This window comes from Ranitomeya variabilis, chromosome 4 (assembly GCF_051348905.1).
Source record: "Ranitomeya variabilis isolate aRanVar5 chromosome 4, aRanVar5.hap1, whole genome shotgun sequence".
Lineage (NCBI taxonomy): Eukaryota > Metazoa > Chordata > Amphibia > Anura > Dendrobatidae > Ranitomeya > Ranitomeya variabilis.
In genome coordinates this window covers 737,654,436-737,942,793 of record NC_135235.1, presented here as the reverse complement: position 1 = coordinate 737,942,793, position 288,358 = coordinate 737,654,436, and the positions used below count along the sequence as shown (strand labels likewise).

At 46.3% G+C, this 288,358-nt stretch overlaps 3 protein-coding genes across 4 annotated transcripts; 2 read left to right on the top strand and 1 right to left on the bottom strand.

Moving 5' to 3' along the window:
- The first annotated feature begins 6,783 nt into the window (after window positions 1–6,783).
- On the top strand, window positions 6,784–26,882 carry LOC143768009 (uncharacterized). Its single transcript, XM_077256631.1, has 7 exons — window positions 6,784–7,225; window positions 8,306–8,434; window positions 8,564–8,743; window positions 8,827–8,950; window positions 9,030–9,127; window positions 9,324–9,414; window positions 23,365–26,882. Exons 2-7 carry the CDS (start codon window positions 8,357–8,359, stop codon window positions 24,720–24,722), a joined length of 1,929 nt encoding a protein of 642 aa, XP_077112746.1. The 5' UTR covers window positions 6,784–7,225; window positions 8,306–8,356; the 3' UTR covers window positions 24,723–26,882.
- A 40,763-nt stretch (window positions 26,883–67,645) lies between these two features.
- On the top strand, window positions 67,646–260,435 carry LOC143768016 (uncharacterized). Of its 2 annotated transcripts, XM_077256656.1 has the most exons (7): window positions 67,646–67,918; window positions 73,961–74,110; window positions 247,756–247,935; window positions 248,018–248,141; window positions 248,221–248,318; window positions 248,517–248,607; window positions 259,047–260,435. In XM_077256656.1, exons 2-7 carry the CDS (start codon window positions 74,033–74,035, stop codon window positions 260,321–260,323), a joined length of 1,848 nt encoding a protein of 615 aa, XP_077112771.1. In that variant the 5' UTR covers window positions 67,646–67,918; window positions 73,961–74,032; the 3' UTR covers window positions 260,324–260,435. The 2 variants fall into 2 exon arrangements, with proteins under 2 accessions (XP_077112771.1, XP_077112772.1); XM_077256657.1 differs by lacking the exons at window positions 67,646–67,918; window positions 73,961–74,110 and adding an exon at window positions 247,482–247,626.
- LOC143768011 (uncharacterized) lies at window positions 194,440–225,450 on the bottom strand. The gene is made up of 7 exons (XM_077256633.1): window positions 225,393–225,450; window positions 219,819–219,968; window positions 219,510–219,689; window positions 219,303–219,426; window positions 219,134–219,228; window positions 218,850–218,937; window positions 194,440–195,859 (listed from the first exon to the last, which is right to left on the bottom strand). Exons 2-7 carry the CDS (start codon window positions 219,888–219,890, stop codon window positions 194,514–194,516), a joined length of 1,905 nt encoding a protein of 634 aa, XP_077112748.1. The 5' UTR covers window positions 219,891–219,968; window positions 225,393–225,450; the 3' UTR covers window positions 194,440–194,513.
- Window positions 260,436–288,358: the final 27,923 nt, after the last annotated feature.

Here is a 288,358-nt window from a genome sequence, read left to right as displayed (position 1 = left end):
TATTGCCCAGCCACGTAGTATATTGCCCAGCCACATAGTATATTGCCCAGCCACATAGTATGTTGCCCAGTTACATAGTATATTGCCCAGTGACGTAGTATATTGCCCAGTGACGTAGTATATTGCCCAGTGACGTAGTATATTGCCCAGTGACGTAGTATATTGCCCAGTGACATAGTATATTGCCCAGTGACATAGTATACAGCACAGAGCCATGTAGTATATTGCCCAGTTACGTAGTATATTGCACAGCGACGTAGTATACAGCACAGAGCCATGTAGTATATTGGCCAGTCACGTAGTATATTGCCCAGCTACGTAGTTTATTGCCCAGCCAGGTTTGTCACAGTTTAAAAAATAAAAAATAAACATATACTCACCTTTCTGAGGGCACCTTGTAGTCCACGGCAGCTTCCGGTCCCAGGGATGGTATGAGCGCAGGACCTGTGATGATGTCGCGGTCACATGACTGTGATCACGGTGATGCGCCCTCTGCTGGATGTCCTCATATGAACTCGAGCCTGGGAACTTTTCTTAATATTTTCCCACGCTCGAGTTCATATGAGGACATCCAGCAGAGGGCGCATCACCGCGACTGAAGGTAACTACAGGTCATTGACCTACATTCCATTCATTCCCCGGGGTTATACAGGCAGGAGCATAGCTGCATTAGCAGAGCTTCTGCTTATAAAATTAGTTAACCCCTTCAGATGGATTTACATCATGGGACGTGACAGAACGACGGAAGGTATGGGATATTGTTGTTTTTTTATTTTACCTTTTTTACAGACCGAGGGTCTTCAGGTGGATTACCAGTATAATAAAATATTACAAAAACCTGTGTATTTATTTCATTAAAATACTTTGTAATAATGTGTGTGTGTTTTTTAACCATTTCATACTATTGGATTAATAATGGATACGTGTCATAATTGACGCCTCTCCATTATTAATCTAGCTTAATGTCACCTTACAATAGCAAGGTGACGTTAACCCTTCATTACCCCATATCCCACCACTACAGGGGAGTGGGAAGAGAGTGGCCAAGTGCCAGAATAGGAGCATCTTCCAGATGTGCCATTTCTGGGGTGACTGGGGGCAGATGTTTTTAGCCGGGGGGGGGGGGGGGGGCAATAACCATGGACCCTCTCTAGGCTATTAATATCTGCCCTCAGTCATTGGCTACCATTCTGGCGAAGAAAATTGCGCGGGAGCCCACGCCAATTTTTTCCGCGATTTAACCCTTTAATTTAATAGCTAGATCGCCCAAATTTTGCACATACACACTACTAACATTAGTAGTGTGGAATATGCAAAAAAAAAGGAATGTGAGATGGTTTACTGTATGTGAACCATGTGTCATATTATGTCGGGTTTGGGAGGAGATAGGAAAAGCCGGCGATTGAATTACTGGCTTTTCTCCTATCTAGCGCTGTATGAAATATTAACATATATACATATATGTGTCTCACTGACATTTTATAACACTATATACAGTTAGGTCCATATATATTTGGACAGAGACAACATTTTTCTTATTTTGGTTATAGACATTACCACAATGAATTTTAAACAAAACAATTCAGATGCAGTTGAAGTTCAGACTTTTAGCTTTCATTTGAATGATGGAAAGAGAAAAGTATGGCGAAGGCGTGGTACAGCTCATGATCCAAAGCATACCACATCATCTGTAAAACACGGCGGAGGCAGTGTGATGGCTTGGGCATGCATGGCTGCCAGTGGCACTGGGTCACTAGTGTTTATTGATGATGTGACACAGGACAGAAGCAGCCGAATTAATTCTGAGGTCTTCAGAGCCGCCATACTGTGTGCTCAGATCCAGCCAAATGCAGCCAAACTGATTGGTCGTCGTTTCATACTACAGATGGACAATGACCCAAAACATAAAGCCAAAGCAACCCAGGAGTTTATTAAAGCAAAGAAGTGGAATATTCCTGAATGGCCAAGTCAGTCACCTGATCTCAACCCAATTGAGCATGCATTTCACTTGTTAAAGACTAAACTTCAGACAGAAAGGCCCACAAACAAACAGCAACTGAAAACCACCGCAGTGAAGGCCTGGCCGAGCATCAAAAAGGAGGAAACACAGCGTCTGGTGATGTCCATGAGTTCAAGACTTCAGGCAGTCATTGCCAACAAAGGGTTTTCAACCAAGCACTAAAAATAAACATTTTATTTAAAATTATTGAATCTGTCCAATTACTTTTGGTCCCTTTAAAAACAGGGTGGCACATGTTAAGAAGCTGAAACTTCTAAACCCTTCATCCAATTTTAATGTGGATACCCTTAAATGAAAGCTGAAAGTCTGAACTTCAACTGCATCTGAATTGTTTTGTTTAAAATTCATTGTGGTAATGTCTATAACCAAAATAAGAAAAATGTTGTCTCTGTCCAAATATATATGGACCTAACTGTATATATATATATATATATATATATATATATATATATATATATATATATATTATAAATATCTAGATATATAATTGTCTAAGGGTTTAATTGTCTGTCTGTCCTCCAAATCCCGCGCCAATCAGCGACGGGCACAGTCTCTGATTGGTCGAGGCCAGCCGGCCTCGACCAATCAGCGACGGGCATTGTCCTCCACTGCTGTCAAGTGCCGCCATTGTGTTGTCTAAGGGTCTAATTGTCTGTCTCGGAAATCCCAACGTGCTGATTGGTCGAGGCCAGCCAGCCTCGACCAATCAGCGACGGGCACAGTCTGCCGCGAATTCTGGAATCATCATTGTCCTCCACTGCTGTCAAGTGCCGCCATTGTGTAGGGTGTGTGCCTGCGTCTCCCTGTATGGGCGGCATCTCCTTGTGTTTCTATCTTAGAATGGGTCGTAAACGAAAATACGCCAATGAGGATGACAGAAAAGCAGCAGCAGCAAGAAAACGACAACATCGGGAACAGGAGACACCACAACAAACTGCCACCCGACAAGCCGAGGGTGTGGAATCTCACAGACAACGTCGCCAACAGGAGACACCACAACAAACTGCTGCTAGACAAGCCCAGGATGCGGCATCTCACAGACACCTTCGCCAACCGAAGACACCACAACAAACTGTTGTACGACAGGAACATGATCGCCAAATTCATAAACAACGAATGCTCTACCAACTAAGGCACGACCAGGACAATATTCAACAACTTGCACATTACGTAACAGACAATGAATGTACACTTCATGAACACTACTGTGGGAATATGAATGCAGTTTGCTCTAAATGCGACTCTCTGAATTTCATTGATGAAAAAACATCTGAATCAGTTTACTCAATGCTGCCAAAAAGGAAAAGTTATGCTACCGAGACCTCACTACTCAGATCTGTTTGAGCAGTTAATGAAAGGAATGCGTCATCACAAGTCCTGCGCGGAAAGGACCTGCCGTGATGTCACGGTCATGTGACCGCAACACGGTCATGTGACCGCGACGTCATCACAGGTCCTGCGCGACAAGGACCTGTCGTGACGTCACGGTCATGTGACCGCGACGTCGTCACGTGACCGCAACGTCATCACACCCTGGGACCGGAAGCTGCCGCCTGCACCCCACACAGGCGACAGAGCTACAACGTGCCTGCAGAAGGTGAGTATATGTTTATTTTTTATTTTTGTAACCTGTGTCATACATGGCTGGGCAATATACTACATCGCTGGGCAATATACTACGTGGCTGGGCAATATACTACGTGGCTGGACAATATACTACGTGGCTGGGCAATATACTACGTGGACATACATATTCTAGAATACCCGATGCGTTAGAATCGGGCCACCATCTAGTATATATATATATATATATATATATATATATATATATATATATACACCCCCCTATACTATGTGTAGACATTTATTTTAGCTATTCTAATGTAAAGTTATTATATAGGAATGTATGAATTAACATTGTTGAAAACAGAATTACATTTTTAAGCTCTGTTTTTCTTGCTGGAAAAAGTTCATATTAATGACAAACTTATTTTCAAAGTTGCATCAAGATCTTCTTAGGGATTCAGTGTTTATTTAAAATTTAAAGTTACTATATAGAAATGTATGGGTTTGCCTTGTTGAAAACGCAATTAAAGTTTAACCTCCGCTAATTTATTTTTAAATAGAGTGAAGTGGAAAGGAAAAATACATTAAAAAAATACAACTTTAGAAAAAAAAATACCATAGGCATAGGTATGGCAGAATATGGCGGCGCATAAAGACTGAATCCCTAAAAAGATCTTAATGAAACTTGGAAGATAACCTTGTTGGACTAATATGAACTTATTCCAATAAAAAAAACGGAGCTTAAAACCGTTATTCCGTTTCCAACCATGATAACACAGTAGGCATAGGTATGGCAGAATATGGAGCATAAAGACTGAATCCCTAAAAAGATCTTAACGAAACTTGGAAAATAACCTTGTTGTACTAATATGAACTTATTCCAATAAAAAAAACGGAGCTTAAAACGGTTATTCGTAATACTTACCAAAGTGATGATGGGAGAGCCTGGTGTTGCAGCTTGACTTCTGTAAGATATGCCCCAGCTAGCATGTCCACTTACTCTGCATTCTCTGGTTGCTAGGGTACTGGATGTGTGAGAGGAGGGTTTATATACTATCTCAAGGTAGACAATATTAACATTAGCTTCTAGCCTATAGGTACCGTCACATTAAGCGACGCTGCAGCGATATAGACAACGATGCCAATCGCTGCAGCGTCGCTGTTTCGTCGTTGTGTGGTCGCTGGAGAGCTGTCACACAGACAGCTCTCCAGCGACCAACGATGCCGAAGTCCCCGGGTAACCAGGGTAAACATCGGGCTACTAAGCGCAGGGCCGCGCTTAGTAACCCGATGTTTACCCTGGTTACCAGTGTAAATGTAAAAAAAACCAAACATTACATACTTACATTCCGGTGTCTGTCGCGTCCCCCGGCGTCCGCTTCCCTGCACTGTGTAAGCGCCGGCCCTAAAGCAGAGCGGTGACGTCACCGCTGTGCTCTGCTTTACGGCCGGCCGGCGCTGACACAGTGCAGGGAAGCGGACGCCGGGGGACCCGTCAGACACCGGAATGTAAGTATGTAATGTTTGGGTTTTTTTACATTTACAATGGTAACCAGGGTAAATATCGGGTTACTAAACGCGGCCCTGCGCTTAGTAACCCGGTTTACCCTGGTTACCAGTGAAGACATCGCTGAATCCGCGTCACACACGCCGATCCAGCGATGTCAGCGGGTGATCCAGCGACGAAATAAGGTGCTGGCCTTCTAGCTCCGACCAACGATGTCACAGCAGGATCCTGATCGCTGCTGCGTGTCAAACACAACGATATCGCTATCCAGGACGCTGCAACGTCACGGATCGCTAGCGATATCGTTGTTAAGTTGTTCAGTGTGAAGGTACCTTTATCTCACTCAAAACATCACCCTCCCTCTCTCAGTTCAGGTACACAGAGAAGGGAGTTGTAAGGCTATGTGCACACGTTCAGTATTTATCGCGTTTTTTTCGCTATAAAAACGCGATAAAAATGTGAAAAAAACGCTTACATATGGTTCCCAATCGTTTCTATGTAATCCGGAAAACTTGTGCAAATATTGCGTTTTTTTCCGCGAAAAAACGAATCGCGGAAAAAAAAGCAACATGTTCATTAATTTTGTGGAATCGCTGATTTCCCGCACACTGTGCAAAATCTACCATAGGCATAGGTACAGACAAAAATGACTAAAAAATCTACCATAGGCATAGGTAAAATCTACCATAGGCATAGGTAAAATCTACCATAGGCATAGGTAAAATCTACCATAAGCATAGGTATAGACAAATATGACACATAGGGTTTTAGTATTTTCCTACCCCCAGTACGAAATTGCCAGGACCTCCTCCTTTTACACTCAGACCACAGCCCCACACAAGTAACAGCAGCCCTTCCTTCGCCACGAAGATCCCAAGCCCTACGCAAGTAACAGGAACCCATCGTTCCCCATGCAGAAACCCAGGACACAGCCACATGCAAGTAACAGGACCCCCTCCTATGCGGGAAGTAAGCGGATCAATGCATTCCTAGGTGTGCGGAATCCCCGCGATTCCGCAAATTAATGAACATGCTGCGTTTTTTTCTGGAATGCGTTTCCGCTCAGGAAAACAACGCAGCATGTGCACAAAAAATGCTGATTGCATTCTATTAAATAGGATGCTTAGTGTGAGCGGTTTTTTTCGCGGTTTTATAGCGAAAAAAACACTACGTGTGCACACAGCCTTGACATGCAGACTCTCAGCCCCACTCAATTAGCACCACCCCCTCCTCACCATGCAGACTCCCAGTCCCACGAAATAAACATGACTCCCTCCTGCCCCACGCAGACCCCCAGCCCCATACAAGTAACAGGACCCTCTCCTTCCTCACGCAGCCACAAGCCTATACCAGGACCCCTTCCTTCTCCATGCAGAACTGAGCCCCGCACAAGTAACAGCAGTCCCTACTTCCCCCCCACACACACACAAGTAAATAACAGGACCCTCTCCTTCCCCACGCAGACCCCCAGCCACACACAGATACCAGGCCCCCTCCTTCACCACACAGACCCCCAGCCCCACACAAGTAACAGGACCCTTTCTTCGCCACGCAGACCTCAATCCAACAAATACAATGTCTCCCTGTTTGCCCTCAAACATGCAACCCCCTGCAAAAACCTCCACTTATCTGTGCCCCCATTATACCTCAGTGTCCTCTCTGCAGTTTCAGCACAATGCAGCTTCCTGGTGACAGGTTTACAATGGAGGAAGAGTCTCCTCCCGCTCCTGTGACATCATCTCCTCACAGGGGCCTGACATCGGCCGAGGTCCTCACCATCTTCACCATCTTGGATTTAGCCTTTTCTTTCCTCATCTGGTGTGCGGCTCTGCGGGTGGACGGATGTGGAGATTCCTGGCACATTAATACTAGAAATATATTGCACAGGGGATATCACAGCCAATTCCCACAAGAAGAATCCTGGAAACACAGAATTAGAAATGATTCTTTCTCCTCAGTTTCTATAGGACTCAATACATTCCTGATTCCGGAGCGTGATAGAAATATGGCAGAAAACCGAGGAAGAAAGTCCTGAGAAGAAGCTTCATAGAAAGACATTGAAGTTACAGACGCCATTTGGGAGAAAGTGATTCCAGCACTTTACCGAGTAAATCCCACCAGAACTGTAGCAGGTAAAGACCCCAATATCCACAGGTGTCCCTTCTAATTGGGGGGAAACTATCACCTCTAATAATCCTCGGACATTTGTGACAAACACGGAAAAGTGCCCCTTTATGGAGGAGACAGAAAGTCTGTGTAGTCCCTTTAGCTCCATAGTATCAGCTCTAATCCAATGGTGGGATAGCGATTTACCCTGAAGAGTCACAGATTGTGGGGTTGTTATAAAATGTTATATTTCGGGGGTTGTGGGAAGGAAATGTGTATTACTCTCATAGTGCGGGGCACCTTTCTTGGCCCCCACACAGTATAATGTTCCCTCAGTACCTCTATCCTCCATGCACATTATAATAATTCAAGATGCTCCACATAACATGCTGCCACTAGATAATAAATCCTCACCCCATTAATGATGCCATACAGACCCTTTCTTGGTTGGTGATAGAAGATTACAGTGTGGGGAAAATGGGAAACCTTCATATAGAGGCCGGTGGTGATGGAGTCAGTGACGAACTCTGGCCAAAAATGTTCCTAGAGCCGCAGTAGAAGATGAAGATGTCGTCCTCATCATGAAGTAGTTATTTCTCCTGTCACATGTAATGAATATCTCCTGCAGTATTACTAATGCCGATTCCAGGGTCGGTAAATGAGGCGAGAATTAGCGTTATGGAAGATGAGTCTATGAGGAACGTATTCAGCTGCCGACTCCGAGGGAGAAACTGCTTGTTGTCTGTGGCCTAAATATATAGGTTTTATTAGTAGATGTCAGGAAATAAAGCTGAATGTTGTAATATAACAAAAATACCATTGCTTCTTGGGTCCCCGCCAGTCTCTGAACTTCCTGCTCAGTCCCAACGAACTTGTGATTCCTACAGCTAATCAGTTGCTGAAGCAGTGAGTAACATAGCCAGTGATTGTTAGCATGGAGGAGATTTCTTAGTTAGCAATTCAACTTATGTTTCACTCCATACAGGGCTAGAGAATACAACATCTACATGTTCTATCTCCTAATATGTTTTCCCTTATTATCTCCAGTGATTGTATTATTACACAGAATTCTTTATGATGTAACGGCTCATCTTTTTCTCATTCAGGTCTCTACAATCCTTTCAGTGAAGAAAACTTTCCTGATTTACCCATCAAGGATGGATATGGATAGAGACAAGATGGCGGAGAGGATATTACACCTCACCCTAGAGATCCTCTTCCATCTTACTGGAGAGGTGAGAGATTGTGATGGCGTCACATTACATCATTCTTATCTATGGGAATAACAGATGGACAGAACTGGAGAGGTGAGGACTCTGGAAATGTCTGTAGTGAGATTTATTAATGTGTCTCTCCATAACCAGGATTACACAGTAGCGAAGAAGACCTCTAGTGGGCGCTGTCAGGACCCTGTGTCTGAAGGATGGGGAAGACCCCTTAGCCCAATTATGGAGCCTCCACCTCACCTCCTTATACATGAGGACATCAATGACCAGAAGATCCTAGAACTCACCTACAAGATGATTGAGCTGCTGACTGGAGAGGTGACACTGCTGGGAATGCTGGGACATTATACAGTAACGCTATGAAGGGATCGAGGGGATGATGTTATCATTGTATGTGTCAGGTTCCTATAAGGTGTCAGGATGTTTCCGTCTATTTCTCCATGGAGGAGTGGGAGTATTTAGAAGGACACAAAGATTTGTACAAGGACGTCATGATGGAGGTTCCCCAGCCCCTCAAATCACCAGGTAATAGACAGGACTAAATACACACGGCCTATAATTGTATGTAAAGAATGATTTCAGTTCCTGTATGTGTTTCCTCCAGATCTATCCTGTAAGAGGATAACACCAGAGAGATGTCCCCGTCCTCTTCTTCCACAGAACTGTAAACAAGAAGATCCCAATGTTCCTCAGGATCATCAGGTAGATGGAGAGAAGGAGTCATGAGATCTCCCCTATGATGTGTAGACGGCTGTGAAGGTCTTGTTCTCAGTCTTGTTTTATCCACCAGTATTATATGTTTTATACTTGTGTAATGAGAACGGTGGAGATGGCAGGATTAGAGCAGGACATAGATGTGACTTCTCCATCTGTGTGACTTTTACAATATTTATTTCAGGGTGAAGATCTGACCCATATTAATACTACAGAGACATATGTGAGGGATGATGAGTGGTGTAAAGAGGAGATTCCTACATTGGACTACCCAGGTGAGTAGTAACAGATTTTACAGTGATGTTACAGATTCTTAACAGTCACCGTTGTAGTCTGGCCATTTCCCAATCGTCTGATCACCATTTTGCCGCTAGAGCATAACATTCTCCTTCATCCTAAAATGTTCAAATTACTTTGTGTAATTGTGAGAGCCCTTTTCTATATAATTTACAATCCAACTAACCCTGGAATTTTAAAATGTTGACTCATACCTGCCCAGATCTACAAAGCTAAATGACGGCTTACGTAGAATGTGCTGACAAGTGAGAAAATCACTTGGAAGAAAAATATTATGATGGTCCTGTAATAGAAAGCGGAGGGTAATGATGCTGTTGGCTTTCTAGATCCCTGATATCTTATCGGATGAATCTACCTTCTCTCCCTTCTGTGCTGCTGAATGTGATCATATGGTCCCTACAAGACCAGGTCCAGTCTTTCTGGCCAAACCTCACTTTTATCATTGACAACAGAAAATGTGCAGTGAGGCCAAGTGTGAATTTCTGTACGATAAAAGCAGAGTTTCCTTTTATTTTGACTTTTCTATCTCTTTTAAAACCAACTAACTTCAAACAGGATTGTGATAAACTACAGGAAAACCATTACCCCTGTGCCATGATATATCTCTAAGCTGTGTGTGGCTGATGGCTGTATTATACAGTTATTCACACCTGCAGGAGATGTGTTGGCTCGAGCCCTGGTTTCATGGATTCTCTCCACATCATGAATTCCATTATGTTTTCGATCCTGAGGAATTCAGATTAATGCACAATCTCTCCTGAAATGAGGGCACTAATACTTTCTCTACTGGTGAAAGCATGAAGAAAATATTTCCAGCTCCTGGTAAAATTTCTTGAAACTTTTTTCCATGAAAAGATTAAAATCTGACTTCAAGATAGATATGTGCAACGCAGCATATTTTAAATGTATAGAAATGTTCTTTGTCAAGCTTTGACAAAGAATGTTTTTTATACTTTAAAAACGCATTGTTTTCCCCATTTGCAACACGAAGTTGGAATCGTGATTTCCATGCAGACTGGACTATTTCACTTGGTGAGCTGGCAATATTTTTTCTATTTACATTTTTTCCACTTTTCTCATCAGGACTCACAGTAGCTCCTGTGGTCCACCATAAATGAGTGTAACTCCGGTTTAATGTTGGAGTTCTGCCCCAAAAATACACTCTTATTGGGGATGTTACAGAATTAAAATGGCTTTTTTTACAGGTTCATTCTGTATGATAGTTTGACTGTGGAGGGATTGTTCTGCCTCACTTATGTGAGTCTGTAACTCCCTGGTAGTCTGTAACAAAGGTCTCCATTACCTCTTCCAAATATCCGACATCTCAATTCTGCACTATTATAAAATGTTCTATTTAATTGTCTAATATTTCTTCTTGAAAGTCATCTGACAGAAAATATTGGCCCTTACGATAGTTTAGGTTGCCAAGAGCCACCGAACCACAGAGAGGTTTCACAACTAGTTACTCATTTTTTACTGATGAAGACTGTTGAGTTTGATCATTTCAGTGGATGGTATTGTCTATAATCAGTTTTAGACTACAGTAGTTAATGTAAAAAATACTCTGATTTAACTGCTTTCCGCAGTCAGTTTTGGGTTCATAATCCTGATCCAACATGACATTTTTTTACCACATTCCCAAAATCAAAAAGGACAGAGACAATCCACCAGGCAGACCCATCATTTTTGGCATAAACTGTCTCACCGCCAATCTATCCCAATATGTAGATTATCATTTACAGAAATGTGTCCCTCTTGTCTGCTTACGTGCCATGTGATCCAAATAATAGAACGGGTAAAGTGGCAATCTTAACTACGGGGTGGGCCATTTTTATGGATACACCTAAGTAAAATGGGAATGGTTGGTGATATCAACTTCCTGTTTGTGGCACACTAGTATATGGGAGGGGGAAAGCTTTTCAAGATAGATGGTGACCATGGTGGCCATTTTGAAGTCAGCCATTTTGGATCCAACTTTATTTTTTCCAATGGGAAGAGGGTCATGTGACACATAAAACTTATTGAGAATTTCACAAGAAAAAACAATGGTGTGCTTGGTTTTAACATAACTTTATTCTTTCATGAGTTATTTACAAATTTATGACCACTTAAAAAATGTGTTCAAAGTGCTGCCCATTGTGTTGGATTGTCAATGCAACCCTCTTCTCCCACTCTTGACACACTGATAGCAACACCGCAGAAGAAATGCTAGCACAGGCTTCCAGTATCCATTGTTTCAGATGCTGCTCATCTCTTATTGTAAGACAATTGTCTGTGCTGTGAAGATATGAAATGTGCAGCATCTGAAACAACGGATACTGGAGGCCTGTGCTAGCATTTCTTCTGCGGTGTTGCTATCAGTGTGTCAAGAGTGGGAGAAGAGGGTTGCATTGACAATCCAACACAATGGGCAGCACTTTGAACACATTTTTTAAGTGGTCATAAATTTGTAAATAACTCATGAAAGAATAATGTTTCGTTAACCCCTTTCTGACATTAGACGTACTATCCCGTCGAGGTGACCTGGGCCCGTATGACCATCGACCGCATAGTACGTCATACGATCAGCAGCGCTCAAGGGGGGAGCACGGCCGGTGTCAGCTGGTCATCACAGCTGATATCCGGCACTATGTGCCAGGAGCGGTCATGGACCGCTCCCGGCATTTTATCCCCCGAAACACTGCGATCAAATAAGATTCCACCTTTCTGGTGGCATAGGGAAGCATCGCTATATAGTGATGTCCCACCCTGGGACAATGTAAAAAAAAAAAATTTACACTGTGTAAAAATATTTGTAAAAAAAATTTCTAAATAAAGAAAAAAAATATATTGTTCCAAAAAATACATTTCTTTATGTAAATAAAAAAATAAAAGTACACATATTTAGTATCGCCACGTCCATAACGACCCGACCTATAAAACTGTCCCACTAGTTAACCCCTTCAGTGAACACCGTAAAAAAAAGGCAAAAAACAATGCTTTATCTTCATTCCGCCGAACAAAAAGTGGAATAAACACGATCAAAAAGATGGATATAAACCTGGTACTGCTAAAAATGTCATCTTGTCCCACAAAAAACTAGCAGCCACACAGCATCATCAGCAAAAAAAGTAAAGTTATAGCCCTCAGAATAAAGCGATGCAAAAATAATTGTTTTTTAAATAAAATAGTTGTTATTGTGTAAAAGAGCCAGAACATAAAAAATGATATAAATGAGGTATCACTGTAATCGTACTGACCCGAAGAATAAAACCTGTTTTATCAATTTTACCAAACGCGGAACGGTGTAAACACCACCCTAAAGGAAATTCATGATTTGCTGTTTTTTGTTCATTCTGCCCAACAAAAATCGGAATGAAAAGCGATCAAATAATGTCATGTGCCCGAAAATGGTACCAATAAAAACGTCAACTCGTACCTCAAAAAACAAGACCTCACATGACTCTGGACGAAAATATGGAAAAATTATAGGTCTCAAAATGTGGTAACGCAAAAACTATTTTGTGCAATAAAAAGCGTCTTTTAGTGTGTGACAGCTGACAAACATAAAAACCCGCTATAAAAACCTGCTATAAATAGTAAATCAAACCCCCCTTTATCACCGTGGTTAGTTTAGGTTATGTGGTTAGGGTTGGGATTAGGGATAGGGGGGTGTTGGGGTTAGGGGTGTGTTGAGGTTGGGATTAGAGTTAGTGATGTGTTCAGGTTAGGGGTGTGGTTAGGGTTATGGTTAGGGTTGGGGTTAGGGGTGTGGTTAGGGTTGGGATTAGGGTTAGCGGTATGTTGGGGTTAGGGTTGGCGTTAGAATTGGGGGGTTTCCACTGTTTAGGCACATCAGGGGCTCTCCAAACGCAAAATGGCGTCCGATCTCAATTCCAGCCAATTCTGCGTTGAAAAAGTAAAACAGTGCTCCTTCCCTTCCAAGCTCTGTCGTGCGCCCAAACAGTGGTTTACTCCCACATATGGGGTATCAGCGTACTCAGGACAAATTGGACAACAACTTTTGCAGTCCAATTTCTCCTGTTACCCTTGGGAAAATAAAAATTTTGGGGCTAAAAAAATAATTTTTCTGGGAAAAAAATGATTTTTTATTTTCACGGCTCTGCGTTATAAACTGTAGTGACACACTTGGGGGTTCAAAGTTCTCACAACACATCTAGATAAGTTCCTTTGGGGGTCTAGTTTCCAATATGGGGTCTCTTGTGGGGGGTTTCTACCGTTTAGGTACATCAGGGGCTCTGCAAATGCAGTTTGACGCCTGCAGACCATTGCATCAAAGTCTGCATTCCAAAACGCCACTTCCCTTCCAAGCCCCGACGTGTGCCCAAACAGTAGTTTTCTCCCACATATGGGGTATCTGCGTACTCAAGACAAATTGAACAACAACTTTTGGAGTCCAATTTCTCCTGTTACCCTTGGGAAAATACAAAACTGGGGGCTAAAAAATATTTTTGTGGGAAAAAAATGCATTTCAAAACGGCGCTCCTTTCCTTCGGGTCATAGCAGACATGGGAGCAGTCCGGATGGAAAAGTGAGGAAACAATTGCCAATAATAATTTGCAAAGCCTAGGAATCGCTGTATTGACTCCCACGAGCTGCGGCCATTTAAGGATGGAAGAGACTTTCTCAGGATCCATCCTGAGTCCTTGTATCCGAGATAATGTAGCCCAAGAAGGGGAGAGAGGACTATTCAAATATACACTTCTCATACTTGGCGTAGAAGCGATTCTCTCTAAGGCACTGAAGAACTTGCCAAACTGCTCGTCTCTGGGAGGCCAGATCCGGGCAAAATACCAGAATATCATCCAGATAAAGGACAGCCCAGGAATAAAGCAGGTCCCAGAATATGTCGTTGACGAATTCTTGAAAAACTGCAGGTGCATTACTGATTTCGAAGGGCATCACTCAGTATTCATAATGGCCGTCTCTGGTGTTGAAAGCCATCTTCCATTCATCTCCCTGGCTAATTAGATTGTAGGCGCCTCTTAAATCTAATTTGGTGAAGATCCTGTCACCTCTTAATCGGTCAAACAACTCTGGAATCAGTGGGATAGGATATTTATTTTTCACCGTGATCTTGTTGAGACTTTGATAGTGTATACAGAGTCGTATAGATCCATCCTTCTTCTTGATGAAGAAAATCCCGGCCCCAGCAGGAGAGGATATTTTCTGAATGAACCCCATAGCCAAATTCTCCTGAATGTAGTCCGATATAGCTTGAGTCTCAGCTGGAGACAGAGGGTAAATTCGGCTTTTAGGGGGTATAGACCCAGGAATCAAGTCGATAGGGCAGTCATACGGCCTGTGGGGTGGCAAAGTCTCTGCCTCTTTCTTGTCAAAAACATTGGCGAAGGACCAATAGGCAGATGGCAAAACGGGCAGCAAACCTGGACTAGATGGGGCATTAGCCAGGCATATGTGAGCCAGACGCCTCACATGACAGGAATGTCCCAAGCGGAGCACCTCTCCAGTTCTCCAGTTCAACACAGGTTCATGCTGACGCAGCCATGGTGGGCCCAAGAGACAGGCGTGAGACATGTTGGAAAGAACATAGAAGACCATCCTCTCCGTATGGAGCAACCCAATACGGACCTCAAGCGGCTTAACAACTTGAAAAAGGCCTCTGCCGAAACGCTTAGTTTTAGGGGGGATGAGGGGTTAAATTTTTGTCTATACATGTAACATTTTTGGATTCATTAAATATTGAGAAGTTCTTTGCAAAAACGTCTATCACTGTTCCTTCTACGCTTGCTAGATACACTTCTTTTTTTGCCTGGATACAGTTGGGCTTAGTCTGGACTGAACTACTTCCGCGCTGGAGTATCTGAAACGGCCGTCATAGTGGTGAGCTGAAATTATTTATATTTTTTCCTCAAGAGGCTCAGTAGCCAAATGAACTGTCTCCTGAAGAGTTCTCCCATTGACAGCTGTTATTTCCAGGGGGTTCTGGAGTGGATGAACTGGGATTTGGATCCGATCCACTACAGCCTGAAGGATGAAATTTCTGGCTGCCCCGGAATCCAAATATGCTGACTCAACAAACTGGGATTCACCAGTTGTCACAGCCACAGTAAGAGTCAGTTTAGTCCATTTAGAGAGACCTCTCCTACTGCCCCAAGATACCGGAGCTCCTCCAGTCTTTGAAAAGACGGAGCCAGGCACTGCGGTTTTCTTTCACGTGCCACCTAACTAGCACGCTCACGGAAGCGGAGGTCTATACGGATGGCGAGGGAGATCAGGTCGTCGAGGTTAGTTGGTAGGTCTCGACCGGCTAGCTCATCCTTAATATCTCCAGAAAGCCCCTCCCAGAATGTCGCCACCAAAGCTTCGTAGTTCTATCCGAGTTCGGACGCCAGAGTGCAAAAGCGTGCCGCATATTGCCCCACAGAAGAATTGGACTAACGTAAACAGAGCAAAGTGGACGCTGCAGAGGTGGTTCACCCAGGTTCATCGAATACTTTGCAAAAAGCTTCCAAGAATGCAGGCAAATTGGAGATGATTGGATCTCTCCCACAATGGGTTCAACTATGCCAGGGCCTCGCCTCCAAGGTGCGACAAAAGAAATGCCACTTTTGCACGGTCAAACGGGAAGTGGTGCAAAAGAAGTTCAAAATGTAGCCGACACTGATTGATGAACCTGCAGCAGAGCTTCGGATTGCTGTCAAAACGTGGTGGGGTGGATTGCTGTCAAAACGTGGTGGGGCTGCGAGTCAGAGGCCAAGATCTTGAACTAAGCAAATTGTCTGGGAAGTCTCTGGAGAAGATATGGCTGTTTTGACATGCTGGAACTCTGGAGGGATGTTTAAGGCCTCTAACTTAGTGGTTAAGGACTGCAACTGTGTGGACAGCTCTTCCTGTGTGTTGTTCTGTCTGCAAAGCTCCTGGTACAAGGTCCGTATGGGCAGGGTCTGGGGTCCAGCGGGATCCATGGCCTGAACAAACTCTCACGGACGTGGTTTGTAGAACCACTGTGCCACGGACCACGGAGAGCCTGGAGGGGCCTGACTAAGCGAGCACCGGACTGTTCACTAGAGCCTCTGATTATGAGGTTAGACTTGGCTCCCGATGCAGGCCAGGTGCCACTCCAGGACAGACCAATGAATATCCTCGTAAAGCAAATAGATGAAGCTGCGACTCAAGGAGAAGTCATTATTATGGGGGACTTCAACTACCCTGAAATAGATTGGGGAACAGAAACCTGCAGTTCCAGCAAAGGTAATCGGTTTTTGACAACTATGAGAGACAATTACCTTTCACAACTGGTTCAGGACCCAACAAGGAGGGGGGCACTGCTAGACCTAATATTAACCAACAGGCCAGACCGCATATCAAATATAAGTGTTGGGGGTCACTTGGGGAATAGTGATCACAAAATAATAAGTTTTCATGTAACCTTTAATAAGATGGGTAGTAGGGGGGTGACAAGGACACTAAACTTCAGGAGGGCAAATTTCCAACGGATGAGAGAGGATCTTGGTGCAATTAACTGGGACGATATCCTGAGACACAAAAATACACAAAGAAAATGGGAGACGTTTATTAGCATCCTGGATAGGACCTGTGCACAGTATATACCGTATGGGAATAAACATACTAGAAATAGGAGGAAACCAATATGGCTAAATAGAGCTGTAAGGGGCGCAATAAGGGACAAAAAGAAAGCATTTAGAGAATTAAAGGAAGTAGGTAGTGAGGAGGCATTAAATAAATTCAGAAAATTAAATAAATTCTGTAAAAAGCAAATCAAGGCAGCAAAGATTGAGACAGAGAGACTCATTGCCAGAGAGAGTAAAAATAATCCCAAAATATTCTTTAACTATATAAATAGTAAGACACTAAAAAATGACAGTGTTGGCCCCCTTAAAAATAATCTGGGGGAAATGGTGGATGAGGAAAAAGCCAATATGCTAAATGACTTTTTTTCATCAGTATTTACAAAAGAAAATCCCATGGCAGACAAAATGACTAGTGATAAAAATTCCCCATTAAATGTCACCTGCTTAACCCAGCAGGAAGTACAGCGGCGTCTAAAAATAACTAAAATTGACAAATCTCCGGGTCCGGATGGGATACACCCCCGAGTACTGCAGGAATTAAGTAGAGTCATTGATAGACCATTATTTTTAATCTTTAAAGACTCCATAATAACAGGGTCTGTACCACAGGACTGGCGTATAGCAAATGTGGTGCCAATATTCAAAAAAGGGGCAAAAACTGAACTCGGTAATTATAGGCCAGTAAGCTTAACCTCTACTGTGGGTAAAATCCTGGAGGGCATTCTAAGGGATACTATACTGGAGTATCTGAAGAAGAATAACCTTATGACCCAGTATCGGCACGGGTTTACTAGGGACCGTTCATGTCAGACTAATTTGATCAGCTTCTATGAAGAGGTAAGTTCCGGACTGGACCAAGGGAACCCAGTGGACGTAGTGTATATGGACTTTTCCAAAGCTTTTGATACGGTGCCACACAAAAGGTTGTTACATAAAATGAGAGTAATGGGGATAGGGGAAAATATGTGTAAGTGGGTTGAGAGCTGGCTCAGGGATAGGAAACAAAGGGTGGTTATTAATGGAGCACACTCGGACTGGGTTGCGGTTAGCAGTGGGGTACCACAGGGGTCAGTATTGGGCCCTCTTCTTTTTAACATATTTATTAATGACCTTGTAGGGGGCATTCAGAGTAGAATTTCAATATTTGCAGATGACACTAAACTCTGCAGGGTAATCAATACAGGGGAGGACAATTTTATATTACAGGATGATTTATGTAAACTAGAAGCTTGGGCTGATAAATGGCAAATGAGCTTTAATGGGGATAAATGTAAGGTCATGCACTTGGGTAGAAGTAATAAGATGTATAACTATGTGCTTAATTCTAAAACTCTGGGCAAAACCGTCAATGAAAAAGACCTGGGTATATGGGTGGATGACAAACTCATATTCAGTGGCCAGTGTCAGGCAGCTGCTACAAAGGCAAATAAAATAATGGGATGTATTAAAAGAGGCATAGATGCTCATGAGGAGAACATAATTTTACCTCTATACAAGTCACTAGTTCGACCACACTTAGAATACTGTGCACAGTTCTGGTCTCCGGTGTATAAGAAAGACACAGCTGAACTGGAGCGGGTGCAGAGAAGAGCGACCAAGGTTATTAGAGGACTGGGGGGTCTGCAATACCAAGATAGGTTATTACACTTGGGGCTATTTAGTTTGGAAAAACGAAGACTAAGGGGTGATCTTATTTTAATGTATAAATATATGAGGGGACAGTACAAAGACCTTTCTGATGATCTTTTTAATCATAGACCTGAGACAGGGACAAGGGGGCATCCTCTACGTCTGGAGGAAAGAAGGTTTAAGCATAATAACAGACGCGGATTCTTTACTGTAAGAGCAGTGAGACTATGGAACTCTCTGCCGTATGATGTTGTAATGAGTGATTCATTACTTAAATTTAAGAGGGGACTGGATGCCTTTCTGGAAAAGTATAATGTTACAGGGTATATACACTAGATTCCTTGATAAGGCGTTGATCCAGGGAACTAGTCTGATTGCCGTATGTGGAGTCGGGAAGGAATTTTTTTCCCCATGGTGGAGTTACTCTTTGCCACATGGGTTTTTTTTGCCTTCCTCTGGATCAACATGTTAGGGCATGTTAGGTTAGGCTATGGGTTGAACTAGATGGACTTACAGTCTTCCTTCAACCTTATTAACTATGTAACTATGTAACTAATGATCATGCAGCAGCTGGACCTAGAAGGATGAACTGGATGGAGCAGCAGGTAGAGCTTGTATCAAAGTGCAGCTGACCAAGTTCATATGCAAGTGCAGCAGGCAGGAATTATACTAGAGTGCAGCAAGCAGGACTTGCAACTGACTTCAGCAAGCAGGATTTGTACTTGGAGCATAGCAAACAGGACTTGCACTGGTATGCGACCTTTCACAACATAGATTATTAAACAGGAAGGTTGCTCAGGCACCTCCCCAGTGGAGAGGAAGCAATATATACATAATGCCTTGCAACCATTGGCTGCGGAGGAAATGGCAAGTGAATTTACTGGCCCCTTAAGAGGGCAGGAGAGCGTGCCCTTAGAACATGGCTAGAGACCCGGCTGGATGTGCTGCTGGGTGTATGTGGAGCATGAGGAAGAGAGGAACCAACTGCAGTACAGGTGAGTGAAATGACACACTGGAGATCCTGCCTGTCAGAGCTGGGATCTGGCGTGGTGCTGACAACCTTCATTGTACCACAACTAATTGGCATTGAGTCAGACATTGGTGGATCGAGGGAGAAACCAAAATGACATGCTTAATAAACGAGCCAAAAAAACGGAGTGAAAGCCTATGAAGCAGTGTTCTGTGCTTGTTTGCACAAACACCCTGAGGAAGGGGAACCATGTATTCCCCGAAACGCGTCGGTTTGCTTTTTGACCTTCCATCCACTCAATAGCACAGTGATGTCACACGCTGTTTGCAAGTATCGTTGACCATTTTTTCCTGCCGGGTAACCAGGGATTCTACTGTCCACAGCGCCCCTGGCTCTGCTCGGCTCACCTCGCTCCACACCGTGACGGAGCTGCACTCTGCCTTCTCTGACCACAGCAAAAGGCCAACCTTTACAAGGACGGACAGACCTTCATGGCATCACACCGGAACGGTGCGACAGCAGGGTAGGATATAGGCCGTATAGACCATCCTACTTGCAGCCTTCTCCTGTATCTCTATCACCCGCAACCAGTGTATAATCTATTCAATGGTCTAGAGACACACTGGGTATTTGATCTTCTGTGTTTGTTTTGAACTAGATGCTACATTTTATTTCCTTGTTCTTAATTTTTGAGGTAATAGTATATTACTTAGAATGTTATCACTATACATTTTCCTACTTGTTTTTAACTCCCATTAGCTATTTGAATTTTTGCGAACCACTAATCACCATTACAGACTAGTGCGACAAGCCAACCCTATTACTTTTAGTTTTTGGCTTACTTCCTGGATTTTAGCACACAGAATCCTAAGGGTATGTGTCCACGTTCAGGATTGCATCAGGATTTGGTCAGGATTTTATGCAGGTAAAATCCTGACGAAATCTGCACCTGAGGTCACTGGCAGGTCACCTGCGTTGTTCTTGCATTGTTTCAGCATTGTAAGGACATGCTGCTTTCTTAAAAGACGCGCCGCATGTCCGTTTCCGAGGGTCTGCCGGATGCGTCTTTTAATGCATAGTGGAGACGGGATTTCATGAAATCCCCTCCACTATGCTGTAACATCTGGACGCTGCGTGTTTGACGCTGCAGCTCTGCGCAACGTCAAACACGCAGCGTTTCCTGAACGTGGAAACATACCCTAAGATTGTCTGCAGCTTTCTGTTTTTTACCTGTTTTTCCTCTATCAGTGTGGCACTAGTGTTGTTTTTTAAGAACTCTGATTTTTCCAGTACCTGCAGCCAGTTTTGTGTTCCTAATCAGATCCCATTTTTCAAATCTGACAAGTGTCACTTTATGTCGTGTGATAACTTTGGAATGCTTCACAAAGGATAACAGGAACAAATGGACCTTAGAAAATAATTTGTAACTTTAATCTGACAATATCTTGTATACCATTGTACACTACTGTCTGGGTACATGGCAGAGTTAAAAAGGGAAGAAGCGCTATTTAGCTATTTGAATGCAGATTTGCTGGAATAGTTTGCAGACACACTGTTGAAGAGGGTACTGTTCATTGTAACCTGGCAGCTCAAAAAATGGCCACCACGAACTGGCTTGGCGCTATCTGCTCCATTTTCTAGATCCCACAGATTGCCTTGCTCATCACCTATTAACCCCTTTATGGATTTGGATTTACACAGAGACCCCCTAGGCCTGGTCCACCGTTTTACCTGCGGCTGTGGTGTAAGACGGCAAAAGAATAGTCATGTAGCTGGGTCAGAACAAGGAGGGCAGAGAAAATTAGAAAATTCACAATCAGAAGACAGAAGAGTAGTCAGTAAACAGGCCAGGGTCACAACAGGAATCAAACACACAAGCCGAGAGCTGAGCACAGAGGACTGAACCATAAGGCCACGTTCACACGCTGCGGGTTCCTCTGCGGGTTAATCCCGCAGCGGAATTGAAAATCTGCAGGGCAAAACCGCTTTATCCCTGCAGATTTATCGCGGTTTGTTCCGCGGTTTCCGCTGCGGGATTACTGCTGTACTATTGATGCTGCATATGCAGCAATATGCAGCATCAATAGTAATGTAAAAAATAATAAAAATTGGCTATACTCACCCTCTGACGTCGCGATCTCCCCGGCGCTGCACGCGGCTGTGCCGACAAGGACCTTCGTGACGTCACGGTCATGTGACCGCGGCGTCATCACGGTCATGTGACCGCGACGTCACCACAGGTCCTGTTCGGCACAGCAACTGAGACCGGACGCCGCGGGCAGCGCTGAGAGGTGAGTATAGCATTATTTTTTATTTTAATTCTTTTTTTTACACCCAAATATGGTTCCCAGGGCCTGGAGGAGAGTCTCCTCTCCTCCACCCCGGGTACCATCGGCACATTATCCGCTTAACTTCCCGCAACGTGGGCACAGCCCCATGCGGGAAGTTAGCGGTTCAATGCATTCCTATGGGTGCAGAATCGCTGCGATTCTGCACCAAGAAGTGACATGGTCCTTTTTTTTTTTCTGCAGAAAATCCGCGCGGATTTTCCACAGAAAAAAAGGATCGTCGGCACAGCGGGTTTTGTTTTCCATTAGGTTACATTGTACTGTAACCTACATGGAAAAAGGATGCAGACCCGCAGCTCCAAAAAGCTGCGGGTCCGCAGCAAAACCCGCAGGCTGTGAACATAGCCTTAAAGAGCAAGGCTGTATCTGACAGCTTCTCGCAATATGCCTCAAGCTTTGCTTTAGTATGGTGTGGTGCTCCCCCAATTGGCTGAAGAAGTTAGCAGATTACTTCAGCTGGACAGCACACACACCCATACTGCAAGATTGTACGGGACTATCGGTTCCTAGCACCCTAATGTTAACGGCTAAACAGATCCTGTGCTGCCCAGAGCTTCTGGTTCCGTCGACTCCTCCATCAATAGCGCCACCTACAAAATGAATAATGCGGCTTCTGGTGACAAAAGCAGACGTCACAGGAGCAGATCCCAGTAAGGATGGTAACACTATTTGCAGAAGCTTTAATATGACATAATGGAAGAATACCAGAGTAGTAGCAATCACCATGAAGTGACCCCTTTTTGGAAATTAATTCACTGAGGGTTATAATCTATAGGAGTAGTGACTTTTTTGATTCCACAGCCACTTTCTGGAAATTAGCACTTGGGGGATGTTGGAGAGTGAAAATTGCAAATATGCAATTATATTAACCAACACATAGTGCCCAGATTGTGCTCCAGGAGACGCAAGCACCATAAATTAAGTGGGTTCTCCTAACTTTAGTAATGGCAAATACATGGATGCTAAATGTGGTTTGAGCTCACTGCAAGGCTCAGAAGTGAGGGGAGATTTGACTTTGGGAGAGCGGATATTGCTGGATTGGTTTATGGAAGCCATTTTGCTTTTGAAGAGTCTTTCAGCCACTAATAATGTGGAAACCTCTGTTTTTCCAGTGACAGATGATGAACCTGAGTGGAGACTTGCTTTTGTGCGATGAGTAGCTTTTATTGGTATCATATTCACCTACACAACATTGGTGTGTTTTTTTTATTCCATATTGGGAGGCAGAATTAATAAACATTTGAACACCACGCTCCACTGGTTCATCCTATGAGGTTTACTATTAGACTGTGCACTGTTATTGTCTTGTTGAATAAAGCAATTTTTTTACATACATGCATTTTTACAGGGAGTTTAAGTATGTTTAAAAATCTAAAATTTAAGGATATTTTATTCATAAATGATAATTGATTTTATTCTTGGCAGATGACTGTACCAGGAAATCAGCAGGACAGCTGACATCTTCAATTTTTAAATCAGATGATCTTGAGACCCCACAGGATACAATTGAACTGAATGCCATTACTCCAAATATACCATCATCCCTTCACAGCAAATATTTGTCGTCTGATGCTGTGAAACAGGTCCTGTCTTCTGATTCACTACCAACTACTAAGAAAAATCAAAGTCACAAAATAAGCATTAACAAAAGAATTGCTTCTAAAGCAAAGAACCCATTGTCACATTCAGAATATAAAAATAGTTTTGCCCTTGAAAAGTCTTTTCTTAAGCATCAAAAACTTCACACAGCAGAGAATACATTTTCTTGTTCCAAGTGTGGGAAATCTTTTAACCAGAAATCAGATTTTGTTACTCACCAGAAAATTCACACAGGGGAGAAGCCATTTTCATGTTCAGAATGTGGGAAATGTTTTATCCGGAAAGCGCATCGTGATAACCACCAGAGAAGTCACACAGGGGAGAAGCCTTTTTCCTGTTCAGAATGTGGGAAATGTTTTACAGAGAAATCAGGTCTTATCAAACATCAGAGACGGCACACCGGGAAGGAGACCTTTTCATGTTCAGAATGTGGGAAATGTTTTAATCAGAAATCGGATTTTGTTAAGCACCAGAGAACTCATACAGGGGAGAAGCCTTTTTCCTGTTTAGAATGTGGGAAATGTTTTATTCATAATTCAAGTTTTGTTATGCACCAGAGAGTTCACACAGGTGAGAAGCCTTTTTCATGTTCAGAATGTGGGAAATGTTTTAAACAGAAAGGTCATCTTGATAACCACAAGCGAACCCACATAGGGGAAAAGCCTTTTTCCTGTTCAGAATGTGGAAAATGTTTTAGCCATAAATCACATGTTGTTATACACTTAAGAACCCACACAGGGGAGAAGCCTTTTTCATGTTCAGAATGTGGGAAATGTTTTGCAAATACATCAAATCTCATCAAACATCAAAGAACTCACACAGGGGAGAAACCTTTTTCATGTTCAGAATGTGGGAAATGTTTTAACCAGAAATCAGATTTTGTTAAGCACCAGAGAACCCACACAGGGGAGAAACCTTTTTCCTGTTCAGAATGTTGGAGATGTTTTAACGAGAAATCAGATTTGGTTAGGCACCAGAGAACCCACACAGGGGTGAAGCCTTATTCTTGTTTAGAATGTGGAAAATATTTTAACCAGAAATCAGATTTGGTTAAGCACCAGAGAATCCACACAGGGGAGAAGCCTTTTTCCTGTTCAGAATGTGGAAAATGTTTTGTGCAGAAATCATCTCTTCTTACTCACCAGAGACGTCACCCAGGTAAGAAGTCTTTTTCATGTTCTTAAATTGGGAATGTTTTACAAGGAAAGTCTCACAGGGGAGAAGCTTTTTTCATGTTCAGAATGTTGGAAATTTTTTAACCGAAAATTATATCTTAAAAAAAAACAAAGACAGAAATGTAATGATTGAATACCGTGCAATAAGTAAATAAACAACAATAGGGCATGAAAATAATATAGGGTACTTAGTTAACATGTTTTTTGATAAAAAAAGATTTGAAAAGCCATCCCACCGCTTCACGGTGACCCTAATTGAGACAGTCCTAATGCTAATATTAAAAGCCTTACCGTTTATCAAGTTACATGCATGTGGGTAAGTGCTGAGAAGGACTGGGTCCAACTAGTGGAGACGCAGCCATGGGAAACCACATCAATATAATGCCCAACTCAAGGAAAGCCAGGCCACATCTTTACAGTGGGTACATAAAGTATTCAGACCCTTTTAAATGTTTCATTGCAGCCATTTGGTAAATTCAAAAAAGGTCATTTTTTTCACATTAATGTACACTCTGCACCCCATCTTGACTGAAAAAAAACAAATGTGGACATTTTTGTTAATTTAATAAAAAAGAAAAACTGAAATATCACATCGTCATAAGTATTCAGACCGTTTGCTCAGACACTCATATTTAAGTCACATGCTGTCCATTTCCTTGTGATCCTCCTTGAGATGGTTCTACTCCTTCATTGGAGTCCAGCTGTGTTTAATTAAGCTGATAGGACTTGATTTGCAAAGGCACACATCTGCCTATATAAGAGCTCACAGCTCACAGTATATGTGAGAATAAATGAGAATCATAAGGTCAAAGGAACTGGCCAAGGAGCCCAGGTACAGAATTGTGGCAATGCACAGATCTGGCCAAGGTTACAACAGAATTTCTGCAGTACTCAAGAGCACAGTGACCTCCATAATCCTTAAATGGAAGAAGTTTGGGACCACCAGAAGTCTTCCTAGACCTGGCCGTCCAGCCACACTGACCAATCGTGGGAGAAGAGCCTTGGTGAGCGGTAAAGAAGAACCCCTGGATCACTGTGGCTGAGCTCCAGAGATGCAGTAGGGAGATGGGAGAAAGTTCCACAATTTCAACTATCACTGCAGTCCTCCACCAGTCGGGCCTTTATGGCAGAGTGGCCCGATTGAAGCCTCTCCTCAGTGCAAGACATGAAAGCCCGCCTAGAGTTTGCTAAAAAACACATAAAGGACTCCTAGACTATGAGAAATAAGATTCTCTGGTCTGGTGAGATAAAGATAGACCTTTTTGGTCATAATTCTTAGAGGCATGTGTGGAGAAAACCAGGCACTGCTCATCACCTGCCTAATACAATCCCAACAGTGAAACACGGTGGTGGCAGCATCATGCTATGGGGTATTTTTCAGCTACAGGCACTGGACAACTGGTTGCCATTGAAGGAAACAAGAATGCGGCAAGTACAGAGATATCCAGGATGAAAACCTTTTGCAGAGTGCTCTGGACCTCAGACTGGGCCAAAGGTTCACCTTCCAACAAGACAATGACCCTAAGCACACAGCTAAAATAACAAAGGAGTGGCTTCAGAACAACTGTGACCATTATTGACTGGCCCAACCAGAGCCCTGACCTAAACCCAATTGAGCATCTCTGGAGAGACCTGAAAATGGCTGCCCACCAACATTCACCTTCCAAACTGACGGAACTGGAGAGGATCTGCAAGGAAGAATGGCAGAGGATACCCAAATCCAGGTGTGAAAAACTTGTTGCATCATTCACAAGAAGACTCATGGCTGTACTAGCTCAAAAGGTGCTTCTACTCAATACTTGAGCAAAGGGTCTGAATACTTATGACCATGTGATATTTAGTTTTTTCTTTTTTTAAAAATATGCAAAAATGTCTACATTTCTGTATTTTTCAGTCAAGATGGGGTGTAGAGTGTACATTAATGAGAAAAAAATGAACTTTATTGAATTTACCAAATGACTGCAATGAAACAAAGAGTGGAAAATCATCTGAATAATTTCCGTACCCACTGTATGCATGTGCATACAGTACTGTATATAGTATGTGTCTGTGTATATTATATTTGTATACTGCATGTGTGCAGTATATTGTGTAAATATATGTATAAGCTGTATATGTATGAGCATACTGTGTATAAACTGAATGTTTTTGTGTGTATATACCTTATATATGTGCTTGTATACACTGTGTGTGTCTGTATACAGTATATAGTGTATGTTTCTATATTTATAAAGTTTATATGATGTGCGTACATGTATAGTGTATATGTGCTGCATATTTAGTTCTGTAATTGTAGCGTCGCCATAATAGGGATCAGCAGTTTGTCTAATGCCTGTGTCTTAAGGTACCGTCACACTAAACGATATCGCTAGCGATCCGTGACGTTGCAGCGTCCTCGCTAGCGATATCGTTTAGTTTGACACGCAGCAGCGATCAGGATCCTGCTGTGATGTCGCTGGTCGCTGAATAAAGTCCAGAACTTTATTTGGTCGTCCGATCGCCGTGTATCGTTGTGTTTGACACCAAAAGCAACGATACCAGCGATGTTTTACACTGGTAACCAGGGTAAACATCGGGTTACTAAGCGCAGGGCCGCGCTTAGTAACCCGATGTTTACCCTGGTTACCAGCGTAAAAGTAAAAAAAACAAACAGTACATGCTCACCTGCGCGTCTCCCAGCGTCTGCTTCCTGCTCTGACTGAGATCCGGCCCTAAAGAGAAAGTGAAAGCACAGCGGTGACGTCACCGCTGTGCTGTTAGGGCCGGAGCTCAGTCAGTGTCAGGAAGCAGACGCTGGGAGACGCGCAGGTGAGTATGTGCTGTTTGTTTTTTTTACTTTTAAGCTTGTAACCAGGGTAAACATCGGGTTACTAAGCGCGGCCCTGCGCTTAGCAACCCGATGTTTACCCTGGTTACCCGGGGACCTCGGCATCGTTGGTCGCTGGAGAGCGGTCTGTGTGACAGCTCTCCAGCGATCAAACAGCGACGCTGCAGCGATCGACATCGTTGTCGCTATCGCTGCAGCGTCGCTTAATGTGACGGTACCTTTACATTAGGGCCAGTTCACGCTGTCTTTACTGCACCCGGTGGGTTCTACCTCAATACCCTATAGAGCCATAGATTGCAATGACAGGAATGGAGTTCAAATGAATTCCACATGTGATTTTTTTTTTCTGAATGTGTCCGTCTGTTCCATCCGCCACAGAAAAGTGGACACTTTTAGACGAAAAAACACAAACAGGCTCTGAGGGTATGTGCAAACGATCATTAATCGCTGCGGGTTGGATGTTGCATATTTTTACCAGATCCAGATGTTACAGCATAATGGAAGAGATTTCAAGAAATCCCATGCCCACTATGCGTCCAGAGACATCCGCGGAGACGGACATGCGGCGCGTCTTTCCAGACCGCAGCATTTCTATTTAGCTTTGTGGAGATGCGAGTCTCTGCAAAATAAATTCCACCCATACAATGTGTTAGATGCAGTGAATCCGCACGGTTCAGTGATCACAGAGGAGTCACCTGCGTTCAGTAGACGGCAGCGGACATGAGCTGCATCCAAAGCGCTGCCAATTCCTGACCGTGTGCACATACCCTAAGAAAATAAATCATTCAATTTCAGGAAAAAAACTAGTTCATTTGACCTCTGCTTGTGTCAGCGCAGTCAGTGGCTCCGTAAGGGATTTTGTGAAACCTATTTTAGGGGGATTCAGGCAGAGCCCCCGGATACACTGCAGAAGTGCAGTGTGAACAAGGCTTAATATCCTATTGGATGGAATAATGCTGTGTACTATGCTATTCTGCTCTTTCCCAGTACAGCAGACAGACATGGACACCGGCCAGAAGACACTTTTTTTATAAATCTGTTGCTGTCGCCTTTAAGCATTTCTGCAGCGTTTTTTCCCTATTCAAGTGAATGGGACTCAAAAATGAAGGTGAAAAGGCTGCAAAAAAGCTGCATATTTCCTGCCAACACTGTAGATCAGTCCACAGCAAAAATGGTGCGTGTGAACAGTGTCTACAGGGGTTTTCTGATAATGTAAAAATAGCATGGAATGATAAATCCCCCACAGCTCCAGCACCGATGCTCCGGGGGTCTCCTCCAGTCTCACCACTGGGCTGCAGGGGTCTTGTGGCTCCGGGGGTCCCTGCCAGTCTTAGCACTGGGTTGCAGTGGTCTTGTGGCAGCACCTTATATTATATCAGCAAAGTGAATAATAATAACCATCGGGGACCCCGAACCATCAGCCACGGAGCCAGAGGGGATTTAGCAGGGTTGTTTGGGGGACATGTAGGACTTTTTTTAATCTTCTGTTTGTGAGATAGGATGTAGAAGAAGACACCAATTCTGCTAATGTTTTCTGTAAATTGACTGTGCGGCCCCCTTCACACAACCGTGTGTCATGTTTTTCACAGAAGCCACGTGTGCCCTATTTAATCTACAGTGCTGCACTCATGTCCGTGTTTTCCCAGCTGCCCAGATGACAAGGGCCAATACAAGTCTATGGGTCTGTGTAAACATGCGTCCGTGTGCTGTACGTGTGCTGTACATGCAGGGCTGCCACTAGGAATTTCGGGGCCCCATACTGGCAACATTTTTGGGGCCCCCTTGAGACTCTGCCCAGGCTCCACCCCTCAAACTCTCCAGAGCCCCACCGCTCTGTCTTGGAAAAACTCCACTTCTCACCAATCACACATTAATAGTTCCCATCACCAGATCACACATATAGCCAGCAGCTTTTGCTTTGGCCAAAAGATTTTTTAAGCCACCAAAACAACAAGGTAAACTCTTTTGGCCGAGCTCTACTCTACTGTATCCTATTAATCATTTGTTAAAGGGAACCTGTCACCCCCAAAATCGAGGGTGAGCTAAGGCCACCGGCATCAGGGGCTTATCTACAGCATTCTGTAATGCTGTAGATAAGCCCCCGATGTGTCCTAAAAGATGAGAAAAAGAGGTTATATTATACTCACCTGGGCGGGCGGTATGTGATATTATTGGTCATTTTAAAAATAAATAAAAATATATCTAAATTGTATTACAGAATGCTGTAGATAAGCCCCTGATGCTGGTGGGCTTAGCTCACCCTCAATTTTGGTGGTGACAGGTTCCCTTTAAAATATCCCATACAATTTAGATATATTTTTATTTATTTTTAAAATGACCAATAATATCACATACAAGGGACAAATACCACCGCACTAGGAACAAACACCATATCACCACCACATAGTGACCTATAATATCACACACAAGGAACAAGTACCACCACACCATGTCCAGACAACATATTTCCACAACAGTGACCAAATAATATCACATACAAGGGACAGATACCACCACAACATGTCCACACCACATATTACCACCACATGGTGACCAGTAATACCACATATAATAATAATAATTTTATTTATACAGTGCCAACATATTCTGCAGCGCTTTACAAGGAACAAATACCATCACACCATGTCCAGACCACATATTACCACCACATGGTGACCAGTAATACCACATATAATAATAATAATTTTATTTATATAGTGCCAACATATTCTGCAGCGCTTTAGAAGGAACAAATACCATCACACCATGTCCAGACCACATATTACCACCACAGTGACTGAATTATATCACATACAAGGGACAAATAGCACCGTACCATGTCCAGACACATATTATCACCACAGAGTGACCAAATAGCACATACAAGGAGCAAATACCGCCACACAATGGCCGGGCAACATAGTACCACCACATAGTGGCTGAATACTATAATACTGATCATTAATAAAAAAAAAAAACCACAATACTAATATCACCATAAGTGCCGTCATACACAGGAGATCCTGCACCATCTGTCACATGATCCTAACCTGTTCTGTGATCCTGCCCATCTGTCTCCTTTGTATCCATCCTGCACCATGTCTCCATCCTGCCCCATGATCCTGCCCCATCTGTCTCCATCCTGCCTCATCTGTCTCCATCCGGCCTCATCAGTCTCCATCCTACCCCATCTGTCTCCGTCCTGCCCCGTGTCTCCATCCTGCCCCCTGTGTCTCCCATCCTGACCCCTGTGTCTCCCATCCTGCCCCCTGTGTCTCCCATCCTGCCCCCTGTGTCTCCCATCCTGCCCCCTGTGTCTCCCATCCTGCCCCCGTGTCTCCCATCCTGGCCCCCTGTCTCCCATCCTGCCCCCTGTCTCCCATTCTGCCCTCGTACCGCTTTCAATAAAAATAAAAAAAAAGTTCTCCTTACCTGGCCGCACTCCTGTGGCGATGATTCCGCCATGCAGTTCAGGCGCTCACTCGCCGGCGAATGACAATGACGCCATACGCCGGCGATGATGAACCTGCGTCTCGGACCCGTAGTCTCCTCAGGTGAGGGCATCGAATGCCTCCATACCCTGTACTCTGTGTCACTATATGATTGTCATTGTTATCATTGGTATTATTATCATCACTCAGTATTAAACTACTAAAATCCAAGACCAAATAGCATATACAAGGAGCAAATACCGCCACACAATGGCCGGGCAACATAGTACCACCACATAGTGGCTGAATACTATAATACTGATCATTAATAAAAAAAAACACAATAGTAATATCACCATAAGTGCCATCATACACAGGAGATCCTGCACCATCTGTCACATGATCCTAACTCATCTGTTCTGTGATCCTGCCCATCTGTCTCCTTTGTATCCATCCTGCACCATGTCTCCATCCTGCCCCATGATCCTGCCCCATCTGTCTCCATCCTGCCTCATCTGTCTCCATCCGGCCCCATCAGTCTCCATCCTACCCCATCTGTCTCCGTCCTGCCCCCTGTGTCTCCATCCTGCCCCCTGTGTCTCCATCCTGCCTCATCTGTCTCCATCCGGCCCCATCAGTCTCCATCCTACCCCATCTGTCTCCGTCCTGCCCCCTGTGTCTCCATCCTGCCCCCTGTGTCTCCATCCTGCCCCGTGTCTCCATCCTGCCCCGTGTCTCCCATCCTGCCCCCTGTGTCTCCCATCCTGCCACATGTCTCCCATCCTGCCCGCTATGTCTCCCATCTTGTCACCTGTGTCTCCCATCCTACCACAATGTCTCTCATCCTGCCACGTGCCTCCCATCCTGCCACCTGTGTTTCCTATCCTGTGTCTCCCATCCTGCCCCGTGTCTCCCATCCTGCCCCCATGTCTCCCATCCTGCCACCTGTGTCTCTCATCCTGCCACGTGTCTCCCATCCTGCCACCTGTGTTTCCCATCTTGCCACTGTGTCTCCCATCCTGCCACTTGTGTCTCTCATCCTGCCACGTGTCTCCCATCCTGCCCCCTTGTCTCCCATCCTGACCCCGTGTTTCCCATCCTGCCCCCGTGTCTCCCATCCTGGCCCCCTGTCTCCCATCCTGCCCCCTGTCTCCCATTCTGCCCTCGTACCGCTTTCAATAAAAATAAAAAAAAAGTTCTCCTTACCTGGCCGCACTCCTGTGGCGATGATTCCGCCATGCAGTTCAGGCGCTCACTCGCCGGCGAATGACAATGACGCCATACGCCAGCGACGTACCTGCTGACGTCAGCTGCCAGCCTCTGATTGGCTGGTGGCTTTTAACTATTGACTATTAGCCCGCATGGCAATAGAGTTTAACTGAACCTGCGTCTCGGACCCGTAGTCTCCTCAGGTGAGGGCATTGAATGCCTCCATACCCTGCACTCTGTGTCACTATATGATTGTCATTGTTATCATTGGTATTATTATCATCACTCAGTATTAAACTACTAAAATCCAACTTTTTTTTTGCCTAGGTGTATCTTGACTAGATTTTCGTTCCTCAAATCTGTGACAAAGCTACGGGACAAAGCGTTAACCTTGACATTCCTAGATCCAGTGAGATAAGTAATGGCAAAATCAATTCAGTCAATAAAAACTGCCCACCAAGCCTTCTAGTGTTTAGGCACTTAGCAGGCTCAATATACAGCAGGGTTTTGTGATCGGTAACGACAGTGACCTTATGTCTTTCCCACTCCAACCAATGTCTCCATTCCTCAAAGGCTCTTTTATCCACCAGAAGCTCTCAGTCATCTATTCCATAACTAGACTCTGCTTGAGAGAACTTCTGGGAAAAAAACCACAAGGATTTAGATACCCACTTTTCTTCTCTGAAAGAACAGCTCACATCCCAATAGCGGAAGCGTCTACTTCGACAAAGAAGACCGACCTCAGGTTAGCTGAGAACAGGAGCCCTAGAGAAAGGTGACACAGACTCAGACAAAAGGAAAGTGGGGGGATATGATGTGGAATGTTATGGCCTAGTTATATGCATCTCGATCATCATTTAACATGGCCCAAAAGGAATCCCATGGAGACCAAACAATGTCAAACCTCTCTACAGTATTGTCATTAAGGGCTGCCCGGTGTTTCAAGTTGGGTGGGTGACTGTTCCCAGCCCAGAAACACATTTAAATTAAAATATGTTATTCCCTGGTCCAGAACTGGCTGCAGGCTGCCTACTGGGACTGGGGCTTAAGTTATGAGCTATGTTTGCTGTGTATACAATATATAGGTAATACTGTGACTGGTGTGTATAGCTGCAGTATCACCAACCTATATACAGCAGTATCAACCATTTATTGTATTTATAGCAGTCACAGTATCGCCTACATAATCTACATAGACTGCTGTATATATATATTATATAGGTGATACTGCGACTGCTGTGTATCTAATATATAAAGCTGAATGTGTGTGTGTATGTGTGTATGTCCGGGATTGGCATCTGCACCGTCGCAGCTACAGCCACAACATTTTGCACAGTCACACGTCTTGACCCCGAGAGCGTTATAGGCTATGTTGTGAGGTGAAATTTTAACCCCCTTGCGTTCCAATTCACCAAACAATTTTGCCCCTATCTACATAATTGGGAAAAAGTGAAAAGAAAAGTGTTGGAGGCAAATTGACAGCTGCCAGATGTGAACAAGGGGGACTTAAAGAGTGAGAGCGATGGCGCCAAAGAGTATATACCGTACAGTTGCTAAGGTGGGGCCCCGACATGGGATACTCACCACACACAGGGATATGAACACATACACAAAATGCGCCACACACTACCACGTGCTTGAGCACATATATCACCCTCTGCACACATTTCACCACACATACACCAACCTCGCCACATAAAAGTCGAAACACAAAACTCGCCGCTCAAAACTTGCCATGCGCAAAACTCGCCACATGCAAAACTAGGCTCACGCAAAACTCGCCACACGTGCAAAACTCACCTCATGGAAAACTCGCCACATGCAAAACTTGTACACGTGGAAAAATTGCCACATACACAAAAGTTGCAACACATGCAAAAGTTGCCTCACACAAAACTTGCACATACTCAAAACGCACCACACATAAAACTCGCCACGCGCAAAACTCGCCATGCACAAAACTGGCTGCACACAACTTGCTACACTAACCTGTCACATGCAACTCGACACACAAAAAATTGCTACACACATGTTGCCACACAAAACTCATCTCACAAAAGTCGCTACATGCATGTCACCACACGCAACTCAACACACACAACTTGCCACATGAAACTCGCCCTAAAACACACACAAGTCTGGTATTATCCTTCAAAAATAAAAATCTGATTAATAAGCAGACAAACTACAAGAGCAACAACTGTACCATATAGGAAATACGGCAGCTGTCAGTCACATGACCTGTCTATTATGTGTATGTGTGAGCTAATATATACTGCCAGGGGGGAGGGCTTCCTGTTGGCTGGGGATTTATCAGGCTGCCAATTTAGCTTACAAATACTGAGGTAAAAATACTGAGCAAATAACGTGTGAACGAGGTCTAATACAGGAGGAGATGACACACACACATATATACTGTACTATATACAGGAGGAGATGACATACAGGTATATACTATATACAGGAGGAGATGACATACAGGTACATACTATATACAGGGGAGATGACACACAGATATATACTATATACAGGAGGAGATGACACACGTATATACTATACAGGAGGAGATGGCACACAGACATACACTATATACAGGAGCAGATGACACACGTATATACTATATACAGGAGGAGATGACACACAGGTATATACTATACACAGGAGGAGATGACATACAGGTACATACTATATACAGGAGGAGATGACACAGGTATATACTATATACAGGAGGAGATGACTTACAGGTATATACAGGAGATGACACACGTATATACTATATACAGGAGGAGATGACATACAGGTATATACTATATACAGGGGAGATGACATACAGGTATATATTATATACAGGAGATGACATACAGGTATATACTATCAGTAGCGTAGCTACTGGGGGGGCAGAGGGGGCCATCGCACCGGGCCCTGTCACATGAAGGGGCCCACTGGGAGCAAGGGCCACTTCTGTGACGAGGCAGAGCACTGCATAGGAGTAGAGCAGTATAATATCTGATCCCGTCTGACAGAGACTCTGCACGCTGCTAGCACAGTGGCCGGCTGCAGTCTCCCTCCTGCAGTGAATGGTGCTGTCTGTGTCTGACCTGATGATGAAGCTTTTCCCCGGCTGCAGTTTTATTTCACTCTGTGCACGCTGGGACTGACTCAGGCACGCTGAGTCCTAGTGCCCACCCTGCATTTCACTCACACTTCCTGATCCTGCAGTGCAAGCTTTATCATTAAGTGGGGATGGAACTTATTAGGTTTATTAAATTCAGGTATGTCAGTGTGAGACCGTTGGGGTATTGTGGGCGCTGAAAGTGAGTGCGGGGGGACAGGGTACTGGGGGGTGAATGTAAGACCATTTGGGGGTTGTGAGGGCAGAAGGTGGGTGAGGTGGGACAGGGCACTGAGGGGGTGGATGTGAGATGATGGGGGTATTGGGGCTGAAGTGGGGGAGGGGAGACAGGTCACTGGGGGCTGAATATTATAATGTTTTGTTATGATATTATATGTGCTCCGTCATGTAATATTTGCTGTCTGGGGAGGCTGGAGATGGAGGGGTAGGGGGCTTTTGATACGTACCACCTGGGTCTTTTATGAGTATTAGTATAAGGAGCCCCATACAGTAACCAAGAGCTGCATCACATTTACAGCACCACTCCAGCATTATTTTTATTTCACTGCTGGAGTGGTGCTGAAAATCCGCGTCCCCTGCCCCCTGTCTGATACTCACCTTCTGGCATTTTCATCTGTTTTAGTCTCCGCTCGGCTCCGTCTCCTGCAGTTTGTGATGAAGAAAAACCTTCGGCACTCAACAAGTCCACATATCTTTGATTCTCAAATAGGAATTTATTCAGCAGCCAGCAGAAAAATAACAGACATCAAAATTCCAACATTTAGGCATACATTGCCTTTTTCAAGGAAGTCTGTATATAGTAAATAGCGTTCCTATTATATTACTTGCCAACATGGCATGGAAAAAGGAAGCAACTGCAGAAAATAGAGTGCTGGCGTGGGTCCCGTAGCCCAAGGCGAGATCCCCAAATGTTTCACAGAAGTTTATAATGTTGAGCCTTAAAAATATGAAAAAAAATCATATTTTTTTCACAAAAATGATCTTTTCGCCCCCAATTTTTTATTTTGCCAAAGGTAACAGGAGAAATTGGACCTCAAAAGTTGTTGTGCAACTTGTCCAGGGTACGCTGATACCCATATGTGGGGGGAACAACCGTTTCGGCACATGGCAGAGCTTGGAAGGGAAGGAGCGCTGTTTGACATTTCAATGAAAAATTGGCTGGAATTGAGATCTGGCGCCATGTCACGTTTGGAGAGCCCCTGATGTGCCTAAACAGTGGAAACCCCCCACCAGTGACACCCTTTTGGAAAGTAGACCCCCTAAGGAACTTATCTATATGTGTGTTGAGCACTTTGAACCCCCAAGTGCTTCACAGAAGTTTATAGTGTAGAGCCGTAAAGATAAAAAATCATATTTTTTTCACAAAAATGATTTTTGAGCCCCCAATTTTGTATTTTTCCAAGGGTAACAGGAGACCCCATATATGGTAGAAAACCACTGTTTGGGCACACGTCGGGGCTTGGAAGGGAAGTAGTGACGTTTTGGAATGCAGATTTTGATGGAATGGTCTGCGGGCGTCATGTTCGATTTCCAGAACCCCTGATGTGTTGTGAATTCTATTTTTGGGCTCCCTCTAGTGGTCACAAGCGGTACTGTGTAGTGTTGTCTTTCTGCAGGTTGGCTGCATCAGCTGGTTAGTTATCCTTGGTTGGTTTCCTATTTAGCTCACCTGGAGACTCAGTTCCTTGCCTGCTATCAATGTATTCAGTGCTCTTCAGATTCCTTGTGTCTACCTTGCTCCCAGTCTCTCCAAGACAAGCTAAGTTTTTGTTTGATCATTTTTTGATTATCAGTGTTCATTATGTTTTTTTGTCCAGCTCGCTAAAATGTGATTTCCTCGCTTGCTGGTTGCTCTAGGGGACTGAGTTTCTCCCCCCACACCGTTAGTTGGTGTGGGGGTTCTTGAAATCTCAGAGTGGATATTTTGTAAGGGTTTTTTTACTGACCGCATAGATTCTCTTTTCTATTTTCTGCTATCTAGTATTAGTGGGCCTCATTTGCTGAATCTGCTTTCACCCCTGTGTATGTGCCTTCCTCTTACCTCACCGTTATTATCTGTTGGGGGCTTCTATATCTTTGGGGATTATTTCTCTGGAGGCAAGAGAGGTCTTTCTTTCTCTCTAGGGGTAGTTAGTTCCTCAGGCTGGCTCGAGACGTCTAGGATTTTTAGGCACGTTCACCGGCTACTTCTAGTGTGTTTGGATAGGTTCAGATTTGCGGTCAGTCCAGTTTGCCACCTCCCTAGAGCTTGTCCTAGGTTTGTTACTTAGCTGGAGTAATTTGTGATCCTCAACCACTAAGGATCATAACACTGATGTGCCTAAACAGTAGAAATTCCCCACAAGTGACCCCAAATTGGAAACTAGACCCCCCATGTAACTTATCTAGATGTCTTTTGAGAACATTGAACCCCCAAGTGTTTCACTAAAGTTTATAACGCAGAACCGTGAAAATAAAAAATCATTTTATTTCCACAAAAATGATATTTTAGCCCCCATTTTTGTATTGTTCCAAGGGTAACAGGTGACATTGGACCCCAAAAGTTGTTGTCCAATTTATCCTGAGTATGCTGATACCCCATATGTGGGAGAAAACTACTGTTTGGGCACACGTTGGGGCTCAGAAGGGAAGTAGTGACATTTTGGAATGCAGACTTTGATGGAATGGTCTGCAGGCGTCATGTTCCATTTCCAGAGTCCCTGATGTGCCTAAACAGTAAAAGAAAACACAATTGACATTATTTTGGAAACTACACCCCCTAAGGAACTTATTTAGATGTGTTGTGAGAACTTGGAACCCCCAAGTGTTTCACTAAAGCTTATAACGCAGAGCCGTGTAAATAAAAAATCATTTTTTCCCCACAAAAATGATCTTTTAGCCCCCCAATTTTTATTTTCCCAAGGGTAACAGGAGCAGGAGAAATTGGACCACAAAAGTTGTTTTCCAATTTGTCTTCAGTATGCTGATTCCCCATATGTGGGGGTAAACCACTGTTTGCGCGCACGGCAGAGCTCAGAAGGGAAGGAGCACCGTTTAACTTTTTCAATTGGCTGGAATTGAGATCGGATACCATGTCACATTTGTAGAGCCCCTGATGTGCCTAAACAGTGGAAATCCCCCAATTCTAACTCCATCCCTAAACCCAATACACCCCTAACCCTAATCCCAACAATAACCACACCCCTAAACCTAACCACAACCCTAATCCTAACCCATACCCTAACCCAGCCGTAAACGTAATCCAAACCCTAACCCCAACTCTGACCCCAACCCTAATTTTAGCCCCAACCCTAACCCTAACTTTAGCCCCAACCCTAAATTTAGCCCTAACCCTAACTTTAGCCCCAACCCTAACCCTAAGGGGAAAATGGAAATAAATCCTTTTTTTATTTTATTATTTTTCCCTAACTAAGGGGGTGATAAAGGGGGATTTGATTTACTATTTATAGGGTTTTTTATATCGGGTATTTATGTTTGGCAGCTGTCACATGCTAAAAGAGGCTTTTTATTGCGATAATTTTTCCATATTTTGGCCCACAGAGTCATGTGAGGTCTTGTTTTTTGCAGGATGAGTTGATGTCTTTATTGGTACCATTTTCGGGCACATGACTTTTTTATCACTTTTTATTATCATTTTTGGGAGGCAGAATGAACAAAAACCAGCAATTCATGAATTTCTTTTGGGTTGTGCATTTATACCGTTCTGCGTGTGGTAAAATTGAAAAGGCATTTTTATTCTTCAGGTCAGTGTGATTACAGCGATACCTCATTTATATAATTTTATTATGTTTTGGCACTTTTATACAATAAAAACTATTTTATATAAAAAATAATTGTTTTTGCATCGCTTTATTCTGAGAGCTGTAACTTTGTTATTTTTTCGCTGATGGCGCTGTAAAGTGCCTCATTTTTTTGTGGGACAAGATGATGCTTTCAGCGGTGCCATGTTTATTTATATGTCTTTTTGATCGCGTGTTATTCCACTTTTTGTTCGGCGGTATGATGATAAAGCATTGTTTTTTGCTTCGTTTTTTATTTATTTTTTACAGTGTTCACTGAATGGGTTAACTAGTGGGACAGTTTTATAGGTCGGATTGTTATGGACTTGGGGATAATAAATATGTGTACTTTTATTGTTTTATTTACATAAAGAAATGTATTTATTGGAACAATATTGTTTTTTAACTTTATTTAGGAATTTACAAAAAAATATTTTTACACATGTTAATTTTTATTTTTTCACTTTTTTAGTTTGTCCCAGGGTGGGACATCACTATATATTGTCAGATCATGCTCTGACACTTTGCACAGCACTGTGTCAGATCAGCGGTCTGACAAGCAGTGCAGGAGGCTTGCTGGCGCCTGCACTCAGCAGGCACTGACAAGCCACCTCCCTACAGGACCTGGAAGGACCCCACAGCCATCTTGAATCCGGGGCCTGCATGGAGGAGGCCCTCGGAACAACGCAATCACATCACGTTGTTCTGATGATCTCAGGGAAGCACTCAGGGAGCCCCCTCCCTGCGCGATGCTTCCTTATGCCACAGGAATGGTGTGATCTTGTTTGATCGCAGTGTTCCGGGGGTTAAAGTGCCGGGCACGGTCCGTGACCACTCCTGGCACATAGTGCCGGATGTCAGCTGTGGTAATCAGCTGAAACCTGGCCGCATTTCCCCCCGTGAGCGCAGCTGATCGTGTATGACGTACTATCCCATCGATGGTCATACGGGCCTGGATCACCTCAACGGGATAGTATGTCTGATGTCAGAAAGTGGTTAATCTGTATGAAGCAATACACAAGGCTCATTATACTGTATGGAGCACTATGTAGAACCCATAATACTGTATTGAGCATTATATGAGGCTTATTATTTTGTATGGAGCATTATATGGGGCTCATTTTTCTGTATGGAGCACTATTTGGTGCCCATAATACTGTATGGAGCAATATATGGGGCTCATTATTCTGTAAGGAGCATTATATGGGGCTCATCATTCCGTATGGAGCATTATATGGGGCTCATTATTCTGTATGGAGCATTATATGGGGCTCATTATTCTGTATGGAGGACTATACTTGTCATGATCCATGTTTGGATCTGTGGCACATCTGGTTTCCCTCAGATTAAACCCTTTTTCCTTTCAGGTCATCGTGGGTAATGCAGTTTCCCCCCCAATGGCCGCGGGTGTAATTACACTTTTTCCTAGTCTGCTGATGCAGGTGGTTACCACTCCCACCATCCTTCATTTGGTCACCTGACATCAGCTGACTGATGGTTATACATGTCCTTTTGGAGACCAACCTGGTGGGAGAAGGAGCTTGCTGAGTGCTGTTGTTCTTCAGCTGAATTCTTATCTGGTGCCTTACTGTGCTGTGCGGTGCATTGCAGCAGTGAAAGCTAAGTGTGGTGTTATTGTTACTTTGTCCCTTTTTTGTCTGTATCTTCCCCTATGTTGTATTAGGGCAGCGGTGGGACCAGTGCTCTCACCTGCCAATTCCCTACTTAGGGATAGGTGCATGTTGTATTAGTGCAGCGGTGGGACCAGTGCTCTCACCTGCCAATTCCCTACTTAGGGATAGGTGCAGGGCAAGCGAGGCCTTAGGTATCCTACTCAGCGAGAGGTTGAAAAAACCTCTATAGGGAGATCAGGACACATCCTTAGGAGAGTGCAGGGGGTGTCCATTTCCCCGTTCCCTATCGTAGGGCCCACCGTTGTAATTGTGTCCCCGGTGTTCCCTTGTGTGTTCTGCTGTTTTGTGACTGACCTCTTGTCGGGTCGGGTCACTCTAGGACAGTCACTTCGTGACATAACCAACCCATTTTTTCTGGTGAGCCATGGCTCAAATGCAGGCCTTTGCCCAACTGCTTCAGACCCTCACTGAGGAGTTTAAGGTGCTGCGTTGTGAGGTGGTGCAGCAGCTGCAGCAGTTGGTGGGGTTTGGGGCTTCGGCCCAGGTGCAGGTTCAAGCAGAACCCAAGATATCACTTCCTGACAGGTTCTCTGGATGGAGAGATACATTTTTGTTTTTTCAGGAGGCCTGCAAGCTATACTTCAGGCTCTGGCCTCCTTCATCAGGGAATGAGGAACAGCGTGTGGGGATTATAATCTTCCTTCTTAAAGGGAACCTATCACCCCGTTTTTTTCGGTATGAGATAAAAATACTGTTAAATATGGCCTGAGCTGTGCATTACAATAGTGTAGTTTGTGGACCCCGATTCCCCACCTATGCTGCCGAAATACGTTACCAAAGTAGTCATTTTCGCCTGTCAATCAGGCTGGTCAGGTCGGATGGGCGTGGCTTCTTCCCCCAGATATTGCGTAGTTTTCCGTTGGTGGCGTAGTGGTGTGCGCATGTCCAACGTCCCCAATCCTGCACGGGGGGGTGAAAATAGCAGCGATGTCCGTTATTCCATTGGTGGTCGGTGGGCGCGGCCATCTTCCTTTGGCCGCACGTGCGCAGAAGCGGCGCTCTGCTGGCCGCGGCTTCAGGAAAATGGCCGCGGGATGCCGCGCGTGCGCAGATGGAGATCGCGGCGGCCATTTTCCTGAAGCCGCGGCCAGCAGAGCGCCGCTTCTGCGCACGCGCGGCCAAAGGAAGATGGCCGCGCCCACCGACCACCAATGGAATAACGGACATCGCTGCTATTTTCACCCCCTCGTGCAGGATTGGGGACCTTGGACATGCGCACACCACTACGCCACCAACGGAAAACTACGCAATATCTGGGGGAAGAAGCCACTCCCATCCGACCTGACCAGCCTGATTGACAGGCGAAAATGACTACTTTGGTAACGTATTTCGGCAGCATAGGTGGGGAATCGGGGTCCACAAACTACACTATTGTAATGCACAGCTCAGGCCCTATTTAACAGTATTTTTATCTCATACCGAAAAAAACGGGGTGATAGGTTCCCTTTAAGGGTGATCCCCAATCCTGAGCTTTCTCATTGCTGGCCGGATCTCCATCTTTACGGTCGGTGGACGAGTTTTTTGCGGCATTAGCACTTGTGTATAGTGATCCTGATGGCGTCTCCCTGGGAGAATCCCGACTGTGTAAAATCAAGCAGGGGGGTCGGCCGGCTGAGGAGTACTTCTCAGAGTTCAGGAGGTGGGCCACTGACACACAGTGGAATGACCCTGCCCTTAGGAGCCACTTTAGGCAGGGTCTGTCTCCAAGGTTGCAGGATATTCTTGTGCAGTACGCCGCCTCCAGGTCGTTGGAGGCCGCTATGTCCCTTGCAATCCAGGTAGATAGGCGCTTGAGGGAGAAACATACACCAAATGTGCCCCCGGTCGTCCTTGCTAGGGAGGGGGACAATCCTGACGAGGCGGACGAACCCATGCCGGTGTGAGGAGTTGGTTCCCAAACGGAGTTGCCTGCAGTTTGTCATGGTGTGGGGTCATGTTTTTACTGTTGGCAGACTGGTCATTTCATCGGTGTCTGCCCAGCTCGCGCCAAAATACCTGTACCACCAAAGAAGCCATGTCCAACTGGTCATGTGGAGGGAGGCAACCAGGGAGTGTATATTTCCTCCATTTCTTCCCCTCAGTGTACCCTGTCTGCCTAAGTAGTGGTTAGCGGGGTAACTGAGTGTATACCGGTGCTTGTGGACAGTGGAGCCGGTGTCAATCTGATGGATGCTCATTTTGTCCAGACCCATGGCCCGAGGTGTAGGACACTAACTAAACCCCTAAGTGTCCAGGCCATTGACTCCGTACCACTCAGCCAGGGGTGAGTGACCCAAGTCGTGGATGATATACACCAGCGTATAGGGACTTGTCTTGAGGAGTCCCTGTTGTGCTACGTCTTGGGGGGAATACCAACACGCATCGTTTTAGGACTCCCCTGGTTGAAAAAGCACAACCCAGTCATAGATTGGTGGTCAAGGGAAGTGGTCAGCTGGGATCAGTCGGGGGAGGGCTGCTGCCCAGGGGCAACTGTCTCTACCGTCCTTCTACAACCTACCCCTTCTTCTCCAGTGGGGCAGCAGAGGTGTTGCCAGGGAGTAGGGGCAGGACTCAACTCTCACCACATGCAAACCCTGAGTGTCTGAGTCCCCTTTGGAGGAGGGGTCAGGGGAGGGTGTTGGTTCCCTCTGAGCATTGTGAGGGTGTGAGTGTGGTGACACAGGGGGACACTCCTGTTGTCAATTCCTGAAAGAATTCACCATCTTGTGGCAAACTTATGCATGGAAATAAACGTTCAGGTGCGGACCTATGTGTTAATGAGTACGTATGGGTGTCCACCAAAAACATCAGGTGGAAGTGTGCAACTGGAACCTGGAGTTCCAGGGTGATTGGGCCATATCGGGTGTCGGCCATTCTCAGCCCGGGGACTTTTCAGTTGGAGTTACCCCCAGTTATGCATGTACACAACTTATTCCCCAGGTCAGTGCTCTGGAGATTTGTGGCACCTCCGGAGCCTATGTTGTTGACATTTTCATCAGGTCATGTTTGCCATAAGTTTGTATGGAGTTTGTGTGGCAGGGCTGCTTTTTTGTCCCAGTCTGGCCCTGAATCTCTTAGATATGGATTCAGGGAAAATATTTAATAGAAAGAGCTGAGGACTTAATGGGAGATATAATCCAAAAATTTACTTAATCAGGAGTTGGACTATCACCCAGAAAATGTGAAAAATAGAACCTCTAGACAGAATGCAACGCCAGCAAAGGGAAGGAATAGATGGTCAATTTTATGTAAAAATTCAGGCGTATGGTACCAGAGATGAAGGATTTTGTACTGATTTTTTTTTTTGTATTAAATACAAGATGCAGTCTTGGCTGCTCTGGTCCAAATATTTCTCCATTCTGCCATGGTCAGTGTTTTACCCAGATATTCCTCCCATTTGAGCATATAAGAGTGTCTAGTTAGGGAATCCGTGTCTGGAGCCCGTAAAACATTGTAAATACTAGATATGAAACGTCTTGTTTTTTTACCTATTCTTTCAAAGTCTCTCGAAGGAAGTAGGAATGAAGGTCTGTAGACCATTGAATAATAACAAGGAAAAGTGCCTAATTTTAATATATTGAAATAATGTAAGAGAATGGAGGGAGAAATTTGTTGTCAGCTCAGCATAAGAATGTAGAATTCGCATTGTATAGTTGATTATGTCAGTGATATTAAACAAGCCAGATTGAGTCCATACCCCTGTAACCGAGTGGGTTAAACTTTCAGGGAAATTCGGATGGAAAAGGAAGGAAGTAAGAGCCGAATTTGCTCATGTCAGATTTAGTTTTTTAGAGCAGATCCTCCATATGTTTCTGGTGTGCATCATTGAACCTAATAGGTCTACTGAAGTGGGATTGTAAGCCCCATTCTAGATCAGGGAGTTGGGGTGAGCTAGGGCTAAACATAATTTTTCAATCTCCATCCATTTCATATAGATAGGTTTAGAAGACCACAATGGAATCGTGCAGAGGTGCGATGCCCAATAATAATGAACAACGTTAGGTGCTGCTAGACCTCCCATCTTTTTATCAGTCAACATTACTGACTTTGGGATTCTATGACGTCTTCCTGCCCATATGAAATTGAAAGTGACTGCTTGAAAAGTGCGTAAATCTCTGAGTGCGATCGATATGGGTTAAGTCTCAAAAAGATATAGCATTTTTGGGAGGACAGTCATTTTTATTGCAGAAATGCGTCCAAATAGTGAGAGAGGGAGTGATTTCCATTTTGTCAATAAGTATCGCATTTCTGTATATAATGGAGGGAAATTGTTCTCGTAAAAAGTGGAGAACGAGGTTGTGAAATGGATTCCTAGGTATTTGAGAGAGGTGGTGCGCCAGTGGTATTTAAAGTTACTCTGGCTGTGACCTAAATGGGAGTCATTTATGTTAAGTGCAATGACTTCAATTTTACTTGTATTTGTTTTATACCCTGATAATTGGCCAAATTTTAAGAGCAAAGAATGGAGGCTAGGGAGCGATGTATGAGGCTTCGTGAGTGTTAAGAAGATATCATCAGCAAAACGGGATCATTTAAATTGTTCGCCTTTAAACTGAACTCCTTTATTGTCTGGTGATGCTCTAATGGCAGCATCCAAAGGCTCAATGCAAAGGATGAAAAGTAGAGGGAAAAGCGGGCAACCTTGTCTGGTGCCATTTTATATCTTAATTGGCTTAGAGGAGCTATGAGGAAGATATATCGTAGCTGAGGGACTAGAGTATAATCACTCTGCAGCTTTTAAAAAAGGCCTTCTATATCATGTTCAAAGGGCCTTAAGCATAAAAGGCCAACTGAGGCGATCAAACATCTTCTCAGCGTCTAAGCTCAGGAGAAGAGTAGGTTCCCCAGATTTTTTAACTATTTTTTAACAGCCTAAGTATGTAACAGTACAGACACAGAGGGCTAATTAGCTGCATAAAGTGTATGAGAACATGATGCGAAGAACCTGATTAAAGTTTTTTTTTTTTTTAATGGGCCACATAGGGATAGTTAGGTTAATGCGTTGAGGCAGTAGGCCAGTCTGAACAAATGCGTTTTTATGGCACGCTTAAAACTGTTGGGATTGGGGATTAATCATATTAACCTGGGTAGTTCATTACAAAGAATTGGCGAAGCATGTGAAAAGTCTTGGAGATGGGAGTGGGAGGTTCTGATTATTGAGGATGCTAACCTCAGGTCATTAGCAGAACGGAGAGCACGGGTAGGGTGGTAGGCTGAGACGAGGGAGGAGATGTAGGGTGGTGCTGAGCCATGGAGTGCTTTGTGGATGAGGGTAATAGTTTTGTACTGGATTCTGGAGTGGATGGGTAACCAGTGTAATGACTGGCACAAGGTAGAGGCATCGGTGTAACGGTTGGTGAGGAATATAATCCTGGCAGCAGCATTCAGGACAGATTGGAGCGGGGAGAGTTTGGTAAGAGGGAGGCCGATTAGTAGAGAGTTGCAATAGTCCAGACGAGAATGAATGAGTGAAACAGTAAGCGTTTTTGCAGAGTCGAAAGTAAGAAAAGGACGAATTTTAAAAATGTTTTTGAGATGCAGATAAGAAGAGTGAGCCAGTGATCGGATGTGGGGGTGAAGGAAAGCTCGGAATCAAGTATGACCCCAAGGCAGCAGGCATGTTGCTTGGGAGTAATGGTGGAACCACACATGGAGATGGCAATGTCAGGCAAAGGTAGGATAGTAGAGGGAGAGAACACGAGGAGTTCAGTTTTTGACAGGGTCAGTTACAGATAGAGGAAGGACATGATGTTAGAGACAGTGGTAAGACAATCACTGGTGTTTTCTGAAAAGGCAGGCGTGATAACAGGAGAAGAGGTGTATAATTGGGTGTCATCAGCATAGAGATGGTACTGGAAACCAAATCTACTGATTGTTTGTCAAATAGGGGCAGTATACAAAGAGAAGAGGAGGGGGCCTAGGACTGATCCTTGAGGAACCGCAACAGTAAGGGGAAGGTGAGAGGAGGAGGAACCAGCAAAAGATACAGTGAAGGATTGGTCAGAGAGATAGGAGGAGAACCAGGAGAGAATGGTGTCCATGAGGCCGATGGAGTGTAGCATAGTGAGGAGGAGCTGATGATCCACAGTGTCGAATGCTGCGGAGAGATCCAAGAGAATTAGCATGGAGTAATGACCATTAGATTTAGCTGTTAGTAGATTATTAGAGACTTTAGTGAGGGCAGTTTCAGTAGACTGTAAAGTGCAGAAACCAGATTGAAGAGGGTCAAGAAGAGAGTTATCTGAGAGATAGCGGGTAAGACGGGAGTGGATCAGGCGTTCGAGGCGTTTAGAGATGAATAGTATACCCTATATATAATATTAGACCATTTAAAATAATAATAAGCTTCATAGGTCTGAAACAGAATTAAGTCAATAAGCTGTTAGTGCTTGTTTTTCTTTAACCCCTTTCTGACCTCGCACGGGATAGTACGTCTGAGGTCAGAGCCCCCGCTTTGATGCGGACTCCGGCAGTGAGCCCGCATCAAAGCCAAGACATGTGAGCTGTTTTGTACAGCTGACATGTGACCGCAATAGCGGCGGGGGGAATCGCGATCCACCCGCTGCTATTAACTAGTTAAATGTCACTGTCAAACGCTGACAGTGGCATTTAACTAGCTCTTCCGGCCATCGGGCCGGAAATGCGCACATTGCTGACCCCGTCATATGATCGGGGGTCAGCGGTGCGTCAGCATGACAACGAGAGGTCAATTCAAGACCTCTATGGTTGTTTATGCTGGATTGCAGTGAGCGCCACCCTGTGGTCGACACTCATTGCAATGCAGCAATTCTACTACATATGAGTGATCTGAGCATCGCTCCTATGTAGCAGAGCCGAACAGGCTATGCCTGCTTCTATCCTCCTATGGAGGCTATTGAAGCATGGCAAAAGTAAAAAAAAAAAGTTTTAAAAATAAAAAAATTAAAAAACATATAAAAGTTTAAATCACCCCCCTTTCGCCCCATTCAAAATAAAACAATAAAAAAAACAAACATACACATATTTGGTATCGCCGCGTTCAGAATCGCCCAATCTATCAATAAAAAAAAGGATTAACATGATCGCTAAATGGCGTAGTGAGAAAAAAAATTGAAACACCAAAATAACATTTTTTGGTCGCTGCGACATTGCATTAAAATGCAATAACGGGCGATAAAAAGAACGTATCTGCACCTAAATGGTATCATTAAAAACGTCAGCACGCACGCAAAAAATAAGCCCTCACCCGACCCCAGATCACGAAAAATGGAGACGCTATAGGTCTCGGAAAATTGCGCTTTTTTTTTTTTGGCAAAGTTTTGAAAACATTTTTACCACTTAGACACCAAACATGGCTAGGTTATTTTTTATCTATGAACTCTTATTGACCTGGAGAATCATAATGTCAGGTCAGTTTTACATTTAGTGAACCTAGCAAAAAAAGCCAAACAAAAAACAAGTGTGGGATTTCACTTTTTTTGCAATTTCACCGCACTTGGAATTTTTTTTCTTGTTTTCTAGTATACTACATGTAAAACCAATGGTGTCGTTCAAAAGTACAACTTGTCCCACAAATATAAATAAGCCCTCACATGGCCATATTGACGGAAAAATAAAAAAGTTATGGCTCTGGGAAGAAGAGGAGCAAAAAAACGAAAACTCAAAACCGAAAAAAGCTGGGGTCAGGAAAGGGGTTAAATAATATAACAATTTGTAATGAATGTCCAATAATATAGGGAACTACTAAAAATCACAAGGAGACCAAAATATGAGAGAGGGAAAACTCCTCATACAAAGTAATGTGCACCCTTTAAGAATCAATAAAAGTGCTATTTTCTATGTTGTTCATCATTCAGTAAAAAATGGTGCTGTTGAAATCTAGTTATAGTTACCATAGCAGCAAATATTAAGGCGCACAGAGTTTGTTAAGCCAAAAATGGTGACAAAGAGGAGGAAGAAAGTTTTAAATTAGAAAGATATACATGACCTGGCTGCAGATGGCGCCCCGACGCGCGTTTCGCGTAAGCTTCTTCTCAATGGGGATCAGTAATGTCAGAAGGTGATATGCCCGGCTTTTTATGTCCCATGTAGTCCGTGTCACTGGCGGCTGGACGTGGCGCTTCCGCCCACATGACCGGAGGTGGCGCAGCCACAGTTTGGCGTCTCTTGCCGCCTGTTCACTCCCCGTCTGACGTGCCGGGGGCGGAGTCGGCATGCAAAGCGGATGCGTCTCCATGGGAACACACTCTCCGGCAGTCTTCAGAAGTGCACGCCGCTGGAAGACCGTACGGGGATACAAGAGAGTTGTGCTGTATTGTGAGGTAATTTGATAAAGAGGATTGGCGGTCGCTGAACAATTGATTGGTTGAAAACTCATGAAGTATATATGTATACCAGGGATAAAAACAGATCTAAGTAATTAGTATATGCGATCCTCCAGTATATATCTTTATGGAGATTAAACTGGAAAGTTTCATGGGGCTTTTGATGAAAAGTGTCATAGTTTGTTGGCATATAAATAATAGGCATATGTTAGAAAGCTATCAATATTAAGTAACTGTGCCTACGTTAGGATGTTTTAATAGGTATAAAGGGATGAAAGGATAAGATTCAAATAAATATGTAATTGAATCTATTAACTGTGAAAACTAGTGTCAATTAATACAGATATATTACCAACCATAAGGATAGATTAAGGTAAAACCCAACACAATTATTATAGATCCATAAAAAAAGTGAAATTATTGCATATCAATAATATAGTTAATGTTCTTGAAAGACCATCTGAATTAGTCCTAAACCTACTTATGTGAAAATATTAGATATATTGCACTAAGTGTAACATAGAATTAAACGTGATATTCATATGAAAATTATGACTGTAGTTATACAAGTGACCCAGAAAATTTGTGAAAGTGAACTGGTTGACGGTGAAAAGCAAGACAAAAGGGGTAACTATGAAAAGGTGCCACATGAACAATAGGCTTTAATGTGTAAGTGCATACTGATAAGTGAAGTGTTGCTTGAATTTGTGAAATAAAAAAATTATTTTATTTACTGTATATACTCGAGTATAAGCCGACCCGAGTATAAGCCGACCCCCCCTAATTTTGCCACAAAAAACTGGGAAAACTTATTGACTCAAGTATAAGCCTAGGGTGGAAAATGCAGCAGCTACCGGTAAATGTCAAAAATAAAAATAGATACCAATAAAAGTAAAATTAATTGAGACATCAGTAGGTTAAGTGTTTTTGAATATCCATATTGAATCAGGAGCCCCATATAATGCTCCATACAGTTCATGATGGGACCCATAAGATGCTCCATACAAAATACGCCCCATATAATTCTCCATATTAAAATATGCCCCATATAATGCTGCACAAAGGTTAATAATGGCCCCATAAGATGCTCTATAGAAACATTTGCCCCATACAATGCTGCATAAAGGTTGATGGCCCCATAAGATGCTCCATAGATTATGCCCCATGAGATGCTCCATACATTGTGGCTCCATACATTGTGGCTCCATACATTGTGGCCCCATATATTGTTGCCCATACATTGTGGCCCCATACATTGTGGCCCCATACATTGTGGCTCCATTCATTGTGGCTCCATTCATTGTGGCTCCATACATTGTGGCCCCATACATTGTGGCCCCATACATTGTGGCCCCATACATTGTGGCCCCATACATTGTGGCCCCATACATTGTGGCTCCATACGATGCTCCACACTTTTGCCCCATTTGCTGTTGCTGCGATTAAAATAAAAAAAATCACATACTCACCTCTCTTCGCTCAGGCCCCCGGCACTTGCGATAGTCACCTTCCACGTTCCATCGCTGCGCGCTGCTCTGTCTTCCATCTGCACTGACTGTTCAGGCAAAGGGCGGCACGCACACAAATCGCGTCATCGCGCCCTCTGACCTGAACAGTCACAACCAGAGGACGGAAGACAGAGCAGCGCGCAGCGATGGAACGAGGAAGGTGACTATCGCGCAATGCTCACCTCCCCCGATATACTCACCTGCTCCCGGCGCGGTCCCTGGCAGCGTCTCACTGTCAGATGGTCTCCGGGAGCCAGCGGCATCTTTCTGTGTTCAGCGGTCACGTACCGCTCATTACAGTAATGAATATGTGTGCATATTCATTACTGTAATGAGCGGTACCACGTGACCGCTGAACACAGGAAGATGCCGCTGGCTCCCGGAGACCATGGGACATGCACGGACCGCGCCAGGAGCAGGTGAGTGACAGCCGCTGCTACCCCTCACCCGCCGACCCCACGCCGACACTGACTCGAGAATAAGCCGAGAGGGTCACTTTCAGCCCAAAAAAGTGGGCTGAAAATCTTGGCTTATACTCGAGTATATACGGGTATATTACTTTCAGAATAAATACATCCCATAATCCACAAGCTAATCGTTAAAACCATTGTTAACGTCAAATGATTATAAATAACATTAATGATATAATAACCCTATTTTGCTATATTGGGGTATTAAGATATCACAGACGGTTCCTGAATATGTCAATGTTTTCTCAAAATACTGTTTCCATCTCTGTCATATTGTTCCAAGTTTTTGATAACTGAAGCTCCACAACCGCAGCAGTGAAACTACTTCCCCTCCGCAGGACACAATGAACTCATCACCGCACATGGTAAATGTGAATCTGTAAACAATGATTAAAACACATGAACAACAAAAAATGTAAAATATAAAAAAAAAAGCCATAAGGCGGTTAAAAAAACATTACAACAATGTTAAAGGAAAGCAGAAAAACTCAGAACTTCATTCAGTCCATTGAGTTGAACCGTATTGACTGTAGCAATCCATTTAGCCTAAAGTTGGGCCAGATTTTTCCTCCAGTTTTCCCCCCTCTCATCAACGTTTACCTTGTCGATGCCCATCTGTCACGCGGAGACTAGGTGGGCGAGAGCTAATAACCCGGGCCCCTGCAATTTCCCTCAGACTAGGGAAATGCCGACTGACCCTCTACCTGAAGTTTACACTGATGGTGTGCATGTCCAGGCCTCAAACCTCACCCTGCCTCCTGTTACAACCCTAAGCTGAAAACCTCCGCCCTCCGCCCTCCACCCAGTAAATGCAATACACCAATACCCACAGTTAGCACAGACAAGGATAAAGGAAAATATACACCACGCCGCAGTCACTCAGGAATACACTATAAATGTGCAGGGCAAAATAAACACAAATATAGAAAGGAGTAAATAAGACAAAGGAAAATACACCACCAGCAACGATTCTCCAACAACCAGCTCTCCACTCCAGACCGAGATAACAACGCAAGACAGAAGCTATAATCGGCGACGCCCAATGATCAGGAAAGCTATTTAAAGGCAATGGGCATGGCCCAGCTTCCAATCCAAGGATCAGGTAAATTACCCCCGGAACAGCTAGACAAAATCTAGCCGATGCCAATGAGCAAATAGTGGTCAAAAGCGGAACTACCGCTGTCTGTCGGACGACCTGGTCTGAACGGCATCCGACATGACAGTACCCCGCATTCTACGAGGGACCCCAGGGCCCTCACGGCTTATAGGACCCGGCTTGTCCGGATGGCGACGATGAAAAAACCTGACCAGCCGATCCGCATGAACATCCGAGGCTGGTACCCAGGACCTCTCCTCAGGCCCATAACCACGCCAGTGTACCAAGTACTGTAAAGTGCGGCGCACTACACGAGAGTCAACCACCTTGGAGACTTCAAATTCCAGGTTACCATCCACCAAGACTGGAGGTGGCATAGGCGCCGCATCCACAGAACCCACCACCTTCTTCAGAAGAGGCCTGTGGAACACGTTGTGTATCTTATACACCGTAGGGAGCTCCAGTCGGTACGCTACTGGGTTAATGACGGCGGTGACCCTAAATGGACCAATAAACCGTGGACCCAATTTAAGGGATGGTATGTTGAGTCTTATGTCTTTTGTGGATAACCACACCCAGTCATCCACACTCAGGTCCGGACCTGGCACACGCCTACTGTCAGCGTGTGTTTGTACCTAGCACCCACACTCAACAGGCGCTGTTTAACTCTCCTCCAAACTGACAACAATTGTGCTCCTAACTGGTCCTCCTCCGGAACGCCGGAAGAGCCCCTCTGACTTAAAGTACAAAATTGAGGATGTAGCCCGTACACACAAAAAAACGGAGACTCCCCAGGTGACTCCTGGCGGTGATTATTGATGGCAAACTCAGCCAAAGGAAGAAAGGTAGACCACTCCTCCTGGTTATCAGAGACAAAACAGCGTAGATACTGTTCCAAATTTTGGTTCATACGCTCAGTCTGATCATTTGACTGAGGATGAAATGCCGAAGAATGGGACAACTTGATCCCCAGCCGTGAGCAAAATGCTTTCCAAAATTTTGCCACAAACTGAGACCCCCTATCAGACGGAACCCCATGAAGTCTGACCACCTCCTGCACAAATACCTGAGCCAGAGTCTTAGCATTAGGCAACGAAGGCAAAGACACAAAGTGCGACATTTTTGAAAACCAATCAACAATCACCAAGATGACCGTGTTCCCAGCTGATGAGGGCAAATCAGTGATGAAATCCATGGAGATTTCCGTCCGTGGCTTACTAGGTACCTCAAGGGGAAGTAGTGTGCCAACAGGACGGGAGCGGGGCGTCTTAGCCCTAGCACACGCGGTACAAGCTGACACGTATGAGACCACGTCCTGTCGGATCTTGGGCCACCAAAACCGACGTGACACCAATTCCAAGGTACCTCTAACCCCTGGGTGGCCAGCCAGGACAGCATCATGATGCTCCGCCAAAACCTTTAAGCGGAGATGAAGCGGTACAAAAGATTTGTTGATGGGAAGCTCAGATGGTACCTCCTCCTGAGCCTCGGCAATCTCAGCCTCAACCTCGGTAGTGAGAGCCGAAACAACAACACCCTTTTGGAGGATGGGTACTGGATCCTCCCGAGGTTCTCCCCCCAGAAAACACCTGGACAGAGCATCCGCCTTAGTGTTTTTAAACCCCGGTCTGTAAGTGACAACAAAATTGAACCGCGTGAAAAACAATGCCCAGCGAGCCTGCCTGGGGGACAGACGCTTGGCTGACTCCAAATACAGCAGATTCTTATGATCGGTAATAACCGTAACCTGATGTACCGACTCCTCCAAGAAGTGTCGCCATTCCTCAAAGGCCAACTTAATAGCCAACAACTCCCTGTTGCCGATATCGTAGTTACGTTCAGCGGATGACAGTTTCTTGGAGAAATAGGCGCACGGACGCAAACCACTCAAAGATGAGCCTTGAGATAGTACCGCCCCCACACCAACCTCAGACACATCGACTTCCACAACAAAGGGTTTCGATACGTCTGGCTGCACAAGAATGGGGGCTGAAACAAAACTGTTCTTAAGAAATTCAAATGCGCGCACAGCAGCCTCAGGCCAAACGGAGAAATTGGTACCCTTTTTAGTCATGTCAGTTAGCGGTTTAGCAATGATGGAAAAATCCTTGATAAATTTCCTATAGTAGTTAGAAAACCCAAGGAACCGCTGAAGTGCTTTCAGGTTATCAGGACGTTCCCAACGCAGCACCGCTTGCACCTTAGCGGCGTCCATTTTAAAACCAGAAGCGGACACAATATAACCCAAGAAAGGCAACTCTTGAACAGAAAATACACATTTCTCAAGTTTAGCATACAGCTTATTCTCTCTGAGAAGCTGTAACACCTGCCTGACATGATCTAAATGAGCATCACGGTCGCAAGAATATATGAGAATGTCATCTAGGTACACAATAACGAATTTCCCCAAAACATGCGAGAACACATCATTGATGAAATGTTGGAACACTGCAGGTGCGTTAGTCAACCCAAATGGCATCACCAAATTTTCAAAATGACCCTCAGGGGTATTAAAAGCCGTCTTCCACTCATCACCTTGACGGACTCTTATGAGGTTGTACGCCCCCTGAGGTCAAGCTTGGTAAACCACTTAGCACCTGCCACCTGGTTGAACAAATCTGGCATCAGTGGCATAGGGTATGGATCACGAACCGTAATCTGGTTCAACTCCCTGAAATCCAAACACGGGCGTAATCCGCCATCTTTCTTCTTCATGAAGAAGAACCCTGCTGCCACCGGCGAGGATGACGGCCTGATGTGCCCTTTGCTCAAGCTTTCAGCAATATAATCTTTTAACGCTTGTCTCTCCGGACCGGAGATGTTGAACGAAGCATAAAAATGGTTAAATGTAATGACTTTGAGGCTCCTTATGCCAAACTCCATTACAACTCGTACATTTCCATGTTCCTCTCAGCAACTGTCGTTGTTCACTTAATACACTTATGTATTTCCATATGTTTACCCTTTTTCTATTCTCATGGCCCTGCAGCTGATCCAATAAACCGTGTGTATGTCCACTATACCTGCTAATGGCCATGATCTCATCCTGTGTCTCCAATCTGTCTATGAATTTCAGAGGTACATCTTAGAATTAGTTGGTTTCTAACTGTGCACAAGATGGCTGCTAGAGCTAACATGGCTGTTCAGTATATTATGGCTGACCATTCTCTGACAATTGCATCTGTTGCCCCCGACCCCAAAATAAAACCCAAAATGTCTTCCTGCCCCTTTTCCTAAAAAAGACAAGGACTTTCGGAGTTGCCAATATTCCCTCTTCTGTAGCCTTCTGGAGATAAAGCATCTTCAGCCCCGACTCTTTACCTCCTACAGACAAAATGGAGGAAACAAAACACTTCGGTTATTTCTTATTAGTATTTATTAAGGTAAATTATAGTATAATGTCCTCAATCCCTTTTCCCTTCCCTCAATCCAAAATGCAGGGGTGAGATTATCTCTCCAGGGACCCCTGTACAGGAATATTAGGGCCCCAGCGCCATGCCCCATTATACAGAAGAATAGCGCTATCTCCATAGTTCTTACACAGGACACAGAGATCAGACAAGGTCTCATATTCAGGCCTCAGTGCCATGCCCCATTATACAGAAGAATAGCGCTATCTCCATAGTTCTTACACAGGACACAGAGATCAGACAAGGTCTCATATTCAGGCCTCAGCGCCATGCCCCATTATACAGAAGAATAGCGCTATCTCCATAGTTCTTACACAGGACACAGAGATCAGAGAAGGTCTCATATTCAGGCCCCAGCGCCATGCCCCATTATACAGAAGAATAGCGCGATCTCCATAGTTCTTACACCGGACACAGAGATCAGACAAGGTCTCATATTCAGGCCCCAGCGCCATGCCCCATTATACAGGAGAATAGCGCGATCTCCATAATTCTTACACAGGACACACAGAGATCAGACTAGGTCTTATATTCAGGCCCCAGCGCCATGCCCCATTATACAGAAGAATAGCGCTATCTCCATAGTTCTTACACAGGACACAGAGATCAGACAAGGTCTCATATTCAGGCCCCAGCGCCATGCCCCATTATACAGGAGAATAGCGCGATCTCCATAGTTCTTACACAGGACAGAGATCAGACAAGGTCTCATATTCAGGCCCCAGCGCCATGCCTCATTATACAGAAGAATAGCGCTAACTCCATAGTTCTTACACAGGACACAGAGATCAGACAAGGTCTCATATTCAGGCCCCAGCGCCATGCCTCATTATACAGAAGAATAGCACTATCTCCATAGTTCTTACACAGGACACAGAGATCAGACAAGGTCTCATATTCAGGCCCCAGCGCCATGCCCCATTATACAGAAGAATAGCGCAATCTCCATAGTTCTTACACAGGACACAGAGATCAGACAAGGTCTCATATTCAGGCCCCAGCGCCATGCCCCATTATACAGAAGAATAGCGCTATCTCCATAGTTCTTACACAGTACACAGAGGTCAGACAAGGTCTCATATTCAGGCCCCAGCGCCATGCCCTATTATACAGAAGAATAGCGCTATCTCCATAGTTCTTACACAGGACACAGAGATCAGACAAGGTCTCATATTCAGGCCCCAGCTCCATGCCCCATTATACAGAAGAATAGCGCGATCTCCATAGTTCTTACACAGTACACAGAGGTCAGACAAGGTCTCATATTCAAGCCCCAGCGCCATGCCCAAATATACAGAAGAATAGCGCTATCTCCATAGTTCTTACACAGGACACAGAGATCAGACAAGGTCTCATATTCAGGCCCCAGCGCCATGTCCCATTATACAGAAGAATAGCGCTATCTCCATAGTTCTTACATAGGACACAGAGATCAGACAAGGTCTCATATTCAGGCCCCAGCGCCATGTCCCATTATACAGAAGAATAGCGCTATCTCCATAGTTCTTACACAGGACACAGAGATCAGACAAGGTCTCATATTCAGGCCCCAGCGCCATGCCCCATTATACAGAAGAATAGCGCTATCTCCATAGTTCTTACACAGGACACAGAGATCAGACAAGGTCTCATATTCAGGCCCCAGCGCCATGCCCCATTATACAGAAGAATAGCGCTATCTCCATAGTTCTTACACAGGACACAGAGATCAGACAAGGTCTCATATTCAGGCCCCAGCACCATGCCCCATTATACAGAAGAATAGTGCTATCTCCATAGTTCTTACACAGGACACAGAGATCAGACAAGGTCTCATATTCAGGCCCCAGCGCCATGCCCCATTATACAGAAGAATAGCGCTATCTCCATAGTTCTTACACAGTACACAGAGGTCAGACAAGGTCTCATATTCAGGCCCCAGCGCCATGCCCTATTATAAAGAAGAATAGCGCTATCTCCATAGTTCTTACACAGTACACAGAGGTCAGACAAGGTCTCATATTCAGGCCCCAGCGCCATGTCCCATTATACAGAAGAATAGCGCTATCTCCATAGTTCTTACACAGGACACAGAGATCAGACAAGGTCTCATATTCAGGCCCCAGCGCCATGCCCCATTATACAGAAGAATAGCGCTATCTCCATAGTTCTTACACAGGACACAGAGATCAGACAAGGTCTCATATTCAGGCCCCAGCGCCATGCCCCATTATACAGGAGAATAGCGCGATCTCCATAATTCTTACACAGGACACACAGAGATCAGACTAGGTCTTATATTCAGGCCCCAGCGCCATGCCCCATTATACAGAAGAATAGCGCTATCTCCATAGTTCTTACACAGGACACAGAGATCAGACAAGGTCTCATATTCAGGCCCCAGCGCCATGCCCCATTATACAGGAGAATAGCGCGATCTCCATAGTTCTTACACAGGACAGAGATCAGACAAGGTCTCATATTCAGGCCCCAGCGCCATGCCCCATTATACAGAAGAATAGCGCTAACTCCATAGTTCTTACACAGGACACAGAGATCAGACAAGGTCTCATATTCAGGCCCCAGCGCCATGCCTCATTATACAGAAGAATAGCACTATCTCCATAGTTCTTACACAGGACACAGAGATCAGACAAGGTCTCATATTCAGGCCCCAGCGCCATGCCCCATTATACAGAAGAATAGCGCAATCTCCATAGTTCTTACACAGGACACAGAGATCAGACAAGGTCTCATATTCAGGCCCCAGCGCCATGCCCCATTATACAGAAGAATAGCGCTATCTCCATAGTTCTTACACAGTACACAGAGGTCAGACAAGGTCTCATATTCAGGCCCCAGCGCCATGCCCTATTATACAGAAGAATAGCGCTATCTCCATAGTTCTTACACAGGACACAGAGATCAGACAAGGTCTCATATTCAGGCCCCAGCTCCATGCCCCATTATACAGAAGAATAGCGCGATCTCCATAGTTCTTACACAGTACACAGAGGTCAGACAAGGTCTCATATTCAGGCCCCAGCGCCATGCCCAAATATACAGAAGAATAGCGCTATCTCCATAGTTCTTACACAGGACACAGAGATCAGACAAGGTCTCATATTCAGGCCCCAGCGCCATGTCCCATTATACAGAAGAATAGCGCTATCTCCATAGTTCTTACATAGGACACAGAGATCAGACAAGGTCTCATATTCAGGCCCCAGCGCCATGCCCCATTATACAGAAGAATAGCGCTATCTCCATAGTTCTTACACAGGACACAGAGATCAGACAAGGTCTCATATTCAGGCCCCAGCGCCATGCCCCATTATACAGAAGAATAGTGCTATCTCCATAGTTCTTACACAGGACACAGAGATCAGACAAGGTCTCATATTCAGGCCCCAGCGCCATGCCCCATTATACAGAAGAATAGCGCTATCTCCATAGTTCTTACACAGTACACAGAGGTCAGACAAGGTCTCATATTCAGGCCCCAGCGCCATGCCCTATTATACAGAAGAATAGCGCTATCTCCATAGTTCTTACACAGTACACAGAGGTCAGACAAGGTCTCATATTCAGGCCCCAGCGCCATGTCCCATTATACAGAAGAATAGCGCTATCTCCATAGTTCTTACACAGGACACAGAGATCAGACAAGGTCTCATATTCAGGCCCCAGCGCCATGCCCCATTATACAGAAGAATAGCGCTATCTCCATAGTTCTTACACAGGACACAGAGATCAGACAAGGTCTCATATTCAGGCCCCAGCGCCATGCCCCATTATACAGAAGAATAGTGCTATCTCCATAGTTCTTACACAGGACACAGAGATCAGACAAGGTCTCATATTCAGGCCCCAGCGCCATGCCCCATTATACAGAAGAATAGCGCTATCTCCATAGTTCTTACACAGGACACAGAGATCAGACAAGGTCTAATATTCAGGCCCCAGCGCCATGCCCCATTATACAGAAGAATAGCGCTATCTCCATAGTTCTTACACAGGACGCAGAGATCAGACAAGGTCTCATATTCAGGCCCCAGCGCCATGCCCCATTATACAGAAGAATAGCGCTATCTCCATAGTTCTTACACAGGACACAGAGATCAGACAAGGTCTCATATTCAGGCCCCAGCGCCATGTCCCATTATACAGAAGAATAGCGCTATCTCCATAGTTCTTACACAGGACACAGAGGTCAGACAAGGTCTCATATTCAGGCCCCAGCGCCATGCCCTATTATACAGAAGAATAGCGCTATCTCCATAGTTCTTACACAGGACACACAGAGATCAGACAAGGTCTCATATTCAGGCCCCAGCGCCATGCCCAAATATACAGAAGAATAGCGCTATCTCCATAGTTCTTACACAGGACACAGAGATCAGACAAGGTCTCATATTCAGGCCCCAGCGCCATGTCCCATTATACAGAAGAATAGCGCTATCTCCATAGTTCTTACATAGGACACAGAGATCAGACAAGGTCTCATATTCAGGCCCCAGCGCCATGTCCCATTATACAGAAGAATAGCGCTATCTCCATAGTTCTTACACAGGACACAGAGATCAGACAAGGTCTCATATTCAGGCCCCAGCGCCATGCCCCATTATACAGAAGAATAGCGCTATCTCCATAGTTCTTACACAGGACACAGAGATCAGACAAGGTCTAATATTCAGGCCCCAGCGCCATGCCCCATTATACAGAAGAATAGCGCTATCTCCATAGTTCTTACACAGGACGCAGAGATCAGACAAGGTCTCATATTCAGGCCCCAGCGCCATGCCCCATTATACAGAAGAATAGCGCTATCTCCATAGTTCTTACACAGGACACAGAGATCAGACAAGGTCTCATATTCAGGCCCCAGCGCCATGCCCCATTATACAGGAGAATAGCGCGATCTCCATAGTTCTTACACAGGACACAGAGATCAGACAAGGTCTCATATTCAGGCCCCAGCGCCATGCCCCATTATACAGAAGAATAGCGCGATCTCCATAGTTCTTACACAGGACACAGAGATCAGACAAGGTCTCATATTCAGGCCCCAGCGCCATGCCCCATTATACAGAATAGCGCGATCTCCATAGTTCTTACACAGGACACAGAGATCAGACAAGGTCTCATATTCAGGCCCCAGTGCCATGCCCCATTATACAGAAGAATGGCGTGATCTCCATAGTTCTTACACAGGACACAGTGATCAGACAAGGTCTCATATTCAGGCCCCAGCGCCATGCCCCATTATACAGGAGAATAGCGCTATCTCCATAGTTCTTACACAGGACACAGAGATCAGACAAGGTCTCATATTCCGGCCCCAGCGCCATGCGCCATTACACAGAAGAATAGCGCTATCTCCATAGTTCTTACACAAGACACAGAGATCAGACAAGGTCTCATATTCAGGCCCCAGCACCATGCCCCATTATACAGAATAGCGCGATCTCCATAGTTCTTACACAGGACACAGAGATCAGACAAGGTCTCATATTCAGGCCCCAGTGCCATGCCCCATTATACAGAAGAATGGCGCGATCTCCATAGTTCTTACACAGGACACAGAGATCAGACAAGGTCTCATATTCAGGCCCCAGCGCCATGCCCCATTATACAGAAGAATAGCGCTATCTCCATAGTTCTTACACAAGAGACAGAGATCAGACAAGGTCTCATATTCAGGCCCCAGCTCCATGCCCCATTATACAGAAGAATAGCACGAACTCCATAGTTCTTACACAGGACACAGAGATCAGACAAGTTCTCATATTCAGGCCCCAGCACCATGCCCCATTATACAGAAGAATAGCGCGATCTCCATAGTTCTTACACAGGACACAGAGATCAGACAAGGTCTAATATTCAGGCCCCAGCACCATGCCCCATTATACAGAAGAATAGCGCTATCTCCATAGTTCTTACACAGGACGCAGAGATCAGACAAGGTCTCATATTCAGGCCCCAGCGCCATGCCCCATTATACAGAAGAATAGCGCTATCTCCATAGTGCTTACACAGGACACAGAGATCAGACAAGCTCTCATATTCAGGCCCCAGCGCCATGCCCCATTATACAGAAGAATAGCGCTATCTCCATAGTTCTTACACAGGACACAGAGATCAGACAAGGTCTCATATTCAGGCCCCAGCGCCATGCCCCATTATACAGAAGAATAGCGCGATCTCCATAGTTCTTACACAGGACACAGAGATCAGACAAGGTCTCATATTCAGGCCCCAGTGCCATGCCCCATTATACAGAAGAATGGCGCGATCTCCATAGTTCTTACACAGGACACAGGGATCAGACAAGGTCTCATATTCAGGCCCCAGCGCCATGCCCCATTATACAGGAGAATAGCGCTATCTCCATAGTTCTTACACAAGACACAGAGATCAGACAAGGTCTCATATTCAGGCCCCAGCGCCATGCCCCATTATACAGGAGAATAGCGCTATCTCCATAGTTCTTACACAGGACACAGAGATCAGACAAGGTCTCATATTCAGGCTCCAGCACCATGCCCCATTATACAGAAGAATAGCGCTATCTCCATAGTTCTTACACAGGACACAGAGATCAGACAAGGTCTCATATTCAGGCTCCAGCGCCATGCCCCATTATACAGAAGAATAGCGCTATCTCCATAGTTCTTACACAGGACACAGAGATCAGACAAGGTCTCATATTCAGGCCCCAGCACCATGCCCCATTATACAGAAGAATAGCGCTATCTCCATAGTTCTTACACAGGACACAGAGATCAGACAAGGTCTCATATTCAGGCCCCATCACCATGCCCCATTATACAGAAGAATAGCGCGATCTCCATAGTTCTTACACAGGACACAGAGATCAGACAAGGTCTCATATTCAGGCCCCAGCACCATGCCCCATTATACAGAAGAATAGCGCGATCTCCATAGTTCTTACACAGGACACAGAGATCAGACAAGGTCTCATATTCAGGCCCCAGCGCCATGCCCCATTATACAGGAGAATAGCGCTATCTCCATAGATCTTACACAGGATACAGAGATCAGACAAGGTCTCACATTCAGGCCCCAGCACCATGCCCCATTATACAGAAGAATAGCGCTATCTCCATAGTTCTTACACAGGACACAGAGATCAGACAAGGTCTCATATTCAGGCCCCAGCACCATGCCCCATTATACAGAAGAATAGCACGAACTCCATAGTTCTTACACAGGACACAGAGATCAGACAAGTTCTCATATTCAGGACCCAGCGCCATGCCCCATTATACAGAAGAATAGCGCGATCTCCATAGTTCTTACACAGGACACAGAGATCAGACAAGGTCTCATATTCAGGCCCCAGCGCCATGTCCCATTATACAGGAGAATAGCGCTATCTCCATAGTTCTTACACAGGACACAGAGATCAGACAAGGTCTCATATTCCGGCCCCAGCGCCATGCGCCATTACACAGAAGAATAGCGCTATCTCCATAGTTCTTACACAAGACACAGAGATCAGACAAGGTCTCATATTCAGGCCCCAGCGCCATGCCCCATTATACAGAAGAATAGCGCGATCTCCATAGTTCTTACACAGGACACAGAGATCAGACAAGGTCCCATATTCAGGCCCCAGCACCATGCCCCATTATACAGAAGAATAGCGCTATCTCCATAGTTCTTACACAGGACACAGAGATCAGACAAGGTCTCATATTCAGGCCCCAGCGCCATGCCCCATTATACAGAAGAATAGCGCGATCTCCATAGTTCTTACACAGGACACAGAGATCAGACAAGGTCTCCTATTCAGGCCCCAGCACCATGCCCCATTATACAGGAGAATAGCGCTATCTCCATAGTTCTTACACAGGACACAGAGATCAGACAAGGTCTCATATTCAGGCCCCAGCACCATGCCCCATTATACAGAAGAATAGCGCGATCTCCATAGTTCTTACACAGGACACAGAGATCAGACAAGGTCTCATATTCAGGCCCCAGCACCATGCCCCATTATACAGAAGAATAGCGCGATCTCCATAGATCTTACACAGGACACAGAGATCAGACAAGGTCTCATATTCAGGCCCCAGCGCCATGCCCCATTATACAGAAGAATAGCGCGATCTCCATAGTTCTTACACAGGACACAGAGATCAGACAAGGTCTCATATTCAGGCCCCAGCACCATGCCCCATTATACAGGAGAATAGCGCTATCTCCATAGTTCTTACACAAGACACAGAGATCAGACAAGGTCTCATATTCAGACCCCAGCACCATGCCCCATTATACAGAAGAATAGCGCTATCTCCACAGTTCTTACACAGGACACAGAGATCAGACAAGGTCTCATATTCAGGCCCCAGCACCATGCCCCATTATACAGAAGAATAGCGCTATCTCCACAGTTCTTACACAGGACACAGAGATCAGACAAGGTCTCATATTCAGGCCCCAGCGCCATGCCCCATTATACAGAAGAATAGCGCGATCTCCATAGTTCTTACACAGGACACAGAGATCAGACAAGGTCTCATATTCAGGCCCCAGCACCATGCCCCATTATACAGAAGAATAGCGCGATCTCCATAGTTCTTACACAGGACACAGAGATCAGACAAGGTCTCATATTCAGGCCCCAGCGCCATGCCCCATTATACAGAAGAATAGCGCGATCTCCATAGTTCTTACACAGGACACAGAGATCAGACAAGGTCTCACATTCAGGCCCCAGCACCATGCCCCATTATACAGAAGAATAGCGCTATCTCCACAGTTCTTACACAGGACACAGAGATCAGACAAGGTCTCATATTCAGGCCCCAGCACCATGCCCCATTATACAGAAGAATAGCGCTATCTCCACAGTTCTTACACAGGACACAGAGATCAGACAAGGTCTCATATTCAGGCTCCAGCACCATGCCCCATTATACAGAAGAATAGCGCGATCTCCATAGTTCTTACACAGGACACAGAGATCAGACAAGGTCTCATATTCAGGCTCCAGCACCATGCCCCATTATACAGAAGAATAGCGCGATCTCCATAGTTCTTACACAGGACACAGAGATCAGACAAGGTCTCATATTCAGGCCCCAGCGCCATGCCCCATTATACAGAAGAATAGCGCTATCTCCACAGTTCTTACACAGGACACAGAGATCAGACAAGGTCTCATATTCAGGCCCCAGCGCCATGCCCCATTATACAGAAGAATAGCGCTATCTCCACAGTCCTTACACAGGACACACAGAGATCAGACAAGGTCTCATATTCAGGCAGTTTCTACTTCACTCCAACCCTTTTTATATGACCAAGATCAGAGTCTCATTATACCGAGGAGAGACGCTCCGGGAACATAGACCCCGTCTGGTCCTAACACGCTGGGGGCCCGGATTCTCTCATTTGTGGCCTTAGCATTTCTTGTAGAATAAATCCCTTTCTCATACAGTCCTTTAGCAATGACTTTGTTCTCACGTAGGAGGGTTTGTCTGACTCCATCTTATGTTATCAGTGTCTGTGTGAGAGACGAGAGGCCGACGACCGCAGTGTTACCGTGTGTGTCCGGAGTCAGTTCTACAGGGGGATAGAGAGCCGGGGGTCTGTGAGCGAAGCTGGGCGTATATGGGTGTATACAGAGTACACAGAGGGGGTCTGCGACCAAAGCTGGGGGTATACGGGTGTATACAGCGTACACAGGGGGTGTGCTGCTGAAGCTGGGGGTATACGGATGTATACAGCGTACTCAGAGGGGTCTGTGACCGAAGCTGGGGGGATACCGGTGTATACAGCGTACACAGGGGGGTCTGTGACTGAAACTGGGGGTATACGGGTGTATACAGCGTACACAGAGGGGTCTGTGACTGCAGCTGGGGGTATATGGGTGTATACGGCGTACACAGGGGGTCTGTGACCGAAGCGAGGGGTATACGGGTGTATACAGTGTACACAGGGGGGTCTGTGACTGAATCTGGGGGTATACGGGTGTATACAGTGTACACAGGGGGGTCTGTGACTGCAGCTGGGGGTATATGGGTGTATACGGCGTACACAGGGGGTCTGTGACCGAAGCTGGGGGTATACGGGTGTATACAGTGTACACAGGGGGGTCTGTGACTAAATCTGGGGGTATACGGGTGTATAGTGTACACAGGGGGGGTCTGTGACCGAAGCTGGGGGTATACGGGTGTATACAGCGTACACAGAAGGGTCTGCGACCGAAGCTGGGGGTATACGGGTGTATACAGAGTACACAGGTAGGTGTGTGACCGAAGCTGGGGGTATACGGTTGGTCAGCACACAGGACCCCATACAAACAGGGCTCCGCTCAGTACACGCCCGGCTCTGCTCCGTACACCTCGTACACACACGGCTCTGCTACATCCACACTGTAAACCCCTCCTGACCCCACACATAAACTTCCGCTCATCCAGCACCATGACAACCAGCACAGCAGAGTAGTGATGGGTAGTTCGTGAGTGAGTAGTTCAAAATGAACTAATCTTCAGAGTGAACTAGTTCATCTAGTTCACCATCCTGACAGAGATTAGTTCATTATGAACTAAACAGCAAGTGGGAGGAGACAGAGTGATCCCTCATACAGCTCCTCACACTGAAGATCCCTGCTCTCACACTTGCTCTTTATAGCTCGTGATGCTGGAAAAGAAGGTAGTAAAACACTATACCACACATCAAATACAAATATAATAGTAATAATAAAAACTGAAATTGTACAGTAGACAGACACAGCTCATGTGTGTATGAGAGAGTGTTTCTGTGGTGTGGTTCATGCCCCTCACCAGTCTTTGTGATAAGATCAGCCTCCTGTAGAGGATCAGCCTTGCTAAAATCTTTACCACTGGCTCCTGTTCTGTTCTCAGGATGCTGAACGGCTTCTCAGCTCCCTCATACACAATCATTATGAGTCAGTACTCTACACTAATACAGGGGGAACTGCTGCTGGGCTCAGGGAGATGCATCACGTTGAACTAGGCTGTCCTGAGTCATTCTCAACAGAACATCTAGTTCAGCAGTTCATTTAGTTCACATAGTTCATTTAGTTCACAGGTCACATGACATGATGCATTTCCTATCAGCTCCTCACAGGATAGGGTGGAGAATTATCAGGCTGTCTAATAGGAAGATTTTCTTTGCCCCATAGCAACCAATCACAGGTCAGCTTTCTGATACTGCAGTAGTGCAGTGCTCTGGCCAGTGAAATCTGAGCTGTGATTGGTTGCTATGGGCAGCAAAAGATCCATTTACTGTAAGGGTATGTGCACACATCAGGATTTCTGCCAGAAATCTGCATGCGTTTTTACCGCGATTTTGACGCGTTTTTTGTGCGTTTTTTCCCAATGCATAGAATAGCTGGAAAAACGCAAAAAAAACGCAAAATTAATGAACATGCTGCTTTTTTTACCGCGATGCGTTTTTTCCGCGGAAAAAAACGCACCATGTGCACAAAACACGCAGAATGCATTCTAAATGATAGGATGCATAATGTATGCGTTTTTAATGAGTTTTTATAACGTTTTTATTGCGAAAAAACACGAAAAAAAACGCGAAAAAACCTGAACGTGTGCACATACCCTAAGGCAGCTTGGTAAATCTGTAGTTCTGTGTAGTTTCACCACATCTCTTCCTTTTGTAACCTATTGCAGTGGTGTGAAATGAATCCTGTCTGCTCAGTGCTCAATACCAGAGACATTGCAAGTGACCATAATGTGTGCAGATAATACACTGCGCACTGGGAGGTTTGAATATTTCACAAAGAAAAAAAAGAAATTACTAACTGGAATAAATAACTGTAGAATTTTTTTTCTCCAGACTGAGTACCCCTTTAACAAGAGTTTTTTATGTAATGATCAGATGTATTAACTATTTCTGATCATTTTAACAAAACTATAACTCATCCTAGGAGCCACAGCTTCTGTGTAACGAACTAGAACTGATGCATCTCTTCTCAGCAGAATCCAGAGCAATACTGAACTAAATGAACTAATCTTTTGAACTAATCTTTTCAGTGAACTAGTTCATGGTGAACTAATCACCAAAATGAACTAGATTTCCCATTACTACAGCAGAGTCCTGCATACACTGAGGCCCTGATCATGTGACCCCTGACTCCTCCCCTCCTGTGACCTCATCACAGGTCCTGTGCGCACAGAGCAGCCGTAGAAATCTCAGGCCACGGTGGTCTCCCCCAACTTCTGCTCTTTCTCCTTCTTTTCTTGCAGGAGCCGCAGTGGATTTCATCCTGGATCCATAGAGCCGAGTAGAGGAGCGATGTTCCTTCAGTCTGAGGGTAATTGATGGTGAGATTTGTCCAGCGGCCACTGTACCGAGTAAATCCCCCCAGGACTGTAGCAGGTAAAGACCCCAATATCCACCGGTGTCCCTTCTAATGGGGGAAAGTACCAAAGAAAACCATCATATCCGGAGAAAAAGAAACCCCGTACATGGAGACATCGGCCTCATATATCTCCTGTCTTGGTTCTTACACAAAATCTATATATAATTGTCTAAGGTCCACTTCTGTCTGTCTGTATGTCTGTAACGGAAATCCCACGTCGCTGATTGGTCGTGGCCGACTGGGCTCGACTAATCAGCCACAGTCTGGCCTCGAATTGGCCCCTCCATACTCCCCTCCATTCAGCGCCCACATAGCATTTCAGAAGTCCTTTAAATGGACTGCTTTACACCGCGGCATAAAGCGGTGTAACGCAGTCAGTTAACGCTGCCATTAACCCTGTAAGTGTGACCAACGTTTTACTATTGATGCTGCCTATGCAGCAACAATAGTAAAAACATATAATGTTAAAAATAATAATAATAATAAAAAATCATTATATTCTCAACTTCCGCTGTCCGCGCCAGCCTTTCCTACTCCTCGCAACGCTCCGGTCCCAAGAATGCATTGCGGCAACGACCCGTGATGACCGCTACATCATCATGGGTTATTGCCGCAAGGCATTACTGGGACCGGAGCGTCGTTACGAGCATCGCTAAAGTCCTGGGCTGGATCCGAGGGCCGCCGGAAGGTGAGTTTATAACTAATTTTAATTTTAATTCTTTTTTAAACAGGGATATGGTGCCCACATTGCTATATACTACGTGGGCTGTGTTATATACTACGTGGGCTGTGTTATATACTACGTGGGCTGTGTTATATTCTGCGTGGCCTGTGTTATATACTGCATGGCCTGTGTTATATACTGCGTGGGCTGTGCTATATACTGCGTGGGCTGTGCTATATACTGCGTGGGCTGTGCTATATACTGCGTGGGCTGTGCTATATACTGCGTGGGCTGTGTTATATACTGCGTGGGCTGTGCAATATACTGCGTGGGCTGTGCTATATACTGCGTGGGCTGTGCTATATACTGCATGGGCTGTGCTATATACTGCATGGGCTGTGCTATATACTGCATGGGCTGTGCTATATACTGCATGGGCTGTGCTATATACTGCATGGGCTGTGCTATATACTGCATGGGCTGTGCTATATACTGCATGGGCTGTGCTATATACTGCATGGGCTGTGCTATATACTGCGTGGGCTGTGCTATATACCACTTGGGCTCTGTTATATACTGCGTGGGCTGTGTAATATACTATGTGGCCTGTGTTATACTGCATGGACTGTGCTATATACTACATGAGCTGTGCTATATACTACATGGGTTGTGTTATATACTACGTGGCTGTGTTTAATACTATGTGGGCTGTGTTATATGCTGCGTGGTCTGTGCTCTATACTACGTGGGCTGTGCTCTATACTACATGGGCTGTGTAATATACTGCATTGGCTGTGCTATATACTACGTGGCTGTGCTATATACTACGTGGCCGACCGCGAACAATCAGCGACAGATGCAGTCCGGCCGCGAATTGCCTCGGGATTTGAACCACGCTTCGCTAATTGGTCGCACCCGGCTGACCGAATCCTGTGTATTCATTGCATTATTCTGAAATCTTCATAAATAAACTGCATACATATTCTAGAATACCCGATGCGTTAGAATCGGGCCACCATCTAGTCTACTATATAATCGTCTACTTTTGTCTGTAACTCAAATCCCGCGTCGCTGATTGGTCGCCACATAGTTCACTCACGTTTACTGAACAAGGTTGGTCACTCACAGTGCCACATAGTTCACTCACGTTTACTGAACACATTCTGTCAGTCACAGTGCCATGTAGTTCAGTCACGTTTACTGAATAAGTTCTGTCAGTCACAGTGCCACATAGTTCACTCACGTTTACTGAACAAGTTATGTCAGTCACAGTGCCACGCAGTTCACTCACGTTTACTGAACAAGTTCTGTCAGTCACAGTGCCACGCAGTTCAGTCACGTTTACTGAATAAGTTCTGTCAGTCACAGTGCCACATAGTTCACTCACGTTTACTGAACAAGTTATGTCAGTCACAGTGCCACGCAGTTCACTCACGTTTACTGAACAAGTTATGTCAGTCACAGTGCCACGCAGTTCAGTCACTTTTACTGAACAAGTTCTGTCAGTCACCGTGCCACGCAGTTCACTCAAGTTTACTGAACAAGTTCTGTCAGTCACAGTGCCACACAGTTCACTCACGTTTACTGAACAAGTTCTGTCAGTCACAGTGCCACGCAGCTTAGTCACGTTTACTGAACAAGTTCTGTCAGTCACAGTGTGACGTAGTTCACTCACGTTTACTGCACAAGTTCTGTCAGTCACAGTGCGACGTAGTTCACTCACGTTTACTGAACAAGGTCTGTCAGTCACAGTGTGACGTAGTTCACTCACGTTTACTGAACAAGTTCTGTCAGTCACAGTGCCACATAGTTCACTCACGTTTACTGAACAAGTTCTGTCAGTCACAGTGTAACGTAGTTCACTCACGTTTACTGAACAAGTTCTGTCAGTCACAGTGCGACGTAGTTCACTCACGTTTACTGAACAAGTTCTGTCAGTCACAGTGCGACGTAGTTCACTCACGTTTACTGAACAAGTTCTGTTAGTCACAGTGCCACATAGTTCACTCACGTTTACTGAACAAGTTCTGTCAGTCACAGTGTAACATAGTTCACTCACGTTTACTGAACAAGTTCTGTCAGTCACAGTGCGACGTAGTTCACTCACGTTTACTGAACAAGTTCTGTCAGTCACAGTGCCACGTAGTTCACTCACGTTTACTGAACAAGTTCTGTCAGTCACAGTGCCACGTAGTTCACTCACGTTTACTGAACAAGTTATGTCAGTCACAGTGCCACGCAGTTCACTCACGTTTACTGAACAAGTTATGTCAGTCACAGTGCCACGCAGTTCACTCACGTTTACTGAACAAGTTATGTCAGTCACAGTGCCACGCAGTTCAGTCACTTTTACTGAACAAGTTCTGTCAGTCACCGTGCCACGCAGTTCACTCAAGTTTACTGAACAAGTTCTGTCAGTCACAGTGCCACACAGTTCACTCACGTTTACTGAACAAGTTCTGTCAGTCACAGTGCCACGCAGCTTAGTCACGTTTACTGAACAAGTTCTGTCAGTCACAGTGTGACGTAGTTCACTCACGTTTACTGCACAAGTTCTGTCAGTCACAGTGCGACGTAGTTCACTCACGTTTACTGAACAAGGTCTGTCAGTCACAGTGTGACGTAGTTCACTCACGTTTACTGAACAAGTTCTGTCAGTCACAGTGCCACATAGTTCACTCACGTTTACTGAACAAGTTCTGTCAGTCACAGTGTAACGTAGTTCACTCACGTTTACTGAACAAGTTCTGTCAGTCACAGTGCGACGTAGTTCACTCACGTTTACTGAACAAGTTCTGTCAGTCACAGTGCCACATAGTTCACTCACGTTTACTGAACAAGTTCTGTCAGTCACAGTGTAACATAGTTCACTCACGTTTACTGAACAAGTTCTGTCAGTCACAGTGCGACGTAGTTCACTCACGTTTACTGAACAAGTTCTGTCAGTCACAGTGCCACGTAGTTCACTCACGTTTACTGAACAAGTTCTGTCAGTCACAGTGTAACGTAGTTCACTCACGTTTACTGAACAAGTTCTGTCAGTCACAGTGCGACGTAGTTCACTCACGTTTACTGAACAAGTTCTGTCAGTCACAGTGCGACATAGTTCACTCACGTTTACTGAACAAGTTCTGTCAGTCACAGTGCCACATAGTTCACTCACGTTTACTGAACACAGTCAGTCAGTCAGTCAATGGGGTGTACAAAAATATTTTGGGTTGGTATTGTTAACAAATATAGTGTCGATGTACTTCTTTCGTCCGATGATTTATTTAAATACAGTTAGATATTCATATAATGGTTTATATATTTTGATGATCTGTTTAATAATTTCGTTCAGTTGTATTAAGTTCTATGAGCATTAAAATTTAATGATAATGTATATGCAGCACCCCTGATGACCGGTTGCTGCATTGACGTTGCTTTTCCTTTGGGGAAGGTGATGTCATGCTCAGAGGCAAAGGAGTTCTCTTCACCAGGTAAGGCACCCACATGCAACACATTCTGAATCCAGGCCAGGAGGGGGAGTTCAAGACCGGATTCAGGGGAGCTTCCCTAGGCTTTATGTTTCCTGACCTGGAGGAGGAGGGAGTTCAGTTGTTCAGAGATACAGAAGGAGTAGGATGTCTGGAGCAGACGTAAGAGGCCTGGCAGCCACAAGGGAGCTGCAGCCTCTGGGAAGGAGTAACCTGTTGGGTTGCATGTGGAGCAGCCGGAAGGGAAGGAGCACAGGAGAGAGACAGAGCTCAGAGTGGAATTGTGGCAGGGCACCCTCAGAGCTAAAGCGTAGAATCCAGGAGCCCGAGGCTTTTGTGGACTCTAGGACACGGAGCAGAACTGGAGGGCATAAAACTACACGTCACCTGCCCGTATCACGCCTGAGACGCAGCAGCACCTGTGGATCCCCGGGGCGTCTGAGTGTCACTGTAAGGCTATGTGCACACGTTCTGGATTTCTAGCAGAAATTTCCTGACCAAATCTGGACATTTCTGCCAGAAATCCGCTTGCGGATTTTTCGCGGTTTTTGCGCGGATTTTCCCAAATGTTTCCCAATGCATTAGGCAGTGGGAAATCCGCGCAAATTCCACAAAATTATTGAGCATGTTCATTATTTTTCCGCAAAGCGTTTTTACCGCGGAAAAACGCACATCATGTGTACAGAAATTGCGAATTTCATTATAAATGATGGGATGCTTAAAGTATGCAGATTTTTAGCGGATTTATAGCGTTTTTATAGCGCAAAAACGCTAAAAATCCGCAAAAAATCCGGAACGTGTGCACATAGCCTAAACAGGCTCAAGCAGCCCCTTGTGCAGGTGCCTGTCCCAGGACAGGGGGAACTGGAGGACCCTGTAGGAAGCTTAAAGCAGCAGGGACCTCACTTAGAAAGGCGCTAGTTGGAAAGGCTCACGGACCTCTACTGGTACAGGAGAACTCTCACTTGCTTCTGAGCCGGCCGGACCACCATCACTCGTGCTGGTGCCCTGGACTGTGGCCTGTCACCCACAAGTGAACCAGGTAAAGACACACCATAGGACCCCGCTTCACCTGTGGGAAGTGTAACATCTGGGCTGCTGCAACATCCCCCAGGGGACCCCTTTAATGCAGCGTCGGTCCACTACTGACCGAACCCCACAGGTGGCGTCACGATGAACTTTGAACATTTATCCCTCTTTAACATTGATGCCCAGGGCCACGGACCGGGTTGCAGCCACCGTGACATCCCCCTTTGCGACCGGTCTCGGTTCCGAGTACCCCACTGCCCTGTGGGTGCGTCATATATATTTTACCCGGAAAATCCTGTGTATTCCTTGCATTATACTTAAATCTTCATAAATAAACTACATACATATTCTAGAATACCCGATGCTTTAGAATCAGGCCACCATCTATTCTTTTATAAAAGCCTCAAACTTCTGTGTGTGACTCAGAGCTGAGATCTAACGTGATAGAAGATTACAGTGCGGGGAAGACGGGAAACCTTCATATAGAGGCCGGTGGGGATGGAGTCAGTGACCGACTCTGGACAAATATGTTTCTAGAGCCGTAGTAGAAGATGAAGATGTCGTCCTCATCATGAAGTCGTTATTTCTCCTGTCACGTGTAATGAATATCTCCTGCAGTATTGCTAATGCCGATTCCAGTGTCGGTAAATGAGACGAGAATTAGCGTTATGGAAGATGAGTCTATGAGAAACGTATTCAGCTGCCGACTCCGAGGAAGAAACTGCTTGTTGTCTGTGGCCTAAATATATAGGTTTTATTAAGAGATGTAAAGAAGAAAACTGAATACTGTAAAATAATAAATCTCCTCCTATGTTTCCCTTATCTCCTCCAGTAATTGTATTATTACACAGGATTTTTATGATGTTACATCGGCTCATCTTCTCATTCAGGTCTCTACAATATCGGATCCTCTCAGTGAAGATCTTCTATAGAAGAGAATTTTCCTGAATTGCCCATCAAAGATGGATATGGACAGAGACAAGATGGTGGAGAGGATATTACACCTCACCCTAGAGATCCTCTTCCGGCTTACTGGAGAGGTGAGAGATTCTGATGATGTCACATTACATCATTCTTATCTATGGGAATAACAGATGGACGGAACTGGAGAGGTGAGGACTCTGGAAATGTCTGTAGTGAGATGTATGAATGTGTCTCTCCATAACCAGGATTACATACTAGTGAAGAAGACCTCTAGTGAGCGCTGTCAGCACCCTGTGTCTGAGGGAAGATCCCTGATATATAAGGACATCAATGTCCAGGAGATCTTACAACTCGCCTACAAGATGACTGAGCTGCTGACTGGAGAGGTGACACTGCTGGGAATGCTGGGACATTATACAGTAATGCTATGAAGGGATCAGGGGGATGACTGTATCATTGTATGTGTCAGGTTCCTATAAGGTGTCAGGATGTCTCCGTCTATTTCTCCATGGAGGAGTGGGAGTATTTAGAAGGACATAAAGATCTGTACAAGGACGTCATGATGGAGGTTCCCCAGCCCCTCACATCACCAGGTAATAGGACTAAATACACAAGGCCTATAATTATCTGTATGTAAAGAATGAATTCAGTCCCTGTATGTGTTTCCTCCAGATCTATCCAGTAAGAGGACAACACCAGAGAGATGTCCCCGCCCTCTTCCTCCACAGGACTGTAAACAAGAAGATCCCAATGTTCCTCAGGATCATCAGGTAGATGGAGAGAAGGGGTCATGATATCTCCCTTAGGCCGGTTTCCATCTATTCCGGTACTGGAGATATCAGTGTCCGTGTGTGTAATACTTGTGGCACACGTGTGGCACACGTGTGGCAACCGTGTACCACCCAGATGGCCACCGGGGAAGAAGCGCTGTTACCTGGTGGCGGGTGCTGAAGACGGCTCTCATGGTTCTCCACCTCTCTGCCGCCAATCGGCGCGAGCAGAAAAGAATGATGAGAGTTATATTAAAGTCAGAATGATTCCAGCAGGTGGGGGCTTTTGGGACTATTACTCCCATCATCCGACACTTGCTGCCGCTAATAACCGTGACAGCAGGATTGCTGTATTCCTCAGCTGCTGTCTGCGATATAACGAAATAAATGAATGAAAAACCCGGTGTTAGTTCCCCCCTATTTTCTTGAACCAACCAGGCAAAACTCCCAGCTGGGGGCTAAAACTCTCAGCTGTCAGCTTCAGCAAGGCTGGTTATCAAGAATAGAGGGTGTGGAGATCTGAGGTTGTGGGTTATCAAAATCACCTAGGCAGGTTAACAATGCAACTAATTTTTTATTCCATACATCCATGGTTGTACAACAAATCCAGGTAGATGGCCAACATACAATGTCCTCAGTCCACAAGTTCCCAATCTGAGATCGGTAGTTCCACTGGCTCCATACCAGGCGATGCCCACTGTCTCCCAACTTTTGGTTGCCCCACAGATTTTGTATCTCCAGCTGGTATAGTGTGCAGTCACAGCCTATGTTCCTCCAGACAATGGATATCCTGACCGTAGCTCATGGATACCCCTCCAGCCAACAATCTCCAAAGCTCCATAGGTCATCCATCCATTCCAGCTTGGATCCACTTCCATAGAAATCCCTCCAACAACTGCCTGATTCAACCCTATGTCTTTTTCTCCCGCCCCCTTAAACATTTTCCTTTAGCTCACAGTACAAGGTATATTCCATCAGCTGGGACTGTATGTGAGACCTCCCGTGGTGATGGCTCCTATGAGACTACTATCCCCAGACACACAATAGGCCTAGGTTTGGGAGTACAATGGGAGTGAGACCTTCATACAAATGAGATTGATAATTAGATCAAATTATCCCCTAGGGCAGAATCGTTTAAGGTACCTTTACACGAAGCGACGCTGCAGCGATAGCGACAACGATGCCGATCGCTGCAGCGTCGCTGTTTGATCGCTGGAGAGCTGTCACACAGACCGCTCTCCAGCGACCAACGATGCCAAGGTCCCCGGGTAACCAGGGTAAACATCGGGTTGCTAAGCGCAGGGCCGCGCTTAGTAACCCGATGTTTACCCTGGTTACCAGCGTAAAAGTAAAAAAAACAAACAGTACATGCTCACCTGCGCGTCCCCCAGCGTCTGCTTCCCGACACTGACTGAGCTCCGGCCCTAACAGCACAGCGGTGACGTCACCGCTGTGCTTTCACTTTCACTTTAGGGCCGGCGCTCAGTAAGTGTCAGGAAGCAGACGCTGGGGGACGCGCAGGTGAGCATGTACTGTTTGTTTTTTTTACTTTTACGCTGGTAACCAGGGTAAACATCGGGTTACTAAGCGCGGCCCTGCGCTTGGTAACCCGATGTTTACCCTGGTTACCAGTGTAAAACATCGCTGGTATCGTTGCTTTTGCTTTCAAACACAACGATACACGGCGATCGGACGACCAAATAAAGTTCTGGACTTTATTCAGCGACATCACAGCAGGATCCTGATCGCTGCTGGGTGTCAAACTAAACGATATCGCTAGCGAGGACGCTGCAACGTCACGGATCGCTAGCGATATCGTTACAAAGTCGTTTCGTGTGAAGGTACCTTTAGCAAAAGGTAATTACTTCTCAAAATATAGAACAACCACATATAACCCATTCTATTAATTAAACACCAGAAAAAGGTCAGAGGTTTTTTTTTTAAATCTTACAAAGTTTATTAATCAAATTGGTAAAATAGAAATCAGATTAGTGATACTAATAGCAGAAATATTAGGGGATGATAGAAAAACGATATCTGTTCCAAAAAATGGAATACAATATACATGCTAATATAGAAGATACATATAGTGCACTATAGAACTTATATACATAAATATCAGAACTGCATTTAATTGTCAGATGGTCCCATCAGGGGTCCTAATAAGCTATGAAAATGCAGTACAGTTGCTCAAACCAAATGAAACCGCAATATCTCATGTATAAGTCTGTAAAAATTAGCAATTAGACCTGAGGTAAAGTGCAATAGTGCATACTATATACTGTATTTAGACTATAAGTGCTCATTAGTAATGAGCGAGTATACTCGTTGCTCAGGTGACCTCCCGAGTTTTTGTTATTGCTCGGAGATATAGTTTTCATCCCCTCAGTTGCATGATTTACGGCTTCCAGATACGCTGAATACATGTGAGGAACGCCTGTTTATTAGTGAATTCCCACATGTATTCAGCGTATCTGGAAGCCGTAAATCATGCAGCTGAGGCGATGAAAACTATATCTCCGAGCAATAACAAATACTCAGAGGTCACCCGAGCGTGCTCAGGAAAACCCTCTCCAGCCTAAAAACAGCAGCCCACAGCTGCCCAGAAAAGGCGCATCTATTAGATGCGCCAATTCTGGTGCTTTGCCCGGGTCTTCCCAATTGCCCTGTAGCGGTGGCAATTGGAGTTAATATTTGTGGGGTTTATTTCACCTTTGTCACAGCTGACACCTGGCACTATGTGCCAGAAGCGGTCACGGACCGCTCCCGCCACTTTAACCACTGAAACACTGCGATCAAACAAGATCGAACACTGTTTGAACACTGCGATCAAACAAGCGTTCAGGTGGCATAGGGAAGCATCGCACAGGGAGGGGGCTCCCTGCATGCTTCCCTGAGACCCTCAGAACACCGCTATGTGATCGCTTTGTTCTGAGCGTCTCCTCTCTGCAGACCCCCGGATCCAAGATGACCGTGGGGTCATTCCGGGTCCTGCAGGGAGGTGGCTTGTCAGTGCCTGCTGAGAGCAGGACCTGAGAAGCCTCCTTCACTGCCTGTCAGATCGCTGATCTGACACAGTGCTCTGCAGTGTCAGATCAGCGCCACGTCCATAACGACCCGACCTATAAAACTGTCCCACTAGTTAACCCCTTCAGTGAAAACTGTAAAAAAATAAATAAAAAATGAGGCAAAAAACAATGCTTTATCATCATACTACCGTACAAAAAGTGGAATAACACGCAATCAAAAATGGGTATTAGACCTACCGGTAATTCAGTTTCCAGGAGTCCATCCTGACAGCACACTGGAGGACGTCCCCTCCTCCTTGCAGGGACAGGAAAAAACACACGAGAGGTTAAAAGGTCTCACTCCGCCCCCTTTCCGTCAGTGTTTTGACAAATACCACTCATGGATAGATGCAAATAGAATTTTTTATTAACCACATCATATTACAGTATATGAACATAGTATACATAGGGGGGGAAAGTAACGGTGCTGTCAGGATGGACTCCTGGAAACCGAATTACCGGTAGGTCTAATACCCATTTTCCAGGACGTCCCCCTGACAGCACACTGGGGAATACCAAATAAACTCCTTTAGGGTGGGACAACTGCTTGGGGAACTTTTCTCCCGAATGACGAATGCTGGGTTGCTAATACATCAAGTTTGTAATGTTTACAGAATGTGTTTACTCTGGCCCAGGTTGCGGCCCTACATATTTGTTCTAGCGTCGCACCCGCTCGTTCAGCCAATGATGCTGAGATAGCCCTAGTAGAATGAGCTTTAATTGCTGCTGGACAATCTACCCCTTTTGATGAGTAGGCTTTTGAAATTACCGTTGTAATCCATCTAGCTATAGAAGCTTTTTTGCCCCTATTTTTAACCCCAAACAAGATAAATAGGTTGGGGTCCCTTCTCCAAGAATTAGTGGCCTCTAGTAGTCTTAAGGTACCGTCACACTGAGCAACTTTCCAACGAGAACGACAGCGATCCGTGATGTTGCAGCGTCCTGGATAGCGATCTCGTTGTGTTTGACACGCAGCAGCGATCAGGATCCTGCTGTGACGTGACAACGCTGGTCGGAGCTAGAAGTCCAGAACTTTATTTCGTCACTGGATCACCCGCTGTCATCGCTGGATCGGTGTGTGTAACACCGATCCAGCGATGTGTTCGCTTGTAACCAGGGTAAACATCGGGTTACTAAGCGCAGGGCCGCGCTTAGTAACCCGATGTTTACCCTGGTTACCATTGCAAATGTAAAAAAAAAAAAAAACACTACATACTTACATTCCGGTGTCTGTCACGTCCCTCGCCGTCAGCTTCCCGCACTGACTGTGAGCGCCGGCCGTAAAGTAAAAGCAGAGCACAGCGGTGACGTCACCGCTGTGCTCTGCTTTACGGCCGGCCGGCGTTGACAAATTCAGTGCAGGGAAGCCGCCGGCGGGGGACGTGACAGACATCAGAAGGTGAGTATGTATTGTTTTTTTTTTTACTTTTACAATGGTAACCAGGGTAAATATCGGGTTACTAAGCGCGGCCCTGCGCTTAGTAACCCGATGTTTACCCTGGTTACCCGAGTGCTGCAGGGGGACTTCGGCATCGTTGAAGACAGTTTCAACGATGCCGAAGTCGTTCCCCTGATCGTTGGTCGCTGGAGAGAGCTGTCTGTGTGACAGCTCCCCAGCGACCTAAACAGCGACGCTGCAGCGATCGGATCGTTGTCTATATCGCTGCAGCGTCGCTAAATGTGACGGTACCTTAACACTGCTTGTCTGACATCAAGGGAGTGTAATGATTGTTCTTTTGTACTCGAGGGGTTTTCGCAGAAAGATGGTAAGATTATCTCTTGGTTTCGGTTTTGTATTGAAGCTATCTTAGGGATAAACGATGGGTCTAATTTTAAAATTGTGATCATCGTGAACCTGAAGGTAGGGATCCCTAATAGATAGAGCCTGCATTTCTCCCACTCTCTTAGCTGTCGTAATTGCTACTAGAAATGCTGTTTTCCATGTACGGACTGAGATAGGCATTTTTTCTCCTAAAGGTACCTTCACACTGAACGATATCGCTAGCGATCCGTGACGTTGCAGCGTCCTGGCTAGCGATATCGTTGAGTTTGACAGGCAGCAGCGATCAGGATCCTGCTGTGCCATCGTTGGTCGGAGCAGTGTGTGACACCGATTCAGCGATGTCTTCACTGGTAACCAGGGTAAACATTGGGTTACTAAGCGCAGGGCCGCGCTTAGTAACCCGATGTTTACCCTGGTTACCAGAGTAAACGTAAAAAAAAAAAAACACTGCATACTAACATTCCGGTGTCTGTCCCCCGGCGCTGTGCTTCTCTGCACTGTGTAAGCGCCGGCCGGCCGGAAAGCAGGTCACCGCTGTGCTTTCCGGCTGGCGCTTACACAGTGCAGAGAAGCACAGCGCCGGGGGACAGACACCGGAATGTAAGTATGTAGTGTTTGGGTTTTTTTACGTTTACGCTGGTAACCAGGGTAAACATCGGGTTACTAAGCGCGGCCCTGCGCTTAGTAACCCAATGTTTACCCTGGTTACCAGGGGACTTCGCATAGTTGGTCGCTGGAGAGCTGTCTGTGTGACAGCTCTCCAGCGACCACACAGCGATGCTGCAGCGATCGGGATCGTTGTCTAGATCGCTGCAGCGTCGCTAAATGTGACGGTACCTTAAGGCAAAGGGATCTTTACATAGAGCCCTGAGGACTAAATTGAAGTCCCATGAGGGAACTATTTGTCTAACGGTGGGACGCAATCTCTGTATGGCTTTAACAAACCTAATTATCCATGGGTGTGAAGCTAAAGGATAATCTAGGAAAATGCTGAGGGACGAAATTTGTACCTTAAGGGTACTAGGCCTAAGTCCCATGCTGAATCCAGATTACAGAAAATCCAGAACTCTGGGAATGTCCGGGCCATCTGGCAACACGGTAGACCCGCCACCTTCCATACAAAATCTCTTCCAGATCTTGTAGTAAATTGCCGAAGTTACCGGCTTTCTACTCGCTTGGATAGTTGAAATGACTTCATCTGATAAACCCCGAGCTTTCAACATGTCCCTTTCAGGATCCATGCTGAAAGGTGTAGCCTTTCTGGGTTTTGGTGTAAGACAGGACCCTGATAAATGATGTTCTTCCATAGAGGGAGTTTGATTGGGTTCTCTGTTGTCATGGCTCCCAGCAGCGGAAACCAGCTTCTTTTCGGCCAGAATGGCACAATCATCAGGACTGTTGCTTGGTCTTCCTGAAATTTCCTGAGCACCAGCGGAATGAGTGCCAATGGAGGAAACGCATAGGAGAGTGGTTCGTCCCAAGTCTGGCTTAAGGCATCTACTGCTTCTGGCTTGTCTGAAGGGTTGAGAGAATAAAATCTGGGCACCTTTGAATTTTTCCTTGTTGCAAACAAATCTATCTTGGGGGTTCCCCAATGGTGGTATAATAGTTGAAAAACTTCTTGGTTTAGTTCCCACTCTGTCGGACAGACCTTCTTCCTGCTTAGGTAGTCGGCCAGGATATTCTGAGACCCTTCTAGATGCACTGCTGTAGTTGACAGAACTGTGTTCTCTGCCCAGGCAAATATCTTTTACGCTAGATCTTGAAGTGCTTTGTGCTTGGGACCTCCCTGGTGTCTCAGGAATGATACTGCTGTCATGTTGTCTGTAAGAATCTTTACATGCTTGTTTTTTAGCCGTGACTGGTTTCGTCTTAGGGCCTCCCAAACTGCTAAAAGTTCTCTGAAATTTGAAGACTTGTGGCTGATATCCTTGGGCCATTTGCCCTGAATAAACCGTCCTTCCAGGTGTGCTCCCCATCCCCACTGACTGGCGTCTGTGGTGATTACCACACAAGGAGTCGGAATCCATGGAACACCTGTCCTTAGGTTGTTGAGTTGTGTCCACCACCGTAATGATCTTCTTACTGTTGTTGATAGTTGAATCCGTCTGTCCAGAGACGCCTGGCAACGATCCCAGACCGATAAAATCTGTCTTTGTAATGGTCTTGAGTGGGCTTGGGCCCACTTGATACAGGCTGTCATCTTCCCTAAGATCTTCATGGCTGATCTTATGGTAACTCGACCTTTCAGAAACTCTATGATCATGTTTCTCATTGACTTCTGTGTTTCTTTTGGTAGAAAGGACTCTCTGCAAGTTGAATCCAGAAGCACTCCCAGGAACACCTTCCGAGATTCGGGTTTTAGATGAGATTTTTTCTGATTTACGACCCATCCCAGATGTTCTAGCACCGCTATGGTTCGATCTCTGTGTAGGAGTAGGGTTCTTTCTGATCGAGCCACCAGGAGAAAATCGTCCAAATAAGGAATTATTGTAATTCCCTGGTTTCTTAGGTATGCAACAACTTCTGCGATTAGCTTCGTGAATATTCTTGGTGCTGAAGCCAAACCAAATGGGAGACATTGAAACTGGAGGTGGCAGATCTGATCCGATAAAGTTACCGAGAACCTCAGAAGTTCCTGAGAGGTTGGATGAATTGGAACCTGATAATACGCACTCTTCAGGTCGAGAGTGCACATTACTGAGTTTTTGTCTATGAGATGGATAGTTGATTTTATGGATTCGATCTTGAACCGCTTGTATTTGACCCAAGCGTTTAATGGTTTTAGGTTTATGATGGTGCGACTTTCCCCTGACGGTTTCGGGATTGAGAATAGGGAAGAGTAGTGACCCCTGCCTATTTTTGATGCGCGAACCCAAACTATGACCTGGGAGCTGAAAAGTTCCTGAAGGTCTGAGAACATTGGAGAGTCGGCTGCCACCGTTGTCGGTGAGATATACCTTTGGGGTGCAGGGGATACCAGTTCTATTTTGTAGACCTTGGATATTATGTTTAAGACAAAGTCCTTTTGTGTGATCTGACCCCAGTTGCTGAGAAAAAACCTGAGCCTGCCCCCTATGCCCATGGAGTCATTGCCTCCTAGGTCTAGAGCTTGACCCAAAAAGGTAATTTCTTCCCTTTCTGTTTTGGGTATAGGAGCCTTTATAGGACCCTCTGTTGGATCTCCACTGTTCTCTGTATTCGGGTTGTTTACGGGTTGGCAGCCTTCTCCAAAAAGGCTGAAACTTTTTGGGTTTATCCTCAGGGAATCCCTTCTTATTATCCGATGCAAACTCCAAGATGTCATCTAACGCCTGTCCAAATACCCGGGATCCTGCAAAGAGAATGGCACACAATTTATTTTTAGAGGCGTTATCTCCCGACCAGGATTTAAGCCATATGGCTCTACGGGTTGCATTGGATAAAGAGCTATTTCTCGCCGCAAATCTCACAGATTCGGCTGAAGTATCAGCCATGAAAGCTGTAGCTGATTTTATAATGGGAAGGGAAGAAATTATTTCAGCCCGTGGGGTTTTATTAATCAAATGCTCCTCTAACTGCCCCATCCATATGAACATGGATCTTGCTACCGAAGTCGCCGCAATATTTGCCCGGATCAGGGCTGCTGACGTCTCCCAAGCACGACGTAGGAGAATGTCCGCCTTGCGGTCCATGGCATCCCTGAGGCTTGACGAATCCTCAAAGGGAATAGAAGTCTTGTTTGTAACTTTAGCCACAGGAACATCGACTTTAGGGATTTCTTCCCATGTTTTGACATCCTCCGGGTCAAATGGTAGACGGCCCTTAAATTCCTGGGACATCACTAGTCTACGTTCTGCTTCTTTCCATTCTTGCAATATCATCAGCCGGATATGTTCGCTTACAGGGAACACCGTCTGCTTTTGAGATGTTAGACCTCCAAACATCAGATCCTGTCTGGATTTTGGATGCGGCTCTTCCTTCAATTGCATAGTATTCCTCACCGCTTGCACTAAATCTTCTGTGTCTTCTACTGGGAAGAGGTATTTCCTTCCTTGATCCTGTTCTTCCACTGGAATTCTTCCTCTTCCTGATCTGAGCTGAAGTCTGAATTTTCATTTGACGATTTATCAATGTCATCTTGCTCTGGGTCCCATCTAGGTCTCTTGCGGCTCGGACCTGGACTGGAGTTGTGCCGTTCTGATATGGTAGCCAGGGAAGCTTGTACTTCTTCCCTGATTAAACTCCTCATCTCGGATAATAATGTTGGTTGTTCTTCTCTTACAACCTTGGAAATACAGACGCTGCAGAGTGCTTTTTTGTACGCCTCTGGAAGCTTTACATGACACATGGAGCAACGACTAGATTTTACCAAGGTCTTGCTTGGCTTTTTTGCCGTTGGGAGGAGTGTTTGTGGGGTATCCTTGTCCTAATAACACAAGAATAGGGACTGGGCTCAGTGTCTATATGTGAGCTTAGGTGTATTTGCGCTATGCGCACTTACCCCGACATCCTCACTTCTGACTTCAATGTCTTCCTTTGTTTCAGGCATCCTGACACCTGCACACGATCCCCTCTTGGAGCTGACATTATTGCAGTAAATCAGCGCCGCTGATCATATGAACGCAGGTCCTGTACATGTAGACACTTAGGCAGCCTGACCGTGACTAAATCAAATCTGGCACCTGTCGCCCCCCACGCTGTGACCGCCAGCCTGGATACACCGCTGACGTCACCGGAAGTGACCTCGGCTATTTTCCCGCTTACTTCCGTGTTCCACGATGTGGAACGCACGCTGGGCCTCTGCTGACATCACCGGAAGTGACGCTCAGCCCTGTTACCACCGACTCCTCCGTGTTCCTGTATGGAGCACATCGTTCCGGCGCCTCTTCTCCTGGCGCCCGAGCCGAGAGCCCCCCACCGGGGGAAGCGGCTCTACCCAGGAGCCCGTCCGCTCGACTGGTCTCTGTGGCAGAAGGACTTCCCACTGGGAAGTTTCTGCCATGGGCCCGTTAGACAGGGGGAAGGATATTGGACCAGCCGCACGATCCCCCTGAGCCCTCCGGTAAGCCTTCGCACGCGTGCTGCTCTCGTGTGTCCCTCCATGCAGGGACAGGAAAAAACACTGAAGGAAAGGGGGCGGAGTGGGACCTTTTAACCTCTCGTGTGTTTTTTCCTGTCCCTGCAAGGACGAGGGGATGTCCTCCAGTGTGCGGTCAGTGGGACGTCCTGGAAAAGACAGGTATAAATAACCATGGTACTGCTAAAAACGTCATCTTGTCCCGCAAAAAATGAGCCGCCATACAGTACCATCAGCGAAAAAATTAAAAAGTTATAGCCCTCAGAATAAAGCGTTGCAAAAATAATAATTTTTTTATAGAAAATAGTTTGTGTAAAAGCGCCAAAACATAAAAAAATAATATAAATGATGTATCGCTGTAATCGTACTGACCCAAAGAAAAAACTGCTTTATCAATTTTACCACACGCAGAACAGTATAAATGCCCCCCAAAAGAAATTCATGAATTGCTCCTTTTTGTTCATTCTGCCTCCCAAAAATCGTAATAAAAAACAATCAAAAAATGTCATGTGCTCGAAAATGGTACCAATAAAAACGTCAACTCGTCCCACAAAAAACAAGACGTCACAATGACTCTGGGACAAAATATGGAAAAAATATAGCTCTCAAAATGTGGAGACGCATAAAATATTTTTTGCAATAAAAAGGGTCTTTAAGGGCTCATATTTGTGCGAAACTCGGATGAGTTTCGCATGTTAATACGCGGCACTGCTGCCGGCACTTAGATCAGAGCGTGAGGCCGCATAGGAATACATGCAGCTGCACGCTCCGCTCCACTGAACCAGGTGCAGTACCGGGTATTGCCGTGCGAGACTCATCCGAGTTTCGCGCAAGTGAGTATGAGCCCTTAGTGTGTGACAGCTGCCAAACAAAAACCTGCTATAAAAACCAGCTATAAATAGTAAATCAAACCCCCCTTTATCACCGCCTTAGTTAGGGAAATGTAATAAAATAAAAAAATGTATTTATTTCCCTTTTCTCGATAGGGTTGGGGCTAAAGTTAGGGTTGGGGCTAGAGATGGGGTTAGGGTTTGGATTACATTTACGGTTGGAATTAGTGTGAGGAGTAGGGTTAGAGGTGTGTTGGGGTTAGGGGTGTGGTTAGGGTTAGAGTTGGGATTAGGGTTTGGGGCGTGTTCGGGTTAGGGTTGGAGTTAGAATTGGGGGGTTTCCACTGTTTAGACACATCAGGGGCTGTCCAAGCGTGACATGGCATCCTATCTCAATTCCAGCCAATTTTGCTCTGAAAAGTCAAACGGTGCTCCTTCCTTTCTGAGCTCTGCCCTGCGCCAAAACAGTGGTTTACCCCCACATATAGGGTGTCAGCATACACTGGACAAACTGGACAACAACTTTTGCTGTCCAATTTCTTCTGTTACACATTGGAAAATATAAATTTAGGGGCTAAAAAATCATTTTTGTGGGAAAAATGATTTTTTATTTTCACTGCTCTGCGTTACAAACTTTAGTCAAACACTTGGGGGTTCAAAGTTCTCACAACACATCTACATAAGTTCCTTGGGGGGTCTAGTTTCCAAAATGGGGTCATATTTGGGGGTTTCTACTGTTTAGTCAGATCAGTGGCTCTGCAAACGCAACATGACGGCCGCAGACCATTCCAAGTTTGCATTCCAAAACACCATTACTTCCCTTACGACCCGGACGTGTGCCGAAACGGTGGTTCCCCCCCACATATGGGGTATCAGCGTACTCAGGACAAATTGCACAACAAATTCTTGGGTCCAATTTCTCCTGTTACCCTTGGGAAACCAAAAATTGGGGGTGAAAATATCATTTTTGTGGAAAAAATATGATTTTTTATTTTTACGGCTCTATATTATAAACTTCTGAGAAGCACTTGGGGGTTCAAAGTGCTCACCACACATCTAGATAAGTTCCTTAGGGGGTCTACTTTCCAAAATGGTGTCACTTGTGGGGGGTTTACACTGTTTAGGCACATCAGGGGCAAACGCGACATGGTGTCCTATCTCAATTCCAGCCAATTTTGCGTTGAATAGTCAAACGACGCTCCTTCCCTTCCGAGCTCTGCCGTGCGCCCAAACAGTGGTTTACCCCCACATATGGGGTATCAGCATACTCAGGACAAAATGCACAACAACTTTTGGGGTCCAAATTCTCCTGTTACTCTTGGTAAAATAAAACAAATTGGATCTGAATTAATTTTTTGTGAAAAAAAGTTAAATGTTCATTTTTTTTTTTATTTTTTTTTAAACACTCCAAAACATTCCTGTGAAGCAGTGAGAAATCTTACTTATGAATTATTTTGTGTGATATATCTTTGTGATTTAAGGGCATGAAAAGTTGGAAAATTGCAAAATTTTCTAAACTTTCGTCAAATTTCAGTTTTTTTCATAACTAAACGCAAGTCATATCAAAGAACTTTTACCTCTATCATGAAGTACAATATGTCACGAGAAAACATTGTCAGAATCAGCGGGATCCATGCAACTGTGCCAGAGTTATTACCTCATAAAGGGACAGTGGTCAGAATTGCAAAAATTGGCCCGGTCATTAACATGGAAACCACCCTTGGGGGTTAAGGGGTTAAATAATTAAGAAAACAGCATGGGTGCCCCCAGCTGTGAGTGTTGCCTGGTTGGTTCAAGAAAATAGGGGGGAACCCAAGTCGGGTTTTTCATTTATTTCGTTATATTGCAGGTGGCGGGTGAGGAATACCCAATCATCCGCTCCTGCTGTCACTGTTATTAGTGACAGCAGGTGTCAGATGATGGGAGTAATAGTCCCAAAAGCCCCCACCTGCTGTCATCGTTCTGACATTAATATAACTGTCATCATTCTCCTCTGCTCGTGCCGATTGCCGGCAGAGCAGGGGAGAATGATGAGAGCCGTCTTCAGCATCTGCCGCCGGGGAACAGCGCTTACTGTAGTACTTCTTCCCCGATGCCTTTGCATGTCACGGAGGACATCAATGTGTGTTCTCCATGTGCAGTACCTTTTGCTGTCTGTGTTGATGGTAAAAAACGGACATGTCTACGTGTGGGACAAACAGACACATGGTCCATGGAAACACACTGACATGTGTACAGACCCATTGATTTGAATGGGTCTGCGTGCGTACGTGTCTCCAGTACGTGTGAAAACTGTCACCTCACATACCGGAGACACGGACGTGTGAAAGAGGCCTTATGATGTTTTGGTAGTTCACTCACGTGGCGGCACACAGAGGTTGGAAAAATGGGAACACCGTCTCTTTAATGTAAGGCAGCATAAACCAACTTGTGGGGAAAACAAACTCGGACTTTTTGGCTAAAACATGAACACAACGACAAAAGAAAACAAAATGCTGCAGCACAGTCCGTATGATGTGGGTGGCACCCTGCTCTGGAGCAGCACAGGTTCAGTCTGTACTCGACGAGCCACAAAGCCTCTGGAGAGTCCTCTCTCCAGGCTAGCTGAACCCAGACTGCCTGTGGAGCTGTTATTTCACCCCAAGCCTGTAACTTCCCCATCATGTGATTGATCAGATGATCATGACCTCATGCAGGTCCTGGCAGGTCTGCCAGAGGTGATAAAGTGGACTTTCTCCCACCCGCTCTGTGAAGGTCCACATAAAACCAGCCCTGTTTATGCAACTTATCCCTCACAACACGTAGTGTTCTGGAGAAAAATGCTCTGGTTTCACATAACTGACGCCGTTAACCCCTTTCTGACATCGGACGTACTATCCCGTCGAGGTGGGGTGGGTCCGTATGACCACCGACGGGATAGTACGTCCAGCGTCATCGGCCGCACTCACGGGGGGATCGCGGCCGGGTGTCAGCTGCCTATCGCAGCTGACATCCAGCACTATGTACCAGGAGCGGTCACGGACCGCCCCCGGCACATTAACCCCCGGCACACCACGATCAAACATGATCGTGGTGTGCCGGCGGTACAGGGAAGCATCGCGCAGAGAGGGGGCTCCCTGCGGGCTTCCCTGACACCCCCGGAGTAACGCGATGTGATTGCTCCGAGGGTCTCTTACCTCCTCCTCAGCCACAGCAGGCCCGGATCCAAGATGGCCGCGGCATCTGGGTCCTGCAGGGAGGTGGCTTCACTGCGCCTGCTCAGAGCAGGCGCCGGGAAGCCTCCAGGATCTCTGCACGTCAGATCGCCGATCTGACAGAGTGCTGTGCAAACTGTCAGATCGGCGATCTTACACTATAAAATGTTGCCTTCCCCCGTGGGGCAATGTTATAGTGTAAAAAAAAAAAAATAAAATATTCTTCCTATAAATACATTTCTTTATCTAAATAAAAAAAACAATAAAAGTACACATATTTAGTATCACCGCGTCCGTAGCGACCCGACCTATAAAACTGTCCCACTAGTTAACCCCTTCAGTGAACACCGTAAAAAAAATAATAACACACAATCAAAATGACGGATATAAATAACCATGGTACCGCTGAAAACTTCATCTTGTCCCGCAAAAAACGAGCCGCCATACAGCGTCAAAGAAAAAATAAAAGTTATAGTCCTCAGAATAAAGCGATGCAAAAATAATTATTTTTTTCTATAAAATTGTTTTTATCGTATAAAAGCACCAAAACATAAAAAAATGATATAAACGAGGTATCGCTGTAATCGTACTGACCCGAAGAATAAAACTGCTTTATCCATTTTACCAAACGTTGAACGGTATAAACGCCTCCCCCAAAAGAAATTCATGAATAGCTGGTTTTTGGTCATTCTGCCTCACAAAAATCGGAATAAAAAGCGATCAAAAAATGTCACGTGCCCGAAAATGCTACAAATAAAAACGTCAACTCGTCCCGCAAAAAACAAGACCTCACATGACTCTGTGGACCAAAATATGGAAAAATTATAGCTCTCAAAATGTGGCAACGTAAAAAATATTTTTTGCAATAAAAAGCGTCTTTCAGTGTGTGACGGCTGCCAATCATAAAAATCCACTAAAAAACCCGCTATATAAGTAAATCAAACCCCCTTCATCACCCCCTTAGTTAGCGAAAAATTAAAAAAAATTATTTTATTTCCATTTTCCCGCTAGGGTTAGGGCAAGGGTTAGGGCTAGGGTTAGGGTTGGGGCTAGGGTTAAGGCTACAGTTAGGGTTGGGGCTAAAGTTAGGGTTAGATTTTGGATTACATTTACGGTTGGGAATAGGGTTGGGATAAGGGTTAGGGATGTATCAGGGTTAGGGGTGTGGTTGGTTTTACCTTTGGGATTAGGGTTAGGGATGTGTTTGGATTAGGGTTTCAGTTATAACTGGGGGATTTTCACTGTTTAGGCACATCAGGGGCTCTCCAAACGCGACATGGCGTCCGATCTCAATTCCAGCCAATTCTGCGTTGAAAAAGTAAAACCGTGCTCCTTCCCTTCCGAGCTCTCCCGTGCACCCAAACGGGTTTACCTCAACATCAGCATACTCAGGACACATTGGACAACAACTTTTCGGGTTCAATTTCTCCTGTTACCCTTGGGAAAATACAAAACTGGGGGCTAAAAAATAATTTTTGTGGAAAAAAAAAAAAAAATTATTTTCACGGCTCTGCGTTATAAACTGTAGTGAAACACTTGGGGGTTCAAAGTTCTCACAACACATCTAGATAAGTTCCTTGGGGGGTCTAGTTTCCAATATGGGGTCACTTGTGGGGGGTTTCTACTGTTTAGGTACATTAGGGGCTCTGCAAACGCAATGTGACACCTGCAGACCAATCCACCTAAGTCTGCATTCCAAATGACGCTCCTTCCCTTCCGAGGTCTGACATGCGCTCAAACGGTGGTTCCCCCCCACATATGGGGTATCAGCATGCTCAGGACAAATTGGACAACAAATTTTGGGGTCTAATTTCAACTGTTAACCCAGGCAAAATACAAAACTGGGGGCTAAAGAAATAATTTTTGTGGAAAAAAAAAGGATTTTTTATTTTCACGGCTCTGCGTTATGAACTGTAGTGAAACACTTGGGGGTTCAAAGCTCTCACAACACATCTAGATGAGTTCCTTAGGGGGTCTACTTTCCAAAATGGTGTCACTTGTGGGGGTTTTCAATGTTTAGGCACATCAGTGGCTCTCCAAACGCAACATGGCGTCCCACCTCAATTCCAGTCAATTTTGCATTGAAAAGTCAAATGGCACTCCTTTGCTTCCGAGCTCTACCATGCGCCCAAACAGTGGTTTACCCCCACATATGGGGTATCGGCGTACTCGGGACAAATTGTACAACAACTTTTGGGGTCCATTTTCTCCTGTTACCCTTGGAAAAATAAAACAAATTGGAGCTGAAGTAAATTTTTTGTGAAAAAAAGTTAAATATTCATTTTTATTTAAACATTCCAAAAATTCCTGTGAAACACCAGAAGGGTTAATAAACTTTTTGAATGTGGTTTTGAGCACCTTGAGGGGTGCAGTTTTTAGAATGGTGTCACACTTGGTTATTTTCTATCATATAGACCCCTCAAAATGACTTCAAATAAGATGAGGTCCCTAAAAACAAATGGTGTTGTAAAAATGAGAAATTGCTGGTCAACTTTGAACCCTTATAACTACCTAACAAAAAAAAATTTGGTTCCAAAATTGTGCTGATGTAAAGTAGACATGTGGGAAATGTTACTTATTAAGTATTTTGTGTGACATATCTCTGTGATTTTATTGCATAAAAATTCAAAGTTGGAAAATTGGGAAATTTTCAAAATTTTCGCCAAATTTCCGTTTTTTTCACAAATAAACGCAGGTAATATCAAAGAAATTTTATCACTATCATAAAGTACAATATGTCACGAGAAAACAATGTCAGAATCACCGGAATCCGTTGAAGCGTTCCAGAGTTATAACCTCATAAAGGGACAGTGGTCAGAATTGTAAAAATTGGCCCGGTCATTAACGTGCAAACCACCCTTAGAGGTAAAGGGGTTAAGCGCAGTGACACATATCTCCCCTCTATCACCTTACCAGTGACTGTCACAATGTGTAGATGACTGTGAAGGTCTTGTGCTCAGTCTTGTTTTATCCACCAGTATTCTATGTTTTATACTTGTGTAATGAGAACGGTGGAGATGGCAGGATTAGAGCTGATCATAGATGTGACTTCTCCATCTGTCTGTGACTTTTACAATATTTGTTTCAGGGTGAAGATCTGACCCATATTAATACTACAGAGACATATGTGAGGGGTGATGAGCGGTGTAAAGAGGAGATTCCTACATATGACTACCCAGGTGAGCAGTGACCACTAAATGCAGAGAAGTCACAGATTCTTCTCAGTCACCGGCTGTGGCTGCTTTATCGGTGGTGTAGTCCGGCCGTATTACCATAATCACCATTTTGCCTCTAGACCACAACATTCTCCTCCACCCAAAACTGTCCAAATGACTTTGGACATTGAAAGCCCTTTTCTATAGAACTTACAACCTGGAGGATCCAACTACCCCCTGGGTTTACGAGAAGCTGACCGTTACCTGCCCAGATCTGTAAACTACAAAGCCAAATGACAGCGTACGTAGAATGTGCTGACAAGTTAGAAAAATATTATGATGAACCTTTTAGAGAAAATTGAGGGTAATGATGTTGTTGGCTTCCAAAATCCCCGATATGGGAAGAAGGAAAAAATCAGGGCTTTGAAAAGCGCTGCGAAGTGCTGAGCCATAAAGTTTGGTATCAAAACAAATGAACGTTAAAAAAAAAAACAACAAACATTTCATTTTAATATTCTACTCATTTCCGATGTGAACCAGCTCCTTCCTCAGGCTTATACAAATGATACATTGTGGATGTTTTATATCCTCCAGAACGGCGTCACTAATCCAGTTGCTTAATTCATTAATTAAACCGCGCCTATGGGGCAGTTTTTTGCGTTAAAACCTTTCTTCATATACAAACAAATATAAATAGATGTAAAATGCATATTGGATGCACAATACAATACATATAAAGAACAATATATGTACATGGAAAATCCTCCGGTTTAAGTGTGGATAGTTTAATAATCCAATAGGATTCTCTAGTCACAAGTCTCTGGGACCTATTAGACACATGTTCTGATATTTGTTCTAATATATTGAGTCTTAAACTGGTGGGATCTCGTTCATATTCTAAAATGCCTAAACAGACTGTGACAGATTACACCTTTCCTAATATTATGTCTCTGGCTGTTCATCCTATTATGGATCACTTGGGTCGTTTTTAGATCCCTGATATTGGATGGATCTACCTTCTCTCCCTTCTGAGCTGCTGAATGTGATCATATGTTCCCTACAAGACCAGGTCCAGTCTTTCTGGCCAAACTTCACTTTTATGATTGACAACATTTAAAGGGCCACTGTCACCCCCCCCCCCCAGGCGTTATAAACTAAAAGAGCCACCTTGTGCAGCAGTAATGCTGCAGTCTAACAAGGTGGCTCTTTTAGTTTTTGATTCAGTTATTACCGCAATAAAACGTTTTAAAAATTGGCCAAACGTACCAGCTATTGTACCGGGAGGCGGTCCGAAACGTTCTCTCTGTATCCCCCAACTGCCGTCACTCTTGTCTTCAGGGCCGATGGTACCCACCCCCTGCGCGCTGTTTCTTCTTAAATCCGGCGCCTGCGCTGTGCGTGCCTGCCTGGGGCCTGCGCAGTCTTCATTGTGAGTCACAGCTCAGACGCAGGGTGCCTGACTGCGCCTGTGCGGGCAGTGCGGCCGCCCTGTGACTGACGCCCCGCCCCGCACTGTGTTATTCATTATGCTCAGTGCGGGGCTGGCATTCCTGGGCATGCGCACTGCGCTGTCCAGGCCCTCTCCCATCTCCCCCTGCTCCCCCGCCTTACGGCATTGTTATTTTCGGCTGCCGCATTCCAGACGCTGGTGAGAATTAGTGTCTATTGCGGCAAGCTATGCTATGTGTTTGTATGTTTTAATCAGGGGCGGATTATATGAGGGTCAATCTGTGCGGTAGCCCAGGGCTACCGCACAGATTGACCCTCTGTGACTGTGAATGCCCGCCGACATGTGCCCCCGGACCCGGTGGCCAGAGAGAGGGGGCCCGATTGCTGGGCAATGGGGCAATGCTGGAGAGACACTGGGGGCAATGCTGACACTGGGGGCAATGCTGGACTCAATGGGGGCAATGCTGTCACACTGGGGGCAATGCTGACACACTGGGGTAATATGCTGGACACACTGGGGGCAATGCTGACACACTGGGGCAGATTGCTGGACACACTGGGGCAGATTGCTGGAAACACTGGGGTAATATGCTGGGGTGTGCATTATACTGCATCAAAGAACAATAAACGTTGAGGGGTGAGCATTATTATACCGCACTATACTATACGTGGCAGTTAAATACGTGGCACTGAAATGCGTGATACGTGGCACTGAAATACGTGGCACTGAAATGCGTGGCACTGAAATACGTGGCACTGAAATGCATGATGCGTGGCACTGAAATACGTTGCACTTACATATGTGATACGTGGCACTTAGATCAATAAACGGTCATGTTGGAGCATTATTATACCGCACTATAGATCAATAAACGGTGAGGGGGGATCATTATTACACCGCACTGCAGATCAATAAACGGTCATGGTGGAGCATTATTATACCATACTGCAAAACATTACACGGTGAGGGTTCAGCATTACTATACCGCGCGGATGATCACTAAAAGGCGAGCGGGAAGCATTAGGATACCTTACTGCACATCAATAAACAGTGCGAAGTGAGCATTATGATACCGCACTGTGGAGCGATATACGGTGAAGGTGTAAAAATGTAACCGCACTGTGGAGCAATTTACGCAGATGGTGGACAATTATACCGCACTGTGCCATGCAACTACATACGGTGATGGGGGAACATTATACCGCACTATGTAACAAAGTAAGTTTATGTTGGAACATTATGCTGCGCTGTGGAGCAATATACGCAGACGGTTGAACATTACACCACTCTGTAGACGTATTGCTAATGATAATTAAAGGTTCCATTAATTTTTTTTTTTTAAATGAAAAAATTAAAAATATGTATATAAATATCTATATATATCTATATATATCTATATATATATATAGATAAAAAAATCACAGCAGCACATGTACATGAATCGGCCATGTGAAAACACAGACAAATATACATTTCTCAAAAATATTTTTTCATAAAAAATGTTTCAAAAAATTTTTTTTTCATAAAACTTACAGTTAAATTACAGTAGAGTAGGACCCATCAGGGGGAGATCACCTTGCCGTGGTTGATGGGCATACATGAATTGGCCAATTTATGCGCTAAGAATCTCCATTTAACTGTAGGTTTTATGAAAAAAAATTTTTAGAAAAATTTTTTATGAAAAAATATTTTTGAGAAATTTATATTTGTCTGTGTTTTCACATGGCCGATTCATGTACATGTGCTGCTGTGATTTTTTTATCTATGTGCTGCAGTTTGCAGCGTGCACGTGTTCACATTGGGAGTGCTGATTGGGTTTTTTTATATATATATATATATATATATATATATATATATATATATATATATATATATATATATATATATATATATATATATATATATATATATATATATATATATATATATATATATATATTAGCTATTGAACCCGTTCTACAACCGGGTGGCGAGCATTTATATTGGTATATGCTCTCCCATCCTGGTATGTGCTGCTCCCATCTTGCTCTCCCATCCTGGTATGTGCTGCTCCATCCTGCGGCCCCATCCTGTCATGTGCTGCTCCATCCTGCGGCCCCATCCTGTCATGTGCTGCTCCATCCTGCGGCCCCATCCTGTCATATGCTGCTCCATCCTGCGTCCCCATCATGCCATGTGCTTCTCCCATTCTGCGCCACCATTCCGTGGTAATGTTATGCACCCATTCTGACTGTTACTGTTTATTCTGCCATATGTTGTTAAAATATTTCTCTCTCAGGATCTACTGACCGAGTGCGGCGTTGCTGAGTGCGGTCGGCTGTGATGAGTGCGGCCGGCTGTGCGTGGCTGTAATGGGCGCCGAGTGCTGGTGGCCTGAGCAGGCGGGGACATCGGCGCACTGTTGGGGTCAGGGGCTGTAGTAGCTGTAGGATCTGATAGTTAATTGCCCCGGGACTTGCTATATTAACCTGTGCCACGTTCCACCGATGCATGCCACTACGTGTTCCGTGTCCTCGGCCTGTGACTGTTCAGTCACAGGGCGGGGGCCCTATGAACTGAACGTCACAGGCAGAGTATGTTGTGGACAGAACATCGCGCATTGTTGGAACGGGACAGGTAAATAATGCATACTAAGGCCATGTTCAGACTTTGCTGTTTTTGCAGCTGCGTTTCCGCTGTGGTTTCCATAGCGTTTACATTTACATTAACATGTAAACTTATGGAAACCGCAAACCGCTGTGCACATGCCGCGGGAAAAACCGCACAGAAACGCAGCGGTTTAAAACCAACAGCATATCACTTCTTTGTGCGTACCTGCAGCGGTTCTTCACCCACAGACCTCCGTTGTGAGGATCAAACCCGCTGTGAAACCCGCAGATCAAATAATATCTGCGGGTTTTATTGCGGTTATGGGTGGAGAAACCGCTGCAGCAGGAATTTTGGGGAAACGGGAGGAATTCCGTGGGCGGAAGTGCGTGGGCGGAGTGTTGTGGCTGTCATCATGGAGGCATATCGTCGCATGGGGATCGATGTCGGGCGCTTGATCAATCTGGTATGTATGTGTGTGTGTCTGTCTATGTGTCTGTGTACATTTGTGTTCGTGTGTGTGTCCCCATGCGACGATAGTGCCGCCAAATTGTGCTAAGTCGCCGTATGGGACTACTACTCCCATACCGTATTTTGATGGGAGAGTTGTGCCTGTGTCCGGCAACTTAGCACAATTGTAAATAACACAAAACTTAAACGTACACAATACATATACAAGAAACGTAACATACAGTACATGACACACAGTACATATAACATAGAGTATATACTCACCATACAGCACATACAAGTACGTGAATCCCTCGCCCTAGGGAAAAAGTCCCCCCCAAAAAAAACAAATACATACTCCCTGTCCGCAGAATCCAAAATTGAGTGTCCCACGCCGATCCCCTGCTCTCCGGCGATACACTGCCAGAAGCGAAGCTCCTAGCAGTGTATCGCGTACTGTTCCGGAGTTCAATGGCGCCAGCGTCTCTATTTACGGCACTACAGGTGCGGGTCAACTTTCCCACGCTGTAGTGCCGTAAAGCGAGAGTCCCGGGGTAAATGAACGCCGGTAAACTCTCGCGCATGCACAGTAACACTCCAACAGGTGCCGGAGCACCTGTCAGTGTGTTGCTGCAGCCGTGGAGAGCAGACATCTCCGGATGTGTCTGTTCTCCATGGCAGATCCACGTGGGACCCTCTTTGGATTGCTGCGAACAGGGCCAGGGAGTATTAATTTGGTTTGTTTTTTTATTTATTTTGCAGGTCGAGGGTTTTCAAATGCGTAAAATAATGTACGTGTCAAAAATTGTGTGTTTTTATTTCATTGAAATATTTTTTCCAGTATTTCAGTGCCACGCATCACGCATTTCAGTGCCACGTATTTAAGTGCCACGTATTTAAGTGCCACGTATTTAAGTGCCACGTATAGTATAGTGCGGTATAATAATGCTCACCCCCTCAACGTTTATTGTTCTTTGATGCAGTATAATGCACACCCCAGCATATTACCCCAGTGTGTCCAGCAATCTGCCCCAGTGTCCAGCAATCTGCCCCAGTGTGTCCAGCAATGCCCCCAGTGTGTCCAGCATATTATCCCAGTGTGTCAGCATTGCCCCCAGTGTGTCCAGCATTGCCCCCAGTGTGTCAGCATTGCCCCCTGTGTGACAGCATTGCCCCCTGTGTGACAGCATTGCCCCCTGTGTGTCCAGCATTGCCCCCAGTGTGACAGCATTGCCCCCAGTGTGACAGCATTGCCCCCAGTGTCAGCATTGCCCCCAGTGTGTCAGCATTGCCCCCAGTGTGTCAGCATTGTCCCCAGTGTGACAGCATTGCCCCCAGTGTGTCAGCATTGCCCCCATTGTGTCCAGCATTGCCCCCATTGTGTCCAGCATTGCCCCCATTGTGTCCAGCATTGCCCCCCTTGTGTCCAGCATTGCCCCCCTTGTGTCCAGCATTGCCCCCATTGTGTCCAGCATTGCCCCCATTGTGTCCAGCATTGCCCCCAGTGTGTCAGCATTGCCCCCAGTGTGTCAGCATTGCCCCATTGTCCAGCAATCGGGCCCCCTCTCTCTGGCCACCGGGTCCGGGGGCACATGTCGGCGGGCATTCACAGTCACAGAGGGTCAATCTGTGCGGTAGCCCTGGGCTACCGCACAGATTGACCCTCATATAATCCGCCCCTGATTAAAACATACAAACACATAGCAGCTTGCCGCAATAGACACTAATTCTCACCAGCGTCTGGAATGCGGCAGCCGAAAATAACAATGCCGTAAGGCGGGGGAGCAGGGGGAGATGGGAGAGGGCCTGGACAGCGCAGTGCGCATGCCCAGGAATGCCAGCCCCGCACTGAGCATAATGAATAACACAGTGCGGGGCGGGGCGTCAGTCACAGGGTGGCCGCACTGCCCGCACAGGCGCAGTCAGGCACCCTGCGTCTGAGCTGTGACTCACAATGAAGACTGCGCAGGCCCCAGGCAGGCACGCACAGCGCAGGCGCCGGATTTAAGAAGAAACAGCGCGCAGGGGGCGGGTACCATCGGCCCTGAAGACAAGAGTGACGGCAGTTGGGGGATACAGAGAGAACGATTCGGACCGCCTCCCGGTACAATAGCTGGTACGTTTGGCCAATTTTTAAAACGTTTTATTGCGGTAATAACTTAATCAAAAACTAAAAGAGCCACCTTGTTAGACTGCAGCATTACTGCTGCACAAGGTGGCTCTTTTAGTTTATAACGCCTGGGGGGGGGGGTGACAGTGGCCCTTTAATGTGCAGTGAGGCCAAGTGTGAATTTCTGTACAATAACAGCAGAGTTTCACTTTATCCTGACTTTTCAATTTCTTTTAAAACCAACTAACTTCAAACAGGATTGTGATAAACTACATAATAAACATTACACCTGCGCCATAATATATATCTAAGTTGTGCATGGCTGAACAGAGATGTAGTAATTTTTGCAAATTTATTAAAAAAGAAAAACTGAAATATCACATGGTCATAAGTATTCAGACACTTTGCTCAGTATGGAGTAGAAGCATCTTTTTGAGCTAGTACAGCCATGAGTCTTCTTGAGAATGATGCAACAGGTTTTTCACCCCTGGATTTGGGGATCCTCTGCCACTCTTCCTTGTAGATCCTCTCCAGTTCCGTCAGGTTGGATGTTGGATGGTGAACGTTGGTGGGCAGCCATTTTCAGGTCTCTCCAGAGATCAGGTCAGGGCTCTGGCTGGGCCAGTCAAGAATGGTCACAGAATTGTTCTGAAGCCACTCCTTTGTGTGCTTAGGGTCATTGTCTTCTAACCTACAGCAGAATGTGGAGTACACAGTCCCATACACAACTATGAGGGATTTGTAACAAAATTTTATTAATAATAATAGACTACATCATCATTAGATAAATATATACAAACTGACAAAACAAGATACATAGATGGTGCAGATACAGGCAGACACAGACTACTGTAGTGGCACTGGGGGATATAACGGTATAGTCACACAGTCCTCCCAAACAAAGTGCTAAGTGCAAGGGAAGGTGCCAATGAGTATAGGGCTGATTCCCTCTACTAATGTAGCTATATGATGTCCCACCAAAACGCTACTAGAAAAAGAGAGAGGAGGTGGGGAGGAGGAAAATGCCGCCAATCTTACCCATAAGTATGTGCCAGTATTGCGTCTCCAGCAGCCCCGACGCGCGTTTCGCGTTGGGCTTCCTCTGGGGGCTGTAGGGTCATTGTCTTGTTGGAAGGTGAACCTTCGGCCAAGTCTGAGGTCCAGAGCACTCTGGAAGTGGTTTTCATCCAGGATATCTGTGTACTTGGCCGCGTTCATGTCAACCAGACCAGTCATCCTGTCCCTGCAGTTAAAAAACACCCCCATAGCATGATGCTGCCACCACGTTTCACTATTGGGATTGTATTGGGCAGGTGATGAGCAGTGCCTGGTTTTCTCCACACATACCGCTTAGAATTATCACCAAAAAGGTCTATCTTCGTCTCATCAGACCAGAGAATCTTATTTCTCATAGTCTGGGAGTCGTTCATGTGTTTTTTAGCAAACTCTATGCGGGCTTTCATATGTCTTGCACTGAGGAGGGGCTTCTGTCGGGCCACTCTGCCATAAGTGCCCGACTGCTGGAGGGCTGCAGTGATAGTTGACTTTCTCCCATCTGCCTACTGCATCTGTGGAGCTCAGCCACACTGATCTTGGGGTTCTTCTTTACCTCTCTCACCAAGGCTCTTCTCCCATGATTGCTCAGTTTGACTGGACGACCAGGTCTAGGAAGACTTCCGGTGGTCACAAACTTCTTCTATTTAAGGATTATGGAGGCCACTGTGCTCTTAGGAACCTTGAGTACTGCAGAAATTCTGCAGATCTGTGACTTGCTGCAATTCTGTCTCTGAGCTCCTTGGCTAGTTCCTTTGACCTCATGATTCTCATTTGGTCTGAGATGCACTGTGAGCTGTGAGGTCTTATATAGACAGGTGTGTGCCTTTCCAAATCAAAGTCCTATCAGTTTAACCCCTTACTGACATCGGGCGAAATAGTACGCTGATGTCAGACTTCTTCCCTTTGATGTGGGCTCCGGCGGTGAGCTCACATCTTTCCGGGGACATGTCAGCTGTTTTGAACAGCTGACATGTGCCCGCAATAGCCGCGGGAAGAATCGAGATCCACCCATGACTATTAACCAGTTAAATGCCGCTGTCAAACTCTGAAATGGCATTTAAATTTAGCTTCTGGAAATCAGGAAGGAAATACGTACACCGGTGACCCCGTCACATGATTGTGGGTCACCGGTGTGTTGGCATGACAACCTGAGGTCTCCTGGAGATGGCTGACATAGCATCTTAGATATTGTTCCAGCGTCTGGGTGGTACGCTCAGTCTGACCATTTGTCTGGGGATGGTAAGCAGAAGAGAGACAGACTTTAATATTGAGTGCAGAGCAAAACCCCTTCCAGAATCTTGAAGTGAACTGTACTCCACGGTCAGAGATGATCTCATCCGGCACCCCATGCAACCGAAAGACATTCTGTATAACCAAGTTCACTGTATCTTTAGCTGAGGGGAGGCCGGTGCACAGAAACAAAATGAGCAGCTTTAGTCAGGCGATCAACTACCACCATGATTGTATTCATCCCCCCGATGTAGGCAGCTCCACAATAAAGTCCATTGATATAGACCCCCAAGGGCGGGACGGAACAGGTAATGGTTGTAGAAGACCCATAGGTGCCACATGAGGAGTCTTGTAACGGGGACATACCTCGCAAGAGAGAACATAGTCCTTGGTATCCTTCAGGCAAGTTGGCCACCAGAACAATCGGCTCAGGAACTCTTGTGTCTTCTGTACCCCCCTGTGACCAGCCAACTTGGAGTCATGTACCAACTTGAGGATCTGCAGACGGACGACCTCCGGGACGTAGATACGTCGATCTCTGAACCACATGCCACCCTTAAAGACAAGATTAATATCCACAGGTGGGTTGGCCAGAAATACATCACCTTCATAGGCCTCCCTGCACTCCTTCCACAAGTCCTGATCGTGGTTAACTCCGATGAAATTGGCATCAGATAGAATGGTCTTGGACGGGGCTCCAGGTACGGAATCCGCAGCATGGATTCAGGATAAAGCATCAGTCTTCCCATTACGAGAACCTGGACGGTACGAGATAAAAGTTAAATTGATTTAAAAATAAGTTCCAACGAGCCTGACGAGGAGAAAGACATCTAGCGGATCTAAGGAACTCTAGATTGCGATGGTCAGTTAGCACTATGATCTGTTGTGCAGCTCCTTGCAGATGATGCCTCCATTCTTTGAAAGACGCAATAATAGCCAGCAATTCCTTGTCTCCCACGTCGTAATTTTTCCCTGCTGAGGTTAGTCTATGGGAAAAGAAAGCACAAGGATGTAGCAGACCCTTCTCTCCAGTTCTTTGGGAGAGAATAGCCCCCAAAGCATTATCAGAAGCGTCCACCTCCACAATGAAAGGATGTGTTGGATCTGTGTGTATCAACAGCGGTGCTGATGTGAAACAGATCTTCAGCCGATCAAAAGCTTCTTGAGCCTGTGATGACCACTTAATGGGCTTTTCCTTCTTTGTCAAGGAAGTAATGGGACTGACAATATCAGAAAAATTTCGAATGAAGCGTCTGTAGAAATTTGCAAAACCAATAAAACGTTGGACCTCCTTAACGTTCTTGGGTGCCGGCCAGTCAAGGATAGCCTGAATCTTACCAGATTCCATGTTCAGCCCCTGGGGAGAGATGATATAACCCATGAACTGTATCTCAGAAGGATGGAACTCTAATTTCTCCGGCTTGATATACAGATGGTTCTCTTTCAGACGTCTTAAAACAGTTTTGACATGTTCTTCATGTTCCTGTAGAGAGTCAGAAAAGATTAGTATATCGTCCAAATAGATCACCACAAACTGGTCCAACAAATCTCTGAAGATGTCATTAACAAGGTGTTGAAATGCTGCAGGGGCGTTACAAAGCCCGAGGGGCATCACAAGAGATTCAAAGTGTCCATACCGGCATCTGAATGCTGTCTTCCACTCATCCCCTGGACGAATACGCACCAAATTATAAGCCCCACGAAGATCCAGCTTAGAGAACACCTTAGAATGGTGGACTCTTTCCAGTAATTCGGGAATCAGAGGCAAAGGGGAACGGTTTCGTACGGTTACCTTATTGAGTTCCCGATAGTCAACACAGGGTCTCAGGGTCCCATCCTTCTTCTTTACAAAAAAATGGGTGCCCCTGCTGGTGAGGAAGAAGGACGTATGAAGCCTTTGGCCAGATTTTCATCAATATACTCCTTTAAGGCTTGAAGCTCAGTTGCCGCCAAAGGGTATACGTGACCAAAAGGAATATCTGCCCCAGGAAGCAACTCAATGGAACAGTCATAATGCCTGTGTGGAGGAAGCTGATCTGCATTCTTCTTGTCACAGAGGTCAGAGAACTCTTTATATGCTGGAGGTAAAGAAGATACCTATACATGTGGTTCCGTAGCCGTGGACTCAGGGACAGCTTCTGTTAACGCTGAGTTGCTCCTTGTTGGAAAGATAATCTCCTTTGTCTCCCAGTTGATTATTAGGTTCTGAGAACGCAACCAAGGAATGCCTAAAATCACAGGAAAATGAGAAGAAATTAGCAAGAAAGAAAGTTGCTCCTGATGATTAGGCTCCAACAAAATTTCAAGGGGTACGGTCTCCTGATCCACAGGCCCAGAGATTAAAGGTGACCCATCCACTGTTTCCATGGTAATTGGAGAGGCTCTTTGCTGAATTTTAATACCATGTTCCTTGGCAAATGCGATATCCATGAAATTGCCACCTGCACCTGAGTCAATCATAGCTGAACTGGAAATCCACTGTCCTGAACACAGGATCTTAATAGGGAGAGAACAGTGAGTTATTTTCCTTCAGCTCCTTTGGGGGTGAAGTCATAGAAAGTGAATGGAATACAGCGTTTAAAGGCAGGCTACATTCAGAGATGTCAGATTTATCATCACAGTTGTCATACTCCCCTAGCTACTCCTGCTAGCACCTTGTTAGGCCATCTAGGACACTTAGGACAATTGATCAAGAAGTGGTCAGACTGGCCGCAGTAGAAACATAGACTTTCACGAAGGCTATGCTCCCGGCGCTCATTGATCTCGCGTCTCTGAACGGAATCAATTTGCATGGGCACCTCCTCCACTTCCCGAGATGTTTTACCTGCAGGCTCTTTGGAAGGAAGGGAAAAGTTAGAAATACAGTTATATGCAGCAAATTTCTCCTGCCTACGCTCAGTAAGGCGAATGTCTATGCGCACACAATGCTGTATAAATGTCTCTAATTCTTGTGGTGACTCCGAGCGAGCTAGTTCATCTTTTATAATACTAGACAGACCCCTTTTAAAAATAGGCAATTGTGCATAACTGTCCCAATTGGGGTCTACCGCCAATCTCCTGAATTCAGTGGCATACTCAATAACAGAACGTTTAGCCTGTCGTAAAGACAACAAAGTAGATTCAGCGGTTGCACGGCGATTAGGGTCATCAAACATTAATGCCATAGCGGCCAAGAAATCATCCAAGTCATTTAACCGTGGGTCACGAGACTCAATCATCGGATTCTCCCAGGCGAGCGCTCGTGAGGTCAGTAGCATTATTACACACAATACTTTGGATCTATCAGTAGGAAAACGGTCAGCATGCACATCAAAATATAGCATACATTGATTCACAAAGCCATGAAATTTGTCGCGATCACCATTAAATCTGATTGGGGGCAACTTAGATGGGCTAGCTGGTGGCGGTTGCCCAGAGGGTAAAGTCACTTGTGCAGCTATTTGCGTGCTTATGTCCTGAAAAGCCCGTCCATACTGGGACTCTGCCAGCAAGTTTGTTTTCCTGGGCTGCCATGTGATTTCTTAAGTCCTGCAAAGTTTGTCCAAACACTTGTTGATTGTGTTCAAAGCTTCCAAACTTCTTTTGCAGACCTTCCACATCTTTCTGCAGTGATCTAATTATGGAAAACATCTGCTCTCTGCAGTCATTGTTCCAGCAGTCTCCTTTTTTTATGGCTAGATTATCCTGTAATAATTATAGGGGATAATTCAGAAGACTCTTTGCGTGGAACAAGACAACAGGACACAGTTTTATAAGTGGTAAAGTTTATATTATCACACGGTGATTCAAACAGGTGCAGAGAGAAACTCAAGTCCATAACACTTGGTGCAAATAATAAACGCAGCTTAGCAGTCAATAGGAAACTTCAGAGGTAGATGCAAACAAACAGAAAGTCTATGAAGCACAGTTATTCTTGAGGAAACTTGACACGAATAAATCCTTGACTTAGTCCAGATACAGATAGATATGCTATAAGGCAGTTCAAATCATATCTTAGCTCAACCAGGGAGGCCTGGTTAATAGTCTCAGGTTTTGCAGAGCAGCAAACAGCTTACATGTCTAGCAAATGCAGATGGAAGTAACAGGAGCAGCAGATGAAGGAGGATTACTGAACACTGGTGTATGCAGCAGGAACTCAGAGCAGAGTGGCAGGATCTCCAACACAGGTTCACAGGAGCAGGTGCAAGGCCAGGGAGTAATCAGGAGCTGGATGCAAAGCAGAATAATCTAGCACAGACTGAAGGCTGGGGTGGAGTTTTATAGCAGGAAGACAAGTGCACATGAGACCAAAGACGCCATGTTGGAAAAGGGCAGTAATGAACAAAAGGTAAAAAATGTTCAGAGTCCTGACATGACCATGTGATATTTCAATTTTTCTTTTATATTACATTTTCTAAAATTTCTACATTTCTGTTTTGTTTTCAGTCAAGATGGGGTGCAGAGTGCACATTAATGAGAGAAAAATGAACTTTTTTGAATTTACCAAATGGCTGCAAAGAAACAAAGAGTGAAAAATTTAAAGGGGTCTGAATACTTTTTGTACCCACTGTACATTTATTATTGCCTGCAGAAGATGTGTTGGCATGGCTCGAGCGCTGGTTTTTATGGATTCACTCCACGTCATAAATTACATTATGTTTTCAATCCTAAGGAATTGTGCAGTAATCTCTCCTGAAATGGGGGGCACTAATACTTTCTCTACTCTTCTGGTCTGGACTCATAGTAGCTCCAATGGTCCACCATAAATGAGTGCAACACCGGTTTAGTGTTGGAGTTCTCCCATCATAAATATGTTGTTGAGGATATAACAAATTTTTATTTACAAGTTCATTATTTATGATTGTTTGATTATGGTAGGATTAGCCTGTCTCACTTACCTGAGTCTGTAACTCCCTGGGAGTGTTTTAAAAAAAGGTTTCAATTACCAAATGCCTGAGATTTAAATTTAAGATTGCTCAGCTCTGCACTATTATAAAAAGTTCTATTTAAATGTCTAATATTTCTTCTTGACATTCATCTGACAGAAAATATTGGTCCTTATGATAGTTTATATTGCTTAGAGCAACCGAGTCCCATACTCCAATTACTCCAGAGAAGTTTCACCACTATTCATTTTTTTTCCTGAGGATGATTGTTCAGCTTGATCATTTCAGTAGATGTGTAATTGTCTATATTCACAGTTTTGCCCATTACCCTTTAACTTCTTTAACCTCTCTATATGGATTTGGACTTACACAGAGACCCCTAGGCTTGGGGCACAGTGTTACCTGCTGTCCTGTGGAGTAAGATGGGAAGAAGAATAGACAGATAACCGTGTCAGAACCAGGAGGCCAGAGAAAATACTAACTCAGGAGACATAAGAGTAGTCAGTAAACAGGCCGAGGTCACAACAGGAAACAAATACACAAGCCAGGAGCTGAGCACAGAGGACTGAACTTAGAGGAGATCAAGGCTGTATCTGGCAGATTCCAGCAATATGCTTCAAGCTGTAGTAAGGTGTGGTGCTTTTGAAGTTTAAATCTGATTGCCCAAGGTGTTCTCAATCTCAGGCAGACATATTGCATATGCTTTGACATTGTCCCAGATTGTCCTCCTATGGGATTGTAGTGTTGAACTGCATTGGAGTGGTGTACAGGTGCGTTATCCCTAGGGATCCGTTGATATGTATGTTAGGATTATATGTATGTTAAGATTATTTATTGCAAGGAAACTGGCAGTTTCCAGATATTAGCACGTGCAGTGTTTGTGGGAGAGTGAAAAATGCAAATATCCCAAGTTATTACACAACACATAGTGCCCAGATTGTGCGCCAGGAGATACACATGCCCTAAAATAAGTGGTTTCTTCTCACTATAGTAATGCCAAAACCATGGATGCTTAATGTGGTTTGAGCACAGTCTAGTAAACTGTAAACTGTCATTGTCGTGGTGAATAATTCAATAATTTTGCATAACTTGCCATTTTTACAGACCGTTTAAGTAGAAATGTTCAAAAATATAAAATTCAAGGATTTTATTCTAAAATAATATTTGGTTTATTATTGGCAGATGACCGTACCAGGAGATCAGCAGGACAGCTGACATCTTCAATGTTTAAATCAGATGATCTTGAGATCCCACAGGATACAATTGAAGTGAATGCCATTACTCCAGATACACCATCATCCCTTCACAGCAAAGATCTGTCATCTGATCCTTTAAAACAGGTCCTGTCTTCTGATTCATTACTGACTACTAAGGAAAATCAGAGTCACAAAATAACCATACAAAAACGAACTACTCCTAAAGCAATGAAGACATTTTCAGAACATGGAAATAGTTTTCCCCTAGAAAAGTCCTTTCTTAAACCACAAAACCTTCACAAAGCAGACAATAGATTTTCTTGTTCCAAGTGTGGGAGATGTTTTAGCCAGAAATCATGCCTTCTTAGTCACCAGAGAATTCACACAGGGGAGAAGCCTTTTCCATGTTCAGAATGTGGGAAATGTTTTAACAGGAAAGAGCATCTTGTTACCCACCAAAGAACTCACACAGGAGAGATGCCCTTTTCCTGTTCAGAATGTGGGAAATGTTTTCTAGATAAATCAGGTCTTGTCAGACATCATAGATCTCATACAGGGGAGAAGCCTTTTTCCTGTTCAGAATGTGGGAAATGTTTTAACCGCAAAACGAATCTTGTTAGCCACCACAAAACCCACACAGGGGAGAAACCTTATTCATGTTCAGAATGTGGGAAATGTTTTAACCAGAAAGCGCATCTTGTTACCCACCAAAGAACTCACACAGGAGAGAAGCCTTTTTCCTGTTCAGAATGTGGGAAATGTTTTCTAGATAAATCAGCTCTTGTCAGACATCATAGATCTCACACAGGGGAGAAGCCTTTTTGCTGTTCAGAATGTGGGAAATGTTTTAACCACAAAGTGAATCTTGATAGCCACCAGAAAACCCACACAGGGAAGAAGCCATTTTCATGTTCATAATGTGGAAAAATGTTTTGTGAAGAAACAATCTCTTTCTAGCCACCAAAGAATTCACACAGGGCAGAAGCTGTTTTATGTTCTTAATTGTTTTACATAGTCACATACAAGTGCTTCTCACTAAATTAGAATATCATCAAAAGTTAATTTAATTCTGTTCTTCAATGCAAAAAGTGAAACTAATTTTATACAGAGTGATCTATCTCAAGTGTTTATTTCTGTTGAGGACTATATCTAAAGCCAATGAAAACCCAAAATCATTATGTCAGTAAATTAGAATAAAAACACCTGCAATGGCTTCCTAAGCATTTAAAAAAAGGTCATTTAGTCTGTTTCAGTAGGCTCCACAATTATGAGGAAGACTGCTGACTGGACAGATGTCTAGAAGGCAGTCATTGACACACTCCAGAAGAAGGGTAAGCCACAAAAGTCATTGCTAAAGTAGCGGGCTGTTCAGAGTGCTGTATCCAAGCATATTAATGGAAGGTTGAGTGGAAGGAAAAAATGTGCTAGAAGCAATCAGCATAACCACAGCCTTGAAAGGATTGTTAAGAAAAGGCCATTCAAAAATTTGGGTGAGATTCACAAGGAGTGGACTGCTGCTGGAGTCATTGCTTCAAGAACCACCACACAAAGACGTATCATGAACATGGGCTACAAGTGTCGCTTTCCTTGTATCAAGCCACTCATGACCAATAGACTACGCAAGAAGCGTCTAACCTGGGCCAAGGAGAAAAAGAACTGGACTGAGCTCAGTGGTCCAAGATGTTGTTTTCAGAAGAAAGTAAATTTTGCATTTCATTTGGAAATCAAGGTCCCAGACTCTGAAGAAGAGCGGAGAGGCACACAATCTAAGCTGTTTGAAGTCTAGTGTGAAGTTTCCACAATCAGTGATGGTTTGGGGAGCCATGTCATCTGCTCGTGTACGACCACTGTGTTTATTCAAGACCAAAGTCAGCGCAGCCATCTAGCAGGAAATTTTAGAGCACTTCATGCTTCCCTCTGCCAACAAGCTTTTTGGAGATGGAAATGTCATCCTCCAGCAGGAATTGGCACCTGTCCACACTGCCAAAAGTACGAATACCTGGTTTAAAAACATTATCACTGTGCTCCTTGTGAGCCGAGTACTGACGTCATCGTGACCCCCTGTCAGTGTCTGCGTTGGTGACATCAGACGCTGACAGGGGGATGACGGGAGAAGGAGCTTAACGCTCCCTTTCTCATCAATGCGGTCAGCTGTATCGGCATCCAGCCAATACAGCTGACCCTGCAATGACAGGCAGGGGGCCCACTGCCGGCACAGGGCCCCCCACTGCCTCCTTAGGGGCCGCATAGTGGCCAGGATGCAGAGCAGGGGGATCGTGTCTCCCTGCTCTGCCGCAGAATGTAACTATTGGCGCACTGTGCACGCCAATACTGATACATAACCTAGCTTCGGGTGGGCCCCCTCAGAGCATGGGGCCCTGGGCAACCACCCCCTCTGCTTCCCCCCGTAGTTACACTACTGTGATTAAGGGAACAGCCCTTACAGTTATAACAGTCAGATGAGGTAAAGGTTTTGGCTCCATTCATTCTTTAAACGATGGTGCAAAGATTTGGGTAAAACAACCTAGGGATAAAGGTCCACCAGAGCCTGCAGAGGTGATTGTTAGAAGGGCATACAATGTGTTGATAGTGATGAAACCAGGACAAGACAAGTGCACAGACACGTAGTATAAAGCTCAGCAACGTAGCATAATGCTCAGCCACGTAGTATATTGCACAGCCACGTAGTATATTGCACAGCCACGTAGTATATTGCACAGCCACGTAATATATAGCACAGAGATGTAGTATATAACACAGGCCATGTAGTATAGAGCAGAGGTGTCAAACTGCATTCCTCGAGGGCCGCAAACAGGTCATGTTTTCAGGATTTACTTGTATTGCACAGGTGATAATTTAATCACCTGCACAGAATGATTCCAGCACCTTGTGGAATGCTAAGGAAATCTTGAAATCACTCATGGTTTGAGGCCCTCGAGGAATGCAGTTTGACACCCCTGGTATAGAGCACAGCGATGTAGTATATTGCCCAGCCACGTAATATATACCACAGCCACGTAGTATATAGCACAGCCCACATAGTATATAGCACAGAGATGTAGTATATAACACAGCCCACGCAGTATCTAACAGCCCACGTAGTATATAGCAATGTGGGCACCATATCCCTGTTAAAAAAATAATTAAAATAAAAAAGTTATATATTCACCCTCCGTCGGCCCCCCGGATCCAGCTCAGGCGTTTACCGATGCTCCTTGCGACGCTCCGGTCCAAAGAGAGTATTGCGGTCTCGCGAGATGATGCCGTAGCGGTCTCGCTAGACCGCTACAGCATCATCTCGCGAGACCGCAATGCATGGACCGTTCACCGGAGAGTCGCGAGGAGCGGGAAAGGCCTGGGCTGGATCCGGAAGATGAGTATATAATAATTTTTTTTTTTTATTATTATTTTTAACATTAGATCTTTTTACTATTGATGGTGCATAGGCAGCATCAATAGTAAAAAGTTGATCACGCAGCGTTAATAGCGTTAACAGACTGCGTTACACCGCGGCCTATTAACGCTGCTATTAACCCTGTGTGAGCGCTGACTGGAGGGGAGTATGGAGCGGGCACTGACTGCAGGGGAGTAGGGAGCGGCCATTTTGCCGCCGGACTGTGCCCGTCGCTGATTGGTCGCTGCAAAACGGCTATGACCAATCAGCAACTTGGGATTTCTGTGAAAGACAGAAAGACGGAAGTGAGCCTTAGACAATTATATAATAGATGGAGGACTATGGGGATTGCATTATACCCTTATGTAGGACTATGCGGAGTGTATTTTAATAGATGGAAGACTATAGGGAGTGTAATATACTATATGGAGGACTATGGGTTGTGTTATATTATATAGAGCACTATGGGGGCGCATTATACTATGTGGAGCACTATGGGATGTATTATACTATATGAAGGACTATGGGGAGTGTATTTTACTATATGGAGGACTATGGGGTGTGTATTATACTATGTGGAGGACTATGAGGTGTATTATACTAAATAAGCCACATGCTGCATATTCATCGAGTGCTTGGATTGTTTATTCCGGAACAGAAGTCATTGTTCTCGGTAGCACATCGCTGATGTAAACTGTAGATGTGCTGCTGATAACATGATACTGTATGGGGACAGATTGATCTAATAGTGATTGTTCTGTTCCCATCATTGTTCTCAGCCGGGAAACAAGAGATGAACTACTTCAATACTGTGGATCACACTTGTATAACGGCCTGAACTCAGCACATGTAAATACAACCGACATGTCTGTGTGATGTGGAATACGTGAGTATCTGGGCCCCCACTGTGTGTAAAACCGACCCTACCTGCGCCCAGTAATGGGGAATCTCCAGCACCTACCTCCACCCGCAGAGCCGCACTCCACATAGAGAATAATAGAGCCTCCAGCAACAACCTCCACCCGCACTCCTTATAGAGAATAATGAAGCCTCCAGCACCGATCTCCACCCGCAAAGCCGCACTCCTCATAGAGAATAATGAAGCCTCCAGCACCGATCTCCACCCGCAAAGCTGCACTCCACATAGAGAATAATGTAGCCTCCAGCACCGACCTCCACCTGCAGAGCCGCACTCCGCTTAGAGAATAATAGAGCCTCCAGCAACAACCTCCACCCGCACTCCTTATAGAGAATAATGAAGCCTCCAGCACCGATCTCCACCCGCAAAGCCGCACTCCACATAGAGAATAATGGAGCCTCCAGCACCTATCTCCACCCGCACTCCTCATAGAGAATAATGGAGCCTCCAGCACCTACCTCCACCCGCAGAGCCGCACTCCACATAGAGAATAATGGAGCCTCCAGCACCTACCTCCACCCGCAGAGCCGCACTCCACATAGAGAATAATGGAGCCTCCAGCACCGACCTCCACCCGCAGAGCCGCACTCCACATAGAGAATAATGGAGCCTCCAGCATCGACCTCCACCCCCAGAGCCGCACTCTCAGGGGCGGATTATAATAGGGTCAATCTGGGTGGTAGCTCAGGGCCCAGTGGTGTGGGGGGGCCCTGGGCTACAGCTCAGATTGCCCGCCGCCATCAGGGCATTACTGCCCTGACTGGCATATGGGACCAGTGGGCAGAGAGGGGGCCCGCATCGGGCCCCATCTCATCAGCTCACCAAGCCCCTACCGGCGCTGCGGCAGTTTCAACTATTGACGTGCTTGCGCGCGCCCGCACGTCAATAGTTAACAACAGCCGCCAGCCAATTGGAGGCTGGCAGCTTTAGTCAGCCGCAGGCGCAGCGCACACGTTGCCGGCATCTGATGTCATTGTCAGTTGCCTGCGAGTGCGCGCTGCTGGAGGGAGCTTCGCCGCTGGAGCGCAGGTCAGGTAAAGAGAACTCCTTTTTTTTTCCGAACGGCAATCCAGGGGCCCGGGCCAGAATGCTGGACACTGGGGGCAATATGCTGGACACACTGGGGCAGATTGCTGGACACACTGGGGGCAATATGCTGGAGTCAGATACTGGGGAAGATTGCTGGACACACTGGGGCAGATTGCTGGACACACTGGGGGCAATATGCTGGACATACTGGGGCAGATTGTTGGACACACTGGGGATAATATGCTGAACACATTGGGGGCAATATTGGAGACACTGGGGCAGAATGCTGGACACAATGGGGGCAATATGCTGGACACACTGGGGCAGAATGCTGGACACACTGGGGGCAGAGATGCTGGACACACGGGGCAGAGATGCTGGACACACTGGGGGCAGAGATGCTGGACACACTGGGGGCAGAGATGCTGGACACACTGGGGGCAGAGATGCTGGACACACTGGGGGCAGAGATGCTGGACACACTGGGGGCAGAGATGCTGGACACATTGGGGGCAGAGATGCTGGACACATTGGGGGCAGAGATGCTGGTTGTGATGGTGTGATATGCTATGTGGGTATCATTTTTGTGTATATTTCTATTTTACTGATTATCATGGTGTTACTGTATCTTGTAGGATGAGTTGTTATTTGCCATCTGATATTCTCCCCACAGTTCTGTATTGTTATCTGTCCACAGGGTCAATGAATAAAGTTGTTTGCTAATGGGGGCAGAATGGAGGGCAATATGCTGGACACACTGGGGCAGATTGCTGGACACACTGGGGCAATATGCTGGACACACTGGGGGCCGAGATGCTGGACACACTGGGGGCCGAGATGCTGGACACACTGGGGGCAGAGATGCTGGACACACTGGGGGCAGAGATGCTGGACACATTGGGGGCAGAGATGCTGGACACATTGGGGGCAGAGGTGCTGGTTGTGATGGTGTGATATGCTATGTGGGTATCATTTTTGTGTATATTTCTATTTTACTGATTATCATGGTGTTACTGTATCTTGTAGGATGAGTTGTTATTTGCCATCTGATATTCTCCCCACAGTTCTGTATTGTTATCTGTCCACAGGGTCAGTGAATAAAGTTGTTTGCTAATGGGGGCAGTATGGGGGGCAATATGCTGGACACACTGGGGCCAGAGATGCCGGACACACTGGGGCCAGAGATGCCGGACACACTGGGGCCAGAGAAGCCGGACACACTGGGGGCAGAGATGCCGGACACACTGGGGGCAGAGATGCCGGACACACTGGGGGCAGAGATGCCGGACACACTGGGGCCAGAGATGCCGGACACACTGGGGCCAGAGAAGCCGGACACACTGGGGGCAGAGATGCCGGACACACTGGGGGCAGAGATGCCGGACACACTGGGGGCAGAGATGCCGGACACACTGGGGGCAGAGCTGCCGGACACACTGGGGGCAGAGCTGCCGGACACACTGGGGGCAGAGATGCCGGACACACTGGGGGCAGAGATGCCGGACAAACTGGGGGCAGAGATGCCGGACACACTGGGGCAGAATGCTGGACACACTGGGGCAAAATGCTGGACACACTGGGGCAGAATGCTGGACACACTGGGGGAAAGACGCTGGACACACTGGGGGCAGAGACGCTGGACACACTGGGGGAAAGACGCTGGACACACTGGGGGCAGAGACGCTGGACACACTGGGGGCAGAGACGCTGGACACACTGGGGGCAGAGACGCTGGACACACTGGGGCAGGATGCTGGACACACTGGGGGAAAGACGCTGGACACACTGGGGGCAGAGATGCTGGACCCTCTGGGGGCAGAGATGCTGGACCCACTGGGGGCAGAGATGCTGGACCCACTGGGGGCAGAGATGCTGGACCCACTGGGGGCAGAGATGCTGGACCCACTGGGGGCAGAGATGCTGGACCCACTGGGGGCAGAGATGCTGCACACACTGGGGGCAGAGATGCTGCACACACTGGGGCAGAATGCTGGACACACTGGGGCAAAATGCTGGACACACTGGGGCAGAATGCTGGACACACTGGGGGCAACAAGCTGGAGACACTGGGGGCGACATGCTGGACACACTTGGGCAGATTGCTTTACACACTGGGGGCAGGATGCTGAAAATATTGGGGGCAGAGATGCTGGACACATTGGGGGCAGAGATGCTGGACACACTGGGGGCAGAGATGCTGGACACACTGGGGGCAGAGATGCTGGACACACTGGGGGCAGAGATGCTGGACACACTGGGGGCAGAGATGCTGGACACATTGGGGGCAGAGATGCTGGACCCACTGGGGGCAGAGATGCTGGACCCACTGGGGGCAGAGATGCTGCACACACTGGGGCAGAATGCTGGACACACTGGGGCAAAATGCTGGACACACTGGGGCAGAATGCTGGACACACTGGGGGCAACAAGCTGGAGACAGTGGGGGCGACATGCTGGACACACTTGGGCAGATTGCTTTACACACTGGGGGCAGGATGCTGAAAATATTGGGGGCAGAGATGCTGGACACATTGGGGGCAGAGATGCTGGACACACTGGGGGCAGAGATGCTGGACACACTGGGGGCAGAGATGCTGGACACACTGGGGGCAGAGATGCTGGACACATTGGGGGCAGAGATGCTGGACACACTGGGGGCAGAGATGCTGGACACACTGGGGGCAGAGATGCTGGACACACTGGGGGCAGAGATGCTGGACACATTGCGGGCAGAGATGCTGGACACACTGGGGGCAGAGATGCTGGACACACTGGGGGCAGAGATGCTGGACACACTGGGGCAGAGATGCTGGACACACTGGGGGCAGAGATGCTGGACACACTGGGGGCAGAGATGCTGGACACATTTGGGGCAGAGATGCTGGTTGTGATGGTGTGATATGCTATGTGGGTATCATTTTTGTGTATATTTCTATTTTACTGATTATCATGGTGTTACTGTATCTTGTAGGATGAGTTGTTATTCACCATCTGATATTGTCCCCACAGTTCTGTATTGTTATCTGTCCACAGGGTCAATGAATATAGTTGTTTGCTAATGGGGGCAGAATGGAGGGCAATATGCTGGACACACTGGGGCAGAATGCTGGACACACTGGGGGCCGAGATGCTGGACAGACTGGGGGCCGAGATGCTGGACACACTGGGGGCCGAGATGCTGGACACACTGGGGGCCGAGATGCTGGACACACTGGGGGCCGAGATGCTGGACACACTGGGGGCCGAGATGCTGGACACACTGGGGGCCGAGATGCTGGACACACTGGGGGCAGAGATGCTGGACACACTGGGGGCAGAGATGCTGGACACACTGGGGGCAGAGATGCTGGACACACTGGGGGCAGAGATGCTGGACACACTGGGGGCAGAGATGCTGGACACACTGGGGGCAGAATGCTGGACACACTGGGGGCAGAGATGCTGGACACACTGGGGGCAGAGATGCTGGACACACTGGGGGCAGAGATGCTGGACACACTGGGGGCAGAGATGCTGGACACACTGAGGGAAGAGATGCTGGACACACTGGGGGCAGAGATGCTGGACACACTGGGGGCAGAGATGCTGGACACACTGGGGGCAGAGATGCTGGACACACTGAAGGCAGAGATGCTGGACACACTGGGGGCAGAGATGCTGGACACACTGAGGGAAGAGATGCTGGACACACTGGGGGCAGAGATGCTGGACACACTGGGGGCAGAGATGCTGGACACACTGGGGGCAGAGATGCTGGACACACTGGGGGCAGAGATGCTGGACACACTGAGGGAAGAGATGCTGGACACACTGGGGGCAGAGATGCTGGACACACTGGGGGCAGAGATGCTGGACACACTGGGGGCAGAGATGCTGGACACACTGAAGGCAGAGATGCTAAACACACTGGGGGCAGAGATGCTGGAAACACTGAGGGCAGGATGCTGGACACACTGGGGGCAGAGATGCTGGACACACAGGGGGCAGAGATGCTGGACACACTGGGGCCAGGATGCTGGACACACTGGGGGCAGAGATGCTGGACACACTGGGGGCAGAGATGCTGGACACACTGAGGGCAGAGATGCTGGACACACTGGGGGCAGAGATGCTGGACACACTGGAGGCAGAGACGCTGGACACACTGGGGGCAGAGACGCTGGACACACTGGGGGCAGAGACGCTGGACACATTGGGGGCAACAAGCTGGAGACACTGGGGGCAACATGCTGGACACACTTGGGCAGATTGCTTTACACACTGGGGGCAGGATGCTGGACACATTCAGGGCAGAGATGCTGGACACATTCGGGGCAGAGATGCTGGACACATTGGGGCAGAGATGCTGGACACATTGGGGGCAGAGATGCTGGACACATTGGGGGCAGAGATGCTGGACACATTGGGGGCAGAGATGCTGGACACATTGGGGGCAGAGATGCTGGACACATTGGGGGCAGAGATGCTGGACACACTGGGGGCAGAGATGCTGGACACATTGGGGGCAGAGATGCTGGACACATTGGGGGCAGAGATGCTGGACACATTGGGGGCAGAGATGCTGGACACATTGGGGGCAGAGATGCTGGACACACTGGGGGCAGAGATGCTGGACACATTGGGGGCAGAGATGCTGGACACATTGGGGGCAGAGATGCTGGTTGTGATGGTGTGATATGCTATGTGGGTATCATTTTTGTGTATATTTCTATTTTACTGATTATCATGGTGTTACTGTATCTTGTAGGATGAGTTGTTATTTGCCATCTGATATTCTCCCCACAGTTCTGTATTGTTATCTGTCCACAGGGTCAGAGAATAAAGTTGTTTGCTAATGGGGGCAGTATGGGGGGCAATATGCTGGACACACTGGGGAAGATTGCTGGACACACTGGGGCAATATGCTGGACACACTGGGGGCAGAGATGCCGGACACACTGGGGGCAGAGATGCCGGACACACTGGGGGCAGAGATGCCGGACACACTGGGGGCAGAGATGCCGGACACACTGGGGGCAGAGATGCCGGACACACTGGGGGCAGAGATGCTGGACACACTGGGGGCAGAGATGCTGGACCCACTGGGGGCAGAGATGCTGGACACATTGGGGGCAGAGATGCTGGACACACTGGGTCCAGAGATGCTGGACACACTGGGGCAGAATGCTGGACACACTGGGGCAGAATGCTGGACATACTGGGGGCATTAAGCTGGAGACACTGGGGGCAACATGCTGGACACACTGGGGGCAGAGATACTGGACACACTGGGGGCAGAGATGCTGGACACACTGGGGGCAGAGATGCTGGACACACTGGGGGCAGAGATGCTGGACACACTGGGGGCAGAGGTGCTGGACACACTGGGGGCAGAGATGCTGGACACACTGGGGGCAGAGATGCTGGACACACTGGGGGCAGAGATGCTGGACACACTGGGGGCAGAGATGCTGGACACACTGGGGGCAGAGATGCTGGACTCACTGGGGGCAGAGATGCTGGACACACTGGGTCCAGAGATGCTGGACACACTGGGGCAGAATGCTGGACATACTGGGGGCATTAAGCTGGAGACACTGGGGGCAACATGCTGGACACACTGGGGGCCGAGATGCTGGACACACTGGGGGCAGAGATGCTGGACACACTGGGGGCAGAGATGCTGGACACACTGGGGGCAGAGATGCTGGACACACTGTGTCAGAGATGCTGGACACACTGGGGGCAGAGATGCTGGACACACTGGGGGCAGAGATGCTGGACACACTGGGGGCAGAGATTCTGGACACACTGGGGGCAGAGATGCTGGACACACTGGGGGCAGAGATGCTGGACACACTGGGGGCAGAGATGCTGGACACACTGGGGGCAGAGATGCTGGACACACTGGGGGCAGAGATGCTGGACACACTGGGGGCAGAGATGCTGGACACACTGGGGGCAGAGATGCTGAACACACTGGGGGCAGAGATACTGAACACACTGGGGCAGGATGCTGGACACACTGGGGGCAGAGACGCTGGACACACTGGGGGCAGAGACGCTGGACACACTGGGGGCAGAGACGCTGGACACACTGGGGGCAGAGACGCTGGACACACTGGGGGCAGAGACGCTGGACACACTGGGGGCAGAGACGCTGGACCCACTGGGGGCAGAGACGCTGGACCCACTGGGGGCAGAGACGCTGGACCCACTGGGGGCAGAGATGCTGGACACACTGGGGCCAGAGATGCTGGACACACTGGGGGCAGAGATGCTGGACACACTGGGGGGAGAGATGCTGGACACACTGGGGGCACAGATCTTGGACACACTGGGGCAGTATGCTGGACACACTGGGGGAAAGACGCTGGACACACTGAGGCAGAGACGCTGGACACACTGGGGGCAGAGACGCTGGACCCACTGGGGGGCAGAGACGCTGGACCCACTGGGGGCAGAGACGCTGGACCCACTGGGGGCAGAGACGCTGGACCCACTGGGGGCAGAGACGCTGGACCCACTGGGGTCAGAGACGCTGGACCCACTGGGGGCAGAGATGCTGAACACACTGGGGGCAGAGATGCTGGACACACTGGGGGCAGAATGCTGGACACACTGGGGCAAAATGCTGGACACACTGGGGCAGAATGCTGGACACACTGGGGGCAACAAGCTGGAGACACTGGGGGCGACATGCTGGACACACTTGGGCAGATTGCTTTACACACTGGGGGCAGGATGCTGAAAATATTGGGGGCAGAGATACTGGACACATTGGGAGCAGAGATGCTGGACACATTGGGGGCAGAGATGCTGGACACCTTGCGGGCAGAGATGCTGGACACATTGCGGGCAGAGATGCTGGACACACTGGGGGCAGAGATGCTGGACACACTGGGGGCAGAGATGCTGGACACACTGGGGGCAGAGATGCTGGACACACTGGGGGCAGAGATGCTGGACACACTGGGGGCAGAGATGCTGGACACACTGGGGGCAGAGATGCTGGACACACTGGGGGCAGAGATGCTGGACACACTGGGGGCAGAGATGCTGGACACACTGGGGGCAGAGATGCTGGACACACTGGGGGCAGAGATGCTGGACACACTGGGGGCAGAGATGCTGGACACACTGGGGGCAGAGATGCTGGACTCACTGGGGGCAGAGATGCTGGACACACTGGGTCCAGAGATGCTGGACACACTGGGGCAGAATGCTGGACATACTGGGGGCATTAAGCTGGAGACACTGGGGGCAACATGCTGGACACACTGGGGGCAGAGATGCTGGACACACTGGGGGCAGAGATGCTGGACACACTGGGGGCAGAGATGCTGGACACACTGGGGGCAGAGATGCTGGACACACTGGGGGCAGAGATGCTGGACACACTGGGGGCAGAGATGCTGGACACACTGGGGGCAGAGATGCTGGACACACTGGGGGCAGAGATGCTGGACTCACTGGGGGCAGAGATGCTGGACACACTGGGTCCAGAGATGCTGGACACACTGGGGCAGAATGCTGGACATACTGGGGGCATTAAGCTGGAGACACTGGGGGCAACATGCTGGACACACTGGGGGCCGAGATGCTGGACACACTGGGGGCAGAGATGCTGGACACACTCGGGGCAGAGATGCTGGACACACTGGGGGCAGAGATGCTGGACACACTGGGGGCAGAGATGCTGGACACACTGGGGGCAGAGATGCTGGACACACTGGGGGCAGAGATGCTGGACACACTGGGGGCAGAGATTCTGGACACACTGGGGGCAGAGATGCTGGACACACTGGGGGCAGAGATGCTGGACACACTGGGGGCAGAGATGCTGGACACACTGGGGGCAGAGATGCTGGACACACTGGGGGCAGAGATGCTGGACACACTGGGGGCCGAGATGCTGGACACACTGGGGGCAGAGATGCTGGACACACTGGGGGCAGAGATGCTGGACACACTGGGGGCAGAGATGCTGGACACACTGGGGGCAGAGATGCTGGACACACTGGGGGCAGAGATGCTGGACACACTGGGGGCAGAGATGCTGGACACACTGGGGGCAGAGATGCTGGACACACTGGGGGCAGAGATGCTGGACACACTGGGGGCAGAGATGCTGGACACACTGGGGGCAGAGATGCTGGACACACTGGGGGCAGAGATGCTGGACTCACTGGGGGCAGAGATGCTGGACACACTGGGTCCAGAGATGCTGGACACACTGGGGGCAGAGATGCTGGACACACTGGGGGCAGAGATGCTGGACACACTGGGGGCAGAGATGCTGGACACACTGGGGGCAGAGATGCTGGACACACTGGGGGCAGAGATGCTGGACACACTGGGGGCAGAGATGCTGGACACACTGGGGCAGGATGCTGGACACACTGGGGGAAAGACGCTGGACACACTGGGGGCAGAGACGCTGGACACACTGGGGGCAGAGACGCTGGACACACTGGGGGCAGAGACGCTGGACACACTGGGGGCAGAGACGCTGGACACACTGGGGGCAGAGACGCTGGACCCACTGGGGGCAGAGATGCTGGACCCACTGGGGGCAGAGACGCTGGACCCACTGGGGGCAGAGACGCTGGACACACTGGGGCCAGAGATGCTGGACACACTGGGGGCAGAGATGCTGGACACACTGGGGGGAGAGATGCTGGACACACTGGGGGCACAGATCTTGGACACACTGGGGCAGTATGCTGGACACACTGGGGGAAAGACGCTGGACACACTGGGGCAGAGACGCTGGACACACTGGGGGCAGAGACGCTGGACCCACTGGGGGGCAGAGACGCTGGACCCACTGGGGGCAGAGACGCTGGACCCACTGGGGGCAGAGACGCTGGACCCACTGGGGGCAGAGACGCTGGACCCACTGGGGGCAGAGACGCTGAACACACTGGGGGCAGAGATGCTGGACACACTGGGGGCAGAATGCTGGACACACTGGGGCAAAATGCTGGACACACTGGGGCAGAATGCTGGACACACTGGGGGCAACAAGCTGGAGACACTGGGGGCGACATGCTGGACACACGTGGGCAGATTGCTTTACACACTGGGGGCAGGATGCTGAAAATATTGGGGGCAGAGATACTGGACACATTGGGGGCAGAGATGCTGGACACATTGGGGGCAGAGATGCTGGACACCTTGCGGGCAGAGATGCTGGACACATTGCGGGCAGAGATGCTGGACACACTGGGGGCAGAGATGCTGGACACACTGGGGGCAGAGATGCTGGACACACTGGGGGCAGAGATGCTGGACACACTGGGGGCAGAGATGCTGGACACACTGGGGGCAGAGATGCTGGACACACTGGGGGCAGAGATGCTGGACACACTGGGGGCAGAGATGCTGGACACACTGGGGGCAGAGATGCTGGACACACTGGGGGCAGAGATGCTGGACACACTGGGGGCAGAGATGCTGGACACACTGGGGGCAGAGATGCTGGATACACTGGGGGCAGAGATGCTGGACTCACTGGGGGCAGAGATGCTGGACACACTGGGGCAGAATGCTGGACATACTGGGGGCATTAAGCTGGAGACACTGGGGGCAACATGCTGGACACACTGGGGGCCGAGATGCTGGACACACTGGGGGCAGAGATGCTGGACACACTCGGGGCAGAGATGCTGGACACACTGGGGGCAGAGATGCTGGACACACTGGGGGCAGAGATGCTGGACACACTGGGGGCAGAGATTCTGGACACACTGGGGGCAGAGATGCTGGACACACTGGGGGCAGAGATGCTGGACACACTGGGGGCAGAGATGCTGGACACACTGGGGGCAGAGATGCTGGACACACTGGGAGCAGAGATGCTGGACACACTGGGGGCAGAGATGCTGGACACACTGGGGGCAGAGATGCTGAACACACTGGGGGCAGAGATACTGAACACACTGGGGCAGGATGCTGGACACACTGGGGGAAAGACGCTGGACACACTGGGGGCAGAGACGCTGGACACACTGGGGGCAGAGACGCTGGACACACTGGGGGCAGAGACGCTGGACACACTGGGGGCAGAGACGCTGGACACACTGGGGGCAGAGACGCTGGACCCACTGGGGGCAGAGATGCTGGACCCACTGGGGGCAGAGACGCTGGACCCACTGGGGGCAGAGACGCTGGACACACTGGGGGCAGAGATGCTGGACACACTGGGGGCAGAGATGCTGGACACACTGGGGGCAGAGATGCTGGACACACTGGGGGCAGAGATGCAGGACACACTGGGGGCAGAGTGTTGTGAATTCCGTTCTTGGGCTCTCTCCGGTGGTTGTAAATGGCACTTTTGTGAATTCTGCCCTTGGGCTCCCTCTGTTGGTTTTGAGTGGAACTGCTGCTCCTTGGGTTTAGCATTAGCAGCTGCTTCCACTGATCGTCTCTCCTGGTTCTGCTATTTAGCCTGGCTCTGATCTTCAGCCAGTGCCAGCTGTCAATGTTTCTTGGATGGATTCAGATCTCTCCTTGGATTTCTCTGATAGCCTGTTTCAGCAAAGATAAGTCATTGCTTGTTCTTTTGGTTGTCCACTTGCTGTGGACTTAATCGTTCAGCTCATGTTATGTTTTTTCTTGTCCAGCTTGTCAGTATGATATATTCAGCTTAGCTGGAAGCTCTGGGGAAGCAGATTTGCCCCTCCACACCGTGAGTCGGTGTGGAGATTATTTTTGTAAACTCTGCATGGATTTTTTAGCTTTTAATACTGACCACACAGTATCCTTTCCTGCTTTGTCTATCTAGGTAGTTTTGGCCACCTTTGCTAAATCCTGTTTTCATTCTGTGTATGTCATTTCCCTCTCCACTCACAGTCAATATTTGTGGGGGGCTATCTTTCCTGTGGGGATATTCTCTGAGGCAAGATAGCTTTCTGTTTCCATCTTTAGGGGTAGTTAGTTCTCAGGCTGTGACGAGGTGTCTAGGGAGTGACAGTAACATCCCACGGCTACTTCTAGTGTTGGTGTTAGGATCAGGAACTGCGGTCAGTACAGATACCACCTCCTCAGAGCTTGTCCCATGTTGCTCCTTAACCACCAGGTCATAGCAGTACAGCTGGCCTGCAATGTGTTGAATGCATCTCAAAAGAGGGAAAAAAAAAAGTTCTGAGCCATTTTTTTTTTCTTTGCAGTCTGTTTTGTCTTTTTTTTCCCCTTACCTCTGGGTGGCTCAGTGGTTAGGTGCTAGCATGGATATTCAGGGATTGACGTCTCGTGTGGATCAACTTGCTGCTAGAGTACAGGGTATTTCGGATTATATCATTCAGACTCCTGTTTCAGAGCCTAGAATTCCTACTCCTGATTTGTTTTTTGGGGATAGATCCAAATTTTTGAACTTTAAAAATAACTGCAGATTGTTTTTTGCTTTGAGACCCCGTTCCTCTGGTGACCCCATTCAGCAGGTGAAGATTGTAATTTCTCTGCTGCGTGGAGACCCTCAGGACTGGGCATTCTCCCTTGAGTCAGGGGATCCTGCATTGCTCAATGTAGACGCATTTTTTCAAGCGCTCGGATTGCTGTATGACGAACCTAATTCTGTGGATCAGGCAGAAAAAACCTTGCTGGCTCTGTGTCAGGATCAGGAAGCGGCAGAAGTATACTGCCAGAAATTTAGAAAGTGGTCTGTGCTCACTAAATGGAATGAGTATGCCCTGGCAGCAATCTTCAGAAAGGGTCTTTCTGAAGCCCTTAAGGATGTTATGGTGGGGTTCCCCACGCCTGCTGTTTTGAACGAATCAATGTCTCTAGCCATTCAGATTGATCGGCGCCTGCACGAGCGCAAGGTGGTGCACCATATGGCATTGTCCTCTGAGCAGAGTCCTGAGCCTATGCAATGTGATAGGATTTTGACTAGAGCAGAACGGCAGGAATTCAGACGTCAGAATAGGCTTTGTTTTTACTGTGGTGATTCTGCTCATGCTATTTCTGATTGCCCTAAGCGTACTAAGAGAGTCGCTAGGTCTGTTACCATTAGTACTGTACAGCCTAAATTTCTCTTGTCTGTTACCCTGATTTGCTCATTGTCGTCCTTTTCTGTTATGGCATTTGTGGATTCAGGCGCTGCCCTGAACTTAATGGACTTAGAGTTCGCCAGACACTGTGGTTTTTCCTTGCAGCCTTTGCAGAGCCCTATTCCCTTAAGGGGGATTGATGCTACACCATTGGCCAAGAATAAACCTCAGTACTGGACACAGTTGACCATGTGCATGGCTCCAGCGCATCGGGAAGATTGTCGTTTTCTGGTGTTGCATAATTTGCATGATGTTGTTGTGCTGGGTTTTCCATGGTTACAGGTACATAATCCAGTGCTGGATTGGAAATCTATGTCTGTGACTAGTTGGGGTTGTCAAGGGATACATAGTGATGTTCCTTTGATGTCAATTTCCTCTTCCCCCTCTTCTGAAGTTCCTGAGTTTTTGTCGGATTTCCAGGATGTATTTGATGAGCCCAAGTCCAGCTCCCTTCCTCCTCATAGGGACTGCGATTGTGCTATTAACTTGATTCCTGGCTGTAAGTTCCCTAAGGGCCGACTTTTCAATCTGTCTGTGCCAGACCATGCCGCCATGCGGAGTTATGTTAAGGAGTCTTTGGAGAAGGGGCATATTCGCCCGTCTTCGTCACCGTTGGGAGCGGGATTCTTTTTTGTTGCCAAGAAGGATGGCTCCTTGAGACCCTGTATAGATTATCGCCTTCTCAATAAGATCACGGTCAAATTCCAATACCCTTTACCTTTGCTTTCTGATTTGTTTGCTCGGATTAAGGGGGCTAGTTGGTTTACTAAGATTGACCTTCGAGGGGCGTATAATCTTGTTCGTATTAAACAGGGTGACGAATGGAAAACAGCATTTAATACGCCCGAAGGCCATTTTGAATACCTTGTGATTCCATTCGGGCTCTCTAATGCTCCATCTGTGTTTCAGTCCTTTATGCATGATATCTTCAGGAATTATCTTGATAAATTCATGATTGTATATTTGGATGATATTTTCGTTTTTTCCGATGATTGGGAGTCTCATGTGAAACAGGTCAGGATGGTATTTCAGATCCTTCGTGCTAATGCTTTGTTTGTGAAGGGGTCTAAGTGCCTTTTTGGAGTTCAGAAGGTTTCTTTTTTGGGTTTCATTTTTTCTCCCTCGGCTATAGAAATGGATCCTGTTAAGGTCCAGGCCATTCATGATTGGATTCAACCCACATCTGTGAAGAGCCTTCAGAAATTTCTGGGCTTTGCGAATTTTTATCGCCGTTTCATTGCTAACTTTTCCAGTGTGGTTAAGCCCCTGACCGATTTGACGAAGAAAGGCGCTGATGTGATGAATTGGTCCTCTGCGGCTGTTGAGGCCTTTCAGGAGCTTAAACGTCGTTTTACTTCTGCCCCTGTGTTGCGTCAGCCGGATGTTTCTCTTCCTTTTCAGGTTGAGGTTGACGCTTCTGAGATTGGGGCAGGGGCCGTTTTGTCTCAGAGAAGTTCTGAGGGTTCTTTGATGAAACCGTGTGCCTTCTTCTCCAGAAAGTTTTCGCCTGCTGAGCGTAATTATGATGTCGGCAATCGGGAGTTGTTGGCTATGAAGTGGGCATTCGAGGAGTGGCGACATTGGCTTGAGGGAGCCAAGCATTGCGTTGTGGTCTTGACAGATCAAAAGAATCTGATTTACCTCGAGTCTGCCAAGCGGTTGAATCCTAGACAAGCTCGATGGTCCCTGTTTTTCTCCCGTTTTGATTTTGTGGTCTTGTATCTTCCGGGATCTAAGAATGTGAAGGCTGATGCCCTCTCTAGGAGTTTTTTGCCTGATTCTCCGGGAGTCCTTGAGCCGGTTGGTATTCTCAAGGAGGGGGTGATTCTTTCTGCCATCTCCCCTGATTTACGGCGGGTGCTTCGGGAGTTTCAGGCTGATAAACCTGACCGCTGTCCAGTGGGGAAACTGTTTGTTCCTGATAGATGGACTAGTAAGGTAATTTCTGAGGTTCATTGTTCGGTGTTGGCTGGTCATCCTGGGATTTTTGGTACCAGAGATTTGGTTGCTAGGTCCTTTTGGTGGCCTTCCTTGTCGCGGGATGTGCGTTCTTTTGTGCAGTCCTGTGGGACTTGTGCCTGGGCCAAGCCTAGCTGTTCCCGTGCTAGTGGGTTGCTTTTGCCTTTGCCGGTCCCTGAGAGGCCCTGGACGCATATTTCCATGGATTTTATTTCGGATCTTCCTGTTTCCCAGAAGATGTCTGTTATCTGGGTGGTTTGTGACCGGTTTTCTAAGATGGTCCATTTGGTACCTTTGCCTAAGTTGCCTTCCTCCTCTGATTTGGTTCCATTGTTTTTTCAGCATGTGGTTCGTTTGCATGGCATTCCGGAGAATATTGTGTCTGACAGAGGTTCCCAGTTTGTTTCTAGGTTTTGGCGGTCCTTTTGTGCTAGAATGGGCATTGATTTGTCTTTTTCTTCAGCATTATTGCCTTGTGCAGGCATGTACTACGGAGGACAGAGAATGAACTTCAATCCCATATTGCAGCCAGCATGCAGCCAGCGGGTAAGGAAAGGGTGAATCAAACACCCGAAAACCCCGCCCCTATGGCTAAAGATTGTTCCCTCCAATTTCAGGTGACAGTGTCCCTTTAATCCACCCCTGCACACTCTACATAGAGAATAATGGAGCCTCCAGCACCGACCTCTACCCGCAGAGCCACACTCCACATGATGAGGTCACAGGAGGGGAGGAGTCAGGGGTCACATGATCAGGGCCTCAGTGTATGCAGGTCTCTGCTGTGCTGGTTGTCATGGTCCTGGATGAGATGTTTTTGTGTGGTGTCAGGAGGGGTTTAGGCTACTTTCACACTAGCGTCAGTATGCGCCCGTCGCAGTGCGTCGGCCCGACGTACCGACGCATACTTTGGAATAAAAGCACAACGGGCAGCGGATGCAGTTTTTTAACGCATCCGCTGCCCCATTGTGAGTTTCGGGGAGGAGAGGGTGGAGTTCCGGCCGCGCATGTGCGGTCGGAAATGGCGGACAAGATGCACAAAAAAGCATTACATGTAACTTTTTTTGTGCAAACGGTCCGCCAAAACATGACGCATTCGTTGAACAGATGCAAGCCTATGGAGAAAAAAAACGCATCCTGCGGGCAACTTTGCAGGATGCGTTTTTTCTCCAAAACGACGCATTGCGACGTGCGTCGTACGACGCTAGTGTGAAAGTAGCCTTACAGTGTCGATATAGTGGAGCCGTGTGTGTACGAGGAGTACAGTGTGCAGCCACATGTGTACTAGGTGAATGGAGCAGAGCCATTTGTTTACTAGGTGAATGGAGCAGAGCCGTGTGTGTATGAGGTGTACAGAGCAAAGCCATGTGTGTACGAGGTGTACAGAGCGGAGCCGTGTGTGTACGAGGTGTACAGAGTGGAGCAGTGTGTGTACGATGTGCACAAAGCGGAGCTGTGTGTGTGCGATGTGTACGGAGCGGAGCCTTGTGTACGAGGTGTACAGAGCGGAGCTGTGTGTGTTCGATGTGTACGGAGCGGAGTGTGCAGCCACATGTGTACTAGGTGAATGGAGCAGAGCCATTTCTTTACTAGGTGAATGGAGCAGAGCCGTGTGTGTATGAGGTGTACAGAATGAAGCCATGTGTGTACGATGTGTACGGAGCGGAGCCGTGTGTGTACGATGTGTACGGAGCGGAGCCGTGTGTGTACGATGTGTACGGATCAAACCCGTGTGTGTATGTACGAGGTGTACAGAGCCAAGCTGTTTGTGTTAGGCTACGTGCACACGTTGCGGTTTTTGCTGCGGATCCGCAGCGGATTTGACGCTGCGGATCCGCAGCAGTTTTCCATGCGGGGTACAGTACAATGTTACCCTATGGAAAACAAAAACCGCAGTGCACATGCTGCGGAAAATTCCATGGGGATTCGCTGCGGAAAAAAAGGAGCATGTCACTTCTTTCTGCGGATTCCGCAGCGGTTTTCAACCTGCACCAATAGGAAAGTGCAGTTGAAAACCCGCAGAGGAATCCGCAGAAGAAACCGCAGGATAATCCGCAGTGAAAACCGCAGTGGTTTTGCACTGCGGATTTTCCAAATCCGCTGCGGAAAAATCCGCAGCAGAATCCGCAACGTGTGCACATACCTTTAGGGTTGGCGGATTGCACTGAATAAAAATAAATAGGGAAGTGCAGTCGCAATCCAAGGTCCACCGTGCAGAGATGTAACTGCTGCTAGAAAACAATGGTGGAACTAAACAGTGGGCGATCACCAAAATTCACTGTGTTATGTTAACCGCCACACAGTGTGAACAGGACTCAGAGTAGCCAGCTCAGTTACTGCACGGAGTGGTACTGCGAGAAGTAATTAGCGTACTAAACCCTGTTAAATGTTACAGGGGAAGTAACACAAAGGAAGAAGCCGCTCTGCCAGTAATTTGTGCCACCATGCACAGGAACCAGAAGCGGTGTAACAGAAATGAAGTGGCTCTAGGTGCAAGATCCTGTCGCTTTCCCAGAGAAGTCTAGCCTGAGTGTTATGACCTGGTTGTTAAGGAGCAACATGGGACAAGCTCTGAGGAGGTGGTATCTGTACTGACCGCAGTTCCTGATCCTAACACCAACACTAGAAGTAGCCGTGGGATGTTCCTGTCTCTCCCTAGACACCTCGTCACAGCCTGAGAACTAACTACCCCTAAAGATGGAAACAGAAAGCTATCTTGCCTTAGAGAATATCCCCAAAGGAAAGATAGCCCCCCACAAATATTGACTGTGAGTGGAGAGGGAAATGACATACACAGAATGAAAACAGGATTTTAGCAAAGGAGGCCAAAACTACCTAAATAGACAGAACAGGAAAGGATACTGTGCGGTCAGTATTAAAAGCTAAAAAATCCACGCAGAGTTTACAAAAATAATCTCCACACCGACTCACGGTGTGGAGGGGCAAATCTGCTTCCCCAGAGCTTCCAGCTAAGCTGAATATGTCATACAGACAAGCTGGACAAGAAAAAACATAACATGAGCTGAACGATTAAGTCCACAACAAGTGGACAACCAAAAGAACTAGCAATGACTTATCTTTGCTGAAATGGACAAGCTATCAGAGAAATCCAAGGAGAGATCTGAATCCAACCAAGAAACATTGACAGCTGGCACTGGCTGAAGACCAGAGCCAGGCTAAATAGCAGAGCCAGGAGAGACGATCAGTGGAGCAGCTGCTAATGCTAAACCCAAGGAGCAGCAGTTCCACTCAAAACCACCAGAGGGAGCCCAAGGGCAGAATTCACAAAAGTGTCATTTACAACCACCGGAGGGAGCCCAAGAACGGAATTCACAACAGTACCCCCCCTTGAGGAGGGGTCACCGAACCCTCACCAGAGCCCCCAGGCCGATCAGGACGAGCCAAGTGAAACACACGAACCAAATCGCAGCATGGACATCGGAGGCAACAACCCAAGAATTATCCTCCTGGCCATAACCCTTCCACTTGACCAGATACTGAAGCTTCCGCCTCGAAAAACGAGAATCCAAAATCTTCTCCACCACATACTCCAACTCCCCCTCAACCAACACCGGAGCAGGAGGATCAACAGAGGGAACCACGGGCACCACATATCTCCGCAACAAAGATCTATGGAAAACATTATGGATGGAAAAAGAAGCTGGAAGGGCCAAACGAAAAGATACGGATTGATAATTTCAGAAATTTTATAAGGACCAATAAAGCGAGGCTTGAACTTAGGGGAAGAAACCTTCATAGGAACATGACGAGAAGATAACCAGACTAAATCCCCAACACGAAGCCGGGGACCAACACACCGACGACGGTTAGCAAAACATTGAGCCTTTTCCTGAGACAACGTCAAATTGTCCACCACATGAGTCCAAATCTGCTGTAACCTGTCCACCACAGAATCCACAGCAGGACAGTCAGAAGGCTGAACCTGCCCTGAAGAAAAACGAGGATGAAAACCAAAATTACAAAAAAAAGGCAAAACCAAGGTAGCCGAACTAGCCCGATTATTAAGGGCAAACTCGGCCAACGGCAAGAAGGTCACCCAATCATCCTGATCAGCAGACACAAAGCATCTCAAATAGGTTTCCAAGGTCTGATTGGTTCGCTCAGTTTGGCCATTTGTCTGAGGATGAAATGCTGAAGAAAAAGACAAATCAATGCCCATTCTAGCACAAAAGGACTGCCAAAACCTAGAAACAAACTGGGAACCTCTGTCAGACACAATATTCTCTGGAATGCCATGCAAACGAACCACATGCTGAAAAAACAATGGAACCAAATCAGAGGAGGAAGGCAACTTAGGCAAAGGTACCAAATGGACCATCTTAGAAAACCGATCACAAACCACCCAGATAACAGACATCTTCTGGGAAACAGGAAGATCCGAAATAAAATCCATGGAAATATGCGTCCAGGGCCTCTCAGGGACCGGCAAAGGCAAAAGCAACCCACTAGCATGGGAACAGCTAGGCTTGGCCCGGGCACAAGTCCCACAGGACTGCACAAAAGAACGCACATCCTGCGACAAGGAAGGCCACCAAAAGGACCTAGCAAGCAAATCTCTGGTACCAAAAATCCCAGGATGACCAGCCAACACCGCACAATGAACCTCAGAAATTACCTTACTAGTCCATCTATCAGGAACAAACAGTTTCCCCACTGGACAGCGGTCAGGTTTATCAGCCTGAAACTCCTGAAGCACCCGCCGTAAATCAGGGGAGATGGCAGAAAGAATCACCCCCTCCTTGAGAATACCAACCGGCTCAAGGACTCCCGGAGAATCAGGCAAAAAACTCCTAGAGAGGGCATCAGCCTTCACATTCTTAGATCCCGGAAGATACGAGACCACAAAATCAAAACGGGAGAAAAACAGGGACCATCGAGCTTGTCTAGGATTCAACCGCTTGGCAGACTCGAGGTAAATCAGATTCTTATGATCTGTCAAGACCACAACGCGATGCTTGGCTCCCTCAAGCCAATGTCGCCACTCCTCGAATGCCCACTTCATAGCCAACAACTCCCGATTGCCGACATCATAGTTACGCTCAGCAGGCGAAAACTTTCTGGAGAAGAAGGCACACGGTTTCATCAAAGAACCCTCAGAACTTCTCTGAGACAAAACGGCCCCTGCCCCAATCTCAGAAGCGTCAACCTCAACCTGAAAAGGAAGAGAAACATCCGGCTGACGCAACACAGGGGCAGAAGTAAAACGACGTTTAAGCTCCTGAAAGGCCTCAACAGCCGCAGAGGACCAATTCATCACATCAGCGCCTTTCTTCGTCAAATCGGTCAGGGGCTTAACCACACTGGAAAAGTTAGCAATGAAACGGCGATAAAAATTCGCAAAGCCCAAAAATTTCTGAAGGCTCTTCACAGATGTGGGTTGAATCCAATCATGAATGGCCTGGACCTTAACAGGATCCATTTCTATAGCCGAGGGAGGAAAAATGAAACCCAAAAAAGAAACCTTCTGAACTCCAAAAAGGCACTTAGACCCCTTCACAAACAAAGCATTAGCACGAAGGATCTGAAATACCATCCTGACCTGTTTCACATGAGACTCCCAATCATCGGAAAAAACGAAAATATCATCCAAATATACAATCATGAATTTATCAAGATAATTCCTGAAGATATCATGCATAAAGGACTGAAACACAGATGGAGCATTAGAGAGCCCGAATGGCATCACAAGGTATTCAAAATGGCCTTCGGGCGTATTAAATGCTGTTTTCCATTCGTCACCCTGTTTAATACGAACAAGATTATACGCCCCTCGAAGGTCAATCTTAGTAAACCAACTAGCCCCCTTAATCCGAGCAAACAAATCAGAAAGCAAAGGTAAAGGGTATTGGAATTTGACCGTGATCTTATTGAGAAGGCGATAATCTATACAGGGTCTCAAGGAGCCATCCTTCTTGGCAACAAAAAAGAATCCCGCTCCCAACGGTGACGAAGACGGGCGAATATGCCCCTTCTCCAAAGACTCCTTAACATAACTCCGCATGGCGGCATGGTCTGGCACAGACAGATTGAAAAGTCGGCCCTTAGGGAACTTACAGCCAGGAATCAAGTTAATAGCACAATCGCAGTCCCTATGAGGAGGAAGGGAGCTGGACTTGGGCTCATCAAATACATCCTGGAAATCCGACAAAAACTCAGGAACTTCAGAAGAGGGGGAAGAGGAAATTGACATCAAAGGAACATTACTATGTATCCCTTGACAACCCCAACTAGTCACAGACATAGATTTCCAATCCAGCACTGGATTATGTACCTGTAACCATGGAAAACCCAGCACAACAACATCATGCAAATTATGCAACACCAGAAAACGACAATCTTCCCGATGCGCTGGAGCCATGCACATGGTCAACTGTGTCCAGTACTGAGGTTTATTCTTGGCCAATGGTGTAGCATCAATCCCCCTTAAGGGAATAGGGCTCTGCAAAGGCTGCAAGGAAAAACCACAGTGTCTGGCGAACTCTAAGTCCATTAAGTTCAGGGCAGTGCCAGAATCCACAAATGCCATAACAGAAAAGGACGACAATGAGCAAATCAGGGTAACAGACAAGAGAAATTTAGGCTGTACAGTACTAATGGTAACAGACCTAGCGACCCTCTTAGTACGCTTAGGGCAATCAGAAATAGCATGAGCAGACTCACCACAGTAAAAACAAAGCCTATTCTGACGTCTGAATTTCTGCCGTTCTGCTCTAGTCAAAATCCTATCACATTGCATAGGCTCAGGACTCTGCTCAGAGGACACTGCCATATGATGCACCACCTTGCGCTCGCGCAGGCGCCGATCAATCTGAATGGCTAGAGACATTGATTCGTTCAAACCAGCAGGCGTGGGGAACCCCACCATAACATCCTTAAGGGCTTCAGAAAGACCCTTTCTGAAGATTGCTGCCAGGGCATACTCATTCCATTTAGTGAGCACAGACCACTTTCTAAATTTCTGGCAGTATACTTCTGCCGCTTCCTGACCCTGACACAGAGCCAGCAAGGTTTTTTCTGCCTGATCCACAGAATTAGGTTCGTCATACAGCAATCCGAGCGCATGAAAAAATGCGTCTACATTGAGCAATGCAGGATCCCCTGACTGAAGGGAGAATGCCTAGTCCTGAGGGTCTCCATGCAGCAGAGAAATGACAATCTTCACCTGCTGAATGGGGTCACCAGTGGAACGGGGTCTCAAAGCAAAAAACAATCTGCAGTTATTTTTAAAGTTCAAAAATTTGGATCTATCCCCAAAAAACAAATCATGAGTAGGAATTCTAGGCTCTAAAACAGGAGTCTGAATGATATAATCCGAAATACCCTGTACTCTAGCAGCAAGTTGATCCACACGAGACGTCAATCCCTGAATATCCATGCTAGCACCTAACCACTGAGCCACCCAGAGGTAAGGGGGAAAAAAAACCAAAACAGGCTGCAAAGGAAAAAAAAAATGGCTCAGAACTTTTTTTTTCCCCTCTTTTGAGATGCATTCAACACACTGCAGGCCAGCTGTACTGTTATGACCTGGTGGTTAAGGAGCAACATGGGACAAGCTCTGAGGAGGTGGTATCTGTACTGACCGCAGTTCCTGATCCTAACACCAACACTAGAAGTAGCTGTGGGATGTTCCTGTCTCTCCCTAGACACCTCGTCACAGCCTGAGAACTAACTACCCCTAAAGATGGAAACAGAAAGCTATCTTGCCTCAGAGAATATCCCCACAGGAAAGATAGCCCCCCACAAATATTGACTGTGAGTGGAGAGGGAAATTACATACACAGAATGAAAACAGGATTTTAGCAAAGGAGGCCAAAACTACCTAAATAGACAGAACAGGAAAGGATACTGTGCGGTCAGTATTAAAAGCTAAAAAATCCACGCAGAGTTTACAAAAATAATCTCCACACCGACTCACGGTGTGGAGGGGCAAATCTGCTTCCCCAGAGCTTACAACTAAGCTGAATATATCATACAGACAAGCTGGACAAGAAAAAACATAACATGAGCTGAACGATTAAGTCCACAACAAGTGGACAACCAAAAGAACTAGCAATGACTTATCTTTGCTGAAATGGACAAGCTATCAGAGAAATCCAAGGAGAGATCTGAATCCAACCAAGAAACATTGACAGCTGGCACTGGCTGAAGACCAGAGCCAGGCTAAATAGCAGAGCCAGGAGAGACGATCAGTGGAGCAGCTGCTAATGCTAAACCCAAGGAGCAGCAGTTCCACTCAAAACCACCAGAGGGAGCCCAAGGGCAGAATTCACAAAAGTGTCATTTACAACCACCGGAGGGAGCCCAAGAACGGAATTCACAACAGTACCCCCCCTTGAGGAGGGGTCACCGAACCCTCACCAGAGCCCCCAGGCCGATCAGGACGAGCCAAGTGAAACACACGAACCAAATCGCAGCATGGACATCGGAGGCAACAACCCAAGAATTATCCTCCTGGCCATAACCCTTCCACTTGACCAGATACTGAAGCTTCCGCCTCGAAAAACGAGAATCCAAAATCTTCTCCACCACATACTCCAACTCCCCCTCAACCAACACCGGAGCAGGAGGATCAACAGAGGGAACCACGGGCACCACATATCTCCGCAACAAAGATCTATGGAAAACATTATGGATGGAAAAAGAAGCTGGAAGGGCCAAACGAAAAGATACGGATTGATAATTTCAGAAATTTTATAAGGACCAATAAAGCGAGGCTTGAACTTAGGGGAAGAAACCTTCATAGGAACATGACGAGAAGATAACCAGACTAAATCCCCAACACGAAGCCGGGGACCAACACACCGACGACGGTTAGCAAAACATTGAGCCTTTTCCTGAGACAACGTCAAATTGTCCACCACATGAGTCCAAATCTGCTGTAACCTGTCCACCACAGAATCCACAGCAGGACAGTCAGAAGGCTGAACCTGCCCTGAAGAAAAACGAGGATGAAAACCAAAATTACAAAAAAAAGGCAAAACCAAGGTAGCCGAACTAGCCCGATTATTAAGGGCAAACTCGGCCAACGGCAAGAAGGTCACCCAATCATCCTGATCAGCAGACACAAAGCATCTCAAATAGGTTTCCAAGGTCTGATTGGTTCGCTCAGTTTGGCCATTTGTCTGAGGATGAAATGCTGAAGAAAAAGACAAATCAATGCCCATTCTAGCACAAAAGGACTGCCAAAACCTAGAAACAAACTGGGAACCTCTGTCAGACACAATATTCTCTGGAATGCCATGCAAACGAACCACATGCTGAAAAAACAATGGAACCAAATCAGAGGAGGAAGGCAACTTAGGCAAAGGTACCAAATGGACCATCTTAGAAAACCGATCACAAACCACCCAGATAACAGACATCTTCTGGGAAACAGGAAGATCCGAAATAAAATCCATGGAAATATGCGTCCAGGGCCTCTCAGGGACCGGCAAAGGCAAAAGCAACCCACTAGCATGGGAACAGCTAGGCTTGGCCCGGGCACAAGTCCCACAGGACTGCACAAAAGAACGCACATCCTGCGACAAGGAAGGCCACCAAAAGGACCTAGCAAGCAAATCTCTGGTACCAAAAATCCCAGGATGACCAGCCAACACCGCACAATGAACCTCAGAAATTACCTTACTAGTCCATCTATCAGGAACAAACAGTTTCCCCACTGGACAGCGGTCAGGTTTATCAGCCTGAAACTCCTGAAGCACCCGCCGTAAATCAGGGGAGATGGCAGAAAGAATCACCCCCTCCTTGAGAATACCAACCGGCTCAAGGACTCCCGGAGAATCAGGCAAAAAACTCCTAGAGAGGGCATCAGCCTTCACATTCTTAGATCCCGGAAGATACGAGACCACAAAATCAAAACGGGAGAAAAACAGGGACCATCGAGCTTGTCTAGGATTCAACCGCTTGGCAGACTCGAGGTAAATCAGATTCTTATGATCTGTCAAGACCACAACGCGATGCTTGGCTCCCTCAAGCCAATGTCGCCACTCCTCGAATGCCCACTTCATAGCCAACAACTCCCGATTGCCGACATCATAGTTACGCTCAGCAGGCGAAAACTTTCTGGAGAAGAAGGCACACGGTTTCATCAAAGAACCCTCAGAACTTCTCTGAGACAAAACGGCCCCTGCCCCAATCTCAGAAGCGTCAACCTCAACCTGAAAAGGAAGAGAAACATCCGGCTGACGCAACACAGGGGCAGAAGTAAAACGACGTTTAAGCTCCTGAAAGGCCTCAACAGCCGCAGAGGACCAATTCATCACATCAGCGCCTTTCTTCGTCAAATCGGTCAGGGGCTTAACCACACTGGAAAAGTTAGCAATGAAACGGCGATAAAAATTCGCAAAGCCCAAAAATTTCTGAAGGCTCTTCACAGATGTGGGTTGAATCCAATCATGAATGGCCTGGACCTTAACAGGATCCATTTCTATAGCCGAGGGAGGAAAAATGAAACCCAAAAAAGAAACCTTCTGAACTCCAAAAAGGCACTTAGACCCCTTCACAAACAAAGCATTAGCACGAAGGATCTGAAATACCATCCTGACCTGTTTCACATGAGACTCCCAATCATCGGAAAAAACGAAAATATCATCCAAATATACAATCATGAATTTATCAAGATAATTCCTGAAGATATCATGCATAAAGGACTGAAACACAGATGGAGCATTAGAGAGCCCGAATGGCATCACAAGGTATTCAAAATGGCCTTCGGGCGTATTAAATGCTGTTTTCCATTCGTCACCCTGTTTAATACGAACAAGATTATACGCCCCTCGAAGGTCAATCTTAGTAAACCAACTAGCCCCCTTAATCCGAGCAAACAAATCAGAAAGCAAAGGTAAAGGGTATTGGAATTTGACCGTGATCTTATTGAGAAGGCGATAATCTATACAGGGTCTCAAGGAGCCATCCTTCTTGGCAACAAAAAAGAATCCCGCTCCCAACGGTGACGAAGACGGGCGAATATGCCCCTTCTCCAAAGACTCCTTAACATAACTCCGCATGGCGGCATGGTCTGGCACAGACAGATTGAAAAGTCGGCCCTTAGGGAACTTACAGCCAGGAATCAAGTTAATAGCACAATCGCAGTCCCTATGAGGAGGAAGGGAGCTGGACTTGGGCTCATCAAATACATCCTGGAAATCCGACAAAAACTCAGGAACTTCAGAAGAGGGGGAAGAGGAAATTGACATCAAAGGAACATTACTATGTATCCCTTGACAACCCCAACTAGTCACAGACATAGATTTCCAATCCAGCACTGGATTATGTACCTGTAACCATGGAAAACCCAGCACAACAACATCATGCAAATTATGCAACACCAGAAAACGACAATCTTCCCGATGCGCTGGAGCCATGCACATGGTCAACTGTGTCCAGTACTGAGGTTTATTCTTGGCCAATGGTGTAGCATCAATCCCCCTTAAGGGAATAGGGCTCTGCAAAGGCTGCAAGGAAAAACCACAGTGTCTGGCGAACTCTAAGTCCATTAAGTTCAGGGCAGTGCCAGAATCCACAAATGCCATAACAGAAAAGGACGACAATGAGCAAATCAGGGTAACAGACAAGAGAAATTTAGGCTGTACAGTACTAATGGTAACAGACCTAGCGACCCTCTTAGTACGCTTAGGGCAATCAGAAATAGCATGAGCAGACTCACCACAGTAAAAACAAAGCCTATTCTGACGTCTGAATTTCTGCCGTTCTGCTCTAGTCAAAATCCTATCACATTGCATAGGCTCAGGACTCTGCTCAGAGGACACTGCCATATGATGCACCACCTTGCGCTCGCGCAGGCGCCGATCAATCTGAATGGCTAGAGACATTGATTCGTTCAAACCAGCAGGCGTGGGGAACCCCACCATAACATCCTTAAGGGCTTCAGAAAGACCCTTTCTGAAGATTGCTGCCAGGGCATACTCATTCCATTTAGTGAGCACAGACCACTTTCTAAATTTCTGGCAGTATACTTCTGCCGCTTCCTGACCCTGACACAGAGCCAGCAAGGTTTTTTCTGCCTGATCCACAGAATTAGGTTCGTCATACAGCAATCCGAGCGCATGAAAAAATGCGTCTACATTGAGCAATGCAGGATCCCCTGACTGAAGGGAGAATGCCTAGTCCTGAGGGTCTCCATGCAGCAGAGAAATGACAATCTTCACCTGCTGAATGGGGTCACCAGTGGAACGGGGTCTCAAAGCAAAAAACAATCTGCAGTTATTTTTAAAGTTCAAAAATTTGGATCTATCCCCAAAAAACAAATCATGAGTAGGAATTCTAGGCTCTAAAACAGGAGTCTGAATGATATAATCCGAAATACCCTGTACTCTAGCAGCAAGTTGATCCACACGAGACGTCAATCCCTGAATATCCATGCTAGCACCTAACCACTGAGCCACCCAGAGGTAAGGGGGAAAAAAAACCAAAACAGGCTGCAAAGGAAAAAAAAAATGGCTCAGAACTTTTTTTTTCCCCTCTTTTGAGATGCATTCAACACACTGCAGGCCAGCTGTACTGTTATGACCTGGTGGTTAAGGAGCAACATGGGACAAGCTCTGAGGAGGTGGTATCTGTACTGACCGCAGTTCCTGATCCTAACACCAACACTAGAAGTAGCTGTGGGATGTTCCTGTCTCTCCCTAGACACCTCGTCACAGCCTGAGAACTAACTACCCCTAAAGATGGAAACAGAAAGCTATCTTGCCTCAGAGAATATCCCCACAGGAAAGATAGCCCCCCACAAATATTGACTGTGAGTGGAGAGGGAAATTACATACACAGAATGAAAACAGGATTTTAGCAAAGGAGGCCAAAACTACCTAAATAGACAGAACAGGAAAGGATACTGTGCGGTCAGTATTAAAAGCTAAAAAATCCACGCAGAGTTTACAAAAATAATCTCCACACCGACTCACGGTGTGGAGGGGCAAATCTGCTTCCCCAGAGCTTACAACTAAGCTGAATATATCATACAGACAAGCTGGACAAGAAAAAACATAACATGAGCTGAACGATTAAGTCCACAACAAGTGGACAACCAAAAGAACTAGCAATGACTTATCTTTGCTGAAATGGACAAGCTATCAGAGAAATCCAAGGAGAGATCTGAATCCAACCAAGAAACATTGACAGCTGGCACTGGCTGAAGACCAGAGCCAGGCTAAATAGCAGAGCCAGGAGAGACGATCAGTGGAGCAGCTGCTAATGCTAAACCCAAGGAGCAGCAGTTCCACTCAAAACCACCAGAGGGAGCCCAAGGGCAGAATTCACAAAAGTGTCATTTACAACCACCGGAGGGAGCCCAAGAACGGAATTCACAACAGTACCCCCCCTTGAGGAGGGGTCACCGAACCCTCACCAGAGCCCCCAGGCCGATCAGGACGAGCCAAGTGAAACACACGAACCAAATCGCAGCATGGACATCGGAGGCAACAACCCAAGAATTATCCTCCTGGCCATAACCCTTCCACTTGACCAGATACTGAAGCTTCCGCCTCGAAAAACGAGAATCCAAAATCTTCTCCACCACATACTCCAACTCCCCCTCAACCAACACCGGAGCAGGAGGATCAACAGAGGGAACCACGGGCACCACATATCTCCGCAACAAAGATCTATGGAAAACATTATGGATGGAAAAAGAAGCTGGAAGGGCCAAACGAAAAGATACGGATTGATAATTTCAGAAATTTTATAAGGACCAATAAAGCGAGGCTTGAACTTAGGGGAAGAAACCTTCATAGGAACATGACGAGAAGATAACCAGACTAAATCCCCAACACGAAGCCGGGGACCAACACACCGACGACGGTTAGCAAAACATTGAGCCTTTTCCTGAGACAACGTCAAATTGTCCACCACATGAGTCCAAATCTGCTGTAACCTGTCCACCACAGAATCCACAGCAGGACAGTCAGAAGGCTGAACCTGCCCTGAAGAAAAACGAGGATGAAAACCAAAATTACAAAAAAAAGGCAAAACCAAGGTAGCCGAACTAGCCCGATTATTAAGGGCAAACTCGGCCAACGGCAAGAAGGTCACCCAATCATCCTGATCAGCAGACACAAAGCATCTCAAATAGGTTTCCAAGGTCTGATTGGTTCGCTCAGTTTGGCCATTTGTCTGAGGATGAAATGCTGAAGAAAAAGACAAATCAATGCCCATTCTAGCACAAAAGGACTGCCAAAACCTAGAAACAAACTGGGAACCTCTGTCAGACACAATATTCTCTGGAATGCCATGCAAACGAACCACATGCTGAAAAAACAATGGAACCAAATCAGAGGAGGAAGGCAACTTAGGCAAAGGTACCAAATGGACCATCTTAGAAAACCGATCACAAACCACCCAGATAACAGACATCTTCTGGGAAACAGGAAGATCCGAAATAAAATCCATGGAAATATGCGTCCAGGGCCTCTCAGGGACCGGCAAAGGCAAAAGCAACCCACTAGCATGGGAACAGCTAGGCTTGGCCCGGGCACAAGTCCCACAGGACTGCACAAAAGAACGCACATCCTGCGACAAGGAAGGCCACCAAAAGGACCTAGCAAGCAAATCTCTGGTACCAAAAATCCCAGGATGACCAGCCAACACCGCACAATGAACCTCAGAAATTACCTTACTAGTCCATCTATCAGGAACAAACAGTTTCCCCACTGGACAGCGGTCAGGTTTATCAGCCTGAAACTCCTGAAGCACCCGCCGTAAATCAGGGGAGATGGCAGAAAGAATCACCCCCTCCTTGAGAATACCAACCGGCTCAAGGACTCCCGGAGAATCAGGCAAAAAACTCCTAGAGAGGGCATCAGCCTTCACATTCTTAGATCCCGGAAGATACGAGACCACAAAATCAAAACGGGAGAAAAACAGGGACCATCGAGCTTGTCTAGGATTCAACCGCTTGGCAGACTCGAGGTAAATCAGATTCTTATGATCTGTCAAGACCACAACGCGATGCTTGGCTCCCTCAAGCCAATGTCGCCACTCCTCGAATGCCCACTTCATAGCCAACAACTCCCGATTGCCGACATCATAGTTACGCTCAGCAGGCGAAAACTTTCTGGAGAAGAAGGCACACGGTTTCATCAAAGAACCCTCAGAACTTCTCTGAGACAAAACGGCCCCTGCCCCAATCTCAGAAGCGTCAACCTCAACCTGAAAAGGAAGAGAAACATCCGGCTGACGCAACACAGGGGCAGAAGTAAAACGACGTTTAAGCTCCTGAAAGGCCTCAACAGCCGCAGAGGACCAATTCATCACATCAGCGCCTTTCTTCGTCAAATCGGTCAGGGGCTTAACCACACTGGAAAAGTTAGCAATGAAACGGCGATAAAAATTCGCAAAGCCCAAAAATTTCTGAAGGCTCTTCACAGATGTGGGTTGAATCCAATCATGAATGGCCTGGACCTTAACAGGATCCATTTCTATAGCCGAGGGAGGAAAAATGAAACCCAAAAAAGAAACCTTCTGAACTCCAAAAAGGCACTTAGACCCCTTCACAAACAAAGCATTAGCACGAAGGATCTGAAATACCATCCTGACCTGTTTCACATGAGACTCCCAATCATCGGAAAAAACGAAAATATCATCCAAATATACAATCATGAATTTATCAAGATAATTCCTGAAGATATCATGCATAAAGGACTGAAACACAGATGGAGCATTAGAGAGCCCGAATGGCATCACAAGGTATTCAAAATGGCCTTCGGGCGTATTAAATGCTGTTTTCCATTCGTCACCCTGTTTAATACGAACAAGATTATACGCCCCTCGAAGGTCAATCTTAGTAAACCAACTAGCCCCCTTAATCCGAGCAAACAAATCAGAAAGCAAAGGTAAAGGGTATTGGAATTTGACCGTGATCTTATTGAGAAGGCGATAATCTATACAGGGTCTCAAGGAGCCATCCTTCTTGGCAACAAAAAAGAATCCCGCTCCCAACGGTGACGAAGACGGGCGAATATGCCCCTTCTCCAAAGACTCCTTAACATAACTCCGCATGGCGGCATGGTCTGGCACAGACAGATTGAAAAGTCGGCCCTTAGGGAACTTACAGCCAGGAATCAAGTTAATAGCACAATCGCAGTCCCTATGAGGAGGAAGGGAGCTGGACTTGGGCTCATCAAATACATCCTGGAAATCCGACAAAAACTCAGGAACTTCAGAAGAGGGGGAAGAGGAAATTGACATCAAAGGAACATTACTATGTATCCCTTGACAACCCCAACTAGTCACAGACATAGATTTCCAATCCAGCACTGGATTATGTACCTGTAACCATGGAAAACCCAGCACAACAACATCATGCAAATTATGCAACACCAGAAAACGACAATCTTCCCGATGCGCTGGAGCCATGCACATGGTCAACTGTGTCCAGTACTGAGGTTTATTCTTGGCCAATGGTGTAGCATCAATCCCCCTTAAGGGAATAGGGCTCTGCAAAGGCTGCAAGGAAAAACCACAGTGTCTGGCGAACTCTAAGTCCATTAAGTTCAGGGCAGCGCCAGAATCCACAAATGCCATAACAGAAAAGGACGACAATGAGCAAATCAGGGTAACAGACAAGAGAAATTTAGGCTGTACAGTACTAATGGTAACAGACCTAGCGACCCTCTTAGTACGCTTAGGGCAATCAGAAATAGCATGAGCAGACTCACCACAGTAAAAACAAAGCCTATTCTGACGTCTGAATTTCTGCCGTTCTGCTCTAGTCAAAATCCTATCACATTGCATAGGCTCAGGACTCTGCTCAGAGGACACTGCCATATGATGCACCACCTTGCGCTCGCGCAGGCGCCGATCAATCTGAATGGCTAGAGACATTGATTCGTTCAAACCAGCAGGCGTGGGGAACCCCACCATAACATCCTTAAGGGCTTCAGAAAGACCCTTTCTGAAGATTGCTGCCAGGGCATACTCATTCCATTTAGTGAGCACAGACCACTTTCTAAATTTCTGGCAGTATACTTCTGCCGCTTCCTGACCCTGACACAGAGCCAGCAAGGTTTTTTCTGCCTGATCCACAGAATTAGGTTCGTCATACAGCAATCCGAGCGCATGAAAAAATGCGTCTACATTGAGCAATGCAGGATCCCCTGACTGAAGGGAGAATGCCTAGTCCTGAGGGTCTCCATGCAGCAGAGAAATGACAATCTTCACCTGCTGAATGGGGTCACCAGTGGAACGGGGTCTCAAAGCAAAAAACAATCTGCAGTTATTTTTAAAGTTCAAAAATTTGGATCTATCCCCAAAAAACAAATCATGAGTAGGAATTCTAGGCTCTAAAACAGGAGTCTGAATGATATAATCCGAAATACCCTGTACTCTAGCAGCAAGTTGATCCACACGAGACGTCAATCCCTGAATATCCATGCTAGCACCTAACCACTGAGCCACCCAGAGGTAAGGGGGAAAAAAAAACCAAAACAGGCTGCAAAGGAAAAAAAAAATGGCTCAGAACTTTTTTTTTCCCCTCTTTTGAGATGCATTCAACACACTGCAGGCCAGCTGTACTGTTATGACCTGGTGGTTAAGGAGCAACATGGGACAAGCTCTGAGGAGGTGGTATCTGTACTGACCGCAGTTCCTGATCCTAACACCAACACTAGAAGTAGCTGTGGGATGTTCCTGTCTCTCCCTAGACACCTCGTCACAGCCTGAGAACTAACTACCCCTAAAGATGGAAACAGAAAGCTATCTTGCCTCAGAATATCCCCACAGGAAAGATAGCCCCCCACAAATATTGACTGTGAGTGGAGAGGGAAATTACATACACAGAATGAAAACAGGATTTTAGCAAAGGAGGCCAAAACTACCTAAATAGACAGAACAGGAAAGGATACTGTGCGGTCAGTATTAAAAGCTAAAAAATCCACGCAGAGTTTACAAAAATAATCTCCACACCGACTCACGGTGTGGAGGGGCAAATCTGCTTCCCCAGAGCTTACAACTAAGCTGAATATATCATACAGACAAGCTGGACAAGAAAAAACATAACATGAGCTGAACGATTAAGTCCACAACAAGTGGACAACCAAAAGAACTAGCAATGACTTATCTTTGCTGAAATGGACAAGCTATCAGAGAAATCCAAGGAGAGATCTGAATCCAACCAAGAAACATTGACAGCTGGCACTGGCTGAAAACCAGAGCCAGGCTAAATAGCAGAGCCAGGAGAGACGATCAGTGGAAGCAGCTGCTAATGCTAAACCCAAGGAGCAGCAGTTCCACTCAAAACCACCAGAGGGAGCCCAAGGGCAGAATTCACAAAAGTGCCATTTACAACCACCAGAGGGAGCCCAAGAACAGAATTCACAACACCGGAGGGTTGTGCTTGCTCTGTAACTGAACTCTGCTATCCGCACACACGAAGGAAGCAGATGCTAAGCCAAGGAGTAATTACCCAGTCCTAACCCTACCTATATATATATATATATATATATATATATATATATATATATATATATATATATATATATATATACATATACATATACATATACAAGATGCAGTAAAGAACGAGGGGATAGGTTTGCAGTCTTTTACTGAAGCCTTCAGATGGTATCCTCAGCCCGGAGCGCCAGATGACAGGGTAGGCAGAGTCCGGTCTGAAGGCAATTCCAGAGTCCCCTTATCCAGGTGGAAATCAGTAGCCTTCCTCTAGCGCCTGTGTGTTGTAGTACCTCCCTGCTGAGCTTCCCAGTAAGGTCCTCACAACCCTTGTAGATGTTCTAGATGTTGTTTCTTCCTCTCTGTCCCCCAGATGGTATGTATAGGACAAACCCGTATGACTGATGGCCTGATGCTTGTTTATAGGGACCCTAGAGACGCCCCGACCCCCACAAGTTGCCACTGTGTCTTCTTAGGTATCAAGGTCGGAATTGACTGTCCTGCTGGTCTCTGAAGCTAGGCTTGGAGAGGATTGCTTCCTCGGTATCCTGGCTACCGGCTCCTGCGCCTCAGAAAGGAGCAGCTTGTTCCTGGCTGATCTTCCTCTGGTTCCTCTCTCCTGTGCTCTGCTTTCCTGCACGCTCCCTGCAGTATGTCCACCTTTTAGTGTCTTTTCCCCGGAGTTGCAGCACACATGCCAGCAGAGCTCCTCTCCTTCTTTCTGCCTGACAGGAACTGGCTCTTTCCCTCCAGATCAGGATGTTAAATAGGGGAGTTCACCCTAAACAGGCTTAGAGCTCCCCCTTCTGGTCTGGAGTGTGAACATGTTGCATGTGTGTGATACCTGAATGTGGTTGTCTTTCATTGCCTTCAGACATGACATCACTTCTTCCCTGAAAGGATGACATCCCTGCGATGACCAGGACACTGCAGCGCCACACTAGCACACCCGCATGCACTGCTGGGGGTCTTTTATACCCAAGGCTCCACGCCAAACACACCCAGTCATCCGAGACATCTCCCACAGGCCAATCCGGAGCTCCCAACTCACCGTTGCAACAACAATCTGACCACCAATGAGCAGATGCCACATCACAGGCATGCTCAGTAAGGTGATCTCTGGACAGACTCCCGAGCATCAGGCTGCACCTGTATATCGCTAGTTACCATAGGCTTGACTGGAAAGCCAGCAGTAACCAAACGATTACCATGAGCCTGAGCAAGATGCTGAGACTGACATCTGTGCTGAGCAGCACTTGCAGTGGCCGGGCCAGAATGGGAGACCACAGCACCAGAAAATGCTTGGGATCTAACCTGCACAGCGGGAGAATCCTGATGCCTAACAGTGTGTGTGTACGGAGCAGAGCTGTGAGTGTGTACGGAGCGGTGCCGTGTGTCTACAGGCCCCCCAGATATCTTGTCCACATTAACTACATGCTATAGAGGGATATACCCATCTAACTCCACAGCACAGGTTGATATATCCCTGTACTTACACAGTATAATACTCTCTGAACTGTCCATAGATCCTAGTTTGCTCTTAGCTCTGTGAACTGTCCGAAGATCCTAGTTTTCTCTTCACACCCTGAATTCTTTGTAGATCCTAGTTTGCTTTTCACTCCCTGAACTCTCCGTAGATCCGAGTTTACTCTTTGCTCTCTGAACTGTCCATATTTCCTAGTTTACTCTTTGCTCTCTGAACTGTCCATAGATCCTAGTTTACTCTTCTCTCCCTGAACTGTCTGTAGATCCTACATATGGCAATAGTGATCACGGCACTCAGGGCTTCTTGGAGGTGCACAAGTTAGGAATCCAACCCGTAAAGTATAACTAAGAAATACTTGGCACTCTGGAGATGTTTGTTGCAAAATTCAGAAATAAATTTTATTCGGTGCATCCAGCTCAACATATATAAACGTTTTCGGTCTATACAAACAAGACCTTCATCAGATACAGTTGCGAGTGCTGGAGATCAAGGAGAGAGTGTGCAAACCAACACACTAGCAGCCCCGGGAGCGTCTTCTTCCCTACAGTACGGCGCTTGCATCGTCGGTGATTCCCAGCGCTTTCCACCCTGCGAGCACTTCGCCTCTCTATAGCCCGCTATATATACATCACCACATGCAGCAAGGCGCTTAGCGCTCCCGTATCTTGGCTGACGTTTTTCCTAGTGTGTTGGTTTGCACACTCTCTCCTTGATCTCCAGCACTCACAACTGTATCTGATGAAAGTCTTGTTTGTATAGACCGAAAACGTTTATATATGTTGAGCTGGATGCACCGAATAAAATTTATTTCTGAATTTTGCAACAAACATCTCCAGAGTGCCAAGTATTTCTTAGTTGTCTGTAGATCCTAGTTTCCTCTGCTCTCTGAACTGTCCATAGATCCTAGTTTACTCTTTGCTCTCTGAACTGTCCATAGAACCTAGTTTACTCTTCTCTCCCTGAACTGTCCGTAGATCCTAATTTACTCTTTGCTCTCTGAACCATCCATAGATCCTAGTCTACTCTTCGCTCCCTGAACTGTCTGTAGATTCTAGTTTACTATTCGCTCCCTGAACTGTCCGTAGATCTTAGTTTGCTCTTCACTCCCTGAACTGTCTGTAGATCCTAGTTTACTCTTTGCTCTTGAACTGTCCATAGATCATAGTTTACTCTTCGCTCCCTGAACTGTCTGTAGATCCTAGTTTACTCTTTGCTCTCTGAACTATCCATAGAACCTTGTTCACTCTTTGCTCTCTGAACTGTCCATAGATCCTAGTTTACTCTTCATTCCCTGAACTGTCCGTAGATCCTAATTTACTCTTTGCTCTCTGAACCGTCCATAGATCCTAGTTTACTCTTCTCTCCCTGAACTGTCCATAGATCCTAGTTTACTCTTTGCTCTCTGAACTGTCTGTAGATGCTAGTTTCCTCTTCGCTCCCTGAACTGTCTGTAGATTCTAGTTTACTCTTCTCTTCCTGAACTCTCTGATCGTTGTTTACTCTTCTCTCCCTGAACTGTCCGTAGATCCTAGTTTACTCTTCTCTCCCTGAACTGTCCGTAGATCTTAGTTTGCTCTTCGCTCCCTGAACTGTTCATAGGTCCTAGTTTACTCTTCTCTCCCTGAACTGTCCAAAGATCCTAGTTTACTCTTCTCTCCCTGAACTGTCCGTAGATCTTAATTTGCTCTTCTCTCCCTGAACTGTCCATAGATCCTAGTTTGCTCTTTGCTCCCTGTATTGTCCGTAGATCCTAGTTTGCTCTTCGCTCTCTGAACTGTCCATAGATCCTAGTTTGCTCTTCTCTCCCCGAATTGTCCATACATCCTAGTTTGCCCTTTGCTCCCTGTACTGTCTGTAGATCCTAGTTTGCTCTTGGAAGGGTCATGAACAGTGGAGGAGTTGAAGGAGGCAGTAAGTAAACTCCATAGTGAAGAAGCCCTGGGGTCTGATGGATTCCCAGGAGAATCCTATAAAGAATGTGAGGGATCTTGTTACCAAAATTATTGGGGTCTTTGAGGAGCCACATCAGTAGGAAGATCACCCACATCTAGGAATGAAGCAATTATTGTCTGGGAGAAAACCCTGAGTCCCCAGACTCGTTTCATCTGATATCCCGACTCCCTGCAGATAATGAAATATTAGCCAAAGTCTCGCCAATAGGGAAATAAAATGATGGCGGACATGATCCATGAAGACGAACAGGATTTATAATGAACAGATCTACGGCACCAACATCAGACGGTGATATCTTACTATACAGAGGAGTAATAACACGGCTGGAAATAGAGCAATAATGTCCCTGACTCTATGAAAGTTTCCGACAGTGGCCAGTGGAATTATTTATGGAAAGTATTGGGCAAAATGAGATTTGGACATAAGTTTATAAATTGGGTCAATGTTCTCTATGGGTCAACGTCCACTAGATTGAGAGTAAATGGTCGATTGTCGGAGCCATGTGAGTTGGGCAGAGGTACACGACAGAGGCGCCCACTCTCGCTTCTCCTATTTGCATTAACAATGAGCCAATGGCATGTAAACTGAGAGATTCCAAGGACTTCATTGGTTTTACGTGTAATAACATCATAGAGAAAGTGAATCTGTGAGGCGATGATGCTACTGTATGTGGGCGATATAGAGTCATCTGAGGGCCAATAATTACAGATCTAGAGGAGTTTGGTCCGAGATCAGGTCTAAACCTCAAATGGGATAAGTCATCTATATTCGCACTGACCCTCTCCCACATATGGAAACAATAGCACCAGCTAAGACACAAGTGTGGAACAGATTAAATATATCAGTGTGTGGTCAGGTCTAATATTACATACTATATAGCATTAAACATTAACCCCTTACTAGACAGATTTAGATCCAAAATAGCTGCGTGGTGTAAATTTTCTCTGTCTGTAATAGGTCCGGAGAATCTCATTAAAATGAATTTGGGGCCACAATCATTGTATTTTCTTCACAATTCCCCATGTTGGATCCCTCTTTCCATGTTCCAAAAGGTTCATTCATTGCTCAGAAAACTGACATGGTGCAAGTGAAATGCAAGGCTAAAACTGGCGTCACTTCAAAGGGACAAAACTGAGGGAGGGTTGGATATTCCAGATCCATGGATCTATTTTATAGCTTCACAGATGCAACATTTTCCTGGGTGGAAAAGGAGATAGTCTGGGCAAGAATGGCAGTCATGTCCTTCAAGACAAAAAATGTGTGTCACCCATATATGTGCTGGAGGTGGGCACTAAGTACAGATAGAGAGACCGACCTTAGCAATGATGTACAAGGTGTGGGACAGGGGAGAGACTGTTGGAGATAAGGGAATACTCTGTTACCCCATTATGGCAAAATCAGAGACTGGTGGAGTTTGACAAATTTACTGGTTTCAGAAGTTGGGAATAAAGGGGAATTCAGACTTCAGATCAGTTAGTAGAAAATGGAACAATGAAAAGCTTTAAATACAACACGAGTTTGGATTGCCTCACGTCTAGTGTTGAGCATTCCGATACCGCAAGTATCGGGTATCGGCCGATACTTGCGGTATCGGAATTCCGATACCGGGATTCCGATACTTGCCGCGTATCGGATACCGGAATCGGAAGTTCCCAGATTCAAAATTCCGAAATTCAGCCAATGAGAATGATTCCAAGTGTGGGCACATCCTGTTTAGCATGGAGGGCATGAAACTACTGGCAAGGCTGTGATTGGCTGCTGAAATGATGTCATGATGCAGTTTAAAAGTCGCTGGCGCCATTTTGCGATCACTCTGCTGTGAATTCAGTTAGTGACAGGACGCTGTTTGCTGACTGAGGGACAGTTTAGAGATAGCGATTTGCTTCTTTGTGCTTTCCAAAGGCTAATTTAGCAACCGCTGTGTTCACCTACTATTCACCTAGCTTTTGCCTTGTAGCGCTGTTTTCACAGCGATCTGCAAGGTCTGTGTGTGTGTGTGTGTGTGAGTGCAGCCCACTCTCTAGTCTGAGTGCAGCCACATAGGTCATCCATAGCTGGTTGTATTCAGTTCAGGGAGGGTGGTTCATTGCCTCATACTGTTCTTTTTTTTTTTTTTTTTTCAAGTAGTGTAGTCTGCTGCTAATTTATTCAAAAAAATCCTATTAGTGTCTTTCCACCCGTCTCCAGCTAATTTGTGGAAAAACACTACATAGGATAAAGTAGAGGAGGGTTTTTGGGCCTTGCAGCGCCGTTTACGGCTGTCTGCACGGTCTCCGTGTGACTGCAGCTCGCCCTGTAGTCTGTGAGCAGCCGTAGCCTGGTTGTCTCCAGCTCAGGGTTGTTCACTGCGTCATACCGCCAAATCAATTTTAATTTTTTTTCAAGTAGTGTAGTCTGCTGCTAATTAATTTTAAAAAATCCTATTAGTGTCTTTCCACCCGTCTCCAGCTAATTTGTGGAAAAACACTACATAGGATAAAGTAGAGGAGGGTTTTTGGGCCTTGCAGCGCCGTTTACGGCTGTCTGCACGGTCTCCGTGTGACTGCAGCTCGCCCTGTAGTCTGTGAGCAGCCGTAGCCTGGTTGTCTCCAGCTCAGGGTTGTTCACTGCGTCATACCGCCAAATCAATTTTAATTTTTTTTCAAGTAGTGTAGTCTGCTGCTAATTAATTTAAAAAAATCCTATTAGTGTCTTTCCACCCGTCTCCAGCTAATTTGTGGAAAAACACTACATAGGATAAAGTAGAGGAGGGTTTTTGGGCCTTGCAGCGCCGTTTACGGCTGTCTGCACGGTCTCCGTGTGACTGCAGCTCGCCCTGTAGTCTGTGAGCAGCCGTAGCCTGGTTGTCTCCAGCTCAGGGTTGTTCACTGCGTCATACCGCCAAATCAATTTTAATTTTTTTTCAAGTAGTGTAGTCTGCTGCTAATTAATTTAAAAAAATCCTATTAGTGTCTTTCCACCCGTCTCCAGCTAATTTGTGGAAAAACACTACATAGGATAAAGTAGAGGAGGGTTTTTGGGCCTTGCAGCGCCGTTTACGGCTGTCTGCACGGTCTCCGTGTGACTGCAGCTCGCCCTGTAGTCTGTGAGCAGCCGTAGCCTGGTTGTCTCCAGCTCAGGGTTGTTCACTGCGTCATACCGCCAAATCAATTTTAATTTTTTTTCAAGTAGTGTAGTCTGCTGCTAATTAATTTAAAAAAATCCTATTAGTGTCTTTCCACCCGTCTCCAGCTAATTTGTGGAAAAACACTACATAGGATAAAGTAGAGGAGGGTTTTTGGGCCTTGCAGCGCCGTTTACGTCTGTCTGCACGGTCTCTGTGTGACTGCAGCTCTATCTGTTGTCAGTTCAGCCCCCAAAAAAGAAATAAATAATAAAGTTCACCAAACACACCAGTTACACCACTTTACATTTCTGTAGGCCACATTAGCTCATATTAAAGTCTAGTCCACACTTTAGAAAATTAGTGTTTCTTATACCTGTTAGGAGGAGTTGCTCAGGAATAAGCACACAAATCCGTTAGTACTTTTCTGCTTATCTTTATCAGTCAACCAAGATGAAGAAGGCAGTGAGTAAGGCACGTGGGCGTGGGCGTGGGCGCGGAGCAGGGAGGGGACGTGGGGATTCTGTGCCTGCTGCGGGCACCGGTGACTCATCAGCACCCACTTTCACCAGGCAACAGTCGTTCATGCGCAGCTTTGTGTCAGAGCGCCGTACACCGCTGCTGCGTCAAGACCAAATTGAAGCTGTTGTCGGATGGATGGCAGCTAATGCATCAACTTCCATTAGTGCCACATCCTCTCAGACACAGAGCACTGGAGAGCAGCCATCTGTCTCTTCACCACCTGCCAAATTGCCCAGGCAGACAGAGAGCCCAGGACAGGAGCCGTCTCTACTTCTGTTCTCTGAATCTCTTGGCTTGGAAACAGGGGGCCAGCCAAGCAGCATTGGAGAAATGGAAGAAGAGGCAGGGTGCAGTGATGCCCAACAGCTTTTTCTGTCTTCCTCTGAAGAGGCGGGTGGGCCAGTGGCTCCGGTCACCACATCGCAGGCCGCATCAGCTGATGATGACACTCAGGTGCCACTTACTGGTGCGTGCTCTGCTGCTGAGACTACCCAGGAGGAGCAGTTGGGGGCAGAGGGTAGTGTAGATGATGAGGTCCTCAACCCATCTTGGCGTGAGGGACAGGAAGGTGGTGGGAGCAGCTCTGAGGAAGAGATTCCCCGTACGGCCCAAAGAGGGAGAGGGAGGGGGAAGACCGCGGATCCTGCAGCCTCCGCTTTGGCACCCGTTAGGAGCATGTCTCTTCCAAAAGCCAAAAAGGGCGCTCCCAAGACTTGCAGTGCCTGGTCCTTTTTTGACACAGTTGCAGATGACATTTGCTATGTCAGATGCAACGTGTGTCATCAAAAAGTCAAAAGAGGTCGAAATGTCAGCAACCTCAAAACCTCCAACATGTGGAAACATGTGCGCAACAGGCACCCGGCGGAGTTAGAAAAACACACTGAAGAGGTAGGCCAACCAACAGCGGCAGCTACCACCTCTTCAGCTCGTGTTGCCTCTTCCTCTAGCTCACACGCAGCTGGTTCGGCTTCCTCCCAGGATCGCCGTGGAAGAACCTCTGGCCCTGTTGTCCAGAGACCCGCTGTAATTCCACCCGCAGCACCACTTTCCCAGTCATCCACACACTCCCAGCCCAGTCTACAGCCATCGGTAGTACAGGCATGGGAGAAAAGGCGGCCTTTCTCGTCAAACCACCCACGAGCACAGGCTCTGACTGCAGGCATTGCCAAACTGCTGTCACTGGAAATGCTGTCATTCAGGCTGGTGGAGACTGACAGCTTCCGTGACTTGATGTCATTGGCAGTCCCACAGTACAATGTGCCCAGCCGCTTTTACTTCAGCAGGCAAGCCGTCCCTGCCCTGCACAAGCATGTGGAGGGACACATAAAACACGCGCTTCTGAACGCCGTCAGTAGCAAGGTCCACCTCACCACCGATGCGTGGACCAGTCAACATGGACAGGGGCGATACCTTTCCCTCACTGCCCATTGGGTTAATGTCGTTGAGCCAGGTACAGACCGTGCGAGTGGCGCAGGACGTGTCCTGCCCACTCCAAGGATTGCAGGAATCCATTCTGTACGCATTGACTCCTCCTCTTACACCAGTTCCTCAGAATCATCGCTGCAGGAGCCGTCACAGTCCACCTCCACATGGACCCGTGATGAACGTGTACCTGTTACGACCGACATGAGCACAGCCGTGGCCAAACGTCAACAGGCCGTGTTGAAATTAATTTTTTTGGGGAATCGTAGCCACACAGCGCAGGAGCTCTGGAATGCCATCAAGCAGGAGAGCGATGTGTGGTTTGTGCCAGCGAATCTCCAGCCAGGCATGGTAGTGTGTGATAATGGCCGAAATCTGGTGGCAGCTCTGGGCCTCGGCAACCTCACTCACATCCCATGTCTGGCACATGTGCTCAATTTGGTCGTGCAGAGCTTTTTGAGGGACTATCCGGATCTTGATGCACTGCTGCACAAGGTCCGCCTAGAGTGTGCTCACTTGCGGCGTTCCAGCACGGCAAAAGCGCGCATTGCGGCTCTGCAGCGCCGACACCGCCTGCCGGAACATCGCATCATATGTGACCTACCTACCAGGTGGAATTCCACGTTACATATGTTGGAGCGGTTGTGTGAGCAGCAGCAAGCTGTAATGGAGTACCAGCTGCTTCAGGCGCAAAAAAGTCGCAGTCAGCGCCGTACAGACTTCACAACCACAGAGTGGGCCACTATGAATGACGTCTGCCAGGTTTTGCGTCCCTTTGGTTATTCCACGCGGATGGCGAGTGCAGATGATGCACTAGTCAGCATGACTGTCCCCCTTATCTGCCTGCTTGAAAAATCACTGCAAGCGCTAAGGGATGATGTTGTGGAAGAGGTGGAGGATGAGGATTCACCATTTCCATCATCTTCTGGACAGTCAGCGCCACGTGGTTCCTCACAAACGCGTAGGCAGGGGACAGTTTGTGAGGAGGATGAGGAGGAGTCAATGGAGGAGGAAGACGTCCGTCCAGAGGAGGGAGTTACCGAATTGTCCAGTACTCAGTGTGTACAGCGAGGGTGGGGTGATGACGAGCAGGCAGAGATCACGCCTCCAGCAGGGGACAGCGTTTCTTGGGCAGTTGGCAGTCTGCAGCACATGGTGGATTACATGCTGCAGTGCCTGAGAAACGACCGCCGCATCGCCCACATTCTCAACATGTCTGATTATTGGGTGTTCACCCTCCTCGATCCTCGCTACCGGGACAACGTAGAAAGCCTCATCACACCGTTGAACCGGGAGCGAAAAATGCGGGAGTACCAAGACACACTGGTCAATTCCATCATCTTCTCCATTCCAACTGAGAGAAGTGCTGCTAGTGCATTACAAAGCAGCTCAGTGCGTCCAGGCAGTGGAGGAGGCTCTGCACAAAGAGGGAGCAGAAGCAGTGCCTCTGCCCAAGGCAAGACCAGTATGGCCCAACTGTGGCACAGTTTTCTGTGCCCCCCACAAAAGTCTACACCATCACAGACGGCTCCAGTCAGCAGGAGGCAACGGTTCCGTCAGATGGTGACAGACTACATGTCTTGCCCTCTTGCTGTACTCCCAGACGGCTCTTCCCCTTTCAAGTTTTGGGTCTCAAAGCTGGATACATGGCCAGAGCTAAGCCAGTATGCATTGGAGGTGCTGTCTTGCCCTGCGGCCAGTGTATTATCGGAACGTGTCTTTAGTGCTGCAGGTGGTGTACTAACTGACCGTCGCATGCGACTATCCTCCGATAACGTTGACCGGCTTACTTTCTTGAAAATGAACAAGGCCTGGATCTCGCAGGAATTTGCCACTCCTCCTCCTGATTAAATAATTAGGTCACTGTATACGTTATCCAGGTCTCCTGTTGTGTTCATCTTTCTACCACCTGAACTTAAATTCCTGTGCTCCAACACCGCCAGTTGAGGCTCAGAAGTGCCGTCTGCACAGTCAAAACATACGACCCAGTGTTATTGGGTTTCAGTAACGTCAGCTGATCCCCAGCTGTGTAGCCGGCAATGTGTCATGCGACCGCCACGCTGACACAACAACTGAAATGTAAGGGAATCTGTCCCCCCCCCCCCCCAAGGCGTTTGTTACTGAAAGAGCCACCTTGTGCAGCAGTAATGCTGCACAAGGAAAAGGTAGCTATTTTTGTTTAGCTCCTTGCACACGCAGAACTTAACACTTATAAAATGTGTCCACTGATACCGTAAAACCGTCCCGGAGGTGGGACTTTCCTTCGTAATGTGACGCAGCACAGCCGTCATTCCTACCCCCACGGCGCCGCGCACCGGCTCCTCAGCGTTGTTTTATTCCGTCCCGGAGCCTGCGCTGTTATGTTATCCCGTGGCCAGGCACACTTAGCGCTGCCCGTCTTCTGGCATCATTTGGTGTCAGGATGGCTGCGCCTGTGCGGCCGCGCTGGCAGAGAGCCCGCCTCGCAGTGTCTTCTGATTTAATCCCACTGGGGGCCTGGGATCCATGGACATGCGCAGTGCATATCTGAACCTCCACCTCTCACTCATTTCCCTATGGCTTCTTCAGACTGTTCGGTGTCAGCTGGTCCCTAATAGCATGCCACGGCCGTGACACCGCACAGTCTTAAGAAGCCGTAGGGAGGGGAGTGAGAGGCGAGGATATGCACTGCGCATGTCCATGGATCCCAGGCCCCCAGTGGGATTAAATCAGAAGACACTGCGAGGCGGGCTCTCTGCCAGCGCGGCCGCACAGGCGCAGCCATCCTGACACCAAATGATGCCAGAAGACGGGCAGCGCTAAGTGTGCCTGGCCACGGGATAACATAACAGCGCAGGCTCCGGGACGGAATAAACCAACGCTGAGGAGCCGGTGCGCGGCGCCGGGGGGGTAGGAATGACGGCTGTGCTGCGTCACATTACGAAGGAAAGTCCCACCTCCGGGACGGTTTTACGGTTGCAGGGGACACATTTTATAAGTGTTTAGTTCTGTGTTTGCAAGGAGCATGATGAAAAGAGCCACCTTTTCCTTTTGCATCTTTTGTGCTGCACAAGCTGGCTCTTTCAGCTACAAACGCCTTGGGGGGGGGGTTAAAGGTTCCCTTTCGACTTTCTCAGGCTTCGGCCTACATTGTGTTCCTCTGCTTTTCCACCTGTCCCTGGGCTCCAACACCGCCAGTTGCCGTCCAGAAGTGCTGTACGCACAGTCAACAGTCGCTCCTCTGTTATTGGGGTTCAGTAACGTCAGCTGTTCCCCTGCTGTGTGTGTGGCAATCCCTCCTACCTCCTCCTCCTCCACCTGCCCCTGGGCTCCAACACCGCCAGTTGCCGTCCAGAAGTGCTGTACGCACAGTCAACAGTCGCTCCTCTGTTATTGGGGTTCAGTAACGTCAGCTGTTCCCCTGCTGTGTGTGTGGCAATCCCTCCTACCTCCTCCAACCTCCTCCTCCTCCACCTGCCCCTGGGCTCCAACACCGCCAGTTGCCATCCAGAAGTGCTGTACGCACAGTCAACAGTCCCTCCTCTGTTATTGGGGTTCAGTAACGTCAGCTGTTCCCCTGCTGTGTGTGTGGCAATCCCTCCTACCTCCTCCTCCTCCACCTGCCCCTGGGCTCCAACACCGCCAGTTGCCGTCCAGAAGTGCTGTACGCACAGTCAACAGTCCCTCCTCTGTTATTGGGGTTCAGTAACGTCAGCTGTTCCCCTGCTGTGTGTGTGGCAATCCCTCCTACCTCCTCCAACCTCCTCCTCCTCCACCTGCCCCTGGGCTCCAACACCGCCAGTTGCCGTCCAGAAGTGCTGTACGCACAGTCAACAGTCCCTCCTCTGTTATTGGGGTTCAGTAACGTCAGCTGTTCCCCTGCTGTGTGTGTGGCAATCCCTCCTACCTCCTCCAACCTCCTCCTCCTCCACCTGCCCCTGGGCTCCAACACCGCCAGTTGCCGTCCAGAAGTGCTGTACGCACAGTCAACAGTCCCTCCTCTGTTATTGGGGTTCAGTAACGTCAGCTGTTCCCCTGCTGTGTGTGTGGCAATCCCTCCTACCTCCTCCAACCTCCTCCTCCTCCACCTGCCCCTGGGCTCCAACACCGCCAGTTGCCGTCCAGAAGTGCTGTACGCACAGTCAACAGTCGCTCCTCTGTTATTGGGGTTCAGTAACGTCAGCTGTTCCCCTGCTGTGTGTGTGGCAATCCCTCCTACCTCCTCCAACCTCCTCCTCCTCCACCTGCCCCTGGGCTCCAACACTGCCAGTTGCCGTCCAGAAGTGCTGTACGCACAGTCAACAGTCGCTCCTCTGTTATTGGGGTTCAGTAACGTCAGCTGTTCCCCTGCTGTGTGTGTGGCAATCCCTCCTACCTCCTCCAACCTCCTCCTCCTCCACCTGCCCCTGGGCTCCAACACCGCCAGTTGCCGTCCAGAAGTGCTGTACGCACAGTCAACAGTCCCTCCTCTGTTATTGGGGTTCAGTAACGTCAGCTGTTCCCCTGCTGTGTGTGTGGCAATCCCTCCTACCTCCTCCAACCTCCTCCTCCTCCACCTGCCCCTGGGCTCCAACACCGCCAGTTGCCGTCCAGAAGTGCTGTACGCACAGTCAACAGTCCCTCCTCTGTTATTGGGGTTCAGTAACGTCAGCTGTTCCCCTGCTGTGTGTGTGGCAATCCCTCCTACCTCCTCCAACCTCCTCCTCCTCCACCTGCCCCTGGGCTCCAACACCGCCAGTTGCCATCCAGAAGTGCTGTACGCACAGTCAACAGTCCCTCCTCTGTTATTGGGGTTCAGTAACGTCAGCTGTTCCCCTGCTGTGTGTGTGGCAATCCCTCCTACCTCCTCCAACCTCCTCCTCCTCCACCTGCCCCTGGGCTCCAACACCGCCAGTTGCCGTCCAGAAGTGCTGTACGCACAGTCAACAGTCCCTCCTCTGTTATTGGGGTTCAGTAACGTCAGCTGTTCCCCTGCTGTGTGTGTGGCAATCCCTCCTACCTCCTCCAACCTCCTCCTCCTCCACCTGCCCCTGGGCTCCAACACCGCCAGTTGCCGTCCAGAAGTGCTGTACGCACAGTCAACAGTCCCTCCTCTGTTATTGGGGTTCAGTAACGTCAGCTGTTCCCCTGCTGTGTGTGTGGCAATCCCTCCTACCTCCTCCTCCTCCACCTGCCCCTGGGCTCCAACACTGCCAGTTGCCGTCCAGAAGTGCTGTACGCACAGTCAACAGTCCCTCCTCTGTTATTGGGGTTCAGTAACGTCAGCTGTTCCCCTGCTGTGTGTGTGGCAATCCCTCCTACCTCCTCCAACCTCCTCCTCCTCCACCTGCCCCTGGGCTCCAACACCGCCAGTTGCCGTCCAGAAGTGCTGTACGCACAGTCAACAGTCCCTCCTCTGTTATTGGGGTTCAGTAACGTCAGCTGTTCCCCTGCTGTGTGTGTGGCAATCCCTCCTACCTCCTCCAACCTCCTCCTCCTCCACCTGCCCCTGGGCTCCAACACCGCCAGTTGCCGTCCAGAAGTGCTGTACGCACAGTCAACAGTCCCTCCTCTGTTATTGGGGTTCAGTAACGTCAGCTGTTCCCCTGCTGTGTGTGTGGCAATCCCTCCTACCTCCTCCAACCTCCTCCTCCTCCACCTGCCCCTGGGCTCCAACACCGCCAGTTGCCGTCCAGAAGTGCTGTACGCACAGTCAACAGTCCCTCCTCTGTTATTGGGGTTCAGTAACGTCAGCTGTTCCCCTGCTGTGTGTGTGGCAATCCCTCCTACCTCCTCCAACCTCCTCCTCCTCCACCTGCCCCTGGGCTCCAACACCGCCAGTTGCCGTCCAGAAGTGCTGTACGCACAGTCAACAGTCCCTCCTCTGTTATTGGGGTTCAGTAACGTCAGCTGTTCCCCTGCTGTGTGTGTGGCAATCCCTCCTACCTCCTCCAACCTCCTCCTCCTCCACCTGCCCCTGGGCTCCAACACCGCCAGTTGCCGTCCAGAAGTGCTGTACGCACAGTCAACAGTCCCTCCTCTGTTATTGGGGTTCAGTAACGTCAGCTGTTCCCCTGCTGTGTGTGTGGCAATCCCTCCTACCTCCTCCAACCTCCTCCTCCTCCACCTGCCCCTGGGCTCCAACACCGCCAGTTGCCGTCCAGAAGTGCTGTACGCACAGTCAACAGTCCCTCCTCTGTTATTGGGGTTCAGTAACGTCAGCTGTTCCCCTGCTGTGTGTGTGGCAATCCCTCCTACCTCCTCCTCCTCCACCTGCCCCTGGGCTCCAACACCGCCAGTTGCCATCCAGAAGTGCTGTACGCACAGTCAACAGTCCCTCCTCTGTTATTGGGGTTCAGTAACGTCAGCTGTTCCCCTGCTGTGTGTGTGGCAATCCCTCCTACCTCCTCCAACCTCCTCCACCTGCCCCTGGGCTCCAACACCGCCAGTTGCCGTCCAGAAGTGCTGTACGCACAGTCAACAGTCCCTCCTCTGTTATTGGGGTTCAGTAACGTCAGCTGTTCCCCTGCTGTGTGTGTGGCAATCCCTCCTACCTCCTCCAACCTCCTCCTCCTCCACCTGCCCCTGGGCTCCAACACCGCCAGTTGCCGTCCAGAAGTGCTGTACGCACAGTCAACAGTCCCTCCTCTGTTATTGGGGTTCAGTAACGTCAGCTGTTCCCCTGCTGTGTGTGTGGCAATCCCTCCTACCTCCTCCAACCTCCTCCTCCTCCACCTGCCCCTGGGCTCCAACACCGCCAGTTGCCGTCCAGAAGTGCTGTACGCACAGTCAACAGTCGCTCCTCTGTTATTGGGGTTCAGTAACGTCAGCTGTTCCCCTGCTGTGTGTGTGGCAATCCCTCCTACCTCCTCCAACCTCCTCCTCCTCCACCTGCCCCTGGGCTCCAACACCGCCAGTTGCCGTCCAGAAGTGCTGTACGCACAGTCAACAGTCCCTCCTCTGTTATTGGGGTTCAGTAACGTCAGCTGTTCCCCTGCTGTGTGTGTGGCAATCCCTCCTACCTCCTCCAACCTCCTCCTCCTCCACCTGTCCCTGGGCTCCAACACCGCCAGTTGCCGTCCAGAAGTGCTGTACGCACAGAGCCAAACACCTCGCCAATGTGTTAGTGGGGTTCAGCACCGCCAGCTGTTCCCCTGCTGTGTATACGGCAACGTGTACTGCGACCGCCACGCAGGCACAACAAGTTAAATTTAAGGGAACCTGTCCCCCCCCCCCCCAGGCGTTTGTTACTGAAGGAGCCACCTTGTGCAGCAGTAATGATGCAAAGGGAAAAAGTGCCTCTTTTCGTGGTGCTCCTTGCAGATGCTGAACCTAACACTTATGAAATGTGTCCCCTCACAGCGTTCAACCGTCCGGTAGGTGGAACTTTCCTTTGTCATGTGACGCAGCACAGCCGTCATTTTTACCCCCTTGTCGCCGTGCGCCGCCTCCTCAGCGTTGTTTGAATCTGTCCCGGAGCCTGCGCTGTTAGGTTACCCCTTGGCCATGCACACATTTTGCGCTGCCCGTCTTCTGACATCATTTGCTGTCAGGCTGGCTGCGCCTGTGCGGGTGCGCTGTCCGAGATTCAGCCTCGCGGTGTCGTCTAATGTAATCCCACCGCGGGCCTGGGATCCGTGTCCATGCGCAGTGCATATCCTCGCCTCTCACTCCCCTCCCTACGGCTTCTAAAGACTGTTCGGTGTCAGCTGATCCCTAATAGCATGCCACGGCCGTGACACCGCACAGTCTTAAGAAGCCGTTGGGAGGGGTGTGAGAGGCGAGGATATGCACTGCGCATGGACACGGATCCCAGGCCTGCGGTGGGATTACATTAGACGACACCGCGAGGCTGAATCTCGGACAGCGCACCCGCACAGGCGCAGCCAGCCTGACAGCAAATGATGTCAGAAGACGGGCAGCGCAAAATGTGTGCATGGCCAAGGGGTAACCTAACAGCGCAGGCTCCGGGACAGATTCAAACAACGCTGAGGAGGCGGCGCACGGCGACAAGGGGGTAAAAATGACGGCTGTGCTGCGTCACATGACAAAGGAAAGTTCCACCTACCGGACGGTTGAACGCTGTGAGGGGACACATTTCATAAGTGTTAGGTTCAGCATCTGCAAGGACCATAATTAAAAGAGCTAAGTTTACCTTTTCCAGCATTAGTGCTGTACACGATGGCTCTTCCAGCTACAAACGCCTGGGGGGGGGGTTAAAGGTTTCCTTTCAACTTGCTCCAGTGCAGGCTTCGGCCTACACTCCGCTCCCCCTGTTCCTCCTGCTGACCCTGGGCTCCAACACCGCCAGTTGGGGCCCGGTACTGCTAGCTGCACAGAGAAAAACACCTCGCCAATGTGTCAGTGGGGTTCAGCACCGCCAGCTGTTCCCCTGCTGTGCAGCCGGCATCGTGTCCTGCAAAAGCCACGCAGACACCAGAACTGAAATTGAAGGGAACCTGTCCCCCCTCCCCCAGGCGTTTGTACGTTTTTAAGGCCACCTTGTACAGCGGTAATGCTGCATGTGTGCAAGGTGGCTCATAAACGTATTCTCCTCGCACATGTGGAACGGAAAACACGTCTAAAATGTGTCCTCTGTGTGACCATTTAACCGTCCCGGTGGTGTGACTTTCCTTTGTAATGACACGCTGCAACCCCCTTGGTAGCGCTGCCCGTCTTCTGGCATCATTGTTTGGCTGCCTGCGCCTCTGCGGCCGCCCTGACCCACACAACGCCCCTCGGTGTCTTATTTCTTGGGACTGCGAGGGTGTGTTTGATGGGCATGAGCAGTGCATCAGTTCGCCTGTCCCTCATCTCCTTCCGCCTTCTTCAGACTGTGCGGCTTCATGGCCGTGGCATGCGATAAGGGATCAGCTGACGCCACATAGTCTGAAGCAGGTGTAAGAACCCAAGCGAGAGGCGAACATATGTACTGCGCCAGGCCATGAATCCCAGCCCCGCAGTGTTTTAACTATGTCAATACACTGCGGGGCTGTGATTCATGGGCATCGCGAACCGCACCAGCCAACATTAAATGAGGTCAGAAGATGGGCAGCGCTAACAGCGCTAGGCCAGGGGATAACACGACAGCGCAGACTCCTGTACAGCAAATAACAACGCTCAGGAGGCTGCACCCAGCACCAAGGTGGGATTCTTGACATCTGTGCTGCGTCTCATTACAAAGGGAACTCGCGCCTGCAACACAGTTTGACTGTATAAAGGGCTAAATGTTATACGTGTTCCATTCAGCGTGTGCAAGGAGCCAAATTAAAAGAGCAACCTTTGACTTGTGCACCACTACTGCTGCATAAGCTGTGGCTCTTCTACTTTGTAACCCCTGAGGGGGGGTTAAAGGTTACCTTTGAAATTGGTTCGATTAGGCTTCGGCCTACACTCTGCTCCCCCTGCAGAGCCCGGGCTCCAACACCGCCAGTTGGGGCCCGGTACTGCTAGCTGCACAGAGAAAAACACCTCGCCAATGTGTCAGTGGGGTTCAGCACCGCCAGCTGTTCCCCTGCTGTGCAGCCGGCAACGTGTCCTGCATCAGCCACGCAGGCACAACAGACCCAAAACTGCCGCCAGTGCAGGCTTCGGCCTACACTCCGCTCCCTCTCCTCCTCCTGCTGACCCCGGGCTCCAACACCGCCAGTTGGGGCCCGGTACTGCTAGCTGCACAGAGAAAAACACCTCGCCAATGTGTCAGTGGGGTTCAGCACCGCCAGCTGTTCCCCTGCTGTGCAGCCGGCATCGTGTCCTGCAAAAGCCACGCAGACACCAGAACTGAAATTGAAGGGAACCTGTCCCCCCTCCCCCAGGCGTTTGTACGTTTTTAAGGCCACCTTGTACAGCGGTAATGCTGCATGTGTGCAAGGTGGCTCATAAACGTATTCTCCTCGCACATGTGGAACGGAAAACACGTCTAAAATGTGTCCTCTGTGTGACCATTTAACCGTCCCGGTGGTGTGACTTTCCTTTGTAATGACACGCTGCAACCCCCTTGGTAGCGCTGCCCGTCTTCTGGCATCATTGTTTGGCTGCCTGCGCCTCTGCGGCCGCCCTGACCCACACAACGCCCCTCGGTGTCTTATTTCTTGGGACTGCGAGGGTGTGTTTGATGGGCATGAGCAGTGCATCAGTTCGCCTGTCCCTCATCTCCTTCCGCCTTCTTCAGACTGTGCGGCTTCATGGCCGTGGCATGCGATAAGGGATCAGCTGACGCCACATAGTCTGAAGCAGGTGTAAGAACCCAAGCGAGAGGCGAACATATGTACTGCGCCAGGCCATGAATCCCAGCCCCGCAGTGTTTTAACTATGTCAATACACTGCGGGGCTGTGATTCATGGGCATCGCGAACCGCACCAGCCAACATTAAATGAGGTCAGAAGATGGGCAGCGCTAACAGCGCTAGGCCAGGGGATAACACGACAGCGCAGACTCCTGTACAGCAAATAACAACGCTCAGGAGGCTGCACCCAGCACCAAGGTGGGATTCTTGACATCTGTGCTGCGTCTCATTACAAAGGGAACTCGCGCCTCCAACACAGTTTGACTGTATAAAGGGCTAAATGTTATACGTGTTCCATTCAGCGTGTGCAAGGAGCCAAATTAAAAGAGCAACCTTTGACTTGTGCACCACTACTGCTGCATAAGCTGTGGCTCTTCTACTTTGTAACCCCTGAGGGGGGGTTAAAGGTTACCTTTGAAATTGGTTCGATTAGGCTTCGGCCTACACTCTGCTCCCCCTGCAGAGCCCGGGCTCCAACACCGCCAGTTGGGGCCCGGTACTGCTAGCTGCACAGAGAAAAACACCTCGCCAATGTGTCAGTGGGGTTCAGCACCGCCAGCTGTTCCCCTGCTGTGCAGCCGGCAACGTGTCCTGCAACAGCCACGCAGGCACAACAGACCCAAAGCTGCCGCCAGTGCAGGCTTCGGCCTACACTCCGCTCCCTCTCCTCCTCCTGCTGACCCCGGGCTCCAACACCGCCAGTTGGGGCCCGGTACTGCTAGCTGCACAGAGAAAAACACCAGCCAATGTGTCAGTGGGGTTCAGCACCGCCAGCTGTTCCCCTGCTGTGCAGCCGGCATCGTGTCCTGCAAAAGCCACGCAGACACTTGCTCTTGTACCTTCTGCTCCCCATCCTGGTTCCAGTACCGTCAGCTGGTTCCGGGCAGAGCCTTTGGCTTAGGTGCCTCCCTCTGGGTATCCGAGTTCCACCAACGTCAGGTGGTCCTTGGTAGTGCTTTCAGGCACGGGTACCTCCTGCTTAGTAACCGGGTTCCAGTAACGTCAGCTGGTCCTCGGTAGTTCCATTGGCTCTTGGACCTTCGGCTACCCATCCGGGTTCCAGCACCGTCAGCTGGTTCTCGGCACTGTCTTTTGCTCTTGTACCTTCTGCTCCCCATCCTGGTTCCAGTACCGTCAGCTGGTTCCGGGCAGAGCCTTTGGCTTAGGTGCCTCCCTCTGGGTATCCGAGTTCCACCAACGTCAGGTGGTCCTTGGTAGTGCTTTCAGGCACGGGTACCTCCTGCTTAGTAACCGGGTTCCAGTAACGTCAGCTGGTCCTCGGTAGTTCCATTGGCTCTTGGACCTTCGGGTAGCCATCCGAGTTCCAGTTCCATCAGCTGGTTCTCGGCATTTTCTCAGCCTTCTTGTACCTTCTGCTACATTTCCAAGTTCAAGAGACTAAACACGATGACCCGGAAGAACACCCCTAAGATGACGACGACACCAGAGACGACAACCACCGTGATGACGACGACCCTGGAGACGATGACCCTGAAGACCACCGTGATGACGACGACCCCGGAGACGACGACCCTGAAGACCACCCCGATGACGACGACCCGGGAGACGACGACCCTGGAGACGACGACCCTGGAGACGATGACGACCTGGAAGACCGAGAAGCAGAAGAACAAGAGGCTGCAGAACAAAGAGCAGAAGAACATTAAGCATAACACTAAATATCAGAGCAAAAAATATTATCTAAATTATAAGCAGAAGAAGACTAAGCAGTGTATGGGGGTGAGTCCGTTCCTCCTCGTGGTGCCCCTGGATAAAGCCTGATGCTGCAGGCCAAACTGAACGCGGACAAATGTAACTGTTTTGTGACAGGCAGAACGGAAGGTGTAATCTTCAAACTTTTATAGATAACAACTACAGGAATGCCTGTCACAAATAAGAATATGATGAAGAAGTAGAATATGATGAAGATAATAGTAAAATAAAAAGAATATGAACAATGTAACCCAAAAAATAATAGGTAGAAGATGAAGAAGAAGATGAATAAGGTGAAGAAGTTGATGTCAAAGAAGCTGATGATGAGGATAATGAAGAAGAAAGCGTGGGAGAAGAAAAAAAGAAGGTGAAGGGCGTTGAAGTAGTGAAACATCAATATGTGGCATAAAAAAAAAAAAAAAATTAACATAGTCAAATTCTTTCTAACGCCGAACGTCATCCAAAAAAAAACAAAACCTGCTATTCTATTACATTGGGCTAAACCTCTGTGCCTTTAATGTCTCCGCCACGTTCCCCAATACATCCTACATTATTCTTAGTTGTTTTCCTTCATGTAGAATGAACCTACAAGTGTATAAAGGGTTTATTTTAATTCCGATATTTTCGTCCCATTGACTTGCATTGGGATCGGGTATCGGTATCGGATTGGATCCGATATTTTGACGGTATCGGCCGATACTTTCCGATACCGATACTTTCCGATATCGGAAAGTATCGCTCAACACTACTCACGTCCTCTTCTTTACCTACAACCTACAACTTAGGCATGCATATGTGACTGCTTAGCGCTGCAGCATCGAAAATACAGAAAAAATATTTACTAGACTCAGTAACAATGGCAAAATACATGACCGATTTAACTCTCACAGTCTCGCATGAGAGACCATCCCCGACAGCTACATTAAAATAGGAAGCAGATGTGAGGTTTATTACAGAAGTTTTGAATCTCCGATGGCTACATCTCTTTCGCGAACATTGTATCAAGCTCGTAAACTTATTGCAAACATTGGCCCGATGCTCAACCACCAACAGTTAATAATTAAGCAAAACAATATTATTTGGTTGGCAATTTGACAACTTCTGGGGACACTGGTTGAATGTTCCGGGCCTACCATCTGGAGAACTCCTGTGAGATAACAAATGGCAATTTCTGGTTTCAGGAACACTTGTGGTATGATCAATCCAGGTTAAATGATATAAGTGGGGCAGTACACATGCAAACTATGAAAACTGAACGGCAGATATTCTAATGTATACACATCATAAAAAATAATATGAATTACAGGTTTCTCTGGAGTGTTATCGAGGGAGGTGGGGTTGTATTAGTTAGAATGAAAAAAAAATGGAATCCTTGGAAGAAGATGACAACTTTATTGTATTTTATGTATAACATAATTATACCATGTAACATTGCAAATATCAAAATAACTTTGTTCTACTGATATCTCTTTGTAAAAACTTTATTGTGTGATTTTCTTAATAAAAATGATCTAATTAAAAACTAGGGAATTAGACCTACTGGTAATTCTGTTCCCAGAAGTTCCACAGGACAGCACCATGGAGGTAGTCCTTCCTTGACCTATAGCGGGACAGGATCACAGAGAGATTGAAAGGCCCCTCCCTCCTCTACCCTCCAGTATTTTTTCAAAGTACCACAGAAGGATGGATGGAAATGGTCTAAACGCGCCCTAACAAACGCATATGTAAGAAACCCTTTAACGGCGCCAACTCCATCTTGACCCAAGGCGGAAATAAGGGTGCTGTCCTGAGGGACTTCTGGAAACAGAATTACTGGTAGGTCTAATTCCCTTTTTCCATTACGTCCCTCCGGGCAGCACCATGGAAAATACCAAAGAAGAGGTCCCAGGGTGGGTACAGAAGCCCAAGGACCAAAGTCCAAGGCAAGAACCAGGCTAGATATAGAAATAAACTGAAAGATCAAAACAAATATTACTATTGTTATTATTATAATTTATTTATATAGCATCATTAATTCCATGGTGCTGTACATGAGAAAAGGGGTTATGTACAGGGTTATAGATATCTTTACAAATTTACAATGACAGACTTGTACAGAGGGGAGAGGACCCTGTCCTTGCGGACTTACATTCTACGGGATAATGGGGAAGAGACAGAAGGTCGGGGGAGCAGCAGCTCTGGTGGCGGTGAGGTGGCAGTTCTAACGGAGGTGACGCGGCAGCGTTGGCGGTGGTGAAGCGGCAGCTCGGGTGGTTGGTGACGCGGCAGCTCTGGCGGTGGTGACGCGGCAGCTCGGGTGGTGGTGACGTGGCAGCTCGGCTGGTTGGGGAGGCAGCACCTTGGGTGGTGGTGAGGTGGCGGAATGGTTATTGCAGGCTGTAGGCTTTCCTGAAGAGATGGGTTTTCAGTTTCCGTCTGAAGTATCCGAGGGTGGTGGATAATCTGACGTGTTGAGGTGTGGAATTCCAGAGGAAGAGGGATATTCGGGAGAAATCTTAGAGGCGGTTGTGTGAGGAACGAATCAGTGTGGAGGAAAGTAGGAGGTCTTGGGAGGATCGAAGATTACGTGAGGGAAGATAGTGGGAGATTAGTTCAGGGATATATCGAGGGGACAGGTTGTGGATGGCTTTGTAGATCAGTGTAAGTAGTTTGAACCGGATTTGTTTTGGAATTGGAAGCCAGTAGAGGCATTTGCAGAGGGGAGAAACAGGGGAGTTATGAAGAGAGAGGTGGATTAGCCGAGCAGCAGAGTTGAAGACAGACTGGAGTGGTGCAAGAGAGTTAGCGGGGAGGCCACATAGGAGGGTGTTGCAGTAATCAAGGCGGGAGATGATGAGGGCATGCACAAGAGTTTTAGTAGATTGTGGGCTGAGGAAAGGACAGATTCTGGCAATATTTTTGAGTTGGAGGCGACAGGAGGTGGCAAGAGTTTGGACGTGCGGTTTGAAGGACAGGGCAGAGTCTAGAGTTACCCTGAGGCAGCGGATTTCAGGTGCTGGAGAGAGCATGATGTGGTTTATTGTAATAGATAGATCAGGTAGGGGGAATACTCGAGATGGGGAAAGATGAGTTCGGTTTTGTCTACATTGAGTTTTATGAAGCAAGAGTCGAAGAAGGAGGATATGGCTGATAGACAAGCCGGGATTCTGGACAGCAGAGAGGTGACACCTGGGCCAGAGAGGTAGATCTGAGTGTCGTCGGCATACAGGTGGTACTGTAAGCCATGGAACTTTGAGTTATCCTAGGCCAGGGTATAGATGGAAAAAAGTAGGGGCCTTAGGACACAGACTTGAGGGACTCCAACAGAGAGGGCGGGATGAGGAGGTAGTGTGGGAGTAGGAAACGCTAAATGTGTGGTCGGAAAGGTATGAGGCAATCCAGGACAGAGCAAGGCCTTTGATGCCAAGGAAAGAAAGAATCTGTAGCAGTAGGCAGTGGTTGACTGTGTCTAAAGAAAAGGACAGGTTCAGAAAGAGGAGGATGGAAAACTGTTAGCTTTGGCTGTAAGTCATTAGTAATTTTGGTCAGAGCAGTTTCAGTGGAATGGTGAGGGGCGGAAGCCAGATTGGAGGTTGTCAAGGAGAGAGTTAGATGAGAGGTGGGAGGAAAGTTGAGCATGGACATGCTGCTCAAGGAGTTTGTAAGCAAACGGGAGCAGTGATATGGGGCGATAGCTGGGCATAGCAGTTGGGTCAAGGTTAGCTTTTTTGAAGATGGGTGTGATGGTGGCATGTTTGAAGGCAGAGGGGAAGGTACCAGAAGATAGCGATAGGTTGAAGAGATGGGTTAGGGCTGGAATGAGAATGTTAGTGAGGTTGGGGAGCAGGTGTAGAGGGATGGGGTCAAGTTCACAGGTGGTGAGGTATGATTTGGACAGGAGGTAAGTTCTCCTCAGTGATGTTGGAGAGGGAAGTTATTAGGGAAGGGCAGAGGTCTGGTATATGGAGTGGTTGGGGCGGTGTAAAGGTTTGCCTTGTTTGGTCGATCTTGTTTTTGAATTAGGTGGCAAAGTCCTCAGAAGAGATGAGGGGAGTTGGAGGTGGCAGTGGTGGGTGGAGGAGAGTTAAACTTGCTGAACAGTTGTTTTGGGTTGTATGATAATGAAGATACAAGGTTAGTGAAATAGGTCTGCTTAGCAGAAGTGAGGGCTAGTTTGAAGGCAAGTGTAGCTTGTTTGAAAGCAGTGAATTCATTTGGCAGGCGTGTTTTTTTCCAAAGCTGCTCCGCGACCCTGGATGCTTGTCAGAGTTTTTTGGTGAGGTTGTTATGCCAGGGTTGCCTATTGATTTGTCGCACTTTGCCATGCATGAGAGGGGCGACTGAGTCTATGGCTGATGTGAGGGTGGAGTTATAGAAAAGTTGGCGCTGTCCGTGTCCTGGAGTGAAGATATGGAGGACAGGGGTAGAAGAGAGTCTGTGAATGTCTAGGTGTGCAAGGTTTCTGCAAGGATGTGGTAGTGGCTGGCTGGACATGGGGGGCAGGTGAGGAGGACAAGGATGAGAAGGTGAGTAGATGGTGGTCAGATAGGGGAAGGGAGAGGTTGTGAGATTAGATAGGAACAGAGGCAGGTGAAGATGAGCTCTAGTGTATGTCCGTCTGCGTGGGTAGCTGTGGAGAACCACTGAGTAAGTCCAAAGGATGAGGTAAGTGCCAGGAGCTTGGAGGCTGCTGGCTGGCGGGTGTCAGTAATGATATTAAAGTCACCTATTATGATAGTGGGGATGTCAGCAGAAAGTGGAGAATTGGTCAATGAAGGCAGTGGTTGAGCCCGGTGGTCGGTATATGACAGCCAATTGGAGATTAGAGGGAGAGTAGATACGGACAGAGTGAACCTCAAAAGAAGGGAGGAAAAGGGAGGATGGGGGTTGGATAGGTCAGAAGTAGCAGTTTTTAGAAAGAAGGAAACCCACTCCTCCGCCATGTCTGTTGCCATAGCGAGGAGTGGATAAAGTGGAGGCTACCGTAACTCAGTGCAGCAGGGGAGGCCGTGTCAGGGGGTATCAGCCAGATCTTAGTGAGGCCCAGGAAGTAAAGAGATCGTGGATCACGTGGAGCTTGTTGCAGACAGAGCGGGCATTCCAAAGTGCCACAGAGAGAGGAGGCGGGGTGGTAGGGGTCAGTGGCACAGATTTTAAGTGTGAGGGTTGCGGTAATTTCTCTTAGTGTGAGAAGGATAGGGGTGAGGATTAGTGGGATGTATGAGGCGGGGGCAGGATTGGGGGATATGTCGCCAGCAGTGAGAATGAGATTAGAAAGGGAAAGCAGGAGGGTGAAGGAGAGCAATTTGCTTAGGTTATACTTTAGTAGGTGAGGTCTGAAGTTAAAGAGCAGGTCTGCGGATGAAGCGAGGTGGGAGAGAGGGGGAGATAGTTATTTGATTCGAGGGTGCAGGGGTAAGGGGTTAGTGAAGGAGAGTGAGGATTAGTGGAGCATAAACAGTGAAGGCAAGTGCGAGCATGGTTAAACAGCAGGAGAAGACAAGAAGGCAAGAGAAATTTGAAGACAGGGATTAGTCTTATCGTCTGGCCGATTTCTGGACTATTTCTGGTATATTTCTGATGATACACTTAAAAGATGTCACTTGAAATGATGTCACATCTGACATCAGCAGGGGACAATTAGTAGATTGCAGTTAATATAATATTTAACTACCATCAAAGCTGAAGAAAATGACAGAATGAGGTGGATTGATAGTGCTAGGTGTTAAGAGCATGGATATATCAATCTGCATTCAGTAAATTTAGAGTATGATACATGGAAAAAGTAGCAGCGTACCAGGTAGAACAGAGGGAGAGAAGTGCATGGGATTCAGGGGTGCAGTGGGTACTCCAGGTTAGGAGACAGTTCAGAATATAGATATAAATAAATATAGATAGCTAAAGAAATCTGAAAAGATAAATCACCCTAGTGAGTGTCTGATATATGTCTAATGGCAAAATTCAGTATGAATGTGGTAAACAAGTTATGCAGCAGAAACAGTGAAACACACCCGTTGTACCCCAACATAATGAACCGCAGTGAGTTATTGCAGTTATTGTGATAGATACCGTATTTTTCGGGCCATAAGACGCACCCCAAATTGTGGGGTGGAAACTAGCAAGAAAAAGATGTATATAAGATGGGGGTCAGTCTTATTGTCTGAATATAAGGTATCTTACCTGAGGGCCGGTGGTGGTACAGCGAGGTCACAGGAGGCAAGATCCCTTACTCAGGAAGTCAGCGGCGAAAGAACTGGAGTAATGCTGCAGTCCCAGGGTATCCCAGGGGTGCGATGCTGCGTGTCTGGTGTCGGCGGTGAGGCAGAGTAGAGTGCGTTGCAAAATGGAGCAGGATCCCTTCCTCAGGATGCTGGCAGCAGAAATGTGGAGATGCTGCTGCCTGCTATCCACGGTGATCAGAGCCGAGTGCATCATTGGTTTCTCGGCAGCCATTTTCCTGAGGCCGCGCGTGCGCACATTGAGATCTCTGCGGCCCTCGTCTTCAGGAAAATGGCCACCCAAATCTCAATCTGCGCTCACGCGGACTCTGGTGGCCATTTTCCTGAAGCCGAGGGCCACAGAGATCTCAATCTGCGCACGTGCGGCCTCCTTTGACCAATTTCCTGAAGCCCACAGGCACATGAAAATGGAGCTTAAGAGGTCAGCCGAGATCTCAATCCGTGCATGCGCCACCTCCTGCAGCCCATGGTTTCAGGAGGTGGCCCCAGGGAGACCAATGATGCACTCCGCACTGCTCACCACCTACACCAAGCTTCAGCATCGCCATACATCTGCCATCGCCGGTTCCCTCAGGAAGGGACGCTGCTATACCACTGCCGCAAACCCTCCGTTAAGCCTGCGATTGGACTATAAGACACACCCCCATTTTCCACCCAAATTTTTGGAGAAAAAAATGCATCTTATAGTCTGACAAATATGGTACTTCTAGACACCGCATCCACAGAATAGACCGGAAAACCTTATTGCCCAGCAAAAGCCACTGCCACAATACAATGAGTACTGTAAAGACCAATATCAGCTGCATGTGCTTAATAACACAGGACTGTTCCTTCATTGGTCCTCCTGGGCTCTGGTTAAACCTTGGTTACAGACCTGCTTACCATATTAAAAGGAAACCTGCAGGAAAGAGACACTTGACTTCTGGAAGTTCAAACCAATAACAGTTAGTACATGGATAATGGACAGAGCTTTGGGATGCATGTATATTACTCATCCAGGAGATCACGTCTATTCCGAATCCTTAGATGTCTAGGCCTCAATTAAGGGTTGGATATTACTGAAACTAAGGAAATACGCAGTCTGGCAGGTAACATCCCGCCATTTCCAACTTTGGGCTTCTCATTAAAATCACTGAAAGAGAAGAGTGGATCATCACTCCTGTTTTACTGATGTTAAACATAGGGAGTCTGGACACTGGAATTGAAGAAAGTAAGTGGTGGTGGTGGGGGGGTTTGCTGGTAAAAATCATTTGACACGAGAGATTATTTGAAACTGCCTCTATACGAGTCATTAGGCCCGACATAATATATATGTGTAAATTTATTTATTTTTTTTACAGCCCGGACAGGCTATCCAACCTGGGCTTAGCTGGGGTAACAAAAAAGGCCCTAAAAAGCAATCTTCTCTGTGATGTTTATACACCCAGACTGCCATGGTGCCAGAAACCCTACTCTATAGCTAGAGAAAAGTAGGTTTCTTCCCATCACCAAAGGTGATTATCTACTATGAGGCAATGGGTCTATGGGTTCTTAACTGTAAGAGTCCTGGATACAGATTCTTTATCTTAGGAGCCCCGACTGCTGTAAGAGCAGCGAGTATGGGATCCTGTGCCACATTACAAGGGCTGCTGATTTGCGACAAGGTACAAAGAAGGCCATGATGCTATCCCTGGTAAACATAATACAACAGACTTATGGGACGATAATCTGTCTACAGGATGTTGATCAAGGAAATCAGTCCGATTGCCGTATGTGGAGTCGGGAAGGATTCTCTTTCTTTCCATCTCGTGGGATTTCCTGCTCCCAGAACAGTAGTATGTCCTTTTATAGGATGAACCCAAAAGACATATATGTCTCCCTTCAAAGCTAACTATGAAAGAGACTTGCCCTTAGCACTGAAGGGCAGTAGCTCACTTGAGATTTCTGTTCCAAACAGAAGAAATATTAAATTACTAGACCATTCTGAGCATGGCTGTTCCCTGTTGTGAACTCTATTTCTGGGCTCCCTCTTGTGGTCACAAGTGGTACTGTGTGAGTGCTGTCTTTCTGCAGGTTTGTGACTGGCATCAGCTGTCTCGTTATCTGTGGGCTTGTTTTCTATTTAAGCTCACTTGGACTCTCAGTCTATGCCTGCTGTCGTTGTATTCAGTGCTATTCTGATTGCTCCTGTCTACATCCGTTATCAGTCTCTCCATGAGAAGCTAAGTTCTGTTTGCTTATTCTTGCTCATCTATGTTCAATATGTTTCCTAGAATATTATGAGTTTTGTCCAGCTTGCTAATATGTGATTTCTCTGCTTGCTGGTAGCTCTGGGGTGCTGAGTTGCTCCCCCCACATTGTTAGTTGGTGTGGGGGTTCTCGCATTCTCTGCGTGGATATTTGTGTATAGGGTTTTTTACTGACCGCACAGATCCCTTGCTATTTTCTGCTATCTAGTGTTAGCGGGCCTCATTTGCTTAACCTGTTTCATCTCTGCGTTTGTCTTTTCCTCTTAACTCACCGTTATTATTTGTGGGGGGCTGTTCTATATCTTTGGGGTTATTTCTCTGAGGCAAGTGAGGTCTTACTTTATCTCTACGGGTAGTCAGTTTCTCAGGCCGTGAAGAGACGTCTAGGATTTCAGGAAACGTTCCACGGCTACCTTTAGTGTGTTTGGTTAGGATCAGGTTTTGCGGTCAGTCCAGTTACCACATCCGTAGAGCTTGTCCTATTATCTCTGACTTAGCTGGTTAGATTTGTGATCCTAAGCCACTCGGATCATAACAGTACAGCAGGCCTGAAAAGTGTTTAATGCATCGCAGAAGTGGGATAAGAAGTCCTGAGTACAATTTTTTTTTTTCCTCTCCCTTTGCAGCAGTCTGTCCAGCTTCTCTCATCCCCTTAATCTCTGGGTGGCTTAGAGTTCAGCTGCAGACATGGATATTCAGAGTCTGACTTCTAGTGTGGATCATCTTGCTGCAAGGGTGCAAAGCATTCAGGATTTTGTTGTTCACAGTCCTATGTCTGAGCCAAAAGTACCTATTCCTGAGTTGTTTTCTGGAGATAGATCTCGGTTTCTGAATTTTAAGAATAATTGTAAATTATTTCTTTCTTTGAGACCTCGTTCCTCTGGTGATTCCGCTCAGCAAGTTAGAATTGTTATCTCCCTGTTACGTGGCGACCCTCAAGATTGGGCCTTCTCCCTGGCGCCGGGAGATCCTGCATTGCTGAATGTGGATGTGTTTTTTCTGGCGCTTGGATTGCTTTATGAGGAACCTAATCTTGAGAACCAGGCAGAAAAGGCCTTGCTGGCTCTCTCTCAGGGCCAGGATGAAGCTGAGGTGAATTGTCAAAAATTTCGGAAATGGTCGGTGCTTCCTCAATGGAATGAGTGTGCCCTGGCTGCAAATTTCAGAGAAGGTCTTTCCATTTAGAATGTTATGGTGGGGTTCCCCACGCCTGCAAGTCTGAATGACTCAATGGCTTTGGCCATTCAGATTGATCGGCGTTTGCGGGAGCGCAAATCTGCGCACCATCTGGCGGTGTTTTCTGAACAGAGACCTGAGTCTATGCAATGTGACCGAATTCTGACCAGAATTGAGCGGCAAAATCATAGACGTCAAAATGGGTTGTGCTTTTACTGTGGTGATTCAACTCATGTTATCTCAGCATGCTCTAAGCGCATAAAAAAGATCACTAAATCTGTCACCGTTGGTACTATACAGCCTAAATTCATTTTGTCTGTTACTTTAATTTGTTCTTTGTCATCCTACTCGGTTATGGCTTTTGTGGATTCAGGTGCTGCCCTGAACCTGATGGATGTCGTTTGCCAGGCGCTGTGGTTTTGTCCTGGAGCCTTTGGAATTCCCTATTCCACTGAGGGGTATTGATGCTACACCATTGGCTGAATAAGCCTCAGTATTGGACTCAAGTGACCATGTGCATGACTCCTGTACATCAGGAGGTGATTCGCTTTCTTGTGCTGCATAATCTGCATGACGTTGTCGTTTTGGGTCTGCCATGGCTGCAGGCCCATAATCCAGTTCTGGATTGGAAAGCTATGTCTGTTTCAAGTTGGGGTTGCCAGGGGATTCATGGCGATGCTCCTTTGGTGTCAATGGCTTCTTCCACTCCTTCTGAGGTCCCTGAGTTTTTGTCGGACTACCAGGATGTATTTGATGAGCCCAGATCCGGTGCCCTGCCTCCTCACAGGGATTGTGATTGTGCTATAAATTTGATTCCTGGTAGTAAGTTCCCTAAGGGACGACTTTTTAATTTGTCTGTACCAGAACATGCCGCAATGCGGAGTTATATAAAGGAGTCTTTAGAGAAGGGACATATTCGCCCGTCCTCCTCCCCTCTTGGTGCAGGATTCTTTTTTGTGGCCAAGAAGGATGGTTCTCTGAGACCTTGTATAGATTATCGTCTTCTAAATAAAATCACGGTCAAATTTCAGTATCCTTTGCCATTATTATCTGATCTGTTTGCTCGGATTAAGGGGTCCAGTTGGTTCACCAAGATAGATGTTCGTGGTGCGTATAACCTTGTGCGTATTAAGCAGGGGGATGAATGGAAAACAGCATTTAATACGCCCGAGGGCCATTTTGAGTACTTGGTGATGCCTTTTGGACTCTCTAATGCTCCTTCTGTGTTCCAGTCCTTCATGCATGACATCTTCCGAGAATATCTGGATAAATTTCTGATTGTGTATCTGGATGACATTTTGGTCTTTTCTGAGGACTAGGAGTCCCATGTGAAGCAGGTCAGGATGGTATTTCAGGTCCTGCATGCTAATGCCTTATTTGTGAAGGGCTCAAAATGTCTCTTCGGAGTACAGAAGGTTTCCATTTTGGTATTTTTTTTTTCTCCTTCTACTATTGAGATGGACCCAGTCAAGGTCCAGGCTATTCATGACTGGACTCAGCCTACATCTATTAAGAGTCTTCAGAAGTTCTTGGGTTTTGCTAATTTTTACCGTCGCTTCATCGCTAATTTTTCTGGCGTGGTTAAGCCCTTGACGGATTTGACCAAGAAAGGTTCTGATGTGACTAATTGGTCTCCTGCGGCAGTGGAAGCCTTTCGGGAGCTGAAGCGCCGGTTTTCTTCAGCTCCAGTATTATGTCAGCCTGATATCTCTCTTCCTTTCCAGGTCGAGGTGGATGCTTCTGAGATTGGAGCAGGGGCTGTTTTGTCGCAGAGAAGCTCTGATGGCTCTGTGATGAAGCCTTGTGCCTTCTTTTCAAGAAAGTTTTCGCCTGCCGAGCGGAATTATGATGTTGGTAATCGGGAATTGTTGGCTATGCAGTGGGCATTTGAGGAGTGGCGACATTGGCTCGAGGGAGCTAGGCATCGTGTGGTGGTCTTGACTGATCACAAAAATCTGATTTATCTTGAGTCTGCCAAGCGCATGAATCCTAGACAGGCTCGTTGGTCGTTGTTTTTCTCCCGATTCGATTTCGTGGTCTCGTACCTGCCTGGTTCGAAAAACGTGAAGGCTGATGCCCTTTCTAGGAGTTTTGTGCCTGACTCTCCGGGAGTTTCAGAGCCGGCTGGTATCCTCAAAGAGGGAGTGATTTTGTCTGCCATTTCCCCAGATTTGCGACGAGTGCTGCAGAAATTTCAGGCTGAGAGACCTGACCGTTGCCCACCAGAGAGACTGTTTGTCCCAGATAGATGGACCAGCAGAGTTATTTCCGAGGTTCATTCTTCGGTGTTGGCAGGTCATCCTGGGATTTTTGGTACCAGAGATTTGGTGGCTAGGTCCTTCTGGTGGCCTTCCTTGTCGCGGGATGTGCGTTCCTTTGTGCAGTCCTGTGGGATTTGTGCTCGGGCTAAGCCTTGCTGTTCTCGTGCCAGCGGTTTGCTTTTGCCTTTGCCTGTCCCGAAGAGGCCTTGGACGCACATTTCCATGGATTTTATTTCAGATCTTCCAGTATCTCAGAGAATGTCTGTCATCTGGGTGGTGTGTGATCATTTTTCCAAAATGGTCCATTTGGTGCCCTTGCCTAAGTTGCATTCCTCCTCCGATTTGGTTCCTTTATTTTTTCAGAATGTGGTTCGCTTGCACGGCATCCCTGAAAATATTGTGTCTGACAGAGGATCCCAGTTTGTGTCCAGATTTTGGCGGATTTTTTGTGCTAAGATGGGCATTGATTTGTCTTTTTCGTCGGCCTTCCATCCTCAGACTAATGGCCAAACCGAGCGAACTAATCAGACGTTGGAAACTTATTTGAGATGTTTTGTTTCTGCTGATCAGGATGATTGGGTGACTTTTTTGCCATTGGCCGAGTTTGCCCTTAATAATCGGGCTAGTTCTGCTACTTTGGTTTCGCCTTTTTTCTGCAATTCTGGTTTTCATCCTCGTTTTTCCTCGGGTCAGGTTGAGTCTTCTGACTGTCCGGGGGTGGATTCTGTGGTGGATAGGTTGCAGCAGATTTGGAACCATGTGGTGGACAATTTGAAGTTGTCACAGGAGAAGGCTCAGCGCTTTGCCAACCGCCGTCGCGGTGTTGGTCCCCGACTTAGTGTTGGGGATTTGGTATGGCTGTCTTCTCGGTATGTTCCTATGAAGGTTTCCTCTCCTAAATTCAAGCCTCGCTTCATCGGTCCTTATAAGATTTTGGAAATCCTTAACCCGGTGTCTTTTCATTTGGACCTACCTCAATCGTTTGCCATTCATGTGTTCCATAGGTCTTTGTTGCGGAGTTATGTGGTGCCTGTGGTTCCTTCTGTTGAGCCTCCTGCTCCGGTGCTGGTTGAGGGCGAATTGGAGTACGTTGTGGAGATCTTGGATTCTCGTGTTTCCAGACGGAGGCTTCAGTATTTAGTTAAGTGGAAGGGCTATGGTCAGGAGGATAATTCCTGGGTTGTCGCCTCTGATGTTCATGCGGCCGATTTGGTTTGTGCCTTCCATGCGGCTCATCCTGATCGCCCTGGGGGTCTTGATGAGGGTTCGGTGACCCCTCCTCAAGGGGGGGGGGTACTGTTGTGAACTCTATTTCTGGGCTCCCTCTTGTGGTCACAAGTGGTACTGTGTGAGTGCTGTCTTTCTGCAGGTTTGTGACTGGCATCAGCTGTCTCGTTATCTGTGGGCTGGTTTTCTATTTAAGCTCACTTGGACTCTCAGTCTATGCCTGCTGTCGTTGTATTCAGTGCTATTCTGATTGCTCCTGTCTACATCCGTTATCAGTCTCTCCATGAGGAGCTAAGTTCTGTTTGCTTATTCTTGCTCATCTATGTTCAATATGTTTCCTAGAATATTATGAGTTTTGTCCAGCTTGCTAATATGTGATTTCTCTGCTTGCTGGTAGCTCTGGGGTGCTGAGTTGCTCCCCCCACATCGTTAGTTGGTGTGGGGGTTCTCGCATTCTCTGCGTGGATATTTGTGTATAGGGTTTTTTACTGACCGCACAGATCCCTTGCTATTTTCTGCTATCTAGTGTTAGCGGGCCTCATTTGCTTAACCTGTTTCATCTCTGCGTTTGTCTTTTCCTCTTAACTCACCGTTATTATTTGTGGGGGGCTGTTCTATATCTTTGGGGTTATTTCTCTGAGGCAAGTGAGGTCTTACTTTATCTCTAGGGGTAGTCAGTTTCTCAGGCCGTGAAGAGACGTCTAGGATTTCAGGAATCTTTCCACGGCTACCTTTAGTGTGTTTGGTTAGGATCAGGTTTTGCGGTCAGTCCAGTTACCACATCCCCAGAGCTTGTCCTATTATCCCTGACTTAGCTGGTTAGATTTGTGATCCTAAGCCACTGGGATCATAACAGTTCCCTTGGCCAAGCCCAGTTGCAATGAATGAAGCAACCAAAGCTGGTTCTGGGTCCAGAAACACGAGGACTCGATAATCGGAGTTGAGTCCAGAGAAGTAGTAGGGTGACGATACAAGTTGCGACCACGCTGTCGGAGTAACGAGGAACAAGGCAGAAGATCTATGCCAGAGGCAAAAAGGCACACAGACACGCCAGAGGTACTATGAAGTACAAAGGCACCCTGAGGCACCAAAGCACTATGATGCACAGAGGCACTATGAAGCAATATGGTGCACAGAAGCACTATGATGCAAAATGAAGCACTATGATGCACGGAGGCAGTGTGAAGCACAATGATGCACAGAGGCACTAAGAAGCAATATGATGGACAGAGGCACTATAATTCAATATGATGCACATAGGCACTATGATGTAGAGGCACAACGATGCAATATGATGTATAGAGGCACTATGAAGCACTATGATGCAAAGGCAATATGATGCACAGAGGCACTATGATGCAATATGATGCACAGAGGCACTATGATACAAAATGATGCAGAGGCACTATAATACAATATGATGCACAGAGGCACTATGATGCAATATGATGCACAGAAGCACTATGATGCAATATAAATCAGAATAAAATAGATAAATCTCCGGGTCCGGATGGCATACACCCACGAGTACTAAGAGAAATAAGTATTGTAATAGACAAGCCATTATTTCTTATATTTAGGGACTCTATAGTGACAGGGTCTGTTCCACAGGACTGGCGCATAGCAAACATGGTACCAATATTCAAAAAGGGCTCTAAAAGTGAACCTGGAAATTATAGGCCAGTAAGTCTAAACTCTATTGTTGGTAAAATATTTGAATGGTTTCTGAGGGATGTTATTCTGGATTATCTCAATGAGAATAACTGTTTAACACTATAAGTCCCTGAAATTTCAAGCTCTCTGGGTTCCAAAGGTAGAAATGTTAAATGACCCCTCTCTGGGACTTCTAGTGTTAACTCCATATCAGCATGGGTTTATAAGGAATCGCTAATGTCAAATCAATCTAATCTGTTTTTATGAAGAGGTAAGCTATAGACTGGACCAAGGTGAGTCATTAGATGTGGTATATCCTGATTTTTCCAAAGCGTCTGATACCGTGCCACACAAGAGATTGGTACATGAAATGAGAATACTGGGTCTGAGGGAAAATGTGTGTAAATGGGTAAGTATCATATATTCTCGAGTATAAGCCGACCCGAGTATAAGCCGAGACCCCTAATTTCGCCTCAAAAAAATGGCAAAACTTAATGACTCGAGTATAAGCCTAGGGTGGGAAATGCAGCAGCTACTGGTAAATTTCAAAAATAAAAATAGATACCAATAAAAGTAAAGTTAATTGAGACATCAGTATGTTAAGTGTTTTTGAATATCCATATTGAATCAGGAGCCCCACATAATGCTCCATACAGTTCATGATGGGCCCCATATGATGCTCCATACAAAACATATGATGCTCCATAGAATAATATGCCAAATATACTACTGCTGCTGCGATTAAAATAAAAAATGACATACTCACCTCTCGTCGCTATGGCTGCCAGGTGCTGGTGTCACCGCTGGCTCAGGCCTCCGGCACTTGCGATATTCACCTGTCCCCGTTCCACGCCGGTCTCTTCCAGGTCTCTGTAGTGACTGTTCAGGCAGAGGGCACGCACTAACCACGTCATCGCGCCCTCTGACCTGATCGTCACAGCTAGAGGACTCAGAAGACAGAGCTCAGCGGTGGAATGGGGACAGGTGAGTATCATATGGCTCACTCACCCCCGTCATACGCACTCTCCTGATGCGGTTTGCACGTCCCTCCTTTTTTGACGGTCTCCGGCGCACGCTGGCAGCTTGTTCCTGTGTTCAGCGGTCACATGGTACCGCTCATTAAAGTAATGAATATGCGCTCCACGCCTATGGGAGTGGAATCGCGTCCATATTCATTACTTTAATGAGCGGTAACACGCGACAGCTGAACACAGGAAGAGCTGCTAGTGCTAGACCTTCTGAGAAGCAGGGATGCGCAGAGACCGCGCCAGGAGGAGATGAGTATGACAGTGACAGCCGCCACTTCCTCTCCCCCGCCAACCCCTGGAACAATGACTCAAGTATAAGCCGAGAGGGGCACTTTCAGCCTAAAAATATGGGCTGAAAATCTCGGCTTATACTCGAGTATATACGGTAACTGGCTTAGTGATAGAAAGCAGAGGGTGGTTATAAATGGTATATTCTCTAACTGGGTCACTGAACAGTGGGGTACCGCAGGGGTCAGTGTTGGGATCTATTCTCTTCAACATATTTATTAATGATCTGGTAGAAGGTTTACACTGTAAAATAACGATATTTGCAGATGATATAAAACTATGTAAAGAAGTCAATACAAGAGAACATAGTATTCTGCTACAGATGGATCTGGATAAGTTGGAAACTTGGGCTGAAAGGTGGAGGTGGTGCGGATTAACAATGATAAATGTAAGGTTATACACATGGGAAGAAGGAATCAGTATCACCATTACACACTGAACGGGAAACCACTGGGTAAATCTGACTTGGAGAAGGACTTGAGGATCCTAGTTAATTATAAACTTACCTGGAGCAGCCAGTGCCAGGCAGCAGCTGCCAAGGCAAACAGGATCATGAGGTGCATTGAAAGAGGTCTGGATACACATGATATGAGCATTATACTGCCTCTTTATAAATCCCTGGTTAGACCGCACATGGAGTACTGTGTACAGTTTTGGGCACCAATGCTCAGGAAGGATATAATGGAACTAGGAGTTAGTACAAAGGAGGGCAACAAAATTAATAAAGGGGATGGGGGAACTACAATACCCAGAGAGATTAGCAAAATTAGAATTATTTAGTCTAGAAAAAAGACGACTGAGGGGCGATCTAATAACCATGTATAAGTATATAAGGGGACAATACAAATATCTCTCCAAGAATCTGTTTATATCAAGCAAGGTGACGGCCACAAGGGGGCATTCCCTGCATCTGGAGGAGAGGTTTTTCCACCAACATGAAAGAGGATTCTTTACTGTTAGGGCAGTAAGAATCTCAAATTCCTTGCCTGAGGAGATGGTGATGGCGAACCCAGTCGAGGGGTTCAAGAGAGGCCTGGATGTCTTCCTGGAGCAGTACAATATTGTATCTTACAGTTATTAGGTTCTTTAGAAGGATGTAGATCTGGGGATTTATTCTGACGGAATATAGGCTGAACTGGATGGATAAATGTATTTTTTTGGCCTTGCTAACTATGTTACTATGCTAATATGATGCAATATGAGGCACTATGAAGCAATGATGCACAGAGGCACCAAAGCAATGATACACAGATGCACTATGATGCACAGAGGCACAACGATGCACTATGATACAATATGATGCACAGAGGCACTATGATGCAATATGATGCACAGAGGCACTATGAGGTACAGACAGACTACAGCCATGCTTGAAGGTGCCAAACAAGAGACCAGGCCCACAGTTATATCCAAGAGAGAAATCCATCAGAATTCAGGATAATCCTCCTCTCTGAATAGTACTTCTCAATTGTCAGACTGGCCCCACCTGAAGGAGCTAACCAATGAGGCGCAGCTGGAGGGCAGTCTTCATGGCGATAATGTGCTGCATTAACACCATGTGTTCTCCTATGGATGGAGTAGTTAAGTTGCAAAGAACAGTGAAGCACTTGTTTATTAAACAAAAAAATGGGAAACTTGCTTCACAAGTCACTCTAAAGCCCAATCATAAGGCCCTGTGCAGACATGACATGCAACTAACTGAAGTCAAATCATGAGAGGTAGCCAGGACATATGGCCGTACTGTAGCCTAGAGGTCCAAGGCCTAGCTGCATATATGTGAAATCAAGCCTCAGCACATGAGGCTCTAGGCCCAGCTTCGGCACAAATGCATCAGCCTAGAGGTCTAGACCATCAACACAACATTAAACCGTGCACTTACCTATGCTGGCTCCACACCCTCTAGAAAAAAAGGGGGAGCTGCTAGTGCCGAGAGCCCACCAAGGAGGGAAGCTGTGTCACATCAGGAATGCTGCATTACTGCCAATGATGCACAGGCTGTTGGCTGAGGGACCTCTCTCAGAGTGGTGTTATCCATGCACCACTTGACAGGGGGAAAAGAAGGCCGAGACCTTCCGATCCCCCTGAGTCCATACTGGTACAGCAACTGATGGCTGAGGGACCTCCACTCAGAGGTGTCGGCCACGGACTGCTTGATGGGGGAAGGGAAGGCCGAGATCCTTAAGTGCTCCTTTTCACTTGAGAGACATACGGCCGTGTCTCGCAGGTTAAAATCCTCCTCTGGCACCAGCACTTGGGAGCGGAGCGTGCAGCTCCATGTGTTGCTGTGCAGCCGCACGCTCCGCTCTGGAGTGCCGGCGCCAGAGGAGGGTTTTAACCTGGAAGACACGGCCGTATGTCTCGCAAGTGAAAATGAGCCCTTAGCCTGTGGATGTTGTATGGACTATTTTCACTCTAGGAGCAACCTCCCATACAACCATCACCTGTAGTGACAGGAAAAATACTGGAGGGTAGAGGAGTGAGGGGGCCTTTTAACCTTTCTGCAATCCTGTTCCGCTAGAGGTCAAGGAAGGACTACCTCCAACATGCTGTCTGAATGGGCGTAATGGAAAAGTGTGTCTTATAGTCCAAGAAATATGTTAAGTGCAAAAATAATTTCCCTTTCTTATTCAATAATACGTCTGGCTGTTCTATGTTTTTGCACAATTTGGCAATAACGTATATTGTTTCTCTGAGTTAATTTTGATGGTCAACAAAATACTATTTTCCAGTAATTCATTTTTCACACTCTAGGTATGATAATGTCTTCTACACTGTGTGGGATTTTGACTTCTAATTCCTCATGTTTGGTCCTGTTAAAATTAAAAAAAAAATTCTATAAACCTCCCATGCTGGCGTGGATCCAGCGGTGTCAGCACTTGCGTTTTGGGGGCTCAGGTTATTATGTCAAGTGAGTCCTGCGTCCAGTTAGCACTAGCTTCACTGTTCTCACCTTCAGACAAATCGAACAATAAGAGGAAGTCAAAGAAAAGCTGCAGCCCTGGCTTCCTGTTGATGTTCAATATGTCTGAGGGCGGGGACAGTGAAGCTGGGGCTGATTGGGCACAGGGCTCGTGTGATATAACAACCTCATATGAGCCCCAGGAACGCGATTGAGGATGTAATAGAAATATATATATCATGTATATCTCACTTGCATGTATACTCCTCTATAATCACATATAATCATATATCGACAGCTAATATATACATTAACTAGGAATAGGACTATATACATTAATTAGGAACTTCTTGTTCCCAATGGCTTAAAATGGCTGACATAAACTGATATAAGCCAGACAAACTGTATGGGGTTTTCCAGGCAAAAGCAGAACAACGCCTGATGTATTATGTGATGATGAGATGTCTCAACTTTGTCCTAGATGCAGAGAGCTACATTTTAGTTGCTTAATCAGCATTCATATGTGCATTAATCACAATATTTCATATATATTTAGATAACCAATTACAGAGGAGCTAGAAAATATGGTAATTAACTAACCACCCCTAACCACTCCTTTCTATATGCAATTATAAAACTATGTATGTACAATAAAGCATCAGTATTGATGGAATGTTATTGACACAATGGTGTGCAGTCTCATTCGTTGAGCACTCAAAATACTCAGTCTTATTGGTAACGGCCACAGCACACACAGGGATAGATTTATCCAAACCAAATTGCCGTAACAACTGGCGTCTGCATGCGGGGCGTGGACGAAACACATAGGGGACCCTGCTGACCGGAGAGACAGAGGTGTTGGGCCACGGCCTTGGTTCACGGGACGGAGACTGCGCAGCTCCATAAGTAAGGTAAGAAAATGTTATCATCTTACCTGAAAGTCCCCTGTGCCGAGTCCGGGTCTATACCTCTTGCCGGTCAGGTGTGGTCACCACCGCATTCCCAGGTAGTGTAAAAAGTCCAAGCCCGTATCCAACAAACCCTGGGATATAAGTCAAGGTGTCTGCTGTGTGCCGTGTATGTGTTCCATGTTTGTGTAAGATCTGGGAGAAAGTTGGAACGGTGACTGTTTTGTTTGTGGTTGCTGGGTAACAGACCGCAGGAGGTCAAATTGCTCGATAAGTTATTGCAGGATTCCCGTGCAGCAGGAGGGACAGGTGGTCCCGGGACAGGTAGTCCCATGTTCCAGGCTCGGGTAGTGATAACATAGAGGGCTACTGCAGATTCCCGTAGTGCCGGCGAGCCAGTTAGGACAACCGGACCGGGGTGGTAGATTTCCCGCTTTTGTTTCTCACTCAGGCGGCCCGGGCACAGGTGTGCCCAGTGCAATTGGCAGTAGTCTGTTCCCAGAGCAACCTGCACGTGTCACAAAATAATAACGAGGGCATTGATTCTCCCGGACGTGTTTGTCTTTGTCATGTATTGCTGCTTTAGGTGATAAACAGTTGTAAATGCATACAATTGTATAGAGAAGCTTTTTTTCCTTTCCCCTTCTGCTGCTGGTAGAGATATATGCATTGTTAATCACACTGTCACATGTTTTTTTTTTTGCTAAGTTTCCTGTTTCTGCAGTACTGGCTATGGTGTAGCAATTTTTGAATAAGTGAAACTAAATGGTATCTATCATTTTTGCTGTGACATACTTGGTCTCAGATACGTGATTTTAGTGACATTGGATACAGCAGCATAAGAAAAGGGGAAGTGTGTGTGTCTGGCTGCATTTGAGCACTGAGAAAAAAAAGCTGTTTTAAAGTTTTACTCTTTTGAAGGTTTTCCTTCTGTCTTTTTTCATTTTAAAGTTTTTTTTAAAAGTTTTCCAAAGTTTTCCTTTCTGTCTCTTTACTTTTTTAAAGTTTTTCCTTTTGTATCAAAATTTTAAGGTTTTGGTTGTGTACCAAGGTTTTGATGGATTTCTTTTATTTTGGTTTCAACTTCTTGTACCAACATTTTGAAGGTTTTCTTTTCTTTTTGTTTTTGTGTTTTTATATATCAATCTTTCTGAAGTTTTTTGTTGTTTTCTTTTTCCTTTGTTTGTTTGTTTTTCCTTTTTGTTTTTGCCATGGGGAATAAGTTGGTCAAGCAACAGGAGGAACAGGAGGGTCTTTTACTTCCTGGAGAAAAAAAGGGCCCCCCAGATAGTGGCAGAACACGAAGGTGTTAAGTATGTGAAGAATTTTAGAAGGTATAAAGTATGTGAAATTCATAAGAATGGCAGACTTCAAGCTGCGGAATGGCATGACGTAGAAAGGAAAATAAGGGAAGTTAGCTGATGTTAAATTGCTGAATGCAAATACATGGTATACAGTAGCAGTGGAGCTTACATCGCTTAGGTGGTACAGAAAGATATGTGAACAAACCAGGAAGTGATTTTTATGTGTATAAGATGGGGAAAGCTGTTAAACTATCAGCGCCTCCCCATATGGGGATGGGAAAATGTTGGATCTGTGCAGTCTGCTCTCAGCAGAATCCATGGTATAGGGAGTTTTTGGCACAGTATGTGGCGCGCACTGTCCCATTCCTCCCTACAGGGAGAAGGCATCAATGTTCCAACTATGCCCTCTAAGACTGCACAGAGGGGGGAGGAATTCTCTTCACTATCCTCCTTTTTCTCTGTCACTCTCTCTCCTCGTTCTTCTCTCACTCTCTTTTCCTCTCCTCTTTCTCCACACTTTTCTCTTCTCTCTCCCCTCTCTTCTCCACGCCTCTTTCCTCCTTTTTCACTCACCCTCTCTCTCTCTCTTCCTTCTCCACTCCCCCACCATACCCATCTTCTCCTCCTGTTTCTTCTCCACTCCCTTCAACCAATCCTCCTGTTTCTTCTTCTCTCTCTCCACCTTCTTCTGCACACCCTGATTCTCCTCCTTTCTCTTCACCACACCTTTCTATCTCTCTCTCTATCTCCTCATTCTCCTTCTCCAAACCTCTTTCCTACTTCTTCACTCATCTCCACATTCTCTCTCTTCTTCACACCTCCCATCTCTCTCCTCCTTCTGTTCCTTTTTCTCACTCCTCACCTCCTCCTCCTATACTCCTTTCATCAACCCCTCCTCCTTCTTCCTCTTCTTCTGCTGGGTCAATGCCCAATTCAAACAATGTGGTGCTTAGGGCACAAGGCACCCCTTCTGTGTCCCTGGCACAATTCAGCCATTGCTAGTTGTGATATCAGGGAAAGAAGGTGAAAATCCCCCTACACACAATGCAGTAGGCAACCCCCAAACACATCAGGCAGCAGACAGCTCAGCCCTGGGTGCAGAGGGGGGGAGGACTGACATCACCATCTGTTGATAATGTACAACTTCAGCACCGGTCTGAGATGCCTACATTCACACCAACATAGAACTATAAGCCTATGCTTCAGCAAGGGGGAGACATCCTCACATTAAAAGGCAACTTCTAAGTCTAAAAAATCAGTCAGTGTATGACCCCAGCACATGCTATCATAACTATTCCTCTGATAAAGATGAGGAGGGAACATCATACATGCTGTCCAGTACTAGAAAAAGAAACCCACAGGCACCAAGAATGCAGGGGCAGATAGAGGCACCACCATTACACTATGTGCACTTCAAGTCAGGTGACAATCTTCCAGACCCAGGGATGCATCCCATGCCATTTTACCGAAGAATGTAGCAGAACCAGCGAACATAATCAGCCACCTGGAATGATCTCTGGGCCATAAATGGAAATAGAAGCAGGTGATGCCCTCTGGCCAATCATGAAGGAACCTTTCAAGCTTCCCGCAGAATTAGATGTATACGCTTGAGAGTCCGAGCCACAGCTAATTGAACAGCTCAGAGAGTGGGCCAAAGTGAGATCGGCAGGACAAGCCCTCAGCTTACATGACATGAGCCAAGACAAATACATGTAGAAAAGCCGCGGAGACACCATCACGTGTTTCTCAATGCAAGCAATGAATAGCCAGGTCTTTCACCGGGAAGGAACAACCACGGGAAGGGCAGCATCCAATAAAGGAAAACCACCTATGCCAAAACATGGTAACCATCCACAGACAGCTGTTTCGGGGTATTTGTCCCTCATCAGTGTGGAGTAGGAAACTGGCTATTAGGAGCAGTGCCTAGTGAAAAGACTATAAACATAAAGATGAATGACGTCGGGGAGATCAAAACATCCAACACCACGGAGACACCATCACGTGTTTCTCAACGCAGTGATCCAGAACACTGCCCCCATCCCTTGTGGGAAATATGCAAATACATGTAGAGAAGCTGCGGAGAATGACCTGGCTATTCATTGCTTGTGTTGAGAAACACGTGATGGTGTCTCAGCGGTGTTGGATGTTTTGATCTCCCCGAGGTCATTCATCTTTATGTTTATGAGCCAAGACAAGACAGAGTCTGTAAAGAAGTTTCATGGCAGAGTAATGCAAGTATTCCAAGACTTGGGCTTCATGACCAGATACACAGGCAAATGTTGGCACAGGCCTTTGTGCATGTACTGAGACAGCCAATCAGGAAACCACTGATATTGGCTAGGCCCGAGAACAGGTCAATGGCAGTGGACTGACCCAGCGAAACCGGTTATGTGTGCCTAGGAGACTGTTTGTTGCCACTTGTCGCCAAAACTGCCGCCATCATAGCGCCACAAAGAGCGCGAAGAAGGAAACGGGAGCCGTGCTGCTGAGAACGCCGGAAGGGGAGCCAGAGGTGAAGACGTTGCAAAGTGCCGAGCGACACACTGGAAGAACCGCTGCAGACTCCGTAGAGGAGACACCAACCTCAATAAGGTTAGCAAAGGGGAGAAGCTATGTCAGACCAGGGGGAAGAAGTGATGGCAGATGCAGTCCCTGTACTGCCCCAAGACCTCGGGTTGGATGCCGCCGCCGTTCTCATGGCACCCCCGGGTCTTGCCATAGATGCACCTGCAGGCCCCATCTTACCACCGCAGCTTCAATCAGCAGGCCGGACCCCGCTGCTGCTACAGTGCCCATCATGCCGTTGTCCACAGTAGCCAAAGGGATTGAGTCCCAACCAGGAGAGGGAAAGACGGCCCCTCTCATGGTGACCACTGACCTGGAAGCGCAACCACCTTATAAAGACAGAAGAATTGTCAAGTGTTGCATCTGTGGCAAGTTTGGCCATTTCTGGAATCAGTGCAGAGCACCCATGCAACCCAAGAGTTGGTCCAGAGAAACAGGTCAAGGAAGAAGTACAGAAAGCAGTGAAGTACCCCGTCCATAGGACAGGGGCAAGCAAGCCAGGTCCGCAAGACACTACGCTCCTGACATGTAAAACCCCATCTGCAGGACCAATACCTCAAATTACCCTGAAAGTGGATGGCGTTGTCAGATCTTTTCTTCTGCACATTGGTGCAGCCAGAAGTGTGATGAGACCTGTGGAACTCGCTGATCCCACCTGCCTATCAGAATCCTCTGTGTCTCGCGTGGGCATGGATGGTCAAGTCAGATATTCTCAGCTTACAAAGCCTCTGAGCATGTGCACTCAGCTAGGACACTCTATCCTGTCCCAGTTTGTGGTGTCAAGGACCTGCCACTCAACCTGCTGGGAGCGGACCTACTGAAGCTGAAGGCAACCACAGTGTTCCAGGAAGATGGGACCGTGACACTTTCTTCATCCCTGACCCAGGAAGAGTCAGTCATGCTGGCGGCCCTACAGGAACCTCAAACAACCGATGAGGCCTACCCAAGGAGGTACTGGACGTAGTACCAGAAAGTCTATGGTCTAAGGAACCCCAGGACGTGGGAAAACCTCAAATTGCCCTAGTATGGGTGTCACTCAAGCCAGGTATCCCGTACTCTCGTAGGGCTCAGTATCCCCTGTCCATCGACTAGAGTCGAGCTGCCTCTGACCAACTGAAGGTCTACCTGGAAATAGGAATCATTGTTCCTTGCACATCACCTTGCAATACCCCGCTTTTGCCGGTCAAGAAAAAAAGACTAAAAGGAGAGCCAGCCAAGTTTAGAATGGTACATTACCTGAGAGCTGTGAAAGACGCCACGGTGTTTGAAACTCCAATTGTGCCGAATCCGCACACGCTGCTCTCAAATGTGCCTTCCACAGCAAAAGTGTTCACATTGACCGACCTGGCTAATGCGTTCTCCAGTGTTCCCCTTTATTCGGGAGACCAGTTCCTGTTTGCCTTAACGCACCAGAGGGCACAGCACACATGGACAGTGATGCCACAACGGGCCCAGAACAGCCCTTCATGGTTCACCAAAGCAATGTCCACAGTCCTTACCAACTGGGTCACAGAACATGCAGAAGTAACCCTGCTACAATACGTGGACGATCTACTCCTTTGTGCAGTTGACTTTTCTTGTCTCTCCTACTCTACCTGGTGGAGCAGCACTGCAAGGTCTCAAAGGACAAAGTCCAGTGGTGTCTGAAGCGAGTTACATTCCAGGAACACTATTGCTCACCAGGCAAAACACCTGACAGATGACCGGAAGACCACAGTGGAGAAGATGGTTCCTCCAACAACTCCAAAGGTGCTACAGGCCTTCCTTGGTCTAGTTTTGTATTGCAGAGCCTGGATCCCTGATGCCTCAGTCCTAATGCAGCCTCTGTATGATTGCGTCAACGTAACCCCGTTCCTCCTGACAGATGCAGCCTTCAGCTCGTTCAAGAAGTTAAAAGGCTCTGTAGTCTCAGCGCCAGCACTAGGCCTACCTGACTACGAGAAGTGGTATGACCTGGTGGTTACGGAGAAGCACTGATATGACCTGGTGGGTAAAATGAATCATGGGACAAGCTCTGAGGAGGTGGTAGCTTTACTGACTGCAGTTCCTAATCCTAACACCAACACTAGAAATAGAACTAACTACCCCTAAAGATGGAAACAGAAAACTATCTTACCTCAGAGAAATTCCCAAAAGGAAAGATAGCCCCCCACAAATATTAACTGTGAGTAGAGAGGGAAGTGACATACACAGAAATGAAAACAGATTTTAGCAAAGGAGGCCAATTCTAATCTAGATAGACAGAAATAGAAAAGGATACTGTGCGGTCAGTATTAAAAACTAAAAATCCACACAGAGTTTACAAAAATGATCTCCACACCGACTCATGGTGTGGAGGGGCAAAACTGCTTCCCCAGAGCTTCCAGCTAGCCTAAATATTTCATAATGACAAGCTGGACAAAAAGAAACATAACTTAAACTGAGCAGTAAAGTCCAAAGCAAATGGACAACTAAAGAACTAGCAAGAACTTATCTTATGCTGAAATGGACAGGCCATCAGAGAAATCCAAGGAGAGATCTGAATCCAACCCAGAGAACATTGACAGCTGGCATGGACTACAGACCAGAGCCAAGTTAAATAGCAAGGCCAGGGAAGCCGATTAGTGAAAGCAGCTGCTGCGGCTAAACTCAAGGAGCAGCAGTACCACTCGAAACCACCAGAGGGAGCCCAAGGGCAGAACTCACAAAAGTAACATTCATAACCACAGGAGGGAGCCCAAGAACGGAATTCACAACAGAGAAGCCATTCCGTCTCTACCTGATGGAAAAAGAAGGCCTTGCTACTGTAGTCCTGACGCAGCTTCAGGGGGGAAAGCAGAGACCTTTAGACTACTTTTCAGCTCGCCTGGATCCAGTTGCAGGAGGAGCCTCTTTCTCCTGCATGAGAACAGCAGTTGCAGCACACGCCCTCCTGGACAGGACTGCTGACATCATTGGAAAAACCATTGGAAATCCTGGCTCTGCATGACATCTCAGCAATCCTCAACCAAACCCAGCCAAAACATCTCTCCAGTGCTCTCAACTCCTGCCCAATAATGTCACCATCTCCAGATGCACAGTCCTCAACCTGTCCACTCTACTCCCACTCCCAAGGGGGATACAGATATGGACCCTCAGATCAAAATTCTGATCAAAATCTGCATGATACCTTCCGTAGGGATCTGGATTTGCTCTGGACAGATGACCATGATTGCTTCAGCATCATGCAACAGGAAACAGCAGGACTACTTAAGGTGGCAGAAGAGCCACTGACCAACGCAGAGTTGATCCTCTACGTAGATGGCTCCAGATTTGCAGATGATGAAGGAAGATTCCACACGGGATGTGCAGTGACCAGCAATCAAGAAATCCTGTGGTCTAGAAGTCTGCCGCCTAGCCTGTCAGCTCAGGAAGCAGAACTGATAGCGCTGACGAAGGCCTGCCAGATTGCAGAAGTCAAAACTGCGAACATATACACAGATTCAAGGTATTCGCATGGCATAGCACACGACTTTGGACCCATCTGGGCTGCAAGGGACTTCATCACAGCAAGCGGAACAACCGTGAAGCATCATGGAGCCATCAAGGACCTGCTGGACGCATTCCAACTTCAAAAAATTGAGGCAGTACTAAAAGTCAAAGCACATGGAAAATTGAACACAGTAGAGGCATGGGGTAATAACATGGCGGATATGGCAGCCAAAGAAGCAGTCAGAGGAAGGCAATATGGAGAAGTGGGAGAGGTTGTAGAGCCGGAAGGCTACTACAAGATGACTGAAGACAAGAAACCTGATCAGATGACGTCCTGGCATCTGCTCAAAAAGCTGCAAGAGCAAGCCCCAGAAGGACAAGAAGGAATACTGGATGTGGAAGGGAGCAACACATGAAGAAGGAAGGGTATACGCAATGGACTATAAACCCCTATTACCCCAAAGCATGTACCCTATGGTGGTCCAGTGGGCACATGAGCCCACACACAAATCAAAGACACAGATGAATGATCTGATTGGTGCTTACTGGTTCGCTCCAGGGATCTCCACCCTAACAGCCAAGTTCACTAGCAGCTGTTTGACCTGTGGCAAATGCAACCCTGGAAGAATGGAGAAAGTTCCCACACATCATCTTGCCAGACCACTGTACCCCTTCTAGAGGATCCAGATAGACCACATCCAAATGCCGCCAAGTGGAGGATTCGAATATGCCCTTGTGGTCGTGGACGTGTTCTCAGGATGGCCAGAAACTTTCCCAGTGAGGAACCAGTCAGCAGACTACTGCAAAGAAGTTACTCTCAGAGATTATATATGCAGATATAGGGTCCCAGAAGTGATAGAGAGTGACCAGGGACCCGCATTCACAGCAAATTTCACACGGGAGATCTGGCCAGTAGTAGGGTCAGACTTAGGCCTACACACTCCTTACAATCCCCAGAGTAGCGAGAAAGTGGAAAAACTGAATGGGACACTTAAGAACAGGATGTTGAAAGTTGCCCAAAAGACAAACAAATCATGGCATTAGACACTCCCAATCACACTACTTAGTGTAAGGCACACTTCCAGAGGCCTAGAAAAGCTGTCACCTTATGAAATTTTGTTTGTGTCTAGTCCCAGGTTAGGGGTATTCTTTCTCTCAGCAGCTGATTATGCAATATGATACTTTGTCTGCTTATGTAATTGAACTCACCAAGAAACTTGCTAACATCTGTTCTCGAGTTTTTTCTTCATTGCCAGATCCAGTGTCCGGTACGCACTCCTTGAAGCCAGGAGACTGGGTGTTGGTAAAAAAAAGTTTGTAAGGAGAACACCACTCGATCCCAGATTTGATGGTCCTTTTCAAGTGCTGCTGACGACACCAACCTCTGTGAAACTGGAGGGAAGACCCACTTGGATCCACTCATCGCATTGCAAGAAAGCTCCCCTACCAGAGGAGGACACGCAAGACCTACCTGATAAAGAATACACACCGCTCACTACACATGCTGTTGACTAAGAGACTGATTGCAACGAACCCCCATTAGGGACAGATCTCCTGACCGCCCATTTGCGAAAAGTCTGTACGGAGTGGGGCGTGTGCGCTAGGCATGCGTCAGTTCACCAGCAGCACAAAAGAGTTGCAGCACTTCGGGACAGGAGGCTAGGATTAGGGCAAGTGATATCTAAGGGGGGCTTGTGATAGAAATATATATATCATGTAGATCTCACTTGCATGTATACTCCTCTATAATTATATATACTCATATATCCACAGCTAATATATGAATTATAATCAATGGCTTAAAATGGCTGGCATAAACTGATATAAGCCAGACAAACTGTATGGGGTTTTCCAGGCAAAAGCAGAACGCCAGATGTATTAAGTGATGATCAGATGTCTCAACTTTGTCCTAGATGCAGAGAGCTACATTTTAATTGCTTAATCAGCATTCATATGTGCATTAATCACAATATTCCATATATATTTAGATAACCAATAAGCTAGACAATATGGTAATTAACTAACCACCCCTAACCACTCCTTTCTATATGCAATTATAAAACTATGTATGTACAATAAATCATCAGTATTGATGGAATGTTATTGACACAATGGTGTGCAGTCTCATTCCTTGAGCGCTCAAAATACTCAGTCTTATTGGGAATGGCCGCAGCACACACAGGGATAGATTTATCCAAACCAAATTTCCATAACAAGGATACCGCTGGAACAGCACTGGCACCGAAGGGGAATATGTTTTTTTTATTTTAACAACTCCTTTAAGAAAATACCATTTCAGTTTAAAAGATTTCCCACATTAAGAACATGAAAAAGGCTTCTGCCCTGTGTGAATTATCTGGTGCGTAAGCAAATCTGATTTATGGTTAAAACATTTTCCACATTCTGAACAAGAAAAAGGCTTCGCCCCTGTGTGAGTTCTCTGGTGTCTAGCCAGATGCGTTTTACGGTTAAAACATTTCCCACATTCTGAACAGGAAAAAGGCTTCTCCCCTGTGTGAGTCCTGTGGTGTATAACAAAATTTGATTTCTGGTTAAAACATTTCCCACATTCTGAACAGGAAAAAGGCTTCTCCCCTGTGTGAATTATCTGGTGCTTATGGAAATCTGATTTATGATTAAAACCTTTTCCACATTCTGAACAGGAAAAGGTCTTCTCCCCTGTGTGAATTCTCTGGTGCTTAAGCAAATCTGATTTATGATTAAAACCTTTTCCACATTCTGAACAGGAAAAAGGCTTCTCCCCTGTGTGGGTTCTCTGGTGGTAATCAAGATGCGCTTTCCGGTTAAAACATTTCCCACATTCTGAACAGGAAAAAGGTTTCTCCCCCGTGTGAGTTCTGTGGTGTATAACAACATTTGATTTCCGGTTAAAACATTTACCGCATTCTGAACAGGAAAAAGGCTTCTCCCCTGTGTGAATTCTCTGGTGCTTAAGCAAATCTGTTTTTTGGTTAAAACCTTTTCCACATTCTGAACAGGAAAACGGCTTCTCCCCTGTGTGGGTTCTCTGGTGGTAATCAAGATGCACTTTCCGGTTAAAACATTTCCCACATTCTGAACAGGAAAAAGGTTTCTCCCCTGTGTGAGTTCTGTGGTGTATAACAAGATGTGATTTTTTGTTAAAAAATTTCCCACATTTTGAACAGGAAAAATGCTTCTCTCCTGTGTGAGTTCTGTGGTGTATAACAAGATGTGATTTCTTGTTAAAAGATTTCCCACATTCTGAACAGGAAAAAGATTTCTCCCACGTGTAACTTCTCTGGTGTGTAACAAAATCTGATTTCTGGTAAAAACATTTCCCACACTTGGAACAAGAAAATCTGTTGTCTGCTGTGTGAATTGTTCGATGTTTACAAAGAGACTTTTCAAGGGGAAAGCCATTTCCATATTCTGAAGGTGAAAACGGCTTCTTTGATTTAGGAGCATTTCGTTTAATGCGAATTTGATTTTCCTTAGTAGTCGATAAGGAATCACAAGACAGAACCTGTTTCAAAGGATCAGATGACAGATCTTTGCTGTAAAAGGATGATGGTATATCTGGAGTAATGGCATTCACTTCAATTGTATCTAGTGGGATCTCAAGATCATCGGATTTAAAAATTGAAGATGTCAACTGTCCCTCTGATCTCCTGGTACAGTCATCTGCTAAGAATAAAAACAATTATTTTTCAGTTAAATACCCTTAAACTTAATATTTTTGAACATTTATATTTAAACTGTCAGTAAAAATGGCAAGTTATGTAAAAAATTTGAATTATTCACCAAGACAATCACAGTTCTCAGTCTAATAGAAAACCACATAGGATGAACCAGTAGAGCGTGATGTTCAACTGTTTGGTGGCTTTTTATTCCATATTTCGGAGGCAGAATGAACAAAGAATGTTATGTAGAAAAAAATACTACCAATAAAGAGTTCTACTCATCTTACAAAAAACAGCGTCCATCATCTGTCAATGGAAAAACAGAGGTTTCTACATTATTACTGGCTTAAAGGCTCTTGAAAAGCAATATGGCTTCCATAAGCCAAATGTCACGAAGCAACCGAAGTTGTGTGACACCATGTCGCCCAGCAGGATAACTAATCCCTCACTTGCCCTGCTCCTATCCCTAAGTAGGGAATTGGCAAGTGAGAACACTGGTCCCACCACTGCACTAAGGCAACAAAAGACAAGACAGACACTGAAAGGTACAGGGTATGAAAAATACCACACTTAGCTTTCTGCTGCAAGGCACCGCACAACAAGATAACGACACAGATAAGCCGAACACAGCTGTAGAATCACTGCTCCCAGAAAGCTCCTTCTCCCAGCAAGGTCCCTGCCGAATGAACTAACACGGACAGTCAGCTGATGCATCAGGTGACCTCTTGAAGGACGGTGGGAGTGGTCACCACCCACATCAGCTGACCCAGCAGCAATGAAATTACACCAGCAGGCCACAGGGGAAACTGCATTAACCCCCAATGACCTGAAAGGAAAAATGTTTAATCTGAGGGAAACCAGATGTCACAAATCCAAAAATGGATCGTGACACCAATCCAGCAAAATCCGCTCTCCCAAAGTCAAAGTCCCCCTCTTCTGAGTCTTGCAGTGTGCCCAAACCACATTTAGAATCAATGTATTTGACATTTACAGTCAAGAAATGGGGTGCTCACTGTTGAATGGCTGCTCTGGAGTAAAATGTCAATAGATCAAAATGGCAGAACTCTGCCACACGATAAAAATTGTCTAACGTTTTATTGTGCTAAAACAAGAAAATCCACAATTTCGGAAAATAGACCTATATGAATACAGATGTGTTAAAATCATCAACATTTCAGCTCGAATCTGCCTTTCTCAAGATACATGTTTTTACAGGTTCAGGTTCCCCGAGTGGTGGAGTAAGGTGTCCATGTGCATTGGTGTCCACATGGCACATGGACACCTTACTCCATCACCCAGGGATCCTGAACCTGTAAAAACAGATACATCTTGAGAAAAGCAGGTTCACGCCAAAACATTTGATCTAAACACATCTGTATTCATATGGGTCTATTATCCGAAATTGTGGATTTTCTTGTTTCAGCACAATAAAACGTTAAAAATGTATCTATCGTGTGCCGGAGTTTTACCATTTTAATGCAGTTGACATTACTATAGTGAGAAGAACCCACTTAATTTATGGAGTGTTTTCTGGAGTGCAATCTGGGCACTGTGTGTTGGGTAATAAAATGGTATATTTTTAATTTTTACTCTCCAACATCCACTGCGTGCTAATTTACAGAAAGTGGCTGGGAATCAAAATTGTCACTACTCCTAAAGATTAAGTCACTGAGGGTTAGATTGTCCACAATGGAGTCACTTTATGGGGATTTCTACTGCTTTGGTTTTCTGATGCTTTGTCATATTAGGCCTTTTACAAATGCTGTGTCCCATCTGCTCCTATGTCGTCTGCTTATTCATTCTGCAGGCGGCACTGGTAATGGAGGAGTCATCAGAACTAGGAGCTCTGGGGGGGTGCATAGTCTGTGCAGCCACTAAGATTAAGGTACCTGCGACCTGTAGTACCATGTATTCTGGCTCCCTACTTCAGCCAATTGGAAAGAACCGCACCCTACTAAAGCTCGAATCATATTGCCGGAAGCTACGAGATACAAGCTTGTTCTCCTCTGGCTCAGTGCTCTGTATTCAGCTCCCAGCTTGTGCATTTATTTCCTGTTGTGACCCCAGTGTCATGGTTTACTGTGCTCTCGGGTCAGGTAGTTGCAGGGTTATCTCGGATGGCCTCTTTCTGGGTCCTAGGAGGCTTCTTATAGCCTCACTGTGAGGTCAATCCATGTCGTTTATACTCTGACCCTTGGCTGAGTGTGTCTGACCCTGGTGTGTGCATGCCTCTGCTTTGTGCATGTACTATTGTTTGTCTTTTTTGGTTTCTGATCTGGTCCCGTCCCTGTTGTGATTCCTGCCTGCTATTTCTGTGCCGTCTATTGCCCGTTCTGGTTTTTGTGATCTCTTGCTACGTCCTGACTATTCTTCTGACTGCCCCTGTGTACTACGCCGACCTCTCTGTAAGCCTTAGGCTTCTTTCACACTTGCGTCGGTACGGGGCGGTCGCAATGCGTCGGCCCGACGTACCGACGCACGTTGTGAAAATTGAGCACAACGTGGGCAGCGGATGCAGTTTTTCAACGCATCCGCTGCCCAGTCTATGTCCTGGGGAGGAGGGGGCAGAGTTACGGCCACGCATGCGCGGAAATGGCGGACGCGATGTACAAAAAAAAGGTTACATTGAACTTTTTTTGTGACGACGGGGGCTAAAGTTATGGTTAGGGTTGGGGCTAAAGTTAGGGTTAGAGTTGGGATTAGGGTTAGGGTTTGGATTAGGGTTGGGATTAGTGTTACGTTTGGGATTAGGGTTGGGATTAGGGTTAGGGTTGGGATTAGGGTTAGGGGTGTGTTGGATTTAGGGTTTTGATTAGGGTTATGGTTAGGGTTGAGATTAGGGCTGTTTTGGGGTTAGGGTTGTGATTATCGTTAGGGTTGTGATTAGGATTATGGATCGGGTTGAGATTAGGGTTAGGGGTGTGTTGGAGTTAGGGTTGGAGTTATAATTTGGGGGTTTCCACTGTTTAGGTACATCAGGGGGTCTCCAAACACGACAGCCAATTTTGCGCTAAAAAAGTCAAATGGTACTCCCTCCCTTCTGAGCTCTGCCGTGCGCCCAAACAGTGGTTTACCCCCACATATGGGGCATCAGCGTACTCGGGATAAATTGGACAACAACTTTTGGGGTCCAATTTCTCCTGTTACCCTTGTGAAAATAAAAACTTGGGGGCTAAAAATCTTTTTTGTTGGAAAAAAAAATATTTTTTTATTTTCACTACTCTGCATTATAAACTTCTGTGAAGCACTTGAGCTTTCAAAGTTCTCACCACATATCTAGATAAGTTCCTTAGGGGGTCTAGTTTCCAAAATTTGGTCACTTGTGGGGGTTTCTACTGTTTAGGTACATCAGGGGCTCTGCAAACGCAACATAACACCCACAGACAATTCTATCAAAGTCTGAATTCCAAAATGGCGCTCCTTCTCTTCCGAGCTCTGCCGTGTGCCAAAACAGTGGTTTACCCCCACATATGGGGTACCAGAATACTCAGGACAAATTGGAGAACAAATATTGGCATCCAATTTCTCTTGTTACTCTTGTGAAAATAAAAATTTGGAGGCTAAAAAAATCTTTTTTGTGGGAAAAAAAATATTTTTTATTTTCACTACTCTGCATTATAAACTTCTGTGAAGCACTTGGGCATTCAAAGTTCTCACCACATATCTAGATAAGTTCCTTGGGGGGTCTATTTTCCAAAATGGGGTCACTTGTTGGGGGTTTCTACTGTTTAGGTACATTAGGGGTCTGCAAACCCAACATAACGCCCGCAGACAATTCTATCAAAGTCTGCATTTCAAAATGGCGCTCCTTCCCTTCCAAGCTCTGCCGTGCGCCCAAACAGTGGTTTACCCCCACATATGGGGTACCAGCATACTCCGGACAAATTGGACAACAACTTTTGGGGTCCAATTTCTCTTGTTACCCTTGTGAAAATAAAAACTTGGGGGCTAAAAAATCTTTATTGTTAAAAAATATATATTTTTTATTTTCACGACTCTGCATTATAAACCTCTGTGATGCACTTGGGCATTCAAAGTTCTCACTACACATCTAGATAAGTTCCATGGGGGGTCTAGTTTCCAAAATGGGGTCACTTTTGGGGGGTTTCTACTGTTTAGGCACATCAGGGGCTCTCCAAACGCGACATGGCGTCCGATCTCAATTCCAGTCAATTTTGCATTGAAAAGTCAAATGGCGCTCCTTTGCTTCCGAGCTCAGCCATGCGCCCAAACAGTGGTTTACCCCCACATATGGGGTGTCGGCGTACTCAAGACAAATTGTACAACAACTTCTGGGGTCCATTTTCTCCTGTTACCCTTGGTAAAATAAAAATTTGGAGGCAAAAAGATCATTTTTGTAGAAAAAATGCGATTTTTTTATTTTCACGGCTCTACGTTATAAACTTCTGTGAAGCACCTGGGGGTTTAAAGTGCTCACCACACATCTAGATAAGTTCCTTAAGGGGTCTAGTTTCCAAAATGGTATCACTTGTGGGGGGTTTCCACTGTTTAGGCACATCAGGGGCTCTCCAAACGCGACATGGCATCCGATCTCAATTCCAGCCAATTCTGCATTGAAAAAGTCAAACGGTGCTCCTTCACTTCCAAGCTCTGCGGTGCGCCCAAACAGCGGTTTACCTCCACATATGGGGTATCGACGTACTCAGGAAAAATTGCACAACAAAATTTGTGGTTAAATTTCTGTTTTTACACTTGTGAAAATTAAAAAAAATGGTTCTGAAGTAAAATGTTTGCAAAAAAAAGTTAAATGTTCATTTTTTTCTTCCACATTGTTTTAGTTCCTGTGAAGTACGTAAAGGGTTAATAAACTTCTTGAATGTGGTTTTGAGCAGCTTGAGGGGTGCAGTTTTTAGAATGGTGTCACACTTGGTTATTTTCTATCATATAGACCCCTCAAAATCACTTCAAAGGTGATGTGGTCCCTAAAAAAAACATGATGTTGTAAAAATGAGAAATTGCTGGTCAACTTTTAACCCTTATAACTCCCTAACAAAAAAAAAAAATTGTTTCCAAAATTGTGCTGATGTAAAGTAGACATGTGAGAAATGTTATTTATTAACTATTTTTTGTGACACATCTCTCTGATTTAAGGGCATCAAAATACAAAGTTTGAAAATTGCAAAATTTTAAAAATTTTCGCCATATTTCCATTTTTTTCATAAATAATTGCAAGTAATATCGAAGAAATGTTACCACTAACTTGAAGTACAACATGTCACGAAAAAACAACCTCAGAATCAGCGGGATCCGATAAAGCGTTCCAGAGTTATAACCTCTTAAAGTGACACTGGTCAGAATTGTAAAAATTGGCTCGGTCATTACAGTGGGGCAAAAAAGTATTTAGTCATTCAGCAATAGTGCAAGTTCCACCACTTAAAAAGATGAGAGGCGTCTGTAATTTACATCATAGTTAGACCTCAACTATGGGAGACAAACTGAGAAAAAAAAAATCCAGAAAATCACATTGTCTGTTTTTTTATCATTTTATTTGCATATTATGGTGGAAAATAAGTATTTGGTCAGAAACAAACAATCAAGATTTCTGGCTCTCACAGACCTGTAACTTCTTCTTTAAGAGTCTCCTCTTTCCTCCACTCATTACCTGTAGTAATGGCACCTGTGTAAACTTGTTATCAGTATAAAAAGACACCTGTGCACACCCTCAAACAGTCTGACTCCAAACTCCACTATGGTGAAGACCAAAGAGCTGTCAAAGGACACCAGAAACAAAATTGTAGCCCTGCACCAGGCTGGGAAGACTAAATCTGCAATAGCCAACCAGCTTGGAGTGAAGAAATCAACAGTGGGAGCAATAATTAGAAAATGGAAGACATTCAAGACCACTGATAATCTCCCTCGATCTGGGGCTCCACGCAAAATCCCACCCCGTGGGGTCAGAATGATCACAAGAACGGTGAGCAAAAATCCCAGAACCACGCGGGGGGACCTAGTGAATGAACTGCAGAGAGCTGGGACCAATGTAACAAGGCCTAACATAAGTAACACACTACGCCACCATGGACTCAGATCCTGCAGTGCCAGACGTGTCCCACTGCTTAAGCCAGTACATGTCCGGGCCCGTCTGAAGTTTGCTAGAGAGCATTTGGATGATCCAGAGGAGTTTTGGGAGAATGTCCTATGGTCTGATGAAACCAAACTGGAACTGTTTGGTAGAAACACAACTTGTCGTGTTTGGAGGAAAAAGAATACCGAGTTGCATCCATCCAACACCATACCTACTGTAAAGCATGGTGGTGGAAACATCATGCTTTGGGGCTGTTTCTCTGCAAAGGGGCCAGGACGACTGATCCGGGTACATGAAAGAATGAATGGGGCCATGTATCGTGATATTTTGAGTGCAAACCTCCTTCCATCAGCAAGGGCATTGAAGATGAAACGTGGCTGGGTCTTTCAACATGACAATGATCCAAAGCACACCGCCAGGGCAACGAAGGAGTGGCTTCGTAAGAAGCATTTCAAGGTCCTGGAGTGGCCTAGCCAGTCTCCAGATCTCAACCCTATAGAAAACCTTTGGAGGGAGTTGAAAGTCTGTGTTGCCAAGCGAAAAGCCAAAAACATCACTGCTCTAGAGGAGATCTGCATGGAGGAATGGGCCAACATACCAACAACAGTGTGTGGCAACCTTGTGAAGACTTACAGAAAATGTTTGACCTCTGTCATTGCCAACAAAGGATGTATTACAAAGTATTGAGATTAAATTTTGTTTCTGACCAAATACTTATTTTCCACCATAATATGCAAATAAAATGATAAAAAAACAGACTGTGATTTTCTGGATTTTTTTTTCTCAGTTTGTCTCCCATAGTTGAGGTCTACCTATGATGTAAATTACAGACGCCTCTCATCTTTTTAAGTGGTGGAACTTGCACTATTGCTGAATGACTAAATACTTTTTTGCCCCACTGTAAGTACCAAATTGGCTCTGTCACTAAGGGGTTAAGAATAAAGTGCAAAGTGCTATCAAACAAAAAAATGTGTAAACAAAGGAATATATCCAGAGTGTTACCTTCCAGGGTAGCCACGTCCTATATAGCGCACCACGACGCGCGTTTCGGACCTTTGTCCTTCGTCAGGGGGTGACTATTGTTTAAAATAAGATCTTTTTACATACACTGACCACCTATCACCGCGGCCTGGGCATATGCGGCGCATGCGCGGTTAGGAGGATCCGGAAGTCCAGGCGTCCACATCACGTGACCGGACGTACGGGGGTTGAGTACCCGACGTTACCTAGGACACGAGGACGCGGCACGCCGAGACTCCAGACCGCAAACGGCGCACGCGCACTACCAGGGGCGTGACCTAGGAGAGACAGAGGGAGTGTGTGCAAATCTAAAGAACGCCCCAGCATGGTAATGCATGGAGCAGAGCCGGATACACATACGGCAGAGCAAAAAACGAATTTTTGGAAGACCACTTTTAACACCTTTGCAATTGCATTATATAAATATAAAAAATTCTTGTATGTGTATTTACTCCATTCACTGATTTTTATGTGTATTTTCACGGTTATGATGATTTAATTTTTATATATTTTCGTGGTTGGCACTATTGGTGTTTATTATATTCTTCATTATTATTTGTACTATTATGATATATAGAATTAGTACAACTTATTTATTATTTTTACTAGTTGCTGTCTTATATTTATGATGTATTATTCATTATTTTTTTTTATTTTTTGTTAATCTTTATTTATATTATTTTTATTTTCATTATTTTTTATACCATTATATATACACATATAGAGGGACCTGCATTATATGGCTGCGGGTTGTCCATCTCTGCTATGCCGTATGTGTATCCGGCTCTGCTCCATGCATTACCATGCTGGGGCATTCTTTAGATTTGCACACACTCCCTCTGTCTCTCCTAGGTCACGCCCCTGGTAGTGCGCGTGCGCCGTTTGCGGTCTGGAGTCTCGGCGTGCCGCGTCCTCGTGTCCTAGGTAACGTCGGGTACTCAGCCCCCGTACGTCCGGTCACGTGATGCGGACGCCTGGACTTCCGGATCCTCCTAACCGCGCATGCGCCGCATATGCCCAGGCCGCGGTGATAGGTGGTCAGTGTATATAAAAAGATCTTATTTTAAACAATAGTCACCCCCTGACGAAGGACAAAGGTCCGAAACGCGCGTCGGGATGCGCTATATAGGACGTGGCTACCCTGGAAGGTAACACTCTGGATATATTCCTTTGTTTACACATTTTTTTGTTTGATAGCACTTTGCACTTTATTCTTAATCCTGATATACGATTGATCTAGGCACACTAAATTTGGTGTGGCACAAGGCACTTTGGCTTATATATAAAACGCATTTTTTGTGTATATAGGATTTTCTGATTTTTTGCACAGCTGCACTTTTTTACCTGCACTTTTTTGAGTCATATATCGTATGTAAACAGGGTTGTCATTACATGGTAGATCGGAGCATATATATATATATATATATATATATATATATATATATATATATACTGTATATAAAGTGGCTCCTAGTCATAGCATGCGCACGTAAGCTTGATTAATGTTTTTGCCAGTTTTATATAATAAAGGCATTTTATAATTGATTCCCTGTTTGGTGGTTCTCTGTGGATCTATTGTCTGGTTGTCTGGGCCGTTCTTCTTGCTGGGTAGTACTCACTCATTGTTTCACAGAGCAATGGTATTACGTTTTATAGTTATATACATACATACTGTATACACACACATTATATATATATATATATATATATATATATATATATATATATATATATATATATATATATATATATATATATATATATATATATATGTATATACACACTCACCGGCCACTTTATTAGGTACACCTGTCCAACTTCTTGTTAACACTTAATTTCTAATCAGCCAATCACATGGCGGCAACTCAGTGCATTTAGGCATGTAGACATGGTCAAGACAATCTCCTGCAGTTCAAACCGAGCGTCAGTATGGGGAAGAAAGGTGATTTGAGTGCCTTTGAACGTGGCATGGTTGTTGGTGCCAGAAGGGCTGGTCTGAGTATTTCAGAAACTGCTGATCTACTGGGATTTTCACGCACAACCATCTCTAGGGTTTACAGAGAATGGTCCGAAAAAGAAAAAAAATCCAGTGAGCGGCAGTTCTGTGGGCGGAAATGCCTTGTTGATGCCAGAGGTCAGAGGAGAATGGGCAGACTGGTTCGAGCTGATAGAAAGGCAACAGTGACTCAAATCGCCACCCGTTACAACCAAGGTAGGCCTAAGAGCATCTCTGAACGCACAGTGCATCGAACTTTGAGGCAGATGGACTACAGCAGCAGAAGACCACACCGGGTACCACTCCTTTCAGCTAAGAACAGGAAACTGAGGCTACAATTTGTACAAGCTCATCGAAATTGGACAGTAGAAGATTGGAAAAACGTTGCTTGGTCTGATGAGTCTCGATTTCTGCTGCGACATTCGGATGGTAGGGTCAGAATTTGGCGTAAACAACATGAAAGCATGGATCCATCCTGCCTTGTATGGAGCATCTTTGGGATGTGCAGCCGACAAATCTGCGGCAACTGTGTGATGCCATCATGTCAATATGGACCAAAATCTCTGAGGAATGCTTCCAGCACCTTGTTGAATCTATGCCACGAAGAATTGAGGCAGTTCTGAAGGCAAAAGGGGGTCCAACCCGTTACTAGCATGGTGTACCTAATAAAGTGGCCGGTGAGTGTATATATATATATATATATATATATATATATATATATATATATATATATATATATATATATATACACATATACACACACACACACACACACACACACACACACACACACACACACACACACACATATAATAGATAATATATATATGTATTTTATTGTTTTATATATTTTATTAGGGTAATTTGTAGTGGATCTGTGATTTTAATACTAGGAGTGAATAAATGTATATTACAGCCATCAGCCCCACACAGATTAGCGATATGTCATGGCACAGGTGTAATGTTTTATATGTATTTTATCACAATCCTTCTTGACGTTAGTCGGTTTTAACCCCTTAGTGACAGAGCCAATTTGGTACTTAATGACCAGGCCAATTTTTACAATTCTGACCACTGTCACTTTATGAGGATATAACTCTGGAACGCTTCAACGGATCCTGCTGATTCTGAGACTGTTTTTTCGTGACATATTGTACTTCATGTTAGTGGTAACATTCCTTCGATATTACTTGCGATTATTTATGAAAAAAACAGAAATATGGCAAAAAATTTTAAAATTTAGTAATTTTCAAACTTTGTATTTTTATCCCCTTAAGGCTACTTTCACACTAGTGTCGGTACGGGGCCGTCGCGCTGCATCGGCCCGACGTACCGACGCATATTGTGCAAGCGCCGCACAACGGGGGCAGGGGATGCTGTTTTTCCACGCATCCGCTGCCCCATTGTGAGGTGCGGGGAGGTGGGGGCGGAGTTCCGGCCGCGCATGCGCGGTCGGAAATGGCGGACCGTTGGCACAAAAAAAGTTACATGTAACGTTTTTTGCTGCCGGCGGTCCGCCACAACATGACGCAACCGTCGCACGACGGTTGCGACGTGTGTCAATACGTCACAATGCGTCGCTAATGTTAGTCTATGGGGAAAAAACGCATCCTGCAGACGACTTTGGTTTTTTCGCCAAAACGACGCATTGCGACGTATGCAAAAAAACGCTAGTGTGAAAGTAGCCTACATCAGAGAGATATGTCACAAAAAATAGTTAATAAATAACATTTCCCACATGTCTACTTTACATCAGCACAATTTTGGAAACAAAATTTTTTAGGGAGTTATAAGGGTTAAAAGTTGACCAGCAATTTCTCATTTTTACAACACCATTTTTTTTTTTTAGGGACCACATCCCAGGTGCTTCACATAAGTTTATAACGTAGAGCCGTGAAAATAAATCGCATTTTTTCTACAAAAATTATCTTTTTGCCCCCAAATTTTTATTTTCACAAGGGTAAGAGGAGACATTAGACCACAAATGTTGTTGTGCAATTTCTCCTGAGTACGTCGATACCCCATATGTGGGGGTAAACCACTGTTTGGGCGCACTGCAGAGCTTGGAAGAGAAGGAGTGCCGTTTTACTTTTTCAATGTAGAATTGGCTGGAATTGAGATCGGACACCATGTCGCGTTTGCAGAGCCCCTGATGTGCCTAAACAGTGGAAACCCCCCACAAGTGACCCCATTTTGGAAACTAGACCACTTAAGGAACTTATCTAGATGTGTGGTGAGCACTTTAAACCCCCAAGTGCTTCACAGAGGTTTATAAAGTTGAGCCGTGAAAATAAAAAATCCTTTTTTTTTCCTCAAAAATGATTTTTTAGCCTGCAATTTTTTATTTTCTCAAGGGTAACAGGAGACATTGGACCCCAAAATCTGTTCACCAGTTTGTCCTGAGTACGCTGATACCCCATATGTGGGTGGGGGCACTGTTTGGGCACCCATCGGGGCTCGGAAGGGAAGGAGCGCCGCTTGGAATGCAGACTTTGATGGGATGGTCTGCGGGCGTCATGTTGCATTTGCAGAGCTCCTGATGTACCTAAACAGTAGAAACCCCCACAAGTGACCCCATTTTGGAAACTAGACCCCCCAAAGAGCTTATCTAGATGTGTGATGAGCACTATGAACCCCCAACTGCTTCACAGAAGTTTATAATGTAGAGCCATGAAAATTTAAAAAAAATCATATTTTTTCTACAAAAATGATTTTTCACCCCCAAATTTTTGCTTTCACAAGGGTAACAGGAGAAATTGGACCCCAAAATTTATTGTGCAATTTATGCTGAGTAGGCTGATACCCCATATGTTGGGGTAAACTACTGTTTGGGCGCATGGCAGGGCTCGGAAGGGAAGGAGCGCCGTTTTGGAATGCAGACTTTGATAGAATGGTCTGCGGGCATTATGTTGCGTTTGCAGAGACCCTGATGTACCTAAACAGTAGAAACCTCCCACAAGAGACCCCATTTTGGAAACTAGAGCCCCCAAGGAACTTATCTAGATCTGTCCTGAACAGAAAACCAGATCACGGGTAAGTGAGTAGATTTATTACTCACACAGTTTTCTCTCTGGGAGGCTATCTAGGGTCAGTCTTTGGGGATTTCTAATGGGAAAATCCTCAGGTAATAGAAAGTATCTGTTATTTGTTGTCTCTTGTTTGCCTGTTTGTTTAAGTGCTGTTAGCAATTGTTTTCATTTCATTATGAGGTGCGATGATTTTTCATCATTTGTTTTGTCTCTGTCTATAATTTAACGATGTCAATGTTTGTTAATACTGTAAATATTGTAATAGAAGTGTCTTTATCCTGCTCTGCTATACTTGTTCTATGTTCTATGTTCTTTCCTTCTTTATTATTACTTTTTTTATTTTATTCAGCTTTTGTTAGCTAATTATATTAGTTCAGTATATTGGTGCCTTGTCAGTTGATAATTGATAACTAGTACTGATAGAGCTGTGCTGAATTGTTCTGATTATACTGTGGTCCTGATATATTGCTGAATCTGTGTTGTGGGGTGCTAAGCAGCGCTCATGATGTATGGAGACCAAATTATTATGTGTGCTTAGTGTATAAATAGCCTTCTCATTAAAAGCAGTGAGCAAGATAAATCTCTCCGGTTAGTTGCTACTCGGGAAAAAAAAAAAAAGCTTACAGGAAGGTCCCAGGTGGGAGTTTGTAGTGAAGTGGGGAAGATCACGTGAATACAATCTAGGTGAACATAAATGCTCATTTTTGTATGTTACCCGGTACTCAGATAGTCAATGAATTAGAGGATATAGTGAACCAAGAGATTCCACAGATAGATGTGATTTATGTTTTTGTCCATTAGCACTAGAGCATTTTTGATAAGATGTGGGGAGCGAGAAAGTCCACAAGTACTGTGTGTATGGATGTGATTGAAATGTCAGACAAATGCTTCCCATGTGTGTACCACATGCTGTGTGAAAAGTGTCTATGTTCAGTTCACCAGTATAGGCGCAGAGAGTACTCTTGTCATATAGTAACTCACCCTCACGGATTGATCAAAAGCTGGATAGATATATTAGACTCTCGATGGCAGGGGCGGACTGGGCCGGGTGGCAGGAATGCATTTGCCCCCCGGGCCGATGCAGGCTGCGGTGAGAGGGGGCAGCTCCTGGCACACAAGAAGAGGAGGAGGAGGCTGCGTTACTTCCATAGTAATCGCACGCAGCCTCCTCTTCTGTGTGCAGATCTGTCTCCGATGTCTGCTCAGCCAGGCCTGGAGGGGGAGGAGCTACAGCGTGCAGACTAGAGTGCAGCACAGGACGGCAGGACATAGACAAGATGAGAGGAAGCTGCTCTGTGTGCAAACTGTCCAGCACACGCCAGGTAACCTCTCCAGCTGCTCATCTCAACGCTTGCTGTGCGAAGTGGCAGGGGGAGGGGGGCATTTAACAAATTAAACATGGCAGGTCAGAGTATGTGTGTTTTCCTGAATGTGTGTGTTTTCCTGAATGTGTGTGTGTGTTTTCCTGAGTGGGTGTGTGTTTTCCTGAGTGGGTGTGTTTTCCTGAGTGGGTGTGTTTTCCTGAGTGTGTGGGTGTGTGTATGTATGTGTGTGTGTTTTCCTGAGTGTGTGGGTGGGGGTGTGTGCGTGAGTTTTTCTGTGTGTGTGTGCGCGCGTGTGCCCGCACGGCAGCAGTTAAAGCCGCAAGCCAATCAGAGGCTGACAGCTGACATCAGCGCGCATGTCGCCAGCGTATGACGTCAATGTTATTCGCTGGCGAGTCCGCGCTGAAATACAAGGGATGGACGTCAGCGCAGGAACCATGGTCAGGTAAGGAGAAAGGTGTTTTCTTATTTTTTATTGAATGCGGCAAGTCCGGGGCAGAATGGAGACTCATGGCAGGAATGGAAACAACACAGGGGACAGGAATGGAGACACGGGGGCAGGAATGGAGACAACACAGGGGGCAGGAATGGAAACAACACAGGGGGCAGGAATGGAAACAACACAGGGGGCAGGAATGGAAACAACACAGGGGGCAGGAATGGAAACAACACAGGGGGCAGGAATGGAAACACAGGGAACAGGAATGGAGACATGGGGCAGGAATGGAAACAACACAGGGGACAGGAATGGAGACAACACAGGGGGCAGGAATGGAAACAACACAGGGGGCAGGAATGGAAACAACACAGGGGCAGGAATGGAAACAACACAGGGGGCAGGAATGGAAACAACACAGGGGGCAGGAATGGAAACAACACAGGGGGCAGGAATGGAAACAACACAGGGGGCAGGAATGGAAACAACACAGGGGGCAGGAATGGAAACACAGGGAACAGGAATGGAGACATGGGGCAGGAATGGAAACAACACAGGGGACAGGAATGGAGACAACACAGGGGGCAGGAATGGAAACAACACAGGGGGCAGGAATGGAAACAACACAGGGGCAGGAATGGAAACAACACAGGGGGCAGGAATGGAAACAACACAGGGGGCAGGAATGGAAACAACACAGGGGGCAGGAATGGAAACAACACAGGGGGCAGGAATGGAAACAACACAGGGGGCAGGAATGGAAACAACACAGGGGGCAGGAATGGAAACAACACAGGGGGCAGGAATGGAAACAACACAGGGGGCAGGAATGGAAACAACACAGGGGGCAGGAATGGAAACAACACAGGGGGCAGGAATGGAAACAACACAGGGGGCAGGAATGGAAACAACACAGGGGGCAGGAATGGAAACAACACAGGGGGCAGGAATGGAAACAACACAGGGGGCAGGAATGGAAACAACACAGGGGGCAGGAATGGAAACACAGGGAACATGAATGGAGACACAGGGGCAGGAATGGAGACACAGGGGCAGGAATGGAAACAACACAGGGGACAGGAATGGAAACAACATGGGGCAGGAATGGAAACAACACAGGGGGCAGGAATGGAAACAACACAAGGGGCAGGAATGGAAACAACACAGGGGGCAGGAATGGAAACAACACGGGGCAGGAATAGAAACAACACGGGGCAGGAATGGAAACAACACGGGGCAGGATGGAGACACGGGGCATGGGAGACATGAGGGCACGATGGAGACAAATAGGGCAGGAATATGGAGACAGATGGGCAGGATGGAGGCAGATGGGGCAGGATCATGGTGAAGGATGGAGACACATGGTGCAGGATCATGGGGCAGGATGGATACGATGGAGACAGATGGGGTGGTAAGATGGGACAGATGGGGCAGGATTATGGGACAGAGGGGGCAGGATCATGGGACAGATGGGGCAAGATGCGGAGATCATATGGGGGCAGAATGGATCCTAATGAGGGCAGAATGGGAGAACATAAGGCTGGAGCCAGGAATGAGATACACGGGGCCAGGATGGGGAATATTATTACCATAGGGGCTAATTAAGGGATATTATTACTGCAGTGATGTATTTATTTTATTTTTGAGGATACTGTTTTAAATGAGGGGGCGGTCCTGTTAATGTGCAGAGCGACATTATGTCGCCCTTTTTTCTTCATCTGGTGCAGTGTAAAAGTTAGGAAAAAATTAAGTAATGTGTTGTGCAAGCGGATAACTGTGCTATTTCCTGCAGAGACCCATCCTGGCTGTAAGATGTGATGGCGGTCTGTGCTGGTTGAGGATGAAAAGCGAAGCTGAAGGACTTCACCTAGAGACGTCACTGGTGAGTCAGTGTGTTACCTGTACACTGACACTATACACTATATACAGAGTTCCTGTGTACAATATCACCAGTGATCACTGTATTACATTTACACTGACACTATATACAGAGCCCCTGTGTATATTGTCACTGGTGATCCCTGTATTACCTGCACACTGACACTGTATACAGAGCTCTTGTGTATAATGTCACCTGTGATCACTGTATTACCTGTACACAGACACTGCATACTAAGTACAGATCTCCTGTGCATAGTGGCACTTTTGGTGATAGTATTGTGTTGTTTTTTTTATTAATGATCAGTATTGTAGTATTCAGTCACTATGTGGTGGTAATATGTGGTCCGGTCATGGTGTTGCAGTATTTGTCTCTTGTATGTGCTATTATTCGGTAACTGTGGTGGTAATATGTGGACTGGTCATGGTGTGGCGGTATTTGTTCCCTGTATGTGGTATTATTGGTCACATGTGGTGGTAATATGTGATCTTGATATGGTGCGATGGTGTTTGTCCCTTGTATGTGATATTAGTCAGTCACTGTGGTGGTAATATGTGATCTGGACATGGTGTGGCAGTATTTGTTCCTTGTATGTGGTATTATAGGTCACTATGTGGTGGTAATATGTGGTCTGGTCATGTTGTGTTGGTATTTGTTCCTTGTATGTGGTATTATTGGTCACCATGTGGTGGTAATATGTGGTCTGGACATGGTGCGGTTGTATTTGTCCCTTGTATGTGATATTGTTGGGTCACTGTGGGGGTAATATGGTGTCTGGTCATGGTACGGTGGTATTTGTCCCTTTGGATGTGACATTATTGTTCTTTTAAAAAAATTGAAAAATAAATAAAAATATGCCTAAACAGTATTGCATATTTTAACAAATGTTTAATAGGTTACAATAGAGTAGGGCCCGGCCAAATCAGTCTACCTTGTCGTGGTGGCAGATTAGAAAAATCTTTTGGCCAAAAGAAAAGCTGCTGGCTGTATGTGTGATCTGGTGATGGGAACTGTAAGGCTGTGTGCACAGAATGCGGATTTAGTGCGGATCCACTGAGTTTTTTTCCACGCAGAAACGCTGCAGATCTGCACTGTGATTTACAGTACAATATAAATCAATGTAAAAAAAAAAAAAGCTGTGCAGATGGTGCGGAAAAATCAGTGCGGAATTGCTGTGGATTTCAAAGAAGTGCATGTCACTTCTTTTGTGCGGATCTACAGCGTTTCTGCACCCCTCCATGATAGAAATCCACATTGGGAAAAACTGCAGAAAATCCGCACAAAATCCGCACAAAATCCGCATCAATTCCACACAAAAACCGCACTAAATCCGCATTTGCCGCGACTGCGGATTCTGCTAGGAGATGCGGATTTTGTGCAGAAAATTCTGCACCTCTTTTCTTACGTGTGCACATAGCCTTAATGTGTGATTGGTGAGAAGTGGAGTTTTTCCAAGAGAGAGTGGTGGGACTGTGGACAGTTCGAGGGGTGGAGGCGAGGCTGGGGTTGGAGCCTGGGCAGAGTCTCAATGGGCCCCGAAAATTTGGCCAGTATGGGGCCCCAAATTCCTAGTGGCAGCCCTGTTTGAAGGTTCTGTATGGTGATGTTAAGGAGGTACTCTATGGTGGTGTTATGGAGGTTTTGTATGGTGCCGTTATGGAGGTACTGTAAGGGCAGCGAACAGTGGGAATGGTGAGCAGTGATCCACATATGAGCAGAAGATTACATGGCTTGACAAGGGGAGAGGAGGGAAGGGAGTATTGGCCAAAGTGTTTTACTGCTAGCGCATTTCAAGGACTGTGGTGGGTGTGTGTCATTATACAGTGGGGCTGTGCATGTGTCATTGGTGCATTCACTCTGTCATTCTATGTGACTGCAGACTTGTGAATCCTCACATTGCTTGCAGGGCTGTGCTTATTCAGCGGGTGTGTGACTGCAAGTTTGTGATTTGCATACATGCGGTCACATGCTGACTAGACTTGCATGGCCTACTGCAACTGTATTGAACAAGGCCAGAAACAGTCTGGTTGGAATGTGGCCGGGACATATATATATATATATATATATATACACACTCACCGGCCACTTTATTAGGTACACCATGCTAGTAACGGGTTGGACCCCCTTTTGCCTTCAGAACTGCCTCAATTCTTCGTGGCATAGATTCAACAAGGTGCTGGAAGCATTCCTCAGAGATTTTGGTCCATATTGACATGATGGCATCACACAGTTGCCGCAGATTTGTCGGCTGCACATCCCAAAGATGCTCCATACAAGGCAGGATGGATCCATGCTTTCATGTTGTTTACGCCAAATTCTGACCCTACCATCCGAATGTCGCAGCAGAAATCGAGACTCATCAGACCAAGCAACGTTTTTCCAATCTTCTACTGTCCAATTTTGATGAGCTTGTACAAATTGTAGCCTCAGTTTCCTGTTCTTAGCTGAAAGGAGTGGTACCCGGTGTGGTCTTCTGCTGCTGTAGCCCATCTGCCTCAAAGTTCGACGCACTGTGCATTCAGAGATGCTCTTAGGCCTACCTTGGTTGTAATGGGTGGCGATTTGAGTCACTGTTGCCTTTCTATCAGCTCGAACCAGTCTGCCCATTCTCCTCTGACCTCTGGCATCAACAAGGCATTTCCGCCCACAGAACTGCCGCTCACTGGATTTTTTTTCTTTTTCGGACCATTCTCTGTAAACCCTAGAGATGGTTGTGCGTGAAAATCCCAGTAGATCAGCAGTTTCTGAAATACTCAGACCAGCCCTTCTGGCACCAACAACCATGCCACGTTCAAAGGCACTCAAATCACCTTTCTTCCCCATACCGATGCTCGGTTTGAACTGCAGGAGATTGTCTTGACCATGTCTACATGCCTAAATGCACTGAGTTGCCGCCATGTGATTGGCTGATTAGAAATTAAGTGTTAACAAGAAGTTGGACAGGTGTACCTAATAAAGTGGCCAGTGAGTGTATGTATGTGTATGTGTGTGTATATATATATATATATATATATATATATATATATATATATATATATATATATATATATATATATATATACACAGTGCGCACAATATGAGGATTCACACATAGTGACTGTAGATATGTAGCATGAGATCCGACAACTCCTTTAACCCCTTCCCGACCTTTGACGCAGCGTATGCGTCATGAAAACCTGTGCCAATCCGACCTGTGACGCAGCATATGCGTCATGGTCGGATCGCGCTCCTGCAGACCGGGTGAAAGGGTTAACTCCAATTTCACCCGATCTGCAGGGACAGGGGGAGTGGTACTACAGCCCGGGGGGGGTGGCTTCGCCCCCCCGTGGCTACGATCGCTCGGATTGGCTGTTGAAAGTAAAACAGCCAACCAGAGCAATCTGTAATATTTCACCTATGAAAATTGGTGAAATATTACAATCCAGCCATGACCGATGCTGCAATAGCATCGGCCATGGCTGGAGACCCCGATCTGGCCCCCCCACCGACTGACGACGGCGATCTGCAGCCGCCGTTAGTGTTCCCTACCCCTCCATCCTGTCCTAAGCGCCTTCCTCTCCCCTCCGACCCTCCCCCGTCCTCCCCCCCCGCTGTCCGATTGCACCCCCCCATACTTACCTAGTCCCGGTGTCCCTCCAGTTGTCCTCAGTTTTCTCGCATGGGCGCCGCCATCTTGGAAAATGGCAGGCGCATGCTCAGTGAGCCCGCCGAATCTGCCGGCCGGCAGATTCGTTCCCTGTACATTTTGATCGCTGTGATAGAACCTATCACAGCGATCAAAATAAAAAAAATAGTAAATAAACCACCCCCTTTATTACCCCCATAGGTAGGGTCAATAATAAAATGCAGAAAATATATTTATTTTTGACTTAGGGCTAGGGCTGCACTTAGGGCTAGGGCTGCACTTAGGGCTAGGGCTGCACTTAGGGCTAGAATTAGGGTTAGGGTTAGAATTAGGGTTAGTGTTGCAATTAGGGTTACAGTTAGGGTTAGAATTATGGCTAGGGTTGGAAATAGGGTTAGAATTAGGCTATGTGCACACGGTGCAGATTTGGCTGCGGATCCGCAGCGGATTGGTCACTGCGGATTCATAGCAGTTTTCCATCACGTTTACAGTACCACGTAAACCTATGGAAAACCAAATCTGCTGTGCCCATGGTGCGGAAAATACAGATCGGAAAGGCTGCGTTGTATTTTCCGTAGCATGTCAATTCTTTGTGCGGATTCCGCAGCGTTTTACACCTGCTCCATAATATGAATCCGCAGGGGAAATCCACACAAAAAACACTGGAAATCCACAACATGGGCACATAGCCTTAGGGTTAGGGTTGGAATTAGGTTAAGACTAGGGTTAGGGGTGTGTTGGGGTTAGGGTTGGGATTAGGGGTGGGTTGGGGTTAGTGTTGGAGTTAGAATTGAGGGGTTTCCACTGTTTAGGCACATCAGGGGGTCTCTAAACACGACATGGCGCCACCATTGATTCTAGCCAATCTTGCGTTGAAAAAGTCAAATGGTGCTCTCTCCCTTCCGAGCCCCGACGTGTGCCCAAACAGTGGTTTACCCCCACATATGGGGTAACAGCGTACTCAGGAGAAACTGGTCAACAACTTTTGGGGTCCAATTTCTCCTGTAACCCTTGGGAAAATAAAAAATTGCGGGCAAAAAAAATTATTTTTGAGGAAAGAAAAATGATTTCTTATTTTCACAGCTCTGCGTTCTAAACTAGTTTCCAAAATGGGGTCACTTGTGGGGGAGCTCCAATGTTTAGGCACACAGGGGCTCTCCAAACACGACATGGTGTCCGCTAATGATTGGAGCCAATTTTCCATTCAAAAAGATAAATGGCGTGCCTTCCCTTCCGAGCCCTGCCGTGCACCCAAACAGCGTACTCAGGACAAACTAGACAACAATGTTTGGGGTCCAATTTCTCCTGTTACCCTTGGGAAAATAAAAAATTCCGGGCTTAAAAACTATTTTTGAGGAAAGAAAAAATATTTTTTATTTTCACGGCTCTGCGTTATAAACTTCTGTGAAGCACCTGGGGGTTTAAAGTGCTCACTATGCTTCTAGATAAGTTCCTTGGGGGGTCTAGTTTCCAAAATGGGGTCACTTGTGGGGGAGCTCCAATGTTTAGGCACACAGGGGCTCTCCAAACGCGACATGGTGTCCGCTAAAGATTGGAGCCAATTTTTCATTCAAAAAGTCAAATGGCGCTCCTTCCCTTCCGAGCCCTGCCGTGCGCCCAAACAGTGGTTTACCTCCACATATGAGGTACCAGCGTACTCAGGACAAATTGGACAACAACTTTCGTGGTCCAGTTTCTCCTTTTACCCTTGGGAAAATAAAAAAATTGTTGCTAAAAGATCACTTTTGTGACTAAAAAGTTAAAATGTTCATTTTTTCCTTCCATGTTGCTTCTCTGCCGTGAAACACCTGAAGGGTTAATAAACTTCTTGAATGTGGTTTTGAGCACCTTGAGGGGTGCAGTTTTTAGAATGGTGTCACTTTTGGGTATTTTCAGCCATATAGAACCCTCAAACTGACTTTAAATGTGAGGTGGTCCCTAAAAAAAATGGTTTTGTAAATTTTGTTGTAAAAATGAGAAATCGCTGGTCAAATTTGAACCCTTATAACTTCCTAGCAAAAAAAATTTTGTTTCCAAAATTGTGCTGATGTAAAGTAGACATGTGAGAAATTTTATTTATTAACTATTTTGTGTCACATAACTCTCTGGTTTAACAGAATAAAAATTCAAAATGTAAAAATTGAGAGATTTTCAAGATTTTCGCCAAATTTCCGTTTTTTTTCACAAATAAACGTAGAAATTATCGACCTAAATTTACTACTAACATGAAGCCCAATATGTCACGAAAAAACATTCTCAGAATCGCTAGGATCCGTTGAAGTGTTCCTGGGTTATTACCTCATAAAGGGACACTAAAGGTCATTAAAGGGAACCTGTCACCACGTTTTTGGAAGATGGGATAAAAATAGCGTTAAATAGGGGCAGAGGTGGGCGTTACATTAGTGTGTGTGTTATGCGTTTATTACCCACCTAAGTTGCCGAAATAACTTTGCAAAGTCTCCGTTTTCGCCTGTCAATCAGGCTGGTCAGGTCGCATGGGCGTGGTGTCTTCCCCCAGATTTTGCGTAGTTTTCCGTTGGTGGCGTAGTGGTGTGCGCATGCCCAAGGTCCCGAATCATCTTCCAGGGGATTTAAAATAGCGCGGTGTTCGTTATTGCATTGGTGATCGGTGGGCGCGGCCATCTTCCTTTGGCCGCGCGTGCGCAGAAGCGGCGCTCTGCTGGCCGCGGCTTCAGGAAAATGGCCGCCGCGATATCCATCTGCGCACGCGCGGCATCGCGGCGGCCATTTTCCTGAAGCCGCGGCCAGCAGAGCGCCGCTTCTGCGCACGCGCGGCCAAAGCAAGATGGCTGCGCCCACCGACCACCAATGGAATAACGGACATCGCTGCTATTTTCACACCCCTGTGCAGGATTCGGGACCTTGGACATGCGCACACCACTACGGCACCAACGGAAAACTACGCAAGATCTGGGGGAAGACACCACGCCCATCTGACCTGACCAGCCTGATTGACAGGCGAAAACGACTACTTTGGTAACGTATTTCGGCAGCATAGGTGGGGAATCGGGGTCCACAAAATACACTGTTGTAATGCACAGCTCAGGCCCTATTTAACAGTATTTTTATCTCATATCCGAAAAAACGGGGTGACAGGTTCCCTTTAATGTTGTTGATTATAAAAGTGAAGTTTAACCAAAAAGACTGGACCTGGTCTTGTAGGGACCATATGAGCACATCCAGCAGCACAGAAGGGAGAGAAGGGAGATTCATCCAATAAGATATCAGGGATCTAGGAAGCCAACAGCATCATTACCCTCCACTTTCTCTTACAGGACCGTCATAATATTTTCTTCAAGTGATTTTCTAACTTGTCAGCACATTCTACGTACGCTGTAATTTGGCTTTGTAGTTTACAGACCTGGGCAGGTAACGGTCAGTGTCTCCTAATCTCAGGGGGTACGTGGATCCTCCAGGCTATACGTTCTATGGAAAAGGGCTTTTAATGCCCAAAGTCATTTGAACAGTTTTGGATGGAGGAGAATGTTGTGGTCTAGAGGCAAAATGCTGATCACATGATTGTGATAAGGCCAGACTACACCACTGATAAAGCAGCCACAGCCGATGACTGAAAAGAATCTGTGACTTCTCTGTATTTAGTGGTCACTACTCACCTGGGTAGTCGTATGTAGGAATCTCCTTACACGGCTCATCACCCATCACATATCTCTCTGTAGTATTAATATGGGTCAGATCTTCACCCTGAAACAAACATTGTATGTCACAGACAGATGGAGAAGTCACATCTATGATCAGCTCTAATCCTGCCATCTCCACCGTTCTCATTACACAAGTATAAAACATATAATACAGGGGGATAAAACAAGACTGAACACAAGACCTTCACAGCCACCTACACATCATAGGGGAGATCTCATGACACCTTCTCTCCATCTACCTGATGATCCTGAGGAGCATTGGGATCTTCTTGTTTACTGTCCTGTGGAAGAGGACGGGGACATCTCTCTGGTGTTGTCCTCTTATTGGATAGAACTAGATAAAACACATACTGGGAACTAATTCATACAGATATTTATAGGTTGTTTGTATTTAGTCCTGTCTATTACCTGGTGATGTGAGGGCCCGGGGACCCTCCATTCTGACGTCCTTGTACAGATCTCTGTGTTCTTCTAAATACTCCCACTCCTCCATGGAGAAATAGACAGCGAAATCCTGACACCTTATAGGAACCTGACACATACAATAATACCGTCATCCCTCCGATCCCTTCATAGCGTTACTGTATAATGTCCCAGCATTCCCAGCAGTGTCACCTCTCCAGTCAGCAGCTCAATCATCTTGTACATGAGTTCTAGGATCTTCTTGTCATTGATGTCCTCATGTATCAGGGGGTGAGGTGGAAGCCCCATGATTGGGCTCAGGGGTCTTCCCCATCCCTCAGACACAGGGTCCTGACAGCGTTCACTAGAGGTCTTCTTCACCACTGTGTAATGCTGGTAATGGAGAGACACATTAATAAATCTCACTACAGACATTTCCAGAGTCCTCACCTCTCCAGTTCTCTCCATCTGTTATTCCCATAGATAAGAATGATGTAATGTGATGTAATCAGAATCTCTCACCTCTCCAGTAAGACGGAAGAGGATCTCTAGGGTGAGGTGTAATATCCTCTCCGCCATCTTGTCTCTGTCCATATTCTTCCTTGATGAGGAAATCAGGAAAATTCTCTTCTATCGAACATCTTCACTGAGAGGATCCGATATTGTAGAGACCTGAATGAGAAGAAGATGAGCCGATGTAACATCATAAAAATCCTGTAATAATACAATTACTGGCGATAATAATGTGAAACATATCAGGAGATAGAATGTGTAGATGTTGTATTCTCTAGTCTTGTATGGACTGGAACATAAGTTGAATAACATTTTCTCCATGCTCCCGATCACTGGCTGTGTTACTCACTGCTTCGGCGACTGATTGGCTGTAGAATATCAAAATATGAAGGGTTAAACTGCACCCTGAAAAAATTTCCAAGTCTATTAAGACAAAGAGGCGCACGTCATAACCAGGGAGTCCATCCCAGAGTACATTCCATCATAAGTCAAATGACAGCGCCTCAAACAATGGTGAAAAGCAAGTCTTACATTTTATTCTGCCTCCTGTGGCATACACAGGAGGCAGAATAAAATGTAAGAGACTGGCGGGGACCCAAGCAGCAATGGTATTTTTGTTTTTTTGCAGTATTTAGTTTTTGTCTTTACATCTACTAATAAACCCTATATACAGTTAGGTCCATATATATTTGGACAGAGACAACATTTTTCTCATTTTGGTTATAGACGTTACCACAATTTAATTTTAAACAAAACAATTCAGATGCAGTTGAAGTTCAGACTTTTAGCTTTCATTTGAGGGTATCCATATTAAAATTGGATGAAGAGTTTAGGAGTTTCAGCTCCTTAACCTGTGCCACCCTGTTTTTTAAAGGGACCAAAAGTAATTGGACAATTGACTCCAAGGCTATTTCATGGACAGGTGTGGGCAATCCCTTCATTATGTCATTCTCAACTAAGCAGATAAAAGGCCTGGAGTTGATTTGAGGTGTGGTGCTTGCATTTGGAAGGTTTTCCTATGAAGTAAACATGCGGTCAAAAGTGCTCTCCATGAAGGTGAATCAAGCCATTCTTAAGCTGTGAAAACAGAAAAAACCCATCCGAGAAATTGCTACAATATTAGGAGTGGCAAAATGTACAGTTTGGTACATCCTGAGAAAGAAAGAAAGCACTGGTGAACTCATCACTGCAAAAAGACCTGGGCGCCCACGGAAGACAACAGTGGTGGGTGATCGCAGAATCGTCTCCATGGTGAAGAGAAACCCCTTCACAACAGCCAACCAAGTGAACAACACTCTCCAGGAGGTCGGCGTATCAATATCCAAATCTACCATAAAGAGAAGACTGCATGAAAGTAACTACAGAGGGTTCACTGCACGGTGCAGCCACTCATAAGCATCAAGAATAAAAAGGCTAAAAACATCTACAAAAGCCAGCACAGTTCAGGAAGAACATTCTTTGGACAGATGAAACCAAGATCAACCTCTACCGGAATGATGGAAAGAGAAAAGTATGGCGAAGGCTTGGTACAGCTCATGATCCAAAGCATACCACATCATCTGTAAAACACGGCGGAGGCAGTGTGATGGCTGGGGCATGCATGGCTGCCAGTGGCACTGGGTCACTAGTGTTTATTGATGATGTGACACAGGACAGAAGCAGCCGAATGAATTCTGAGGTATTCCGAGACATACTGTGTGCTCAGATCCAGCCAAATGCAGCCAAACTGATTGGTCGTCGTTTCATCCTACAGATGGACAATGACCCAAAACATGAAGCCAAAGCAACTCAGGAGTTTATTAAAGCAAAGAAGTGGAATATTCTTGAATGGCCAAGTCAGTCACCTGATCTGAACCCAATTGAGCAGCATTTCACTTGTTAAAGACTAAACTTCAGACAGAAAGGCCCACAAACAAACAGCAACTGAAAACCACCGCAGTGAAGGCCTGGCAGAGCATCAAAAAGGAGGAAACACAGCGTCTGGTGATGTCCATGAGTTCAAGACTTCAGGCAGTCATTGACAACAAAGGGTTTTCAACCAAGTACTAGAAATGAACATTTTATTTAAAATTATTGAATCTGTCCAATTACTTTTGGTCCCTTTAAAAACAGGGTGGCACATGTTAAGGAGCTGAAACTCCTAAACCCTTCATCCAATTTTAATGTGGATACCCTCAAATGAAAGCTGAAAGTCAGAACTTCAACTGCATCTGAATTGTTTTGTTTAAAATTCATTGTGGTAATGTCTATAACCAAAATTAGAAAAATGTTGTCTCTGTCCAAATATATATGGACCTAACTGTATTTAGGCCACAGACAACAAGCAGTTTCTTCCTCGGAGTCGGCAGCTGAATACGTTCCTCATAGACTCATCTTCCATAACGCTAATTCTCGCCTCATTTACCGACACTGGAATCGGCCTTAGTAATACTGCAGGAGATATTCATTACACGTGACAGGAGAAATAACGACTTCATGATGAGGACGACGACATCATCTTCTACTGCGGCTCTAGAAACATATTTGCCCAGAGTCGGTCACTGACTCCATCACCACCGGCCTCTATATGAAGGTTTCCTGTCTTCCCCGCACTGTAATCTTCTATCACTTTAGATTCACACACAGAAGTTTGAGGCTTTTATACTTTTAGAAATAATAGTAAGAACAACAAGACAGGAGATATTTGAAGCCAATGTCTCCAAGTAACGTGCTTTTTTCTGGATATGATAGTTTTTTTTAGTAATTTCTCATAGACTTTCATATATTACTTGAAAACACCCAAATGTGAATTGATGTACTGTGGGAACATAATTCTCTGCATTGGATTCAAGAAAGGGGCACCATATGGCATCAACAATGGGGATAAGTGAGGATTTATTATCTAGTGGTAGCATATTGTTTGGGGCATCTTGTACTATCATAATGTATGGAGGATAATGATGCTGCGGGAACATAATACAGCGTGCAGGCCAAGAAAGGGCCCCGTACTGTGAGAGTAATATGTTTCTTGGTTCCCGTCTTTCATAGTTGGGTCGTTTGTATCTATCAGTGGAAAAGGAACAAAACCATTGTGATTCTTATAAGGAGACAACACAAACCCCCCAAAATATAACATTTTATAACAACCCCACAATCTGTGACTCTTCAGGGTAAATCGCTCTCTCACCATTGGATTAGAGCTGATACTATGGAGCTAAAGGGACTAAACAGACTTTCTGTCACCTCCATAAAGGGGCACGTTTCCGAGTTTGTCAGAACTGTCCGAGGATTATTAGAGGTGATAGTTTCCCCCCCAATTAGAAGGGACACCTGTGGATATTGGGGTCTTTACCTGCTATAGTTCTGGTGTGATTTACTTGGTAAAGAGCTGGAATCACTTTCTCTCAAAGGGTTAAATGACGTCTGTAACTTCAATGTCTTTCTATGAAGCTTCTTCTCTGAACTTTCTTCCTCTGTTCTCTGGCGTATTTCTATTACTCTCCGGAATCAGGAATGTATTAAGTCCTATAGAAACTGCTGAGAAAGAATCATTTCTAATTCTGTGTTTCCAGGATTCTTCTTGTGGGAATTGGCTGCGATATCCCCTGTGCAATATATTTCTAGTATTAATAAGTTATGATCCTGTCACTCTATGGACGTGCAGTGGTTGTTTGTTTCTTTCCCTTTGTTGTTGTTTCTTGTGTCATTTATTATCTTTATGTCACGTATGTATATTGGATCTGACATTCGGGATCTTCTTGTCATGTGACACTCACTATATAAGGATGTAGAAAAGCCGCGGAGACACCATCACGTGTTTCTCAACGCAAGCAATGAATAGCCAGGTCTTTCACCGGGAAGGAACAACCACGGGAAGGGCAGCATCCAATAAAGGAAAACCACCTATGCCAAAACATGGTATCCATCCACAGACAGCTGTTTCGGGGTATTTGCCCCTCATCAGTGTGGAGTAGGAAACTGGCTATTAGGAGCAGTGCCTAGTGAAAAGACTATAAGCATAAGGATGAATGACCTTGGGGAGATCAAAACATCCAACACCGCGGAGACACCATCACGTGTTTCTCAACGCAGTGATCCAGAACACTGCCCCCATCCCTTATGGGAAATATGCAAATGCATGTAGAAAAGCCGCGGAGACACCATCACGTGTTTCTCAACGCAAGCAATGAATAGCCAGTCTTTCACCGGGAAGGAACAACCACGGGAAGGGCAGCATCCAATAAAGGAAAACCACCTATGCCAAAACATGGTATCCATCCACAGACAGCTGTTTCGGGGTATTTGCCCCTCATCAGTGTGGAGTAGGAAACTGGCTATTAGGAGCAGTGCCTAGTGAAAAGACTATAAGCATAAGGATGAATGACCTCGGGGAGATCAAAACATCCAACACCGCGGAGACACCATCACGTGTTTCTCAACGCAGTGATCCAGAACACTGCCCCCATCCCTTATGGGAAATATGCAAATGCATGTAGAAAAGCCGCGGAGACACCATCACGTGTTTCTCAACGCAAGCAATGAATAGCCAGGTCTTTCACCGGGAAGGAACAACCACGTTCCTATGCAAAATCCATGTGGATGGATACCATGTTTTGGCATAGGTGGTTTTCCTTTATTGGATGCTGCCCTTCCCGTGGTTGTTCCTTCCCGGTGAAAGACCTGGCTATTCATTGCTTGCGTTGAGACTTTGAGCTTTTCTACATGCATTTGCACATTTCCCATAAGGGATGGGGGCAGTGTTTTGGATCACTGCGTTGAGAAACACGTGATGGTGTCTCCGCGGTGATGGATGTTTTGATCTCCCCGAGGTCATTCATCTTTATGTTTATAGTCTTTTCACCAGGCACTGCTCCTAATAGCCAGTTTCCTACTCCACACTGATGAGGGGCAAATACCCCGAAACAGCTGTTTATGGATGGATACCATGTTTTGGCATAGGTGGTTTTCCTTTATTGGATGCTGCCCTTCCCGTGGTTGTTCCTTCCCAGGGAAAGACCTGGCTATTCATTGCTTGCGTTGAGAAACACGCGATGGTGTCTCCGCGGCTTTTCTACATGCATTTGCATATTTCCCATAAGGGATGGGGGCAGTGTTTTGGATCACTGCGTTGAGAAACACGTGATGGTGTCTCCGCGGTGTTGGATGTTTTGATCTCCCTGAGGTAATTCATCCTTATGTTTATAATCACTATATAAGGAACACCCAAGGGATATGACACATGCTTAAAAAAGGCGTCCTACCCCAGAACGTGGTAACAGGTGCGTTTTCACACTTCTACTCCCTTTCCATGCTGTCTCCATGAAACTCTGCTTGTGCCGAAAGCTGATGAATCTTAAATCATGGTTCTGACAGGATCTTCTCTTGGATTGTTTAATAGGACTTACAGGAGAAACTGATCCAGAAAGCAGAAGATCCATCAAGTATTCACCACATATTCCTGCAATTTGCCTGAAGCGTTATTAATTGTATCCACTAGTGATGAGCGAGCACTAAAATGCTTGAGTGCTCATTAATCGAATCAAGCAGGTTGTACGTTCAGACTTGAGTACCAAGTATAATGGAAAACAATGAGAAGCATTTTACCAGAAGACCCTAACACGAGGGATGTGGGGGGCAGGAAAATCACCGAAATGGATGGAATCAGTGCTCAAGTGGAATGGTGAAGACGCCTGGACGCATATCAGACTCCAAGGTCACTGCTGGTTACTAAATAAATAAATAATTTAAAAAATTATGTGGTGTCCCTTCCATTTTTGTTAACTACACTACATAGCTGACATCAACCCTCAAACATATTACCCTGATTGCACATGCACCCCTATCGAGCCAGGCAAAATGGCAAAATTTAATGTGATGCACCAATTCTGGTGCTGCTGCAACATGGTATTTTTAGGCTGGAAAGGGGCTAATATTAATCGACCTTCCAAGCCTGATAATATCAGCCCCAGCTGTCTTCTTTACCTTGGCTGGTATTTAAAAATAGCAGGGACCCCTTGTCACTTTAATTATTTAATAGATTTAAAAAAAGTTAACCCCTTCCCAAAATGCACTGTATACAGGGCCGCCATAAGGGCATCGGGCCCAGGCCTGGATTGCTAATCTGCCTAGCCGGGTAGATGCCCGATTTGCAGGCGGCTCTGTAATACAAAATGGGCCGCCGGCCCTTTAAAATGCCTTAATAGAGGCCCTGTGTGCGCGTGCTCTGTCGCTTGCACTCGCTGACAAGGGTTGCGGCGGCCCTTGTTAGCACATGCACGCGCGGCTGCGGCCTCTGTCAGAGTGCGCACACAGGGCCTTCAGTACAAGTTTGAAAGGGCCGCCTCAGCGCGCGCAGGGCTCTTCTGTCTGACGCTGGCCAGTACCAGCGTCAGAGCATCTTTTTTGATTACAGCTGTACTCACCACCAATCCCAGCCAGGGATTCACTCCTCTGCATGCCCAACGATGGCACCCACCTCAGCATTACATCCTCACCCATCTCAGGGACCTGGGTGAGTTCCAATATGGAAACTTTGCTTTATGTACTGTATATACAGCACTCGCAGTATCAGCTATATAATGTATATAGACTGCATATACATTATATAGGTGATACTGCGACTGCTGTATATACATATTATATAGGCGATACTGTGACTGGTGTGTATAGTCGCAGTATCACCTATGTAACATATATACAGCAGTATCACATATATATTGTAGTTATAGCAGTCGCAGTATCCCCTATAACATGTATATAGATACACCAGTCTCTATATATGATATAAGTGATATTGTGACTGCTATAACTTCAATATATAGGAGATATTGCTGTATATATGTTACATAGGTGATACTGCAATAACATAGCCCTACATATAGCATCTTGTAGGGAAAAGAGGCTACATTGCAGAAACTATATTTTAAAACAAATACATTTTAATTTGTATTGTTAAAATTATGTAAAAATTCAAGCAGTTTGAACAAAAATGACAAATTACTAGTATGATGAATGCGTCCTGTTTGGAGTTAACATCATGGGCAACAATAGTGTGTATGATCGGGCAGCTGTCAAATTATCCCTAATCAGTTCCCACAATCCATCTCTTCTGACCCACTATTGTGGACTATAAATTTAGACACCTCCTAAGGAATGTACGCAAGCATCCCCGAAGATAAGCATCAAGCAAAAGGCAGTTATTCCATGGCAGTTCGTCAGGGCAGGAGTCAGGTAACCCACACTCTGCACTCCCTTTTATCCATGTGCTCTATTTTTATCCTTCTGTGTTCCCTTGCCATCCACATTCACAGCCCCATCCCCCCTCCATCACCACTCACCCACATCAGCCCCTCTATACTTCCCTCTCCCATATACAGCTCCCATGCACTTCTCACCCTCCTGAAAAACCTCAGCCCATCTTGCCCAAACACATTGCACAAAAAAATGCTTACAATTCCAATACCTTCTTGCTCTTTATCCTCCTACTCCTTCTGATTTTGGGGGATATCTCCCCCAACACTGATCCACCATCCCCCAACCTCAACCCCTATCCTACCTCGTATCAAAACCACACTAATCTTATTAATATTACTTGCACTCCTTTATATCCTTCTTTTAATTGTGCCCTCTGGAATCCACGCTCTGTATGTAACAAACTTCCTTTTCTGCACAACTACTTTCCGAACAACTCTCTGAATCAGTTGGACCTCACTGAAACCGGGATTTAGGCTTCCGACACTGTAATAATAATAATAATAATTTTATTTATATAGCGCCAACATATTTTGCAGCGCTTTGTCTCCCCTGCTGCCATTTCCCATGGTGGCTTACAATTCTCCCATTCCCCGAGACCCACAAACAGACCTGGTGGTGGAGTTGGCATACTCCTGTCCCCACAATGCACCTTCCAGGTCATCCCCCAGCTCCATTACTCTCATTCCCTTCTTTTGAGGTCCACACCATCAGGCTCTTACGTCCCCTCTCCCTCAGAGTAGCGGTCACATATCGGCCCCCAGGCTCACCCACCCAGTTCCTTGACCACTTCTCAGCCTGGCTGCCACACTTCATGTCCTCGAACTCCCAACCCTTATCCTGGGAGACTTCAACATCCCCATAAAAAGCCCACTTCTACATCTGCATCCCGGCTTCTATCACTAACCACTTCTCTCGGCCTCTCACAGCTCTCAACCTCTGAAACACACAAAGACAGTAACACCCTCGACCTGGTCTTCGCCCGGCTCTGCTCAATCTCCCAAATCTCCCACCTAGATAAGTCACCGCTTCCCCTCTCTGACTACAACATTCTCTTCTTCGCGCTCACAATACCTCGCCCACCCCAGCACACTCTTACCTACCACACATTCAGAAAGCTAAACGCCAATAACTCTCATACACTTTCAGACTCCTTACACTCATCACTGTCCCCAATCTCCTCTTATTCCTGTCCTGATCTGGCTGTACACCACTACAATGAAACTCTCGGAAGCACCCTGGACCAAGTAGCGCCCCTCACCCTCAGGACCTCGAAGCACAGAGTAAAACAGCCCTGGCTCACATCGCAAACTCGACTTCTCCAGCAATGCTCTAGAAGTGCTGAACGCTTATGGAGGAAAACTCGCACACTAGAAGACTTCATCCACTTCAATTTATGTTAAGAACCTATAACTCTTATCTTCACCTCGCCAAACAGAGCTACTACACCACCCTGATCTCCTCACTATCCAACAACCCCAAGAAATTTTTTGACACCTTTCACTCCCTCCTCAGGCCAAAAGCACAAGCCCCTATCACAAACATTTGTGCTGATGATCTGGCCTCCCACTTTATAGAAAAAATAGATAATATCCAACAGGAAATCTGCTCCCAGCCACTAAGTGCTTTGACTCCCATCCCTCCCGGCATTTCCCCGGCTCACTCTCCACATTTGATCCCATCACAGGCTCCTCTCTTCCTCTCGTCCGACTACACGCACGACCGACCCCACATTCCCTCACATCTCCTCCAGGTGCTCTCTCCATCACAACTCACCTAACTACAATCTTTAATCTCTCCCTCTCCTCAGGCATCTTACCATCCTCCTTCAAATACCCTATCATTACTCCACTATTAAAGAAACCCTCTCTCGATTCATCCTGCACAAATAACTACAGACCAGTCTCCAACCTCCCCTTCATCTCTAAACTCTTGGAGCGCCTGGTCTACTCCCACCTTACCTGTTACCTCTCCACTCACTCCCTCCTAGACCCTTCACAGTCCGGCTTCCGCCCCCTACATATGACAAAAACTGCACTCATCAAAGTGATCAATGACCTTCTGACAGCAAAGTGTAACGGTGACCATTTTCTGCTCATTCTTTTCGACCTCTCTGCAGTTTTTGATACTGTTGAACACCATCTCCTACACTCTAGGCTCCAGTCACTAGGCATTAAGAATACTGCCCTCTCCTGGTTTTCGTCCTAGCTTTCTGACCGCTCCTTCAGTTTTTTGTTCGTGGGCTCCACTTTGTCCCCTCTTCCTCTCACTATCAGGGTACCTCAGGGCTCAGTCCTTGGCCCCCTTCTCTTCTCCCTCTACACGGCCCCAATTGGACAGACCATCAGCAGATTTGGCTTTCAGTAACATCTTTATGCCGATGACACATAACTGTTTACATCATCCCCTGACCTTACTCCCGCTGTACTACAGAACGCCAGTGACTGTCTGTCCGCAGTCTCTGACATCATGTCCACCCTCTATCTCAAAACTCAACCTCTCCAAAACTGAACTTATTCTGCTCCGACTGTCTACTAACATCCCTAAATCTCTCCTTCACTTCCCATATACAATCTCTTGCCTGCTCCTGCCGCTTACACCTAAAGAACATCTCTAGAATCCGCCCTTTTCTCACCATGAAAACAAAAAATACCCTCACCGTTGCCCTGATCCACTCCCGCCTGGACTGCTGTAACGCTCTATTAATTGGCCTCCCCCTCACTCGACTTTCCCCTCTCCAGTCTATCCTTAATGCAGCAGCCAGGGTCATCTACTTGGCTAATCGGCATTCAGATGCAGCCGCTCTTCGCCAGTCATTACACTGGCTGACCATTCATTATAGGATCCAATTCAAAGTGCTTGTTCTCACCCACAAAGCTCTTCACAGTGCAGCACCCCCTTACATCTCCTCCCTTATTTCTCTCTATCGGCCGAACCGACCGCTGCGCCCTGCAAATGACTTTCGACTAACCTCTGCACTAATCCATACCTCCCACTCCCTTCTCCAAGACTTCTCCCGTGCTGCGCCAATCCTCTGGAATGCTCTACCCCAAGAAATTAGGACCATCCACAATTTGCATAGTTTAAGGCGTGCCCTCAAAACATATTTGTTCACAGCGGCCTATCACGTTCCCTAATCAAAGTCACTTTATGTGTAAGGGCGCCTGTGTAGCCCATTCACTATCTACATCTATCCCCCTCAAGATGGCTGGACCATCATTGTAAATACATCATTGTAAACAAGCTCCTGTGCTTTGTATCTCCCCCACCTCATTGTAGATTGTAAGCCCTCACGAGCAGGGTCGTCTTATTTTGCTTTAATTATTGTATGGTTAACGTTGTTACTTATGACTTGTGTTTGAAACTGTTAAACTGTAAAGAGCTGCAGAATACATTGGTGCTATATAAATAAAGATTATTATTTATTATTATCACCTGCTCAATACAATACCAACAGTGAAACATGGTGGTGGCAGCATCATGCCGTGGGGGTGTTTTTCAGCTGCAGGGACAGGACGACTGGTGGCAATTGAAGGAAACATGAATGTGGCCAAGTGCAGAGATGTCCTGGATGAAAACCTCTTCCAGAATGCAGTGGACCTTAGACTTGGCCGAAGGTTCACCTTCCAACAAGACAATGACCCTAAGTACACAGCTAAAATAACAAAGGAGTGGCTTCAGAACAACTCTGTGACCATTCTTGACTGGCCCAACCAGAGCCCTGACCTAAACCCAACTGAGCATCTCTGGAGAGACCTGAAAATGGCTGTCCACCAACACTCACCATCCAACCTGACGGAACTGGAGAGGATCTGCAGGGAAGAATGGCAGAGGATCCCCAAATCCAGGTGTGAAAAACTTGTTGCATCATTCCCAAGAAGATTCATGGCTGTACTAGCTTAAAAGGGTGCTTCTACTCAATACTGAGCAAAGGGGCTGAATACTTATGACCATGTGATATTTCATTTTTCTTTTTTAATAAATTTTCAAAAATGTCTACATTTCTGTTTTTTATCAGTCAAGATGGGGTGCAGAGTGTACATTATTAATGAGAAAAAAATGAATGTTTTTAAATTTACGAAATGGCGGCAATGAAACAAAGAGTGAAAAATTTAATGGGGTTTGAATACTTTCCGTACCCACTGTAATAGCGATCGAGTGGGCTACCTTTATGGATGAGACACTCCTGCCTATCCAACTATTATATGGTAAATATCTCATAGATCCTGGGTTAATTAGTATCTGCACCATGAAAGAGGCTAAGTAAGTATTTCTTAATTAGCCGTGAGGCTGTCGGTGGGGTGGATGGTACCATATTGTGCATGTACCGGGCAGTAGTGTGGGAATGTTAGAAAGTGGGGGAAGGCAGTATTGTGAGAACATTACACTGTGTGTGAGGGGGATACCAGTCCTGGGGAAACATTATCCTCTGTGTATGGGAACCCGCTATTGTGGGAACATTTTACTATGTAGGGGGATGGCGGTACTGTGGGAACATTATACTGTGTGTGGTGGGATGATGGTACTATGGAAACATCATACTGTGTGGAGAGAATGGCGGGACTGAGATTATACTGTGTGTGGTGGGATGGTGGTACTATGAGATTATACTATGTATGGGGGGTATGGCGGAACTGTGGAAATATCTTTTGTGTGAGACATGCCAGTACTGTGGAAACTTTATACTGTGTGAGGGGCATAATATATACTGCATAAGGGGTGTAAAAAGGTGTGTCATAAGAAGAACAATTCCTCAGGGCTGTGCGGCATTTGTACAAAAAGACTGCCATCTGTCGTCAGGAAGAGACCCTGCAGAATCAATGGGAAGAGGGAGAGTTTCAGGAAGAAAGAGACTAGAAGGTACACAAGGTCAGGTGACCTTGATGATGTAGTTTCCTGTTACTATGAAGGCCATAGCCTCAAAGTCAGAACAGATTTGACGCCAAACAAAACAATGGGGTGCCAGGGAAGAATTTGAGGTACCAGGCCACGGTAAAGTGCCCGAGGCAGCTGGTTGTGGCGGCAGAACCCAGGCAGCACCAGACGAGTGCCAGAGTCCATTCTATGCCAGCAAAGGCCCGAGAACCAGACCTGCGCTGGTCAAGACCCGGAGTCCATAATATGCCTACCACAAACAACACTAAATCGTTGTGTATACTATATATACTATATCTAGTATTGTATATTTCACCTCGTAATCACCCTGTTTTGCATTATTCACTGTTGCCGTAGTGACCACAATTCCCATTATCAGGACATAAATATATTGGTTACTTCCGCCTTGTGTTTGTCGGTGTGTTGTATCCGGTCACCTGATTATAGGGGCATAATGGGGGCATTATACTGTGTGGGGGCATCTTATATACTGCATAAGGGGCATATTGGGGGCGTTACACTGTGTGGGGGCATCATATATACTGCATAAGGGGCATATTGGGGGCGTTACACTGTGTGGGGGCCAGGAAAGGGGCCCTGTACTGTGAGAGCTCTACGTTTCCTCACTTCCTGTCCTCCATAGTTGGGCCGTATGTATCTATTACAGGAAACAGAACAAAAACACAATGATTCTTATAAAGTGGCAACAAAAACACCAAAGAGTCTCAGTGCAGAAGGGGTTAATGTCCCCGGCGCTCAGTAATGGGGAATCTCCACCGACCTCCACCCGCAGAGCCGCACTCCACATATATGGCTGCTCTGTGCGCACAGGACCTGTGATGAGGTCACAGGAGGGGAGGAGTCAGGGGTCACATGATCAGGGGCCTCAGGGAATGAGGAGAATGCAGAGCGCCGATGAAGATTAGATAACACATTTTATTTTTAATAATCCATATAAAAGTTAAAAATGTTGTACCACAAAAATGCAGAGAGACCACCCAAAACACCCCAAAAAGGGACCCCCATGGTCCAGTGTGTGTCAAAATAACTAATGGTCTATACCAGATGAGCCAGCTCAGCAAAGTATCATGGCCACAGACTTCCTAAAAAGTTAAGGCTACTTTCACACTAGCGTTTTTTTCAATACGTCGCAATGCGTCGTTTTGGCAAAAAAAAACGCATCCTGCAAAAGTGCTTGCAGGATGCGTTTTTTTCCCATTGACTAACATTAGCGACGCATTTGCGACGCATTGACACACGTCGCAACCGCCGTGTTGTGGCGGTCCGCCGGGAGCAAAAAACGTTACATGTAACGTTTTTTGCTGCCGGCGGTCCGCTTTTTCTGATCGCGCATGCGCGTCCGGAACTCCGCCCCCACCTCCCCGCACCTCACAATGGGGCAGCGGATGCGCTGGAAAAATGCATCCGCTGCCCCCGTTGTGCGGCGCAGAGAACGCTAGCGTCGGCAACCTCGGCCTGACGCACTGCGACGGGCCGAGCCCGACGCTAGTGTGAAAGTAGCCTTAGTGTCACTAAATATCATAGCAAGTGCAAGAAGTCTGCTGTGAATGAGCAAGGCTTACCGGTAATGGGCGTGATGGAGGGACAGCCGGATGATGGACCCCTACGTGCGTTACGTGACAGCACAGTGCCGCTTTCTCAAGGGGATCAGTGAATCATATCTGCAGTGAAGACCCTACATGGAAACTTCTCAGTTAGTGACATTTCCGCCATTATTTCTTCTCACTGCTGGCACAATTACCTCACGCCGCCTTTTCTACACAGTGTTATGTGTGGAATGTAACGTGTGATTTCTCTGCTTGGAGACAAATAGACCCCACACATGAGGGAATTATCACCAGTTATCGGACGTCTATATGGCGGCATATGATTGTGCTATCGACTCCATACCAGGAGCTAAAATGCCGAAATCTCATTTATTTAACACCTTATAGAGTCCGGCTTAAGGCTGAGTCACACATAACGATATCGTTGCAACGTCACGCTTTTTGGTGACGTAGCAACGATCCCGCTAACGATCTCGTTATGTGTGACAGCGACCAACGATCAGGCCCCTGCTGGGAGATCGTTGGTCGATGGGAATGATCAGGACTTTTTTTTGGTCGCTGATCACCAGCGATGTGTTCACTTGTAACCAGGGTAAATATCGGGTTACTAAGCGCAGGGCCGCGCTTAGTAACTGGATATTTACCCTGGTTACCATTGTAAAAGTTAAAAAAAACAAAAACAGTAAATACTCACATTCCGATGTCTGTCACGTCCCCCGGCGTCCACAGGGTTAAAACTGCTTTCGGCAGGAGCGCTGCTAATATGCACGCGCTGCTGCCGAGAGCTTCCCTGCACTGAATGTGTCAGCGCCGGTCGTAAAGCAGAGCACAGCGGTGACGTCACCGCTGTTACTGCCGGCACTGAGACATTCAGTGCAGGGAAGCTCTCGGCAGCAGCGCGTGCATTAGCAGCGCTCCTGCCGAAAGCAGTTTTAACCCTGTGGACGCCGGGGGACGTGACAGACGTCAGAATGTGAGTATGTAGTGGTTTTTTTTTTACTTTTACAATGGTAACCAGGGTAAATATCGGGTTACTGAGCGCGGCCCTGCACTTAGTAACCCGATGTTTACCCTGGTTACCCGGGTGCTGCAGGGGGACTTCGGCATCGTTGAAGACAGTTTCATCGATGCCGAAGTCGTTCCCCTGATTGTTGGTCGCTGGAGAGAGCTGTCTGTGTAACAGCTCCCCAGCGACCACACAACGACTTACCAACGATCACGGCCAGGTCGTATCGCTGGTCGTGATCGTTGGTAAGTCGTTTAGTGTAACGGTACCTTAAGGGTCATATACGACCATCCACCTCTCCAGTCACCGTGGGAGGCTGTTTTTTAAAAGGATGGAGGGCTGCGTCCATGCTTGGATTTTAAAGAGATTAATAAAATCACAGTGCTCAATCCCTGTCCTTCACCCCTTATACCTGACCTGTTTAGCCAATTACCTGGAGATAAATGATTTTATAAACTCAACATGAGAGGGGCATATCACCTTATACGAATACGCCATGGTGCCGAATGGAAGACCGCATTCAATACACCTGAGGGGCAGATTGAAAATTTGGTGATGCCATTCAGATTAAGCAATGCTCCATCAGTCTTTGAAAATGTCATAAATTTTATGTTTTTCTCACTGGTGAGTAGATTTGTGGTAGTTTACCTGGATGTTATATTGAGTTACTCATGTACTCTGAGCATGGTGAGCATGTCAGACAGCTGGAGTGGGAAAACATTACCCAGCAATCCTCCTTTGACATTTCAAATAGAGCTCCATTATTAAAAATGTCCTAGCACCAAGAAAGATAAAAAAGAAGATGGAAGATTCGCTAAAAGTGGCGTGTCTTCCAAATAAAATGATTACATGTGATATGAAAAATTGTCTATGTTGTCATGCGATCTGCCATGGTCTTAATTCTACAGGTGAAATTTTCCCTATCAAAGTCCCATGTCATGTTCCACCAGTTACGTTATATATGTGATTATATGCTAATGTCAGAATTTACATGTGGGAAGGACGACCCAACCCCTCCACAAAAGGCAGAACTCACACCTTTACAATATTTAATAGGGTTTTCTTAAACATGGAATTTCACGCCACTGCACCAACAAACACAATAAAGATTACTAACAGCGGAAAATATTCCCCATAGAGGAGATTCCCCCACAGGATCAGAATCGCACTGGACAACTAAATCGGAAAGAAATCTTTTGGATTTATAAACTAAACACCTTACTCCACATGGACTCAGTGAAATCACAGATGTAGTTTTGTCACCGCCTATTTTACTTCATAAATTTTATTCTTTATTATATGCAAATTGCCTCTTCTGAGAAAAAGAGGACTTAACTCTATAGCGCCACCTGTTGGAAGTAGCAATCCTACAAGTCACAATTCTTTATTATAACATTTTATTGTCATATTCATCATATATCTTATTGGTTTATTCATTGGGGATCTTAATTATTTTAATATTTTTAACATACTTCTAATGCATTCATAAATTTGTCATATTTTTTTATTACTCTTACTAGATGGCAGCCCGATTCTAAAGAATCGGGAGTCTAGAATCCATATATACTTTATTTATTCAAATGTAAGAATAATACAATTAATAAATAATAGTAAGAAAGAACAAAAAATGGCTGCACTCACCAGCTCTTGACAATTCTTGACAGTACGGCACATTTCTGATTGGTCGCTCGCGGCAGGCGGCAACCAATCAGAAAAGTGCCGCGCACCACGAAGGCATATATCTTTGTCCACCCTGAGCGGGTGTAGGACGCTGGTGACGTCACTTATCTCCGGACATTATCTCAGGACAAAGCCACGGAAGTTGGCACAAATTGCCGGAAGTAGTATTCTAGGCAATTATATATTAGATTTTAATGTTATCAGTGTTTACCTTTGAACGTTTATATTGTATTGTCCTGTCACCAGCCATGTGTACGATTATCGGCCGAAAGCCTCTCTGGAACCAATAATCACCCCATGTAAAGGTATCTTTATAAGTTAAAGATTCAGAATACTATGACTTTTATCATATCCTGAACAGTCAAGTTTTTTATGAACCGTTAAGGTTTTCTGGTTGAAGTAAAAAAAAACTCTGAGTGTTTACAGTTTGAAACCATAAAATGTTGAAAAATTATGTCATTCTTGAGTATATCACTCAATGGTGCTCATAAACGTGTCAAATTTGATCTATAATATACTTTAATATACGTTACTTTAATCTTTAATATACTTAAGAACAGGGCCCCAGACATCACACAGGGGGTCTGAAACACCGCACAGTGGTCCAAAATATCGCTGTGCTCTGCCTGGGGCCCCATATGCTGCCTGGGGCCCCTGTGCTCTGCCTGGGGCCCCTGTGCTCTGCCTGGGGCCCCATGTTCTGCCTGGGGCCCCTGTGCTCTGCCTGGGGCCACTGTGCTCTGCCTGGGGCCCCTGTGCTCTGCCTGGGGCCCCATATGCTGCCTGGGGCCCCTGTGCTCTGCCTGGGGCCCCATAGGCTGCCTGGGGCCCCTGTGCTCTACCTGGGACCACTGTGCTCTGCCTGGGGCCCCATATGCTGCCTGGGGCCCCTGTGCTCTGCCTGGGGCCCCATGTTCTGCCTGGGGCCACTGTGCTCTGCCTGGGGCCCCATAGGCTGCCTGGGGCCCCTGTGCTCTGCCTGGGACCACTGTGCTCTGCCTGGGGCCCCATATGCTGCCTGGGGCCCCTGTGCTCTGCCTGGGGCCCCTGTGCTCTGCCTGGGGCCCCATGTTCTGCCTGGGGCCACTGTGCTCTGCCTGGGGCCCCATAGGCTGCCTGGGGCCCCTGTGCTCTGCCTGGGACCACTGTGCTCTGCCTGGGGCCCCATATGCTGCCTGGGGCCCCTGTGCTCTGCCTGGGGCCACTGTGCTCTGCCTGGGGCCCCATATGCTGCCTGGGGCCCCTGTGCTCTGCCTGAGGCCCCTGTGCTCTGCCTGGGGCCCCATGTTCTGCCTGGGGCCCCTGTGCTCTGCCTGGGGCCACTGTGCTCTGCCTGGGGCCCCATAAGTTGCCTGGGGCCCCTGTGCTCTGCCTGGGACCACTGTGCTCTGCCTGGGGCCCCATATGCTGCCTGGGGCCCCTGTGCTCTGCCTGGGGCCACTGTGCTCTGCCTGGGGCCCCATATGCTGCCTGGGGCCACTGTGCTCTGCCTGGGGCCCCATATGCTGCCTGGGGCCCCTGTGCTCTGCCTGGGGCCCCATATGCTGCCTGGGGCCCCCGTGCCCTGCCTGGGGCCCCTGTGCTCTGCCTGGGGCCCCATGTTCTGCCTGGGGCCCCTGTGCTCTGCCTGGGGCCACTGTGCTCTGCCTGGGGCCCCATATGCTGCCTGGGGCCCCTGTGCTCTGCCTGGGGCCCCATATGCTGCCTGGGGCCCCTGTGCTCTGCCTGGGGCCCCTGTGCTCTGCCTGGGGCCCTATGTTCTGCCTGGGGCCCCTGTGCTCTGCCTGGGGCCACTGTGCTCTGCCTGGGGCCCCATATGCTGCCTGGGGCCCCTGTGCTCTGCCTGGGGCCCCATATGCTGCCTGGGGCCCCTGTGCTCTGCCTGGGGCCACTGTGCTCTGCCTGGGGCCCCATAGGCTGCCTGGGGCCCCTGTGCTCTGCCTGGGACCACTGTGCTCTGCCTGGGGCCCCATATGCTGCCTGGGGCCCCTGTGCTCTGCCTGGGGCCCCTGTGCTCTGCCTGGGGCCCCATGTTCTGCCTGGGGCCCCTGTGCTCTGCCTGGGGCCACTGTGCTCTGCCTGGGGCCCCATATGCTGCCTGGGGCCCTTGTGCTCTGCCTGGGGCCCCATATGCTGCCTGGGGCCCCTGTGCTCTGCCTGGGGCCACTGTGCTCTGCCTGGGGCCCCATAGGCTGCCTGGGGCCCCTGTGCTCTGCCTGGGACCACTGTGCTCTGCCTGGGGCGCCATATGCTGCCTGGGGCCCCTGTGCTCTGCCTGGGGCCACTGTGCTCTGCCTGGGGCCCCATATGCTGCCTGGGGCCCCTGTGCTCTGCCTGGGTGTAGGACACTGGTGACGTCACTTATCTCCGGACATTAGCTCCGGACATTAGCTCCGGACATTAGCTCCGGACATTAGCTCCGGACAAAGCCACGGAAGTTGGCACAAATTGCAGGAAGTAGTATTCTAGGCAATTATATATTAGATTTATAATACAGTTTTAATACATTTGTACTATAATAACACAGTTTGTTAATAAGAGATTGGGTAATTATTCTTTTCATATCCCATTACATACTATATTATATACTACACAGCTGCCACCAATTCCTGTGTCTGTAGTTTGTTCCAATGGATCCTCCGTTCTGTAGCCTGAGTGATCAGCCGACACTCTTTATATGCATTATTCATCTCATCTACGACACCTCCTCATTGTCCCTCACTCCCATTCACTACACATTCTAACAGCTTCCACCATAGTAGCTGACCCTGATAAATGCTCACTAGGTTTATGTCTCCTGTTACCAGAACAGCCGTGATCAGGAACCAACACGTGCTCTTCGAGTAGACAGCCGTCACATACAGGATTCAGTCACATTCTTGTTTTGTCAGCACTCCCATTTCTCACTATGTAACACCCCAGGATGACATTCATTCTTATTACTTATTAACCATTGGGTTACGTGTTTGTCTTCTGGTTCTATGGATTCTTTTCCAATAATCCTACTTTTTCAGTCCGATGCTGATCCATCAAGTTCACTAGTGGCGCACAGCTTTACACCACTATACCTGTGACTTCAGAAACTTACAGAACACCAGGTCACATCTCATATAGGAAACTACTGACACAACTAAATCACACCATTTATAAATGATTTATATAATGGCCAGGACTTTGTCATTTATTTCACATACCGTATTTTTCATACGATGCGCACTTTTTTTTCCCAAAATTTTTTTCTGGGGAAATGGGGGTGCATCTTATTATCTGGATCTACTTACCCAGAGTGTGGCAGCAGCAGGAGTCAGGTGATTCTGCCAGCTTTGGGCTGGGAAGAGGGGGTGTTCAGTGGTCCAATGCTGCCGGGCGATGGTCTGACTCTCATCCTAAGCTGGTGCTGCAGGTTCGGTGGTGCCCAGTGCTGCAGGGGCTCCACCGACATTTTGTGAAAGCCCTGTGCCCCCACATTTCCATTGCTGCAATGTGGCGGCCTCCAGGAAAATGGCCAATGAGATCTCATTCAGCATATGCACCGCTTCTGGCAGTCATTTTCCCAGTGGCCACTGCATTCAGCAATGGCTGTGCAGGGGCTCCGTGCTTTCACAAAATGTGGGTTGAGCCCTCGAACCACCAAGCACCGCTGAACCTGCTGCACCAGAATGAGATGAGAGTCAGATCATCCTTGGACCACCGAATGCCTCCTGTGACCCTGCTCCATCAGCGCTGCCAATTTCCCCCCCTCTGTAAGCTGAATTCAGACTGTAAGACGGCCGCCCATTTGACGCATTAATTTTTTCTCTATTTTCCTTCTGAAAAATTGGGATGCGTCTTACGGTCCGAAAAATATGGTACATTTGTATTTATTCATTTAGGTGACCTCACTTAACTCATAGGTACTTTTTAATATAATGTATGCGTGTTTTTTCATGATCCATAATTTATCTTTGTTTGACAGACTTTCCCATGAACTGTGACATATTGTGCTTTGTTGGTTTTTTTTTTCCAAAAAGACTGCTTATAAAACGTTCCAAGCTTGACATATTTATCCATTATCAGGTTTTGTCCTGAGGAAGAGGTCCTGCGTGACTTTGAAACATGTGTACTTTGAAAACCTATTTAAATAAATGTTTTTAATGAAAATCTCCATATCCGTTACTCTTCACCAAGCAGCACAGGTACAGACACTTTATACTTGGATCAACTATTCTGCTTGGTCTGGACCCGTGTCCTGCAGCAGCTGATTTATGTGTTGAACATGTTGCAAAGACGCAACTGCGTCGGGTGAGCATAATACTCAACTATTTTCATCTTGTCGTTGTTTAAGACCCTATCTTGCGCTTCTTTACTCTCCAGTATTTCGGCTACAAGAAATCTCTGTAACGCTTTGAGGTTACTAGGTAAAACCAATCAAGGACTGCTTGGACGTTAACAGGGTCCATCTGAAACCCCAATGCAGAAGCCAAATGTCCTGAGAACTGGACCTGCTGTACCTCAAATTGCCATTTCTCCAGTTTAGAAAAATAAATAGTTGTTAAGTAGAACCTGGAGAACCTGTCTGACATGCTCACGATGCTCCTCCAGAGCACGCAAGTAACTCAATATATCATCCAGGAAACTACCACAAATCTACCAATCAGTGAGAAAAAAATGTAATTAATGACATTTTCAAAGACTGCTGAAGCATTGATGAACCCGAATGGCAGCATCATTCATCTCCATGGCATATACTGTATGTATAAGGCTTTATGCCCCTCTCACTTTGAGTTTGAAAAATCATTTAAATCCAGATAATTGGCTAAACAGCTCAGGTATAAGGGGTGAAGCATAGGGATTGTGCACCGTGATTTTATCACTCTCTCTAAAACCCAATCATGGACGCAGTCCTCCATCTTTTTAACAAAAAAACATCACGGTGACTGGAGAGGTGGATGGTCGTATATAAACCTTAGCCGGACTCTAGAAGGGGTTAAATAAACAAGATTTCGGCATTTTAGCTCCTGGTGTGGAGTTGATAGCACAATCATATGCCGCCATATACTAGACGTCCGGTATCTGGTGATAATTCCCTCACGTGTGGGGTCTATTTGTCTCCAGAGAAATCACACGTTACATTCCACACATAACACTGTGCAGAAAAGGCGGCGTGAGGTAATTGTGCCAGTAGTGAGGGGGAATAATGGCGGGAATGTCATTGACTGAGGAGAAGTCTCCATGGAGGGTCTTCACTTCGGATATCATTCCTTGAGGCCCCTGATCACGTGACCTCTGACTCTTCCCTCCTGTGACCTCATCACAGGTCCTGTGCACAGAACAGCCATATATGTGGAGTGCGGCTCTGCGGGTGGAGGTAGGTGCTGGAGATTTCCCATTAGATACATACGACCCAACTATGGAAGACAGGAAAGGAGGAAACAGATTGTTCTCCTAGTACAGGGCCCCTTTCTTGGCCCCACACAGTGTAATGCCCCCTTTATGCCCCTGTAAGCAGGGTTCTGCCCCACACCCAGCTGCCTCGGGCACTTTACCATGAGCTGGTACCACACATTCTTTCCCAACACCCCGTTCCTTTGCTTAGTGCCACATCTGTTCTGGCTTTGAGGCTATGGCCTTTATAGTAACAGTAGACTGCATCATCAAGGTCACCTGATCTGGTGTACCATCTAGAATAGGGTGGGGAACCTTTTTCCAGCCAGAGGCCATTTGGAAATTTCAACCATCGGTAAACCAGGGGAAGAGTCCTGAGGAGATCATTTGCATATTCCCAGTGCCTTCGGGGATAAGTGAAGAGTCTCCGCGAGCTCAAAGAACACTGGATTTTGGCCACTGCAGCTGAAAGGAGGACATCGGTAAACCGCGCGCCTACTGGAGCACGAATTTTGGCATATTCTTCACCACTTTGATATCTTTTTTGCAGTAAGAATATGGAAGAGGCAAGGAGCCATTTGGTGAGCTGCATTTCTTGCTACATGTTCACAGACTTACCAGTGGAAAAGCCAAACTTCACATGCCAGAAATGCAAGCTTGTGTCCCTGTTGGAGGAAAAGTTGCAAAATCTAGAGGTTAGCAACACTGAAAATCATTAAGGAAAGTGATACAGACTCTACAACCCACACAAGTGGCTCAGGTAGTGCAGCTCATCCAGGATGGCACATCAATGCGAGCTGTGGCAAGAAGGTTTGCTGTGTCTGTCAGTGTAGTGTCCAGAGGTACTACCAGGAGACAGGCCAGTACACCAGGAGATGTGGAGGGGGCCATAGGAGGGCAACAACCCAGCAGCAGGACTGCTACCTCAGCCTTTGTGTAAGGAGGAACAGGAAGAGCACTGCCAGAGCCCTGCAAAATGACCTCCAGCAGGCCACAAATGTGCATGTGTCTGCACAAATGGTTAGAAACCGACTCCATGAAGATGGTCTGAGTGCCCGACGTCCACAGATGGGGGTTGTGCTCACAGCTCAACACCGCGCAGAACGCTTGGCATTTGCCATAGAACACCAGGATTGGCAAAATTACCACTGGTGCCCTGTGGTCCTCACAGATGAAAGCAGGTTCACACTGAACACATTTGACAGAAGTGACAGAGTCTGGAGATGACATGGAGAGAGATCTGCTGCCTGCAACATCCTTCAGCATGACCGGCTTGGCAGTGGGTCAGTAATGGTGTGGGGTGGCATTTCTTTGAAGGGCCGCACAGCGCTCCATGTGCTCACCAGAGGTAGCCTGACTGCCATTAGGTACCACAATGAGATCCTCAGACCCCTTGTAAGGCTATATGCTGGTGCGGTTGGCCCTGGGTTCCTCCTAATGCAGGACAATGCCAGACCTCATGTGGCTGGAGTGTGTCAGAAGTTCCTGCAAGATGAAGGCATTGAAGATATGGACTGGCCCATCCGTTCCCCAGACCTGAATCCGATTGAACACATCTGGGACATCATGTCTAGCACCATCGATCAACGTCACTTTGCATCACAGACTGTCCAGGATTTGGTGGATGCTTTAGTCTCGGTCTGGGAGGAGCTCCCTAAGGAGACCATCCGCCGCCTCATCAGGAGCATGCCCAGGCGTTGTAGGGAGATTATACAGGCATGTAGAGGTCACACACACTACTGAGCATTATTTCCTTGTCTTGAGGCATTTCCACTGAAGTTGGATCAGCCTGTAACTTCATTTTTCACTTTGATTTTGAGCATCATTCTAACTCCAGACCTCTGTGGGATATTAATTATTTACATGGATCATTTTTAGGTTTTATTATTCTCAACACATTCCACTATGTAATTAATAAAGATTTACAACTGGAATATTTCATTCAGTGATATCTAGGGTGTGGGATTTTAGTGTTCCCTTTATTTTTTTGAGCAGTATATATACAGCGAGCTTTGGTGTGTTTGAATTATGGTTTTGGAGAAAGACTGTGTTGGATTGGAGTTATGGGATGACTTCCTGCAGATATCCTCCTTGGAAATGACATTGGGGAGTTAGTGTCATTTTCTGGGAGCACCACGACATCCGTACCTCACCGGGTAGCAATCTGTTTGGCCGGAAGGCCCGTGGGCCATTCACTCTTCTGAACGAACAATTGGAGGGAGATATCACAGACATCAGAACACCCATCATTCCCTATGTTCTAGAGTTCAGAGACCATCTGGCCCAGCTAGCTACCTTGACTAACAAACATCAGCGAATAGCCCAGTCCAGTAAAAAAAAAAAAACCTGAAAAAAACTGGTATGACTGTAACGCCAGGACCCGGGAATTTATGGAAGGACAACAAGTGATCATGATTATAGCAACCCCTGCCACTTACAAGAAACTATAAACAGTGGAGCAAAGTGGACTAAAGTGAGCAGGCCAGAGGTCTGTGTAGACCTCATGGCTTGCTCACTTATTAAGAGGGGGGAGAGGTTGTGATGGTGGGATATGGTATGTGGGTATCATTTTGTTTGCATTAATATTTTACTGATTTTCATGGTGTTCTCTTGTAGGATGAGTTGTTATTTGCTAATTGATGAATTGCTGTTGTTGCCATCTGATATCCCCCCCACCCCACAGTACTGTACTGTTATCTTTCCAAAGGGTCAGTGAATCATGTTGTTTGCTAATATGCTAATGACATATTGAACTAGATTGTTGAAACAATGAGCCCCTGAGACCTCCCCCCCCCACCGACCTGTGAATGAGGAGAGGGACTTTTAAAATATCAGGGAGGTGAGACCTGAGAGCAGATCATGAGTGGAACTATGATGTGAACACAGCACCTCAGAGAGAAAGAAGAGTATATGGACTATGTTATCCTCTGTCTGCTGGATTGTTGGACTCTCATCTCCCAGGGCTTTTATCCTGTTACTGAGCTGCATTCGGGTTCTGGACTACCTATGTTATCCTTTGTGTGGTGGATTGCATATGGATCTTTCATATTTTTGTCTAAATAAAGGACTTGGGACTGTTTACTCTTCTCTTGCTCTGTTGATTGTGTGATATCGGAGAAGGACCCCGTGACATGTATCATCCAAAACTGTAGCCCACTCAGTCGCTCTGATGCCCATGAATTGAGAGGACTTAGTGTGGTTTGCCATTGGTCACCCACTCCTTCCCATCATAACAATTTCAGTGATATCCACACTCCCTTGATGGTGAAACTATTGAACAGAATAGTGAATCAGGGTGTCGAGAGCTCCTGATCCACCAGTCAGCATTCGCCTGTGAGTCTGAGACTCAGTGCACAGCAGGCACAATGATGTCACTACATCACACCTGAGGTATGTAGCCTCAGTACTCACAATGCACAGACTGGAGCAGTTCACCTCGGGAACAGGGTTGGGTGAGTAGTGTGTGTGTTTTTTTTAATATCAGGAATTGTGAGGCACAATATTAAGAGATGTTTGGGTTCTCATGCTGAGTGTATGGCTGGTGGACTGTAAATGCCTCCATACTGACTGGGAGTCCTTATTTTGTGTAGCAGGTTGTGGTGGCCATAACACTGCATGAGTTGCTGTAGGGGCCGTCACATTGTGTGGGGTCTGTGGGTGCCGTCATACTGTGTGGGGTCTGTGGGTGCCGTCATACTGTGTGGGGTCTGTGGGGGCCGTCATACTGTGTGGGAGCCCTCATACTGAGCTACATGGGCACACAGGAGAACAATTTCCTTGTGATGAGTCAGATAGACCAAAGGTCTATATTTATCACTTTCTATCTGGCTGCAGTCCTGAATTGATATGGTGTTGTGTGTCAGGAAGGAGATATCAGATAGTACGTTCTGAAGGAAAGCAAAGATATAATGGCAGTGAGAATCTGGATTGCAGGCAGAATAGCAGAAACAAAAAGTAGGTCGAGGTTATTAGCTCAGTTTTGCTGAACTATTTGGCTTATAACAAAAGTTATGTACCGTCACATTTAACCGGAAAGTTCCTGATTCTGCATAATGCAGAAGATGCATCCATGAAGTGTTGTGCCTTTTATCTGATAAATGTACTTCTCATCAAGTTCTTGTTAAGTAAAGGAAAGTTTATATTTTGGACTTTGGTCTCCCTCATTCATCTCCATACCATCTGATCCGGGCCTGCCAAGTCTAATGGCAGCATGCAGTCTGCAGAGTCGGGAGATATGACTCTGCCAAATGTGTATATATATAATTTTTTCCTTTTGCTTTAAGTTGTAGAGCCCAATTCCAGCTGTTGCTTTGGGACCTGTGATTTCTATATACAAAACTGTGTGTAGGATGATACAGTGTAATAAAGTTGTTATGGACGTGATGTAACTAATGTTGTGCAGTGACTCTGTTTTCCGTACAGTGACGGATATTTCTTGTTGCTAAAACTGTTTTTTTTTTTTTTTTTTTAATTTCACTTTAAACCTTTGTTAAACTCCTCTGATTAGTGCGATCATACAACATACAAGCCTCTGATGGCTCCGGTGATGCCCTGTACTGCTGTTGTGCCGTGTATCATCACTGCGGTCAGTGTAATACTAACGGCCCCATACACGAGATAAGTGTTGGCTGAACGGTCATTTGGCAGAAGGCCATCTCTCCCGACTCCCCCCCCCCCCCCACACACACACAAATATTCCAGCTTTCCTGTAGTCTGTATGAGAGAGTCGCCCCCAGACTCCTCTAGCGGAGGATTATCTACAGGAAGAACAAATGGTTTAGCCTGCGAGATTCAGGATGCCAGATCCTTCTCTGCCCTGACATCATCTGTCGGGAGGCCCCAAATACATTATATAGTCGCCCAAACCCCCGAAATCAGTGCTTTCATGTAACTTTACTCTAATGTGTATGGGGGCGTTAAAAGGTAACTTATTGGACGCTGCCTCTTGCCCGGCCTAATAGACCTTCGTACATTGCAGGCCCAGACACCATTATTAGGCATGTAAGTACCGTAGTATCTAGGCCGCCCCATACTATCGAGTACTTGGGGGCGAAGGGGCATTCATCCGAACTCTCACACATTAGATGCCATGTTTGCTTTTGGCAGCAGTAAGTGGTAAAACTGCCAGGGTTTTTGTTGCAGCCGCCTCTGTGCCGTCCCTGCAGTGTACATCTATGTTCTGGGGCCCAAAAGAGTTAATTTTTAAACAATTGTTTATTGTGTGAAAAAATAAAATGTGTCTTCTGCTTTTTCCATGTATTTTTCTTTTCACAAGAATTGTTGGAGCCAATTTTCTTTAGAAAAATGTTGATATCTGTTTATTTTCTGGTATTTTTGTAATATAGGAAAGTCTAAGGCCAGAAATAAACCCCATAATACACTGTACATGGAGACTTTGGGATCAGATCATTTCTGTCCACGGTGTTTGTGGAAACAAAAAAAGCTTTTATAAAAGTCTCAAACTTTTGTGTGTGAATCAGAGCTGAGATCTAACGTGATAGAAGATTACAGTGCGGGGAAGACGGGAAACCTTCATATAGAGGCCGGTGGGGATGGAGTCAGTGACCGACTCTGGACAAATCTGTTTCTAGAGCAGCAGTAGAAGATGAAGATGTCGTCCTCATCATGAAGTAGTTATTTCTCCTGTCACGTGTAATGAATATCTCCTGCAGTATTGCTAATGCCAATTCCAGTGTCGGTAAATGAGACGAGAATTAGCGTTATGGAAGATGAGTCTATGAGGAACGTATTCAGCTGCCGACTCCGAGGAAGAAACTGCTTGTTGTCTGTGGCCTAAATATATAGGTTTTATTAGTAGATGGAAAGAAGGAAACTAAATACTGTAAAATAATAAATCTCCTCATATGTTTCCCTTATTATCTCCAGTAATTGTATTATTACACAGGATTTTTATGATGTTACATCGGCTCATCTTCTCATTCAGGTCTCTACAATATCGGATCCTCTCAGTAAAGATCTTCTACATAAGAACATTTTCCTGATTTACCCATCAAGGATAGATATGGACAAAGACAACATGGCAGAGAAAATATTACACCTCACCCTAGAGATCCTCGTCCGGCTTACTGGAGAGGTGAGAGATTCTGATGACGTCACATTACATCATTCTTATCTATGGGAATAACAGATGGACAGAACTGGAGAGGTGAGGACTCTGGACATGTCTGTAGTGAGATTTATTCATGTGTCTCTCCATTACCAGGATTACACAGTAGTGAAGAAGACCTCTAGTGATCGCTGTCAGGACCCTGTGTCTGAGGGATGGGGAAGACCCCTGAGCCCAATCACAGGGCCTCCATCTCACCCCCTGATACATGAGGACATCAATGACCGGAAGATCCTAGAACTCACCTACAAGATGATTGAGCTGCTGACTGGAGAGGTGACACTGCTGGGAATGCTGGGACATTATTCTGTAACGCTATGAAGGGATCGGGGGATGACGGTATCATTGTATGTGTCAGGTTCCTATAAGGTGTCAGGATGTCTCCATCTATTTCTCCATGGAGGAGTGGGAGTATGTAGAAGGACACAAAGATCTGTACAAGGACGTCATGATGGCGGTTCCCCAGCCCCTCACATCACCAGGTAATAGGACTAAATACACACGGCCTATAATTATCTGTATGTAAAGAATTAATTCAGTCCCTGTATGCGTTTCCTCCAGATCTATCCAGTAAGCGGACAACACCAGAGAGATGTCCCCATCCTCTCCTTCCACAGGACTGTAAACCAGAAGATCCCGATGTTCCTCAGGATCATCAGGTAGATGGAGAGAAGGTGTCAGGAGATCTCCCCTATGATGTGTTGACTGCTGTGAAGGTCTTGTGCTCAGTCTTGTTTTATCCACCAGTATTCTATGTTTTATACTTGTGTAATGAGAACGGTGGAGATGGCAGGATTAGAGCTAATCATAGATGTGACTTCTCCATCTGTCTGTGACTTTTACAATGTTTGTTTCAGGGTGAAGATCTGACCCATATTAATGCTACAGAGACATATGTGAGGGGTGATAAGCGGTGTAAAGAGGAGATTCCTACATATGACTACCCAGGTGAGTAGTAACCACAAAATACAGGGAAGTCACAGATTCTTCTCAGTCCCCGGCTGTGGCTGCTTTATCAGTGGTGTAGTGTGGCTGTATCACAATCGTGTGATACCATTTGGCCTCAAGACCACAGCATTCTCCTCAAAACTGTTCAAATGACTTTGGACATTAAAAGCCCTTTTCTATAGAACTTTCCACCTGGAAGATCCACCTACTGTACCCTGGGATTAGAAGACGCTGACCTTTAACTGCCCAGATCTGTAAACTACAAAGCCAAATTACAGCGTACGTAGAATGTGCTGACAAGTTAGAAAATCACTTAAAGAAAAATATTATGACGGGCCTCTAAGAGAAAGCGGAGGGTAATGATGCTGTTTGCTTCTTAGATCCCTGATATCTTATAGGGTGAATCTACCTTCTCTCCCTCCTGTGCTGCTGAATGTGCTCATATGGTCCCTACAAGACCAGGTCCAGTCTTTCTGGCCAAACTTTGCTTTTATGATCAACAAAATTAAATGTGCAGTGAGGCCAAGTGTGAATTTCTGTACAATAACAGAGTTTCCCTTTATCCTGAGTTTTCAATTTGTATTAAAACGAACTAATTTCAGGGAGGATTGTGATAAACTACAGGAAAACCATAACACCTGTGCCATGATATATCTCTAAGCCGTGCATGGCTGATGGCTGTAATATACATTTATTCCCGCCTGCAGGAGATGTGTTGGCTCGAATCCTGGTTTCATGGATTCACTCCAAGTCATAAAATACATTGTTTTCGATCCTGCAGAAGTAAGATTACCATATATACTCGAGTATAAGTCGAGACCCCTAATTTTGCCACAAACAACTGGGAAATGACTCGAGTATATGCCTAAGGTGGGAAATGCAGCAGCTACTGGTAAATTTAAAAAAAAAAATAGGTACCAATAAAAGTTAAATTAATTGAGATATCAGTAGGTTAAGTGTTTTTGAATATCCATATTGAATCAGGAGCCCCATATAATGCTCCATACAGTTCATGACGGGCCCCATAAGATGATCCATACAAAATATTCCCCATATAATGCTGCACAAAGGTTAATAATGGCCCCATTAGATGCTCCATAGATTATGCCCATAAGATGCTCAATAGATTATGCCCCATATGATGCTCCATAGATTATGCCGCATAAAATGCTCCATAGATTATGCCCCATAAGATGCTCCATAGATTATGTCCCATAAATGCTCAATACATTATGCCCCATAAGTGCTCAATACATTATGCCCCATAAATGCTCCATACATTATGCTCCATAAGTGCTCCATACATTGTGCTCCATAGATAATGCCCCATAAGATGCTCCATAGATTATGCCCCATAAATGCTCCATACATTATGCTCCATAAGTGCTCCATACATTATGCCCCATAAGTGCTCCATAGATTATGCCCCATAAGTGCTCCAAACATTATGCCCCCATAAGTGCTCCATAGATTATGCCCCCATAAGTGCTCCATACATTATGTCCCGTAAGTGCTCCATAGATTATGCCCCATAAGTGCTCCATACATTATGCTCCATAATTGCTCCATACATTGTGCTCCACAGATTATACCCCATAAGTGCTCCATAGATTATGCCCCATAAGATGCTCCACATATTATGCCCCATAAGATGCTCCATAGATTATGCTCCATAAGTGCTCTATACATTATGCCCCATAAGTGCTGCATACATTGTGCTCCATAGATTATGCCCCATAAGTGCTCCATAGATTATGCCCCATAAATGCTCCATAGATTATGCCCCATAAGATGCTCCACACATTATACCCCATAAGATGCTCCATAGATTATGCCCCATAAGATGCTCCACACATTATACCCCATAAGATGCTCTGTTGTGATCCGCTTTTTGGGCTCCCCTAGTGGTGGCTGGTGGTACTGGAGACTTGTGTGTTCTTTTCTGCCTCAGCTCACCTGCTTCCATCAGTTTTGGGAGTTCCCTATTTAGCCTTGCTCTCCAGTCACTTCCTTGCCAGTCATCATTGTAACCTGAGTCTTTCAGTTGCATGTTCCTGCTACCAGTCTGCTGATCAGCTAAGTGGACTCTTGTCCTTTTTGTTTTGTATTTTTTGTCCAGTTTACAGTTTGTCATTTCCTGTTACTGGAAGCTCTTGTGGACTGAAATTGCCACTCCTGTGTCATGAGTTGACACAGGAGTCTTAAAGTAATTTCAGGATGGGTTTTTGAAAGGGTTTTTCAGCTGACCGTGAAGTCCTCTTTTGTATCCTTCCTCTATCTAGTAAGTGGACCTCGCTTTGCTAAATCTACCTTCATACTGTGTATGTCTTTTCCTCTGAACTCACCGTTAATATATGTGGAGGCCTTTCGGGAACTTAAGCGCCGCTTTTCGTCTGCCCCTGTGTTGCGCCAGCCTGATGTCTCTCTCCCCTTTCAGGTTGAGGTCGATGCTTCCGAGATTGGAGCGGGGGCGGTTTTGTTGCAGAAAAGTTCCGATTGCTCAGTGATGAGACCTTGTGCGTTCTTTTCTCGAAAATTTTCTGCCGCCGAAAGAAATTATGATGTCGGTAATCGGGAGCTTTTGGCCATGAAGTGGGCATTTGAGGAGTGGCGTCATTGGCTTGAGGGTGCTAGACATCAGGTGGTGGTTTTGACTGATCACAAGAATCTGATTTATCTTGAGTCTGCCAGGCGCCTGAATCCTAGACAGGCGCGCTGGTCGTTGTTTTTCTCTCGGTTTAATTTTGTGGTCTCATATCTACCAGGTTCTAAGAATGTGAAGGCAGATGCCCTTTCTAGGAGTTTTGAGCCTGATTCCCCTGGTGATTCGGAACCTACAGGTATCCTTAAGGATGGGGTGATATTATCCGCTATTTCCCCAGATCTGCGACGTGCTTTGCAAGAGTTTCAGGCGGATAGACCTGATCGCTGTCCACCTGGTAGACTGTTTGTTCCTGATGATTGGACCAGTAGAGTCATCTCGGAGGTTCATTCTTCTACGCTGGCGGGTCATCCTGGAATTTTTGGTACCAGGGATTTGGTGGCTAGATCCTTCTGGTGGCCATCTCTGTCTCGAGATGTGCGTGTTTTTGTGCAGTCTTGTGATGTGTGCTCGGGCCAAGCCTTGTTGTTCTAGGGCTAGCGGGTTGTTGTTGCCCTTGCCTGTTCCGAAGAGGCCTTGGACGCACATCTCGATGGACTTTATTTCTGATCTTCCTGTCTCTCAGAGGATGTCTGTTATCTGGGTGGTGTGTGACCGTTTTTCTAAGATGGTTCATTTGGTGCCATTGCCGAAGTTGCCTTCCTCGTCTGAGTTGGTTCCTTTGTTTTTTCAAAATGTGGTTCGCTTGCATGGTATTCCTGAAAATATTGTTTCTGATAGGGGTACCCAGTTCGTTTCTAGATTTTGGCGGGCATTCTGTGCCAGGTTGGGCATTGATTTGTCTTTTTCGTCTGCCTTCCATCCTCAGACTAATGGCCAGACGGAGCGAACTAATCAGACTTTGGAGACGTATTTGAGGTGTTTTGTGTCTGCGGATCAGGATGATTGGGTTGCCTTTTTGCCGTTGGCGGAGTTTGCTCTTAATAATCGGGCTAGTTCGGCCACTTTGGTTTCCCCTTTCTTTTGCAATTCGGGGTTTCATCCCCGTTTTTCTTCTGGTCAGGCGGAGTCTTCGGATTGTCCTGGAAGAAAGGTAACACCAAAACACAAAAAATTGGACCAAGGAAAGTGACAGGGAATAATTATCACAAAATTAATCTTTATTTTGTAGCAACAGTGACAATCATAAAATATTTAAAAAATATATATATTATAATCATATATAGTACAATACAAGAATGTGCACAGATTTAAGCCGCATATAATGAAGCAAGCCACTAAATATAGGAGATACTAATAAGAAGCAATCTATGACTAATATTATCCTCAAATAGATAAAATTATATATGTAAGGCACCAGCAAACTATCATTAAAACAAAAAAATGTGTAAAAAAATAAAAATATATATGTGAGTGTACAAAAGTGCAATGTGCAATTTCCAAATCCCACCAGAAGGTGGTGCTATAGGACAAATCAAGAAAAATGAGATGGAAGTAAAAAAAGTGCTATGTGCAATGACTCATAACCATCACAAAAGGCCTGGGCTCAGTAAGGTGCCAAGTGAAGTACTATGTGCAGTGATTAATCACTTATCACAAAGGGCATCTCAATACAAAGGCCAAACAAGGTGCTTAGTGCTATATTAGGAAATATGTCAGATTACTTACAATTTATCAAAGGAAAGTTCCTAGGCTGCCAGCGGCTAATTATGTGCACCCCTGGAGTAGATGCTGTGGTGGATCGGTTGTATCGGATTTGGGAACAAGTGGTGGACAATCTGAATTTGTCCCAGGAGAGGACTCAGCGGTTTGCTAACCGCCAGCGTCGGGTTGGTCCTCGCCTTCGTGTTGGGGACTTGGTGTGGTTGTCTTCCCGTTTTGTCCCAATGAGGGTTTCTTCTCCTAAATTTAAGCCTCGGTTCATCGGTCCCTATAGGATTTTGGAGATTATTAACCCTGTTTCCTTTCGTTTGGACCTCCCGGCATCTTTCGCTATCCATAATGTGTTCCATCGGTCGTTGTTGCGGAGATACGAGGTGCCGGTGGTTCCTTCTGCTGAGCCTCCTGCTCCTGTGCTGGTTGAGGGTGAATTGGAGTACGTTATAGAGAAGATCTTGGACTCTCGTATTTCCAGGCGGAGACTCCAGTATCTGGTTAAATGGAAGGGCTATGGTCAGGAAGATAATTCTTGGGTAACTGCCTCTGATGTTCATGCCTCGGATTTGGTTCGTGCCTTTCATAGGGCTCATCCAGGTCGCCCTGGCTGTTCTTGTGAGGGTTCGGTGCTCCCTCCTTAAGGGGGGGGTACTGTTGTGATCCGCTTTTTGGGCTCCCCTAGTGGTGGCTGGTGGTACTGGAGACTTGTGTGTTCTTTTCTGCCTCAGCTCACCTGCTTCCATCAGTTTTGGGAGTTCCCTATTTAGCCTTGCTCTCCAGTCACTTCCTTGCCGGTCATCATTGTAACCTGAGTCTTTCAGTTGCATGTTCCTGCTACCAGTCTGCTGATCAGCTAAGTGGACTCTTGTCCTTTTTGTTTTGTATTTTTTGTCCAGTTTACAGTTTGTCATTTCCTGTTACTGGAAGCTCTTGTGGACTGAAATTGCCACTCCTGTGTCATGAGTTGACACAGGAGTCTTAAAGTAATTTCAGGATGGGTTTTTGAAAGGGTTTTTCAGCTGACCGTGAAGTCCTCTTTTGTATCCTTCCTCTATCTAGTAAGTGGACCTCGCTTTGCTAAATCTACCTTCATACTGTGTATGTCTTTTCCTCTGAACTCACCGTTAATATATGTGGGGGCTACTATCATCTTTGGGGAATTTCACTAGAGGTAAGCCAGGTCTGTTCCTTCCTCTTCCAGGCGTAGTTAGTTCTCCGGCTGGCGCATGGCATCTAGGCAGCCGTAGGAATGCTTCCTGGCTACTGTTAGTTGTGTGGTAGATTTAGGTCACGGTCAGCTTGAGTTTCCATCACCCGAGGGCTAGTCTGTTATTTTGTGTTTCTGATGTTCCCATGCCATTGGGGAATCATGACAATGCTCTATAGATTCTGCCCCATATGCTGTGATTAAAATAAAAAAATCACATACTCACCTCTCGTCGCTCAGGCTCCCAGAACTTGCAATATTCACCTGTCCTCCTCGTTCCACCGCTGTGTGCCACTCTGTCTTCCGGCTCTCTGACTGTTCAGGTAGAGGGCGCACGGTAAACACGTCATCACACCCTCTGACCTGAACAGGCAGCGGCACCTGATGGTGGAACGGGGTCAGGTGAATATAGCACAATGCTCACCCTCCCCTGTTATACTCACCTGCTCCCTGGAAGCTTCTCACTGTCAGATGGTCTCCGGGAGCCGGCAGCTTCTTCCTGTGTTCAGCAGTCACATACCGCTCATTAAAGTAATGAATATGCGTCCATATTCATTACTGTAATGAGCGGTACCACGTGACCACTGAACACAGGAAGCGCTGCCCGGAGATCATCGGAGATGCAGGGACCACTCCAAGAGCAGGTGAGTATGTGACAGCCGCCACTCCCCCTCCCCCGCTGACCCCCCTTCCCGCCGACAATGACTCGAATTTAAGCCGAGAGGGGCACTTTCAGCCTAAAAAAATGGGCTGAAAATCTCGGCTTATACGTGAGTATATACGGTACTGCCCAATCTCTCCTGAAATGGGGGGCACTAATACTTTCTCTAATCTTCTGGTCAGGACTCATAGTAGCTCCAATGGTCCACCATAAATGAATGCAATTCCAGTTTAGTGTTGGAGCTCTTCCCTTGTACATATGTTGTTGTTGGGAAATGTAGCATTTTTTTATTCTTTGTCTTTTTTTACCTGTTCATTCTGTATGATAGTTTGATTGTGGTGGGATTGATCTGCCTCACTTATGTGAGTCTGTAACTCACTGATAGTCTTAAAAAAAAACCTCTCCATCGCCTCTTCCAAATGCCTAAGTTCTAAATTTAAAGTGAACCTGTCAGCAGGATTGTGCACAGTAACCTACAGACAGTGTCAGGTCAGCGCTATTACACGTGGTCAAAATTGTTGGTACCCCGCATTTAATAACAGAAAATCCCACAATAGTCACAGAAATCACTTGAATCTGACAAAAGTAATAATAAATAAAAAATCTATGAAAATGAACAAATGAAAGTCAGACATTGCTTTTCAAACATGCTTCCACAGAATTAGAAAAAAATAAATAAAACTCATGAAACAGGCATGGACAGAAATGATGGTACCCCTGAAAATAATGTGACAAAGGGACATGTTAAATCACAGAGTGTCCACTAATTAGCATCACAGGTGTCTACAATCCTGGAATCAGTGTGTGGCCTGTATATAGGGCTACAGATGCTCACTGTGCTGTTTGGGGATATGGTATGTATCACATTCAACATGGACTAGAGGAAGCGAAGGAAAGAGTTGTCTCAGGAGATTAGAAAGAAAATTATAGACAAACATGTTAAAGGTAAAAGTTATAAGACCATCTCCAAGCAGCTTGATGTTCCTGTGACTACAGTTGCACATATTATTCAGAAATTTAAGATCCATGGGACTGTAACCAACCTCCGTAACCAACGTGGCCGCAGGAGGAAAATTGATGACAAATCAAAGAGACGGATAATACGAATGGTAACAAAACACCACAGAAAAACTTCTAAACAGATTAAAGGTGAACTTCAAGCTCAAGGAACATCAGTTCAGTTGAAAAAGAAATCCTAAAAAGTCAGACTGGAATTTGCCAAACTAGATGTTGACAAGCTACAAAGCTCATGGGAGAGTGTCCTATTGGCAGATGAGACAGAAATTGAACTTTTGGCAAGGCACACCAGCTCTATGCTCACAGATGGAAAAATGAAGCATATCAATAAAAGAACACTGGACCTACTGTGAAACGTGGAGGAGGCTCTGTTATGTTCTGGGGCTGCTTTGCTGCATATGGCACAGGGTGTCTAGAATCTGTGTAGGGTACAATGAAGTCTCAAGACTATCAAGGGATTCTAGAGAGAAATGTACTGCCTAGTGTCATAAAGCTTGGTCTCAGTCACAGGTCATGGGTCTTACAACAGGATAATGACCCAAAACACACAGGTAAAAACACCCAAGAATGGCAAAGAGGAGAAAACATTGGACTCTTCTGTAATGGCCTTCTATTGCCCTGACCTAAATCCTGTTGAGCATCTTTGGAAAGAGCTGAAACATGCCATCTGGAAAATGCAACCTTCAAACACAGGACAACTGGAGCAGTTTGCTCTTGAGGAGTGGCCCAAAATACTTGTCGAGAGGTGCAGAAGTCTCATGGACAGTTACAGCAAAGTTTTTATTGCCGTGATTGCCTCAAAAGGTTGTGCAACAAAATATTAAGTTAAGTGTACTATCATTTCTGTCCACGCCTATTTCATGAGTTTTAAAATGCCTTGCGAAAGTATTCGGCTCCCTGGAACTTTTCAACCTTTTCCCACATATCATGCTTCAAACATAAAGATACCAAATGTAAATTTTTGGTGAAGAATGAACAGCAAGTGGAACACAATTGTGAAGTTAAACGAAATTTATTGGTTATTTTAATTTTTTGTGGAAATTCAAAAACTGAAAAGTCGGGTGTGCAATATTATTTGGCACCTTTACTTTCATTGCAGCAAACTCACTCCAGAAGATCATTGTGGATCTTTGAATGATCCAATGTTGTCCTAAATGCCTAATCATGATAAATGTAATCCACCTGTGTGTAATCAAGTCTCCGTATAAATGCACCTGCTCTGTGGTAGTCTCAGGGTTCTGTTTGAAGCACAGAGAGCATCATGAAGACCAAGGAACACAACAGGCAGGTCCGTGATACTGTTGTGGAGAAGTGTAAAGCTGGATTTGGATACAAAATGATTTCCAAAACTTTAAACATCCCAAGGAGCACTGTGCCATTGATCATATTGAAATGGAAGCGTATCATACCACTACAAATCTACCAAGACCCAGCCGTCCCTCTAAATTTTCATTTCAAACATGGAGAAGACTGATCAGAGATGCAGCCAAGAGGCCTATGATCACTCTGGATGAACTGCAGAGATCTACAGCTGAGATGGGACAGTCTGTCCATAGGACAACAATCAGTCGTACACTGCACAAATCTGGCCTTTATGGAAGAGTGGCAAGAAAAAAGCCATTTCTCAAAGATATCCATAAAGTGTTGTTTAAAGTTTGCAACAAGCAACCTGCGAGACACACCAAACATGTGGAAGAAGGTGCTCTGGTCAGATGAAACCGAAATCGAACTTTTTGGCAACAATGCCAAATGATATGTTTGACGTAAAGGCGACACAGCTCATCACCCTGAACACACCATCCCCACTGTCAAACATGGTGGTGGCACCATCATGGTTTGGGAATGCTTTTCTTCAGCAGGGACAGGGAAGATAGTTAAAATTGATGGGAAGATGGATGGAGCCAAACACAGGACTAGTCTTGAAGAAAACGTGTTGGAGTCTACAAAAGACCTGAGACTGGGATGGAGATTTGTCTTCCAACAAGACAATGGTTCCAAACGTAAAGCAAAATCTACAATTGAATGGTTCACAAATAAATGTATCCAGGTGTTAGAATGGCCAGGTCAAAGTCCAAACCTCAATCCAATTGAGAATCTGTGGAGAGAGCTGAAAACTGCTGTTCACAAACGATCTCCATCAAACCTCACTGAGCTCAAACTGTTTGCCAAGGAAGAATGGGCAAGAATTTTAGTCTCTTGATGTACAAAACTGATAGAGACATACCCCAAGCGACTTGCTGCTGTAATCACAGCAAAAGGTGGCGCAACAAAGTATTAAGTTAAAGGGGCCGAATAATATTGCTCGCCACACTTTTCAGTTGTTGAATTTCCACAAAAATTTAAAATAACCAATAAATTTCATTCAACTTCACAATTGTGTTCCACTTGTTGTTGATTCTTCATCAAAAATTTACATTTGGTATCTTTATGTTTGAAGCATGATATGTGGGAAAAGGTTGAAAAGTTCCAGGGAGCCGAATATTTTTCGCAAGGCACTGTATGTTTTTTTTAAAATTCTGTGAAAGCATGGTTGAAAAGCAATGTCTGATTTTCATTTGTTAATTTTCATATTTTTTTTATTTTTTATTTATTATTAGTTTTGTCAGATTCAAGTTATTTCTGTGACCATTGTGGGTTTTTCTGTCATTAACCGAGGGGTACCAACAATTTTGATCTCGTGTGTAGGAGGAGTGAATATTTTGACTCCACAGCCACTTTCTGGAAATACATGCAGTGGTTGTTGGAGAGTGAAAATTACACATTTACCATTTTATTACCCAACACATAGTGCCCAGATTGTGTTCCAGGAGCAAAATTAAGTGGATTCTTCTCACTATAATATTGCTAAATACAGGGACCTTAAATGTTGTTTGAGCACACTGCAAGACTCAGAAGTGAGAGTGGATTTTGCTGGATGGTTTATAGAAACCCTGTTGATTTTCAATAGCCTTTGAGCCACTAATAGTGTGGTAACCTCTGTTTTTCCATTGACAGATGATGTACCTGAGTGGGGACTTGTTTTTTGTGAGATGAGAATTGGTATTATTTTAGCCTACATAACATTAATTGGTTTCTTTTTATTCGTTATTTCGAGGCAGAATGGACAAACAGTTGAACACCACGCACTTCTGTTTCAACAGGGTTTTCTGTTAGTTGTGAACTGTCATTGTCTTGGGAAATAGTTAAAGTTTTTTTTACATAGCTTGCCATTTTTATGGACAGTTTAATTAAAAATGCTCAAAAATATAAAACGCAAGGATATTTTCTTATAAAATAATATTTTTTTTTTATCTTAGCATATGACTGTCCCAGGAGATCAGAGGAACAGCTGACATCTTCAGTTTTTAAATCTGATGATCTTGAGATCCTACAAGATACAACTAAAGTGATTGCTGTTACTCCAGATATACCATCACCCATTCACAGCAAAGATCTGTCATCTGATCCTATGAAAAAGGTCCCATCTTCTGATTCATTACCGACTAGTAAGGCAAATCAAAGTCACAAAAGAGGCATTAAAAAACAATCTGCTCCGAAAGCAAATAAGTCATTTTCATGTTCAGAATGTGGGAAATGTTTTACATGGAAATCACGTTTCATTACTCACCAGAGAATTCACACAGGGGAGAAGCCTTTTTCATGCTTAGAATGCGGGAAATGTTTTAACCTTAAATCAGATTGCGTTATGCACCAGAGAATCCACACAGGGGAGAAGCCTTTTTCATGTTCAGAATGTGGGAAATGTTTTAACAATAAATCATATTATGTTAAGCACCACAGAATCCACACAGGGGGAATGCCTTTTTCCTGTTCAGAATGTGGGAAATGTTTTCACTGGAAAAATGCTCTGGTTGTTCACCAGAGAATCCACACAGGGGAGAAGCCTTTTTCATGTCTAGAATGTGGGAAATGTTTTAACCTTAAATCAGATTGTGTTTCGCACCAGAGAATCCACACAGGGGAGAAGCCTTTTTCATGTTCAGAATGTGGGAAATGTTTTGCACATAAATCACATTTTGTTTCTCACCAGAGAAGTCACACAGGAGTGAAACTTTTTTCATGTTCAGAATGTGGGAAATGTTTTAACAATAAATCAACTTGTGTTATGCACCAGAGAATCCACACAAGGGAGAAACCTTTTTCCTGTTCAGAATGTGGGAAATGTTTTACACATAAATCAAATTTGGTTTCTCACCAGAGAATTAACACAGGAGCGAAACCTTTTTCCTGTTCAGAATGTGAGAAATATTTTAAACAGAAATGCAGTCTTGTTATACACCAGAAAACTCACACAGGGGACAAGCCTTTTTCCTGTTCAGAATGTGGGAAATGTTTTACACGTAAATCAAATTTGGTTTCTCACCAGAGAATTAACATAGGAGCGAAACCTTTTTCCTGTTCAGAATGTGAGAAATATTTTAAAAAGAAATGCAGTCTTGTTATACACCAGAAAACTCACACAGGGGACAAGCCTTTTTCCTGTTCAGAATGTGGGAAATGTTTTAACCGGAAAGCGCTTCTTGTTAGACATCAGGGCAGTCACACAGAGGAGAAGCCTTTCTCATTTTCTTAATGTTGGGAATATTTTACTTGTAAATCAACTGTTAATAAACATCAGATATGTCACCTAGTGGAGAAGCCTTTTTTATGTTCTTAATGTTGGAATAGTTTTAACCAAAATTGGATATTGTTAAGGGGGTTGTCTCTTGTCATTCCTCATGTTTGCTGACAAAAGGATAAAACTAAACTTTATTAATTTCAAATGTTAATCTATACACATAATTCACCCCCTGAAGGTTAGTCAGAAGGTGAATAATAGAAAAAACATATACCCCACATTTCAGTATATAGGATGAGGTGATGTATACACACTCAGGGTATGTGCACACGTTGCGGATTTGGCCTTGTGGATCCGCAGCAGTTTTCCATGCGGTGTACAGTACCATGAAAACCTATGGAAAACCAAATCCGCTGTGCAGATGCTGTGGAAAATTCCACGCAGAAGCGCAGTTTATTTTCTGCAGCATGTCAATTCTTTGTGCGGAATCCACAGCGTTTTTACACCTATTTCATTATAGGAATCCACAGGTGTAAAAACGCAGGCGAAATCTGAACAAAATCCGGAGAAAACCCGCAGGGAATCCGCAGGTAAAACGCAGGTCATTTTACCTGCGGATTCTACAGAATCCGAACGGAAAGATCCGCAATGGAATCATCAACATGTGCACATACCCTCACTCTTCAAGCCTCATTTCTACGGGTTTCATCGTTCTCACCAAAGGTGACGCATCAGGAGACTTTATTTAACATTGACCTATATTCAAGCAAGGCAAGACTAAAAAAAAACTAAAATCATTTATCATGTCAACCAAAACAGTCAGAAAACTAGCCATATGTAGGCAGATCCCAGACCTCAAGCTATATACTTTGTATATATATAGTTACATAGTTACATAGTTATTAAGGTTGAAGGAGACTTTAAGTCCATCTAGTTCAACCCATAGCCTAACCTAACATGCCCTAACATGTTGATCCAGGGGAAGGCAAAAAAACCCCATGTGGTAAGAGTAAGCTCCACCATGGGGAAAAAAATTCCTTCCCGACCCCACATACGGCAATCAGACTAGTTCCCTGGATCAACGCCTTATCAAGGAATCTAGTGTATATACCCTGTAACATTATACTTTTCCAGAAAGGCATCCAGTCCCCTCTTAAATTTAATTAATGAATCACTCATTACAACATCATACGGCAGAGAGTTCCATAGTCTCACTGCTCTTACAGTAAAAAATCTGCGTCTGTTATTATGCTTAAACCTTTTTTCCTCCAGACGTAGAGGATGCCCCCTTTTCCCTGTCACCGGTCTATGATTAAAAAGATATAAGCCACTCCAGTGTCAGGAATAGATAGTATGTAAAAATACAGTATAATTATTGTGTTTTTTCTCTTAAGGGACTGCCCTAGTTTGGTATTGTAACAGGTGTCAGTTAGTGGTGCAGACAAATTGTCCTAGACTAAACTTATTTTTCAGACGGCCCAATATATACCACTCATGGAAAACTTACCTGCTCCAAAGACCATTAGCAGCTTCTAACTAATGGCCATGCTGCGGTCTGTCAAGGAATGAGTGCAATATCGTTATAAAGACTAGGGATGTGTGCAGTCATAATGTGTGGGAGATCTGTGCCATTATTTAGTATGAATATGGAGATTATCTCTGATAGTTAAGTGTTCCCTGAGTGGTATATACTGTATTTTCACATACTATCTATTCCTGACACTGGAGTGGCTTATAACCTTATGAAGTATATAGTTTGAAGTCTGGGATATGCCTATAGGTGGCTAGTTTTCTGACTGTTCGGATAACATGATACGTGATTTTAGGGTTTTCTTCATATAGTCTCGATTGAATTTAGTTTAATATTAAATAGTCTCTTGATGAGTCGCCTTTGGTGAGGATAATGAAACCATTAGAAATGAGAGGCTTGGAGAGTGAGTGTGTATACGTCTCCTCACCCTATATACTGAGATGTGGGGTATATGTTTTTTCTATTAGTCACCTTCTGACTAACCTTCATGGGGTGAATTATGGGTATAATTTTACATATGGAATTAATAAAGTTTAGTTTTGACAGTGAAACTTCTAATCAAGAGGTAATTATATAAATATATTTTTGGTTTGCTCAGTGAACTCGTTCCTCATGTTTGGCCTCATTAAAATAAAAACACTCCTACTCTGCTGGCGTGCCGGTTCCTCTTCAGCGGTGTCTCTGTCTCAGGCCTTTTGTGAGTTTGTCACATCACACGAGCCCTGCGCCCAATCAGCGGCAGCTTCACTGTTCCCGCATTCGGACGTATTGAACACAAAGCCAGGGCCTCGGCTTGTCTCTGACTGCCTCATGATGCTCAATTTGTACAAAAGTGGGGACAGTGACACCAGCGCTCATTGGGCACAAGGCTCACATGACGTAAAAACCTCAAAAGAGACCCAAGAACGCAAGTGCCGACACCGCTGAAATGGTGCCGGCGTGGAAGGTTTGTATAAGTGTTTTTATTTTAATAGGACCAAACATGAGGAATGAGAAGGGGTTGTCCAACTAGTGGACAAGCTTTTTAAACATCAAAAATCCCACACAGAGAAAAATCATTATCATACCTAGAGTGTGAGAAATTAATTACAGGAAAATCGTATTTTGTTGAACGTCAAAAATAACTCAGGAAAGGAGAACCTATATATGTTATTGACAAATTGTACAAAAACATGATACGCGCAGCGTGCGTTCAAGGATGGAATATTATACGGGCGTTTTATAGAATAAATTCGAATTGAGATTATTATATGAGCGTTTTATAGGATAAATCAAATACCAACAGAAAATAAACTACCCAAAACAAACATTTATCAGTAAAAATAACTCATCTTTATTAGGTAAAGTATAAAAGAATTGCACCATTTTCCGATACCCATTGCGTCTCCATTTTTCATGATCTCAGGTTGGGTGAGGGCTTTTTTGTGCCGAGCTGACATTTTTAATGAATACAATTTTGATGCAGAAACATTTTACATTTTAATGCAATGTTGCATTGACCTAAAAAACTTAATTCTGGCGTTTTTACTTTTTTTCTCATTACGCCGTTTAGCAATCAGGTTAATTCTTTTTTATACTGATAGAACGAACGATTCTGAACACAGCAATACCGAATACGTATACGTTTGATTTTTTCTATTGTTTTATTTTGAATGGGGCGAAAGTGTTTAATTTGAACTTTTATATTTTATTTTACACTTTTTCAATATTTTTAAAAACATTTTTTACTGGCATTGTGAAGACATACATCATTGTATCTTAATTAACCAGACGACTATATTTAGCAAACAAAGAATAATAGTATATTATCTGTATGTTGGCTTTCAAATTTAAGTGTTGATTTCTGGTTGGTCAAGAAAACAGACTTTTGTTTGTTTAAGCCTGTAATATTGACTTTTGTTGTGCGCTTATCCTTAATCACTACTGATGTTTGTTGACATGCTAATTATGCATTGTATTATAGAGCCAGTTTGTTGACTTTCTAAAGCAGAAAGGGAAAAACTATGCAAATAGTTTACATAATCAAGTAATGCTACTTGATCTTGTCTCCATTCTTAAGGTACCATCACACTTAGCGACGCTGCAGCGATATAGACAACGAGCCGATCGCTGCAGCGTCGCTGTTTAGGTCGCTGTAGAGACGTCAAACACAGCAGCTCCAGAACGATGCAGGAGCGATCCTGTGACGTAACGGTGACTCACTTATCGTTCTCACAGGTCGTTAGCTCCATGTAAAACATTGCTGGCATCGTTGCTTTTGCTGTCAAACACGACGATACACGCCGACCTGACGACCAAATAAAGTTCTGGACTTCTAGCTCCGACCAGCGATATCACAGCGGGATCCAGATCGCTGCTGCGTGTCAAACACAACGAGATCGCTAATCAGGACGCTGCAACGTCACGGATCGTTGTCGTTCTCGTTGTAAAGTTGCTGAGTGTGAAGGTACCTTTATTCTTTAGGTAAATACTGAATGAGGGACACTTGTTAAGTTTAAAAATAGGTTATATGCATCTGTATAAAAAGACAGAGAGAGAAACAGTGAGAGAGATTCTGCTAAGACATCCATACATCCCAAAAGAACGAGACAGTACAGTAGCCATTTTTCATCATGGCTCCATTACGACGGACATACAGATCTGCTCCATTGACCATCGCTGAACCATGGATACATTTGGAGAAGTCAGGTTGTGATCCTCAGATCAAATGGTTTTGTACCTTGTATGGACTCAATGGACTATCATCTTCCTACACTTGTTGTTACCTCCTCCTGTGTGCGTGCCACAGGTGGAGTTGTCGACCCTGGAAGATGAATCTAGGTTGTGATCCTCGGATCAACTGGCCTTGTACCTTGTATGGACTCAATGGATTGTCATCTTCCTTCACTTGCTGTTACCTCCTCCTGTGTGTGTGCCACAGGTGGAGTAAACCCTGGAAGATGAAGCCAGGCTGTGATCCTCGGATCAACTGGCCTTGTACTTTGTATGTACTCAATGGAGTGTCCTCTTCCTACACTTCTTGTTATCCCTTCTCTGTGTGCATGCCACAGGTGGAGTAACCGACCCTGGAATATGAAGCCAGGTTGTGATCCTCGGATCAACCTGCCTTGTATAAGTCACGGCTGCTATTTTCCTGGCGAGTCAGTGGAAGAGTGAGACTCTGTAATGTGCACCATCTTGGGAATTTTGCTGGGACTGCTCTATGTGTTATCTGCCTGTTTTGCAGTTCAATAAAGCATTGCCACACTGTTTTACCCTCACCCTGTGTTGTCTGAGTAGCGTTTTGCCCATGTTAAAAGGAGAGCGAGAGTTTGGCGGGACGATCCCTGGTCCATGTGGTTTCGGCTAGCGGGCGGCGCTCAATGCAATCCGGTAGTGACAACCATAGAGGTCTACTGGAGACTTCTGGTTGTCATGCCAACCCATCGGTGACTCGCGATCACGTGATGGGGTCACCGATGGGCGGGATTTCTGGTGCGCTTGCCAGAAGTATGCGCTTAATGCCGCTGTCAGAGGCGGTTAGGGGCATATGTCAGCTGTTGTAAACAGCTGACATGTGCACCTCTATGCTTCTCAGCGTTGGAGCCCACATCAAAGGGAGGGAATCTGACATTGCCATATGTTTACGCCTGATGTCAGAAAGGGGTTAAAGGAGATTGTTTTTACAGAGACAGAAGAGGTAATCAATCATGTATACATACAAAAGTAGTGTAGCTTACATATTATTCATCAAACTTAATTTGACAGGTGCCCCGCCCCTATCAAAGTGTATCAAAAGTGTGTAACCGCACCCCTCCCTGTCAGTGCATCTGATTGCCTCCCCTTTTGATATGGCTTTGATATTGTTATCAGAGTATTTGATACAGCGATTCTCACTTTATATCACATCAATTAGATTCTCATTTTATATGAAGTTGATATGAGTTTGCTGCTGTTATCAGAGCAATGTATTTTATTTGATAGCCACAATGATCACATAGGCCAAAATGATAGTGTTTCTGCAGCATGTTATGTGAAAGGCAATCTGTGTATCACTGTGCTCATGCAGGGAACAGAGCAATATCTAATTGTAGTAAACAAACCATCCTTTGTTTATAAAGGCAAAAGTTGTGAGACTTGACTGTGATTCTTATTTTATATGCAGTAATTTATTAGCTATGGAATTAGCAGCAGCTGTACAATCTCCCCACTACAGGTGGGGCACATATATGTCCAGACATCCACAAAAAACAGATGTGGGTGTTAAGAGTTCTGGGTCACAGAAGTGAAAGAAACACTAGATGCAGAAGCACACAGATCAGCTTAAAATGCTTTATTGCCAGAACTAATTGGAAATAAAGAACACATTATAAGGTAGCAATGCCATACACAACATCATTGGAATGTAATCATTGAACTTCCATTTGAAATGGGCATTAGGGAATTTAGCTAATTGCTAGCAGCCGCTAGGTATCAATGGGGCTATGTCTGCTCAGACATCCTGAGGTCAGAGATCTAGTTCAGCGAAACTGACAAAGACAACCACATTTTTGTTGAAATAGATAACGCGTGTTAGAAAAGAGCTTTAAAGTTGTTAATTTTGATGCCACAAAATCTGATACGATTCTATAATTTCTTTGCAAGTCAGAAGTGAAACACTGTAAAAGCTTTTTGAATGGTAATCCGCACGCTAAATGATGCAATACATATATGCAATAATGACCACATACAGTAATATACGTATCCTGGATTTGCGAGTTTTGTTAACAATAAGATTCACAATTCTTGTCCAGGAATGTCACAAATTCGCGTGGAAAGATAATACTATCCGGACAAAAGCCATGGCTATCAAAAAATATGCCCATCTTACCATCGCAGAGTACGATCAATACCCAGTGGCACCCAGCTTGACTCAAAAAAAGAGTGGCTAGAGGGTAGTTTATGAGCGCCACACGCGTGCCATCAGCGATTGCCGTATTATCTTGCTTGACGATGCAGCAATTTATGTACAGCAGGGTGTTGTTCAGATCATAATAATAATCTCTGCTCCCAGATATGAAAAATTCCAACGGCCCATTGTCTGACAGTGCTGCAACCAGTTGTACTTCTACAAATAGAGATTTCTCTATACTTGCTTGTGTCGGTGGTATGTCAAAAATATCCAGTTCAGATTATGCGCACTCTACAGAAGCATCATGCAGGAAAGGCATGATAATTTTTTAGAAGATGTCATCCACAGAGCGTCTCACTCTTTTCCGAAGGGGTCATCTCTTGGTTGTATTTTTATTCATGAGCATCGGCGGTAAAGGCGGGCACGCGCATCTCTTTCTTTTTTGTGCTTTTTTTAGCAACATAAATTATCCCAGAACCATCATGCTGTGGTTGTGTATTTATCCTATTCATAAGGGCTGATGAGACAGTCTACGATTTCACTAGTCTGTATCCCTTTGTAAACAAAACTAAAACATACCCTGTAGGCCATCCAGACATCATCTACGACAATTTTGGATTCATTAAAAAATACTTTGGCATTGCTAAAGTCACGGTCTATCCGCCGAGAGAGTTATTTTTTCCTGTTCAACCTGTAAAACTCAACAAAAAATAAATGTTTACCCTCTGCTACACATATGCTGTAAATTCACAGACAGATATTTGTGCCCATAGTGACGAAGAGCGTGCCCTGACAGGTACCTGGTGCACTATAGAGCTCGAGATGGTGGTAGAAAAAGGGTATGAAATATGGCACTTTCCTAACACCACTGATGACCCGTTTGCATCCTACATTAAATTACATCTTAGGGATAAGCAGGAAGCCTCTGGTTATCCAAGCTGGTGCACTGATGAAACCAAGAAAAGGCAGTACATTGACTCCTTTATTGAAAAAGAAGGTGTACAATTACGACCTGAAAATATAGCTGTTAATCCTGCTAAAAGACAGATCTCCAAGCTTTTCTTAAATTCTTTATGGGGAAAATTTGCTCAGAGATCTAATCTATCATGTGTTAGGGGTCGAGTTCCCGCCTCTGCACAGGGGGAATCTTGAGCCATCTCCGCTGCGGTCTCCCATTCTTCTCCTGCCGCAGTGAGGCCTGCTCAGCGGAGGCGTCGGTCCCAGCATCATGCTCAGTCTGACACTGTGCAAAGGGTTACTGCTGCCTTTCCAGCTTCTGCCATTGTAGCCAGTACTGGTCAGCGGCGAGCAGACGTCTTTGGGACTAAGTCCTACATTTCCCCTTCTGAGCATGCCCAAGGTAAGATCTCTCATTGGAGATCAAGGGTCACATGCTCAGGTACTGCAGCTATTCCCATTGGTACTCTAGGAAGGTCCTGAAGTTGCTCAAGTTCTGTGGCAGCTTCCCATTGGTCCTTTTGGGAAGATCCTGTAGTTGCTGCTGCTATAAAAGGTGCGCATGACCGCACGGCCATGCGCTAGTATCTTCCTGAGTTATGTGCTTTGCGCCAGTGTGGTCACGTGAGATTGTATTCAGGGACCCGGCTGAAATAAGCCCTTAGAATATCGGTACCTCCGGTGAGGAGATTGTGTGCATGCATGACCACTGACTGCTCTCTGTTGGGCAGTTAGCCTGTGCTCCTGTGAAGTCTAACAGGGCCCAGTGCTTTCCTTTCACGGCTACTTTGTGAAGTAACAGAGCTAGTCTATACTGCCAAATAGTGCCACCATTTACTAGCAGCAGGTTCTCCTGCACGGTGGACCCCGGGCTGCGAACGCATCAATAATAATAAACATCTATATTTACTCGGTGCGTTCCGCTAGCCCTAACAGAATACTAGCGCCAGGGTCTGGCTAGTAAATGGCGGATAAACAGCAATCCTTGTGATACATCCAGCAGCTGGAGGGTAGGTTGGCGGCTCTCGAGCGCTCAACCTCAGCTGTGGATGTTACCGCAATTGCTGTTCAGGCTGCTAGCGTGGCTGCAGCTACCTTGTCCACTGCCACCCCTGCTCCGACTCTATCTCGCCTCCCGCTGCCAGATAAATTTTCTGGAGATAGTAAATCTTATAGGGTTTCGTGAGCCAGTGCTCTATACATCTTGAGCTTCTGGCCGCACGTTTCACCACAGAGTAGGCAAAGGTGGGATTTATTGTGTCTCTCCTGTCAGACAGGTCGTTGGAGTGGGCTACGCCGCTGTGGGAGCGTGGCGATCATGTGGTGCAGAGTGCTCCGCTGTTCTTGAGCACTCTGAAACAGGTCTTTTTAGGGCCTCGAGTCACCCATGATACGGCGCTCCAACTGTTGGCATTGACTCAGGACTCGTCCTTGGTCAGCCATTTTGCCGTCCACTTCCGCACCCTAGCATCTGAGCTGGAGTGGTCGGATAAAGCCCATATCCCTATATTTTGGAGGGGGCTGGCTGACCACGTGAAGGACGCTCTGGCCACAAGGGAGGTTCCCGCCACACTGGAGGAGTTAATAGCTGTGTCTACCCAAATTGACCTCCGTTTTCATGACCAGAGGTTAGAGCGGGCCCAGTGTAGGCAGAGGTTTCGGCTGGCTCCCACCTTCGCCAAACCTTTGGAATCTCCGGTCCTGGTTCCTGAGTCACATGAGGCCATGGAAGTGTCACGAGCGGGATCTAAGTCCCGGACCGCTCATGTACTCAAGGTCTGCCATGTTTGCCAGCAGTCAGGACATCTTGCCACCAGATGTTTACAGCGTTCAAGGAAACGTCAGGGTCTAGTGGTAGTAGGTGGAGGTACACTAGACATGGCGACGTTTGCCTCCAAATTGTCCTTTAAGGGGACAATTACAATAGGCTCATTCACTCAATCGGTAGAGCTCAGCGTGGATTCTGGGGAGGAGGGCAATTTTATGTCTTATGCCTTCGCCCAACGTCATGCAATACCCCTGGTAATGCTAGCTCAACCAGTAACTACGAGTGGTGAATGGGTCGACACTGCCCTCACAGATTACACAAGCGACCATCCCTTTCACTCTGTCCTTGTCGCCATCTCATCAGGAGATTATATCTCTGCTCGTCATTCCTGAGGGAATTGATGAGGTCCTGTTGGGATGCCTTGGCTACGGTTCCACTCTCCTCATATTGAGTGGTCCACAGGTAGAATTTTGGGATGGGGTGAATCTTGTGGGGGTAGATGTCAGAGGGGGAGCGTTCAGGTTGCTACAACAGAGGTACCCGCAGATCTTTCCTCTCTGCCCAAGCAGTATTGGTCCTATGCTGATGTGTTCTCCAAAAGGGCTGCGGAGACCCTTCCGCCTCACCGCCCCTATGACTGTCCTATTGACCTCTTGCTTGGTGCTGAGCCTCCTCGGGGTCGAGTCTATCCATTATCTCTCCCGGAGACGGAGGCAATGTCTCACTACATCCAGGAAAATCTGGCAAGAGGATTCATTAGAAAGTCAGTGTCACCTGCAGGGGCTGGGTTCTTCTTCGTGCAGAAGAAGAGTGGAGAACTACGTCCATGCATAGACTACAGGGGTCTTAACGCCATCACCATTAAGAATAAATATCCTCTGCCCCTGATATCTGAGCTTTTTGATAGGCTTCGGGGAGCAAGGGTGTTTACTAAACTAGATCTGCGGGGTGCTTACAACCTGATTCACACCCGTGAGGGGGACGAATGGAAGACTGCTTTTAACACCAGGGATGGGCACTATGAATATCTAGTGATGCCCTTTGGGCTCTGTAATGCCCCAGCCGTTTTTCCGAGACTTTGTAAACGATATCTTCCGGGATATGCTCTCCACCTCGGTCATAGTCTATCTGGATGATATTCTCATCTACTCTCCAGATATTGACTCCCACCGGAGAGATGTTTGCAGAGTCTTTGACCTCTTACGAACTGACTCCCTCTACGCCAAGTTGGAGAAATGTGTGTTTCAGCAGGAGTCTTTACCTTTCCTGGGCTATATCATCTCCGCCCAAGGATTGGCTATGGATTCTTCCAAACTACAGGCTGTGATGGACTTGAAAGAACCCCATTCCCTTAAAGCGGTACAGCGCTTTATGGGGTTCATTAACTATTATCGCCAGTTCATTCCTCATTTCTCAACTTTGGTAGCTCCCTTGGTAGCCCTCACCAAGAAGGGAGCAAATCCCAAATTGTGGTCTGTGGAGGTCTCCAAGGCTTTCACTTCTATTAAATCTCATTTTGCTAGCGTTCCCATTCTACATCGCCCCGATGTAGATAAGCCGTTTATAATGGAGGTGGATGCCTCTTCCGTTGGTGCTGGAGCAGTCCTCTTCCAAAAGGATGCTCAAGGTCAGAAGCATCTGTAAGGTTTCTCTTACTGAGAGTGTTGGGGGACACTCGCTTGACCACGATATTTAAGCACACAGCACGGGTTTATAAAAGAAAGCAGTCCATACGGTTTATTAAGCCACATAAACCGGGTTAAGCACAGTTCATTACATAGAATACAACAGGCACCTCCAGTCTCTTTGGTACCTGACGGGAGCTCCTGCTCCACCTTGCCGACTCTTCCAACAGCCTTTGGGTAAGCTGCCTAACGGGGATCACCAACTCGCCTGGTCAATACACAGTAGTCAGTCCAGATCTCACCGAAGGACTCCAGCTTCCCCACACTCTGTTAACACGCTTCTGGGTAAGCTGCCTAACGGGGATCCCCAACTTGCCTGTCCGGCACACAGTAGTCAGTTCGGACCTCACCGAAGGACTGCAGCTTCCCCACACAGGAACAGTCTCTGGCTCCGCAGATCCTGGTCCTCACCTCGTTACCACAGGTCCTGGACCCCGTCCTCCACCTATCAGCTTAGGTCCTGGACCCCGTCCTCCACCTTTCAGCTTAGGTCCTGGACCCCGTCCTCCACCTGTCACAACAGGTCCTGGACCCCGTCCTCCACCTGTCAGCTTAGGTCCTGGACCCCGTCCTCCACCTGTCAGCTTAGGTCCTGGACCCCGTCCTCCACCCGTTACCTCAGGTTACCAGGATCACGCCGGTGGCCTAGTCCGGGTATTCTTCAGGACGTCCTTCCACAGCCGGGCACGTCCAATACCCAGGCCACCCGAAGCCAAGTCTCACGGTCTCAGGTGCTTGCAGGACCCTGGTCATTCCCAGGCCAATCCAGCACCATTCGGGACCCTAGTCATTCCTAGGACAGTCCCGCATCGTTCCCAGGTGCTCTCCGGACCCTAGTCATTCCCAGGATGATCCAGCACCATTCGGGACCCTAGTCATTCCTAGGACAGTCCCGCACCATTCCCAGGTGCTCTCTGGACCCTAGTCATTCCCAGGACGATCCAGCACCTTCATCGGTCAGGTCCATACACAGGTTCCACACAGGACCTACCGGACACACCTCCCATGTGACCCACATCCTGGTCACATTATATACCTGAAACCACACCCCTGGATGTGTGTGTGGATGTGTGGCTAGTCTGACCCTCCCGTCTCTCATGACTCGCCTAGTAAGTCACCCAAACTTAACTATACACATTACAGAAACTCTTGAGGGACTACAGGTCCCAGCATAAACACAAAACATCAGACTTACTACGCAGACTCCCTCTGCGACACATATCGGCCATTCACAACATTGCCGATTACAGGTTCACCACGAATATCACCACAACAGATACGCCTCCATGCATATCTCGCAGAGCGCACAGAGCGCCCCCTAACTGCCACAGGGGTCACTACACCATCACATATATCACATATCCTCCCCCTCTGTTCACACCCGTAGGGTTGAACACCTGACAAACACCTGAAATCTCGAGACAGGTCACACACACTCTCTTGTCCCACCAGACGAGAAGACTGTCTCAAACGGTTTTGAGCAACACTCATAATCATACTCATACCCTTGTTGGGTTACCCCGCCCCCAGCAGTCAACACGTAGGCCTTGAGTTTAGCCCTTAAATCACAGTCTGTCTGTGTCACCAACCCTTAGTCACTACATTTTCTCTACCAGGTCTCCCACCTAGGTCACTCAACACTGAGTTAACTGAGGAATTACTGCCTCTAACTCTTCCTTGGCGATCAGCCATTCCACCAGGCCCAGGCGATTTTGAGCTTCCCCGGCCTGCTCCAAACGTCGAGTTGCTTCATTATTCCTCAACAGGATCATCTGTTTCATCTCTAGTGCCCAATGCACACTATACGCTTTTACTGTCTTTTTAAAGGCTTCATGCACACCCTCACCGGTACATGCATCTTGCGCCTCTTCGGGTACATCTATCACCCACTTGAAGAGTGGATCCTCACTTTCTTCAGGAACGGACGGCCCCTGTTTTGCCATCGTCCTTTCCAACAAGACCTCTGCCACAACCGGGTGATTATCTTGTTCGGCTCTTAATGCCCACTCTTCTTCAGCTTTACCCTCTTCCAGACCCCTGGTCACGATAGGCATTAGCAGACGTGAGTCTTCAACCAGCATCTTCTTCTCTTGTAGAAGACCACTTAATGCTTCTCTGAGCCCTTTCACATCTTCCCTGGATAACGGGTGACCTCTGAGCTCCGAGACTTCCTTCTCCAGCTCATTCAGCCTGTGCTCAGCCTCTTGTCTCAGGAGCCTTACTTTCTCACTGGCATCACCGTCTGAATGGGAGTCACCACCACCCGATCTGTCAACCAGGAACCAGCCGTCCCTTCCTAACCAGGTCACAACTTCTGGAATGGCTGCCCCCGCTATCATGACTTCAGTCTGTGGAGCCCTGTCGTTTCTCTGTGTCAGTACGTGTGTTAGCACAGGGTCACACTCCGCTCCAACGCCTACCACTGGCCACGACCTGTCATAGTCACCACCCAGAGTACGAAGATCCCGCAAGTCCGTCTCTGTCTGGGTGTCAGCTCCACTTATTTTTTCCAACAGACCACTACCAGTCATATTGTGGCACACTTCAAGTGACGTCAGGTCAGTTAGTTGGGCAATCGCACCTTTTCCCTTGGTCAGGCCTACATTAGGACTGTCACCTCTAGGGGGCGCATTCTCTACATTACTAACTGACATCCAAATTACACCCACAAACACGTCACCCTTTTCCCATAGTGCTACCAAATCTTGTCCTATTACCATAGGATACGGCAAGATTGGGTCTACAGCCACCTCATGGTATGTGGAAACCTCCGGTGCGACAATGTAGATAGTGGCTACCTGGAGATATTCAGTGTCCTCAGGTGACACAAACTCCCCTGGATGGGTTCCCAGCACAGACGCTTCTCTCCCTGGGTCTATCAATCCCCGCACACACTTTCCATTCAGCCAAAAAGAACACAGACGTGGCTCCTCACTGATTGCCACCCCTTTTTTGGCTCCACCCCCTTTTTGGGCAAGTGCTCCGCTTTTTAACACCACCCCGTTTCGGGATTCAGCCCCCCTTCGGGATTCCACCCCTTTTTGGGCCATTACCCCTATTTGGGTTACCGCCCCTTTTTGGGACTCCGCCCCCTTTTGGGCAACTATCTCCATTTGGGTTCCGGCTCACTATTAGGGATACTCCCCTCCCTGGGATACACCCCGTGAACTTTCCCACGGCACTCAGGCCCCAGTTCACACAGTACACCCCAACGTCTCTGGGCTTGTACTTGCCCTTTAAGAGTCTGCACAAAAAGAAAAAAAATTTTTTTTTTTTTTTTTCTCTATGTCACTTTCACCAGCTCCTGCTGGTACCGCCACAGCTCCCGCTGCAGTCACACACAACCGGCACCTCCAGGTGCTGCCAACCACAAGCCACTACAGCTCCGCCTGCTGTGGAACATCTCGTTGCAACCACGGCTCTGCACGGGTCCACCGCTGCCGCTTGTCACCTTCGTGACCCCGCCGAGTCACAGCAGACGCTTGTCACTTTCGTAACCCCGCCGAGTTACAGCTAGACGCTTGTCACCTTCGTGGCTCTGCCACAGCAATTAACTCCACGTGTGCTAGCGGGATTGTTGCCAAAATTCTCCACCAATTGTAAGGTTTCTCTTACTGAGAGTGTTGGGGGACACTCGCTTGACCACGATATTTAAGCACACAGCACGGGTTTATAAAAGAAAGCAGTCCATACGGTTTATTAAGCCACATAAACCGGGTTAAGCACAGTTCATTACATAGAATACAACAGGCACCTCCAGTCTCTTTGGTACCTGACGGGAGCTCCTGCTCCACCTTGCCGACTCTTCCAACAGCCTTTGGGTAAGCTGCCTAACGGGGATCACCAACTCGCCTGGTCAATACACAGTAGTCAGTCCAGATCTCACCGAAGGACTCCAGCTTCCCCACACTCTGTTAACACGCTTCTGGGTAAGCTGCCTAACGGGGATCCCCAACTTGCCTGTCCGGCACACAGTAGTCAGTTCGGACCTCACCGAAGGACTGCAGCTTCCCCACACAGGAACAGTCTCTGGCTCCGCAGATCCTGGTCCTCACCTCGTTACCACAGGTCCTGGACCCCGTCCTCCACCTATCAGCTTAGGTCCTGGACCCCGTCCTCCACCTTTCAGCTTAGGTCCTGGACCCCGTCCTCCACCTGTCACAACAGGTCCTGGACCCCGTCCTCCACCTGTCAGCTTAGGTCCTGGACCCCGTCCTCCACCTGTCAGCTTAGGTCCTGGACCCCGTCCTCCACCCGTTACCTCAGGTTACCAGGATCACGCCGGTGGCCTAGTCCGGGTATTCTTCAGGACGTCCTTCCACAGCCGGGCACGTCCAATACCCAGGCCACCCGAAGCCAAGTCTCACGGTCTCAGGTGCTTGCAGGACCCTGGTCATTCCCAGGCCAATCCAGCACCATTCGGGACCCTAGTCATTCCTAGGACAGTCCCGCATCGTTCCCAGGTGCTCTCCGGACCCTAGTCATTCCCAGGACGATCCAGCACCATTCGGGACCCTAGTCATTCCTAGGACAGTCCCGCACCATTCCCAGGTGCTCTCTGGACCCTAGTCATTCCCAGGACGATCCAGCACCTTCATCGGTCAGGTCCATACACAGGTTCCACACAGGACCTACCGGACACACCTCCCATGTGACCCACATCCTGGTCACATTATATACCTGAAACCACACCCCTGGATGTGTGTGTGGATGTGTGGCTAGTCTGACCCTCCCGTCTCTCATGACTAGCCTAGTAAGTCACCCAAACTTAACTATACACATTACAGAAACTCTTGAGGGACTACAGGTCCCAGCATAAACACAAAACATCAGACTTACTACGCAGACTCCCTCTGCGACACATATCGGCCATTCACAACATTGCCGATTACAGGTTCACCACGAATATCACCACAACAGATACGCCTCCATGCATATCTCGCAGAGCGCACAGAGCGCCCCCTAACTGCCACAGGGGTCACTACACCATCACATATATCACACATCCTTGCTTCTTCTTTTCCAAAACCTTCACACCAGCGGAGCGGAATTATTCCATCGGGGACAGGTAGTTGATAGCAATTAAGTTGGCCTTCTCAGAGTGGAGACATCTCTTGGAAGGGGCTCGCTTTCCCTTCCAAGTATTCACAGACCACTGGAAATATGCAAAAGGACACCACACAGTCAAAAAAAAACACAAACAATTTTATAGTTTTACAACAGCGTATGCTTGGCTAGAGCTCTATTCACTGCTGGACCGGGTGCAGGAGAGGTGCCTTTATCACAACACAGACTCAGTTATTTTTGTACATAGGGAAGGTGAGTGGCAACCGCTATTAGGCGATTACCTGGGGGAGCTGACCAGTGAAATACCTGATGGCACACACATCACAGAATTTGTATCCGCGTGCCCCAAAACTTACGGCTACAAACTCAACACCGGTAAAACTGTCTTAAAAGTTAAAGGTATAGCACTAAATGTAGGTAACTCTCAATCTATTAATTTCAACAATCTAAAAGATCTAGTTATGGACTACCCGCGTAATTCTGACACAGAAACTCAGAAACGTATTGTCGTACAGCAACAGGCCATTGTGAGAAATAAAAAGTACTGGGACATTAAAACAAGACCATTACGCAAAACCCAAAAGTGCGTTTACACAAAGCAGTGACTATTAGACGATTTCACCACCTTGCCTTTTGGCTATTAGCCGAGTATTGCGATGGATACATGACTGCAACACCCATTCTCATGCATTCTAGCAGGCCCATCTAATTCTAGAAATAGCTATTTTGTAAAACAACTGCTATATAATATTGAAAGTAATTTTTCTCACAAACCCGATAATATTGTTTGGTTTTACTCATGCCGGCAAAAACTATATGATGAAATCTCTCTCTTTTCCCAACACCAGGATTGTGGAGGGTCTGCCATATACATTCGTAGATGACGAATTATTCCCTCCAGAAAAGGTGAATTTGACTATTGTTGACGATCTCATGGAGAGTGCTAGCGAAAACTGCGAAATAGAAAAAGCCTTTACCAAGTATGTGCACCACAGAAATCTCAGCATTTTCTACCTGGTACAAAACATATTTTGCCAGGGTAAGAAAAGCAGCACAATAAATTGAAGCACAAAGTACATGGTGCTTTTTAATAATCCTCGAGATAAATTACAAATTTTAACTCTAGCTCTCCAAATGTACCCCGGAAAAACATGTTTTTTCCTAGACGCTTTTGAGGATGCCACGCGCGAGCCTTATGGGTATTTGCTGGTAGATTTGAGAGCTAATACCCCTGAGGATCTTCTCTTAAGGACTGGATTGTTTCCATCAGCGTTGCCTGCTGTCTATGTTCAAAAGAAAAACACTTATAAAAAGTGAATTTTCTGTGGAATCAGACATTCTATGCTGTGTGCGTTGTGATGTAAAGATGTCTGAGAGACTCCGGCGTAACTGGGCTCTCTTAAAAACCCTGGTGAAAGCAACCCCCGCTGTCAGAAAGTCTATTTTGCGCAATGCAAGCAATGATTTAATTACAGCCATAGGCGAGATTGCTTTAAACATCTTAAAAGGCAGGATTCCGCTGAAAGAGTGCCAAAAAGGCATATTAAAGAAGTTGCCCAAAGCTATAAGAACCCCGAGTGACAGATCTCAGCCCATAAAGAAAAAGAAGTGTCTACTAAAGCAGGCCGGCGGGTTTATTGGCCCTCTTTTAGGTTTTGCAATTCCAATAATAACAAGTCTGCTCACAGGCAAATAATGGAGCATACAGAAAAAATGTGTCTAGTCCCCAAACAGGATCTAGTCAAACTAAGACACACTACTACAGATAACATACGCAAAAGTGTTATTCGTCACCTTTATGATGAAATTAGCGCCGTTTTACAACGTCATGACATCCCCGGTGATGTGAAAATTAAAATGTATAGCTCCGTGCTACAGCGCTACTTGGTACATACGCGGCACAGCTCAAAAGAAGTAACGACTTTAAATCTCGTTAGCACTCCTGATCCTGATCAGCAACAATTGTCAAATACAATAATAAAAATCAAGAGGTCGCTGAAATTGTCAGTCATATAAACCAAAGATATAAAAAGAATGCTGAATTTTTACTAAACAGGTTACTGCAGAATAAAAATGTTACAACCTAGAATAATAAAGCCAAATTTATTTTCAAAGGTGCCGTAATACCCGGGTCTAACTTACTGGATTTCGTACGTAGTACAACACAGAGTCATGCTCTGACCAGCAGAAATTTACCTCCGGGTTGGGATTCATTTATGCAGGCAATGGCCGAACTAAATATTCCATCTACGGTTGTGGGTAATTCCACTACTAGGCAGCTTTTAGATGGATTAAAAATTTCCATCAGTGAGGGAAGTGCTGTATCTACACCCCAGAAGCTATCCCCACTGACCCATACAAATCAATCTTTACATTCCCCGTCATTAGGCACCACACGCGGAACTCTGCTACCTAAAAAAGGTCTCTACCAATACTACAATCCATGTGGCTCACGATGTAAAGGATGTACTGGATAAATGTTGTAGTTGGCTTGTAACACTATATTATTTACTAGATGGTGGCCCCATTCTAACGCATCGGGTATTCTAGAATATGTATGCGTAGTGTATAGCACAGCATACGTAGTATATTGCACAGCCACACAGTACATTGCGCAGCCCACACAGTACATTGCGCAGCCCACGCAGTACATTGCGCAGCCCACGCAGTACATTGCGCAGCCCACGCAGTACATTGCGCAGCCCACGTAGTACATTGCGCAGCCCACGTAGTACATTGTGCAACCCACGTAGTTCATTGCGCAGCCCACGTAGTACATTACGCAGCCCAAGTAGTATATTGCGCAGCCCACGTTGTATATTGCGCAGCCCACATTGTATATTGCGCAGCCCACGTAGTATATTGCACAGTCCACGTAGTATATTGCGCCGCCCACGCTGTATATTGTGCAGGCCACATAGTACATTGCGTAGCCCACGTTGTACATTGCGCAGCCCACGTTGTACATTGCGCAGCCCACGTTGTACATTGCGCAGTCCACGTTGTATATTGCGCAGCCCACGTAGTATACTGCGCAGTCTACGTAGTATATTGCGCAGCCCACGTAGTATATTGCGCAGCCCATGTAGTATATTGCGCAGCCCACGTTGTATATTGCGCAGCCCACGTAGTATACTGCGCAGTCCACGTAGTATATTGCGCAGCCCACGTAGTATATTGCGCAGCCCACGTAGTATATTGCGCAGCCCATATAGTATATTGCGCAGCCCACGTTGTATATTGTGCAGCCCACGTATATAGCTCAGTCACGTAGTATATTGCGCAGCCCACATTGTATATTGCGCAGCCCACGTATATAGCAATGTGGGCATGATATCCCTGTTAAAAAAAAACAATTAAAATAAAAAATAGTTATATACTCACCTTCCGTTGGCGCCTGGATCCAGGAAGGGGTTACTGATGCTTGGTATCCACTGAAGCTCCGCCGAGCCCCTTGCGCCGGCCGCCATCTTCCGTTCCCAGAATGCATTGCGAAATTACCCAGATGACTTAGCGGTCTCGCAAGACCGCTAAGTCTTCTGGGTAATTTCGCAATGCATTGCCGGGAACAGAAGATGGCGGCCGGCGCGAGAGGCTCGGCATACTACCGAGGGTGAGTATAGCAGGTTTTTTGTTTTTTTATTATTTTTAACATTACATTTTTTTACTATTGATGCCGCATAGGCTGCATCAATAGTAAAAAATTGGGGACACACAGGGTTAATAGCAGCGGTTACAGAGTGCGTTACCCGCGGCATAACGCAGTCCGTTACTGCCGGCATTAACCCTGTGTGAGCGGTAACCAGAGGGGAGTATGCGGGCACCGGGCACTGAGTGCAGGGAGTAAGGAGAGGCCATTTTCTTCCTGACTGTGCGCGTCGCTGATTGGTTGTGGCAATGGTCGTGGGCGTTTTGCCACGACCAATCAGCGACTTGGATTCCATGATAGACAGAGGCCGCGACCAATGAATGTCCGTGACAGAAAGACAGAAGGACAGACAGAAAGACGGAAGTACCCCTTAGACAATTATATAGTAGATTTTGTAAGACGTGTAATTATGTATGTTAATTGTACTCGTGATACTATTTATTTATTTTGTAAGAAGTGTGTTGATGTATGTTAATTGTACTGTTTAATGATACTTTTTTATAATATTCTGTAAGAAATTTTATATTATTGAAATGTCTTTGAGATGTATTTATTTTACAACAATAAAATCTTTTAAACTTTTACAATATTGTGTCTTTGCTTTTTTACAAACGTATAAAACACCCCGCTTCATACTTGATAGTGTTGTAACATGGCCATATACATAATATGCCCATACAATGAGACTGGTGTGCTATAAACCACGTGTAAAATGAGAATCACAGTATCAAATAAATTGCCAATTCCATAGCTAATAATTTACTGCATATAAAATAAGAAGCACAGTCAAGTCTCACAGCTTTTGCCTTTATAAACAAAGGATGGCTTGTTTACTACAATTAGATATTGCTCTGTTCCTGCATGAGCACATCTGGATGTATTTAAGCCTGGAAATAGCTCCTGAACAGGACACCGAGTCTGTGATACACAGATTGCCTTTCACATAACATGCTGCAGAAACACTATCATTTTTTGCTATATGATCATTGGGGCTATCAAATAAAATACATTGCTCAGATAACACCAGCGAACTCATATCAACTTCATACAAAATGAGAATCTAATTCATATGATATAAAGTGAGAAGCGCTGTATCAAATACTATGATAACAATATCAAAGCCGTATCAAAAGGGGAGGCAGCCAGATACACTGACAGGGAGGAGAGGGGTTACACACTTTTGATACACTTTGATAGGGGCGGGGCACCTGTCAAATTAAGTTTGACGAATGATATGTAAGCTACACTACTCCTGCCCAGTAAGAGGGGCGAGGTATGGGATAAAACTCTATAAGCTGTGTGAGAGTACCTCAGGGTACACTCTCAGCTTTAGAGTTTACCAAGGGAAGGACAGCAGTATCCAGCCCCCAGAATGTCCACCTGCTCTGGGGGGTGAGTGGGAAAATAGTGTGGGATTTGGTCCACCCACTGCTTGACAAAGGTTACCATCTGTACTTTGATAACTTTTATACAAGTATCCCACTTTTTCAATCTCTCTGCCAGAGCTACGGCAGCTTGCGGTACTGTGCGCAGAAACAAGAGAGGTCTCCCTTTGTCACTAATTGAGCAGCCTCTCCCAAAGGGTGAATGCCGAGCCCATTGTAGCGGCAACATGGTTGTAGTCAAGTTCAAAGACAAAGGGATGTCTTTTTCTTGACAACAATCCATGGTCCCAGCACCACGGCCGCCACCATTAGAGGTACCCCAGCACAGGTCCACATACCGAACTGTATCCTGGGGTACAACAAACACATGGGGGAGTAGATCTTTCTGATCAAGTCCTCCAGCCCTATAGTGGCCATGCGGAAGGTGAAGGTGTGGTATAAAAAACTGGCTGTGCACATCGTACAAATGGCACTGTATAACGCATACGTGCAATCATAATGTGCAGGCTAGACCAACAGCATCTCCATTCAGTTCCATGAGGCGGTAATAAAGGCTCTGATGTTTGGAGACGAGGAAGGAGCGGGCCCCAGCACCCCTGGAACTCAGGTTTCCGGCATGGTACCAAGGCAACGTTTTCCCTGTGAGGGGAGAGCAAAAAAAAAGGTGCCAGGTATGCTATAAAAGGGGATAAGAAACTTGTTTCCATTGTGAAACGTGTCCTGACAAACCTGGACTGTGTTTGAATGAATGCTCCAGAATTCATCACCCGTCTGTGGACTAAACACGTCCTGACATTCCCCTACAGAACTCACCCACACCAGCCTGACATACACAACACCACACACACCAACCTGACGTACAATAAACCACACAGAGTGGTGGATTAAGGGTAGCCAGGGCCCCGGGCTGTTCAGGCACTGTGGGCCCCTCGGTCATGTGATGGGGTCCTGTGATGTGGTCATGCGACGGGGTCATCATATACCTGAACCAGATTATTCCAGAAAAATAGTTGCTGTGTGAAACTATAACCTGTCAAACATCCATTGATCTAGTCAATTTACCCTTCAGTTCAGTATATAGTATACAGTGTATAGTGTCAGTCTCTAGGTGAAGTCCTTCATCTTTCATCAAGCACAGACTGCCATCACTTCATCCAGCCAGGACTCGTCTCTGCAGGAAATAACACAGTTATCTCGAGCTCTGCTTGTAGAACACATTACTTAATTTTTCCCAACTTCTACATTACACCACATGAAGAAAAAGAGGCAACATAGTGTCACTCTGCACAGTAACAGGACTGCCCCCCATTTAAAACAGTGTCCTCAAAAAATAAAATAAATACATCACTGCAGTAATAATATCCCTTAATTAACCCCTATGGTAATAATAATCCAGCCATATGTTCTCCCATCCTGCCCTCATGAGTATCCATCCTGCCCCATATGATCTCCCCATCCGGCCCCATCAGTCTCCATCGTATCCATCCTGCCCCATGGTCCTGCAGGATCTGTCTCCAATCCTGCCTCATGTCTTTCATTCTGCCCCATGTCTCCAATCATTCCACGTATCTACATTCTGCCCATGTCTCCAGTCCTGCCCCCAGTTTGTCCAGCATCTCTGCCCCCAGTGTCCAGCATCTCTGCCCCCAGTGTCCAGCATTTCTGCCCCCAGTGTCCAGCATCCTGCCCCAGTGTGTCCAGCATCTCTGCCCCCAATTTGTCCAGCATCTCTGCCCCCAATGTGTCCAGCATCTCTGCCCCCAATGTGTCCAGCATCCTGCCCCCAATGTGTCCAGCAACCTGCCCCCAGTGTGTCCAGCATCCTGCCCCCAGTGTGTCCAGCAATCTGCCCCAGTGCACGCCCGCATGTCAATAGGTGAAACTGCCGCAGCGCCGGTAGGGGCCCGGTGAGCAGATGAAACAGGGCCCGATGCGGGTCCCCTCTCTGCCCACCGGGCACATATGCCAGTCAGGGTAGTAAGCCCTGATGGCGGCGGGCAATCTGAGCGGTAGCCCAGAGCCCCCCACACCACTGGGCCCTGGGCTACCGCCCAGATTGACCCTATTATAATCCTCCCCTGACCACACACATCAACCTAACAAACACTACGTCAGGTTAGTGTGTGGGGTGGTATAGTGTAAGTCAGGTTGGTGTGTGTGTTGTAGTGTACGTCAGGTTGTTGTGTGTGTGTGTGGTGTATACTACACCACACATATCAACCTGATGTACACTATACCACACCACACACCAACCTGACATACACTACACCACACACACCAACCTGACGTAGTGTGTCATGTTGGTGTGTGGCGTACGTAGTGTACGTCAGTATATCAAAAAGAGAAGCCGGAAGCTTAATTGCCAATAAAAACAGTAATATTTTATTAATTACAGACAAATATAAAAACATGTAATGAATACAATAACAGACAGTGGAGATACCGTAACAGAATATACTGTCTGCATACACTATTGGTGCGCCTATAAACCATCAAGGGATCCCAAGCTAAATGCTTAAACAAGCTCAATAATATATCTATTCAATGCAAAAAACCCATCATGTATAGAAAAGATGGCAGCTAATTGGTAAGGTACAATAAATCCTAAATGGATATAGTATGTCACAGTGGACAAAATACACACTAGCGCTAAAGGTACATAATGAAGAGAGTAATACTGTGCCTAGAGTGTATTGCAAGCCATAAAGAATGCCTCAGCTATAAATAAACCAATCACTGCAATGTGCAGTAGCTGAAAACTGCATATGGTGCTAAAGTGCAAAGCTTAAAGAGAGGCATCAGTATATTTACCTATAGAACAATCAATGCGATGTGCAATAGCTGAAAAGTGCATACAGTGCTAAAGTGCAGAGCTTAGGAGAAGGCATCAGTATATTTGCCAGAGATGCAGATCAGTAGAAGGACCCCGACGCGCGTTTCGCGTGATGCTTCGTCCTGGGGGATAGTTACAACTGACCGTAGCCATGAAGGGATTTAAATAGTGGATATGAGCAGTGGTGTTCTTACCCTTTAATTATATCACTGTGCACATAATAGCACTGCTGCACTTTTATATATTTAATATTGTTATATTTTGTGTAGATTGCACTTATTTAATAACCATTGCATATATTGAGAATTAAAGACTGTATGAGAATCACGTTTTATGCGAACGTGGGTCTAATCTAGTTTGCTTCAATTATTAGTGTATGCTGCATATATATATTACTGTTTACACATATATTTTTATTTGTCTCTAATGGTTAATTTTGCACTTTGTAATCGTCTTCTGTGATTTTTTAGAAGATGCATATATTTGATTGTAATAATGCACATTTTGCACTTGCTATGTATGGTTCATTTATCAGCGTCCGTGATTTCCCTATATAGGCGGTCCATACTTTTTAGCTCCCAATTGCATTTTTTCTTTGCGGTGAGCGCTCATGGATACATCCAGCGTCGGCTTACTGTGGAGACGCGTCTTCATTGGGGCTGACTCCACCCCCTGCTCTGACGTGTCGGGCAGGGGAATGGACTGGTTCCATGTGACGCTGACCGGCAGTGACGTCGGAGCCGGCGTGTTGAAACGAGCGCCATTACAAACCGCTGCCACCACTGCTCATATCCACTATTTAAATCCCTTCATGGCTACGGTCAGTTGTAACTATCCCCCAGGACGAAGCATCACGCGAAACGCGCGTCGGGGTCCTTCTACTGATCTGCATCTCTGGTAAATATGCTGATGCCTTCTCCTAAGCTCTGCACTTTAGCACTGTATGCACTTTTCAGCTATTGCACATCGCATTGATTGTTCTATAGGTAAATATACTGATGCCTCTCTTTAAGCTTTGCACTTTAGCACCATATGCAGTTTTCAGCTACTGCACATTGCAGTGATTGGTTTATTTATAGCTGAGGCATTCTTTATGGCTTGCAATACACTCTAGGCACAGTATTACTCTCTTCGTTATGTACCTTTAGCGCTGAGTGTGTATTTTGTCCGCTGTGACATACTATATCCATTTAGGATTTATTGTACCTTACCAATTAGCTGCCATCTTTTCTATACATGATGGTTTTTTTGCATTGAATAGATATATTATTGAGCTTGTTTAAGCATTTAGCTTGGGATCACTTGATGGTTTATAGGCGCACCAATAGTGTATGCAGACAGTATATTCTGTTACGGTATCTCCACTGTCTGTTATTGTATTCATTACATGTTTTTATATTTGTCTGTAATTAATAAAATATTACTGTTTTTATTGGCAATTAAGCTTCCGGCTTCTCTTTTTGATATACTGTGTGCACATGGAAGTGCCTGCTATCTAGGCCTTTATTGGGATACGTAGTGTACGTCAGGTTGGTGTGTGGTATAGTGTACATGTGGTGTAGTACACATCAGGTTGGTGTACGTGTGGTGTAGTGTACGTCAGGTTGATGTGTGTGTTTTTACAACCGCGTATGCCCGGCTAGAGCTCTATTCTCGGCAGGACCGGCTGCAGGAAAGGGGCCTTTACCAAGACACAGATTCAGTTATGTTTGTGCAGAGGGAAGGGCAGTTGACCCCGACTTTAGGCGATTACCTGGGAGAATGCTTTTAACATCCTAAAAGGTTGAATTCCACTGAAAGAGCGACAAAAAAAGTATACTAAAGAAGTACCATAAAGCTATAAGAACCCTAAGTGATAGCTCACAATCCAAAAAGAAAAAGCAGACCACAGGGATTATACGGCCTCTTTTAGGTTTTGCAATACCGTTAATAACAAGTGTCCTCACAGGCAAATAATGGAGCATACAGAGAAAATGTATCTAGTCCTCAAACAGGATCTAACCAAACTAAGACCTCTTATTATAGATAACATATGACGGGGTGTTATTCACAGCCTCGATGACATTAGTGAGATTTTACAACACCATGACATGCCTGATGAGTCTGACGTGAAAATTAAAAAGTATAATGCAGTACTACAGAGATACTTAGTTAATGCTAAATACGATGCAAAGGAACGAGCAACTTCACATCTCGTCAGCTACTGAATCTGATCAACAACAACTGCCAAATTCAGACCCTGATAAAAATCAAGAGGTCACTGGAATTGTCAGCCATGTAAACCAGCGATATAAAAAGAAGGATGAATTTTTACTAAACAGATTACTGCAGGATAAAAGTATTACAGCATGGAAGGATAAAAGCGAATTTATTTTCAAAGGATCTGTAAGAGCAGGATCTAACATGCTGGAGTTGGTACGCAGTACAACACATAGCTGTGCCCTGACCTGCAGGAATCTACCTCGGGGTTAGGATTCATTTATGAGGAAATGGCCGAGTTGAATATTCCATCCAGTTGTGGGTAATCCGCTCCTAGACAGCTTTTAGATGGATTCAAAATCTCCATCAATGAAGCTATTGCTGTATCGATATCCCAAACACGATCCACACCGCACCGTGTGATTCAATCTTTACACTCCCCATCATTAGGTATCACACAAGGAACTCTGCTACCTAAAAAAAGGTGTCTTCCGATGCTCAAAATCCATGTGGCTCACGATGTAGCTGATGTGTAGGATAAATGATTTAGCTGGACTGTAATGCTCTATATTATTCTGTAAGAATTGTAATGATATATATTTATAGTGCTTTGGAACAAAGCACTATACTGTTATTCCACCGTGGTAAACTTCTTATTCTTATTATTATTATTCAGTCCGCACGTAATGCGGCCCGAACCTCTAAACTCACAGACTCCAGTGAGGTGTCATTTCGAAGCCAGCGTTCCTGAGAGGTGTGCTAAGTAATTTTCGTGTCGATCGGATTTGTAGTTTTGGCGCAATTTGCGTTTGAAAAAAGTGTCTCAATGCATTTCAATAGGGAAATTTTCCAATACGTTTATAATGGGCCTGATTTCTGAGGCAATTTCTAAAAATAACTGCCACCTGGCTGATTACCTCATTGATATGCGCAGTGAGACCCAGTTACTATGCCAACGCCTATAAACTCTACCAGCCCACCAGGTCACAAGTTTTGTCAGATAATATCAGCTCTTAAAGTGACAGTACAGCACAATTACAAAGCACTATCTGTAGTCTTATCATTATTGCCCCGCTCACCAAATCGGACCCAGCCCACCATATCGGACGAGAGTGCCCCCGCTTGCCAAAACGGACCCAGAGTGCCCCCGCCCGCCAAATCGGACCCAGAGTGGCGCCGCCCGTCAAGTCGGACCCAGAGTGGCGCCGCCCGCCAAATCGGACCCAGAGTGGCGCCGCCCGCCAAATCGGACCCAGAGTGGCGCCGCCCGCCAAATCGGACCCAGAGTGGCGCCACCCGCCAAATCGGACCCAGAGTGGCGCCGCCCGCCAAATCGGACCCAGAGTGGTGCCGCCCGCCAAATCGGACCCAGAGTGGCGCCGCCCGCCAAATCGGACCCAGAGTGGCGCCGCCCGCCAAATCGGACCCAGAGTGGCGCCGCCCGCCAAATCGGACACAGAGTTGCGCCGCCCGCCAAATCGGACCCAGAGAGGCGCCGCCCGCCAAATCAAACCCAGAGTGGCGCCGCCCGCAAAATCGGACCCAGAGTGGCGCCGCCTGCCAAATCGGACCCAGAGTGACTCGGGCCGCCAAATCGGACCCAGAGTGACCCGGGCCGCCAAATCGGACCCAGAGTGACCCGGGCCGCCAAATCGGACCCAGAGTGGCGCCGCCCGCCAAATCGGACTCAGAGTGGCGCCGCCCACCAAATCGGACCCAGAGTGGCGCCGCCCGCCAAATCGGACCCAGAGTGGCGCCGCCCGCCAAATCGGACCCAGAGTGGCGCCGCCCGCCAAATCGGACCCAGAGTGGCGCCGCCCACCAAATCGGACCCAGAGTGACCCGGGCCGCCAAATCGGACCCAGAGTGGCGCCGCCCGCCAAATCGGACCCAGAGTGGTGCCGCCCGCCAAATCGGACCCAGAGTGGCGCCGCCCGCCAAATCGGACCCAGAGTGGCGCCGCCCGCCAAATCGGACCCAGAGGGGCCCGGCCCACCAAATCGGACCCAGAGTGACCCGGCCCGCCAAATCGGACCCAGAGTGACCCGGCCCGCCAAATCGGACCCAGAGTGACCCGGCCCGCCAAATCGGACCCAGAGTGACCCG

Excerpts from the sequence above, each read along its gene's own strand:
- LOC143768016 (XM_077256656.1), top strand. The coding sequence starts at position 74,033 with ATGGATATGGACAGAGACAAGATGGTGGAGAGGATATTACACCTCACC. Across the intron at positions 247,936-248,017 it reads TTGAGCTGCTGACTGGAGAG|GTTCCTATAAGGTGTCAGGA; the intron begins GTGACACTGCTG and ends TGTATGTGTCAG. Across the intron at positions 248,608-259,046 it reads TCCTACATATGACTACCCAG|CATATGACTGTCCCAGGAGA; the intron begins GTGAGTAGTAAC and ends TTTTTATCTTAG.
- LOC143768009 (XM_077256631.1), top strand. The coding sequence starts at position 8,357 with ATGGATATGGATAGAGACAAGATGGCGGAGAGGATATTACACCTCACC. Across the intron at positions 8,435-8,563 it reads TCTTCCATCTTACTGGAGAG|GATTACACAGTAGCGAAGAA; the intron begins GTGAGAGATTGT and ends CTCCATAACCAG. Across the intron at positions 8,951-9,029 it reads CCAGCCCCTCAAATCACCAG|ATCTATCCTGTAAGAGGATA; the intron begins GTAATAGACAGG and ends TGTTTCCTCCAG.
- LOC143768011 (XM_077256633.1), bottom strand. The coding sequence starts at position 219,890 with ATGGACAGAGACAAGATGGCGGAGAGGATATTACACCTCACCCTAGAG. Across the intron at positions 219,427-219,509 it reads TTGAGCTGCTGACTGGAGAG|GTTCCTATAAGGTGTCAGGA; the intron begins GTGACACTGCTG and ends TGTATGTGTCAG. Across the intron at positions 219,229-219,302 it reads CCGGGCCCTCACATCACCAG|TTCTATCCAATAAGAGGACA; the intron begins GTAATAGACAGG and ends TGTTTTATCTAG.